The sequence below is a fragment of the Paroedura picta genome, chromosome 8 (assembly GCF_049243985.1).
Source record: "Paroedura picta isolate Pp20150507F chromosome 8, Ppicta_v3.0, whole genome shotgun sequence".
Taxonomy (NCBI): Eukaryota; Metazoa; Chordata; class Lepidosauria; order Squamata; family Gekkonidae; genus Paroedura; species Paroedura picta.
Genome location: NC_135376.1, coordinates 39,888,877 through 40,106,000, shown reverse-complemented (window position 1 = coordinate 40,106,000; position 217,124 = coordinate 39,888,877). Strand labels below are relative to the sequence as shown.

General features: G+C 41.2%; 2 protein-coding genes across 4 annotated transcripts; one reads left to right on the top strand and one right to left on the bottom strand.

The window, feature by feature from the left end:
• Positions 1-6,959: 6,959 nt before the first annotated feature.
• On the top strand, positions 6,960-184,729 carry STAG1 (STAG1 cohesin complex component). 3 transcript variants are annotated; one of them, XM_077349208.1, is made up of 35 exons: positions 7,069-7,303; positions 49,636-49,702; positions 49,905-50,041; positions 66,195-66,297; positions 89,169-89,333; positions 94,130-94,226; positions 110,935-111,011; positions 117,749-117,953; positions 118,518-118,669; positions 122,218-122,291; positions 133,776-133,899; positions 138,145-138,243; positions 140,263-140,342; positions 143,210-143,317; positions 144,895-145,009; positions 147,708-147,825; positions 151,089-151,192; positions 153,010-153,102; positions 153,184-153,273; positions 153,409-153,612; positions 155,247-155,317; positions 160,074-160,161; positions 164,173-164,253; positions 165,530-165,622; positions 166,660-166,834; positions 168,866-169,005; positions 170,278-170,379; positions 171,392-171,540; positions 172,566-172,694; positions 177,450-177,655; positions 178,931-179,102; positions 179,925-180,035; positions 181,034-181,148; positions 182,501-182,581; positions 182,666-184,729. In XM_077349208.1, the coding sequence occupies exons 3-35, from the start codon at positions 50,013-50,015 to the stop codon at positions 182,687-182,689; spliced, it is 3,774 nt and encodes a 1,257-aa protein (XP_077205323.1). In that variant the 5' UTR covers positions 7,069-7,303; positions 49,636-49,702; positions 49,905-50,012; the 3' UTR covers positions 182,690-184,729. The 3 variants fall into 3 exon arrangements, with proteins under 3 accessions (XP_077205325.1, XP_077205323.1, XP_077205322.1); XM_077349210.1 differs by lacking the exons at positions 7,069-7,303; positions 49,636-49,702 and adding an exon at positions 6,960-6,976; XM_077349207.1 differs by lacking the exon at positions 49,636-49,702.
• A 3,028-nt stretch (positions 184,730-187,757) lies between these two features.
• PCCB (propionyl-CoA carboxylase subunit beta) lies at positions 187,758-212,223 on the bottom strand. The gene is made up of 15 exons (XM_077349211.1): positions 211,810-212,223; positions 209,156-209,275; positions 207,733-207,801; positions 205,343-205,399; positions 203,412-203,525; positions 200,776-200,886; positions 199,584-199,692; positions 198,715-198,835; positions 198,003-198,084; positions 195,524-195,647; positions 194,747-194,854; positions 192,697-192,797; positions 190,164-190,262; positions 189,462-189,555; positions 187,758-188,064 (listed from the first exon to the last, which is right to left on the bottom strand). Exons 1-15 carry the CDS (start codon positions 212,206-212,208, stop codon positions 187,943-187,945), a joined length of 1,830 nt encoding a protein of 609 aa, XP_077205326.1. The 5' UTR covers positions 212,209-212,223; the 3' UTR covers positions 187,758-187,942.
• Positions 212,224-217,124: the final 4,901 nt, after the last annotated feature.

Here is a 217,124-nt window from a genome sequence, read left to right as displayed (position 1 = left end):
TGACCTTGACTTAGTGTGCAATGGCCCTACAGACTTTAGCAGCTTTTAAGGAGGCAGAGCTTGATTGTGAAAGCTTAAAGCTTGCCATTTGCAAGGTGGTGCTAAGCCACCAGAGTTGAACAGAATTATACCTGAGCATGAACCAGGAAAATATGGTTCAGTTTGTGGTTTGTGGCTGAACCCTGAACCAAGAGGCTGGTTTATGAACCAAACTAGTTTGTGGCCCTGCAAGCCCCATTGAAAGGGACCAGAGTCCCTTTAAACCGGATTTGCAGAAAGCCTGAAAAACTGCTGAGTGGTGGGGAGCCGCTACCTTCCCAGCACTCAACTCAGCATTCCCTTTAAATTTTAAAATAACAGCAGAAAGCAGCCTGAAAAACAGTAGTTCCCTGCCCCCTTTTTTCTGGACATGGTTCACCACAGCCAGGAGAAAGAGGGGGATCACTGAGGAAGAGTCTTCCCTTCTCCCTTTGTCTCATGTGAGATATGGCTTGGATAAAGGATCACCAGGAAAGAGGCTTCCATTCTCCTTTTCTCCTGACTGCACAGTTAGAAATTGCATAGTCAGAAAGGCAGAAAGGATCACAAGGAAAGAGGCTTTAAGCTGTGGCCAGCAGAAAGGTGGGGGTGAAATGCCACCAAGAAGGCACTTCACTGATTCTGTTCTTACTGTTCCCTGTGTCTTTTCACAGAAAGCAGGTTATGATGGCCCTCTCTGCACTTCCCAAACTGGGGCACATTTCCCAAACTGGGCCTCCAAAACAAAATTCTGTTTCCTTATTGACTGAGAGCTCCAAATGGTTTCTTTATTGAGATTAATAAAGCTGGTTGTCCCATCCTGTATCTGAAAGATAATATGGCATTTATTGAGATGTTGTTAAAGTCAAACAAAATAAAATATTCCATTTAACTCACAGGAAAAGGTCAAGTGGAATGAAGAATTGTAAAGTGGAGTTTTTTAAATACTGGTTATTGAGATTTATAAAAACTTATTTCCTTAGCTTCTTAGTTCTTAATAGTGAGACACTTTTGTATCTGTGTTTTCCCAAATACCACAGTATTCTTCTTTTAGTTTCTTTAACTTCCACTGGTTTTATCAAGGGTGGTACCCTCTATCCATTACCTAATCTTCCTAATCTTCCTTCCTTTGAAAAAAAGTTTCCCTCTAGCTCCTGAGGTATCTAAAGCAAAATTGTTTCACACCAAACCATGGAAATCCTCAGAGCTAATTTCCCTGTTTAACTGAGCAAGGTTTTTTTTTCTCTCTCCTTTCCTTCGGCCTGACTGGGTGTCCAGTACCTCAAATCACCCTGCCAAATATCATTCCCAGTTCCTTTGTCTGTGTAGAACTACTTCAGCTTAGGCCAGCCTTTCTCAACTTTTTTACCCCTGAAACATTCTTAAGGATCTGAGAAACCCCAGAAGTGGTGCAACTGTGCAGAGGAAAAGCTGTATATATACTCACCCAGAGCCCCTCCCCACCCCCTCCAGACCCATCATTGGCTGATTTGGGAAGGGGAATAGGTCGATATGACCGTATATCACCTGATAAATGTGTAACAAATTTTTAAAAAATTAAAAATTAATTAACTTCCACCCATTTAGGAAACCCTTCCAGAGCCGTCAAGAAACTCCAGGGTTTCACAAAGCCCTGTTTGAGAAAGCCTGCCTTAGGCTGAACACAGACTCTAGTCAAAATTGTTTTTTATGACTAAAATCTCCTCAAAGTCGATATTCAAGAGCTATGGTACAGAATGGTCCTCTCTCAATGCATGGTTGTCATAGGACTTGCTGACTAATCTCAAGCTCTCTTGTGTAAAGGTTTAACTCTATATCTTCTGGTTCTCTACTTCAACACAAGCAGATTTTAAAGGCTCTGAGCCATTTAAACCAAACAGCTGAGAGGCAGAGATCTCACAGCTGTTTCTTCTGAAGAGCAGAAATCAAGGGTAAACCTGATTTCATGAGCCAAAACTCATGCTAGTTCATCCTGAATCTTCAGTTCACAAACCCTGAACATGCCAAAATTATGGACCACTTTTGGTTTGTCAGCTGGTTCATGCTGACAATTCATGCTAATTTTAACTACCCAGTTTGTCTGCTGTGATGGACTCCTGTATCGAAAATTCCTGCAAAAAACAAAAAACAGAAAGCACTGAGACAGTTTGGCAGCTTGTTGTTGCCGAAGGATGCAGAGAGGAGACTCTTAAGAATGGTGTATGACATCTTGTTTACAGGCCATCTGGACTGGATTTATTTTATTCATAATTTGCTTTTCTCACTGAAGGTGAATTCTATAGTGTAAGACAATATAATGCGGGAGGATGTGCCTCTTTAGAAAACCTCTGCTTTGCATGCAGAAAGTTCTCAGGGTGAATCCCAACAACTCCACAGTTAAAAGGACTAGACAGTAAGTGATGTGAAATACTTCTACCTGAGACTTTGGAGAGCAGCTGCCATTGTCAGTAGACAATATAGAATCTGATGGACTGATTCAGCATAATCAAATGGTCTGACTCAGTATATGGCAGCTTCATGAGTGTCACTGGGTAGGATGAGACATCTACTAAGCAATGTTAATACGACTAAGATTACAGAAGTCTGAAACAAAACCTAGAGTATTCCACATGATATGTTAAAACAAATCAGAAAATGGTATTACATAACTATAACAGCAAAGCAGTGAGTAGGATAATAGATACGACAAACACATAATAAATATTGTACACAGTGATGGTCTCTGAGGTAGTATTGGATCCATTCTAGCAGTGCTAATGCAGACCAACATGGCCACCCTCCAAAACTATCAGCATCAATGTATCTAATTCACAATGTGGATTTGTAAATACTTAAATCCAAAGAGTAGAACTACAAACAAAGAAGATACATCTTTCTGCAAACCTGAGAAAAGTCCCAGGTTTGCATAAAAATCTGAAAAAAAATCATATGGCTTTAGATTTAAGACATGAATTCTCTCAGGGGCAACTCTCAGTTTCTAGGTAGCCATAACTGTATTGCTAACTTTGAAGACCCTGTTTCCATTTTTTAAAAACAGGCTAGGGGAAAGGGCAAGCCCCTTTCCCTGGCTGGTTTAGCCTTTGAGAGAAGACACATGGAACTAGACCGCAACACCTAGACCATTTATGCATGGGAGGTTTCATGCCAGGCTGCAGGCTGGAGTTTTAGTCATGGCAGGTTGCCCCACCTCTTCCTGCACCCACATGGGGGAGCATTTGGCCTGGTGCACCTCATCCGCCCCCGATTTGTGTTCCTGCACGGAAGCTGGGGCACTGAAGTTCCCAGTGCATAAACGGTCCTTGTGACTTCCTACAAAGTGGCCTAGATGACTCAATGCCTAGCTACTCGCTAATGTTTAAAAGCAGTCACCACATAAAATGGTTAAGAGTAGGAGCTTGCTACCAGCTGACTTGCATGATTTGTCCAGCCCAGCTGCTTGCAAATATTTGACAACAGCCACCTCACAAAATGGTAAGGGACCAAAATGGTAGGGACCTCACAGAAGCAGAAGAGATTAAAAAAAGGTGGCAAAATTTCTCCCCAGAACTATACAAGAGCAAACTTAATATCCCTGATAACCACAATTGGGTTGTTACTGACCTGGAGCCAGACATCCTGGAATTGAAGTAAAATGGGCCTTAGGAAGTCTGAGCAACAATAAAGCTAGTGGTGGTGACAGCATTCCAGTTGAACTATTCAAAATCTTAAAAGACGATGCAGTAAAAGTGCCACACTCAATATGCCAGCAAATTTGGAAAACTCACCAATGGCCACAGGATTGGAAAAGGTCAGTTTACATTCCAATCCCAAAAAAGGGCAACGTCAAAGAATGTACCGCACCATTGCACTCATTTCTCATGCTAGCAAAGTTATGCTCAAAATCCTACAAGCTAGGCTCCAGCAATATGTGGACCGAGAACTTCAAGAAGTACAGGCAGGATTTCGAAGAGGCAGAGGAACTAGAGATCAAATTGCCAACATACGTTGGATCATGGAGAAAGCTAGGGAGTTCCAGAAGAACATCTACTTCTGCTTCATTGACTATGCTAAAGCCTTTGATTGTGTGGAGCACAACCAATTGTGGCAAGTTCTTAAAGAGATGGGAATACCAGAGCATCTTGTCTCTTGAGAAACTTATATGCAGGTCAAGAAGGAACAGTGAGAACTGAACATGGAAGCACTGATTGGTTCAAAATTGAGAAAGGAGTTTGGCAAGGCTGTATACTGTCGCCTTGCCTATTTAACTTGTAAGCGGAGCACATCATGAGAAAGGCGGGATTAAAAGAGTCACAAATTGGGATCAAGATTGCAGGGAGAAATATCAACAACAGATATGCAGATGATACCACTCTAATGGCAGAAAGTGAATAGGAACTAAAGGGCCTGTTGATGCGGGTGAAGGAGAAGAGTGCAAAAGTTGGCTTGCAACTCAACATCAAGAAAACAAAGATTCGGCCCTCTCAATTCCTGGCAAGTAGATGGGGAAGAAATGGAGATAGTGACATTTTATTTTCCTGGGCTCCAAGATCACTGAAGATGGGGACTGCAGCAAAGAAATTAAAAGACGCTTGCTCCTGGGGAGGAAAGAGCCTCTTGTGGCGCAGAGTGGTAAGGCAGCTGTCTGAAAGCTTTGCCCATGAGGCTGGGAGTTCAATCCCAGCAGCCGGCTCAAGGTTGACTCAGCCTTCCATCCTTCCGAGGTCGGTAAAATGAGTACCCAGCTTGCTGGGGGGTAAACGGTAATGACTGGGGAAGGCACTGGCAAACCACCCCGTATTGAGTCTGCCATGAAAACGCTAGAGGGCGTCACCCCAAGGGTCAGACATGACTTGGTGCTTGCACAGGGGATACCTTTACCTTTTACCTGGGGAGGAAAGCTATGGAAAATCTAGACAGCATCCTAAAAAGCAGAGACATCACCCTGCCAACAAAAGTGCGTTTAGTCAGGGCTATGGTATTCCCAGTTGCAATGTATGGTTGTGAAAGTTGGACCATAAGGAAGGCCAAGCGTCAAAGAATTGAGGCTTTTGAACTCTGGTGCTGGAGAAGAGTCTTGCGAGTCCCTTGGACTGCAAGGTGAACAAACCGGTCAGTCCTAGAGGAGTTTGAGCCTCTTGTGGCGCAGAGTGGTAAGGCAGCGACATGCTGTCTGAAACTATCTGCCCATGATGTTGGGAGTTCGATCCCTGCAGCCGGCTCATGGTTGACTCAGCCTTCCATCCTTCCAAGGTCAGTAAAATGAGTACCCAGCTTGCTGGGGGGTAAATGGTAATGACTGGGGAAGGCACTGGCAAACCACCCTGTACTGAGTCTGCCAAGAAAACGCTAGAGGGCGTCACCCCAAGGGTCAGACATGACCCGGTGCTTGCACAGGGGATACCTTTACCTTTAGAGGAGTTCAGCCCTGACTGCTCCTTAGAGGGCCAGATCCTGAAGATGAAACTCAAATACTTTGGCCACCTCATGAGAAGGAAGGACTCCCTGGAGAAGAGCCTAATGCTGGGAGCGATTGAGGCAAAAGAAGGGGAAGACAGAGAATGAGGTGGCTGGATGGAGTCATTGAAGCAGTCGGTGTGAGCTTAAATGGACTCCGGGGAATGGTAGAGGATAGGATCATTGTCCATGGAGGATCATTGTCAATGGAGTTGCGATGGGTCGGACATGACTTCGCACCTAACAACAACAACCTCACAAAAGCAGTGTAGTACAATAGTGTTTCAGACTTTTGTTTAAATCCCCAACCAACCATGGAAGCTTACAGGGTGATTTTGAGCCACTCTCAGTCTAATCTACTGCGCAGGCTTTTTGTGAGGATAAAATTAAGGAAAAAAATTATGTAAGCCTCTTTGTATCCCCATTGTGGAGAAAGGTGGGGTATAAATTAAGTAACTAATTAAACAATACATAAATATAGATAAAGATGATGACAGATAAAATGAAGTTTGGGGTGAGGGAGAGAAAAGTGAGAATGCGTTGGTTGTCAGGAGAAAGAGGAAATATTGTGGGGAGGAGGATAACGGAAAATGAATACTCCACCAGCATCTCCCTGCTTGCAGTATACTATACACAGTGGACTTCTATTTAACATCATAGTTACCACTAGTGTACATATTTTCTAAATTGAATACACAAAATTTAAAGAATAGATGTCCATCACTTTTTATGCATGGAGCTTTAGTGGAGCTCTCTGGCTGGTCAGAAATAGACATATAGTATGCAGGGACATGGGAACTTCGGTGTATTGCAACAATAATAAATGCTGTGTAAATCGAGCCCTATTCAAGTACAAGCACAGAGTGGACCAAGAATGCAGCTTCATTGACCTGTGTTTTAAATACCTAAAGCATCGGGATTCAAGTACTCCTAAAAACAAAAACGTTTGTTTGGTAGATGAAGACCTGAAGAATCTGCAGAGTTCCTAAACGTGTTCCAATCTCCTGAAACCGATATCCCATTAATTAGCTCAGGCATCTGAACACGTTTTCTATGAAAACACGGTTTTTCTTGTTAAAAAGGAAATTTATGGAAGATATATTATAAGCGTACAATAAAGAAGTCTTAATCTTCGACGTGCATTTTTTAAAGTGTGAAAAAGCATTTTGGGGGGTTCCGCTAAAAAGGACGTGTCTGAATGTTCTTTGACTTTTCAGATTTTTAAAGAGCGTTTGAAAAGCCCAGCGTTCCCAATTTCCTAGGTATAAAGCAAAGCATACAGTTCCTTTGAAAGTAAAACACCGATTGCGACGTCGTCAAGCTTTCAGCTCCCTCTGCTGTTGAGAACAAGAGCCACTAAAACGCTCGCGCACCAGGAAATAAGGAAAGACTAAAGACGTACGTCACCTTGCGCGAAAAAATGGCGAAGGCAACACCTACGCAACCTCTTCAAAGAACGGAAGTGTCACGTAGACCACTTCCGCCTGGAGGTCGTGTCACTGCGCGCGCAGACAGAAGGTGTACGGTGAGTGCACGGGGACAGAAAAGTAGCGCGCTTGCGCGCTCATTTTCGCGCGAAAGCTGTTTTGGGCGCCTTTGCTGACGGGCGGGGCTAGCTCTCGTCGTGTGTGGACGCGGCCGGCAGGAGGCGCGCGGAGTCTGGCTGGCGGTGGCGGCGGCTGCGCCATTGGCGGGTAGGAAATGCCGCCAGATGGCGGTTTAGGATTGCGGCTCTACTGAGGTGCGGCCCCCGGCACCGCCGCCTGTTCGTTCCGGCCCGGCTTGGCCCCGGCCCGCCTGGACCCTTCTCCCGTGGCACCGTAGGATTCCCGGGGGCGCTGGCCCAGCTGAGGTAAACGAGTCAGCGCGGGCGGAAGGAGGGGGGCTCTGAGGCTGAGATCCAAGATGGAGGCACGAGGGGCGGGGGCAGCGGGCCCCGCTCGTTCACTCGCTCGCTCGCTCGCACACTCGGGCCGGGCCAGCGGGCGGGAGCCAGCGCTAGAGCGAGCGGGCAGGCGGGAGAGGACGTGCGGGCGGGCTGACGCTCCTCCCGGGTGGCGGCCCTTTCCCCCTTCCCGGCCCTGCCCTTCCTTTCCCTCCCTGCGGGGCCGGGGTGACAATGGAAGGGCGGCGGCCCCACGGGGCGGCCTCTTCTCTCCGACCCCGCCAGTGCCTTTCTGGGCCCGGAGCCCGCCGCTGTGCGCCCGCCCCCACACGGGGCCTGCCTGCCTGCCTGCCTCCCTGCCCGCCCTTCAGCGCTGCTTCCCCTGCTCATTCTTGGCCGGGCGGCGGCGCTGAGCAAGAGGGACAACACTTTCCCCCGGGGTTGTGTACCGTTGGCGGCGGCAAGGAGAATGTGGAGCCGGGGGTGGGGGGAGGGTTGGCGACTCTGGAAATTGGCGGCGGGATTCGTTACTGGCGGAAACGTCAGGAGGAGAGCCCCATGGCGATCAGAAGTGGAAAGAGGAAGGCCATTCGGGGTTAGCGTGGATAGGGAGGGCGTGTTATTGTACTAAGCAGGCGATCCAAGGTAGTGGGGGTTCAACTGGAAAAGACCGAAAGTACTGGCTCTTGTTTGGGACACTGATCCTTGGAGTCAGGGACGCTAATAGGATTAAGGAATACGGATTCTCTTGGATAGCCGTGATGGTCTGAAGCAACAGAATACGATGCCGAGTCAGTGGCACCCTTAAGACCAACAAAGTTTTATTCAAAGTAAAAGCTTTGGCGTGCATTCACACTTGTTCAGACACAGTGAAGTGGAAGCTAATTGCAGCCCATAATAAAGGTAGACGGTGAGCAGCAAACAGCATAATGAAGATATAACAAACATGCAAGGACCAAACCAAACAGCTTAGTTTACATGATTGCCATTTGTTTGGATTTAATTCTGGGGGAGAGGGGGGAACATACTGAAGAAAATAGAATTGGGGATTGATGTGTAAATGTAACCTTAATTGTGGAACGCTGAGAGTAATTTACTGAGACCCTGTTACACTCTGTTGGTTCCTTCTCAAGCACGGAGATAACTAACAGCATGATTTGCCTGATCGTGCACTACTATGTCTCCTCTCTCCCCAGACCAGAGCAATACATTCTAGTCCACCATTTGAATTTATATTGCAACCACTATTCCAATCTAGTACTGTTCAAATAAGAAATATACAATAAAATAAAGAGGATTTGTGGCCCTTCTTGGTGAGACTACAGATGTAAGAACTGAATCAAATTAGCATATGTATTGAGATAAGAAACCAATATTCCTGTTAAGTCCTGGGGTGTTTTTTCTTTTCTTTTCTGGGTATTGTAAGAGCTTGCAATTCAGCAGTTTCCATTTCCAGTCTGTTCCTAAGTTCCTTTACAAAAAAACACCTCTATGTCACCTTCATCAATTGAATGTCATGGAAAGCTGAAGAATTATGTGTTTCTCAGTGTTGTGATTTTTTTATAACAGATTTGTGTCTCTTTATCCTTTGGCATAGGGTTTAACCTGTTTGCCCTATGTAGAAAATCGAAAGGCATTGCTGGCATTTAATAGCATACAGTGTTACAGGATGAGCAAGTTAATGTGCCTGATACTGTTGTTCCTGATAGATGTTGTTCACTCCAGCGATCATGTTGCGGTGTATATGGTAGCGAGGTTGGCAAACTCTGGGATCAGTGTCTATGTTCAAGTTAGATGTTGTATTACTGTGGGTGAGGAGTTGTTGAAGATTGGGGAGGGCTGTCTGTGTGCAAGAAAAGGAGTGCCCCCAGTGCTTGTGAAAGAGAATTGTCATTATTCAGTAGAACCCATAAATCATAGATGGTGTGTTTAACTGTTTTGAATTGAGAGCTGTATGTGACCTTTAGTAGTGTTCTGTTATTGTCTGTTTTGGGCATGTCCTTTAACAGGCTTTCTCTGACTATCATTCTCACTTTGTCAATCTGTGTCTTGACTTCATCAGTTTAGAGCAGTGATCCCCAACCCCCGGTCCGGAGACCGGTACCGGTACCTTTGGTGTTCTCCGGCGGCCGCCATGGCTGGGGCTCCCCCTTGGCGTGGCACTGCACAGCTGCTGCTGGCGGCGCCCCCAGCAGGAAGTCAGGGGTGCCGGCGGGAAAGCAAGCGGAGGAGAGGCTCAGGCGGTGGCAGCAATGTCCCGTGGCAAAAGACTACCCCCCAGGTCCCCGGTGATAAAAAGGTTGGGGACCACTAAGTTAGATACTTCAGTTCTGAAGAAGTTTGTTGCTCCCACGAAAGGTGTACCCATACTTTGAGCATTTTACTTAGCATTTTTCCTTCATTAAAAATACTAGGTATTGTTAATCTAACATTCTGAAGACTGTCTGGTCTGTTCCAGAATGTTGTGGAGACAGGGGAATAGACCAACCTTTCTCAACTTTTTAATAATTGAGAACCTCCTGAAGCATTCTTTGGGCTTTGAGAAACCCCAGAAGTAGCATGATTGTGCAGAATATGGTTAGGAAGCATAGCTATGTTTCCACCCCCTCCAGACCCATCATTGGCCATTGCTGGGGGGAAGTCAACATGGCCATATATGGTCATATCACCCAATAAATGTTTAAAATTTTAAAAACATATATATATTAAAATTAATCACCTCCCACCCATTCAGGAAACCCTTACAGGGCCATCAAGAAACTCCGGAATGAAAAAGCCTGGAATAGATTATACTGCTAAACTTGAATCTCCTTTTTCAGTTGAAGTTGGAGAAGTAGTTGGATTTGTACATTGTTGTTGTATTACTGAATTATGATGATAATTAATAATCAAGCCCGCTGTACCTGAAATACAGCGGGCGCTAGCGGGGCAGTGTGCGACCCCCGAGCCAGCAGGCCGCCGGCAAGGGAGCCATGGTGAGCCGCGCTGTGCGCAGCTTGCAATTGCCAGCATGCCGGCTGCCTGATGCGTTAGAGGCGCTTTGTGGGCGGCCAATCGGAGGGCCAAATCGGCGGGCGCGATTGTCCGGAGGAAGGGGCCAATCGGCACCCTTCCTCATCCCGGACAGAGCCCGCCCTAACTCCTCCCCCCCCAGCCCTTAGCGCATTATTTAGTCCGCGGCGCCCATGGTGCGGTGGGCGGTGTTAAGATGGTGTGATAAATTGCGGATGAAGAAGGAAATAAACTGAATAGTTTCACCAAAATCAAGTGAGTTATTTGCCCCTAATACTTTTGGTGATAGATATGAACGACCACACATTAGAGAAATATGTTCTCCAATGATTTGCTATTGTATGGTCTTTCAGTTCTGTTTTTAGAATCCTAGTGTTACAACCATAATCTTATTGTGAATAGCCCACCCCGTCAATTCTGTTGACTCACTCTGTGTAATCCACTTTGAGTCCAAATAAGAAAGGTAGACTATGAATGATGTAAATTACATAATATTCTTAAGAAAAACAGTTTAAAATAGAGTGAACTTCTTGGTATTTAAAAAGTAATCCAAATGACAAACTAGAGGCCCTTTAATTAATGTAAGCTCTTTATAAATCATTGAATTAAATAGAATTTATATTTGTTGTACCTATAGTTATTAATGAGTAAAATGCAGAAACAAGCTAGGAATCATAAACTGTTACCTGCTCATTAAAGTTAAAGATCCCTGCCTGGGGGTAAAGACTAGAATGTTTGTTTGTTTTTTTCATCTTCCTAACTCTCTCCTGGGGTGTTTAGGAATAAAACTGCACGATAGAGGAAGTAGTGCTAAGGGTTTGGAGGCTGGGATAGCTAAAATGCTAAACGAGTTAGTTGAGCAGGAATTGAACCATGGTCTAGGTTTAACTGTAGGTTCTTTTTTTGGGCCTGAAAGCCAACTGTCCCCACCCCCCTCTATTTGAATAAAATTACTTCTGCAAAGGAGTTTAAATGAATAAATTTATCCCGTACTGTTTAAGGAGGAGGTCAGCAGTTATGGGGCGAAATCTACTAACATTAGTCTGAAGGTCAATCTAGAATTGTTTTCAGATGGCCGCTTCCTGCACAGTTGATTCATACATACAATTATTATAAACCAGCAGTGAAATGAAGAGTTGGCAAATAATGCACTTTTTTGAACACATGAAACTTGCCTTATACTGAATCACATCCTTGGTCCAGCATAGTCAGTATTGTCTACTCAGACCAGGCTTTCTCACCCAGGGGTTTCTTGATGGCCCTGGAAAGGTTTCCTGAATGGTTGGGAGCTAATTAATGTTTATATATTTTTTAAATTTGTGAAACATTTATTGAGTTATATGACCATATATGGTCATGTTGATCTGCCCTCCCAATGTCCAATGATGGGCTTGGAGGGGAGGGTGTGACCCAGGGTGTTCGCATGTTTGTGAACACCGCTATGCTTCCCAAATACATCCTGCCACTTCTGGGGTTTCATGAAGCATGAAGAATGTTTCAGCGGTTTCTCAATGATAAAAAAGCTGAGAAAGGCTGACTCAGACTGACAGTGGTTTTCCAAGGTCCCAGGAAGAGGTCTTTCATATCGTCTACTGCCAGACCTTTTTAGATTGTCATGTATCTTATTATATTATATCTTGTCATATTTTGAGTTGCTGATTCTGTCAGCAGCAATAATCTACTTGTACACATAGGGATTGACCCAGTTGCCACATGTAAGTTTCAAGTATACCAAATGTATGCATCTGGCATGCTTAGACATGATGACAAATTGATCTAAATCAGTTGTTTACATTGAATTCATTGTGGTAAAGGCTGTCTGTGTATACAGGATCTCTTTGTTTATTCTGCTTGTTCAATAAAAATAAAATATTATTTTTATGCATGTTTTAATAACATATTAATGAAGCTTGGCACACATTATAAGCTAGAAGGTATTAAATAACACTTGGAATGGCTCTTGTGAAGTCCCCCAAAGTACTTGCATAACTTACATTTCTTGAGATGAAGCCACTGCAGGTCTTATTCAAGTTTTGGAATACATTGTATATTTAACTAGTAAAAAAGCCCATTTGTAAAAATGGGCAGAGTGCAGGCTTAAGGCGTGGTCCTCCTCCTGTACTGGCAACGGCTGGAGGAAGGCACGGCTTGGAAGGGGTGGCAGCGCGGGTGACAGGAAGCACACATGCTGGAGAGTCCGGGCATGCGCGCTGTAGGGGGGGCGCCGGGGCCGCGCCGGGGCGTCGGCATGAGCAACCAGGCATATGCGTGAGTCGGCACATGCCTGGTTCAGTGTTCCGGCATGGCTTTGCGCGCCTACCCGTGGGTTCCTTGGCCCTAGATTGGCACTCGTAGGAGCGAATCAGGAGCCACTTCACGGCTCCTGATTTGCCATGGCGAGTTTTTATCACGGACAGAGCCCGCCCTAACTCCTCCCCAATAGCCCTTGGGGCTTTATTTAATCCACTCCGCAGGAGCGGTTAAAGATGGTTATTAAATAACAATAAACAGCAAGATTACAGCATACTGCTGCAAGTGAACTAAGAGCAACTAAAATATTGTCCTGATACGAACTTTTAGCTTTGGCTGTGCCAAAGCACATGTCCATACTAGTGTCAGGGTTCCGATCTGTAATCTTTCACTCAAGAGTGATTGTTAAAATACTTAATGTCTTCTCAGTTTGTCCGTTGCTATACCAAGTGATACTTGTTCTATCAGTCTTTCTTTCCTGTTGTTTTCCTTTTCAACTAACTTTTCCGAATCCCTCCATCCAAATGTTTTTGCTACAAATACAGTACAAATGATGAGACAGTAGCATACACGTTTTTGTAACAATATATATTCAGACACTCCCCCTCTTGAAGTGTTACATCTAATTTGATGTGCCAGAGAATATGCTTCAGCAGAGCATGACATAACCATGTATGTCATAAACTCCAAGCTGCTGAGAATTAGTTGTGCAAAATCAAAACACGAGACCCACATTAAGGGTTTGCCAAGGAGCTCAGGATGGTACTTACATGCCACATACATTTGTTTTTTATGTGTGTGATTTAATTAATTTGATATAGCTCACTATGCCACACATGGTTGAGTTTGGAAAGGATGCAGTTTACTAGCAGTTTATAGAACACTGTTTTGAACCCAGCTAGACTGAACAAGAATGGTTTAGAGCAGTCTTCCCCAATTCCCGGGCCACCGACCGGTACCGGGCCGTGGAGCCCTTGGTACCGGGCCGCAGCGGGGGGGGGAGGGATGTGCAGGCACTGATGCGCCTCCTCCCACTGCGGCCGATTGCTTGCAGGCCTCGGTGCAGTGCGCACCGTGCTGTGGGGGGTGAGGCGTGGGCGCTGGTGCTGCACCGGTGCGTTTGCGCCTGCCAGCGCGCTGGCTCCTCCCTCCCCCCTGCGGAGTGGCGCTTGCCGCACTGGGGCCCAGGAGTGATCGCCGATCGCTCCCAGGCTCCAGCACAGCGAACACTGCGCTGCGGGGGGAGGCACCGGTGGGCGCAGTCGCAGAGCTGCCGCACCTACGGGTTTGCGCCCACCAGTCCCCGGACCTCCCTCTCCCCCTCCGGTCCCAGGCCCGAAGAAGGTTAGGGGCCACTGGTTTAGAAAACAGATTCAGTGGGTGTCCATGTTGGTTTCAAGCAACAGAGCAAAATTTGGATTCAGTGGCACCTTTAAGACCAACCAAGTGCATACGCATTTCTTCAGATACATTGAAATGGAAATACAATTGGGAGAGTGTAAACAGTGAATTAGCATATAACATAAGGAAGATGTTTAACAGATGCAAGGGTCAACAGGAATAAAAGTGTAGTAATGCTGAAGCATAAATGGAAACAAATCTCTCATCAGGAATCACAAGACTGAGAAACCTGTAGGAGGACACTTCAGTCTTTCAGGACATTCAGCGGGTGACCTCAAAGTAGGTGTTTTATTGCCAAGAAAATTCAGGAACAGACTGGTAATGGAAATTGCTGAATTATAAATTATTGGAATACTTGTAACAGCAACAACAAAACCAAGTATTTAGCAGGGATATTGGTTTCTTATCTCACTGCATATGCCAATCTCATCCAGTCCTTACATCTGTATTCTCACCAAGAAGACCCTTGGATCCTCTTTATTTTATTGTATTGGGAAAAATATTTTGTTTCAGCACAACAAAATTCTTTAAGACCAGCAAAGTTTTATTCTGGGTAAAAGCTTTTGTGTGCATGCACACTACCTCAAATACATTGAAATAGAAGTTAGCAGTCCATCCATATAGAGGGTGAGCAGTAAATCATTAGCTTACGCCATAATGTTTTAACAGATGCAAGCACCAAACAGGAATAACAAGTTTAGTTTATATGGTCACCATTTGCTTGTATTTAATTTCAAAGCTTGAAAGTAATGAACGGCATCCTTTTTTTCAAGGTGGGTTGACAGGTAGTGCGGTGTTATGTCCCCTCTGTCATCAGATGAGAGAAAGGCATTCCAATCTACCATTTCAAATTATATTACATTCTACTATTCATTACATTGGAGTAGTGATTGTAATCTATTCTCTATCAAGTTAAAGCATGTGTCAGTTTCTGAGGGAAAGGTGTACATTTTGCTGTATATTGTTGCATCTTTGAAATATAACAAGATTCACATCTAGTAAAGCCCAAAATACTGTTCATACACCTAGGCTTACAGGGGCACAACTTTTTTGAGAACTGGAAATGGCTTTTCTGGATAGCCACTTGTAATCAGTCATGTAGCCCACAAGGGATTAATGAAGAGAGGCTGAAGCTTTAGTTGTGATTGAATAGCTATTCAGTAGTGGTAGAGTCAAAAGGCCATAGCCTTACGATATAGAAAGGGCATTTTTCAGAGGCTTCCTTGTAATAGCACTAGGGAAAGGAGGCAAGGTTTCCAGTAGAGACTGATTAAGGAAAAGGTGTAGTACACTTGCTTTTAATAATTTATATTTGCACATTCTTAAAAGAGCTCAACAATCTTCCATTCCTTTTATTTTCACAACAACCACATGAGAGGTAGATTAGGCAGAGATAGTGGCCTGAAGTCATTAGTGTGTTTCATGGCAAGCAGGATTTTGAACATAGATATATATATCCCTAATAAAAGCCCAATGCACCAGCTGCTATACTGTATTCAGTTAGAGGGTGCTGAGAGCATTTTTCTGTGATGACAATTGCCCCTGCATTTTAAAGGTACAAATGATAAAAATGACTGCCATTGACAAAGTTTGGGTGAGTGTCAGTGCATCCATAATTGTTATTTTCAAATAGTAGGTATACCATGGATGGTGAATTAAAACTAAAAACATGAAAAAAACCCTCTTAACTGACTTTGTCTCTGATATAATGGAATTTTGCCTGTGCTCCCTCCTCCCCATCATACCTTTGGGCACTTTCAAGCTATGGATTTTCTGTGTAATTAATAAACAAGACTAATTACAAGTCATATAATTTTATAAAGGACAAGCAAATACATTTCAGTGAAAGTACATCAGTTTGAGGTGACGTAAAAAAATGTTCACTCTGACCTGGATAGCTCCCACTTGCTTAACCCTGGATAGGACTCAGATAGGAGGCCACCACAGAATTCTTGGGTTGCTATGCAGAGGCAAGCAAACATCTCTTGCCTTGAATATCCTGTGAGGTCAACATGTTGGCTTTATCTTGACAAAAAATAAAAGTACATGGTGGCTCTGCGTAAATTACACGTTAAATGACTGACAAAGCTGTTCTGGTTATTATAGTGCCATGAGCCTTCCACTCTTACCTGCTAATCACAAGGCCAGAGGATCAGCAAGGATTTTTTCCCCCTTTTTGATGTTCCATTTTGGGATATAATTTTGTTTCATAGTTCAATGGATGCTGTACAAGCTTGTCTCTTAAGTGTGTTCATAATCAGATCTAAGGCCAAACTGAACAAGCATTCTGTATGACGGTAGCAGTCTGATATTGCATATTATGTCTGCTATTGTTATGAGTTACAATTTTATTGTTAAAGTAACAATTCTGAGGCAGGGTGTAACCACTTTTGCAGTTAAAATTGCTATACCGAGGGATAAAATTATATGGAGCAAGATTTTTCAAGAGAGGGATCCTCAACTCTCAAAGGGGGGCATAAGTGATTAGAAGTGATTGGTTGCATTTCTTTTGTTTACCTTGAGTACTAGAAACCTGATTGAAGATGTATGCATGGTATTTAAGTGGCAACAGTAAGATGGATTTGGGATAACAGAGTAAACCTTGGGTGGCCTGAATGCATGACATACACTGAAAAAAAGGAACTATGCTTTAGAAAGGGCCTTAACTTTGACTAGTTGCGGTGGGGGGTGGACTTTGAATGGGAATCTCTTTCAAATCCCTGTTCAGCCTTTGATCTTACTGATTAGCACTGGACAATTGTCTAAAGACCTCTCAAGGGTAAAATGATAACTTGGCTTCTGTGGTGGGGTAGGAGAATAATATAACAAATAAACAGCGCTGCAATAATTCTACAGCATATTTGTGGCTGAATCCATTTCTTTTACATTTATTCTTAATTAGTGAGGTGCATGTTTTACTTATGCCCTTCAGTCTGTAGAAATCTGCCCTGAAATAGGCAACAGTGTTTGGAGGTGAAGGGCAAAAAGAATGGAATGTTGCATGTGGAACATATATCCTTTTTGGGAGGACACAATTATTACTTTTAAAAACTGAAGGGAAGGGGCTTTAAAAAACAGTTATTTGCATGATTTCTGCCTCTTATCATAAGGAAGAAACAAATTCTGCTGAGGAATGAAGTTCTGATTTTTCTCCAATAAAAATCTTTCTCTGGTCTTGCCAAATATGTAGTTTAGCCGTACTTAAATCTTACATATTCAATCCTAAAGGCTAGATTTCTTTCAAACTTGACACCTGAGAATTGTGGCTAGTATCAAGTACTCTTCTGAATTCTGAAGTTGCAGAATTAATAGCCCTGCACTGAAAGAGTGTGATTTGTAGAATAGTAGGTCTCAGTAATCTCAAGAAGGATCAATTTTCAATTATTGGATTCATTATCAGTGATGTGGGTTGAAGTTCTCCTATGCTCTTTTCCATGGAAAAGCTTTCCCCCCACCTGCATACGTTTTATGGGCTAAATGTGGGATGTGGGATATGAAGCATGGATGGGCCAGGGATGGGCTTTACTTGTATATGATCGCTCTTAATAAAGCTAGCTATTCCCAAAAGGCTCAGTGTGAAACGTTACTGTACAAGCACATTTCATGCAGGTGTTTTGTTTTGTTTTTTGAGGGGGAGGGGATCAACCTGATAATAAGATAAAGAAATGGGAAGGGTGTTGGAGGAAAAAAGAGTTCTGTATAAATAATTGATTGTTTGATTTAGAGATTTCCCAGAATTTAGTCATACAAACTCGAGGCTAGCATTGCTGCCCTCTCCTCCAAAGTTTCAGAGGATTTCAGGCTTTATGCTCTGTCTTTTGGACTTTTATAAAGTACCCTTTGGGAAGGCTTAGCTGTTTTGAGCTGCAGTTTTTTTGAGACTAAAAATAGGCTTAAATTAACCTTATGTATTGTGTATGCACATAATCCTGATTTCCATTGTAAGGTACCTGAGTAAAAGATTAACTTTAAAAAAAGAAGGGTTAGATTTTCATTATTAATCCAATTACAATATTAATTGTAGCTTGCTTATCACTAGTTTTAGATTTTTAGTGATACCATCTGTCTTCTGTCATAGCAATTAGTATATGGAAAGGAAAAATAGGACAGATTGAATCCCAGTAGCAGTATTGGGCTAATTCATTGTGATGTGTTTTGATCTAGAATGATTCTGTGCTAAACTTTTAGAACTCTGGTATAGTATTTGGTTTTCAAATTATTGAAGAAAGATTCAAAATCAATGTTGATGATACAAATCTTAGATTAGAAATTATTCTGGAAAGCCAGTAAGATATATAGGAATTACGATGACTATCAGTCAGTGTTACAATACATTATATAGATAATTGATTTAGAGATGTTAGAGTGGGGGCTAGGAATATAGGAATATAGTTCTTAAAACTATAATGACCTTATTGAAACAGTAGCTGGCTTGCTCCAGATCTCTTTGCCTTCATATCAAGTCTTTCTTTTTTTGGGATGCTATTGTATTCAAGCACTTATAGACTCATTTAAAATATGAAGTTAAAGAAAATAAAATAAGGAATTATGGAATTGCAGGTGCTTACCACTTTTGCACGGTTTCATAGGAGAGCTGGGTAGCTGGAATTTCACAAGATTTGTTGCCATTATCAGCATAGAGAAGTTACTACTTTAACATGCTTTGTAGATTGTGATATTTGTTTATGTTTATATACACACACACACACACACCCTTTATATATATACTTTATATGTTTATACATGTAACAATATGTGTTTGGCTCTCTGGGGTTTGGGAAGAAAAGGTATTTTATCCCTCAGAGTCATATTGGATGGGCTAAAGGAAAAATAGCCTTCTGAGGAAAAAAGAATTTCTGTGGACAAAAAGGGAGACATCTGGTCCTTTGCCAAGAAGCCTGAGAAGGAGGTACAAGAGACCTACAACCTCTGGAGATCTGCAGCATCTGGCCACAGAGAATATGAGAAACTTGCAGGACGTCTCAAAGAGACCATAAAAGAACATCCCTTTGATTTTAGCTTTAAATTGTGTTGTCCTAGTTTGAGTTTTATGTGTATCCTACTTTAATTTTCCATCCTTCCTATTTCCAATAAATCTGGTTTGTATTACGTTATACCTATGAATAGTTAGTGGAAGTTTAGCCTGGAATGGAGACGACTGAGAGGGGATTTGATAACCAAAAGGCTGCCATATAGAGTAGCGATCCCCAACCTGTGGGCCGCGGACCACATGTGGTCCTTCAACTAATTGGAGGTGGGCCCTGAAGGACGCCTTCTCCCCCCCCCATGGCCATTTACTTCATCCCCCCCAGCCCTTTACAACACACTTCATTGTTCTGGCATGTCTGTATCTTATTTTGAATGGATGTTTAAACATTACCATAGCAATCAGAGAGCGCTAGGGCAGTGGTTGAGAGTAGAGGAGTAAACTACCCCCCCACACACACTGGGCCTCAGTAAAAGCCGGTGAGTGGTCCCCGGTGTTGAGTGGTCTCCGGTGATAAAAAGGTTGGGGACCACTGATATAGAGGATGGAGCAGAGTTGTTCTCTCTTGCCCCGGAGGGATGGACCAGAACCAATGGGATGAAATTAATTCAAAGGAAATTCCGTCTCAACATCAGGAAGAAGTTCCTGACAGGCTTCCTTGGGAGGTGGTGGATTCTCCATCTTTGGAAATGTTTAAATAGAGGCTGGATAGCCAACTGACAGAGAGGCTGATTCTATGAAGGTTTAAGGAGGTGGCAGGTTACAGTGGATGAGCAATAGGGTTGTGAGTTCCTGCATAGTGCAGGGGGTTGGATTAGATGACCCATGATGTCCCTTCCAACTCTATGATTCTATGAAATTGGCAGGTATTGAAATTCTATTTTCCTGCATTTTGCCTACTGATAATATCTGCCCTTTGTTAGGAATAGTGAAAGCCAGTGGGCTGGGGGAACCACTTTATCCTTTTTTTACACACACCCTTTCAGTTAACTAGCCAAGGTCACATTGCAATTGCCCATACAATTTTATTAAAGTTACATTTAGTTGCATTTGGGAAAAAATAGACTGTTCAATGCCAAAACAAGAGGCTGGCTAACACTAAAATGCTTTATCTGTGGCAAAACATTTTGGCAATGTTTCAAAAATTTCACATGACTTGTGATTATTTTACTTAGATATTTGAAATGCAGAATTAAAGCTGAGATTGTACCTACACAATCAACCCTTGCCAATATTAGTGACGTTGCTCATATTTTATCCTGCATTTCATCCAAAAATTGGTTTCTGAAATGGCTTTTAGGAATACAAATATAATATAAATTAAGTTCAATATAAAATATTTGTCAGCTGAGGTGGATGCAGCCATGATGGAGGGTTGCTTCCTGTCCATCTTCACTTGGCCTCATCAATAGTGGTTGAAAACTGGAGGTTGGGGACTCACACCTGAAGTATGATTGAGGCACGGTAGAATCTATTATCTGTATGCCACTGATTAATAAAATCTAGTCTTATGTTGCTGTGATAAAATTAATTTGTGTATGAAAAAATATAAATATTAAGACTCCATGATAGGCTGGCTTGCCTAATGTTTGGAATTGTGTAGTGTTCTTTGGTATGGACTATAACAGTTGAGTAGGAATAGATCCTTTTGAAATTTTTATGTTTTGTAGATGCTAAACAGCATAAAAGAAATCAAGTGGCGTCTCTAAATCTAGTCATATTTATTCCAGCATAAGCTTTCATGAGCCTGTATTGAGCAAGAAGTTGGACTAGATCGTTGTTTTTTGTTTATACCACAGAATGCCCTATCCCAGAGGTTACCAAACTCCTTCAGGCTGCCGCCTATACTTCTTTTTGGGTTGCTGAGTCTGGAAAAATGTACAAGTTTTATTTGTTTGTTTGTTTGGTAAAAGTCATATGTGAAAGCCCCTGGGTCTTCATTGGGGAGAAAGATGGGAAAAGAGAGAAAATCCCATGGCCAGGACCAAATCAGAGAAGGCTTTCCCAGCCTCCCTAAGATGGAGACTTTAGGGGAACCCACCAACCCTGGGTTAAGAAATTCCTAGAGATCCAGGTTGGAGCCTGGGAAGGACAGAGTCTGAGGAGGTGAAGTTCAGCAGGATTATGATCCCATCCTTCCCACCTTCTGAAGTTGTCGTTTTCTTCAGGAAGCTAATCAGGGTTGGCCCTGGTCAGCAATGGGATGGGAGACCACCAAGGAATCATAGAATTCTATCTCCAGGGTTGCTACTACTCAGATTCAGGCAAAGTCAAGCCACCTTGGAACATCTCTTGCTAGGAAAACCCACTCCAACTCGCAGCCTCTGATGCCCATTTCCGTCCCTAATGCCCCAACAAGAGGGCAGGGCCGGTATGCAAAGGGCAGCAGAGAGATATAGGAGGAGCCAGAAGGAGTCTGAGTCTTTATCACTAGTAATAATTACATTTTAAAACTAATACAAAATCCCCCTAACTTTGGCCATTCAATAGCAAAACCTCTCCCCCAAAAAAGAACGATGTTTCCTCCCCCAACTTGCTGAGCCTCTTTAGAAGCAGTTCAGCTTGCTTAACCCTTTTAGTGGTGCAGATAGAAGAGAAAAATTTCTGTTCCTCTCCACAAGACCCATGAACCAGACTTCAGCAAGGCCGGCCGGTGCCCTCCAATGCGCTCTACAGAGCTGCTTGTGAGTAACTCTGCATGGGGGATCCCAGGTTGTTCAGCCCTCTCAGAAAATGGAGGGGAGAGAAGGAGATGAAGGCAAACTCCTGCAGGCTTCCCTTCAGTTATCCAGAGCAGGTCTACCCCGGCTACTGCTGTCTCCAAAGTTAACCTTGAGCATGATCTTTCATCTCTCTCACTCTACCACCATGCTCACTCTACTTACAAGATTCAGGTGGGTAGTCGTGTTGGTCTGAAGTAGCAGAACAAAATGTGAGTCCAAAGGCACCTTTAAGACCAACAAGGTTTTTATTCAAGGAAGTGTGCATGCAAACCAAACTCTCACCTTGAATAAAATTTTGTAGGTCTTAAAGGTGCCTTTGGACTCAAATTTTGTGCTGTACTTACAAGTCAGTGAAATCAGGTGTGGCACAGAAGCCTGGGGGTGTCGGAAGAATTGAACAGTGGAACAAGGGAAAACACAAGCTCAAGAACCAAATCAGGCAGCAGAGTCCTGGAAGCAGTGGGTGAGAAGTACACATAAAAGTGCAGCTGAGCTTTTTTCCTAGCACAGCCAGTGTTTCTCTCCTCTGTACCAAAATTCCTCACTGCCCTCTTAATGTCCCAAAATTCCTCACTGCCCCCCTGGATCCTTCCCCCATCCCCATGGTGGTAGTACCACCCACTTTGGGAACCCCTAGACTAGATGGCCTGTATGGCTCCTTCTAGTTCTATGATTCAGAGATGAAGTGTGAATCCTCACCCACTTCTTTGACCTCAATAAAAGCAATGCAGTTCAGATTAGACAGGTGTGCTAGCAGGAAGAAATAACAAAATCATATTTCTTCCTTCCCAGATTTTCAGCAGGCTATAACAAACAGGAGGCTGTCAAGTCCCTAGTTACCTTGTGAAGGTTTGAGGAGATTGAACGCTGCAGCTTTATTAAGTCAGAATTCAAAGAGCAGACAGAATGTTTAAGGAGGAACAGGAAGGTGACAGTTAAGGCCTGTCCCTTATTAAGTTATTAGATCTCTTATTAAGTTCATATATACTACAAAAAGAGTTTGCCTTAATGGTGGAAAATAATGGAGATTAGAACCTCTGCATACACTGAAGGTAAAGTTCTATGAGGCAAAGCGTCCCTGTTTCTTCCTCTCAAGGGTTGTATGTAGTCTATGTATGCAGTCACAACTGTTTCAGTCTTACAGGTATTAACTGATTGGACTCCACAGCCTCGCATATCATTAAGGCCAAAGTGTGGAATGGGCTCACTGGCTTTGGCTGAAAATTTTTGAGCCACAATGGGAGTGGGAGAGTCAAAAGTGATAGATAATCTTCTAGACAATTCTAGTCAGAAAGTTCTCTGGTGGGCCAAAAATTATAACTGGCCTAGGGATTTGTAAACAAGCTAGCTAGCTAGCTTGAATTTTGATGGAACGATGATCTGCTTGTTTGCAAATAAACAATATCATAGAAATCATTTAAGAACGAATGTGCCATCTAATAAAACCTTTCATTGTGTCAAATAATTTAGCATTTCTTATTTTCTGAACCTGCTTGCTTAGAGACTTGTATTGCGTATTGGTAAATTGATATTCTATAACTTGTTCTAATAAACTTAACATACATTTTTACAAAAGTCTGTTTCTTGTGTATACTTGCCCTGGGAACCCACAGGGTCTAGATTGGAACTCCTTGACAGCAGCTAATAAATGTTTTACATAAATTATATGAGTAATTTAGCTTAAGTCCATTCTTCAGAAAGGAGGGGAGTAGTTATAATCTGCCAAGACTGGGAGTTCAACTGAGGCAAACTATATCTTCAGGTGAACTCCATGAATGACTTCTGACAGGATAATTATCTTTCACTGGTAAAATAACACTTAAGTTATCCTTACTGGAAATGCACGAGTTTGGGATTAGAAGTACTAATATGCTGGTTGGAAAACCAGCCAGTATTGTACAAGGAAAACAGACTACTTCATACAACCAGGAAAGAATGTATGATATGTGCATGCAGAGTGTTTCAGTTATTAACCAACAGGAAAAAAATGTGAATAGTTGTATCGTTTGCTACATTTATGGGAGAGCCTATATGACTGCATCCTTAAATTTCAAGGGAATTGGGGGTGTTAGAGTAAGCTTTCCCCCTCCCATTTCTCTGAGGGCAGTGTATTTAAGGTTTTATTTTGAAGGTTGTTGGATCACAGGTTTACTATTGTGATGTAAATTTTATGGTTTAAGGATACCAAAACTCTTGAGTTGTGATTTATTTTACTCCTCAGAAGGGATTGAAGTGCTTAAATAGTCACAGGCAAAGTAAATAGACTATAGAACAAAGTAGCATTCAAGACTTGACTGAATAAAGTTTTCTTCTGAAAAAAGTTAGCCTCAGGAAGCTTTATATACAATTTAACTCAATCCATCACAGAGAACTTTATCTTCACAGACCACTTAAAATGTGTACATGAAATTGAGTTTGTACCCCTACTTGTATATTTTGTTTTTCCTATCCTTTAACCATGTACTTAATCTTTCATAAACTGCTGTAACTCACAAAATCTTTGTTATGTTGCATGGCTGGGTTATGGAAAATAAAACTTTAACAAGATTATATCATTAGCCTTTGAAGTCATTGTGAAAGGCATGCTGAAGGTTGTCTGCTGTGATTTTAGATATCAAAGAATGAGTTAGAGGAATCTTGGTGCAAGACTTTTGTCTTCTGGATTTTTAACAATTAACCCATACTGCTGCTAATTTGAAGAATTTTTCTGAAAATAGGAGATTCACGCATAAAAATAATGAGAATGGATAATGACAAATGTTTGTGTTTTAGAATTAGGAATATTGGCTTGCATCTCAAGCTTCCTGCAATGGTTGGACTATGCATGTAATATGGGAAACAGGATGCAGTAAGGCTTGTTCCAATTCAAACTTTTTTATTTACCTCAGTGTAAAATAGTCTTTAAATAATGTTAGATTGCTGAAGTGGTTGGAGGTAAAGGTGTTTTTCACTCACTTGCACTTCCTGAGATTAGTAGATCTTTAGCAATATTTCAGTGGTTGTCTGGAGACAGCTGCCAACCCTTATTTTGGATAAATTCCAAAATGTGACTACAAGAGTCACTTAAACAGGAAATAGGCTTATTCACAAATTTGTTTTTCTTTGTTGATACATTAATGGGGGAGGGCACGTCCATAAAGAGTTTGTATGCTTTTGCTTTCCAGGATATTATGAATACCTAACAGCAATAATGCAATCTATGTTAACTCACTCTCAGGTAATCTCTATGAGACTATATCAGTATTACAAACATTTAGTACTATTTTTATTCTTCCTGCTCTGTTTCAAAGGATTCATTAAATGTAACAATGCTTAGCAAATGTGAAAATAAAGTAAAAATGTATCACTTTACAAAGGGGGAACTGTACTCTGGGAGTGAGAAGTGTTTTGATCCTTGATTTTGTTCTTAGAAGCTATGGTGTCACACCATTGAGAATGTACAGCTTGCAGTTTCTGTGTTGTCTTCAAGGGGCAGCCCCATGTAAAGCACACTGTAGTAGTCTACTATTGAGGATGTGGTGGCTAGTGATGTAACATTTCTGGGAATTTTGAAACCATGGGCGGGAACACCACCCCCTTAAAGGAAAAAGGGAATATTAGTCATATGCATTGCCCTCTCTGCAGTTTTAGGCAGCTATTGAATCTTATGCAGGTGATATTTGTTAAGCGCTCAGTTCTATGGGCTCAGGGTTCTGCCACACATTACATAGGAATAATAGTCAAGATGAGTTGAAAATGAGCGATCTCTGATACAAAAGGCCTCAATTTGGGCCCATAAAACAGGTGATACCATTATGTAACCCACCATACTGCAGCCTTGTCTGGAAGCAAAGGTATATTCCCTGAGATAAGGGGTAGCCAAACTGTGGGTCTCCAGATGTCCTTGGACTACAATTCCCATGAGCCCCTGCCATGCCCTACATCAGCCTTTCTCAACATTTTTACCATTGAGAAACCCCTGAAACATTTTTCAAGTTTTGAGAAACCACTGAAGTGGCGTGCTCATACAGAATATGGTTGGGAAGCACCCATACACCTTGGGCCCTAACTCTTTCTATCCCTCCAGGCATATCATTGGTCATTTTGGGAGAAGGAGGAGGGTGGATTGACATATCACATATATGGTCATATCACCAGATAAATGTAAAATATATTACAAATTAATTAACCCATCCATTGAGGAAACCCTTCCAGGGCTGTCAAGAAGCCCAAAGGTTTCCAAAACTCTTGTTGGGAAAGCCTGCCCTAGATAATCTCCCATCTTCCAGTAATGAATAATTCAAAATCCTTACATTAAAATGATCACAGAATTCAGCCAAATAGATTCCTGCCTCATTGATTTATGCATCTTTAGAATACCTAACATATAAAAAAGTGTTAGATATAAAATCATCAGTATTCAGGACCCCGCCCCTTTTCCAGTCTTATGTTGAACTCCCCCATCATCAACAGCTCTATATTTAGGGACTTTTGTTCTATTTCTTCTACAAAACCATAGAGAAGATTCCAATAATAGGACAATTTTTAATTGTTGTGGCATGGAGGCATATTTACACTTAATATGAACTTAGTATTAAATTGCTTGAGTTGGAAAGCCTAGGCAATAACATCTCAACACTGAGTGGCTATTAATTCTACATTTATCCAAAATGAACAAAGTAAAGTTAAACCAGCTTTGTATCTCTCTCTTAGGTTGGGTTTATGAGCGGGAAGGGAATATATCATGAAACCTTGCAGATTAATTTCATGTTGTATCCAAGCTTCCTGAAGACAAATAACATTAGTTCCCTTTATATAATTTATAAGCCCCGAGTCATTTATCTTTTCCAGCTAGCTATATTACAAGAAAGTATTTTGATAGCTGCCTGCAGGGGGTTCCTTGAGAATCAGTATTTCTATTAGTTGGTCTATTAGTTCTTGTTTGCATCACAGAAGATACTCCTATTTTAACTTCCTCCATATGATGATCTTGGTGCCAACTCCTTACTGCAGCGATGCGCTTAGAGTTTGTAATAACAGTAAGTGGAGGCATCAGTTGAATACTTCTTTCATCATCTTTATCAAAAATGGGTGGCTATATTAACCAAATGTTCTATTGATCTTGTGCAATTAATTGTTGAGCAGTCATCAAATGACATGGAAACAATAGAAGTATTTTTTGGAAAAATTCTTTATTGTTAAAATATTATTGTCATAAGCTGTGGGATAGGTTTCCACTTTGTTATTGTATTGTTACTGCAAAGCATACCAATCATTTCTATTTGTACTTAGTACTGACTATGACTACTTGGAAACAGGGCTTTGCCTTTAATGTGGAAGACAGGGATAGAATTACACATAACTTACCGCCTCTCAATTTGGCTAATAGTACCCCGCCAGGTGATTGGGATCAATTAGTTTATCTATCCAAACGTAAATTAAAAATGCATTTGCATGCGCTATATTTAAATTAATACTTAAAAATGATAGCATACTAAGGGGACTTTGAATAAAGAAAATCCAACTTTATTCATAGACAATGACCAATTCAAGCAAAAATGGGCAGCTATATTAACCAAACATTCTGTTGATCTTATGCTACTAATCATTGAGCAGTCATCAAATGACATGGAAACAAAGTATTTTTTCGAAAAATTCTTTATTGTTAAAAATAGTCTTATCATAAGCCATGGGATAGATAAGGAGCTGGGGCAAGTCCCAATATACATTATGGGAAGTATTGCAGATACATCAGATGTGGCAAGACCCTTGTTGAATAAAGTTTTAATGCTGCCGGGAAAAATTTACCCCCTTTAAATCTAATTATGGCAAAGGCACATTTTTTTGCAGATTCTACAACTGATTGAATCTGGGCCAATTGCCTGCCATTATACTGGAAATTCACTCCTAAATATCTGAAAGACTTAACCTGGTTTACTGTGTGTCCATCGATGTACCAGCGGTAGGTCTTATACCTATTATTATTATACCTATGTTATCTGTACCTGTTTCCTGTTCCCTGTAAACCACCCTGAGCCTTCCGGGGAGGGCAGTATATATAAATATAAATAAAATAAAAATATTATTGCAATACATTGACTTAGGGTTTTTTATAGTTAATAATTAAATGTTCATCTTGGCAATGTTGACTAAAAAACTGAAGAGCTTGTTTTAGGCCTGTTCTAGTGTAAGAAAGAATTACGGCATTGTTTGCATACATAAGGATTGATATTTTCATAGAATCGACTTTTGGGGCATGTATATTAGCAATCTGAAGACATTTGATCAAGGCATTCACATAAATGTTAAATAAGAAGAGAGCTAAGATACATCCCTGTTTCATACCTTTTTCTGTATTTATTGGATTTGTTAGGTTACTCTCAATTCTAAATCTCACCTGCAGCCTAGTATTTTTATGTAATGCAATTAAATATCAAATTAGAAAACAATTGATACCAAAGAAGGAATTCATTGCTGAGAATGATTAGGAGCTGGGAGTTTTCAGTTTAGAAAAAAGACAATGAAGGGGGAACACAATCAAGTTTCATAAAATTATGCATAGGATGGAGATAGCTAACAAGGAGAATTTTTTCTCCCAAAGTACTCGAGTGAATCCAATGAAGCTGATTGGCAGGATGAATTCAGGATGAATAACAGGGAATACTTCTTTAAATAGAGAGTGATTAAAATAGAATTTGTTGCCAGAGGATGTACTAATGGCTAAAGAAATAAATAGCTTTGAAAGGGGATTAGTTAGATTAATGAAGGATAGGTCTATCAGTGCTTACTAGTCATAGTGACAGAGGGGAACCTCCACATTCAGAGGCACAAACCCTCTGAATCCTAGAGCCAGAAGGCAACAGTAGTAGAAGAAAAAGTGTTGGTTCTTATATGCCACTTTTCTCTACCTGAAGGAGGCTCAAAGCGGCTTACAGTCACCTTCCCTCTCCTCTTCCCACAACAGACACCCTGTGAGGTGGGTGGGGCTGAGAGGGCCCTGATATCACTGCTCGGTCAGAACAGTTTTATCAGTGCCGTGGCGAGCCCAAGGCCACCCAGCTGGCTGCATGTGGGGGAGTGTAGAATTGAACCCGGCATGCCAGATTAGAAGTCCGTACTCCTAATCACTATACCAAACTGGTAGGGGAAGGTCTGTGCCCTGTTGTGCCCAGAAGAATTGGTTGGCTGCTATGTGAGAACAGATGCTGAACTAGGTGATCAATGGTCTCATCCAGTAGTACTTTTCTTGTGTTCTTATGACATTTTTTGGTACTTCAAAATTTTTAATTTAAAAATGGGGGCTTTTTTTTGCCTCCCCCTCCCCCGGTCTCTGTTGTTGTGCTATTAGTATCCAGTTTCTAGCAGCCTAAACACCTCACAGTTATCAGAACATCATCTTGCCTTGGTAGATGGATCCCCCCCCTGGCAAATGTCTTGCCTTGACAGTGACACGAAGACATTTCTTAGAAAAATTTCAAAACTATTCTATTACATCATGAACCCTCAACACCTTTCCTAAGTCAGCAGACCTTGTTTGGTCTTTTTCCATTAGGGCTTCTGAATGCCCATCAGTGATCCAATTAAGTGTGCAGATTTTAAAGAAATTGGTTCAGCAGCAGCTGCCACCACAGCACAAAGATCTTCAGTGTGTTACTGAAGGTAAGCTGTGTGTATTAAAAAAATGTTCATTTAAAAAATCATGCTGTTGAACACAGTTGCTACCTGAAATGTTGAGTAGTTACTATTGGAATTATGCCCGAGCTCATTCTCTGACACTTTGTTTGACTTCCTCCTCTGGCAGCCATTTTATTTCTTTTCACATCTAGGGAGAGCTGATTTGATCTAGAACTCACTTATTTGTATTTTGGGCAGTCCACACTATCTGCAAAGCACTCCTCCAGTACCACATTTCAAATGAATGCACTTTTTTCCTGTTTGCTTTCTTCATTGTCCATCTTTCACACTCATACATTATAATGGGGGAATACTATGGCATGAATTAACTTGTTCTTGGTCACCAACAACATGTCCTTACACTTAAGAATGTTTTCTAGCTCTTTATTATTAATTTATAATTTGATTTTTATACAACTCCTTCTTACAAGCAGGCTTGAATTAGTATAATAGAGTTCGAAGGGACTTCCTGGGTTATCTAGTCCAACCCCCTGCACTATGCAGGACACTCAAAATCCTATTGCTCATCCACTGTAACCTGCCATCTCCTTGAACTTTCACAGAATCAGCTTCTCTGTCAGATGGCTATCCAGCTGCTGTTTAAAAATCTCCAAAGATGGAGAACCCACCACCTCCCGAGGAAGCCTGTTCTACTGAGAAACTGCTCTGTCAGGAACTTCTTCCTGATGTTTAGATGGAATTTCTTTTGCATTAATTTCATCCCATTGGTTCTGGTCCATCCCTCTGGGGCAAGAGAGAACAGCTCTGCTCCATACTCTATAAGGCAGTCTTTTAAATACTTGAAGATGGTTATCAGATCCCCTCTCAGTCGTCTCCTCTCCAGGCTAAACAGACCAAGCTCCCCTAACCTTTCCTAATACGTCTTGGTCTCCAAACCCCTCACCATCATTGTTGCCCTCCTCTGGACACGCTCCAGTTTGTCTACATCCCTCTTCAACTGTGGTGCCCAAAACTGAACACAGTACTCCAAGTGAGGCCAAACCAGAGCAGAGTAAAGCGGTACCATCACCTCCCATGATCTAGACACGATACTCCGTTTGATACAGCCCAAAATCCCACTCAGCTTGATCTGCCTCGTCACTGCTTTCAGGCAACTGGCAAATTATTCTGGGTAGCTGCTCATCAGGAGGTAGAGCTGGGTATTGCACTAAAGTGGCTCCTTCAGGAAAGAGGCACATGATGCAAAATAAAAAGTAAGTGTGAAGGTAGATAAATGGAGGCTTGTGAGAAAATGTTTACTTTTGACATTCAGAGAAAAGAACAAGGATCAGAGGCCTTGGTGAAAAGATAGCACAAATACTGCAATGTCATACAGTTGGAATTACTTGTTCATGTCGTTAGGTGTTAAGATGGAGTTTTTGAAGTTCTGTAGGGCCTACAAGAGATCTCTTCTACCAGGTCTTTGGTTGAGGCCGGGATGGTTAAGATCTGAGCTCCCCTTCTTGAGAAATTAGATTGGTGTGGCTCCCCTTAACCTCCCATGAGGTGTTATCTGTCTCTGTGAGCTGGAGGAGGGAAGGGAGGGTTGGCCGCTGCTGTCTTGAATTGGTTATGTTTTTATCTGTAAGGGGTATTATCGTGGCTTTTAATGTGGGATCTCATACATTGTTAACCGCCACAAGCCGTTCTTACAGGAGTGGTGGGATAGAAATTGAATCATGATTGAATGAATGGATGAATGATATTATAATAGTATGAAGGGTGATTCCTTTTATTATCATCATCATCATTATATATTTCAATTTCTATACTGCCACTCTTGGCAAAAGCTGTCTCGTGGTGGTTTACAGATAAAATGATAAAGTTATGGTATAAAATCCCTTCACAACTATTATTCTGGTTGTAGTTCTAATATGCTTTAATATTTATGCAAAGCTGCCAGGTGAAATCATATGGTATAAATATGAATATGGCACCCAATTCTGTGGGGGGGGGGTTCAGATTAAAATTAACATAAGTACAGGAGAATTGGGAAACAAACTCAACCCAAAATATAGTAAGACTGCCTCAAGGGTCAAGCTACAGTATAATTTGTATCAAAATAAATATATTTATTATATGGTGTACACAATAATTTAAAAATTAAAAACATGGGGCCTGAGTATCTCGCTACTTTGAGAATCATCAAGAGAATGTTGATAGTCTGTTACAGTTTTAAGCAAGTTAATTTATGTTTTTATTGTATTATTGGTTTTATTTCATTGTACTCAATCCTGGGACAGCTATGCTGAGATTGCAGTTTATAAACCCCAAAAAATCAAATCAATTTTACATAAGCTGTTATAATTTCCTATACGAAGTTGATGAAAACAGATGTCCAACACAAGGCTATATGCATTTTGGCCACTAAGGCCTTCCTCAGTGCTCAACAGCAGTATGCAGCAAAGTTTTAAGAAACACATCCAGAATATAAACAATATAAATAAATCCTGACCAGGTGATGACATCTCATATATTGTGTGGTTTTATGTTAGCTCATACAGCAAACCATGGATCCTTTCACATGGGAACTGTATTCCAGATGCGCAGGTGTCATCAACCAGGAAAAAGTATCCTGATAATCATTTATTTAATTAATTAATTAACTGTCCCTCTGTATCCAGGTTCAGGGTGGCACACAACATACATTTCTGCATTAAAGTTAAAATCAGAATATAAACGGTGACAATAAACTATCCTCATGCCTGTTTGGCTGACATGGGATATATGGAGGAGAGGGGGCATGTGCCATTTTTCAGTGTGTCCTGGTGGAATAGTGGCATTTTGCAGGTCCTGCATAACTTTAGTAGTTCCACCAGAACTCATATCTCTGTTGGCAGCTTAATCCACCAGGCTGGTCAAGGCCAGTCGTTCTTTATTGGGAAAGGTGATCCCTTAGGTAAGTAGGGCCCAGGCTGCATAAGACCTTAAAGATTAGAACCAATATCCAGAATTTGATCCACATAATGGGGCATATGAGGATTTAGCATGCAAACTGAGCCCAAATAGCATTTTAGTTTTATCTTACTATACTTCAGAAGGGTTTAAGGCACTTCCTGGCATATGGGAATTTTATACACAAGTCCTGGGCAGAGTCTGCACTTACTTTGTTTATTCCATTGTCAGTCCTGTTGAATTCAGATCGCTTTGAACTTGAGTCTTCCTCTCCTCCCCTCCCCATTGAAACAGGAAAGTCTTCTGCACGTGGTTAGGGAGGCTCAGAAGAGAGGGGAGGAGGCAAAGACTCTTTCTTTGTTTTCTTGAAGGGGGGAGAGGATCCAAGAAGTCAGGAGGAAGGAAAAAATCCTTTCTTTTCTTGAAGGAGGGGGAGGATCGAAGAAGGCAGAAAAAAAAAGCCAAGACCAACAGAAGTTGAGAGAACTTAAGGGCTTCTCCTTTAAGGCATGTTTGTTACATGACCACCTGTAGCCAATCACAGGTTCTCTACCACGGAGGAGAGCCCCGATTCAAAACAATGCGATTTTACAATATATTCAGGATTAAAAGCACACTGAGATATCGCACAATAAAGGTAGGGTCACTCTTGATCAATCCTTCTTGCTGCAGAAGGAAATTTTAAATAGCCCCAAATCCAAATGGAAATCGCATTCTGTGTAGAGGGCAGGGATTGAATCGATCTGGGGTTGGAATAAAAGCTCCGTGCAGTTTGCACCCTGGTCTCCTAAAAGCACAGTTAATAATTCCATTCAGGAGCAGGTGTTATAATGGTCTGTTCCTTTGCCTTCCTCTTAGGACTCATAAAATGGAGCTGATGATGCTTAGCAGTTTGCTTGATCTGGCTAAGTGGATTTACTTGCATCATAAGATAGATAAATTATCAATATGACTACAAATAACCTGTTACTAGGTACACATTGTTAGACAAGTACGGATTTACAAACCAATAGTTTAATTTTTAACAGAGCTTTGCATCTGTAAATTCTCTAGATACCACCCTAATTCAGTTTAGCACAGATTATAAACAGAATACATTTTCAGGTAAGCATTGGAGGATTGCATTTTTCTAAAACAGAGCAGGGCTTGGCAAATCAGGTGCCAAATTACCATGCTTCCTAGAAATTTCTTAGTGCTGCCTAGTACATCTGTCATTTCCACAAGCCAACTGAAATACTGGGACTGCTGTAGCAGTGTTTTGGCCTCCCATGAATGTGGTAATTTCTCCTTGGAATCTCAAAGCCTTGAGCACTGACTAGGAAGGGGGAGAAAGCTGGCTGCAAAGAGCAGAGGCTGGTAGATCCATGTCAGCGTTCCCCAACCAGGGTTTCACATAACCCCTGAGTTACTCCAGAGTCCCAGAGGGTTATGTGGCTTGGAGGGGTACCAGTGGTGGTTTTCACTCCCTCCTAAAATGTCCAGTGATGGCCCTGGAGGTGGGTGGGGAGGGAAGGGGCACCAGCTATACAAACCTTTGCCAGATGAAGTTCCTCTGTTATGATTGACTTGTTAGTGGCAACTGGAGTCCAGGGTAGTGAGTCCTCTTTGGGTTGGAGGGAGGGTGCAAAGCAGGTCACTGGGTCACTTCAGGGCTTGGGGATGGGTGGGAACCAGATCCTACCTCCTGCCCACTGCTGCATCCCAGCATTTTGGTTCCTGTGGCAGTGGAGCAGGCCTCTATTCTCCAGGTGTGTGAGTCCTCTTGGGGTTGATTGGATAAGGGGGTTGTTTCAGATTGGGTTTTTTTTCTGGGTGAGTGGGTTGGGTGAGACAGAATGGGGTGACCTGTCACTTCTGGGGGCACGGCAGGGAGACATATCCAGCTGATATGAGGGTTATCTTGAAGCCTGCAATTTTTTTCAAATGGTTGAAGAAGGCTACCCCATGTAGATGCTACTGCTCGTCGATACTGTATTGGGAAACTCCCTCTGGTGGAGGATGGATTTGGGCTTTCTATGTTTCCTTTAAGTTTCCTTAAGTAATTTTGGATCTAGGATTAGTTGCTTAAATTGATTGAATCTGATCAATATCAGGACCTTGTATATCCAAAATTTGGTTAACACTGTAGATTGATGCTGGTTTTACATTTTGAAGAGAGCAAACACCTACTTTGCACACATAAAATATAGCAGAGAAACACAGTGTTCCCTGTGACATTGACATAAATTTTAAATAGGAAAAAAAAGTAGATGTTTTATTATCTTGCCTTTGTATGCTAGAGTCGATGTCACAGAGCAGGTGAAAAATGATCCTGGATCCTAAAGTTTTGGGTCAGCTTTATATTTAAAAATACAGTTGAGTGTATTAAGAAATTATGCATAATTATTTATATCCTGCCTTTCTGCCCTTGCAAAGGCTGCTGAGGTAGCTGACAATCTAAAATATACACGATAAAACACATTATTATGTAACTATTAAAACATACCACATAAAAACAACTTTTTTAAAATAGTTAAAATACATACAAAACATAAAACATTGGTTAGGAAGGAGTGGTCATTGAGGGAATGCCAGTCAGGATAAAGAAGGCTTCATCCGCTGGCAGAAGATGGTGATAGAAGGTGAGAGGCAAATCTCCCTGAGAGAGTTCCAGAGCTTTGGTGTCATGATGATGAAGGCCCTTTGCTGGATGGCACCTCAGAAGGAAGGGGCATCCAAAGCAGGACCACTGAAGATGATTGTAACAATTGGGTGGGTTTATAAGGGATTAGGTGATACTTCAGGTATTTGGTCCCAAACCACATAGGGCTTTGAAGGTTGAGATCAGTACCTTAAATTGTGCCCAGAAACAAATTGGAAGCCAGTATAAGTGGGCCAAGTCTAAAGTGAGATGGTCCCTGGGACTTATTCCAGTCAACATTTTGGCTGTAGAGTTCTGTACCAATTGAAATTTAAGAACACTTTTCAAGGGTAGCCCCACATAGAGCATATTGCAGTAATTTAACCTAGACATATATAGGGCCACCATAGTGGCCAAATGTTTTTGTTCAAGGAAGCCTGCTTGGCTAACCAGTCAAAACCAGTAAAAGGTAGTTTTGACTATAGCTGTCACTTGGCTATCCAGAAGTAGGGCTGTGTGTACTAGGCAGTGTAAAAACTTTGATTAACATGTCTTAAAGATTGCTGTTTCATTTAGGAAATATACAGCAAACAACTTGAACACATCAGTAATAAAAATTGGTATTCTTCCCCCACCCCAGTCAATACATACAAATGGAGGTCCTGTGGCTGGGCAGGAAAAGGTCCAAGCGAGGAAGCGCACCTACCCAATCTGGATGGAGTACAGCTAAAAGTGGCCCACTCCGCCAAGAATTTGGGAGTGATACTTGATGCCTCCCTCTCAATGGAGGCTCAGATCATGACGGTAGCTCGGCTGGCATTTTACTACCTTCGCCAAGCCAAGCTACTAGCGCCCTACTTGGCACCGGAACACCTGGCCACAGTGATCCACGCAACGGTCACCTCAAGGCTGGACTTCTGTAACTCACTCTACGCTGGCCTACCCTTATCCTTGATCCGGAAACTGCAACTAGTCCAGAACGCAGCTGCCAGGGTCCTCACAGCAACACCTCGGAGGTCCCACATCCGGCCCATCCTCCAGCAGCTGCGCTGGCTCCAGGTTGAATTCCGGATCAGGCTTAAGGTGTTGGTTATCACCTTTAAGGCCATACGCGGTCTGGGCCCAGTATACTTGAGGGACCGCCTCTCCACCTACACTCCTCAGTGAGCCCTGTGCTCTACTACAGCGGTCCCCAACCTTCTTGCAGTCGGGGACCGCCTCCGAGGGTGGGGGAGAGCCAGCGGCCCAGCCACAGCAGCTGCACGTAAACATGCACGCGCAGTTGCCGCACATGCGCATTTTCGCCACTAGGTGGCGCTAACGCACATGCGCAGAACAGCCGCATGTGCGCGTTTTCGCCAGCAGGGGGCGCAAACACACATGTGCGGCAGCTTCGCGCGTGCGCGTTTGCATTGCTGGCGTGCCAGTGGCTGCGCCTGCCTCTTCCCCCCTCTCGCTGCAGGGGGAGGGGAGGGCAGGTGCGGCCGCTGGCGGCCCGATACCATGGCCTTAACCGGGCCGCGGACCGGGGGTTGGAGACCTCTGCTCTACTACATCCAACCTCCTGGTGGTCCCTGGCCCCAAGGAAGCCGCTTGACCTCAACCAGGGCCAGAGCTTTCTGCATTCTGGCCCCCACCTGGTGGAACGAGCTCCGAGAGGAGATCAGGGCCCTGACAGAACCTAAACAGTTCCACAGGGCCTGCAAAAAGGGAGCTCCTCCACCAGGCATTTGGTTTAGGTCGACCAAACCACCGCTTCCAGTTGGTCCTCAAGCTCCCCCCCCCTACGACCAGCATTAATAGGCTGCCCACAGGGTCCAGTAAGAGTTTTATGTATCATTGTTATTATCATGTTAAATTATTAATCTTTAAACCTCCCCCCGCTCCGGAGGAGCGGGAGGAATAAAGGAGTAAGGGCAAGTGGGGAGGAGTTAGGGCGGGCCCTGTCCGGGATAAAAACTCGGAGGGCCCAATCAGGAGCTGCGAAGCGGCTCCTGATTGGGCCCTCCGAGTGTCACTCGAGGGCCAAGCAGCCAATGGGGAGCCGCGCAAAGCGCGGGTCCCCATTGGCAGGTTGGCCCAGCCTCGCCTGGTCCGGCCGGGGAGTTGCCGCTCAGAGGAAGAAGCCTTCCCCTGCAGTAAGTCCTTCGACCGGCTTCCCCTCGCCCAGGGAGCCTTCTGCCGGCAGTAGGCCGCGGAGCCCACCGCCCCCGTCCCGAGCCTTCTGCCAGGCCCTGGAGCAGCCGAGCCTGCTCCTAGGCCTGGCAGTAGGCCGCGGAGCCCACCGCCCCCGTCCCGAGCCTTCTGCCAGGCCCTGGAGCAGCCGCCCATCCACCCACCCATCATGCTAGGGCCCACTGTATTTTGCCCACAGCGGGCTTAATATCTAGTGTTATAATATTACTGCTGTTATTGTTACCTGTTACCATGTGTTAATTGTATCCTCCCTGTTTTCTGTTAACCGCCCTGATCCCTTGGGGAGGGCGGTATAAAAATATAATAAATAATAATAATAATATTACTGCACCTTAATGCTTAGACCAGCCTTTTCTCAACTTTTTTAACATTGAGAACCCCCTGAAATGTTCTTTGGGCTTTGAGAAATCCCAGAAATGGTGCAGTTATGCAGAATATGGTTGGGAAACAGCTGTGTACACACCCATCTGAGGTCCTTCCACTTCCCACTCTTTCCAGGCCTATCATTGGGGGGCCGGGTCAACAGACTATATCTGTCATATCACCTGATAAGTGGGGGGGGGCACTAGAAGTGTGGCCTGGGAGCCAAAGGGGCAGCAGCCCAAAAGAGTTTGGGAACCACTGAAATAGGTCATTGTGTGTTAGGGTAAAACTATAAAGGGAAGGTTTGGCATTGTGTCCCTTACAGAGTTGAAGCTATATGTTTGTGAAGGTGGTGACAAAGGCTGAAGCTGGATTAGTTCAGTCTTAGTTTGTGAGAAGGAACATGGTGGAAAGGGAACTCAGAGTTGGAAGAAATGTGTCCAGAGATACAGCAACTTCAAAAGGTTTGCAAGAATGTTGTATCCATGACTTGGAGTTATAAACACCACTCCTAGAGGGACGGATGATATGCTGATCAGTTTGACTTTCATGGAAATTCTATTCCTCAAAGGTGATGGGACCTTTGGGCATGTTAAATGGTAGTGAATACACTGCCTTAAAATAAGAATGACCTGAAGCAGCATCTGCCTCAGTAGAGTGATCTGTTTATTCAGATAAGCTACACAGTTAAAATGTTGATCTATATGGAAACTTGACTTGTGGCAGCATATGAAAAGGAGCTGGAGCAGAAGGCTTGGTGCTTTCATACGCACCTGGAAAATTGGGTGCAGCACAATTTCATTGGATGATGAATGAGTGACAGAAATTCTGAGGGGGTAGAGAAAGCATCTGAGAATGGGAAAAATGACAGGTGATAAAGGAACAAGATGAGTGAGGAAGGTTAGCAGTTTAGTTAGTTTATTGTTTTGGTGGGGTAGTAGATACATGAACAGTTTGTTAACCTGGTAGGTAATTGTTGATATTGTAAAGAAATATAAAAAACAATAAATTTTATCTGCCTCTTCCATATATGTAGATTGTGCAAAATCCTGAACCATGATATTAGCATACCTACAAAGGCAAGTCAGCTGGTTTCTGACACATATGCCAGGATCTAAATAGTGTACAGATGTTCATTATGTGTTGCTTCTGATCTCGGGAAACAGAACAATATATTCAAGACATTAACTCTTTTCCCATTTCTTCATGGATGGTAAAGTGTTTATGTAGGCATTCATTGGAAACAGAAGAATGCCATCACATTCTTGTGGTGCAAGGATGTAGGTAACATTAGAATGAGAGTTACAGTGGTGGTGATTTAATATATACTTAGCATTATCATAGTATTTTATTTCATTTATTTACAATGTTTTTACTGAATTCTGAGTGCCTAAGGCAGTGAATTGTCAAAATATTAAAATATGTTGTAAAAAGTGTATATAAAACTATGCAATAAAACAGACACAAGCACAAAAACACATAAAACAGCAAGGAGAGACAGGGTCACTGGAAGAATTTCAAGCAAAACAGAAAAATTTTTATCCTCTGGAGGAAGGCAGTGTCAGAAAGGGAAAGATATCTCTGGAGAGGGAATTCTGTAATTTCAGTGCCAATATTGACAATGTCTGTTGTAATGTTGCTAGTAATTTCACTTCATATTGTGAAAGCACCTGATACTGACAATGATTGTAGTAGTTGGTTAGTTCATATGGGAGCAGGCAGTCCTAAAGGTATGCAGGCCCCAAGCCATATAGCGCTTCAAATGTCAGTACCAGTACCCAGGAGCACATTGGGAGCTGTGTAGCTGCAGCATTTTGAACCAATTATAGTCTCCACAAGGTCTTTTCAGAGGCAGCACCATGGGGAGTGCATTACAGTAGGCTAATATAGAAGTCCCCATTACATGTACCACAGTGGCAAGATCTTTTTTGCCCAGGAATGTCTATAGAACAAAAAAAGTCGTTTCAAGTTGGCAATGGCAAACCAAACAGTATAAGCAAAACTAGTTCCTAGGTACAGATTACTTCAGCAGTGAAGCAATCAATTTTGTGCTATATTTCTTTAAAGTTTATTTCTACAAAAATGTCTATCAAAAGAAATCTTCAGCAATCAGCTTAATATTATAAGACATATATCTTGTACATCCAAATTCTCTTTTATTAAATATTTCTCAGAAATGGGTCTACTAGTAGCAATTGTCTGTCAAGGTATCTGTCCTCAAGAACAGGGGTAGTCAACCTGTGGCATTTGCTGGCAGGGGCTCATGGGAATTGTAGTCCATGAACATCTGGAGGACCACAGGTTGACTACCTCTGCTCTAGATTATGTCAGAAGTGACAGGAAAGTCTGTGGCTCACTCATTGTCCAATGGTGATGAAAGGCACTCATGGCCACCACCGTCACCTGCTTATCGAACAGAAGGCCCTGTATAAACTATAGCATAATAGTATACTATTATGTTTGTTGCCAGTTTGGTGTAGTGGTTAGGAGTGCGGATTTCTAATCTGGTATGCTGGGTTTGATTCTGCGCTCCCCCACATGCAACCACAGTAGGGTGACCTTGGGCTCACCACAGCACTGAGAAAACTGCTCTGACCGAGCAGTGATATCAGGGCTCTCTCAGCCTCACCCACCCCACAGGGTGTCTGTTGTGGGGAGAGGAAAAGCAGCATATAAGAACCAACTCTTCTACTACTACTACTACTACTACTACTACTACTACTACTAAAGCATACTAGTGTTATATATAGAAGGTTGTATGTTAATGGTTAATATTATAAACAAAGAATTCTTCACTGGTTATCTCAAGACATTAAGAATTTATTTAAGAGAAAAGTTGTTAGCCCGCTGACAGCTAGTATCACAATGGTCTTAGAATGTCAGACTAAGACTTGGGGGAACTAGGTTCAAACTCCGCCATGAAGCTTAGGCCAATTTCTTTCTCAGCCTAAGGATTGCTGTGAAGACAAAATGGGGAGGGACACATGTATGCTTCCCTGAGCTTCTTGGAGGAAGGGAAGGATGAAACATGTAGTCTAGGATAAACATATAAAGCAATTTAAAGAGTGAATTGAAATTGTTAGCTGCTCTTACCATAATTTCAAGGTTTTCTTTGAGATAATAAAAGTTGCATATTTTGAAAATGAAGCTGAAAGACATATTTATTCAGCTGGACGCTAGGGAGGTGGCAACTCTATAGAAATAGATTATCCCTAGAGAGATCATTAAAAGACAGTAAGATTGATTTAATCATAATTTGGATTGCTTTCCTCTTGGCTTCTAAAGTTTAAACGTAGTGATATGATTGTTTCTACTCCCTGAAGCAACAAATATTGCATAAACCAGATGTACAAAGGTTGTAGGGGAAAAGAGAAATAACACAAAATGGTTGGTAATCTCCCTTTCACCAATCCCTTTAAAACTCTGTATTGGGTTTCTTATGAAAAAGATAGAAATGAGTAAATTGACACCTAAATCTTTAAACAAAGTTGTAAGATATTGTATAGAATGCCTCCCTTGAAATGTTTTGTGGATATCCTACTTGTATATGTCTACTAGTAAGGAGAAACACATAATATTATGCTCATGAGGGAATCTAAAACGCTCATCAAGAAATTTCACTGCTTGTAGCTATAACCCTGAAGGACTTTGTTAGCCAGGCTAGCCTAATTTTGTCAGTTCTTAGAAGCTAAGGCCCTGGTAAGCATTTGGATGGAGACCAACAAGGAATACCAGGGTTGTGACACAAAGCCTGGCAACTGTATGAGGCTGCCATAAGACAGCTGTGACTTGATGGCAAAAACAACAATCTAAACTTTACATCACAAATATGAGAGAAAGCATTTGCAATTGTGGAATGAACATTTCACAAATGTATAGTATAGAGTGGCCATTTTATTTAACCCTGTTCCACTACTTCTCTTTTCCTTCTCTGGTAGCCCAATAGCTTCTCCCTTTCTCCAATTCATTGTCACCAGCTACCACCTAGAGATGATAGATTTCCTGAAATTTTGAGGCAAGGGGGGGGAGGGGAGTTTTCTCAGTTTTTTTTCCAGATTTTTTTGGGAAAAAAAAAGAAAGGCAATATTAGTACTCTTTACAAATTGAAAGAGCCTCTTGTGGCGCAGAGTGGTAAGGCAGCAGAAATGCTGTCTGAAGCAGTCTGTCCATGAAGCTGGGAGTTCAGTCCCAGCAGCCAGCTCAAGGTTGACTCAGCCTTCCATCCTTCTGAGGTCGGTAAAATGAGTACCCAGCTTGCTGGGGGGTAAACGGTAATGACTGGGAAAGGCACTGGCAAACCACCCCGTATTGAGTCTGCCATGAAAACGCTGGAGGGCGTCACCCCAAGGGTCAGACATGACCTGGTGCTTGCACAGGGGATACCTTTACCTTACAGATTGAAAGTCACTTTGAGAACATAAAATACTGGGTGCATAAATTGACTTGGTACAAAAGTATCCTGTTTCATAAAGGAAAAGTGCAGCTTATTTAGAAAATAACAAATTGAATGTACTTTTAAAAATTGTATTTTTTGTTACAAATTGAATTTCAAGGTCATGAAATGGAAAGAAAAGCTGAGCTATAAGATACCTCTTTTGCCAGTTTATGAGAGCAGGCAAAAAAACACAAACAAAACCTTGAAGAAACTGTCTACCTAACTGAAACACTTTTTCTTTTGTGACAACTTTAGTGCCCCCTAGAGACAGAAATGCATCTTATGCTTGCATTTGAGAATGGTATCCTCAGTATTTGAATTTTATTCCAGCACTTACTTCTCTTCAGTGTACAAAAATTACAATGATTTGGTATCTTACATTCTTACATTTAAAAACCTTCATATTATATAGCTTTTGGAAATAATACTATACTTTTATAGGCTATTAAAAAAAATGAGCCTCTTGTGGCGCAGAGTGGTAAGGCAGCCACCTGAAAGCTTTGCCCATGAGTCTGGGAGTTCGATCCCAGCAGCTGGCTCAAGGTTGACTCAGCCTTCCATCCTTCCGAGGTCGGTAAAATGAGTACCCAGCTTGCTGGGGGGTAAACGGTAATGACTGGGGAAGGCACTGGCAAACCACCCCGTATTGAGTCTGCCATGAAAACGCTAGAGGGCGTCACCCCAAGGGTCAGACATGACTCGGTGCTTGCACAGGGGATACCTTTACCTTTACCTTTTTACTATAATTAAGTATAAGAACAACTTAGCATAAACATGTTATTTATCATAGTAAAAAATACCCTTCTAGAATCAATTTTTAAAATTTTTCGGGGAAGGGAGGCTTTGAAAAAAACTAGAACCCCCTCATTTTTCCATCCCCTCCCCAGCGTTTACATCTCTATACCCACCAACTGAACTAATTTGTCTGTCTCCAACTTCAGCTATATTTATTATTTGCTTCATTTATGACCAGTCTTTTTCCACAATGGGGATCCAACTCCACCATTTTTAACAAGAACCCTGTGATGTAGGTTAGTCTTGAGAGTGCATAACTGGTCCCAGATCACTCAGTAAGCTTCAATGGCAGAGAGGAAATTTGAACCTTGGTCTTCCAGATCCTAGTCTGAAACTCATAATCCAGCCTCTCTCAACTATTTTAACAGTAAGAAACCCTGAAACATTCTTCATGCTTCGAGAAACCCCAGAAGTGGTATGATCATCCAGATTTTGCTTGGGAAGCATAGCTGTGTACATGCTCACCCTCTCCAAGCCCATCATTGGCCATCTTGCCATATCACCCAATAAATGTTTAGAGCGTTTTTAAAAAGTATCAAAATTAACTCCCACCCATTCAGGAAATCTAGGGCCTTCAAGAAACCCCAGAAAGCCTCCCCTAACCACTACACTGCACTAATTTTTATGGTGTGGTTGTTGTTGAATAACTGAAGCAGCCAAGCTTAGGTGAGTCATGCAAGGCTAGAGGTAGCAGTTCACCTAGGCTGGCCATGATTGATCACCTCAAAGGCCTAAATAGCCCTGGAAAGGATCATGTTGTTTTCCCCCAGCCTTTTACTGACAGACACCAAGATTTGAAGGCTGTCAGTATTGTTTTTGCCTAGCAGACCCCACAATGGCAGGGACATTTGTTTCTTAAAGTTACAGGTGACAGAAACTTAAGGCTTGAAGCGGGTAATACTGTTGTGGTTTCCTAGCACTAGTAACTGAGGGCATTCATTTCCATAAAACTAGAGGTTGTTTTAATATTTTTTATCCATTCCTGGTAAAAACCAAGGTCTGTATGCTGTCATGGTTGCAAAGCAATGGGCACGGAGGGCATCTGTTTTTTAAAGTTGCAGGCACTCCTTTTATTACTTTGCATCTCTGAGTTTTTTAAAAAAGATATCAGGTTTTTCTGTAAAGCTGGGGCTTTTCTGTACACGGATTTAGTCTCTGGATTTAAATGTCCATATTTGAGGCATATTAAAAATTAGATATATGAACTGATATTGATGATAGAGCATGAACTGATATTAGATTTTTAGTTTATCTTTATCCACAGCTTAGAAACCAGCAGTAGAAATTATGCTAAGACTGAACTCAAGGCAGAAATTTCTGCATGCAAATCTACTTCCATTTAGGACATCTTTCATTTTGAGCTATTATAAACTGCTTACTAATGACAGACATGTTATACTCACTATGATGGTACTTAAAATGCATAACATGTATTGCAGAAAGCTGTGGTTGCTATAGCAACTTTCTAGTAGGTCACAGGCAATGTTGTGTATATATGATCTGGCTGTTAATGCACGCTAATATGCCTGATGGAGAAAAGAGAAATTCAGCAGCTAGGGGAAAGGATTGAAACATCTTATAACATGCACTATGATGCATATTATAATAATTTCATTACCAACAGTACATTGATAGAACATTGTATATTAAAACTAAATCATTTATGCTTATATAATAAAAATCAAATGTTCACCAGATTCCCTCCTAAAAAAACTGCAGCTAGAGATTATATTTTATGTATTACACATTTGAAAACATTTGGTTGCAATAGTAGTAAATCGTTATTTTGTTTAACATTGAATTGATGCTGTCCTTTATGTATGATACCTAAAAAGTATGATTTTTTTTTGTATGGGAGAGTTTAATATTCAATACTAATTTATTGCATTCCTTCACTATTGAGGACTGGCTAAATTACTGTATGCTTTCACTACAGAGGATCTGTTCAGAACTATGTAGGATTTAGCCCTTCAAGAATAGAATAATTGGTGTTCTTCAACCACATTGTCTGTTTTACCAGCTAGATGTTAGAGGGAGTTGTGTCATATGCACCATATATACAGGACTGTCAGTAGCTTTGTTTTGAGAGCTGACTAGATCGTAGAAATTTTTCTTCTGTGTCTAGAGCTGTAGTTAAGGCATACAACACAAACCTGTGATTAAATGAGGGTCTTTTCTGTAGCATGTATAACATCTGAAACCTGTCTATATTACTTTTACAGTCCTCTGTTCAGTTTTAACTGTTATCATTTGGAAAACTGTGCTACAGAGTTATTGCCAAAATGTGCAAACTCTTTAACTTTTCTTTAATGTAAGGTCTTAATGTTCAGATAATTGCTTTGTTTGTCTTCTATTTGCATAACCTTTTGAAGTGTTATGATGGCCTATAACTCTATTTCTGCACAGTGAGAAGTGAAAGACAAATTGCTGTGATAAGGTTACTTAGTGTGAGGATAGTCCATTGCATAGTTTGTGAATTCTGACTCCATCTTTATGAATTTACATCTTTTTAAGGTATATATCATATTTTTGTACAAGTAATACCATGAATGAATCCAAAGAAATACAGCTGCTTTAGACATAAGGTCACCATTTAAGATATAAAGATGTTTTTGTTTGGATATTTAGAATATGCTGTGTTGATTTTATAGTTCCATACATTGAAACCTTTGATAGCAGAGCTTCTTACCACTTCAGCTGAATTCTGTTTGTGACTGGTGTACTGCAAAACTAATATACATGCCTTGGATTTTAGGGAAAAAATTAAATACTACAGGACAGGAGTTTATAGATGTGATGAAGGGAGAACATTCTGATTGGAAGGCAATAAATATTTATAAAGCTATTGTGCTGAGTTCCCAACTTATGGCAAGGTAATTGTGTTTGATGATGGTGATAGTTTAAACCTGGCTTAAGTTCATGTGATCAGAAAATGTTTGCTACTTATAGGGAGGGGGCTACAGACCACATCAGAAACTTCAGTTGTTCGTGCAAGCATAAGATAGTCAGTGCATTTAGCTGTTTTTATTTATTAGCTACCTTGGTATGGAAAACTGGAAAGCAGTGACATTTGCATTCAGTTAAAAGGGCAAAATATTTGGTAAGGCCACATCTGAAATACGAAGTCCAGTTTTGTTCTGTTAGCCATGCTAATTAAGGATTAGACTGGTATTTGCCCATTAAAAGGAAAGAGTGTGGCTCCAGAAGTTTCAAATCATGGTAAATTAATCTAGTGATACTTTATTAGAATAATAACAAAGAGCACAGATAATGAACTAATGCAGAATGTGACAGGGTCCTACACAAAGAACATGTCATGACAGACTAGGTAAATTAACAGCCTATGCATTGTGGCTGTAGGCTGCCATGTACACAGAGACATTCTTGACTTCATGTCATATTTGACACTATTTGATCATTCAGCTGACTACTAGTGTTGTGCAAAAAAATCCCAGCACTATTTTGGGTATACTGAACTCACAAAATATTGGTATTTCTCAGTATTCAGGAATGCCAAACATTTTTGGTACCATTGTAGAAGTCTTTATAGTCAATGGTTCACATATGCTATAAAGGAGAAACATTCCGGAGGCATTTAAAGGTCTCACAGTCCCCAAGTGAAAGGTTCATTCCGAAGGCATTTAAAGTGAGATAGCCCTTTAAATGCACATTAACTGCAATCATCCAGCAGTCCTGAAAAATCCAAAATATTTTCAAATAGTCAAAAAATAGCACCCCTCCCCCAAAAAAACCTGGCTGACCTCAATACTAATAAGGTATTTTCGTGGGGAGGGGTGTGTGGCTCTGATAAGCCAAAAGCACACTCCTATTGACTGCCTATCCTAAAGGGGAATTGCACAGTGGTTCACACCAGTATGTTCATAATAGTTCCTTGCACACTTTTCTCTCTTTTTTGTTACACATCTTTAAGTTTTATTCTTGGCCTACATATTTTTAATTGGTTCTCTCAGTGAGCTCTTTTGTTTCTGGTTTTCATTGTCACTTTATGATGCTCATAAAATAACATAATTGTCTATACAAAAAATCTTTATATTACTTGATTAACTTTGTATTGTACTCCTTTTAATTGAGTTGTAGAACTACAATTGCTGTTTTTAAGAGGTGATCTATCCCTACATTATGCAGACCTCCAGGGCCTTTAGTCTTCACGACAAGCTGTAGCCAGTTGCAATTACTGTTTCTTTCCCTTAGTCTTCTTTTTCTTTTCCTTAGTCTTATGGGCCAGTCTCTCTTTTGCTCCTTTCCTACAGCTTTCTCTGCATCATCAGAATCCTTCCTCGTTTCTGCAGCTGCTGGTTCCTCTGCGATATTAAGTATAGCGTAGCTAATTGCAGCCAGAGGCTTCACTATAACAAATTCTGTCTGCTCTTTATTGTGTGGACTGTTACAGCGTGGAATGTCACTTGCATATTACTTAAATGAGCATGCCAAGTGCCAAAGGACAGTTTATGAACTTTTTCTTAATATAAAAATCTTTCATAACATAAGAATAGCCCTGCTGAATCTTGGCCCCATATGTTCTGGCCCCTGCCACTGGTAATAAGTAAGCAAAGAACGGCATTTACCCTTGCAAGATGCTCCGTCTTGCCTTCAGGTCTTGTAGAGGGTCACTATAAGAACATTCCCCTTATACTGAGACAATGTTTTTGTGGGAGTGGCGAAATTGATACAAGAGAGCATATATTGTTCCACTGCCCTGCTTATGTAGACATTCCTAGCAACTTGATTGAACCACTCCTTTAAAAGTTGCCAGAACATCATGATGTAGATGGAGCAAAGAGGCTGCTAAGTGATGAGTCCCCCCAGGTGACAACTCAGCTGGCTAAGTTTTGTGCCGCTGCCATAAAAATGCTCTAAAGTAGCATAATGTTAAGTTGTATTTTATGATCTGTTTTAAATTGTATTATATTAAATGACCATATTCTTTTGGTCTTTTATGTATTAACTTCATATCACTTGGTCTGAACGACTGTAATAAAGTTTGACTGACTGACCGCACTCCTGAATCAGACCAAATTGTTCATTTAGTTTATACAATGATTTGCAAGGTATGTCTGGGAATCCCATAAATAGGCAAGAGCCAGTTTTGAGTATATTTTGTATAGTGGTTTTGAGAGCCTCTTGTGGCGCAGAGTGGTAAGGCAGCCGTCTGAAAGCTTTGCCCATAAGGCTGGGAGTTCAATCCCAGCAGCCGGCTCAAGGTTGACTCAGCCTTCCATCCTTCCGAGGTCGGTAAAATGAGTACCCAGCTTGCTGGGGGGTAAACGGTCATGACTGGGGAAGGCACTGGCAAACCACCCCGTATTGAGTCTGCCATGAAAACGCTAGAGGGCGTCACCCCAAGGGTCAGACATGACTCGGTGCTTGCACAGGGGATACCTTTACCTTTACCTTTACCTTTGAGTGGCGGCATCTAATCTGGCATGCCAGGTTCGATTCTGCACTCCCCCACATGCAGCCAGTTGGGTGACCTTGGGCTCGCCACAGCACTGATAAAGCTGTTCTGACCGAGCAGTAATATCAGGGCTCTCTCAGCCTTACCTATCTCACAGGGTGTCTGTTGTTGGAAGAGGAAAGGGAAAGCAAAGTGAAAAGCGGCATATAAGAACCAACTCTTCTTCTTCTTCTTCTTCTTCTTCTTCTTCTTCTTCTTCTTCTTCTTCTTCTTCTTCTTCTTCTTCTTCTTCTTCTTCTTCTTCTTCTTCTTCTTCTTCTTCTTCTTCTTCCATGCTCCACCCCCCCGCGGATCCTCCTCACAATCCCCCCAGTCCCCCACCCCCAAAACACGGTCGCGCGTGGGCCCCTGCCGGGGACGGGCCTACCTTAGAACGCAAGGGGAAAATGGCCGCCTGCATGGCTGCCACTCGCCGCTTCCTTCTCGCCGCATCTCGCGCTGCTACCGCTCCATGCGGGGCCGCGCCCGGCCTGCCAGGTGCCCCAGCTAGGCCCCGCTGCCCGGGGGCACACGCACCTGCGTGCGATGCCGCCCAAACCCTGCCTGATCGGCCGCTGCCGCCCCCTACTTCTCATGCAACTTCCACGCACGTGCGTTGGGAGGGGGCGGGGCGGACCGCGTCCTTCTGCGAGCCACTGCTCTGGCCCATTTTTATAAATGGTTTTCACCCTAGTAGTAAAATAAGGCTTTAATGCATGCTCAGCTTGAGTTCAAAATATGATGGTAGGTTATGAATTTCCTGCAAACTGTAGGTACTATATCACTGCCATTTGGCAGTGATATATAACTTATATATAATGTACATATGAGCCTCTTGTGGCGCAGGGTGGTAAGGCAGCAGACATGCAGTCTGAAGCTCTGCCCATGAGGCTGGGAGTTCAATCCCAGCAGCCGGCTCAGGGTTGACTCAGCCTTCCATCCTTCCGAGGTCGGTAAAATGAGTACCCAGCTTGCTGGGGGGTAAATGGTAATGACTGGGGAAGGCACTGGCAAACCACCCCGTATTGAGTCTGCCAAGAAAACGCTAGAGGGCGTCGCCCCAAAGGTCAGACATGACCCAGTGCTTGCACAGGGGATACCTTTACCTTTACCTTTATAATGTACATCTAGTGTTAAAGATTTTGTGGTGGTAAATTTTTAATGGTGTTGTCATGGTGGACAGAGCTAATATGTAAAGTATTGATTCACTATAAACACATATTATATTTGTGTAACTTTAAAGTTATTTAAAGTTTGTACCTCTTTTTAACCATTTCAATTTAAAAGTGTTCATGAAGTACCGATTCCAAATTGTTTCAAATGTCTGGCATTGCATAATACTATCAAATTGAATTACGATATTCATATAATAATGTAGTTAGGATTTTATGACATGCTTACCATGGTTTTCTACATTCAAAATGCCCCAAGTGTGACATTCTCTTCCCCTTTTCTCCTGCTCTATTCCTTAAGCTGCTTTTGTGTTGAGTCTGTTATATTTCATTTCTTCCCAGCCGGTTATATATATTCCATCCATATCAAGATCGATGCTTGGAGTATGGGGAATAGATCTTTTAAGATGTTAGTATACCACCATTTTCTATTTACATGTGTTCAAATTGTTTTAACGGGATATTTTTAATTGATACTGTTGTTTTTTCTTGTTTTTGTGAATCAGTTTTCTGGGAGCGGCAGTATAAAAATATAGTGATAAATAAATAAATAAAATAAAAATGTTGTTATTGTGTTTTTTTTAAACCTAGATTTTGTTTTGTTTTTATAGGCTGGACTTGAAGATTGCTTTGAAAATAGTTACAAGAACATTGGCTGATAAAGACACTACTACGAGATACTCTTGTGTTTCTGTTAGCAGTCCTTAGTGTGCTAAACAATGATTACTTCAGAGTTACCAGTGTTACAGTGAGTAGTTTGTTTTTAATATATATATATATATATATATTATGTTTACAGCACATAATCAGCACTACAAAATATTTTGGTGAAGGACATTCTTAGAACTAGGACATGATGTGCATAGTGCAATTTTGGGGCACTTTTGCAAAAGATTTCTAGTTTACATGTTGCTTAATTGAACTGAAAATGGTAAGTACAAATGGTATCATCAGGTTAACATAACACTTTAAACAGATCCTTTCTCCCATGGTCTGGTCTGGGGCAATCTGTACTCTTGGGTGAAGCTCTTCCTCACGCAGGCAGGCTCACTATTCTTCGTGATTCCTTTAGGGGAAGGTGCTTTGCTAGTTAATTTATTGCACAGTTAAGAAACTAAATTATATGTGACATATTTATCAGCTCAAATAAAAATTGCATTAAAATCTAATTACAGTATCAGAATAACAGTTTTGAATCAAAATTAATGATATATTGATCCCAGATGGGAGATCTGTTGATTTTAAGTATATTATCCATTTTAATTTCATAGTAGAAGTTGTGGGGAAGTATGGAATCTGAATCCTGTTTATTTGAGCTTGTTGAGTTCCAAGAGATGGATAGTTTCCCAAGTACCATGCGAACAGTTTGGGGGAAAGTGGATGGCATCACAACATCCAGTTCAGAATTAAAATTGAATTGACCATAGGTCATTGTAGTTGAACCATACATGGAAGTGATCATATGTTTGTTGATTTGAGAATATCTGCCTATGTAACAAACTTAGAGTCTTAACTTACTGTGTCCCGGTTGTTGTGAACCTTCCAGATAAAATAAATAAAACTTATCTGCAAAGAGTTAGAAGTGGGCTGTCATAGAAGGAACTTTTATATGGAGTAGCAAAGCTGTTTCCACTGCTATGGATAGTGTCAATTATCTGAGCTGATTCTAAAGGTTTTTAAAATGTTGATAGCATTTTATGATTGTAGAGAATTATCTTTTTTATAAAAGAGTACAGTATATTCAAGATGGATCAACAAAGGGTTTCTAAATGTTTATTAAATGTTGATGAGTTTGAAACAAATTTTATAAAGAGCTTACAGTCATAGAAAGAACAGAGAAGGTTTGTATTAATGCATTATGGTGATTGGACTTTTTTTGAAGATTTACTGTGATGTTAAAGTTGAACAAAAGCTTTTATGTTCCTTAACTCAAGAGTATTTTCTTGTGTAAAGATTTTTAAAAGGTATATGAATATTTATAGATCTTCTGTCCGTCCTAAAGTTTTTGGAGTATTTTGGAGCATTTGTCAGAAAATAGCACATGTTCAGAGTGAAAATTGCTTTTCTGATTTTTAAACTAACCCAGCCACGAATTTGTTGGGTTTTTTTAGCAGTTGAGTCATAGCTGGTGAGCCCTTAGGGCACAACCCTACTAGTCTTTGGAGGTCTTCCTTCCAGTTACTAGCAATGGTCGACCCTGCTTAGCTTCTGTGTTGGTCTGGGGTGGAATCTGGTCGAGAGTTTATCTATCTGGCTGGTGTACCATCAGCTGAATGCATCACCAGATGGCCTGTCAGGCCTGACAGAGGCAACAGCTGCATGGGCACTACAGTGCCCCAGACTTATTGTCTTGGGAGACTTCAAAGTCCACGCAGAAGTGTTGGCCTCTGGATTGGTCCCGGACCTGGTGGTATCCATGGCTAAATTAGGGGTCTCTCCGTTTGTAGCTCGCTCGCCCATCAAGCAGGCCACACCCAGGATTTGATCTTAGTGCTGGGCTAGGGGTGGATCTGATAGCATCTAATGTGGTACTATGATCAGACCAGTATGCACTGTGGGGACTGGGACCGGTCTGCAGATGAGTCGGTACTGGGCCTCGTCTCCTCTTCATCTTCCTCCCTAGCTGCTGCCTCGGGGGCTGCCCTGCCATTCTGCCACTGGCTCACCTTTGGTGCTCTCTAGTGGCCACCATGGCGGGGGCTCCCTCTTGGCGTGACACTGCGCACATGCTGCTGGCAGTGCCCCCCAGTGGGTGGCGGGAAGTCAGGTGCGCCAGCGGGAAAGCAAGTGGAGCAGGGGCTCAGGCGGCGACAGCGACAGGCCTCAGTAAAATTGTCAATCATTGACCAGTCCCCGGTGATAAAAATGTTGGGGACCACTGCTGTAGACCCTTGCTATTCATAGCTCCTAAAAATGGCAAATGAGAAGGCAAGAGGACCACTCCGAGAGATTGTCTCTCACCACTGGGACATTCCCAGATGGCCTGAAAGAGGCAGTGGTTCATCCCTTCTTGAATAAACCATCATTTGATTCCCAGGACCCAGCCAGTTACCGCCCTGTCTCGCATCTTGCGTTTCTGGGAAAGTTGATTAAAAGGGCTGCTATGGACCAACTGAAGCATCTATCCTAGATCCATTCCAGATGGGTTTCTGCCATGGGTTGGAGATGGCTCTGGTTGCCCTGACTGATGATCTTCAGCAGTAGCTGGACCAAGGTGGTATTGCTTGATCTCTTGGCAGCGTTTGATGTGGCAAATCATGAGTTTTTTGTTTGCCACCTTGTTGATGCAGGGATCGGAGGAACTGCCCTTCAGTGCTAACCTCATTCCTCCATGGTCAAGGACAGAGGGTCACCATCAGGGAGGATCAGTTGCTCCCCTGCCAACTCTCTTGTCGAGTTCGGGCTTGAACGGCCTCCAAAGTACACAAGCCTAATCAGGACTGTGATGAGCCCAAGATCACCCAGCTGGCTCTATGTGGAGGAGCAGGAAATCCTGGCTCGCCAGATTAGAAGCCACTGCTCTTAACCATTAGGCCAAGCTGGCAAACAAATATGCCTTGCAGTGCCTCCTAAACATCTCCTCCCTCTGACCCTGCTACACATCTTTTTTGGCGCCATCAGAGGTACTGAGGGGTACTGACGGTGAGGGCGCTGCTATGTGGGAGCATGTGCTCCAGGGGTGGAGTCAGGAGTTTGGCTTAGCACGCAGTGCCCTCTATAGGCTTAGCTGCAAAAGAACTTCTCTGCAGAATGCTTGCTCATGCACAGTCTCCATGTGTTCCTGCACAGACAATACTTGATGAACAACAGCTGCAGGTAGCAACCTTGTTTTTTCTGCCTAGAAAGGGAGCTATGGCTTTTAGAGAAGCTCTGCTAAAAGCTGACCTCTGTCTGGTAGTTATAATTATTTCTTCCTATTTCTACTCCTAAATATTGAGCCTATCACTTCAGTTAACAGCACTGTGCTCTGTCTTCCTCTTCCTTTCTCAATAGAAGAAAAAAGGAAAGCAAAAGTAAGAACCATAATAATGTAAAAAGCCCTGCTGGATCAGACCAGTGGTTCATCTAGTCCAAAATCCTGTCTTAGACAATGGTCAACCAGTTCCTCTGGAAGGCTCAACAACTGGGTATACATGCTGAGACCTTCCCCTGATGTTGCCTCCTAGCATTGGGATTCAGAGGCTGATATGGAGATTCCCATTAGTTACCACAGTTAGTAGCCACTGAGAAATCCTCCATGAATCTGTTTAATCCCCTTTTAAAGCTGTCTATTCCTGTAGCCACCACAACATCCTCTAGCAGTGAATTCCACATTTTCATCACCCTCCGTATAAAGGAGTATTTGAAAGGTTCCCTAGAGGAGAAGCATAAAAATCATCTAGAAATATAGATAATAAATAATTCCAGGAGCTGACTTCTCAACCTGTCCACAGAAAGAATACAAGATGAACAGTCATCCATCCAGGTGGAGCCATTTGCACAGAAGGGCTTCTTAGTAGCCATTGGAGATTTAATGTGCAGATTTTTCAAAATGTTGTTCTGCCAGCAGGTTCCCCTCTTCCTTCAGTTTCATTTTTGCCATTGTAAGGACAGGATGCTTTTACTAATGCTTGGCTGGTATTTGTTGTTTTGTAGAAGGATAAGTTTATTGTTCTCAAGGAGTGACCCTTAAGACTTGGAATGTATTTTCAAGATGAATAAGTCCTCTACAATATTTATTTATTTATATATTAGACTTTTATCCCGCCACTTCCAGACAAGCTGGCTCGTGGCGGCTCACAATATATATAAAATATAAAACCCATAAAATACAATAAAACAGATAAAAACAACACAGATGGTGAACACATAATCCCATATTAGGCCCCTAGTCTTTGATCTTCTGTTCCCAGGGGTGACAATTATGGGGGTGATGGTTAAGGCCCCTTTCAGAGATCCAGATCATACAAGGATGGGGAAGGACCTGCTCTTATCACCTGGTATTCAGCCGGGCCTCAAACAAAAGCCTGGTGGAAAAGCTCCATTTTGCAGGCCCTGCAGAACCCAGAGAGTTCCAACAGGGCCCTCAGCTTTTCTGTGAGCTTATTCCACCAGGCAGGGGCCAGGACCAAAAATGCCCTGGCCCTGGTCAAAGCCAAGCGTGCTTCCCGTCGGCCCGGGACCCTCAACAGATTCATACCCACAGAACAAACTGTCCTGTGGGGGCCATAAGGAGTCAAGTGGTCCTGCATATAAGTAGGACCCAGACCACGTATAGCCTTAAAGGTCAGAACCAATACCTTGAACTAACATGTGTTTTACTGATCATTGTCCTTGTGGTCCTTCTCTTTGGTGTCCTAGGCACAATTTAAAAAAATGTTCCTAGTACAGGACAAAGATGATGCAAGACAACAAGCATGCCCTCTATCTCCTGTGCTTGGGAGATACCCGTAACATTGCCTGATTTGCCAAAACTTTACCCTGAAGGCTTGGCCAGGCAGGCCCTGTAGATTGAAGGTCATGTTGTAGGAGAAAGAACCCCCCCCCCCACCTCAAACACTATCCGTTCCTTTTGATTACAAAATGCAAGAGCTAGGACAAGATGAAGTCTCTTGATTGGGACAGAGCCCAGGTTTGCCATTAGATCCCTCACCTGATGATACAGTGGGAGAGCACTACCATATCCTACCAAATGAGGGCCTCAGTTTATGTGCAGATAGATTTATCCATATGGGCAGTTCTGTGGACCTTCTTCAATACCTAAACCTTGAGACAATATATTTGGAAAGCTTTATGCAGAAGCACTTGACACCGTTGCCTTTTCACCGCTATAAGGAATGCTAGATATCTTCAGTGCTATATGGGACTAACCATTAACATTTCTGCGACCTTGAAGATGGTAGAGAATCTTTATTGGGTTCAAAAAAGGGGTGCCTGTGCCTATTCACTTGTCCTCTACCCTCCTCATTAATCATTGAGGAGATGTAGGCTTGGCAATACACTGGTGCACATTTCACCGTAGCTGACAGAGAGGAATGGAAAGTTGATGCAATCGCCAGAAAAATGTGTTCCTCAGCAGTGCTGAATCCCGTGCATAGTGAATTATGGTACCACAATAGGAGGTTACCAACTTTTTAATGGAAAAAAAATTGCCCTGCATTGATCTCCTCCCAGAGGATAAGAAACAGATGGCCAGATTGCTCCAGATGGAAGCCCTCTGACTAAACAGCAAATCAATGCTGGAAGGCATGTCACTTACTCCTCCTCTGGTTTCAGCAATTGATTTATGCAATCATGTGCAGCTAAGGTCAACCACGCTATCCCTAAGAACAAGGCAAAATGTCAAAGACCTTCTATGGAGTCCGCCTTGTTCTTCTCTAAAATAGATGTCCTCTGATAAATCAAACAGAATAGACAAACTACTCTGTTTTTCAGTATCACTCAGGGGTCCACCTCTTCCTACCAGTCTAGAATTATAGAATCATAGAATAATAGAGTTGGAAGGGACATCATGGATCATCTAGTCCAACCCCCTGCACTATGCAGGACACTCACAACCCTATCACTCATCCACTGTAACCTGCCACCCCTTAAGCTTTCACAGAATCAGCCTCTCCATCAAATGGCTACCCAGCCTCTGTTTAAAAAATTAAAACATTTTGTGTGCTGTCCTTCCAGCTCTACAGTTCCTAACAATATATTGCTGACTTCTTGTTTCAGAGTGCTTTCAGAGAATTTGCCTATAGCATTCAATTGACTGTCATAAATATCTACACTTCAAATACTGAGGTCTTTTATCTGTATATGGTGCTTGGCTATAGGGATTGCCTATTTGAGCATTCTTCAAGAATGTGAAGAAATACCTCCCATTATGCAAAATGGCAGCTGCACAAAAAACTGCCGTCTCCAGAACTAATATAACATATTTGGAGTTATTGAACAGGCTTTCTCGGGATGTGGTGGGTTCTCCATTTTCGATTACAGGAAAAATGTCCTAAAATTGGAATGTCTACCCAAGAAAATTTTAAATCAGTGTCTCGAAACACAGCTAATAAAATTATTTGTACATATGTATTTTTCCGGTGGTCTATTGTGGATCTAGGACTATCTGGTTAGAAAACAGCCAGTTGCATATAGTGCCTTAGCCATCCACTTTTACTCTTAAGACAGTGTCATTTTTTTCTGATGTATTAATTAACATATTAGGATTAATTTAGCCCGGTGAAATTTTAGTTCATATATCATATCTACTTAACCATTATATTTCAAGAACTTAAGGGTTTTTTTTATTGCCACGATTCTACATCTTCTGAATAAAATTTAAGGGGCTATATGTGCAGTCATTTATTGCCCAGTTACTTGCTATGATAGTAGTCTTAAATAGCTAATGCTTACAGTGTTCATGGGAAAAGTTTGTCTATCCACAGTGACTTTTGTGGCAGTTTACATTTAAGGCTTCATTTGTTAAATAAAATACTATTGTACAGATTTAGGTAGTAGCCCTGTTGATCTGAAGCAACATAACAAAGTTTGAATCCAGTTGTTTATTGGTCTTAAAAATGCCACTGGCCTCAAACACTATATATACACATATTCCTAAGGTTAGCAAAAATACATTAGCATTCTGTAGGGAACTGGTAGGGACCTCACTAAAGCAGAAGAGAGGAACTATACAAGAGCAAGCTTAACATCCCTGATAACCATGATGGCGTAGTTACTGACCTAGAGCCAGACATCCTGGAATGTGAAGTCAAATGGGGCTTAGGAAGTCTGAGCAACAATAAAGCTAATGGTGGTGACAGCATTCCAGTTGAACTATTCAAAATCTTAAAAGACGATGCAGTAAAAGTGCTACACTCAATATGCCAGCAAATTTGGAAAACTCAACAATGGCCACAGGGTTGGAAAAGGTCAGTTTACATTCCAATCCCAAAGAAGGGCAATGCCAAAGGATGTTCAAACTACCGCACCATTGCACTCATGCTAGCAAAGTTATGCTCAAAATCCTACAAGCTAGGCTCCAGCAATATGTGGACCGAGAACTTCCAGAAGTACAGGCAGGATTTCGAAGAGGCAGAGGAACTAGAGATCTACTTCTGCTTCATTGACTATGCTAAAGCCTTTGATTGTGTGGAGCACACAAATTGTGGCAAGTTCTTAAAGAGATGGGAATACCAGAGCATCTTATTTGTCTCTTGAGAAACCTATATGCAGGTCAAGAAGCAACAGTGAGAACCGAGCATGGAATCACTGACTGTTTCAAAATTGAGAAAGGAGTTCAGCAAGGCTGTATACTGTCTCCTTGCCTATTTCACTTGTATGCGGAGCACATCATGAGAAAGGCGGGGTTAGATGAGTCACAAATTGGGATCAAGATTGCAGGGAGAAATATCAACAACCTCAGATATGCAGATGATACCACTCTAATGGCAGAAAGCGAAGAGGAACTAAAGAGCCTGTTGATGCGGGTGAAGGAGGAGAGTGCAAAAGTTGGCTTGGAACTCAATATCAAGAAAACAAAGATCATGGTATCTGGACCTCTCAATTCCTGGCAAATAGATGGAGAAGAAATTTAGGTAGTGACATATTTTATTTTCCTGGGCTCCAAGATCACTGAAGATGGGGACTGCAGCAAAGAAATTAAAAGACGCTTGCTCCTGGAGAGGAAAGCTATGGCAAATCTAGACACCATCCTAAAAAGCAGAGACATCACCCTGCCAACAAAGGTGCGTGTAGTCAAGGCTATGGTCTTTCCAGTTGCAATGTATGGCTGTGAAAGTTGGACCATAAGGAAGGCCGAGCGTCAAAGAATTGAGGCTTTTGAACTCTGGTGCTGGAGAAGACTCTTGCAAACCCCTTGGACCGCAAGGCGAACAAACCGGTCAGTCCTAGAGGAGATCAGCCCTGACTGCTCCTTAGAAGACCAGATCCTGAAGATGAAACTGAAATACTTTGGCCACCTCATGAGAAGGAAGGACTCTCTGGAGAAGAGCCTAATGCTGTGAACGATTGAGGGCAAAAGAAGAAGGGGACGACAGAGAATGAGTTGGCTGGATGGAGTCACTGAAGCAGTCGCTGCAAACTTAAATGGACTCCAGGGAATGGTAGAGGACAGGAAGGCCTGGAGGATCATTGTCCATGGAGTCGCGATGGGTCGGACACGACTTCGCACCTAACAACAACAACAACAATAACAAGGGAACTGTACATTGTTCATTAATTTAGCTTAGATATTTGAAGCTGCCTGTAGCCTTTCCAAGTCCTGGGGGTAGGGAGAGGCCATCCACAGAGGTCTTCCACTTCATCCCCCTAATCTAGCACCTGTTGTATTCCTGAATGCAATGGGCTTAACCCCTAGTGTACTAAATAAAGTGCAGCAAAGTCTTCTCATGATTCTTTGATCAGACTCAGTTGAAAACTGCAGCAGTAGGAAGCTCTATGCTGTTGAATGTTAGAGCATCCATGCATTTCAACTCTGCTACCAAATTAGCCATTCCAGCTCTTTAGATCTTTGAAACTACAAGAAGTCTGACTGTGCTTATCTAACATCCTCAGAACTGCTTAAAGCAGTGGTCCCCAACCTTTTCCGGGATGGGGACTGGGGGGGGGAAGGGAGGCCTAAGGCCCTGGGGGGAGAGGGAGGTGCGCACTCCGGCGTACTGGCACCCGCAAACCAGCAGGCATGCCTCCCCCCGGCACAGGTCCGCCAATGGGTGCTCTGTTCCTTCAACGACGACTGCGCATATCCCCACCCCTTGATTTTCTCTTCCTCATGGTAGTGAGCACCTCCTTCTCCCTCTCTAGCGGGACCCAAGCAAAAGACTTCGCCCTCATCATGATCCCCCCTCCCCCCATTGAGCTCACTGCCTACCTAGCCCGGTCCCTCCCTAGGCAGCCCCCAGAGATCCCCCCTGGGGGAAAGTCCCACAGAGAAGGGCGAATTGTGGGGGCCAAGAAAGGACAATGCGTAAGGAGAGAAGTCCCGCTTTGTACACGTGACTATGCTTACGTACCACCTATCTTGCCACCACCATTTTGAAAGAAGAAAAAAGGAGCCGGGATGAGGAAAAGGAGGCTGTAGCTTTGCTTTCGTCTGCCCCCTTCCCTTCTCCATGGTGGTGCGTGAAGGTGTCACACTGCTCTCACAATGTTTTACACTTCAAGCAATAAATGGGGGGGAGGGACTGTGTGTGAATATTACTGGGAAATGTAATCCTGCGCCAACCTGCGGGGTGGCGCCGCTAATGGTCTGTGTGAGCTTCAGCTGTACGTTATGTAGTCCCGGCACATGACACTTTGTGTTAATGAATAATGACTGTGAATAGTATCCTGGATATGCCTTCTAAAAAGAAAGTAATGATAAACAAATAACTTTGCTCCTGGCGCAGCAAGCGCATGCCACAGGGACGGGGAGGCATGCCTGCTGGCACGCCCGCCACGGCCTGGTACCGAGGCCTCCACGACCCGGTAACGGGCCGCAGCCCGATGGTTGGGGAACACTGGCTTAAACAATACCATGTAGGTACCTCTTCATCCCCATTTTATTCTTGCAGTAATGTTGTGAGGTCAAATTTGGCTATGATTAATCCTTAGTAAACTGCGAGCTTGTGTGCGATGGAATCTGAATGGTCCCTCATCTGCCCAGTACAAATGTCACAATCTGTCTGCTATTCACAGTGCTTGAAATGTTAGTCCAAGGTAGAGGTATAAGAAGTAACTAATATTTCTCAGTGTTTTCCGTGGTAGTCCAAAATGGATATTATAATGTATACTAGCAAGAAAGCCCATTGCAAGCAGGAATGCAATGGGCGCTAGGACCCAGGGGACACCAGGAGGTGCAGATCTCTCTGTCTGCCTCCTGATTGGCCCTATTTCAACTTGGATAGCCGGACACGTTTCACCCACAAGGCTGTTTCACAAATATATAGAGCAGTGGTCCCCAACGTTTTTATCACTGGGGACCACTCAACGCTTGACAATTTTACTGAGGCCCACTGCCCTAACGCTCTCTGACTCTGGTCACTATCGTAATGTTTAAACATCCCTTCAAAATAAGATACAGACACACCAGAACAATGAACATAAGGAACATTTTATTTTCATGGAAATTTTAACTCGTGACAGTGATAAATCAATGGGAACCCTGAGCTTGTTTCTCTGCAACGAGATAGTCCCATGTGCGCCTGCCAGATCGTGGATGAAGTAAAGGGCCGGGGGGGGGGAGGCGTCCTTTGCGCCCCACCTCCAGTTAGTCGATGGACCACATGTGGTCCGCAGCCCACAGGTTGGGGATCGCTAATATAGAGGAACCATGGATAAGGATTGTTGCTGTTATTATGAGGCATTGAGCTTGTAGTTAGGGTTGAGTCTATTTAACAGTTTGAATTAATTTCTAGTGACAATATATGTCCCTTCTTTAGAGACCTGTTCAGGGTGACTCAGATGATAAAGGAAATACTTTATTGCATAGATCACCATGGCTAGGTGCTTTGAGGACAAATAGGGCACTAGTAGCCTCACATAGCATAGATGGAAAAATGCTTTGCAGCTACTCTGGTGACCTGCGCCTCCATCAATAGGGAGGCATCAAAGGTCATGGACAAATTTTTGGCCTCGGGTGAGATCTTAAGTTGCATCGTGGCCAGGCTGGGAAAGTGTGCTTCCTGATCTTGCCCCTTTCTTCCTAACCTCAGGACCTCTATCGTGGAGTGATTGAGTTTCAGGTAACACTGCTCCAACCATCCAGCCATGGTGAATGTAACAGGGGGAGGGGGAATTTGGACAGCTGTCCATCAGGAGATAGAGCTGGGTGTCATCTGCATATCTGTGACAGCCCAACCCAAAGCTCCAAACCAGCTGGGAAGGAGGGCACATATAGATGTTGAAAAGCATGGGGGAGAGGATTGCCCCCTGTAAGACTCCACAAGGGACATCTTCCCCACTGCGACCTTCTGTGTCCGGTTCTCGGGAAAGGAGATCAACCAATGAAGGGCTGTCCCACCTATCCTGGCTCCAGTGAGGCAGTGGTCAACTTGTGGTTGACCATGTCAAATGTGGCTGACAGGTCTAACAGCATGAAGATAGCCAAACTGCCCCATCCAGCTGGCATTGGAGATAATCTGTCCGAGCGACCAACTCCATCTCTACTCCGTGGCCACAACAGAAGCCAGACTGGTATGGGTCAAGCACTGAAGTTTCCTTCAAGAAAGCCAGGAGCCGATCTGTGGTGGCCCATTAAATTGCCTTGCCCAGAAATGCAAGGTGCTGGGTCCCGCGGGTCAACCATTGGTTTCTTTAGTAAAGGGTATATCACTGCCCCCTTCAGCACCCCTGGGAACTCCCCAGATAAGAGGGAGAGATTAACAATTAGCTTCCTATCCGCTGGTCACTCAATTTGATTAGACAGGATGGACAGGTATCAGTGGGCAAGTGGCTGCCCTCACTGAACCCAGCAACTTGTCAACTTAAGTAGAGCGCCTGAAACCATCAAACATTATTCCCCGAGACAGACCCAGAGCCCTCTAATTCCCTTTCTGTACCAATCGTGACAGGTAGCTTGCAGTGAAGCAACAAGACTTTATCCACTAAAAGCTAACTAATGCCTCATAGCTTAAGTCCAGTTGTCTGATGCCCCTCCTTGAGTATGGTAAGAGACTAAACTATCCTAAAGAATTGTGTTGGGCGAGAGCTTGGAGATGTGATAGAGGTGGCAAGAGTCCCGTTGCCACCTTCACTGCCATCTCCTGCGCGTTGATAAGCGTGCGGTAGGATGCTCTTGCAGCTTTGTCATGAGTCTTCCTACACTCATTCTGTCTCCCTTCTTTCAAAGCTCCCCAGTATTCCAGGGGGCCTGTTTAAAGTGATGGCAGACAGGGCATTGGGGGGGGGGGAGCGATCTCATCAATGGTGACAGCTTGGAAAAATGGAAAGTGAAATCAGAAAAGAGGCAGTTGCTATATATAACCTAACCATTCAGTGAGCAAGTGTTGCAGCTCTTTCCTTGTCCTACTCTCCATAGGTCCTCATTAAGGGTCTTATTTTTTGAATTTAAAGCAATCAGTCTTGCATTTTCCTTTCCATATGCTGAAAAGGCTGTAATCTTTCTGTGTGAGATAACAATTAGCTCAGTAGCACTTGTTTCATATGCACATATTAGTAGGTTTTCTTCATTATATTTCCAGCTACATCATTTATTGTTATTATATTTCTTACCTGCCACTTTCGGCATGCTGGCTGGTGGCGGTTAACAACATAATATTTCCACAAGAATAAAACCCCATTAAAACAAAATAAAGTAATACAAAGCTCCAGAACGGGACACCTGCCATCGGGCAGCAGAGGATTATGTCAGCAACTCACACCCAAGTGGTCAGAAAGTGTCATACTTCCTAGGCGGGGCACCAGACCTTCTTCCTAGACCAGTCTCAACCATAGACCTGGCAGAAGAGGCCCTGCACAAAGCTGAAACCTCCCATAGGGCCCGTAGCTCTCCTGGGAGCTCATTCTACCAGGTAGAGGCCAGGATCGAAAAGGCCCTTGCCCTGGTTAAGGTCAAGCAAACTTCCCTAGGGCTAGGACTGACCAATGTTGGTTCCTGCAGAACACAAGGCTCTGCAGGGGACATAGGGCAACAGACAGTCCCTTAGATAGGTGGTTTCCGGAGTGCGAAGTGCCTTAAAGGTCAGAACCAAAGCCTTGAACCAGATCCGGGCTGCAACTGGCAACCAATGCAGCTGCCTCAGCACAGGCTAGATGTGGACCTTCCTGTAAGGACCCTAGCAGCTGCATTCTGCACTAGCTGCAATTTCTGTGTCAGGGACAAAGGCAGGCCCGCATAGAGCAAGTTATAGAAGTCGGTTTTGGAGGTGACTGTCACATGAATCACTGTGGCCAGGTGCTCAGATAAGGCACTAGTAGCTTTGCCAGGTGTAGGTGGAGGCAACCAAGGTCACTCCCAGATTCCTGGCCTGGGACATGGTGATCATAGAATCATAGAATCATAGAGTTGGAAAGGGACCTCATGGGTCATCTAGTCCAACCCCCTGCATTATGCAGGACACTCACATCCCAATCGCTCATCTACTGTAACCTGCCACCCCTTTGCCTTCACAAAATCAGCCTCTCCATCAGATGGTTATCTAGCCTCTGTTTAAAAATTTACAAAGATGGAGAATCCACCACTTCCCGAGGAAGCCTGTTCCACTGAGAAAGTGCTCTAACTGTCAGGAAGCCTATTCCACTGAGAAACTGCTCTAACTTCTTCCGAATGTTTTAATTTCATCCCATTCGTTCTGGTCTGCCCCCTTCCTACCCAGCCACAGCATCCCCAACCTTGAGTGTCAGGCAAAAAGTTGTGTCCCGGCCAATATGGGCAACCGTGCTTCCTGTTCTGCCCCCTTCCTACCCAGCCACAGCACTCCCAACCTGGAGGGGTTGAGTATCAGGCAACTTACTCAAGCCATCTGGCCACAGCTTCCAAACATCTGGCTAATGGTTCTGGGGAGAAGTCCGGGCGGCCATCCATGAGTAGGTAGAACTGGGTGTCATTGGCATGCTGATGACAGCCCAGCCCTAAGCTCCAGACCAGCTGAGCCAGAGAGTGCATAAAGATGTTAAAAAGGGTGGAGGAGAGCATCGGCCCATGCAGGGCTCCACAAGGAAGACTAAAGGAGTGTGACAACTAATTTCTTGCTGCCACCCTCTGGGTCCTGTTTCGGAGAAAGGAGTATATCCAGAGCAAGGCTGTGTCCTATTTCCCCGTCCCGGTGAGGTGGTGAACCAATAACTCATGGTCGACCACATCAAAAACGGCTGACAGATTTAACATAACAAGAATGGCTGACCCGCATCGATCCAGCTGGCGCCATAGCTCATCCATCAGGGTGACCAACACTGTCTCCACCCCATAGCCAGAATGGAAGGCAGACTGGTATGGATCAAGAGCCAAAGTATCTTCCAAGAACACCAGGAGCTGGTCTGTGACAGCCCTTTCAACTATCTAGCCCAGAAATGCAAGATGTGAGACCGGGCAGTAGCTGGCCAGGTCCCACGGATCCAGCCATAGTTTCTTGAGGAGTGGGTGAACCAACGCCCCCTTCAGCAGCTCAAGGAACTCCCCGGTAGAAAGGGAGAGATTAACAATATTCCTGAGCTGCCCTTCACATCTGTGCTTTCTTTGTGGCGTTGATTCAGAGTTTTTGTTATACTGTAAAATTTTAAGAAACATTGTGATGCACTTACCCAGGTTTAGAATTGATTGTGGTTTTTCACATGGGGTTATCAAAATTGGGAACATACCTATAAAGAATTTACACAGTGGTCATATCTGTAGAGTTTTTTCCTGTTAATTTTTTTCTTTCATTGGTTTATTTGTAAGTATGCATTATTATGAAGTTACAGGCTATTATTGTTTGGGGTTTGCACCCATTGAAGACATTTAAAGTTTTCCCTGAGTAAGTTTTGAGACTCAACTTAATCATCTTAGGGCTCTTCTTGCATAGTTGGCGGTTTGTAACACGAGATAGGGAAGCAGCATGGATAGAAGATGGGAAGACAGAAGTTGTAGAAAGTAACTGTCAGGAATCAGGCTGAGCCTAGCCTGTGGAGCCTCTGGTGAAAGCGCATTCGAAATCCAACAGCCGGTTGCAAATTCCAAAAGTAGCTTTATTAGGCAAAGTCCACAGTACACTTAAGCAGGCCAAGATCTTCCTAAGCAAAGATCTTGATAATAACAAAGTACAGGAGGAACAAGAGGGGTAGTTATAGGGTACACCAGGTAGGGGCGGGGGGCAGAAGATATTTCGGCGGGAGAGTAGAAAGGTGGCAAAAACAAGCCGGTTCTCAGGCGGCCAGATGGCCAGGGATCTTATCAAGCGGTTGGCACTTTGTTGAGACTTTGGGCTGTCTCCGCAAGGACACTTACAGTAAGATTGATACATTCGGACGGAGCCCTCTCCCGCTGGGAAAGGAAGGGAATGGAGTTCTCAAAGGACAGGTTTATTGCTTTACGGCCTTGGCCAGATGCGGCCGGGGGGAAGCATAGAGGTGTGAGAATATGCAGGGACGGATGGAGTCGGGATGGCATGAATCGGGGTTCATGACAGTAACCAAATCAGAAATAAGTTGAACTTAAAAATACACAGTAGCAGTCTAACTAGATCTGACTAGGTCAATCTCAGAGTTTGGAAACTAAACAGGGCTGGTCATAATTAGTATTTGGATGGGAGACCTCTAAGGAAGAAGGGGAGTTCCTATGTAGAAGAAGGCAATGGTAAATGATAAAGTTGATTGCAAATTGATGGCATACAATTATTATTATAAACATACATACCAATCTCTTGATTTGCCTTTCGGTGAATGTTCTTTATTCTTTCAAAATTGTTTACCATTAAGTGTAAAACTTCCAAAACTTTAAAATATCTAGCAGTGATCATATCCTGCCCAACTTTACTTCAGTAAATTTCCAATCCAGTTTCTAAGGGTTTTGGTATAATTAACATAGACCGTTTATGCACTGGGAACTTCACTGCCCCAGCTCCCATGCAGGAGCACAAGTCGGGGGCACACTGGGCCAAATGCTCCTCCATTTGGGTACAGGAAGAGGTGGGGCAATCTGCCACGACTAAAACTCCAGCCTGCAGCCTGGCATGAAACCTGCAGTGCGAAAACGGTCATAGGGGCTTATCCAGTTGCCTGTTGCATCTTCTCTCCTTTTCCCAAACATGCTGCAGGAATTCATTTCCACCTTCCCATCAGTAGTTTTCTTGTGAACAGAACTGCATGTTCTTTGTGATGTGCATAAAAGTGGATGCAACTTTATTAGTCCTTTTAATTTATTTTTTAAAAGTAATTGTATTAGGTTCAGTTCTTTAATCTATGTTTTTTTTTTAAATAATTTACTTTCAACTGATATTTTCCTTCAGGGATTCTACAAATGAAACTACTGCACATTCAGATGCTGGTAGTGAACTTGAAGAAACTGAACTGAAGGGAAAAAGAAAACGTGGTCGTCCTGGCAGACCCCCAGTATGATTCTTATTTTTCTTTGAATATATTTTTAAAACTGTGCTTCATTCTGATTGCTTTAATGATTAAATGAATAATTCTTTATAAATGAACCTATGAGAAATCTTAAGTAGTATATAATTGGTGTTGAGTAATATGTGAAACTATAATGGGAAGCTAATTTCCAGGATTATTGACTTTAAAAAAATTGTTTTTAAAATCAGTTTTATATATTGTAGCTATTAAGCAGCATTTAGGATTTGGAGTAGGTTTGTTACTGTATATATAGATATAAAATGTTTGTGAGGAAAATACCTTAGGAACATGATGGATATGATCTGAAGATTAAATGATTTTGCATGGTGAAATGTATTGGTTCTTAAGGTGTTAGAAACACAAGATTTTTCATTCTGCTTTACTATAATCTGTTATGAGAGAGTTTTTCAGTTCAGAGGTTTAGGAGGTGGGTTTTTAAAGGATTTCTAGAGCATCATTAATTTAACTATGTAGGTAATCTCATGAACTCTAACCTACTTTCATATTATTTCTATGTTATGTCCTTCTCTACACTCCCTTAGTATTTATAGCTCTTGCTGCCCCCATCCCTCAAAGGCTTTTCCCCTTTCATTCTTCCTTTGTTAACTTTTCTTGCAGCTTTGGCCATTAGGATGACTTCTTGGTAGCATTTTAAGTAATGCTATTCCCTCAGGACTGTACTCTACAATCACATACATCTCTGTAGATTATTTTCAGTGTCTATTTAGGTAATACACCCTTAACATTTCCCCCCTGACTCTCTGTGCGTTTAAACTAGATTTTCTGACTCACCAAAATGTTACTATTGCTCAGGTGTCAACAATGTACATGCCTAAGTTAAGCAGGCAATTTAGCATTATTTTTCTATGTTAAATTGTAATGGGTATATTAGGTATAAAGATTTCAGAGGATCACAATGTGACTGTTCCAGCATGCCTCTCACTGTTCCAGCATGTCTCTAATGTACTGTACTGATCTCTAGTACTCACTTTCAAAATCAATGCGGGTTCTTGCATTAGTAAAATTAGTAAGTTTTGTAGATTAACATGTATGGTATAGATATAAAATGTTTGTGAGGAAAATACCTTAGGAACATGATGGATATGATCTAGCACCCTACCTGTCCTCGGACCACTTGGCCACAGTGATCCATGCAACGGTCACTTCCAGACTAGACTACTGTAACTTGCTCTACGCGGACCTGCTCTTGTCTTTGATCTGGAAGTTACAACTGGTACAGAATGTGGCTGCTAGGTTCCTCACTAGGACATCATGGAGGGCCCTTATCCAGCTGGTGCTACGACATCTACACTGGTTACCAGTTTATTTCCAGGTCAAGTTCAAGGTTTTAGTATTGACCTTTAAGGCTATACGCAGCCTGGGTCCTGCCTACCTGTGGGACCGCTTGGTTGCTTATGCCACCTGCAGAGCTCTTTGCTCTGTGGGTATGAATTTACTGGTAGTCCCGGGCCCTCGGGATGTTCACCTGGCCTCGGTCCCAGAATGAGCTAAGGGCCCTGGTGGAATGAGCTCACGGAAGAGCTAAGGGCCCTGTCGGAGTTGTCAGCTTTCCACAGGGCCTGTAAGACAGAGCTCTTCCGCCAGGTATATGGTTGAGGCCAGGGTGGTGTCCCGACATTCGATCTAGGACTCCCTGTGTCCTTCTAATTGATCTGGTGCCTCACTCCCACTAGGAGAACAGCAGGATGGTTGTTTCCTGGCTGAACAAGGAGGAATAGATAGATAGTTGTTTTTGCCTGCCGCCTTGGTATTAATAATATTTATTAAGGGGAATTATGGAGTTTTATTGCATTTTATTCTTTTATCCTTGTAAACCGCCGTGGGCCCAGCCGGGATCGGCGGTATATAAATCCAAGAAATCTCTCTCTCTCTCTCTCTCTCTCTCTCTCTCTCTCTCTCTCTCTCTCTCTCTCTCTCTCTCTCTCTCTCTCTCTCCCTACCTACCTACTTCCCTACCTACCCATCCACACACACACACAAACAAAAAGGGTTAAAACAACCATACATGTATATATATATATATATAATTTTCATTTTATCCAAGATAGAAAAAATATGTATCTACCTCTTTGTAGAAAGTGACTTTTTTTGAGGGGGGGACATAGTTGGGCTCATTTAAGAAAATTGAGTTATTCTCCTTAAAGGCTTTTTCTCCATTCAGTAGTTGAAAATTATTTTAAAATGCTATGTGAATTGTTCCTTTCATTGGAACCTTTAAAGGCAAATCCACAAATTATATGTATTATATGGATTCATGTTGTATATCTTTGGGTGTGTATCTCTTAAAATTCTCTTATTTGAAGCAACTTCATGACCCTCCACTATCTGGGTTCACCATTACGTGTGGGGATTCAGGGTGTATGTATAGTATAGTGTGGGAATTTGCATGTGTGTATAGTGCATATCTTATTTTAGAATTAATAGGTTTCAGGTATTTCACAGAAATGCATTGTAATGTTAACTGGTATAATATATGAGATGCAAGTATTTGCATTCCAATTAGGCTTGTTCTTTCTCCTTTCCAAGTCCTTATGTTTTACCTGTAGTGGTTTGATTGTCAGTCCTGAGTATTGTTTTTCAAATGTTATTAATTTACTTTTACAGGCTTCAGACTAGTTGATCAGCTTTTCGTTGTCAGTGTTTGAGAAAGTGGTTAGCAAGCCATATTGAGTGAACTTAAATAAGGGGATTTTCTTATGCATCCAAAATCTTTTAATTAAATGAATTGAATTTAAGTATTTTAATTCTTTCGTGGTCTGCTCATTTCCTAATTGGCAATAGATTACTTCTTTTTTGACACTTTGTACTGTAGTCTCTGTCTGAGCATCATCACTGATAAAACATCATGAAGCTTATGCTCTTAATTTTTCTGGTATTTCTTTCAAGTGTGTATTCTGTTTGGTTGTATGCCTCAATTTTTTTCTTTAAAAATATAAACCCAGATTATTCCTTTTAGTTTGGATTGTTTTATGGCTAAGATTACTTCTGTGGAAGCAGAGTGTCACTTGCCTTGTACAACTAAATAAAGCCAGTGTTTTATGATGCATTACCTAAATATTCACATTAAAATAGAATTGCATTTTGAAACACTGTTTCTTGATGTTTTGAATTTTGAACCTTGCTATCTTAAGTGGCTAATTCCTCCCCCCTTGCACTTTTAATTGATTTATATTTTGAAATGTTAACTTGAAATTATTTTTTAATGTCATGTTTTGATCAAGTCATTGAGATTCTATCATCTGTGTGGAAGATAGATAATAAATTTTAATAATGCGCTTAACTCTTCCATTGAAATAAACAAGGATTTACTCTGCCTCTGTTCATTAAATTTCAGGGGTGATATTCAGAGTGGGTTGTCCAGTTATTCTAAAAGAATGTTCAGCTTACCAAGTTATATGTGTTGTTTTAATTTGTTAATTAAGACAGACAGCAGGACAGACAGCAGTTCTAGCCAATTGGGTGAGGGTACAATCTAGGCCCTCATCAGCACAGGCCAGAAAGGCTTCTAGGCCCTCACCAGCACAGGCTTCAAGGCCCTCACCAGCACAGGCCAGAAAGCTACGGGGAAGTGGCAGGATACCATGAATAAAGACAGAGGCCTTCCCTTTGGGCCTAGAAGCACATGCAAGGTGTGCTTCTAGGCCCGAGCGGAAGTCCGCGCTGATGCTAGGGAGAAGGGGGAAGCAGGCCTTCCTCTCTGGCGTACAAGCACACGGGGAGGGGGGGAGCCTTTCATGAACGGGCTTTGAATCTAGTACTCTACATAATCCATTAATATGTGAATTAAGAAATATATGAATGAATTAAGATAATTGATTTTTGGAAGCCACTCAAATCATGCTTTATTAGCTTACTAATATTATTTGGTATCTGGTATATATTGCATATATTATTGTATATATATTGTATATATTATTTGGTATCTGGTATATATTAAGAGCCTCTTGTGGCGCAGAGTGGTAAGGCAGCAACATGCTGTCTGAAGCTGTCTGCCCATGTGGTTGGGAGTTCGATCCCAGCAGCCGGCTCAAGGTTGACTCAGCCTTCCATCCTTCCGAGGTCGCTAAAATGAGTACCCAGCTTGCTGGGGGGTAAACGGTAATGACTGGGGAAGGCACTGGCAAACCACCCCGTATTGAGTCTGCCATGAAAACGCTAGAAGGCGGCACCCCAAGGATCAGACATGACCCGGTGCCTGCACAGAGGGGATACCTTTACCTTTACCTTTATATATTGCAATTATCCTTATATGAAATTTGAAAATTAGATATTGATATTGAAAATAGATATTGATATTATTGGGTCCTGAAATTTGACTATGTAAGAAGTTTGAGGTAATTATTCTAGGGTGCTTATGATGATTATAAACTGTCAGTAAAGCTAAGACACTTTTCACAAACTCCCAAAAAGAAAAGTTTAACAGAGTTTATTGGCTCAGTGAACGGAAAAGAAGAATATGGCGTTTGCAAAAAAAAAAAAAAAAAAAACCTACAAGAAAGAAGCTTGGAGAGGAGGCACCAGAAGAAAATTATGAAAACATTGATATTTTCAGATAATGCAGGCACTGGATAAGCGCAGAATTAAAGGACTGGAAAATAACAGCAGAATTGAAATTTGCGGTTTTGGAATCCCAAAGCAAGTCAAGAAATGTAATAGTCAAGGGCATCTCAGAAGATTTTGGAAAGCACAATGTACAACAATACATAACAGATTTCTGCAGGAATAACTTTCAGATGGATATTCAAATTGAGAAAGCATACAAGATTTTCTCAAAACCAGCTTTGTATAACAAACAACCTAGAGACGTGGTGATAAGTTTTGATAGCAAGCTGGTTGAGAGATTCCGTATTGGTGAAGAACTGCATCGAACCTCTCAAAATCAAAGGATAAGATGTGAGAATATTTCAAGATTTTTCTGGTGACACCTTATGTAAAAGAGCACAATTCCACTTTTTATGACAAAAACTTATTCTAAAAGACAATTACTGGAAGATAACTTTCACCTTGGAAGTTTTATTACCTGAAGGTAGACGAATCATTAAAACCAACAAGCACCGGAGTTAGCGGAACAAATTTTCACAGGAAACACTGGCACAAGACCCAAACCAGCTTCCATCTCAACTGCCACAACTGAATCTGCCTTAAGTGGGGGCATTGAATTCCAGATAAGAGGTATGGAGAAATTGAAGACCCTATCAATGAATGTCAATAGACTAAATGCATCAGCTAAAAGATTAAAATTTTTCCATCAACTTAAAGAAGTTCAAACAGATATTATTTGCTTATAAGAAATTCATATTAAAGAAAAACATGAGAAAGTTTGGGATGTTAAGAAGCTGGGAAAGGTTTTTGCTGCCTCTCCTATAGGAAAAAATAAGAGGAGTAGTGGTATATGTACCAAACCTAAATCTTAAACTGATGCCTTAATTCAAGACCCCGAACGCCCATTCATTATCCTCAAAATGGGAAGGACTTGTTTCTAACTAATATTTATGCACCTAATTATACAAAAAAAAAGTTCTATGAAGATGTATTTCAAAAGCATATGGAAATTATTGTTGCAGAAGTAATCTTGATTGGAGACTGCAGTCCAGAATCCAGAGTGGAATAAATCCCACAAAAAAGCAGGAGCTATGCTGCACTGTTTAATTTTCAAGAACTGGCACTGGTAGATGTTTGGAGAGAGCTTAACTTACAAACATGAAACTATACTTTTTATTCGCAATGTCATAGCTCTTACTCAAAATTGATCAGTGCTGGTGATTGAGAAGCTTATTGCTTATAATGGTTAATACGGAAATACTGCCTAATATATTTTCAGACCATAACCCCCTGGAGCTAGAATTGGGTTAAGAAGATGGAGATTTAATGACTATATCTTGGATGATAAGCAAAGACTGGAGAAGTGCCAACTAGATCTCCAAGAATGTGATCAGATTAATAATGCAGCAGATGTGAACATTTCAACAATATGGGAAGCTAGTGAAGCCTTTATGAGAGGGATATTAATTCAACATAACTCTGCACTGAAGAAGAAAAAAAGGCAAGAGTTGAAAGAGTAGAAAGGCAATTGTACCAAATTGAAGAAGAGCATCAAAAGTCTCAATCTAGACAGATCTGGAAACAAATAAAGGTCTAAAATTCAAAAGAGACCTCTTAGAAACCAAAGAGATGAAAAAAACATTGGACTGCTTAAAACAAAACATTTTTGAATATGCAGACAAACCTGGGAAAGGGCTCCTGTATAGACTTCATATACATTTTTACAAGAAATCCATCTCTCATCTGAAGCACAGTGGGTTAGAATATCATACTAAAAAGGGCATTCAAGCTTGTTTTATGAATTTTTTCCAAAACTTGTATCACTCAGAACATAAGGGAATTTAGATTTGGAGATGGAATATTAGAAAGATATTCTTCTTTAAAAATGTACAGCGGAGCATCACCATATACTAAATCAAAAAGTATCAATTCAAGAAGTTAATGATGCAATTGTAGCAATGAAATCTGACAAAACACCAGGACCTGAAGAATTCTCAGTGGATAATTACAAAAAAGATTCATATTATCTCTCCTCCCCTACATCAATTAATTAACACAATAATGGAAAGCTCAAAAAGATCTTTCCTGGAAACCTGGGAACAAGTGTCAACAGCTTTGATCCATAAAGATGGCACAGATCTGCTTCTCCCACAGTCATATAGACTGATCTCTCCCTTGAACGCAGACTGTAAAATTTTTGTTAAGATTTTCGTCAAAACACTTAAGAGATTCATAGGTGATGTGGTGCATGCTAATCAAGTTTCATAAATATGTTTGCTTAGTTTTAAATGCAATAGAATATGTACTTAAGGCACAACAATGCATGGCTTTCATGTTTTTAGATGCAGAGAAAGCTTTTGATAATGTTCAATGAAATTTTTTACAAGCAAATTTGTGAATAATGGACTGTGGAGAAATATTTCTAAAATTAATCTGACAAGTATATTCGAGACAAGAGGCCAGAATTTGGTTAATATAATACTTACAGATGAGAAAATCAGGATCAGGAAAATTACCAGGCAAGGCTGTCCACTATCTCCCCTGTTATTTAATGTAGTGTTTGAAACCATTGCAACAAATATCAGGCATGCCTCGGAACTTTGGGGGTAAAGGTACGAAGAAATGAGTTTAAATTGAGAAGTATTTTTATGCTGACATAACCTGTTAGACCTCTTCCTGTATTACTGGATTTCTTAAAAGACTTTGGACAACATTCTGGCTATAAAATAAACAAGAAAAAAACTAAAATCATTATTTTGGGGGCTTCAGAACAACTGTTGAAGAATTTAAAAAAATAAAACAATGTGAAATTGATCCGGAAAAAGGTTTGTTACCTAGGAATATTTTTAGATAAAGATGAGATGTCTATTTGAAAACAATTATAAATTAGTATGGAAGAAAATACTACACAACTGACAAAGGTGGTCTAAAATGAAAAAATCCTCCAGGATGAAAAGAAAAAAGGAGGGCAAAGTGTACCAAATCTGGTTATAGTTACATGCTGAGATGGGTAGCAGATTGGATAATGGACCCATTATCAGGAGACTTGGTGTTTGAGAAGACTGGTCTTGACAACGGTCTTCACAGATTTTTGTGGCCTTTTCAAGGCTCTAAAAAAACAGTGGACTTTCATTTCTGGATGATAACTTTGTTAAAGATTTGGTCAAGATGCAAACCTAGAATAAATCCCAAATTATCAATGTTGAAAACCCCAGTAGATGCATATGTAAACGAATCCTAACAGAAAAGAACTGATTGCTTAAAATATAATGATTTATTAACCAGTATGGGCAAGGCTGTATACTGTTGCCTTTCCTATTTAACTTGTATGCGGAGCACATCATGAGAAAGGCAGGGTTAGATGAGTCACAAATTGGGATCAGGATTGTAGGGAGAAATATCATCCTCAGATATGCAGATGATACCACTGTAATGGTAGAAAGCGAAGAGGAACTAAAGAGCCTGTTGATGCAGGTGAAGGAGGAGAGTGCAAAAGTTGGCTTGAAACTCAATATCAAGAAAACGAAGATCATGGTATCTGGACCTATCAATTCCTGGCAAATAGATGGGGAAGAAATTGAGGTAGTGACAGATTTTATTTTCCTGGGCTCCAAGATCACTGAAGATGGGGACTGCAGCAAAGAAATTAAAAGATGCTTGCTCCTGGAGAGGAAAGCTATGGCAAATCTAGGCAGCATCCTAAAAAGCAGAGACATCACCCTGCCAACAAAGGTGCGTGTAGTCAAGGCTATGGTCTTCCCAGTTGCAATGTATGGCTGTGAAAGTTGGACCATAAGGAAGGCCGAGCGTCAAAGAATTGAGGCTTTTGAACTCTGGTGCTGGAGAAGACTCTTGCGAATCCCTTGGTCTGCAAGGCGAACAAATCGATCAGTCCTAGAGGAGATCAGCCCTGACTGCTCCTTAGAAGGCCAGATCCTGAAGATGAAACTGAAATACTTTGGCCACCTCATGAGAAGGAAGGACTCTCTGGAGAAGAGCCTAATGCTGGGAGCGATTGAGGGCAAAAGAAGAAGGGGACGACAGAGAATGAGATGGCTGGATGGAGTCACTGAAGCAATTAGTGCAAACTTAAATGGACTTTGGGGAATGGTAGAAGACAGGAAGGCCTGGAGGATCATTGTCTATGGGGTGGCAATAGGTCGGACACGACTTCGCACCTAACAACAATGGGGATATTAAAAAGCTGGGATTTACTTTAATATTGGATTGTTTGAAAACTTGCAAATAATGGCAAAGTTTAAGATGGAGCTTCAGGAGCAGACAACCCTTATTAGTGACTTGACAGAATTTGAAACCATCTTATTACAAGCACAACCTCACATCCAAGGACAAATATATAAGCTTTTGTTAAAATATGAGACAGAGATCAAACAGGTTAAAAACTGCATGGCTAAATTGATAAATTATAATATTTCTTTAGAAGAACGAGAACCATTTTAGGGGGGAAATATCAAACATACAAAATATTAGTTGTTGAGAAAAAGTGGGTACAAAATGTTTTATGGATGGTATGTAACACCCAAAGTGATTAGTAAAATTTCTAAGCAATATGATGATAAATGATGGAAATGCCAGGATAAAGTTGGTTCTTTCTATCTATCACATGTGGTGGAATTGTAAAAAGATTTTAAAAATTGGATAAAAACTCATGGGGTATTTGAAAAAAATGTTGAATACCAGGTTTCCTATGTATCTATATAATATGTTATTGAGCTTTGTTCCAGGGAATCTTCTTTTTCCCATGTGACCATGGTGGCAAGAATTGTAACTGTATAGTACTGGAAACGTTTGGATATACCCAAGGTAACAGACTGGCTCAATAAACTTGGAGAACTTTGCAAAATGGCCAAGTTGACAAGCTTAGTCAATTTAAGATGCCTTGAAGAATTTCAAGATAGATGGCACATCTGCATGGTTTATATGACAGAGTTATAAAACTTGTATTAGTTGAAAAAATAATTGAATATTGAAATGTAGCAATAATCTTTTCTGTATTATTTCTCTCTGTTCTTTCATTTATACTTATTTTGAAACTAATAAACATCATTAAGGGTGGAAATACAAAATTTATATTAATAACTAAGCAAGAAATGAAGGATTTTCATGATGTGGGATTTTCTTCCTGTTGCTTATGTCCAGCCTTTGGGGGATTACATATAGGTTCCAGTTAGTCATTGATTCACCTGTCCTGTATGAATCTGAACTTAAGTGTATGCAAACTAGTGGCCATCACTACATTTTATTGCAGTGGATTCCACAAGTTAGATTCATAGATTAAAAAAAAATTCTTTGTCTATTCTGATTATATTGTCTATCACTTTATTCAAAACCACTAAGTATTATGGAGGAGGGGGAAGAAGTTCTTCCATTCCACTGGGGCGGGGGCGGCATATAACTCAAATAAATAAATACATTTATAAGGCTCTGTTGTGTCTGCCTCTCCCAATTTTACTTTCCCTGATGATGGAGGAGAGAATTCAAGAAGGGATTATTCTTCCTACTTGCTCTACAAGCAGGACTGTTATAGTTAGGTGAGTCTTTAAGATAGCTAATAGGGAAAATAATGCAACATACCCAGTCTGCTAGATTTTTCTCTTTGGGTCAGTTGAAATCTTTTTTCATTTTCCTAGAATCTTTTTTCCTTCTGGCCTTAGACCGCTGTTTCTGTGCCTTGGTTGTTTTCCTAATAATCTTTTCTTTAGAGACTGTTTAAAACAAAATAAAACAGGGCCATACATCCTCTTTATATTATTGTTTGGTATGTTTGGGATGGTAGCTGTATTCATGTAAATATGCTTGTCAATCAGTAAGGTATAAGGGGATGTCTATGTGTTCATCATATATTTGTACAGTGATGTCTAAAAACTGTATTTCTTGCATAGATTGGTTTGCAGTGAACTGGCTCAGTTGGAGGACTTTAAACCAGTCAGAATGGATGTTGAACAAGATAGCAAATATGCCACAGTTTTGGCAAGGTGCTCTTCCTCCTGTAGCGCCTGTGGTAATAGGGGGGCAGATAAGGTAGCTCGCACTCCCCCTTACTCTACATGAATACATAGCCCCATCTTTGGGATTGAGATTCAGGGCTCAGTATGCTCTGAATCTTCCTCAAGTAAAGAAGACAGAGAAGTTTCTGACGAGGAAGAACCTGAGGTCCACAACCATGCAGACTCATCTGTTTCCACAAGATGTTTTCTAAAAAATCTTTCCTAAAGTGTTGTGTGTTGTGGAAATCTCCAGCCTGATCTAAGTCTAACCATCTTATTCTCTTATGCCAGAGGCTGTGTAGCATTCCAAATTGCCCCAGTGGATGATCTAGTGCTAGCCTGTGCCAGTTTGGTTCTCCCTGCAGAAAAAGATGGCTTGCCCAGAGATGCTTTGCAACAGAAGAATTTGCCAGGATGAGTTAAAAATGATTGCTCTATCAGTTACTTTCTCTGTGAATGCCTCTCTTAGATGCAGTTCAGCTCTCTGCCAGCACTATGGCTTTGAACGTTACTGCTACAAGAAATACCTGAGACTCTGCAGTTTGGAGGTTGATCCCTCTTCCCAGGCTAGAATACCTAGCGTGTAATTTAAAGGAGTGCATCTGTTTGGAGAAGGCATGGATAGATAGTTGGTGGAGGATAAAGTAAGAAGTCTTTGCCTTCCCACAAGGAAGACTTCAACCCCAAGAAGCACTTTTCTTCTTTTTGTGAATTCAAAAGGTCTTCAATAGGTCTTCTGGTTTTCAAACTTCTAAATCCTCCATGGGGAAATGGCAACCAAGGCAATCTGGTAGAATTGTGAGGGCTATTTTAGAATGTGACCAGATTACCCCACTTTTGGAGGGACATCTGGGGGCACCTGGCAAATTGTACTTATGTTGAAATTTAAAAATATATTACAATACTATTTTTGCATTCTATATGTTCTATGAAACTTTTTGTTGCTCCATATAGACCAAATTTTAAATCAAGACCCCCCCCCCCCCCCCGTCAGTGGTGTCCCGCTTTACCAATATTAAAATCTGGTCAACTTATTTTAGAAAGAAAACAATAAAGAAATTCAAGATGTAAACCCTAAGATCTAAAGTTTCATCAACTCAAAAGGAAGATTTGCTGGCCTCAGTAAATCTCTCAGAGGCCTTCTTGCATATACTGATTCAGAAATCTCATCAAAACTTACTGCATTTTGCTTATGACGATCATCCCTCCTATCTCTCCCATTCAGCCTCAAGATGACATTATGGGTATTCACCAAGGTCTTGGTTTTTCTAATTGTGTATCTGAGAACCCAAGGAATATCGATCTTTCCTTAATGAGATTTTAATGAAGTGCCCATTTCTCATGCAGGGCATGAAGGATCTTTGTTGGACTATAGTCCGCTCTTAAGAACATGGTTTTATCATCAATCAAGAGAAGAGCAATTTAATGCCATCTCAGAGTCTCTCATCTAGGGGTTGTGATACACTGTTCTAGACAGAGTGTTTCTGTTTTAGGAGAGATCATTGCAGCAGTTCAGCACATTTTGAGACATTCACAGGTGAAGACTGTTCCTAGCAAGTCTTCTAGGCAAAATAATTTCATGTCAGGATGTCGTGCAGTGAGTACATTTTCATGCTTGGCTGCTACAGAAGTTCCTGTTTCCCTAGGAGGATGTCATAGCCAGGAGAAAATTCAAACAAGCCTCTCTGTGATTCTGTGGTTTCTGTGATACAGGATTTACATTGGTAGCTGGAGATATCCAGGTTCACAGAAGGAGTTCCACTTTGGGAAACAAAGAGGTTAGTTCTAATGCCAGCCTCTCAGGTTGCAGGTACTCATTCCCAGGGGAAAGCACTCCAAGATGTTTGGTCCAGGGAAAAGGCATTGCAAAGTATCACCCTCCTAGAGGAGGAAAAATGGGGGAGAATCTTATATGCCGCTCCAACTCTGATAATTAAAAGTGTTATTCAGAGAGTCATAGACCTAAAGAGGGGAGGGAGTGTTTCCTTGGGGCTGACTGCTGATTCAATCCTCTGCTGCGATGGGCTTCGCAGTATTAAATGCTCCTGCCTGCCAGGAGCACAAGTCTTTGGTGTGAGTTAAAAGGTTCTTGACTTGGGGATTACGCCGGAGGTTTCTTTAAGTATTGAAGGGAGTGCAGGAAAGATACAAACTACTTCTGCAATGTACCAAAGTGGCATGGCTGGTGATGGAGCCAAGGCAGTGACATGCATTGTTTGTGGCATGTTTGTGTTCTTACCTCAGGGTAACTGCAATTACATTTGCAGCATCAGTTGGTAGCTCTACTAGAGGAGAAGATACAGAGGCTAGAGGCATGCCTGTCCACATTGACTTCTATAAAGGAAGGTGAAAAGTTCTTGGAGAGAACTCATGAAGTACTTTTGGGGGAGGAGGTAAAGGCATTTCACCAAATAGGGGAGCACACAAAACAGGAGGTTCAAATAGGTGTAGAAAAATAAGATGTTCTGCCCCTTTAACCTCCGTAATAGATTCCACAATCTGCCTGTGGATATTGATACAGGACCACAGGAGCAAGGGCTATTCCCCCAGTCCTCCGCAAGGTTAAAAGATTTTTCACGGACCCCTGCGGATGAGAGGACTAGCTCTTCTGCTTCCCATTGTAGGAAGAGATGGGTGCTGATAATTGGGGATTCCTTACTGAGGGGAGTGGAGGCCAAAGTATGTCAACCCGTCTTGTTGTCTTGAAAGGTATGCTGTCTACTTGGTGCACACACCAAGGATTTCTCAGAAAGGCTGGAAAGGCTTGTAAAGCCCACAGATCATTATCCCTTCCTCCTCATTCATGTGGGAACAAAAGATACTACCCGGTTCAGCGTGGAGCATATTAGAAGAGGCTGTGTGGCTCTGGGAAACAAAGTAAAGAACCTGGCAGCGCAGGTTGTGTTTTCACCAGTTCTCCCTTTTCTTGGCCATGGCTTAGGAAGGGAAAGAAAAATAATGCAAATAAATGGCTATGCCATTGGTGTTATCATGAAAGGTTTGGATTTTTGGACAATGCCTTATGCTATTCTGATGAGGCTCTTCTCCTAGAAGATGGTGTGAAAAAATATGTTTGCGAAGAGCCTTACAGACCTGGTAAGGAGTGCTTTAAACTAAATCCAGTAGAGGAGTGAGACTTAAATTCCAAACCTAGTTTGATGACAATAACTGTAGATGAGAATCCTGCAGATGTACAGGGAATGGCACATATTCAGGGAACTATTAACTTACAGGTAAATTCCAAAACTAAAACCCTAGGATAGCGATCCCCAACCTGTGGGCCGCGGACCACATGTGGTCCTTCAACTAATTGGAGGTGGGCCCCGAAGGATGCCTCCCCCCCCCCCGGCCCTTTATAACACACTTTGGGTGTCGTTGCCTCCCATCACTCCCAGATGGGACTATCTCATTGCAGAGAAACAAGCTCAGGGTTCCCATTGATTTGTCATTGTCCTGAGTTAAAATTTCCATGAAAATAAAATGTTCCTTATGTTCATTGTTGTGGCGTGTCTGTATCTTATTTTGAAGGGATGTTTAAACATTACCATAGTGATCACAGAGCGTTAGGGCAGTGGTTGAGAGTAGAGGAGTAAACTACCCCCCCCCACCGGGCCTCAGTAAAAGGTGTTGAGTGGTCCCCGGTGATAAAAAGGTTGGGGACCACTGCCCTAGGACACAGGAATGAATGATTACGATGCTTCCACACTAATGCACAGAGTATGGAAAACAAGCAGGAAGAACTAGATGTCCTAATAGAGGAAGGGAACTGTGACCTAATAGGCCTTACAGAAACTTGATGGGTTAACACTCATGATTGGAATATTAGGATTGAGGGGTAAAATTTATTTACAAGGGACAGACAAATAAAGGGAGGAGTAATCAAGTGTATACTTATGAGGAAGTCCATGTATCTGAACATGAAAGTTCAGTTGAGAATCTTTGGTTAAAAATAAAAGGAGTTGGAAATAATAGTGGTATTATTGTGGTGGTCTGCAATAGACAACCAGGCCAGGCAGAGGACTTGGATGTTATGCTCCTAGACCAGGTTACAAAACTCACAAGGAGGCGAGACACAGTGGTCATTGGTAAGTTACCCAGATATGTGTTAGAAGACCAACCCTGTTAAAAATGTTAAATCCAATAAGTTCTTGGCTTGTCTTGCTGACAGCTTCATTTCCCAGAAGGTGAAGTGGGCAACTAGGGGGTCCACAATTTTAGACTTGATTCTTACCAGTAGGGAGGAACTGGTTTATGAGGTGAAAGTAGTGGGCACACTTGGTAGTAATAACCATGTGATTAATTATAATTATATCGTTTCTATGTTTTATGTAAACCACCCTGAGCCTCCAGGGAGGGTGGTATATAAATATAATAAATAAATAATCTTGATGAAGAGAAAAGATGTACATACATATATTGGCTGGACTTCAGGGAAGCAAATTTTTAACAAGTTATGTTTGGTTATTTAGTTATGTTCAACGTAACAAAAAGAGTAAGGACATGGTAGGGCTATTGTGGGGACAAGAAAGTGAAATTGTAACAGAGAGGGCTGAACTGCTCAATTCCTACTTCTCAGTCTTTTCCTGCGAGGAAAATCATGCTCAATGTGGCAAAAACGTATCATGTGATGAGAGATGGGAGTTGCAGCCCTGGATCACTGTAGGAGTAGTCCATAAACACCTAATTTATTTAAATGAAACTAAGTCCTCTGGGTCAGATTAATTGCATCCAAGAGTACTACAAGAACTTGTGGATGTAATTTCAGAAGGTGAATTTCCTCCAGGCCACACTGGCCATTGATTCTGTGGGTTTTTTGGGATCGGCATCATCAAGGCATGGAATTGGAGTCACTGTGGTAGGCCGGTAGTTGTGAATTTCCTGCTAGTGTGAGAAAGGGTAATGAGAAAATCCAGCATGTGCAACTTAGCATGTTGGCAGCTGATTGGAACAATAATAGAAATTATGTGTGGGGGGAGAGACGAAGGAGCCATATTGTGAATCAGTAAGGGTCATTAAAATATAACAAAAACAGGCAATCCCGGGAGATCTTTGATCTGACTTATAGTAGAAGGGTTGCTATTACTTTGCCTGTGGAGCTGGAATTATCCCAATAAGTTCCAGTAGGGAGTACATTTGTTTGTTTGATCTGTTGTAGCTAAAAGTTTTACAAATCCACTTTGCTCAGATTTTCAAATGCTGTGCCTAAACAACTGATGATCAGAATATTTATTTAAAACTAGAAACGGATGTGAGGAAACTGACATTTTAGGAAGTCAGTTGTGTATGATTAATGAATTTTAATGAGGTTATGTAGTCCTACATTTCTGGTTGTTTTGGAGAAACAGAACAAAGTTTGGGTCTTTGGCATGCAGTATGTATGGAGAAGAGCCTAATGCTGGGAGCGATTGAAGGCAAAAGAAGAAGGGGACGATAGAGAATGAGGTGGCTGGATGGAGTCGCTGAAGCAGTAGGTGCAAACTTAAATGGACTCCGGGGAATGGTAGAGGACAGGAAGGCCTGGAAGATCATTGTCCATGGGATCGCGATGGGTCGGACACGACTTCGCACCTAACAACAACAACAATGTATGGGTGTGAAGTAAAAAGTGGCATAGTGAATTCGGGGCCCATGACAAATAAAAAATGAAAAAGTGTGGGATTGTTAGTGAGAGAAAATGAAGAATTAAATACTTGGTACTTGGTTCATTGTATTCATTGGGTGCTAGAGCTTGGCGGTGGAAAGAAGAAGGGGAGATATTGTCCAATCTGTAAGGGCATGTGGTTGAATGTGTGTGTTGTGTGGGAGGTTATGGTGGTGTGACAAATGAAAGTGTAGGTGTGGAGAGATGGGTGTCAAGAACCTGTAATTTGGAATGTTCGTTGAGTGTGGAAGATGATTGATCTTTGGGAATTATGGCATAGTGGTTACAGATGAGCTTTCCACACCCACACCATTCCACCCCAACCTCAGTCTGCAAGCCTCTACCATCATCTCTAGAGTGTTGCTCATCTCTAGATTATAATGATCAGCTCTGCAGGCAAAAATGGCTACTTTGAAGGCTGGACTCTGGGGTATTGTAGGATTTTGAAGTCCCACCTCCAAACCCCCAGGAATATTTCCAACCCAGGGGTAGCCAACCTCCAGATGGGGCCTGGAGAGCTCCTGTAATTACAGCTCCCCAGGCAGAAAGGGCTGCACAGGCCTAAGTGTTACGTCCAACAACTTCCCTCACTTTGCCTCAGACCGCTGACGGAGCTGGCAGGTGGCTGTTGAGTGCGCTCCCTCCCCCTTCCCTTCAGGTCTGCTGTGGAGGAGCCTCTAACAGTCCCTGACTAAGGCGAGAGAGGCATTTCCAAGAACATTGCAGAGGAGTCTTTGGGGGTACTTGTGCTTTCCTTTTGAGCGGGGGGGGGGAGCTTTCCCCTTCTGCCAAACTGTTGGCTGATAGAAAAGCCCCTTCTCAAAATACTGTGCTGGCCGGTCTCACTGCTGGAGGGAAGAAACAGCCAATCCATGTGTATTTCTTCTGTGTGACCCTCTGCAGATGTGAGGCATACTGCACAGGGTTGTTGTGCAGATGAAACAGGAGGCAAAAGAACCTACACAACAGCATCCAGTTTCATCTGCACAACAACCCTGTGTGGTAGGCCTCAAATCTACAGAAAGTTGCAGAGAAGAAATACACATGGCTTGGCTGCATCTTCCCTCCAACTGTTAGGCAGAAGGGGTAAGCTTTATTCCGCCGCCCCCCAAAAATACCCCCACTGACTCCCCTTTGTTGCTTTCAGAAATGCTTCCTTCTTATCAGTCAGGGGCTGTCAGAGGCTCCCTCACAGCAGGACTGAAGGGAGTGAGGAGGGATTGCATTCACCACCCACCATCTATTTCTGTGAGTGTTCTGGGGCAAAGTGAGGGAAGTTGTTGGATGTGACAGGACAGCCCTGGGGCAAAAAGGGCTGGTGTGGTTCAAGCCACCATTCTCACCCCCTTTGGCAGCCCTATTGACCTCCTCTCCTTGTGGTGGTCAGGGGAAGACTGGCGGCGATGTTGCCAGATTGCCCCTGGCTGGGCTGGAGGGCAGGTTGTGTCGCCTCCCTATTGGCCCAAAGATTGGACTGGCCCTGCCCACTCTCCACCCACCTAGGCCTTAGCCTTTTATATTATACAGCGAAGCTGTTCCAGATTATATTTATATACTGCCCTCCCTGAAGGCTCAGCCGTTCACATTAAACAGAAACAATATAAAAATGTGTGCCCTAATTTTGTACATAAAATTATATTTTGTTAATAGCTGTTTCATTCTGTTACTTTCAGTTTTCACTCTTATCCAAGGCAAATAAAGAAAATATTGTTTGTGTATGTGTGTGTGTGGGGGGAGTTAATAGGAGCAGACAAAGTGTAATAGCCATAGAGGGGGGATCACTCAAGTTTGCAGAAAAAACTGTTTGGGGATAACTGTGCCCCCCTATTTCCAGGTTTAGATATCCTCAGATTGGGGATGTACTTGGGAGTTTGAGATCTAGTTATATATTATGGACCAGCTCTGATGGTGGTATAATTTCCTCTTCCAGAGCAATTTTCTAGCAGTCATTGTATTATAGACAATTTTTTCCTGCTCACCAAGAAAGGGATTTCCCAGAAGCCTGCATCTCTTGGTTTACAGTGCTCAGAGTGTTGGGTTTAAATGCTGTCCAACAAGTTTCATCTCTTCACCTCCAAAATATCAGTAGCCTTTCACAGAAATTGCCATAAGCTTCTTCCTGTTTGGTAGGAGAAGAATTTGGAGCTGAGAATCAAGTGAATATTCAAATGGATACCCATGACTATGACTGTGATTTGACTGACAGCAGTATGTCCACATGGAAAGCATTCAGTACTTTTGCGTGTCATATAATATTTCCTTTGTACAAATGAAAGTTAAATTACATTTTAAATATCCATAGTTACTTTATCTTTAGAACAAATAGAAGAAAATTATGAAATATTGGGCATATTTCGTTAATTATGCTGAACTACAGAATAAATCACATAGATTTCACATTCTTGGTACATATGCTTGCAGTTGTAGCCTCTATCAAATACACAGTCCAAAGACTCTGCTGCCACCACTCTGTGAGAGAGTTCCAGCAGGTAAATAATATCCAAGGGGACTTTAAGTTTCAGGGTTTCAGTCATCCAAGATGTGATTTGTTTAGGAAAATAAAAGGGAAAGACAATAAAAGGATTTCAAAATGACAACAAAATGTAATGGTCAAAAATACTACTTCAGTTGCACCATTTATAATAATTATCATAGTTGGTTCTTGGAGTCCAACGTATATATTGAGAGCCATGTTTGACAGGCATATGAAAAATTTGGGTAACAGCCATATTCAAAAAGACATCTGCTTGAGGCAGCTATATCCCCCTAGCAGCCATTTCAGATCCTAGATACGTTAATTCCCAGTGTTTCAGAACGTGCATGGAGTAATAGTCACATAGATCATTAGACTGTAATATTCGCCTTCTTACAGGAGGGCATCCTTCAAAAACTAAAAGTATTCATCCTTTGCCACTAGGTAACAACTATGGCCATGATCCTACTGCAAGTAACTGGCTCCCATATTGTACATTTCCTCAAAGGGGTCATGTATATCAACCCTCCTGTGATCCACAGTTGCCCCTCGTGGAGACTGCAGATAGTTCTTTCAGCTTTTGCTGAAAGGGAGGTGCCCCTTAAATTGCTTCAACTGAAAGCACTTTTCCTCACAGTGGTAACTTCAGCTAAGAGTTTTGGAACTGAGAGCCTTGTCAGGAAAGTTCTATGTGTCCTTCACAAGGATAAGCTGGTGCTCTGGCCAGCTTCACAACTTTATTCTCAAGGCGAACTCAACTTTCCACAGGAGTCAAGAGATTCATCCTTCTGCCTGTAGCCAACCCAAGGAGAAAGGCTGGCATTTATTAAACCTCTGGAGGGCCCTCAAAATTTGCCTCCAATATACAGAGACCATTGGAAAAACAGACTCTGTTTTCATTTAATTAATAGCTCCCCAAAAGAGGAAGAGAAGCAGGGAAAACAATTCCTGTCATGGTGGTTGAACAATCAGTGCTGAAAACATATGAGGTACTCAAGGAAAAAAACAGAGCTTGTGAATTTAGACTAACAGTAGCTCTCCAAAGTCTCGGGGAAAGGTCTCTTGCATCATCTACTGTTAGCTGTTTTAACTAGAGATACTGGAGATTGAAACTGGGACCTTCTGCATGCCAAGCAGATGCTGTATCACTAAGCCAGTAGTCCTCAACCTTTTTATCACCAGGGACCGGTCAACGCTTGAGAATTTTACTGAGGCCCGGGGGAGGGTAGCCTTTTGCCAAGGGACGTCGGCGCTGCCTGAGCCCCTGCTCCACTTGCTTTCCCGCCGGCACCCCTGACTTTCCGTCACCTGCTGGGAGGTGCTGCCAGCAGCAGCTGCACAGTGCCACGCTGAGGGGGAGCCCCAACCATGGTGGCCACTGGAGAGCACCAAAGGTGAGCCGGCAGCTGAGTGGCAGGGCAGCCACCAAGGCAGCAGCCGGGGAGGAGGACGAGGAGGAGCCGTAGGCCAGTACCGACTGATCCATGGACCGGTACCAGTCCCCTGACCGGGGATTGGGGACCGCTGCACTAAGCTACAGCCCTCTTGACATATGATAGTACAAATAACATTCAGAAATGATAGTTTTTAAAATCATGAAGCAATAAGGCCAAATACTGCATTTCATATTATAACAAACATGCTGCAATTAAGTCAGCCAATTTTGACTCCATAATATTATATGGTGTTTCCAAAATACATTTAAGCAAGCCTTGTCTCCTTGGCTGTTAGATATAGACCAAAAAATTAGAAGCCAGACTTATGATTCAGCCTTTGAGATTTTAATGACAAATGTTCTAATTATTGCTACCATAAATTTTAATCTTGTTTCTCATAATTTTATTATGACAAATACATCAATAAATATAGGAGCAACTGAGGTTTTTTTTTTACCATTTCAAAAAGCTGACCTCTGATCTAGGCCTTGGTGGACTAGTTCAACTGAAGTCGGCTGAAGTTAAATCCAACACACTATGATGTGCGTTCTTTGGCTGGGTTAGCATGATGGGGTTCAGTTGACATCCTCAACCACTGCCAAGAGCCTGGGTGTACTTCCTTTACTATGGTGACCTGCTAGATATTTTACCATCTCCTCCAGGCACATCAACTTGTACCTATCTCTTGGCATCTGATCCAGCCACCATGATTCATGGAACGTTCACTTTCAGACTAGATTACTGTAACTTACTTTACGTAGGACTGTCATTGAAACTGCTCTTTAAGCTTCAGCTGGTCTGAAATGTAGCTGCACGGGTCCTCTGAGGGATCCAGTGATGAGTACACATATGACCTGTGCTCTCCCAGCTGCACTGACTCCAGATTGAGTACCAGATCAGAGTCAAGGTTTTGGTTTTCACTTTCAAAGCCCTAAATAGTCTGGGATTTTCACATATATGGGACTGCCTCTTCCATTATGTCTCCCAAAGAACATAATGTTCTAGTGAACAAAATCTGTTTTGGATTCCTAATCCAAAGAAACACACTGCCAAATGAGATCAGGGCCCTGTGGGACCTTAAACATTGAATCATAGAATAATAGAGTTGGAAGGGATCTCATGGGTCATCTAGTCGAGCCCCTGCACTATGCAGGACACTCACATCCGCAGTTCCACAGAGCCTGCAAGATGGAGTTGTTTCACCAGGCTTATAGTTGAGACCTAGAAACAACTTTATAGTGTGCCAGCCTCCCTGTCCACAACACATCCAAATAAATTCCATTTCCTCCCCTTCTTTTTCAGAAAGGAGGCAGCTCTGAATCAAATAGTTTAATTAATATTTAATTACTATTTTTAAAACACTGTGAACTTAATATTTAATGTTTAATTGTTTTATTTATTTAATCCTTCTCTAAGCTGCACTGAACCTTCAAGGAAGGGCAGGGTATAAATTTAAAAATAAAGAAAATAAACATCCATTCAGTGGTTCATAATCTAGTATTAATTTAAAATATTGGAGCCAGTATAGAAAACAACTTATTTGTTACAAAATTAATTACTCACCACCAAATGATGTAAAGCAGTGTTACTTTGTGGTTTGCAAACTGCATGTGGCTTGATAGCATGGACTTTTATTTTGTGTCCACTTCTACACAAAAATGTTGCTGAATATATTGCTGCTGGTGGTCTGAAAATTTTCATGCTAAGTTGTACCTTTTCTACAACATATTGCATCAGTGATTTCGGCAATGTAGTACAAGAGTGGAAGCTGTAGAGGTAATGTCTATGTTGCATGCCCTTTAATTTTGACTCTGCTTATTTTATACAAAGTATATAAGAAGAACGTTACAGCTATACTTGTGTGCAGTTATATTAATCCCCTCATGGGTTAAAATGAATATCAGAATGCCTAGTCTGGCTCACAGGTGCTCATTATCCTCTGATCTCTGCAGTTACCATTCTTATCTCTTTCAAGGCCAGACTCAAGAACGTGATAATAGTGCTCAGTTTTAAAACCAGACAGGAAGGGGGAATTTAGGAGCAGCTGCCAACATCCTCTGGAAAGTTCCTCAAAAGATGATCTTTGGACCAAAGTAACCACCTAATGTCATAGGATAGAAAGCTCTAATAACGCCATAGGCCTGGGAAAGTCATGCTAATGTCATGCTGGTGTGGTTTGATATGTTATGCTTCATCATTTATTTTTATTTATTATTTTGAAATTTATATTCCACCCTATCTTTGGAAACTCATGATGGACTGCAACATAAAGAATACTTCTATGTTACTGCTGCAAGGAGATTTTCCATCTAATATTCCAAAAAAGTTAGCTTATTTGTGTTACTGAACTTTTGAGATGGTACTGTGTAGTGAATTCTTTTAACTGTTTAATAAACCTTTATATATTTTTCACAAGGTCTGTTTTACTTATATATTTCCAACCTCAAGAACTCGCAGGTCTGGAAAATTGGTCTATCCAAGGGTCTAGAAACAATAATCTTGGGTTTGGGTCTCTGCCAATGTGTTCACCATTTTATTTATTTATTTATTTAGATTTTTATACCGCTCTTCCCTACAGCTCTGGGCGGTTTACATAAAACATTTTGGAACATTTACATAGAACAAATATATCATTTGTTTTTATAGTTTAGGATGTGGTAAATTTTAATATAGTGACTTCAAAACTTGGGGCTTTAAAGGCGTCAGAGTTTTCTCCTTGTTCTTCTGTTTCACAGTCTGCTAATAAGAAGCCTCGAAAGACTCCAGGAGAAAAGTTTCGTTCAGAACCTGGAATTAGAGGAACAGGTCGAGGAAGAGCTAATGGTCACCCACAGCAGAATGGAGAGGGAGATCCTGTCACATTGTTTGAGGTGGTGAAGCTGGGCAAAAGTGCTATGCAGGTAAAATTGTGGGTGCCTATCATAGATCTCTAAATCTCTAAATTAAAGAGATTTTAATTAACAAAATCATACTTTTGCTTTTTCTTCTATTGTCCATCTCCAAAATAAAAGGAGATTGTATGCTTCTAAATATATCACAATTTTAAAAATATATCTTAGGACTAGTGGTCATTTGTGTATTTTTAATAAACTGTAGTTTTATTTATAATGTAAACCACCTTCAGTTCCTCAAGGTAGAAAGGTGGCTAATAAATCTTTTAAATAAATGCATAAATTATATGAAATTGTGCAAAATGGATTTCTGTATAGATGCTCAGTAAAAAGAGAGTTCCTGACCTTGATAGTCTGGGTCCCAATGCCCTCAGATCTTAGGAGCTGAGTCAGGTTGACACTTTAGTATTTGTATGGGGGAACACCAAGAAAGTTCAGGGTTGCAATATGGAGGCAGGCAATGGCAAACACCTCTGAAAGTGTCTTGCCTTGAAAACTCACAGGATCACCATATGTCAACTATCACTTGATGATAAAACAAAGTAAAAAGGAACAAATGAAGAGGGTCCTAAACCCAGGTTAAGTCTTAAATGCAGGGATACAATATGAGTGTTGCAGGTTGATCATGCATTACAATGCAGATTGGTATCAATGTATAGATTAACTGTATTGTGCTAACTGGCCCATTTTCTTTCTAGGAAAGTGCCTTGTTAGTTCGGGCCTATGTCTCAGTTTAAGTAGTTGGATCATCAGGCATGTAAATTCCCAATAAGGTCATTTAGTGGAGAAGGTATTACTATGACAATAAGCCTATCAGTGGTATTAAGGAAATAGCATCATATAAAATCCACTGGTGGGCAATACTTCATCCCACTCTCACTGCCTCTCAGCCTGCATATTCTGTATGAATCCCATGATCTCAGAAACAAACTTTTCTGGGATTGGAAATCCCAGGGATTGGAAATTCCAGAAGGATGATGAAGATGATGAGAAAGGTGTACTCCAGTCAATATCAGTAAATTGTCCGTCTAATTTCTCTTTCCCAATCAATTTTCTTTTGCCATAAAAATTGCTTTATAAGAAAAAGGAACATACGGGTATTCCAATGTAAACCAAAGTTCATCTGGATCTGAGATTATTCATTGTCTCAGTCCACACTGTGCTGCCTCTCATGCTATCCACCAAGATTACAGAAGTCTAAACCTACTTGGACAACAAGCCCTTTAACTATGACAAAGATAATCCAGTATATTCTCCCCAAGTCATTGCTTCCTCTATTAGTAGAGAGAAAGAAGTAAACAAAAGTGAACTTGAATGAATTTTGTATCCAACAACTTGGTAATATTTCACCAGATTTGTTGTCACCCTCTTACCTGTTTTCCTCATTGTGTAACTCTCAGAGCTACTACTGGCTTTTTTCTTGCCAGACAATCCTATTGCCATCCTTTCAAGCACTTGTATGGAGCAGTGACTGGAATGTTCTTGAGTAAATACAAATATAATAACTTTGACATTATCATTTTAGACAATGCAGTTTGTCCAAACCATGATCACTTTAGAGTAGAACAATTAGATAGGTCTTTAAAAAATTGTAACCACTATTTTAGTTACCTTTTACAAAATTGTCTCCAGTTAAGAGTGAATTATGCTCTGGATGTTATCTCAGCCCATATTTTCATTGCAGAAGAGAAAAACTGCCACAGAGACAGTAGTTCTTTGGTTAACCCTGTGTCGGGGAACTCCAGACTTGGACCACTGAGGGTTCCCAGTGTAATATGTGCAAATAAATGAAATATTTTGTTTAAAACATCAGTTTTGTGTCTGCATTGGAAGATCTGTCTAACCTCCATTAACTAATTAAATAAAGATGGGATAGTGTTTGACCCCACCGTGGAATTGAAAAGGTACTCATAACCTTCTCTCAAGCCAAATCAGAGTTTCTCCCCCAAAATTAGAATTTCTCCCCCAAATCAAAAGCCTTCAAAACTTCCTGTAAGTAATTCCATTCGATGCAATTAAATACTTTCTCTACGTCTATAATGAATAACATAGAACAGGGGTAGTCAAACTGCGGCCCTCCAGATGTCCATGGACTACAATTCCCAGGAGCCCTTGCCAGCATTCGCTGGCGAATGCTGGCAAGGACTCCTGGGAATTGTAGTCCATGGACATCTGGAGGGCCGCAGTTTGACTACCCCTGACATAGAATAATGTAGGACATTGCTATATACCAATGTAGATTAAACCTCTTGGTAGCTTATTATATTTACTTTAAAAAAGAATTTAAGTGATTTAACATAAATTGTTAGAATTCTCTGGTTACTATTCAGGAAAGAAATAGGATGGTAGGATGTTACTAAACATGGATCTTTACTCCCTTATGGACCATCATATTTGCCTCTGCCCAGGTTTGGGGAGGGAGTATGTTACTAAACATGGATCTTTACTCTCTTATGGACCATCATATTTGCCTATGCCCAGGTTTGGGGAAGGAGATCATTTTGTAAAATGTGGGCATATAATTTTTCCAGAAATTGAGTCTCCTTTTTACTATAAATGTTATAGAACTCATTAGTATACCAACCCAGTCTAGAAGATTTCCCTAATTTCATTTTTTCAGTCACCTCTGTTATTTCCAGTCTTGTAATTGCTTTTTTCGGCCATTCATTTGGACATATTTTCATAGAATCATAGAATCATAGAGTTGTAAGGGGCCTTACAGGCCATCTAGTCCAACCTCCCGCTCAACACAGGATCAGCCCAAAGCATCCTAAAGCATCCAAGAAAAGTGTGTATCCAACATTTGCTTGAAGACTGCCAGTGAGGGGGAGCTCACCACCTCCTTAGGCGGCCTATTCCACAGCTGAACTACTCTGACTGTGAAATATTTTTTCCTAATATCTAGCCTATATCGTTGTACTTGTAGTTTAAGCCAGTGGTCTCCAACCTTTCCGAGGCTGGGGACTGGCAGGGCATCGGGCCGCACCCGCGCATCGGGCCGCACCCGTGCATCGGGCCGCGCCTGCGGGCCCCGCCCGCAAGGGCCACGCATGCGCGATGCGCGGCCCGGCCCTGATTCCCTCTCCCCACCCTCCTGCAGTAAGAAGCTTGCGGCCTGGGAAGTTTTTACTGTGGGGGGGGGGCGAGTAGAGGGAGCTGCGGCCTGGCGCCATGGCGTCCGCGGCCCGCAGGTTGGGGACCACTGGTTTAAACTCATTACTGCATTTCCTTTCCTCTGCAGCCAATGGGAACAGCATCCTGCTCTCCTCCAAGTGACAACCTTTCAAATACTTAAAGAGGGCTATCATGTCCCCTCTCAACCTTCTTTTCTCCAGGCTGAACATTCCCAAGTCCCTCAACCTATCTTCATAGGGCTTGAATGGGCAGTGAATGTATAAGGCTCCCAGCTTCCTCTAGATTAGGATTTTCAGTTTCATGCAATTTTCCCTGTAACTTTTTATTTACACATTTATTGTTTGTTTGTTTATTTGCAGTCATTTAGATCAGTATATCCATTAGCACTACAAGTCCTTTCAGTTCAATAATGTACAACATAAATCACAGTCTATACATTTTTAATTTCCTCTACAATTTGTGTTGGAAGTCACACTGTACCATATGTAAAGGTAAAGGTATCCCCTGTGCAAGCACTGGGTCACGTCTAACCCTTGGGATGATGCCCTCAAGGGCGTCACATTTTAAACAGACCTTTTATATTTCCAATCAATCCACACTACACTTAAAAACTATTGTGCCTCTTCTAGACCCATTATGCATGGGCCAGAACACCCGCGCTGGCGGCGACAGGGCATTGGGGAAAATCCCCGAATATGCACGCCGCTGCCCCCAGCACGGGCATGTCCTGGCCCAGGCCAACAGAAAGCCCGTGTTATGTGAACACAGGAACTTCTGCAGTCCCAGAGTTACTGTAGGCAACGGTGGGGGCTGGGGCGGGCAAGTGCCATGCGTAATCAACAGCACCAGACCCCGCCCCAACCTATGGTCCCCCACAGAGCTGGCTGGGGCATCCCCCTTGCCCCCATTGTGGTGGGAGAGCAACAGCGAGGGAGCATGCCCCCAATCCCCCCTCTGCTGCTGCTGGTGCCGCTTCCAAGAACACCCAGCGCTTCCAGCCCCGCGTTGCACGCGCAGAGCTGTTGTGCCGAGGCAGCCAGCGTGTACCCGGGATGCTCTGCTCCCATGCGCACTCGGGGGAAGGCGGGGCTTTTTTCCCTGGGGCACGAGAATGGTGGCAGCCCGGTGTGGCTTCCACCCTGCATAATCAGTCCTAGTGGTTTCCTCTGCCTCCTTTCCCTCTAGTTGTGTTTTGTTCATGGCTTCACTCAAGACCATCTCCTTTCAGCTCAGATTCTTCCCCCTTCTCAGTTCCTTCAAGGAATGTGTGGGAAACATCACCTGATGAAGCAAATATCAAATGATTTGACCCTGTGTTACAGATATTCAGGACTGACTTTTCTTTATCTGATTACTAGTGGTAGGCTACAATAAAATATTAATTTATACAGTCACAGACCAAAATACAAGAATAAAATAATCCTACTGTTTACTGATTTGGTTTTATTGCCCAAGTTTATAGACCTGTGAAGTTCACTGAGTGAGGTAAAATTATTATTTACTCTCAAAAAACAATCAACATGGTCGTTCCATAAAGCTTGTTAGGAGTTCTGTTTACACAAGGTTCCATATCGTAAACAGCCATGTTAGTTTGTTCTAGAATAACACGTTCTGTATTTTGTCTTTACAGCAATTTGAAATGACTAATATTCCTTCTCTTTTGTTGACAGTCTGTGGTGGATGACTGGATTGAATCATATAAACAAGACAGGGATATAGCACTTCTGGATTTAATCAACTTTTTTATCCAGTGCTCAGGATGCCGAGGTACCAATATATTATAGAGATTGTAAACAGAACTGTTTGAAGTTTGTTATATTGTATTTTCTGATGTATTCTAGAAGGCGAGTGAAGCATGTGGGAAACTTGCTAGGTAATACTTTGATAATTCCCCAAGATTTCATTGAGCAAATGATACCTTAATCATTGGAAAGCAGAACAAATTTGTAATAATTAAACGTCAGTTATACTTAACCTGAACTTAGTTATTGCATCTTCCAGAGTTTAATTTGTAATTTAGAAGTTCCTAATTCTTAGTGGTCAAGTGTGCTGGTTGAGTCTAAAAGGCTGTCAAAAGGGATTAGACTTCATGGAAAACCATTTAGTGTCTCTGAGAGAATCCAGGGCTCAACTAAAGGAGTGAAAGACTGTAACAATCTGAGATGGTCCTAAGTAATAGTTCTGGAGAAGTCAGAGGCTCTAAATTGGATATGTTAAACAATTTTGGAACAAAATGTAATATGCATGGTGGAGAAAATAAATGTTACAGTTAGGGAACAAAATATATGAACTATAGGGATTCAAAATAAATATGAGTCTTCATAGGAATTATTTGTTTCAAGAAAGAATAGGTTGAAAAGTATTTTTCACATATGGTTGCATGCAGATAGTCATATCTTGGAGTCATATTGCTTTTAGCAGATAATGTTGGGGAAATCGGTTTGAAATAAAATTAGAATGGTGATAAGACTGACTGGAAGAAACTATGCTGCTCTTTTTAATCTAAATTGCAGATTAAAAATAATTTCTGTAAAAGCTCCTATATTTCCTTATTTTACATCAGCGTTATCTAAAACACTAATTAATGATATCCAGTCATAAAAATGGTATTTAGTAAAAGACTATTCTTTGAAGGATAATCTTCAACTGGCAATTGTCACAGTGTTTTAAATAGAATGGTGTCCAGCTACATCAGCCAGTCTCATGAATTGTTCTGCAAAATGATATGAAGGCTGTTTCAATATACATACTTGTTTTGAATAATTAGTTATTGGAAAGAACCTGTTAGGCAGCTTAATGTGACTGCAGGCAATCAGAAGAATCCCAACAGGATGGCTGTTGATTCTGATGAAATAGTTTCAAAAACACTATTTCAGGAAACTTGAATATATACATATGCATATAAATGAAAAATGTCTGAAACTGTGCTAAGACTAATATTTGAAGAAAAGATAAATAATGGTTGCTGCTACACAGATGTGTGTTCAGTAGAGTTTGAAATTGTGTTTACAGTTCAAATATGGTGATATGAGATTGTTTTTGTACTTTTGCATCAACAGTAAAAGTTTAGGAGAATGCTGTAAACTAAATGCAGCTAAGTCATTGATGACATCCTTGAACTGCAACAACTTCTAGTTGGCTATTATTCAAATGATAGTTGTAATTTAGAGGTCCGTGCACACAGTCAAATCTTTTGTTTTCATTTGGATTCAAGCAGTCCCTCACCAAACTACAAACTTGCACTTTTAAACATAGGGCAGCAAATTTAATTTGCCTGTTCAGAAGAGCCTGTTAGTTTGCCAGGGTAAGCAAAAGCACCGAACTGCGTGTGCATAATCCCCACTGTGTGTAGTAGCTTGTTGGCTGGCTCAGGGCCAGTATGTTTAGCTTCAGAAAATGAACTGTTAATTCATACCCTGAAACTAACATAATAAGTAGGCTAGAAGGACTTGTTTTACATTGATGGTTGCTATAAAACTGTCAGTGTTTTTTGCTCTCTCGTTTATCCTCCTCCAGGTAACCAGAGCCTCTGAATGTTTATGAATAGCAGTTTTGATTTTGAGTCTACTGTGTTGCTTCGGTTAATGTACAAATACTGGGCAAATTGCCAGGCAGTAAATAGCATAATTGTCTAGTCAAATGAGAATATTTACCTTCATGGAAGTCTGGCTATATCTGAGAAGCCAACACATTTGCCAGATAGAAGGATTAAAGGGTGTTAGGAAGAAGCTTTGATATGGCTTACTACTGTTTTTATATTTTGCTTTTAATATTACTTCTTCACGGTCTGTATACATCTGTGCCTGTGCAGAGCTGCAATCTAGAAATTTCTAGACCTAGCTTCTAAGTATAGAGATCTCTTCCTCCCAAGGCTCCAGCTTGGACTGAGCATGCCCAGAGCAAGAGAAGCTGCATCTTTCCACTCTCTTCTCTTTTGTCTACCACAGCTTTGATTTTACTTTGAGATTTTTCTTTGAACTAGTTTTTTGTCCATCGTGGGTTTCATTTTTTTGCCCTTCAGTGATTTATTTATGTATTTTATTTATTTGATTTTATACCGCCCCTTTCGACATTTGTCATCTCAGGGCAACATGACCAGCATTGAGTACAATAAAATTCAGAACAATAATTTACAGCAACCAACAACTAGATATAATCCACTTCAGGGCTCCTCCCTAATTACATAGTTTAGGGGGGAAGGGGGGGACAATTAGATGTTATCTGTTGCACTGGGCTCAACCAAATGCCTGGCAGAAGAGGGCTCTAACTTCCTCTGGGAGCTCATTCTACCAGGAGAGTGCCAGGTCTGAAAGGCCCTGACCAAGACCTGGGATATATCCTTGGGGCTTGGGGACCATCAGTCAGTTGCTGTTTCACTGAGCACTGACGTTTGAGAAACAACCCTCAGTGTAGTTTAGCCTTCTTTGTATGTTGATGTTGCTAAGATGCCCATGGCACAAAGCACTATTTCATGAGCTATGGACAATTCAAAAAGAAATAGAGCTTCTTTCTGATTAGTTATACAGAAAATAATCCTATTTTTTCTTATTAGAGACTAGGGGCCAAGCCTGTTGCATTCAGGAATACAATGGGCACTAGATTGGGGGGGGGGGAGGTGGAAGAACTCAACAGATGGTCTCTCCCTTCCCCCAGGACCTGGAAAGGTTGCAGGCAGCAGTTGGGGAACTCACTGGCAGGGGCACCTCTCATGCAGCAGGGATCTGCAGCCTCCGAACCTCAGAGGAAAGTGGAAGGAGGAGGGGTGGTCAGACAGGCAAGCATGTTGGCGGAGGAAACACTCAGGAGCAGGACAGCCACCCTGAGTGGGTGTTAAGAGCTGAGTGGCACAAGCCATGAGACACGCTCCTCCTCCAAGTCTATATCAGAAATATATGGGGCACTGAGGTATCTCCGGGACAGAAAAGTATTTGTTGTGGTTCCTGGCTCTCAGTGCTTGCGTTTTCTGAGTTCCATCAGCTTCTTCATCAAAGCAAATGGGGGCACAAGTGGTATTCTCTTCAATCTTGCCTGTCAAGGGAAGAGGAATGCATCGGGAGAGGAAGATAATGGAGGTGAATCACTGGCTGCGTAGTTGGTGCCGGCAGGAGAGATTTGGTTTCTGGGACCATGGGATAGGCTTTCTTGAGGAAGGCGTACTAGCACCTGATGGACTGCACTTATCGAAACTGGGGAAGAATGTGTTTGGCAGGAACCTGGGGAGATTCATCAGGAGAGCTTTAAACTAAAGCCACTAGGGGAAGGAGACGATCAACATAGGGAGTGTATGGAAGGAAAACGATCGGAGGCAGCCCAACCGGCAAGGCCAGCTCATAGGGAACCAAAAGTAAAAGGATTCAGATGTCTTTATACTAACGCCCAAAGCATGGGCAATAAAAAGGAAGAGCTGGAACTTCTCATGCTGATGGAAAGGTATGATCTAGTAGGCATCACAGAAACTTGGTGGAATGATTCTCATGACTGGAATGTAATGGTGGATGGATATGAACTGTTCAGAAAAAACAGAATAGATCGAAGAGGTGGAGGAGTGGCACTGTATGTGAGGAAAGGGCTTACCTGTCAGGAAATTCTAGTGAAGGAGAGCATATCTACAGTGGAAAGCATCTGGGTGAAAATAAGCGAGGGGAAAACAAACAGTGTGGTGGTTGGTGTCTGCTACCGACCGCCTGACCAACGAGAGGATGTGGATGCTGCACTTTGTGAGCAGCTTGAGAAAATATCCAAGCGGCAGGACCTTGTCATCATGGGTGACTTCAATTTCCCAGATGTGTGCTGGGAAACAAACTCTGCGAAGCGTCCTCAGTCATGCAAGTTTCTGACCTGCCTGGCTGACAATTTCATTTATCAAATGGTAGATGAACCCACAAGAGGTTCAGCCATACTGGACTTAATACTGACCAACAGGCAAGAGTTGGTGGATGAGGTGAAGGCGGTGGGGACCCTAGGGGGAAGTGACCATGTCCTCATAGAATTCCTTTTGAGATGGGGAGCCAAGGAAGCTTGTAGCCAGACGCGGATGTTGGATTTTCGTAGGGCAAACTTTAATAAACTCAGAGACATGATGAGTGTCATACCATGGACGAGAATGCTGGAAGGGAAGGGAGCATGTGAAGGGTGGGAGCTACTCAAACAAGAGCTATTGCATGCTCAATCAATGACTATCCCAAAAAGACGAAAACACTGCAGGAGCTCTAAGAAGCCTATTTGGATGAACAGAGAACTTCAAGAGGAACTAAGAAAGAAAAGGAAAATGTTCAGGAAATGGAGGGAAGGACAGCTCTAAAGAAGAGTACCTACAGGTTACTAGGCACTGTAGATCATCAGAAAGGCCAAAGCTGAGAGTGAGCTAAGATTGGCCAGGGAAGCCCATTGTAACAAGAAAAGATTTTTCAGTTATGTGAGGAGCAAACGTAAAGTAAAGGAAGCAATAGGCCCACTGTTGGGTGCGGATGGACAAACTCTAACGAAAGATGCAGAGAAAGCAGAAAGGCTTAGTGCCTATTTTACATCTGTTTTTTCCCACAGGTCAAAGTGTTTAGTCACATCTAGAGATGACCGTAGCCAAAGGATAGTGTCTGGGTGGCAGGTTAACATGGATAGAGAGGTTGTCGAGGGGCATTTAGCTGCACTGGATGAGTTCAAATCCCCTGGTCCGGATGAAATGCACCCGAGAGTACTCAAAGAACTTTCCAGAGAACTTGCACAGCCCTTGTCCATCATCTTCAGAACCTCTTTAAGGACTGGAGATGTCCCGGAGGACTGGAAAAGAGCAAACATTATTCCGATCTTCAAAAAAGGGAGGAAGGATGACCCAGGAAACTACAGACCAGTGAGTCTGACCTCTGTTGTGGGGAAGATAATGGAGCAGATATAAAAGGGAGCGATCTGCAAACATCTGGAGGACAATTTGGTGATCCAAGGAAGTCAGCATGGATTTGTCTCCAACAGGTCCTGCCAGACCAACCTAGTTTCCTTTTTTGACCAAGTAACAGGCTTGCTGGATCGGGGAAATTCGGTTGATGTCATTTACTTGGATTTTAGTAAAGCTAAAGGTTCCCCATGATGTTCTGATGGATAAGTTGAAGGACTGCAATCTGGATTTTCAGATAGTTAGGTGGATAGGGAATTGGTTAGAGAACCGCACTCAAAGAGTTGTTGTCAATGGTGTTTCATCAGACTGGAGAGAGGTGAGTAGCGGGGTACCTCAGGGCTCGGTCCGGTACTTTTTAATATATTTATTAATGATCTAGATGAGGGGGTGGAGGGACTACTCATCAGGTTTGCAGATGACACCAAATTGGGAGGACTGGCAAATACTCCGGAAGATAGAGACAGAGTTCAACGAGATCTGAACACAATGGAAAAATGGGCAAATGAGAACAAGATGCAATTTAATAAAGATAAGTGTAAAGTTCTGCATCTGAGTCAGAAAAATGAAAAGCATGCCTACTGGATGGGGGATACGCTTCTAGGTAGCACTGTGTGTGAACGAGACCTTGGGGTACTTGTGGATTGTAAACTAAACGTGAGCAGGCAGTGTGATGCAGCGGTAAAAAAGGCAAATGCCATTTTGGGCTGTATCAACAGAGGCATCACATCAAAATCACAAGATGTCATAGTCCCATTGTATACAGCACTGGTCAGACCACACCTGGAGTACTGTGTGCAGTTCTGGAGGCCTCACTTCAAGAAGGACGTCGATAAAATTGAAAGGGTACAGAGGAGAGCGACGAAGATGATCTGGGGCCAAGGGACCAAGCCCTATGAAGATAGGTTGAGGGACTTGGGAATGTTCAGCCTGGAGAAAAGGAGGTTGAGAGGGGACATGATAGCCCTCTTTAAGTATTTGAAAGGTTGTCACTTGGAGGAGGGCAGGATGCTGTTTCTGCTGGCTGCAGAGGAGAGGACACGCAGTAATGGGTTTAAACTTCAAGTACAATGATATAGGCTGTTGTTGTTATGTGCGAAGTCGTGTCCGACCCATCGCGACCCCATGGACAATGATCCTCCAGGCCTTCCTGTCCTCCACCATTCCTCAGAGTCCATTTAAGTTTGTACCTACTGCTTCAGTGACTCCATCCAGCCACCTCATTCTCTGTCGTCCCCTTCTTCTTTTGCCCTCGATCGCTCCCAGCATTAGGCTCTTCTCCAGGGAGTCCTTCCTTCTCATGAGGTGGCCAAAGTATTTGAGTTTCATCTTCAGGATCTGGCCTTCTAAAGAGCAGTCAGGGTTGATCTCCTCTAGGACTGACCGGTTTGTTCGCCTTGCAGTCCAAGGGACTCGCAAGAGTCTTCTCCAGCACCAGAGTTCAAAAGCCTCAATTCTTTGACGCTCGGCCTTCCTTATGGTCCAACTTTCGCAGCCATACATTGCAACTGGGAAGACCATAGCCTTGACTAAACGCACTTTTGTTGGCAGGGTGATGTCTCTGCTTTTTAGGATGCTGTCTAGATTTGCCATAGCTTTCCTCCCCAAGAGCAAGCGTCTTTTAATTTCTTTGATGCAGTCCCCATCTGCAGTGATCTTGGAGCCCAGGAAAATAAAATCTGTCACTATCTCAATTTCTTCCCCATCTATTTGCCAGGAATTGAGAGGGCCGGATGCCATGATCTTTGTTTTCTTGATGTTGAGTTTCAAGCCAACCTTTGCACTCTCCTCCTTCACCCGCATCAACAGGCTCTTTAGTTCCTCTTCACTTTCTGCCATTAGAGTGGTATCATCTGCATATCTGAGGTTGTTGATATTTCTCCCTGCAATCTTGATCCCAATTTGTGACTCCTCTAATCCCGCATTTCTCATGATGTGCTCTGCATACAAGTTAAATAGGCAAGGCGACAGTATACAGCCTTGCCGAACTCCTTTCTCAATTTTGAACCAATCAGTGATTCCATGTTCAGTTCTCACTGTTGCTTCTTGACCTGCATATAAATTTCTCAAAAGACAAATAAGATGCTCTGGTATTCCCATCTCTTTAAGAACTTGCCACAGTTTGTTGTGCTCCACACAATCAAAGGCTTTAGCATAGTCAATGAAGCAGAAGTAGACGTTCTTCTGGTACTCCCTAGCTTTCTCCATGATCCAGCGTATGTTGGCAATTTGATCTCTAGTTCCTCTGCTTCTTCGAAATCCTGCCTGTACTTCTGGAAGTTCTCGGTCCACATATTGCTGGAGCCTAGCTTGTAGGATTCTGAGCATAACTTTGCTAGCATGAGAAATTAGTGCAATGGTGCGGTAGTTTGAACATTCTTTGGCATTGCCCTTCTTTGGGATTGGAATGTAAACTGACCTTTTCCAATCCTGTGGCCATTGTTGAGTTTTCCAAATTTGCTGACATATTGAGTGTAGCACTTTTACTGCATCGTCCTTTAAGATTTTGAATAGTTCAACTGGAATGCTGTCACCACCACTAGCTTTATTGTTGCTCAGACTTTCTAAGGCCCATTTGACTTCACATTCCAGGATGTCTGGCTCCAGGTCAGTAACTACCCCACTGTGGTCATCAGGGATGTTAAGCTCGCTCTTGTATAGTTGTTCTGTATAATTTTGCCACCTTTGTTTAATCTCTTCTGCTTCTGTGAGGTCCCTACCATTTTGGTCCCTTATCATACCCAACTTTGCATGAAACGTTCTCTTCATATCTCCAATTTTCTTGAAAAGATCTCTGGTCCTCCCCATTCTATTGTTTTCTTCTATTTGTTTGCACTGTTCATTTAAGAAGGCATTCTTATCTCTTCTAGCTTTTCTCTGGAATTCTGCATTCAATTGGGTGTATCTTTCTCTTTCTCCCTTGCCTTTCACTTCCCTTCTCTCCTTAGCTATTTGTAAAGCTTCCTCAGACAGCCATTTTGATTTCTTGCATTTCTTTTTCTTTGGGATGGTTTTAGTTGCTACCTCTTGTACAATGTTGCGAACCTCCGTCCATAGTTCTTCAGGCACTCTGTCTATCAGATCTAATTCCTTAAATCTATTTGTCACCTCTACTGTGTATTCGTCGGGGATATGATTTAGTTCATACCTGAGTGGCCTAGTGCTTTTCCCTACTTTCTTCAATTTAAGCCTAAATTTTGCAACAAGAAGCTCATGATCTGAACCACAATCAGCTCCTGGTCTTGTTTTTATTGACTGGATAGAACTTTTCCATCTTTGGCTGCAGAGCACATAGTCAATCTGATTTCTGTGTTGACCGTCTGGTGATGTCCATGTGTAGAGTCGTCTCTTGGGTTGTTGGAAAAGAGTGTTTGCTATGACCATTGTATTCTCTTGACAAAATTCTACCAGCCTGTGCCCTGCTTCATTTTGTACTCCAAGGCCAAACTTGCCTGTTATCCCAGTTATCTTTTGGCTTCCTACTTTAGCATTCCAATCCCCCATGATGATAAGCACATCATTTTTTGGCGTTGCTTCTAGAAGGTGTTGTAGGGCTTCATAGAACTGATCAACTTCATCCTCTTCAGCAGCAGTGGTTGGGGCATAGACCTGGATCACTGTGATGTTGAATGGTTTGCCTTGGATTCGAACTGAGATCATTCTGTCATTTTGGGGATTGTATCCCAAGACTGCTTTTCCTACTCTCTTATTGATTATGAAGGCTACTCCATTTCTTCTGCGAGATTCTTGTCCACAGTAGTATACCTGATGGTCATCTGAATTAAATTCACCCATTCCTGTCCATTTTAGTTCACTGATTCCTAAAATGTCGATGTTCAGTCTTGTCATTTCTTGTTTGACCATGTCCAGCTTGCCTTGATTCATGGATCTGACGTTCCAGGTTCCTATGGAATAAAAATCTTTACAGCATCGGACTGTCTTTTCGCCACCAGTTACTTCCACAACTGAGCGTCCTTTCGGCTTTGGCCCAGTCGCTTCATTCATTCTGGCGCTACTCGTACTAGCCGTCTGCTCATCCCCAGTAGCATATTGGACACCTTCCGACCTGAGGGGCTCATCTTCCGGCGTCATATCGTTATGCCTATTGGAACTGTCCATAGAGTTTTCATGGCAAAGATACTGGAGTGGTTTGCCATTTCCTTCTCCAGTGGATCACCTTTTGTCAGAGCTCTCAGCTATGACCTGTCCGTCTTGGGTGGCCCTGCACGGCATAGCTCATAGCTTCACTGAACTACGCAAGCCCCCTAGGCTAGATATCAGGAAAAAGTTTTTCACAGTCAGAGTAGTTCAGCAGTGGAATAGGCTGCCTAAGGAGGTGGTGAGCTCCCCCTCACTGGAAGTCTTCAAGCAAAGGTTGGATACACACTTTTCTTGGATGCTTTAGGATGCTTAGGGCTAATCCTGCGTTGAGCAGGGGGTTGGACTAGATGGCCTGTATGGCCCCTTCCAACTCTATGATTCTAGGATTCTATGCTTCTATGAAAGTGGAGAGGATTTTCCCTGATCGTCCTTCTAAATGAAATGGACAGCTGGAATTGAGAGCTTAAATGGCTGCTAGGTTTATTTTTAACATTTTTAAAGAGGCCAGCTTCCACATCTCAATCTGGCTACAGCATCATATGGGTCATATGGGTCTGTAGTTTGCTGTGAAGACAGCCATTATATAGTCCACTGTGCAAGGCTATGCCTTCATCCTCTGCAGAATTGGTTCATAAGATACTTTTTTCAGACAAATCTAAAATGAGCTTCTGTTCATCCTACAGAGGATGTTACAGCCTCTCTCTTGGTGGACTTGCACTGGTTTGTGACACTTCCTCTTGGAAATTATGATCTTGTGCTTTCACCCTGAGTATCCAAAGTGAAATAGTACTTTCAGCAACAGGCAATACTATCAAACACTGCACCAAGAGAGATATGCCTCTGGAAGATGTACATAAAGTACAACATTATTCCTATTGCTAAACATCAGTCAGGAAACTGCCCAGATGGCTGCATTTATGTTTTTTTTTAATTGTGCCTGCCTTTCATCAGAGCTACCCAGGCGGTTAACAGTTAAGAACAAAGCTAATTAAAATGTATCACAAAAACAATTATGATGCAATTCTTAAATGTTAGAAGAGCTTTGTTTGAACATGACATAACTGTGTACAAGAAAACAATTCAGCACAAATTTACATTCTTAGTCAAAGAGCTGTACATCTCATGATGGCTTGGATCTAACAGGAATATGCTGTGAAAAATATTTTCATCAGCATAGTGTGTCTTTCTTTCCTGCCCTCTGCAATGCAAATAACTCCCTAAATGCTGTTTCTGGGGAACAGGGGATCCTCAGGATCAAAATGAGGGGGCGGTGCGGGGGTTCTGCAGTAGAGAAGAAAGAGTTGACAAACTAATCTCTCATCCAGCTGTGCATATCCTCTCTCAGCTGGACCCAAGCCTTTATGTTTTGCTTGGCAGAGTCGCTCTATACAAAATCTTTCTACCCATCTACCCCAAAACTTTACAGGATAATCGAGTTTAAAAATTCTTGTCTTAAGGTATATACGGTTTCATTGAGATTCCCTTCCTTTTGATTACAATAATCCTCCATAATAAATAGAATTATTGTTAGAACAACTTTCTGCAGTAACATGAAATGGTGGGAGATTTTTATGTCTTTGAATTGGAGGGGTATGCAAGGCATCAGACCCAGCTAAAATTAATCTTTGTTTCTATGGGTAGTGCATGTTGATCGATTTGTACTATTTTTAGTGTAGGTAACTGTCCTGCTTTTTTGCCATTTATAAATGCATATATATATTATTATAAATGTTAATGAATATCTTACTGCTATGAAGATTGTCTCCATTTTCAGAACTTATGAACAGAAATCAAGTTGATTATTGTGGGCCCTGCTTTTCACTTACAGACTCTACCACCCTCCACAACTTCTGTCAGACAGGGTCAGTGTTATAGGCAGGTTAGGCAGCTGCAGTTTGCCACCCATCTTGCTTCTTTTAAAATATAGAGAGGCATTTTTATGCTTCCACACATAAAATCCTCTCTGTCTTATTCAGAGATAGTACCAGACAGGGAGCCCAATCCTCTTAACAATCATCCCTTCACAGACTCTTCACACAGCTGTTGGAGTTGGGACTTCAACACTGCTTCAGTCATACACTGTCACCATTTATTCATATCCTAATATACAGATATATATGAAGAGGGACTGAGATCTTAGTTTGGATGTATGTCTGTTTCCTTATTTCCTTGTGACTATATGTAACCTGCCCACAGGGCTTAAATAAACAAGGATATAACTTTTATTTATGGCTTAAATACATTGGAATGCATTAGGTAGTGACAAAGTTCATCTTCTGTCTGCCTGTGTAGACCCACTGTGCTTCCACACGCCAGCCAGGGAGAAATATTCACCCACTTAAAAACTCCAAAATTGGGGCATCCCAACCCAAGTCAGAGCCATGCACGCACAGGTTTTCTTGCTGAACATATTACATGCAGAGGGCAGAGCCGTAAAGAATGGCCGGTATAAAAATCCAAATAAATAAAAAATCCAAATAAATAAAAAATCCAAATAAATAAATGCTATGATGGCAGGATGTCCCCTCCTTCCGTTTCTTTTTTTGACACTGTGAGAGGATGACATATCTCTAGTGAGCTCTGTATTATCAACTGTGTTGCTACTTGAAGTTGTTCTTTTTGTTTTTAAACAAATACTGAGCTGGTTGCACCTCTGTGCTATCCCACCACTCTCTAGAGATTCATGGCAAGTTACAGATTGCAAGAATAGATGAACTGATGTACCAGTGTTCACACCCGTGGTCCCACTTAAGGTGTCCAAGGCGTTGTTTAAGTAGTGCTCAAAGTTTGGTACAAAAATGCCCAACCCAGATGAACATGAATTGTACAGTCTGTCAGCAGTTTACTTCAAAAGCCGGTTCTGACAAGGATTTCCAGGATGAAGGCAGCCCTATGGGAAAAGGCCTTGACATCAGCCCCTCCTCTGAAGCTGGTTGAATTTTCTGAATTGCTTTCAGGTCCAACAGTTCCATCAGTGTCGGGGGTGCCCCATTTTGGTCCCCCTCATTTTCTATTCTGTCCTACAGTGAAGAACCTTCCAGTTTGACCTAAAAATATTTCTGTCCTCTGAACCAGCCAAGAAGTTCTAGTGTCTCTCAGAACCTCCACCTTAAAAACACAGGAAGACAAACAATAAGGAGAAGTCTCAACCTTTCTAAAAACATCAAAACTAGCATCAGTGAAAGTCCAGAGACCAGAATCAAGCCATCATATACTCCTACACCTCACTTGGCATCGATTGTGGGATTGTTCTCCAGAACTGAGAAAAAATACTCAGATTTTTCACTCGGCCAGGATATTAAGTTGTTTATACTCAGACACACTGAGCACTGTGGTCCTAGCTATTCTTGGGGGGCTGTCTGACTTAACACCATCTAGGACAAGCTAGCCTCCAGTCAGGCGGCTCCAAGAAAGTTGGAGAACCTATATAGGATTAAGGAGGACTCCTATTCAGGAAGACAGCTTTGTTTGCATACTTAATTGACAATTTTTTTTCAGCAAATTGTACAGCAGTTTGTACTGTGTCAACACAGTTTTGCTACCTTTTACAGAGGGCAGTGGCAGAGTGGGCAGCAGCCCTTCCAGTATCCTCAGCTCCTATTCCAGTTGCCATTTTCTAAGAAGAGAGCTAACTTGAGACTAAGGTCTTTTCACCAGAGTAGGCAGGAGGAGCAATTGTAGCAGCTTTGAAAAGTATGACTAACCACTGGTGTTGGCAATATTTTTTTTATTTTATTTATTTCTTATATTTATATACCTTCCTCCCCTTGCAGCTCTGTTTATAAAGAACATGGAAATCAAAATACAGTTACAATATGATTCAGTAATAGCATCTGATACTGACAACAGCAGTAACAATGAAACAATAACATCTAGATATAACAATATCTTTACTAATTGAAATATTAACAGATTAACTAACCACATAGTTTAGTCAATCCAGGATTGCCCTTTAGTTTGCTTATTTGACATGTCTGTGTGGGAGGAGTTCTGGGGTCCCAGTAGATGTTTTTGATTCAGTTGACCTCATTCCAATGCCTGGCAGAAGAGCTCCATTTTGCAGGCCCTGCGGAACTGTTCTAGCTCTGACAGGGCCGGGACCTCTTCTGGGAGTTCATTCCACCAGCTGGGGTCAGAACAGAGAAGGATCTGGCTCTGGTTGAGGTCAAACATGCTTCCTTGGATCACCAGCCAGTTGGAGGTGGCAGAGAAGGTGGTCCCTCAGGTATATTTGGCCCAGCTCACGTATGGCCTTAACCTTAAGCCTGATCCGGGATTCAACTGGTAACCAGTGCAGCTGTTTTGTTGAGCTTTAGGGATAGGTAATCCCATTTTGAGGAAGTTTGGCGCTCAGTTACCTCTGGTAACTAGGTTTTGCTCTCCATAGTTTCCTCTGGTTTCTGGTTAGAGTTTGTTCCCTACCTCCACCCTCACCATTTGAGTTCCACAGCAGTTGACAACTCTTTCCCAAGGTTTCATTTCACTGAAGGAGCTCCTTGCCAAAGGAGCCATTGAAGAGTCTGGGTGGCCTGTGTTCCAAGGGGTTCTTCTCCCATTTTTTCATTGTTAAGAAGAAAGATGGAGATTCTAGGTCCGTCATCAGTCTTAGCCAATTAAATAAGTTCTTGAATATTTCTATAGTTTGTATGGTCTCTCCCCCCTTCTGTTGTTGAATTTCTTGCACCTGGGATATTGGTTTGTAGTTTTAGACCTCAGATGCCTATTTTCATGTCTCTGTTCATCATATGCAGCCTTGCCCTTTGGTTTGGTCATGGCCCTGAGGATTTTTACTAAACATGGCTGTGGTGTTGGCATTCTTGCATACATAGAACTGTACCATTTTCCCTAACTAGACTATTAGCTCTTGGTAGCTTGTAACTGGGAGTCCCTAAATGCCCAAAAGGTCCTTTTGTTGTGTAGTATCTTTCTTTGGTGGTTAATTTGGATAAATCCTGCATCATTTTTTCACTGAAGGTTTAATTTATTTGGGTATTGGTCCTTGATTCAGTTATGGGGAATGCCTTTTTACTTAATGACAAGTCTAATAGCTTAAGATCTATGATACGTTTAAATATCAAGAACTAATGGCAGCCTGTCATTCAACACCTGTTGGGACTCATGGAATCCACTACCACTGTGGTTCTGTTTGTCACGTGGCATATGAGGGAATTGCAAGTGTGGTTTGTTAAGAGGTACAACCTTGCCACATACATCCATTATAATTTTTTATTCCCAGAGTGATGTCTTTTACTGAGTTCCTAGAAAGGGCAAGAGAGCATCCTTGCAGTCAGTAGTGCACTGGTCATTCAAGACTCCTATAGAACTTCTGGGATCAGGTGCTCATTTGACATTCAAGGGCACTTTACACCCACACAGCATTTATCAGATGCCTTTCACTGCTGACCCACTGTTGGAGATCTGCAAGGCAGCAGCCAGGTCAGTGGAAGAAACATTCAGGCAAGGAAGGAGGCTGACTTTGGGAAAGTGGTCCTGCAGGTATTGCTCCAATGAGAGTCTCAGTCCACCTTTTCAGGTGGGCAGCTCACTAGTGTCCCAATGTGGGGTTGTACAGTAAGATGGAAGAGGAAAATAGGATTGCACTTACCTATAACTGTTGTTCATTGATGTCTTCTGTGCAGACACACATTTCCTCCCTTCTGCCCCCGCTATGTCTCACCCCCCCCAAAAAAAACAAGCCCCATCCACAGAAATAGAAGGAATATTGCAAAATTCATCACCTTGTCCACTTTGGATTGTTGAAGGACTCTTTGACTGTTAATTCTGGTATTGTGAGAGTTTGTGGCAGCTTGGTGGAAAGTGAGGGAAGGGGGTGTCCCGCCCTCGGAGCACATCATATGTTCAGTGGGAAAACCTGTACATATGTAGGTCTGATTTGTGGTGGGATGCCCCATTTTAGAGCTGTTCAGATAGATAATAGTTCTCCACAGCAGGCCTGGGCAAGTGCAGTCCCAGCGTGTGTCTGCACAGAAGATATATGGATGAATAACAGTTACAGGTAAATGCACTTGAACTTTTGAACCATAGCTCTGCTCAGGCATTTGAGATTCTTTGTTACAGGCTGTTACAAATTGATTTTCTTCTAGCCAGTGACAAGTTACTGTTTTTGCTGCATGCTGACTCAAGCTTATTGCTTCTATTCTCAGACATTTCTCTCTTTAACTGAACTAACAGTTTTCAGCTGTCAGTTTAGGGTTGCCTAACTCCAGATTGGGCCTAGCATTCTCACAGAATTACAGCTATCTCCAGACTACAGAGGCCAGCTCCCCTGGTTGAAATGGGAGCTTTAAAAGGCAGGTTATGGCATGAAATCTCTATCAAGCCCCTTCATTGCCTGAAATGCTACCAAGCACTGCCCCAGATCTCCAGGAATGTTCTAAGGCAGAGATGGCAACTCTGTCCCTATTGCCAACATTATGTAAGATCCCATTGGTTGCTTTCAGAAAGAGTCAGAAGCTGACCTGCCTATCACCACCTGGTTTCTAGAGAAGTGGAACACAAATTTGTGTTCTGCATTACAACAGTTAGAACCAGGCAAAGTCAGTCTACCTTTTTAGGATATTTTTATAAGCCCATGACATTGGTTCACCACCTTCTACTATTTTCTGTTTCTCATCTTTTTTGTATAAAAAGAAGAAGAGTTGGTTTTTATATCCCACATTTCACTGCCTGAAGGAGTCTCAAAGTGGCTTACAATTACCTTCCTCTCCCACAACAGATACCCTGTGAAGTAGATGGGGCTGAGAGAGCCCTGACAGAACTGCTCTGTTAGAACAGCTCTAATGGGACAGTGAGTAGCCCAAGGTCTGCTGGCTGCATGAGGAGGTGCGGGGAATCAAACCTGGCTCACCAGATTAGAGGTCGCGGCTCACTACACCAAGCTGGCTTCCACTCTCCAATAAATCAACGTACCTAACAGTCCATTTCCTACCCTTTTTCTCAGTATTACCAGTGAGTTTTCAGATTCACTGCCTTGCTTTCTTGACATCTACAGATCAAGGAATATCATTATCAGATTGTTGTATGAAGGTTTATAGGGTAGTAGAGCCCCTATCTAGTTGCCTTATTGTTCTTTTCCTTTCTGTTTGTGCTGTGCCAGATGCTTGGCAAAGTGTTTTATTCCTCATATGTTTAGTGTAGAGGTTTCAAAGTTCACTATATCTCAAGCTTTAGTCTTCTGAAAGAAAGGGAATTACCATCCTCTTGAAACTGTCTTAAGTTATTCCTTACTGTTCTGTGTTAGAAGGTCAAATCTGTATTCTGGAGCACTTTGAATTGTTTTGTTGTTGGCTACTTGACATAAATTGGATGGGTGAACATGAAATCTGATATACTTTCACATATGCCATATGCCATCATATCAATATGAGGAGTCTCCTGAGTATTCAGAAGCCCCTTTTTTGTCTGTGGCTTAATTAGTACTTCAAATATATAGCAAAATATGAATAATACTTGCTGGTTTTATCACAGGTACTGTACGAATTGAAATGTTTCGGAACATGCAAAATGCGGAAATCATAAGGAAAATGACTGAAGAATTTGATGAGGTATAGTATAAAAAAATTAAGGAATATTTTGAGCTTTTAGTTTAAAAGGCGATGGGAATTCTTCAGAGGAGAGAGCTTTATCCTGATGAACATTAGCCTGCTTAAGGAATTGTATCACTTGTGGGTGATAATACAGATGAAGTTTAGATATGATTAGCAGTTACCTAGATGATAATACAATGTAACCAGATTCCTTTAGAGGAATATAGAATTTGAAAGGAAATGTACAGGGCTGCCACTGATTAAAGAATAATTAAAGAAAATCCTTAGTCAAAATTTCAGGTGTTTACTATATACAGAGTATTCAGTATTCTAACTGCCATACAATTTTTATTATATTATCCAAGCTAAAAGTCTGCGAGGAATAGCTGTGCAAATAAACAGTTGGGAAATTTCATCTAGCTCCCTCCTCCTAGTCAGAGCTTTCTTCATAGCTTAAGATTCCTTTAAGTGTAAAGAAGCTCCTCCCCTATCTGTAGGTAGTTGTGTTTCTGTTCTGCTTAAGTTTGCTGTTTGGGCTCATGTAACATGGGCCAGATTAATAATTGCAAGACTGCCCCCCCCCCCCCGGTCTCTTTAAGCTCTTGGACCTTGAGCATGTCCTTCTCCTCCCCTTTCTAACTGTTCTACAATATGGTACCTGTGCCCACCAGTACCTTCCCTGGTGTCCACCAAGTGCTTTTACAAAGTGCCAGCAAGATTTCTGATTGGCTGTGGAGATTTTAAAAGTCCTGTTAAACAAAGCTCCTGCCTGAAGTGTTGAAGAGTAAGTATTAAGGCTATATTAACTTTGCTCCCTGACATTTTGTGGTTGGCTCCACCTCCTGTATCAGAGTTCTATATGTGCCCGCAGCATCAAAAAGGTTGGAGACCTCTTAATCTATAGCATTCTTAGGTTTTGTCTTCTTAGATCTTGATTAGAAACCTGATTTCTTGTGTGAAAACTAACTCTTTTTTAATCGCCAAGCCTATGAGAGGTACAAAACCAGTTTTTTCCCCCAAACTATTTTCCTCTTTGGAAGAAGGGAGGGACTGATAAGGCTGTGAGGTGCGTAAGCTCAGCAACAAGCTCAGTTTATATGCATTATTAATTGCTGTTTAACATGACAACTGTGATCTTCATTTACCACAGTCAAACTTTGTTCATTGACTTGTGTTAGTAGCTTTGTTATGTTAAACTCCACCTCCCACTCCTGTTCACCTCTCCCTAACAGTAAAGAAAGGGCATATGAAGATTTTTTTATACTGAATACATATTTCTGATATGATCTGCTTTCCTATGGATTGTTTTCTGATTCCATAAGAAACTTATATAAACTTTTCCAGGATAGAATTGTTGTGTCAGTGTATTGAATATTTTTATGGACAGCCTACCTCTCTGTAAATGAGTACTTTTCTCTAATAGTCCCCACCTGAGTGCTGGAAGAATGAATAACTTCTGTGACTACTTGGGTTTTAGAATTATCTCTTCTATCAGAAGATCAATTAGGTGGAAAGAGGGAGTCATATGTCTACAACCCTTGAAAAAAATCTAAATATAACTATACTGAAGCACTCAGAAATGTCTGACTGGTCCTCATCGGGGCTCTTTGTACTCTCCATGACCTCTTCTCTGTCAGCCTTGCCTCAGGGAAGGCCTTGGAATTCAGAGAGGAAGGGAGGGTAGTAGCACCCTTGGACCTTCTCCAGCCACCAACCCATAACTAATCAGCATGGGGAGGCAGGTCTGGTAATTACTCCTTTGCCTTCCCAGCCTAATAAATGATTGTCTGGAGATGGGGAGGCTAATTCTGGACTCCCCCAAATCTCTCACTTCAGGGATAGGCCTGTGTTGATTGAATGGAATCTTGGTCACTGGCCTCCCTGGCTGGGCCTTCTCCTCTTTTGCCTCCCCCTTGCTAGAGGCTCTTCTGCCTTCCTGCATGGGACCCAGGAGCCCCAATTGATTCTGGCTTCCTCCTCTGGCCTGTCCCCAGGTGCAGCCTGCTGCCTGAGCCCCACCTCCTATCTGAGGTATGTAGTGGGCCGGTCAGACTCTGAGGCTGCTGCTGGTGCATTTTCAGGTGTGGCCTCGCCCTTGTTCCTTTCCCACAGCCTCTTGTTGGGCTGTCTGCCTCAGTGGTGCCTGGGGAAGGCTGTTCCTTGCTGGAGTCTTCTCTGTAGCAGGTAAGTATGGGGATTCCCCCTCCCCCAGACAAGTAACCTGTATAAAATATACATGTTCATACTTTCTTTTTCTTTATATCATTTGGTACTGGCATTTCTGCCCTAAAATACTGCTTGTAGGGATATTATTTATTTAGGATATTTCTATGGCAACTCTTCATAGTCCTGCTTGATGTGGCTTACAATGTAGCAATATAAAAGCAGGCCATTAGGGTTACATGGATACCTGGAAGGGAATCAAATAATCTATTTAAGGAACTGGTCCATGATTCTGCTTTTAATAGTAACAGAAAAATATTCTGAAGCAACAATCTATCATAAAGAAAATCAGTCTGTATCTCAGATGAATAGAACAACATGTGCTGTTAGAAAATCAGAACTATCTAGACTTAAGGACTACTATGCAACTGTAACTTCAAACAACAAAAAGAATAAAATTATCTTGGTGAATTTTACTTAATTGGAATAAAATCTTCATTTTTTACTGTTTTTACCATATGATACATCACAGAATCCACAACTCATATGGATTCTTAGATTCTCAATCAAGAGTATTTGTGCATGCTGTGTTCCATTGGGAAACTTGCAAATGGCATAGATTAGCGATCCCCAACCTGTGGGCCGCAGACCACATGTGGTCCTTCGACTAATTGGAGGTGGGCCCCGAAGGACGCCTTCTCCCCCCCCCTCCGGCCCTTTACTTCATCCCCCCTGGCCCTTTACAACACACTTTGGGTGTCATTGTCTCCCATCACTCCCAGATGGGACTATCTCGTTGCAGAGAAACAAGCTCAGGGTTCCCATTGATTTGTCATTGTCATGAGTTAAAATTTCCATGAAAATAAAATGTTTCTTATGTTCATTGTTGTGGCATGTCTGTATCTTATTTTGAAGGGATGTTTAAACATTACCATAGTGATCAGAGAGCATTAGGGCAGTGGTTGAGAGGAGTAAACTACCCCCCCCACACTGGGCCTCAGTAAAAGGCGTTGAGTGGTCCCCAGTGAGTGGTCCCTGGTGATAAAAAGGTTGGGGACCACTGGCATAGATAATACTACATGATCTTTCTGTCATGCTGAGCGACTGCCGAGTAGTCGAACCAATTTTTCTGTAGTTGTCTCCGTTTTCTATAGCTGGGCACTGATTTGTGGAAGTTCAGTGACCTCTTTTGAGACCTGAGCCTCCATAGAAAGGGATATCTTTGATAGAAATTAATAGAAATTGATAGAAAGGGATATCTTTGGTATCTAAAGCTAGCCAGCTTAAATATAACACTCTGCTCCCAGGGTTTAACAGTTAACAGGGACATTTTCCAAGACATCATTTCATATCCCAGTCAATACAGTGAGTTGTGGGGTTAGATTAGATCAGTGGTTCCCAAACGTATCTGGCCTACCGCCCCCTTTCCAGAAAAAATATTACTCAGCGCCCCCTGGAAATTATTATTTTTTTATTTTAATAGCAATTAATACCGGCCGGTGATACCGGCGCGCGCCGCTTGGTGTCCAGTTACCAAGTATCCGCGCCGAATGGCGTTGGTGTCACGCCATCGGCGCTAGCTAGAGACGGCGACCAGCGATTCTCAAATCCGTTATTCCCTACAAATATTCCAAGTATACGACTGACCTATTTATAGCTGTAACTGGTGGGGACCGGAGAACCGGTCCGTTTCTCTACAAATACTTTACCGGAGAATCGATAGTTTCCAGGCCTAGTAAAAAGGCTTAAGTAGGGATCAGAAAACGGTTATAAATAAATAAATTACCGATAAATAAGTAAGAAATTTTGGTTTTTTTTAAAACATAATACAAATAAAGGATGTTTTATATTTATTGGTATGTTTACGAGTTTGAAAAAAATGATTCAAAAATTCAGAGCGAGACAGTCTCGCTCTTCGGCGGAGAGAATCGAAAGTGTGGAGCGATACTGTCTCGTTCTTCGGAGCAAAAAGGTTTGTAAAGCGCATATACAGTATTTGCTGGCGTATAAGACTACTTCCCCCCCCTGAAAAACATGCCTCCAAGTGGGGGGGTCGTCCTATACGCCGGGTGCACTTCAGTTGGGATAGACGTAGCTGCCCACAGTGGCCCATAGTACTGTAATGTAGTGTAACAAAATCTATATTTTGAGTGGAAATGTTGGGGGGTCGTCTTATACGCCCAGTCGTCTTATACGCCGGCAAATACAGTAATTATTACAAAATAAATAAATAATACTCACCAATTATAGTCGCACTATTTGTTAGTTAACTTTAACTTGTACAATATCAGAACAATCTAACTTAGAGTTATATTACACTGTAATTTTACCCTAATAATTACGGGAAATCTCCTGATTCATAGCGTGCTCCAAAATCTGCTGTACTGCCACTGCTGTTCCAGAGTTTGGCTTTGCGATTGACCAATCGCACGAGTGGCAGTTGCCCGCAGCAATGCTCGTAGTACTCATGTTTTTTGGAACGGCAATTCAGTGGCACCACATGAACAATAGCAGTGCGCGATTGCACATATCTCAATTCTAGTGAGGGAGTATGCTGAAACCGAGCTAACGTCCAGTACGTTGTTCAAAGAAAAATTAAGTGTTAATGAGCGGAATACATAAATCAATTCTTCTAAATCTTCTTTCTTTTATGCTTTCACCGCCCCCTTACAGTTATTCATCGCCCCCAAATGCACCTGTGGCCCATCACCGCCCCCCTGGATCGCTTCAGCGCCCACCAGGGAGCGATAGCGCCCACTTTGGGAATCACTGGATTAGATTAACCTGGAAGTCCCTTCCAACTTCCAATCCTATGATTCAGTGCATACAATTAAAAGTACAATTCACTATAAAGTACATTTCATCCTGAAACACCAAAGTAAAATATGTTACAGCATTCCATAAATGATAACTAAACATCTAAAGCCAAAGAATATAACAACCACTTATCAAATCACTATAACAGAGCCCAGTCAGAAGAACTTCAAAGGCTCTCTCTACTCCATGGTTATCTACGTACCAAAGCACTTAGGTAAAACTGCTTTGCAATTCTAAGTATGTGCAACTCAGGACAGCTTTCCCACTGATGCATGAAGCATGCTGGGAGGCAGGCCAGGCCAGGAACTTGTCATGACCCAGGTGTTCACAATGCAGGCCCCAGGGGGGGACTTCAGGGTCTGAACAGATACCTCCCTCCAAGTCACACAGGGACGATATGGACACATGATGCTGCCTTATACTGAATCAGACCATTAGTCCCTCAGTGTTGGTGTTTTTTATTCAGACTGACACTGATTCTCCAGGTTCTCAGGCAGAGGTCACTTACTACCTGATCCTTTAAACTGGAGATGGATAAGGATCAAACTTGGTACTTTCTGCATGCAAAGCAGATGATCTACCACTGAGCCAAAGCCTATCCCCAATACAGTTTTTTTCAATCTTTTGACTTTGGAGTAACCTTTAATAATCTTCAGGGTTAGAGTAACTCTAGAAGTGATGTCAGCTGGCCACACTTTCCTGCCACACCCTTGGAAGTCACATGTTTACAGTGTGCATGGCATCACTAAACATATAAAAAAATGTTTGTTAAATAAGTTCTTTTGTATGTGTATGGTACCTTGCCTGAGCAAAACAAGGAAGCATTCATCTCAGGTGTCATAAAGCCCACCATGCAAAGCAACTCACTATAAGCAACAGTTCTCAGGGCAAATGATATGTGTGTTTTGATGCAAAGCAACAGTTCTCAGGGGAAATGATGTGTGTGTTTTGGAGATCATTTGTAACTCCTTTTTCATTGTGTATGAATTCAACAAAGCCGCCACAGATCAAACAGATGAGCAGAAAGCTACTCTGTCCTCCTGACTCTTCCCTGGATTACTTTTAAAAAATTAATATATATTTTTAAACAATTAAATTCTTCCTCCAATTGTAGCAACTGGGGCTCTGGAGTAACTGGAGTTTCTAATAACCCTGGGTGAGAATGACTGCCCTAATATATGGAAAATTAGAATTTCAAAGGATGGAACCAGATGCAAAACACATGAAATAGAAGGCACCTTAAATCCAATCTCTAGTAAAATTCTTAATCTAGAAATATTTGTTTACTAGACCTGTTAGAATGTGGAATCACCTACAGTCTGCATTCCTAAGATCAAGAACAAATAGCATTCTATTTCTTTCACATAGCTATTTTCTAAGACAAAGGAGCATAATGCCAGTCACTGCACATTCAAAACTCAAAACAGAGAATACATTCAAATGGGTAGCACAACAAAATCAGAGTCCAGTAGCACCTTTAAGACCAACAAAGATTTATTCAAGGCGTGAGCTTTCGAGCTTGGTCTTAAAGGTGCTACTGGACTCTGATTTTGTTGTCAAACAGAGAAGTAATGTAATTTGGTACGCAAGGAATGCTCTTTGACCTTATTGAACAGAACATGTCTCTTTTACCACATCTGGTCAACTATGATTAGTAGTTGCAAGGGAATAAATAATTGTGTAAGACTTAACAATTGGACCCTCTTCAGTTTCATTTTACAAAGCTGAAAGTTGAATGCGTGTTAAATGTAGTATATGCTTTGTTGTCTGTCTAGGATAGTGGTGATTACCCACTTACCATGCCTGGGCCACAGTGGAAAAAATTTCGATCAAACTTTTGTGAATTCATAGGAGTTCTAATACGACAATGTCAATACAGCATCATTTATGATGAATATATGATGGACACCGTAATTTCACTTCTGACTGGATTGTCAGATTCACAGGTCCGGGCTTTCAGGCATACCAGTACGCTTGCTGGTAAGTAAATATGAAATGTGCTTATTTAATTAAAATATGTTTATGCCTCCTTTCCACTTAACTTAGGGTCTCCATGCTAACACATAGACAGGGAAGAGGTTCACAGTGAAGGAAAGACAAACGAAACAGAAAAGGTGACAGAAAAATCTCCTTCAGGAGGGAACTACATAATTTTGGTTCTGTGACTGAGAAGGCTGTTTCTTGGTTTCCCACCCATCTCAATTTAGATGGTACCCAAAGTAAGGCCCTAGACTGGCTTTCAAAATCATTCAGCTTCACTGTTCTTTAATACATTGAGATTAATCTGTATGAACAATTTCTTCATTTCAGGTTAGATTTCTTGCATCCTTTTGCAATAATAAAGTACTGGGCAGGGAACATGCTTTGCCCTTTTTGCAATGATATCCCTTATTGAAGCCCTTTTATTTTCTTCAGTAAGAATCCAGAAGAAGTTCAAACTGAATGTTGACCAGATCATGGAAACATGGAAACAAAGGAGTCTTTAAATTTCAGATAATTTCAGATAATAAATACCTGAAATCTTACTTGTTATACTTTCCCCAGCTATGAAGCTTATGACTGCCCTTGTGAATGTTGCCTTAAACCTGAGTATTCATCAGGATAATACACAGAGGCAGTATGAAGCTGAGAGGAACAAAATGATTGGTAAAAGAGCCAATGAAAGATTGGAGCTGCTTCTTCAGAAACGGAAAGAGGTAATTCAGTAGGTTACAGTTGTCCTCCTAGTTGTATTGTATGCTTTATAAGTTGTATTGTATGCTTTATAAAAATAGCAGGAGATTGATTACATAGAACTAATTCTATTTTAAATAAATCTTACTGAAGAAGATTCAGTTGAGTATCTGACAAAGTTACAGTAATGTGGTATGCCTACAACTCTTGACAGCAGTGCACAGAAACAGCAAATATGGGGCAGGATTGTCATGTGAATTTTGCATGCAATCTATTTATTTAGTAGAGAACAAAAATAATTGAATTAATTCTTGAATACTGGCCGATTCTCACATATGAATTAGAAACAGTACTCCATGCTTCTATACTGGCTTTTTTCAACCTTTTGACCATGAAGGAGCCCCTGAAATAAATGTTCAGGCTTCGAGGACCCCTGGAAGTGATGTCAGCTGGTCACACATCCCTGCCACAGCCTGGAAGTGAAATAACCACCCGCACCCTTCACTCTCCGTTTGTTGCCTCCCCCTACCTTTACTACTACTAAGGTGGCTCTGCCTCATGTAGGGCAGAAAGAAGGGCAGGAACTAAGAAGGCAATCTGAACCCACCCACCCCATATCACACAACAGACTCCCTCCCCCTTTGGTTTTTACACCCACAGCCTACTCACCGAGCCCTACAAGTGGAGGTGGCCAGTTCTCTAGTTTGTGGACAAGTCCATAGAGGCAGGAGAGGAAAGGCTGCAGATCCCCTCTGGAGCTCCCACAGACCCTCAGGTCCACTGATCCCTGGTTGGGAATCCCTGTTCTATACAGTGAAAAAGAATATAAAATGTTTACGCAAGGAAAGTCATGCTCGGAAATTCACCAAAGCAGATATTATATGGCTTCTTGTTTTCTAATTTGTAAGTAACTTAGATTTGCCGGGATTAAGCATATGCACTAATCACTCTGAACAGGCAAATGTAATACTCAGTTATTGTTGACTCAGCACTACTGGAGCAAACCTGTTCTCCATTTTTAGGTTATTGTTTTAAAGGGGTAATACATTAGCTGTTGAAATTTCCCATCAGACAATACTATGAAAGTCCTAGAAAATCTACTGCAGAATAATAGCTTTAAAATTGGTTGAAACCTCACCAATTTCAACTTCAAATTAGGCATTTTGAACTAGATTGATCAGTGTATTAGTGCTGCTGATTAGTTAAGATAACGCTGAACTGAGTGTCCTGACATAAGTCCCCACTGCCTTGACTATCTGCTGGAGCTGGTCTTTGTAATTTTAAATCTATGGCTCCTAAACAGTTTTCTATTGTAGTTTCCCTTTCCAGATCACCAAAATTTCTTACCTTATAGCCATCATGCAAAAGTATATTTATTACCGTGCTATTGCATTTGACAATGTAGCTCTAGATACCTGCTTAAATATGACTCTAAACTAATTAAATGGTTGCCCTTAAATAAATAAAGTGAAGATTTCAAACCTTTAGCACTTCTGCTTTACTTTCAGTGGGGTCTTAGATGACCTGAGAGTGGCATGGAGGCCACTGTTTGAAATCAATTTTAGATAAATAAATAGTAGTGATTTCTTGAATAGAAACAGTGTAGAAACTGAATCAGCAATTTACATTTTCCTCTCAAAAAAACCCTCACAAACTCCACTTGCATTCTAATATGCTTCACATTTTGTTTATATTGTCAGATTGAAAGGTCACATGAGTCCTTTTCTAAAACAAATTACTGAGTTTAATTTGATTCCTTCAATACTTACATCTAACAGAATGGACTCTTCAAGCTTGAAAATTATTCAGTTCATTTCTGGTCACCATGGGGATCTTGCCAGTAGAAGGATATGTATCTGTAGCTAACTTGGCTCCAATAAGATTTGATAACATAGATCAGTTCTAAGCAGAGCTGATATGACAATCCATCTTTAAATTAAAATTTAATGTGTTAAATGAGCAAATTGCCAGTCTCACAAGGCATATGAAACTTAATAAATCCAGATTATGTATAGTACTGAAAAATATAAAGCTACTATATAGGGATGTTTGGTCTAAATATTTACTACCTTTTTCAGTAGCCAAGGAATAATTTAGTATGATTTGGATAGTACAGTATATGTTTTTGGTGTGAAATCAGTGTTTTAACAACTGCATCTTCCATGAACTGGGCTGACCTTGTGACGTAGGGGTTCAAGGTATAGCCTTGAAATGGCTGAAGTCCTTCCTCCAAAATTGGGGACAGAGGATGGCACTGGGGGAGAGAACCTCCCAGCATCAGGGCCCGATACTCTCCCCAATATTATTAATATCTGGTCTAGAGTTTGGGGCTGGGTTGCCATCAGTATGTGGATGATAACCAGCTGTGTCTGTTGATGGACAGCCATTCCTCAGCACAGCCAGATGCTTTGGCCATGTGTTTGGAGGCCATGGTAGATTGGCTCAAGTGTAGTTGGTTGAAGTTAAATCCATCTATGATGGAGGTCCTGTGGCTAGATCAACTTGCTGAGAGTAATACAGTGCAACTTGAGACTCTTAAGGGGTCTGCTTAACACCTTTGACCACTGTCAGAAGCCTGGGTGTGATCCAGGATGCCTCCCTGTCAATGGGGGCCCAGGTCACAGACATTGTTGTCAGGGCATTTTTACACCTATGCCAGGCATGGCATCTTGCACCTTACCTAGCATTGTCTGACCTAGCCACTGTGATCTATACAACTGTCACCTCCAGTTTAGATTTCTGTAACTGACTCTTCACAGGACTACCCTTGAGGTTGCTCCAGAATACAGCAGCTAAGCTCTTGACAGGAGCCCCATGGAGAGCACATATTACAACAGTGCTCTCCCAACTGCAATGATTCTGGATTGGAGACTGAATCAGATTCCAGGTTTTCATTCTTATGTTCAAGAACCTATACTGCTATATCTTTGCAACTGCCTCCTTCCAAAGAACTTTTAAGATCAGGAAGTTTAAATCTGCTTAGGTTTCCCATTCCCAGAGAGATAAAACTGGCCTCAACCAGGGCCAGGACTTTTTCAGCCCTGGCCCCAGCCTGGTGGAACACTGCCTGAGGAGATCAGGGCCCCTCTGGGACTTTAAGCAGTTCCGGAGGCCGTACAAAACAGAGCCGTTCTGCCAGGCCTGTGGTTGAAGCCAGATAATAATGCCATGAAATGCTGGCCTCTCCAATAGATACACCAACTGAAGCATCCACTGGTAGAACCTCTCCAAAGCCTGACTGATCTCCATAGGGAGATGAACAACAGGAGGCAGTTGTATGAAGGATCTGATATTTTACTACGGTATTATTTTTAAATTATATTATATGTTGTTTTAAAATTTTGTTAACCACCCTGTATCGACAGGGATGCGGCAGTATATAAATGCAATATTTATTTATTTATTTAAGAGTCAGTATTTAAATATATAATATGAAATATAATACGACAATCTTAGATATCATTTTAGAAAATAGCAAACAAACATATGTAAGAGAAGAGTATCTGAAAATGTGTCACTGTGATAATTTTTAAAATGTCAACATTATTACGGACTTTAATTTTTATTACAGTTACAAGAAAATCAAGATGAAATTGAAAATATGATGAATTCTATTTTCAAGGGTATATTTGTCCATAGATATCGGTAAGTTAAGGTTTAATCTGATTTAATGATATTCTGCTTAATCATTTGAAATGACAAAATTGTTTCTCGTGAACAGTAAACATTCCTGCCAAGTTCAACATTATTATAATTTTTAATTTAATATGTATTGCCCAGTATCAGTGGCTTATTAAGATGCTATATAAATGGCACTTTAAATGACCTTATAAGTAAAGTAAAACTCAGGCATACAAATTTCAGTAGAATATCAAGGTTAGTCTTTAAAGTATCACAAGACTTTTATTTTGTTTTTGCTTGAAAAGACTGACAGATTTATTGTTACATAAGATTTCATGGATTTCAATATAATCTCTGAAAAAGCCTCTCTTTAATCATATGCATATTTAATGAAGTAGCATTCAGACAGACAGACAAGCCTCTTCCAGAGTAATTAACAGATCACTTGAACAAAGAGTTGTCAAAGTGCTAAGAAACTTTAGACCAGTAAGACCAGCAAACTGAACTAGTAATGAGAACGTCATAGATGTGCTTGTTGAGCTGAAGAAAGTTATAATTTGTTCTAGGGGTGTGCATTCAGTTCATTTGAACTGAAAAATATTAATTCAGCCGGGGTTCTTCCCCCCCCCCCCCATTTTTCTGGGTAATCAAAATGGATTTTTCTGGACAACCAGTTAGAGTGCATTCAAAGGGCTCTCAGACCATTTCTGCAGTTCTGAATTGTCCATTTTTTTTCACCATATCGGGTGCTAAATTTAGAATCTGAAATTGCACTTGGCATTCTGCATCGGCGGATTTCATCCATCACAGCTCAGAACTGGATGCACTGCATGCATTTTGCATTTTCTTTGGAAGAGTAGGCAGTACCACCTCCGGTCAATCCTACATTTTAAAAAACGTTTTTTAAAAGTTTGCACATGTGCAATAACACAATCGGAGGTAACATAATTTAAAATGCCAGCCACAAAAATGTAATGTGCAGATGCTCGCAGGTTGTGAGTCCCCATGCTTGAAGCGCAAGTTTATGTTCTGGTTGCTTTTTGTTTCTTTCCTGCAAAAGGCCAGACTTATTGCAACACCACCATCCCTGGAACCCCTAGATTACTGTGACCCTCAAGTCACTCAATCAAGGGTGTGTGTGTCTCATATCTGTGTGTCCCCAATCACAACGCATATGTGAAGACAAAGCATGTTGGCTGCCATTACACAACTGTTTATCAGCATGAAAGTTAAGAACAGTAGGGTGACATGAAAGAAAAAAAAATCAACATTAGCCTAACAAAATTTTAATTCAGGTCTCAGCAACGCAGCAACATTCTGTGTACCAACTACCCATTTCACAGTACTAGGAAAATGGAAAATTTCAACTTCAGTCATGTCTCTTAAACAACGTGGAATTCTGGTAACAAGGAGTGAGATGAAAAAATAAAGTGCCCAGTTGTGCTTTAAGTCTTGAAAACTGGATGGGAGACAGTGGGGAGGGTATGTGGAGTCCTAGTTCTCTTAACCCTAAACAACTGTCAACATAGGTTCCCTCCTGAAGGACAATTTCTCTTTCTCATGTCAATAGGGAAAAAAGATTGGGCAGAAAACAAAACTACATAAATATTATGGAATATTTCCTAAAAAATTCACATTGTAATGCAATCACATTCAATTTTTTTTTAATCTAGCAGAAGTAGAGGTGAGTAGTAGGCAGACTTATATATTAAGTCTATGATGACACCACAGGAGGCAGGAATGGAGGAGGAAGACAGCCTTGAATCCACAAATTGCCTTCCAGGGAAAGGGGAATCCTGTTTTGTTTTGTTTTTTTAAGTTTCACAAACCACAGGGCAAGCAGGATTTGCATTCAGATCTCTGTATGAGCCAGATTGTGTAGAAATTTTGTTATTCTTTAAAAATGCTGAAACTCTCCCATAAAATGTCTACTGAGTGAACTCTCTGCTTTAAATGGCTTTGGAGTTCACTGTGGCTTGCAAAAGATATGTAAATTTTAAAGGGACTACATTCCCTTGAAAGTTGAAATGCTTTCCCCTCCTCTTTGGAAACAATGGAGGATGAGGGCACTTTCTTTGAGGGTTCATAGAATTGTATCTCCTGGTCCAATCTTTTTGCAACTTAGAGGGTTTTTAGGAGAAGCCCCAGCAGTCCCAGAAACCCTGGATCAATTTTCCATTATAGCTTATGAGGATCATTGACTATAGTGGCTTCCTTAGGTATAATGGACCCCCCAAAAATCAGCATTCCTGTATTACTGAATATGAATACCAGACTGGTATTGGGATACAGGAATATCAGGAAATATCAGATATTTGGGGGCGTTCAGTATGCCTGAACCCGAAATATACCCTTTTTTGCATACCCTTGGTTTGTGCATCTTCGGTTAATTCAGCAGTACAATCCATGGCTTGTGGAGAGCCATGTTCAGAATCATCACCAGCTAAAAGAGCCACGTTCAGAGTTAGCCATTATTTGTGATTATCACGCCACTGTGAAATGCCATGGCAGACAAAAGATTACAAAAATGCAGCAATCCTTAGTAAACTCATTGAGTAAAATGGCACTCACTTACAAGTAAGATTGCCCTTGAAGAATTGTACATCAGAGACATGATCTGAAAATATGACACTATAGTTTCTAGCCCAGAAACCTTCAACCCTAGACCACAATCCACCACCACGTTATGAACCACAATCAACCAAAATATTGTTAATTAATTGTTGAATTGTGAATTTGTTTTGGATTAGTGTAGACTAGCTGGGGACTCTTAATTAGGAGAAAGCCCTCTGAATATGTTCAGAAACACTGTAGTATTGCCAGTCGGGGCAGTTTGCTATCACATTGTTGTTTGATTTTGTATTTGTAGTCTGATTGCACTGTTTATTGTATCTGTATGATCACATTGTTGAGTCCTGTTGCATTATTCTTTCAATATCCTGTATTGTGTTATTACATTTTTCTCATTTCTCTCTCTGTACTCTGTAATCCCCATCTTGTGTGTCAGTGAGAAAGGTGGACTATAAGATAAATAAAATAAACTATGCATTAACAAATGAAGCCCTGACTTCCCAGTACATTTTTATGCACTCTGTAGAGAAATGGACTTGACTTCATCAGAGATACATACCAGTATTTTGAAGGTTTGCAGCTTGCAAATCACCACACTTCATTTTTAAAAACTATCTTTCTTCTTGGCAGAAGACTGGCAGGAAGGAGGAAGTCATATTGCTCCCAAGCATTGGTCATCCTATCAACTTGACCCAGCCATTAAAGTTTTATAATTGCAAATGGCTGTCTCAACTGAAGTTAATGGGATGGCCAGTATATATCTTAGCTTAGCGATCCCCAACCTGTGGGCTGCTGACCACATGTGGTCCGTCGACTAATTGGAGGTGGGCTGCGAAGGACGCCTTTCCCCCCCCCCAGCCCGTTACTTCATCCCCCCCGGCCCTTTACAACACACTTCGGGTGTCACTGTCTCCCTTCGCTCCCAGATGGGACTATCTCATTGCAGAGAAACAAACTCAGGGTTTCCATTGATTTGTCATTGTCATGAGTTAAAATTTCCATGAAAATAAAATGTTCCTTATGTTCATTGTTGTGGCGTGTCTGTATCTTATTTTGAAGGGATGTTTAAACATTACCATAGCGATCAGAGAGCGTTAGGGCAGTGGTTGAGAGTAGAGGAGTAAACTACCCCCCCCACTGGGCTAGGGACCACCAAATTAGGACATGTATAGGGCTGAGGGACAGAAGGCTGCATATCCTTTGACAGGGCACAGGAAGATGTCAAGTGTTTGCAATCAACTTGTTTTGCACCCAAGCAACAAAAGGCAATAGTTTGTGGTGGAGTTTAGCAAGACAGGTCTGTAGGATTTTCTAAGTGAGTTTCACCACCTGAGGCTTCAGTTTCCTGACAGGTACAAGTGCCATTGAGTTAACCTAGGGAAGAGGCAAGAATGAATGGTGTACATCAGAAATAGGACATTTCTCCTATTGTGCATGTGTGTCTGCACACATTTGGAGCAGAATGAGAAGCAACTGCAGGAAAGAAAAAGTTCCAGCTGGATAAGGAATTACGATGAGTGCTATTTGCCAGCCAGTATTGCTGCACATATGCTAGCACTTCCTTGATTTGCTTGCCATCAATTCAAATGTTGCAGCTTCTGTTTTCTCTCAATCTACTACTTTCTTCTCTCACTTCCCAAAGTTTCAGAAAAACCATGTGGCCATATGCAGCTCTTATATATGCATATGCAGTATATCACAATGTTAACTTTTGCTGCAAGCAAGATAAAAAATCAATTGCAATCATTGAGACAGGTCCAGTGAACAAACTATGATAACCCTGTCTACCTTCCTCCCTTCAGAGGCACATTTTTCCTTCCCAAAAAATTCTGTTCCTCAAATGGCTGAGCAACCTGAGTACTGTGATTTTTTTTATTGAGATTAATTCATATGGCTGTCCCCAGCTGTGTCTGAAAGATAATTTGGCTTTTAACTCAGCCCTGAAACACCATAGGAAGGTGCAAGAGCCGTCTTTACTGAAACCCCTTTAGAATAGCTCTTGAGACATTGTAAAAATCAAACAGAATCAAAGATTTTATTCAACCCACAAGGAAAGGTTATGGAATGAGGAATTGAAACCTTTTAAAAATAAGTACTTGTACAATCTTTAGTTCTTAAATTCAAGCTATTGAGAGTTATATAAGCTTATTCCCCTAGTTTCTAATAGTGAAATCTTTTTGCATCTGTGTTTTCCCAAATACTAAAGTATCCTTTGAATTACCTTAACCTCCACTGGTTTTCTGAAGGCTGGTACCCTCTGTCTGAGAGCCTCTTGTGGCGCAGAGTGGTAAGGCAGCCATCTGAAAGCTTTGCCCATGAGGCTGGGAGTTCAATCCCAGCAGCCAGCTCAAGGTTGACTCAGCCTTCCATCCTTCCGAGGTCGGTAAAATGAGTACCCAGCTTGCTGGGGGGTAAACGGTCATGACTGGGGAAGGCACTGGCAAACCACCCCGTATTGAGTCTGCCATGAAAACGCTAGAGGGCGTCACCCCAAGGGTCAGACATGACTCGGTGCTTGCACAGGGGATACCTTTACCTTTACCTTTACCCTCTGTCTAGCGCCCAATCTCCCCTTCTCAGAAACAACAGCCTCCCTCTAATTCTTAAGGTATCTAAAACAGTATCCTTTTACACCACACCAGGGAAATTCACAGAGCTAATTTCTCTGTTTAACCGGGCAGGGATTCTTCTTCTCTCTCAAGAAGATATATCCCCTTTCCTTTGACCTGACTGGGAATCTCAGTCCACTATCCAAATCACCCAACCAAATGTTATTCTCAGTTCTCCTGTCTGTGTAGAACTGCTTTTATCTTAGGCTAAACCCAGACTTTTTAGTCAAAGCTGTGTTCCTGGCTAAAATGTCCTCTGTGTTGATAATGAACAGCTAAGGTACAAAATGGTCTTTTCTCAACACAGTTCCCTAAGCATACTGTTCTCATAGGACTTCTTTCTCAGCTGTAACTGACAAATCAGAGTGCTCTCTAGCTGTGCGAAGGTTTAACTCTTTAACTCCTGGTTTTCTGATACTTCAGCATTTGGGTGCTTGTTTTTAAAGTGCTGTCCATCACACCAGCATTCTTAGTCATGGTTTGCAGATATTTCAAAAGGTCCTGGGTGAATTGGAAATGAGTTTGCCATGTCTAGTGTTATTGCTGACATATCATTTCATGCCTTTACAGATTTCTAAGTGATGTTTGAGAGACTTGCTTGTACTTTCAACAGGTCTTGAGTACTAAAATTCTACCTTGATTTTAGCATAGAGGTGATATATCTAAAGCAGTAGTGGGGCCTGTAAAATAGTCAGGATTTTTGCTATGCATTCACAGTTGGATAAGAATTGTTAAGGAAACAAAGGTAATCAGCATGAGCCTTAATCATTGTGTGTTAATGAACAGTCTTCTGAAAAAGATTGTGAGTGGTTATTGCTGCTTCACCTTTTCTATTAACCAGGGCAACATTAATTTTCGGAACAAAATAGTAATTGCATTGATTGTCAGTTAAAGTTTTTGACCCAAGTATGACAGCCAGGGATGGGGGAGGGGGGGATTGAAAGACAAAAGTGCTGGGTACAGCAAGATGTGGGGACAGGTTCACTTTTAAGCCTTTCTTCCTCTTCTTCCAAACAATACATCTCCAGGCCCTGAAAAGCATTCTGGAGCATTACAGAAAGCCCCAGCTTCCAGGCACATGAAGAACCCCACACACACACATACACACTCACACACTCACACACTTTACATGACACAGTTGAGGTTTTGGTGATAGAATGCTAATGTGATTCTAGGGCTGCACAGGCCCTTGTTTGAAACAGTAGTGGTGGCTAGCTCAGTCTCCCAAGATAACACCAATGTGTGTGCCTAGAGGGCAGAACCTCCATTTATTATATGATTCTGTGGCTGCATCATTGCATACAACCTCCAATTGGAGAAGTAACATTTTAAAAAAACGTTCAACCCACTCTTCCTTTTCTCAATGTCAGATTCCTTGGAGGAGAGTGCAGGTGCTTACCTGCCTCTGCACATGACTGTTAGTCTGTGTTATAGCAATCTTCATTTTAAAAGTTCCTGAAATTTGCCACCTAGAGTAGCCCTAATCTCCAAAGAGGGATCCTAAAGCATATGTTGCTAGTGATTCATTAAGCAGACTTTCTGCAATCACTTTACCTCAAAGCTACCTAGAGATAATGTTCTTGGTGGGTATTAGATTAAATGGCCCAGGTACTGACGAAGCCCATTTACTCAGTCTCAGAATTACTGTTGTCTTTATTTACATTTAATATTTGAATGCTATAGCTTCAGTTCTCTGGAGCTGAGCCAAAATCTCTGAGCTTCAGATTCAAAGCATCAGCATCGTATTTCAGAACTGAAAAGAGAAGACAAAGCACCACACACTTGTTTTCATGCTTCTCTACACCTTTTTACCATTGATGTCTTTGGGGTTACGCAGTACCTTTCCAACATGATGGAAGCCTCTTTCTGCATCTACAATTGTTGCTCTTCCACCAGTTCTGATAAGTACTTTTGAATTTCTCTCTTCATCTAGTTCTTGAGACTATACACAAAACATTTCTGATCTTGGGAACAACATCACTAGGGTATAACATCATTCCCAGTGTTATAGTCATTTAATCCATTTATAAATGGATAGATAAATCTTTAAAAACTCATCCAATTTCACCACACTTCCAGCTTCTCCCAGATTGCTTCCCTCAGGGCATTTCCCACATACTCACAGTGACATGACTCCACCCATTGTTCAAAATACTTGGAATCTTCCCACTATTTCCCCCATGTACCTGGGAATGCTTCCCATATCAGTACCAAAACTCTTGAGAACATGACTAGGAAGCCTCCTGTTTCTTCTGGGAAAGATCCTGCCCTTTCTGGATAATTTGTTTCAAGGTTAGAGATCTTGCCTTTATTTACAAGAATTAGGCCCTGTATAAAACAGCAGCAAACATAGCAGATTGTAATTCTAAGGCCACAGCTAGTTTTATCACTGTATGCAGGCTTGCTTGTCTTTATATCTGTGGCCTCAGAGATTGAGACAAGAATTGAAGATCTGCCATTTGATGGCAATGGTATATCAACATAGATGTCACCCTGGAAGGTGCACAGGAATTCAGCTCTGTTATTTGCTTGGGGGACTCAACTGGAATACTGCCTGCCTACAGAAATGAAAGACTGTACCCCCAGTTGGCCTTGTCAGCCATAGTTCACAAAGCTTCTATACCCAAGGCAACTTCCCTGAACCAGGAGCTTCATGCCAAAGAAGCCTGGCAAGATACTTTACCCAGATGTCAGGGCTCAGAAACTGGTGGCATAATGAATAATCACATTTGGGTACAATCCTTTGTACTCAAAGAATGCCTTCTAATTTTGAGGAATTTTTAAAAATTCACATTATATTTATAGTCCGCCTTTGTCACTGGAACTCAAAGCGGATTACACAGAGTGGGTCAATAAAATCAACAGTGTGGGACATTCATTCAGTAACAGTAAAATAGGACTCAGATTATAGAATCAAGCAGAAATATGAAAAAGAACTGAAGTAAAGCATAAGCATTAGCATGACGCATTAAAATAAGCAAAATTACATAGTAAGATCCTACTTACAGCAAGCTTGCACAAAAATATAGACCACAATCCCTTAAAATTCATCCAAGTAACTTTATAAATAATTTTGTCCAGTGCTGTCCTATTGTCTGTATAGAAAAGCCCTTTTGTGCATAGGTTGTGGAAAGCCACAAGAGTGAGAGCCTTCCTGGACGCCTCAGGCAGACAATTCTACACAGTTGGACCCACAACAGAGAAAGCACATATACAGACAGTTGTTGGCTTTGCCCATTTCTGGGTTGGCATCTAGAGATGGCCCTGCTCAGATGAATAATGCTGACATAGTGGAACAGGGGGTGATATTATCTCACAGATGAAGGTCCAAGGATATGAGGGGATTTGTATGTGATAACCAATACTTTAAATTGTGCAGATGGATGCCAGTGGAGTGACTGTAGAATGGGAGTAATATGCACATGCCCCTAACTCCTAATAATAGCTGAGCTGTGGTATTCTGCACCAACTGGAGCTGCCAAATTGATTTTTAGTGAAGACCAGTGTACAATGCATTACAGCAGTTTAGGATCTGTGTCATAAATTCAAGTGGCGAAATCAGCCATATCAAGTTAAGGGGCCATTTTTCAGGCTAGGCTGGGAGTTGCTTCGGAACCTTTGCTTGTTTCTATGACAAGTTCAGTTCTAATTCTTCAGTTTTTGACTGCCTGCTCCACTTGAACATCTAGGGGACTGGCTTTTCTTCAAGCTCAGTTGGCAACTGTCTTCTGTTTTCACGCTGACACAGTTTTCCCAGCCAATAGGTAAACAGTTCCTCAAAAGTTTCCTTCATCATAATTCCCTTTCAATAGCTCCTCTTAGAAACTGCAGTTGCCAGTTGCTGTTTTCACAACTTGTGGCACACCACTTAGAACAATTGGTGACATGTATCTTTGGCTGTTATCCCTAAATACAGTTTTTCTGCATCTGATGAGTTCAACCAGAGTTTATAGGCACTTTGTTCTGAGCCACCATATCTTTGGTTCCACCAGTGCAAAGCTGCAGATCAACCTGATATTACAATCCTAAAGTGGGTTTCAAGAGATAACCTATACCAAAATCCATCTTGCTTATCTTCTTCCAGGACCCTTCTTTAAATGGTGAGCATAACTATATTCCTTAGATGTACACTGGGCATTTAGCTTCTTAATTAACAGGACTCCCTTCTTTAGAAAGGATCCTAATTTGTTTGTGTGCTGTTGTGGGTCATACACAAGTTGGCATGTTTCCTGAATTCAACCACTAGATCACTATGCTATGAATTAGCACATTGACAGATTTGAAGACACTTGACTAGAGCAGTTGTCACATCTACAGCTTTCCTCATGGGCATTTCTGTTCTGGAACTATGATTGGCAGCAGCCTAATCCCAGCCATTAATATTTATGAAATACTGTGTATAGAGCAGGGAGTTCTGTTAGTCTCCCATTGGCATGCTTGTACAGAGAGGATGAAAAAAGAACAAAAATATGTTGCTTACAGAAAATAAAGAGCAGCCTTATGGCACTGTTAGCATAGATTTTTATGGACTAGATCTCATCTCTTAATTTATGGTGAGTAGATCACTGTGTGAGCTTTGAGTGGTCATTTGTATAGTCAGTAAGGATGTGTGGTTAGATATATTCAGTTTAAATATATACTGAATATATACCTGAAAATAACTCACTGATATTTTGGAGGGATATTGGGGGTCTTGACAATGCTGGTATCCAATCCTGAATATTGCTGTAAATTCTCAGGAATATCCTGGGTGTGTTTTAAACCTCCAGACTTGAGGAGGGGTTGCTTTTTGCACATTTCCCAGGCAATGGAAGGGAAAGGCAGCTTTCATACACGAATGGGATTGCATATTAAGTGAGCTTGCCAGGTTGGTTCTGCTGATTCTCTGGTTTAACATTGGTTCTGTTGGGCTTATACTGTCATGTTAGCTCTGGGTTATGCTTGGCTTTTGTTCTTAGACATTGATTCTGTCAGCTGGACTTCCTTCCCTTCTTTTAGTTGGTTTGGCATGGATTCTCTAATTAAACATTGGCTGTGCTGGGCTTCCTACATTGGCCTATGGTTCTGCTGGGATTCTCTGGTTTGACATGGATTCTGTTATGCTTGTTGATGTGTTTGCATTAGGAGGCACTAGGCCATTGGTTGCTTGCTCTTATGTGTCTTGAGAAAGCATGGAATCCCCCCCATAGGGAACAGTGAAGGGCAGCTGAGTGCTTCTTGTTTGGTGACCCACAGTCACATGATGTTTGTGGGACCTTTAGTGGAAAGGCAGCACTAACTCTGCTGTGATTTTGGTGTCATATGAAAAACAGCTTCTCCAGCCCCCCAGAGTAATGGGCCAGAATAATTTCAGAAATTCAGGGGGGAGTGGGTGAACACAACTGGTTTTTAATACTAAACTGATATTGAAGAATAATCCGGAATACAAATAATTATGCCCTCCTATAATCCAGATTTTAAAAATACAGACCCCCCCCCCCGGTGCACATTCCCAACAATCCAACCTTCTTCCCCACAGTAGTTTTTAATTCTGGCCTGATTCATCACATTATGAAGAACACCAAGCCAATGGCATTACTTCAGCCCTCTAGAAATGCATAGTATCTTTGGCTTCCATTATAGAACCTGTAGTTCACATAGTGTCTGAGACTATATGTCAGGTGTATTTCCCAGAATGCACAAAAGTAGAATGCATAACCAAATCACTTGAGGGCAGAAGAAAGGAAGAAAATAAAGATAAAAGGTACCCTGCTAACAAGCTGGCCTTGTTTATGACATCTGAGTGGCCAGTATTGGAAACAGGATACTGGATTAGATGGGATTGTTGTTCTGATCTAGCATGGCTACTGTTGCATATATATTTCACAAAGGTGGGTCTGGTGGGCTTTCTAATCTGCTGAAGCTTATACTTCCATGTCAAAAGTGACCTTCAGATATACCACTCAGTCATTTTAAGATTGTAACTATTGAAGTTCCTTCTACCGTGGAACACGTCCCCTATTATAGTGCCTGTCAGCAGACCATCCAGCTGTATGCAGGCATTCACCCCACGATTCTGTTGTCCTCAGTACAACTTTTGATATTCCCCTGTAGGAATGAATGGTAACTATACCTAGATTTGTGAGGCAGTAAAGTGGTCCAGTTGGGAACATAGTTCAGTTGGGGATAAACCTGAATCATCAATTGTTCCACCCTGTTTCTTGATTACTCACAAGAATAGACATAACACAGAATGTTGGGAACTGGTTTATTATTATATATGTATATGCATTCATCCATGCACTGAAATGAAGCAAGAAGATTAACTGAATTTCCCCTTTTTTCACAGTGATGCTATAGCTGAGATTAGAGCTGTTTGTATTGAAGAAATCGGAGTGTGGATGAAAATGTACAGTGATGCCTTCCTGAATGATAGTTATTTAAAGTACGTTGGTTGGACACTTCATGATAGAGTAAGTGTGGCCTGTCAAAATACGCCCTTTTCCTATATTCATGTCCTTGGTGCTTATATATTACACATAATTACATCAGAATTATTTTAATTAATTTATGTGCAACATTATTAATAAGCTTCTGTCTTCTCCTATTTCCTTCACCTCTTGAACAAAGTGTAGAGCATTATGTGATGTGTTGTACAGATATTACTTTAAATGGCATTTGAGGGGAAAGTTTCCAGCACCAGAGTGTCTTCATTTGTAGTTTAAAGTAACATGTAATAGTGGAGGGTTTTATCTTTCAGATTGTAGCCTGTTTTTTCAATACACTAATTTACAAAGAGCAGTAATGATAATTGAACATAAACAAAGCTTGCCACAGAAATATGACTACATTCAGTCTCAGGAATATATATTTAGTCTTAGTCCTGCATGAAGTTTACTGTGCTTTAATGTGATCCTTTGTTTCTGACACTATGGCAGCAAATCCAGATAACTGAGTACTACTAAGAAGGAATTTTGTCAGTACTTACTTTGATGCACATTCAGACAGTTGCTCTGCAGTGCTCTGTTAGGCACAGTTACAGTTCTTTGGTTAATACTTCTAGTCTGATAACATGAAGCTGTTATACCATGGGAAACATGGGGTTTCTTGCAGTAGTTCGCCGCTGTAGACCTGAATATCAGATAAGACGGCTACACTCATCTCTTCTCACAATCACATACTGCATAATGCTCCAAGCACCTCTGGGTGTGCTGTTGACTGAGGGTGGTAATAAAAGTGTTGTTGATGCTCTTGTCATGAGGTTAAGGGTAGGGTACAAGATAGGGCCCACCAATTATCCCCTTTTGATTCATTTTAATTAAGCATTGAAAGCAATAGACAACATCAGTGAAGTTGCCTAACATTTTATTTATTTATTTTATTTATTTAGATTTATATACCGCCCTCCCCGAAGGCTCATCAATCTAAAGTTGATTGTTTCTTATCATTGTTGCCATAAAGTTGAAAATTTACACTTTTGCCACTGCTGATGGAGAGCCATTGTGATGTAGTGGCTAGAAATTCAGTAAGGTCTTGCTGGGATGATTTTACTGTATCTGTACAGTCAGTTACTGTATCTCAGCCTAATCTATTGTATGATTTTATTGTGAGATTAAAAGGGAAGAGCAGAGAACCATATATGTTGTCCTGAGCTCTCTGGAGAAAAGATAGAATTAAAATGTATAGTAAGATATTTCTCATGTTCCTATCCATTAATAGAAAGTAATGAATATGGCAGAGCACTTTGTCATCAGGCAGCCTTCAACATATCAGGTTTTTCTATAGACCTGCATATGTTTTTTCTGCTTTTAAAAATAGACAGGTTTTGCTGAAAGTTTAAAAGACTGTGGGGCAGAGTATTCTGAGTTGCAGCCATAATTTTAAAAAATCTGAAATAGCAGTTCATTTTAGGGAACAAACATAAAGCTTTGCATTTTCTACCTCAGTCAATTTTGGCATTTCTACTTTCAGAAATTGTTTAATAAAATATAGAGAGGAAAGTAATTCTAATCAATTATTGAAGCCAGTAATAGTGTAGTTAATGAGGGAAAGAAGAGGATGGCACAAGTTGCTTCAATAATGTTTGTAACAGTCAAGCCATTGTAATGACATTCCTTGGCAGTTTAAAATAAGAGAATTTCATTTCCCATCATTTGTCACACACAGCAATATGCTGTGATACAAAGCTTGGGAAGCAGAACCCGAGAGGAGAGAAGAATGGCAGCTGTCTGTTCTAGAAATTTGAGCCAAATTGTTAGAGGGGAAGAACAAGCAGTTGGCTGATGTGGGTGACAGAAACAGCTGAGAAGTGGTTGATTTGGGGGTTTCAGGGAATGCAGTGAGAGAGAAGCAGCTGAGAAGTGGAGGATTTAGGGGGTTTAATGACTGTTGTTCTAAAGATTTTGTGCAAATGTACATGTTGATTTTTACCTCAGAAATTCTTTTTAAAAAGTAAACCTTACTTCTTCAGATTTCATGTAGTCCCTAGAGTACATGGGGGGCAGTTGTGCCCCTCTGATTTATCGCTTTCCTCCCTTTCTGTTTTACTAATTAAGCTGATTATTGATATATGATGAACTCCCAGTGGAAAGAATGGGAAAATGAAAACACCACACTACATACCCAGGCTTATGAGCCTTACTGGCCTTCAAAAACACTGGGAGTCTGTCACCATAATATACTATTTTCTGAATGTAAAGAAAAAAGAAATACTAGAAAAATAGTGGTAGGGGGCTTGTCTGTCTGACTCCAAGCCATCAGATTTTATTATCATACATAAATCTACTCTTAATTTTATGTTCTTTACACAGCGGTTAGCCCTGCAGTAGTGTGAAGTTTCAATGTTGCGTTTTAACTCAAAGGTTGTGTTCAAAAGAAACCCTATTTGGCTAAAGGGAGGGGTGATTTGACCCTCTTAGCTAACCACTGTGTGGAACTGTTCATTGAGCTGAATTAAATTCTTGAGAATTGACTAGACCTTGCCAAGAATTACTTGTTCTTAATCCTTAGTTGCCCCCAAAGTATGCCCCCCAAGACAGAAAGACACAGTCCGTTTCCCACAATGACTAGTTGTTGTTTTTTTCCAGTTCAGGTCTATTGGACATGAAAGAAATTTGGTTTGGTATTTGGATCTGGGATATTTTGGAAATTCCAAATGTTTTTTGGCCGAACCTGAGTTTTCCCCACTGGCTTGGCTAGACCTCTGTCAAGTGAACTCTGAAAGTATTTAAAGTCTTGTCCTTTTAAATACCTTCCACAAGTGGCAAGTTCACCCAAAAGGCAGTCCCTTTAAATGCCTTTGACCATTTTTATTTGTTTGTTTGTGTGGATTTTTATACCACCCATTTTATTACAGTTCTGGGTGATTTACATGGAAGGCTGCATAAATTTACATGGAACATGTAACGATCTATAACATTATACAATTTTCAACAGAACATCACAGTCTATCACTAACAATTACAACATCTGGCCATCTGCAAAAATTCCAAATATTTTTAGGATTTTTCGGGGGCTACCATTTTGGCTAGTCAAAATTCAGCTCCAATGTATATTTAGCTGAAAACATAGTCAAAAAATACTAATAAGATAATTTTCAACTATTTTTTTCAGCTCAGATATATCAAGTGAAATGACACATATGGCTAGAGCTTAGCTGCATCCCACTTTCACTCCCAGCTTCTTACAAACTAAGGTCACTTTGAAAGGATTAGGGCATTGTTAACACCAGTAGCTCTCATGTTGCATTTGTATTCCTGTGTGAGAAATAAAATTTTAAATTGTGTTAATCATTATTTATTTTCGAATAAGGGATTTCCTTGCAGCTGTTATCTTTTGAGCAACAATAATTCCCCTACCATCGCTTATAGCATCAGATTTAGCTGATTTCACTATTAGAACACATATCTGAAAGAATCCACATATTGGAATGACTAAGACTGAATGGCTTCAGAAAGTCATTTTCTTTCCCTCATACTCCCTTAATGTAACACCATTCATTCTTATATTCAAGATGAAAATCATCTAATATTTAAAAAGTCTGACATTTGGCTGCATTTATGAGATTGAAATTTTGCCCATTTAAGATATTTTCCAGTATGGTTCTAATCAGAGAGTCTATTGTAGATCTTTCTTCCTCAGGTTTTTCATTTAATAGTTACATGTATTATTTCTGCTTATATTGATTCGAAGTCCTTTATGCTATATAAAACACGTATCTCTAGGAGAATTTCTAATGTCATCTTCTCCTCATACGGCTATCCCATACTCTAGAAACAAAACCTTACGTAATTTATCAACTTTCATAGAACTGTGGTTCATTTTAGAGGACAATGGCTTTGGCACTTGGATGGATACTATGGAATAAACTTCCCAGAGGTGCTTGCGAATTCCCCTTGTTTTTCATTTCTATGGAGGAAGAGGGCTTTCATCTTTTAAAGTGTTTTTGTTTAAATTTTGTTGGCTTTTCTCTGAATCCTGTTTTTAGTATTTGCTTTCTTGCTGCTCTACTGCTCTTATAAACTTAATTGCATTTAATCATAAATTTTACAACTTGTAAACATTTGATGGAATGACAGCTAATAAATGAGTTAAAATAAAACATTTTGTATATCAAGGAAGTTTGATGATATTCTACTATTTGAACGGAGACGCTATATCTCTGGTAACTTTGCACTGAATTACTCTTTAATAAATTCTATTTTGTTTATTTTATTTAGCAAGGTGAAGTGAGACTGAAGTGTCTGAAAGCTTTGCAGAGTTTGTACACCAACAGAGAGTTGTTCCCCAAGCTGGAGCTATTTACAAATAGATTTAAGGTAGGAATACTTTTTTCAGCTTACATAAATATTAACTTTGCCTTATCTTAATGTTATTATTCAATTTTTATATATATACACACACACTGAACGTACCATGATAATTTCACCTTTCACCCTCCCTCACGGGGCTTCCCTTTGTCTTCTTCTTCTTTTTTTTTCTTTTTCTTTCTTTTTTTTTTTTTTGCTGAGCAGCCCCCTTTCCTTTCCTTTTCTTATTTGAATATATTTTGGAAAACATTTTTCGTTAATAATATTTTTATTTTTGTTGTATATATAGCGCTTACAGAAAGAAATAGAAAAAGAAACAACCAGCTGAGCTAGTAATTATTGATACATGTAAAGGTATAGTCTGTTATTATCTTTAAAAAAAGAGAAAAAAAGAGAAAATAGCCAAGTAATTAATACTTATAAGGGTACAATTATTTTCCCAAAGAATATTTAGTCAGTTCCCATTGTATATCGGCTTTAACCTAAAGGTTACTGCTGCCTTTCCTAAGAGAGACCAAGTAATTGCTCCACTGTTCATCACATTCTTCAGGTGGTCGCAAAAGGTGAAATTGTGTTCTTTTCCATGATGTATCTGCTGGCAGGTCTTGGAATGTTAGTGTTTCTATCTTATCAGGTCGCACAGAGATATCTCCTGATTGCTTCCTGCGTGCTGTCGCCTTTGAATAGACTCTGTTTATTTTGTTGATCCAAATCACTTCCTGCTCTAAATAGACTTCCAGGTTTTCGGTGCTTTCCTTCCTTAAATCTGTTTTCCCAAGTTCTTCCAAGGTGCTTTTGATTTTTACGTCCCTAGCTCTCTCCCACTCCTGTTGATTAACTTCCAGACATTGAATTCTCGTTTGATGTGTTGTTGGCTGAGTTGTGTTTTCATCAGCTGTTTTTTTCAAACCGTTGGTTCTGTCTAAGAGCTCTTTCTTAGTCTTTTGGATTTCCTTTTCCACCTTGTTGACTGCTTTCAGTATCTCTGAGTTCCCTTCGCATAACAAATGGAAAAGCTGTGCCTTAGTTAATTTTTCCATAGTTCTGGGCAGTCACAGATTATAAACAGAAAGTCTCGTGAGGTCTCACGGGAGTTCGGGCGATCCAAAATTATCAGTTTGTCGATCTCCGTATCAAGTCAGCGTCCCCCACCGAACTCTCTCCAACAAATCTTTAAAGTCTCTCTTTTCTTTAAGCTTTGTTTGATTAATGAGTGTATTTATCTGGCTTGCCTCCCGTTCGAAGAAAGGATTCCCTTGTAAATTGGTTGAGGGGGGGAGGAGAGCTTGTGGGGAAAAAAAACACAGAAAACTCAGTCTTTACTTTTGCAGACTCCGGCTCCTGTCAGTCTGGTAAAAGATGATCTGGAAAGAATGCAGGGTCAGCTGATCGTTTCAGGCTTAGAAGGTTATTTACGACAAGGGCGCCATCATGACCTTGAGCACATGCCGCGGCGATCCGGAGAACTCAGTCTCCGCGGATCTGTAGGACCCTCAGGATGCCGTTCCCGGTTCCTGGGGTGACCGGAGAGCAAGATTTGCGTATCTGCTCAGTCTGCCAGGTGCATTTGCTCCTGACCCTCAGCATGGCTCAAGAGCCTGGCACAAACCAGGCTAGCACGGCACCATCTTCAGTCATTCTCCTATTTTGGAAAAAGGTGACCCAGCCTAAGGAACTGTGAGGAGAGACTGATTTGATAATGGCACATGATAGTGTGATGCTAGTTCAGAAATAACAAACAATAATTGAAATCGTAAGGTACAGGACAATCAACAAGAATGGGGTAACATATGCATGACTTGACATATGGTCTTTGAAGGTATTTTCCTCTTGTACTGGCAGTGTTTGGGAAGAAATTCACAGTCAAATGTAATGGAAAGACTTGTGTAAACATTATGGGATGGATCCAAGGACAATTCCATAGGAAGAGTCCTCATTTGGCAATAGGAAGTCCTTGGATCCAATCCCAAATAATTTACAGCTTCAGCTGTTTCTCCTGGCAACATTTATGATCTCTCTACTTTTCAGGATCGCATTGTATCAATGACACTTGATAAGGAATATGATGTTGCTGTAGAAGCCATTCGATTAGTCACACTAATACTTCAGTGAGTATATTTTAAGGTAGTATAACTTATATTTGCCAGCATCATTCTTTTTTCTAGATATTAATTACTTCTGTGCGATTCAAGACAGGGGATTACAAAAATAAATAGTGATTTTTACAAAGCCTTTTTTGAAATAGGTGTGGGATAAATTTCAGCTTGAATGTCTTGTTCCTGCAGGTCTTGTACCTGCAATAATAAGCCCAGTTTGGTGTTGCATCTGAAAAGAATCTCAAAGGATGATGCACAACATGAACATCACTTAATTATAATTATATATATATATATTTTTAATGTGTTAAACATCTATTGGATGATATGATCATGTCAACCCACCCATCCCCTCCAAAGCTGCCAATGATGGATCTGGAGGAGGTGGGAAGGAGAGGCACCATGGTTGGATATATGCACAGCTATGCTTCCCAACCATATTCTACATGATTGTGCCACTTCTGGTGGTGCTTGAAACCTGAAGAATTTCAGGGGGTTCTCAATAGAAAAAAAGTTGAGAAATGCTGCACCACACCTAACAAGATAGGATACAGGGATCTTCCCAGATGGTCTGAAAGAGGCAGTGGTTCACTCTCTACTGAAAAAAAAACATCAACTTGCATCATGTGTTTCTGGGGAAGGTGATTGAAAAGGCTACTACAGACCAACTGCTAACATTCCTCTAGGAAGCAGCAGTCCTGGATCTATTCCATTTGGGTTTACACCTGGCCATGGGGTTGAGACAGCTCTGATTATCCTGATTGATGTTCTTTAGCGACAGCTGGACCAAGGCAGATCAATGCTGCTGGTGTTGCTTGACATCATGGCAGCATTTGACATGGTAGATCACAAACTTTTTGCTCGCTGCCTCAACAATGCAGGAATTCAAGGGATTGCCCTTGAGTGGGTTACCTCTTTTCTCTGGGGTTCTGCAGGGTGTGATTCTCTCCCTGACATTAACATCTTTATGCGTCCTCTCACCCAGCTAGCCCAGAGTTTAGGGTTTGAGTGCCACCAATATATTGATGACAACTAGATCTATCTATTGATGGACAATCAACCAGATGTCTGGAAGTGGTAATGGAATGACTTAAAGCTGATTCAAACTGAACCCTTCAAAGATGGAGGTCCTCTAGCTCAGTGGTCCCCAACCTTTTTTGTCACCGTGGACCAGTCAACGCTTGACAATTTTACTGAGGCCCAGGGGGGGGGCAGTCTTTTGCCGAGAGATGTCACTGCTGCCGCCTGAGCCCCTGCTCCACTTGCTTTCCCGCCGGCGCCGACTTCCCACCACCCACTGGGGGGCGCTGCCAGCAGCAGCTGCACAGTGCCACGCTGAGGGAGAGCCCCAGCCATGGCAGCCACTGGAGAGCACCAAAGGTGAGCCGGTGGCAGAGTGGCAGGGCAGCCCCCGAGGCAGCAGCCGGGGAGGAGTTGCGGCCCGGTACCGACTGGTCTACGGACCGGTACCGGTCATCAGACCGGGGGTTGGGGACCACTGCTCTAGCTGATAAAGAAGGGACCAGATCAGGAAGCGTGCCTTCCCAGACTGGATGGGGTACAGCTGCACAGCCAGCTAGGAACCTGAGAGTGATTTTTGATGCCTCCTTAATGATGGAGGCTCAAGTCATGACATTTTTCCACCTATACTATACGAAGCTATTAGCACCCTACCTGGCCCTGGAGTAGCTAACAACCGTGATCAATGCAATAGTCACCTCCAAACTTGATTACTGTAACTCACTCCATGCAAGCCTGCCCTTGACCCTGCCCTGGAAATTACAGTTGGTCCAAAATGCCTCACATGGACACCGTAGATAACTGTCTTGCAGCAACTGCATTTGCTCCCAGTTGAGTTCTGGATCCAGTTCATGATCTTGGTTTTAACCTTTGAGGCCTTATGCGGTCTGGCTCCTGCATATCTAAGGGGCCACCTCTCTTAATATGCTCCACAGAGAACACTTCAATCTAGCAACACCAGCCAGCTAAGGATCCCTGGCACTAAAGAAATACATCTGGCCTCAATGAGAGCCATGGCCTTCTTGGTCCTGGCTCCTGCCTGGTGGAACAAACTTCCTGGGGAGACCAGGGCCGTGACAGAACTTGCCAAGTTCCACAGGACCTGCAGCCTCACCCCCTTCCACCCCCCCCTACACTTCCTATTGACATCTATGCTAGCAAATTTTCGTCAATATAAGTAAATAGCTACTGGTGCTGTCAGCTGTTTGTTGATATTAATTTATTATTAATACCATTTTACCATTTTTATTGGTGATGTAAGTCCATTTCATTATTCACCACCCCAAGAGGGCCAGTATATAAATAGACAAATAAATAAATAAATAAGACAGTGCTTTGCTTAATAGAACCATGTTTACTTAAGTTATAAAGCAGGAATCAATTCATTTCGTAAATATACTTTGAGGCATATTCCTTAATTTCTATGAAGATGTGTATCCCTACATATGAAAAATCATTTCTGTTTGGAATATTATGGTATCATGTTTTAATCGTGCAACATATTTCAGCAGCTGACGCCATTCACATAAAAATATAATTTAGTGAATTAATTATTTATTTATATGTCCATGTATTGTGGTTGTTACAGTCTTGCAAAAGGCGACATTAGGCCAGTTACTCTCTCACTATTTCACATGTTGTGTATTGCACATGTTGTGTATTGTGGTTTTAAATGGAGGAGAAGAGAACAATGTAAACTACTTTGGGTTCCATGGGTGCGAGACGGAAGTGGTACAGAAACATCAAAGAATGAAATCCATTAGGCATATGTGTGTTATCCATTCTAAATGTAGATTACAGAAAGTGGTAAGCTGAATCAAAAGTATTCAGGTTCAAGTGATATGTTCTGACTTTTCCAGTGGAAGTGAAGAAGCTTTGTCAAATGAAGACTGTGAGAATGTTTATCATTTGGTATATTCTGCACATCGACCTGTTGCAGTAGCAGCTGGGGAGTTCCTTCACAAAAAGTAAGCCTGTGCACTATATCTGAAAATAGCAAAATATTTAAGGAAAGCTAAAGGAGGACCATTAAGTGCATGGCACACAAGTGGCTAAAGTAGTCCTTAATATTATCCATTATACTATTAATCCTCCTTAATACACTTAGATGGGCTAGGAGGACCTCTGCTTTATAGATTGGACAGATGTCATTAGAACGGTTTCCAGCTTGTGCAGCAAACAGTTTAATTATTTAAAATATATTCTGACTCCCATATTCAGCTACGATAACAATAGACAATAGATACAATTAATTAAGAAAGCACAATTAAGCAGTGGTATTTATAAACTCAGTAGTATAGCATGGACATCCTTTATTAGCTTAAACAGTAGAAGGATCTACTGATAATTAAAATATCAGAACAACAGTGTGAAATTATAGAACCGGCATAAATAATGAACAATGAAGAGAAAATCAGTAAGAATAAACAACAAATCAACCAAACTAAAACAGATTCAGCAGTCTACAGATGCTTGGACAAAAAGAAACATTTGATCCGGAGCCAAAAACTGAATTGGTATGGCACCATGTGAATAATTATGGGGAAACCAAAAAAGAGATATCCATATCACTCGGGGCCTACCCACTTTCCCTCTGAAAATTGGGGCATTCAGAATAGGACCTCTGACAAGCTATTTTCCATTATTTATATAAGCAAGTTATTTATGAATTGTTTGTAAACAGTAATGTAGCAGCAGAAATGTTTTATGGCTACAGATTGGGGAAAGGACATACTTTTCTAAATTAATGTTAGTGATTTATAATATTCCCAGATGAATAGGAATCTTGTATAGTGCTATCCAAAGAGGTTGCATATTTGAATTTTTCCCATTAGTTGTAGAACAGGAAATACTATTTATTCAGCAAGTAACTATATAGTCCTGTGTTATCTTTGTTAGCATTTTAACTAAGTCTCAGTAAGAGACCATGAGGATTCTTGAGCATCTCCAGTATTCTCCCTTGATGGCAAACATGTCACAAAGATCTTGGCACATGGATTTAGCTTGTTGGGTTTGGCGTCATAAGGAGAAATTTCATCAAGGAGCATTTTAGAGTTCAATATTTTAATTTAAGGAACTGTGAGTAATGTTTGTGTGTATAAAAAGGGTCCATCTTTGCTTACATTTTGACCTACTACCAGTCTCTTTTCTTTAAGATTTTAAGTGTAGAAATTCTTACTTCACCAACTATCTATGATCTGAGTCTAGTCTTAATACGGTTGGCTCTTAACGTTTACCAAGCACATATTTCTCTGTGGCCTCTTCTACCCTTTGTGTGAATTTTTTTCAAAGGAAGTTAATTGTCACAGCTCAATAAGTTTCTTCACTGTATTCTACAAAGGCTATCATTCAGCATCACACACACACACACATATACTCTTCTTTATGCTGTGATGTCATAATGCATTTTATAATTGAGTGGTACTATTTGCTTGCTGGATAAATATTTTTATTTTATCTGGTGAAGGAATAAATTTGCCCCCAGAGCATTACCTTTAAGGCTGCCCCCCGTGAATCTAGTAAAAGAACTATTTTCTCTTTTTAGACTTTTTAGCCGGCATGACCCTCAAGCAGAAGAAGCACTAGCCAAGAGGAGAGGACGAAACAGCCCAAATGGAAACCTTATTAGAATGCTGGTCCTTTTCTTTCTTGAAAGTGAGGTAAAATTATGCTTTCGGTTTTCATAGAAAGTTTGGCAATCTCTTGTTAAATTATGTCTTTGCACTAACTGTGAATGCTTCACTGAAATCTGGCTTAGTTTTAAAGGATGTTGGGCCTCTCATTTATTTGTTTCTGGCTTCCAAGATATTTTTCAAAAGCTATTGAAAACTTTTTTTAAAGTGATGTTACTAATACAAGCGATACATACAAAAAGCTTCAGCCCATATTTAATTCTTGTGAGCATTAGATGGGGCTATGTTTCCTGATTTGGTTTCACTATTTTATTTATTATTTATTTATTATATTTATATACCGCCTTCCCTGAGGGCTCAGGACGGTTTACAGAAAACAGGAAAAGATACAATTAACATATGGTAACAGGTAACAGTAATAACAATATAACAATAATAACTTAACAAGATAGAGGAATATAATGCAGTACAAGATAACTGTGTGTGTTTTGAAAATTGCAGTGCTTCTGACTTTGAACCAGAGTCATTGATAAAGAGCCTGTATATGTGTTCAGATAAATGTATTGTGAATAGTAATTTGCAGTAATTTGGGGATTTTTAATGGAGAAATATGTAGTAAAAATAAACCACCCCTGATGTGTGCCCCTAATGATAGGTAAAATATTGTACACAATAAAATATTGTACACAATAAAAGGGCTAGTTTTAAAATATATATTTTAAAAAGCAGTTGTCAAGTCTCTCTAGTATTGATTGGAATTTAAAAGCCTTTCACTGAAACATCTTTTCCTGTTTGTGGGGAAGGCATTAAAGAATCATCTAGTTTTCAGAAGAATTTTGAGTAGCTTAAGAGTTGCATAGTGCATTGTGAATGTTGCTATTTTTTTAAATTAATTTTTCTATTCCTGACTTATAAAGGTGAGAACCTAACATGTTAGGTCTAAACTTGTTGGCATTAGTGGTGTACACACTGAAATGTTCTTGTGTGACCAAAAGATAATAAGATCTTGTTTTATGTCTTTTTAAACACTGAGCTCTGATAATAAATTGTTTATATTTTTTCTATGTATGGTGTTATCCCTAACCTTTGTGTTTCTCGCCTATTTTCCAGGTTGGGTTTTTGTTTTCCCTTATGTTCTTTGTAGTCATAAAGAGTCATAATGTAGTCATAATGTAGTCATTTAATCTGCTATTAAATTAATTTTAAATGTAATATATTGTTTCAATTCTTTGTTGTCCCTTTCTTTATATTCTGATATACCAAATTTACATTATAATTTTATAATTACCCCAAATTAAATTGTGTAATTTACTGCATAATAAAAAGTTATGTATTTTTTGAAATGTGGAGGGAATAACAAGACTGACTTGCTTGAGAATACATTGTAACAACTCAGCCAGTCATGTTTTACAATGTGTTTTAAAAACCATCTAATACTGTAATGATACCGTCCCGTGGTCCCTATTAATGTAGTACAAACTAATCCAGACTGCATTTTGGCCTTCTGTTTAAAGTATAATAACTGCATAACCGAGCCTTCGGGGGGAGGCGGGGTATAAATATAAATATAATAATAATAATAATAATAATATTAAATTACAGCTCAATTAAGATTGGCTCAATAGAAACAAGGACACTATAGGAAACAATATTTTTGTCAGAAAGCTGTTGCAAATATAGTGCTGGAATGGTAACACCAATTAGCCCATAATGCTATTGTAAGAAAGACCAAGAGGGGGAAGAATCTATAGTAAATAGATGGAAAAACCCTCATTAATCTAGAAGACCAAGAGTACTGATTTCCCCAACAAGAATCAAAAGCTTAATAGTTAAGATAGTGGCATAAAATTTGTGACTAGGGAACTAACTGCACATTAGACTTAAAATGTGATCCCGGTGGAATTGGCAGCAGGATTCTGGCTGTGAGTTCCCCATAATAACTCAGTTTTGAAATGCTGAAAAGGTCCACAGCACAACGGGAAAAGGAGTTATGACTTCCCCCACGCCATTTTCCCAAATATCCGTGAGGGGACTTATACCATGGGGACATATATGTTCCCTATGTAGAAGTTAAGGATTATTCCTATTATTTAAGCTCAGTCCAACTAAATTGATAACATGCTTGAAATGCATTGTTTAAAGAAGAAAATAGCTTTCATCCAAAGTCCAGCTTTGAACTTTTATATTTTGGGTGCCATTCTTCATCAAAAGGTTCAGCACCATTGTTGTGTAATAGAAACACTGAGGAGATGATTTATTTAAAATCATGTTATGTATAGTTTGGGGAATGTTTTAACATGTTTACTAAATATATAAATAAATATATAATATATATAACTGGTCTGACAAAGGGTGCTTGCATTCGAAAGCTCACACCTTGATTAAATCTTTGTTGGTCTTGGACTCTGATTTTATTGTGCTACTTCAGACCAACACGGCTACTCATTTGAATATAACTGTGTGGTATTTATGTTCATGTTATAGCTCCTAATGGAATTAATTTCATTTTGCCTTACACAGTGTTATATTTTTGCTTTTGTGACTGGGTCAGGAAAATAGCATGAGGAGAAGGCTGGATCCCCTCCTTCCATGCTGCAGTCCTGATCTGAACTAGTATTGTTTTGCACAATGGGCTTCATTGCTAGTCATTAATAATTGTATAACTTTTTGATCAGCGATAATTTTGTGCTAGTTTGGGGGATAAATAGTATTCTGTGTTTTCTAGTTGCATGAACATGCAGCTTACTTGGTGGACAGTTTATGGGAAAGCTCTCAAGAACTGTTAAAAGACTGGGAATGCATGACAGAATTGCTGCTGGAAGAACCTGTCCAAGGAGAAGAAGGTATGTGTCAAATCTGTGACATCAGCACAGCATGATCTGATCTCTTTAGTTTTAAGTGGAAGGAAAACAAACACTCATAAACTGCTCAACTGAAAATAAAACATCATTCTTAGATTGTAATCAGATTAAAAATTGCTCTCATGTCTAACTATAAATATTGAATGATCAGATTGTATTGCTTTCAGTTCTGGCATTGTGTATAGGTACATACAAGGAACTGTTTCTTTTGGCATGAGGTGTCTTCTAGATTCCTAGGCACATAAGAAAAATAATTGAATATTCTCCTGGAAAGCCATGCTTGAAATGATGGTGGTGGTAATGTGCAAGTCAGTGAAATACAAATTAGTACCTGCTTTTACAAATTGAACAGAACTACTGGCCTAGATAGATGGTGAGGGATTTTGCACCATAGCTCCCATTCAACCTCTCTGCTTGGTGGTGAGTGGCCTTTTGCTATGACTGTGTTTCCAAAACAATCCCAATAATATTAATGCAGGAAAAAAATCAGGGAAGGGGAATGTACACTAGAGGAATAGCCATAGGCCGGGGGAATGCTGCTACTATTTCTGTTTAGTAGAGAACAATTTTATGACATTTCAGTAATTATCAAGAGATTATTTACACTGCCATTAAAATATGATCTTCATAAGATCATTAAAATTTGTAAAAAGGAAGATCCCATGCATCTATGGTTGTCTACTTTCATACTTTGTTCACCCCTCCCACAGTCCAATGGTGACTTTCTGTTTTATCTACCTAACATTCCATCCATCTACACTTTAACTTATTTTGTGTCCAAGTGACTGCCAATACTGTGAAACCAATTTCATGTCTGTGTGGAGGTGAAAAAATTCGGTTTATTAAAAAGATCTAAAATCAGGCAGCATCTTGGACTAAGGGTGTAACCAATATAACATGCTTGACAACTCAGATTTGAAGGAGGTCTGATAGACCAAATGCTGCTCTAGATTTTTAAAAAAGGATTATATACAAAATAATGGGAAATGTTTCTGGAATAGATTATGTTGCATATAAACTGATTAGTGTTCACTTTGCGTGTGGCTTCTGAAAGCAAATAATGTTGCATAGCTTTTTCATTAGATAATGAATTATGCAATGAAGTAGTTTTCAATATTACTCTTAAGAGTGATGCTCTATTCTCAACCTTCCTAATGCTGCAACCCTTTAATACAGTTCCTCATGTTGTGGTGACCCCCAACCATAAAATTATGCAAATGTTCTTTCACAGAAATTAAACTGAAACTGATCACTCTAATCATCCATGAAAGGAGGCTTTGTCTGAGTTTAGCTTGAACCACAAATAAAAGGATATCAAATGTATTCTGGCCTCCACTCCCACCATGCCCACCTCTAGCCAACCATAGAGTTTGAGACACAACAAGGTATTTGTAAGAGACATTCCCAGACTTTTATAGAAGAAATATCTTTATTCAGGAACAAACAAAACAAGACATCTCCAATTCATTGCTGAGACTAAAGCATGGCTATATAAGCACCCCTATATCTTAAAAAAAAAAAAAACACCTTCCCCGCCATTTCAAATTCAGGCATGAAAACTTCCAATGACATCCCTTCCGTTGCTTTTCACACTGAAAGGAAACTAGCTGCCAAACATAGCATCCCTGCCCTGGGCTCCAAGGACACAAGAGATAACACGAGCCCAGGTACCAGGCAGATTTACTACCTGCCCCTCCGACAGAGCCTCTTGTGGCGCAGAGTGGTAAGGCAGCAGACATGCAGTCTGAAAGCTCTGCCCATGAGGCTGGGAATTCAATCCCAGGAGCCAGCTCAAGGTCGACTCAGCCTTCCATCCTTCCGAGGTCAGTAAAATGAGTACCCAGCTTGCTGGGGGGTAAACAGTAATGACTGGGGAAGGCACTGGCAAACCACCCCGTATTGAGTCTGCCATGAAAACACTAGAGGGCGTCACCCTAAGGGTCAGACATGACCCGGTTGCTTGCACAGGGGATACGTTTATGTTTACCTCCGACAGAATGGCAGAGTGTCAGGATCAGCCCCTGCTCTCTGCCATGGTTTGTTCAGGATGACATGAGAGACTCCATCTTGGTGTGTGTGTGCCCCCTTTTTGCTTTATGACTCTGTAGCAACTCTTTGAACCTCTGCTCCCTTTTGATGGCCCTGAGCTTTTTCGCACCGCATTCTCCCCTGCTGTGACACTTTGTTGCAAATGTCCCTGTAAACATCTTATCTACAAAGAGAGGTGCCAATTCGACCAAGGCCGCTGGAGCCAGGGATGGTCTGGCAGGAAGCCTGGGATGGCACCTGGTGGGGGTGGGGGAATATTTCTCCCTGGGAACTGGGGACATTTTGGGCGGGAGAATTGTATTGATAATTGCTTGCTTTTCCTATATTGAACAGTCTTGACTTCAGATGCTAGAGTGATCAGAACTACTTCCAATTAAAGCTTTCTATTAAACCAGAAGCCTTGTTGTGAGTCTGTCTGCCTTTGACACAGAGGCAGCAGATACCAACTCTGCGCCCCCCACCTTCTGAACATTAGGTGAACCCATCCCAACCACCACAGACCCAAGCAAGCACTAAAAGCAAAGACAGACAAAATTGAATCACAATAATGGCAAGACATGGTCTTGGCAGATAGCTTCTACACTACCTATCATACATTTAAAAGTTCATGCTTTGTTTCAGTGCTGTTAGAGAGTTCTGTTTGTCTTCTAATTTGTATTGTATTGCTCATTGGATATCCCATACTGTTGATAGTACTTCATTTATCATTTATACTACATAATAATCTGCTTTGAATCTCAGTGAGAAAGGTGGGCAATAAATAAATATTTTGAAATTGACTTTATAGTTAGGAATGTTTTTTAAAATGTTAGAAATACAACTGTGAACCTTCTGTCATTTTATCTATTTAGAAGAATGTGAAGCATTTGTAGGGCTGAACTACATGTTAACATTTGAGATCCATAACTCCATCATCCAACATATTTTTGCACGTTTGATTTCAGCCAGGGAAGCATCTGTTTACTACTAGAAGTTCACCTCTTCCAACATGCTATTCCCTATATATTTTTAATATTTAAAATACACCTAGATATTAGTGTGTGTCGTTTGACTAATAAACCAGACTTTAGCAACATACAATGCATTTTGTTTTTAAACATCTTATTTGTAAGGTGTTTCATAAATTAGTTATCTGCATTTCATCCATTCATTTAAGATTTTGTTCTCTCTCTGTCTCTGTCTCTGTCTCTCTCTAGCAATGTCTGATCGGCAGGAAAGTGCACTTATAGAGCTGATGGTATGTACCATTCGGCAAGCAGCAGAAGCGCATCCTCCAGTAGGCAGAGGTACTGGGAAGAGAGTAAGTATTATTAATTTTCACTCAGAATTTATATATTTAAACATACCAAAGGGCAATAAGTATTTTGATTATTGAACTACTGTTGTATATTAGACTGAATTAATCAGTTAAATATTATTTAAATTACCTTGAGTTGGTTCCTACGTAGGATGCATACAGATTGGTTGCTGTAACCATTAAATATGTTTATAAAATTAAGGCTTTATAACAGCAACAGTGAATTCATTTTTTCTTAAATATGTAACTTAATAGTTGCTGTTTTAGAATATGAATAGAATGCACTAATTTTTATATAACAGTTGTTTTAAGAAACTATCATAAGATCATTTTAAACAATCTGCAGCTGTGATAAGTTATAAGACTGCTCCTCTTTTTTTTCTGGCAGTGTTACTTTTGCTTTATTCTTTCCCTTCTTTTTTGGCTTGCAACTGCCCTTCCCCACCCCTTAAAGAAATTAATCTCAACCAGCTGTAAAGTAGCTACTGGCCAGATTGTTCTGCATGAGACATAAGGTATATGTTTATGTTCTTAGACTTGCAGGTAAAGTCATAAATATAAATAATTATAAATTACTGGTGAGCAACTGTAAAAATTAGACAATTCCTAGGCATAAAATAGGAGTGTATAGGGTCACCCAGATGATTGTTAGTAGACCTAGGTGTGCTATTAAGATTCCAAATGAATCTGATCATTAATGTCCATTGAAGCAAAATTGTATTATGTAGATGTTGTGTTTCTGTTGCTTAATCTGTAGACCAGAAAAAAATGAGGCAAAAGCTACTGTATATAAATATAAACACCAGTAATAGTATTCAGAAAGTCATGGAGCATATTGAATATATTGCCTTCTCTTTGTACATATTCATGTACATATTCATGACTTTCTGAATACTATTATTAGTGTTTATATTTATTGGCTTTTGCCTCATTTTTTCTATTCGCTATACTGTGTATCCCCTTCTTTGTATTCTCTTGTGATCTATAGACCAGTCATTTTATACTATTTTAAACCTTTTAAACCTTTTAAAATTAAAGTATATAGTTGGACTGACTCCATAGGCTCATGTAGGTTAGCCACTATGCAATGGACTTCTTTAAACATTATTTTGTGTTTTTGTATTAACTTTTGTATTATATCCTCTGAACATACAATGTTGTAAGTTTTACTTTGGAACTATTGTTTCCTTTTATACTACAGTAGTCCCAGTTGAAAAGAAAAGAATTTAGTTTGGTGCTGTGGAGCTAACTTAAAGCCCCCATATATTAAAAAAAACAAAATACAGTATTAGCTTGAAATTAGATGCCTACCTGGACGATGGGCTCATCAAGACTCTGTATGTTAAATCAGTGGTCCCCAACCTTTTTATCACCGGGGACCGGTCAACGCATGACAATTTTACTGAGGCCTGGGGGGGGGGTAGTCTTTTGCCAAGGGACATCGCCGCCTGAGCCCCTGCTCCACTTGCTTTCCTGCCGGTGCCCCTGACTTCCTGCTGCCTGCTGGGGGGCGCTGCCAGCAGCAGCTGTGCAGTACCACGTCGAGGGGGAGCCCCAGCCATGGCAGCCGCTGGAGAGCACCAAAGGTGAGCCAGCGGCAGAGTGGCAGGGCAGCCCCCAAGGCAGCAGCCGGGGAGGAGGATGGGGAGGAGCTGCGGCCCGGTACCGACTGCTCCACGGACCAGTACCGGTCCCCGGACCGGGGGTTGGGGACCACTGTGTTAAATGATACATGTTAAGTGAAACAGTTCCACAGAAGCCATTAGAAATCTTCAGAACATTTCTGCCCAGAATGAGCTAATATACTTCTAATTTTATAGGTTTTAACTGCAAAAGAAAGGAAAACTCAGATAGATGACCGAAACAAGCTAACAGAACACTTCATTATTGCACTCCCCATGCTACTGTCAAAGGTAATATTCCCTAAAATATTTTTCCTGATATTAAATCTGTTATGCTTATTTTGTAATTTGGGTATATTTTTCCTTTGCTAGTATTCGGCTGATGCAGAGAAAGTGGCAAATCTCCTTCAAATCCCTCAATATTTTGACTTGGAAATCTACAGTACCGGAAGAATGGAAAAGGTATATTGCCAAAATAACAGTTCTTAACTGGATAAATTAGTATTAGTTTAAGTTGAAGATTTTATGCTAGTTCGCTGTCTTACATCGCTGTCTTGTGGCAATAAGAAATAACAGAACTTCCTCTCCATTCCACAGCATTTGGATGCCTTGTTGAAACAGATTAAATTTGTTGTAGAAAAACATGTTGAATCGGATGTTCTTGAAGCCTGCAGTAAAACATACAGCATTCTCTGCAGTGAAGAATATACTATTCAAAACAGAGTTGACATAGCTCATAGCCAACTTATTGATGAATTTGTGGACAGATTCAACCATTCTGTAGAGGATCTGTTAAATGAGGTTTGTTTTAATCTTCTTTTTCCTCAATACCAAAGTATCTGCCCACACATTAGTGCCAGAACACTACTAATCTCAACTATTTTTTGTTTGTATCCCAGAACACCAAATGAAAACTAAGGTTCTGTTGTATTGGGGGTGTAAAAGACAGAGGGCCTAGACAGAGGTGGGTGGCAAACACATGAACATGTTCACTGTGAAGCACAAGTAGAAATGAAACAGTTTCTGTTTCACCATAATGTTCAGTTAGTAGCAGATAAATCAAACCCTAAGTTTGATTGTTGCTACTACTGAATTAGAAGCTACCATAAATACCTTATATTTTGCGCAGTTGTCTGTGCTTACTTATTTATTTATAATTTATACCCCGTCCCAAGGCAGCCTGAGGCGGCTTACAACCTGATAAAACAGTACAATATAACAATACAAGTTCAATAAAAATATTAAGACCTATGGGGAACAGTAATAATTGGAGTAAGGTGGCAGATTGATTTGAAGAGTCAGTGTGTTCAAATACTGACAGAATTTTGAAAAAGGCTTCCTTGTATAAAGAGGAATTTGTATGTAACTGTTCTGTTCTGCCTTTTGTAAATCAGAGAGGCAAGCATAAAACCAAACACTTATTTTCTCATTATAATGTGAACTTTTCAGCAATTTGTATCTAATTAGCATGTACAAAAGTTGTACTATTACTTTGTAATCATCTCCAATGATATAGAATTGAATGCTAGTTTAGATCAGGATTAAGTTAATTTGTCTATATGTTTCCCTCTACAGGACTCTGTATCACCTCATTTATCCCTATTTTTTAATATACAAAAGTGAACGTCAGAAACACAGTCTTTAAAGATTTTAAATGATAACTTTTTCTCTAAATACAGTTGCAGGCAACCTCTTTATTGCTATTGTTGACATTTTAGCTTTTATCTCCAGTCTTGTGAATAGTAATTCCAGTTTGTAAGGCTGCTTAACAGTTGGCCAAAAAAAAAATGTTCTGTTCACAAGGAAAAAAATTCAGCAAAAAATGCTGAATTTTATGAGAGTTTATCTTCCTACAAATGAAAGTCAATATCATAAGAATCTACATGAGCTAATGAATTGGGCCTGTTATTAGTGAAATAAACCCTCATCTTCTGACACAAGGCCTCGTACATTAAAGGAAGGTTCTAGTGTTAACAGAGTGGATATATATAAAATTTAGAAGAAGAAGACTTGGTTCTTATATGCTGCTTTTCTCTATCAGAAGGAGTCTCAAAGCAGCTTACAATCCCGTTCTCTTTCCTCTCCCTTGTGAGGTAGGTGAGGCTGAGAGAGCACTGATATTACTGATCGTTAGAACAGCTTTATCAGTGCTGTGGTGAGCCCAACGTCACCCAGCTGGGGAATCAAACCCAGCTCACCAGATTAGAAGTCCGCACTCCTAACCACTACACCAAGCTGGCAATTCCCATGGATCCTGATGCCACCCTAAGGTTGCTAGAATCTATAGAGAAATGCATGTAGTGACCGCTTCAGTTTTCCTTTGGTCTTCTCAAGTTGTGTAGACTGAACTATTCACTTGCACACTTGTAACTTCTTAAAATGTAAATAAGGAAAATATGTGTTCATTCCTTCATTCAGTGTGTTTCTATTTCCAGGGAGAAGAAGCTGATGATGATGACATATATAATGTTCTTTCCACTTTAAAGAGGTTAACATCTTTTCACAAGTATGTGTCTTTCCTTGTTAATCAGATCAAATACTATATTTTGTTTTGCCAGTTACTTTGGAACAGGTATTAGGGAAAGGCATGGGGCAAAATGTATCAAATTAAGGCTGAAATATACTTAAGAGATAGAAAGGCTTCCAGTCTTGCATAGTTCTTAAGCACATAAGTGGCAGAATAAGGAAAAGTCTTTAGGCACAACATAAGATCCAATCCAAGGCACTACATAAGATGCAACCCAAGCTGTTTGGTAAAGAGTAAACTTCCCCCACTAATTAGTGTGTTGTCATTTTGATTAGTGTGTTGTCAGTTTCTAAGAATTCAAATTATTTTCTTTAAAAAAATCTTCCTAATTTACAGTCAACAATCATTTCTGGGCTTTGAATGTAATTTATGTACAATCAAAAGTTTTTGCATTATTATTAAATTTCTGTTGGGTATTGCAAGTATCATCCATCGTCATCCTTAATGAGGTGACTAACCTGAAAAATGTGTGGCAGAATTAGTGCAATTGCTAAGAGTATATACTGCAAAGTTAGTGCAGCCAGGTGGGGGAGTAGATAGGATATTAGTGGATATTCTCTCTGGGGAGCAGGACTATGGAGAGGGAGGCCCAAACAGGGAGGGGGGCTTGTGCTGGGGCCGGGATTCAAACGATCATGGGCCAGGGGTGTTATGGTCGGGGGAGGAGGTTGGACAAGAGAAGGGGTGGGAGCACTGGTGCCCCATATAGGGCTCGGCCGTGGAGACACGGCCAGCGTCCTGGGTGTGCTCGATCCCCTTCTAACCTCCGGCCCATCCCTAGGAATGTGAGGGTGGAGGCTAGGGTACAGGGTCCAACATTGGTCTTGTGCAATGCAAGGACGATTAAGAACAAGGCCTTAACCCTGCAACATTTCATCGCAGAGTCGAAGGCGGACCTTGCTTGCGTGACTGAGACCTGGGTGAGGGAAGGCGAGACAGCGGCCTTGAAAGAACTGGCCCCACCAGGTTACTCGGTCCTTCACCAATCTCGGACCCACAAGAGGGGAGGGGGGGTGGCTATTGTGGTCCGGGAGGTCCTCACCCACAGGGCTCTCCCGGCGCCAGAAATCGAGGGGGTGGAGTGTGTCGGTATTGGTTGGGACTCGGTCGAGAGTGTGGCTATCTGGTTGGTATACCGCCCGCCCAATGCGCTGCCAGATGTCCTGCCCCGCCTGCTGGAGGCGGCGGCTGCCTGGGCGTTGCAGTACCCCAGGCTTCTGATCCTGGGTGACTTCAGTGTTCACACGGACGCGCCCTCTCCAGTCCATGGCAGAGACCTGGTGTCATCCATGGCGACACTAGGACTCTCGCAATTTGTTGCTGGGCCCACTCATCACGCCGGCCAAACATTCGACTTGATTTTCGGCGCTGGGATAGAAGTGGAGCTGGATACAGCATTAGCTGTGCCGTGGTCAGACCACTACGCCCTGCGGGCCCGGCTCAAGATGCCACCCCCTCCCCAGTTGGGCGGCGGGCGTATTTTAGCCCGCCCGCGGAGACTCATCGATCCAATTGGATTCCAGAATGCTCTGCAGGACCCGATGCCTCCTGGCGACTCACTAGCGGCCTTGGTGGCGGACTGGCAGTCACGCCTATCGGCTGCTATAGATGAGATCGCCCCTAAACGTCCTCTCTGCCCTCGACTCAAACGGGCTCCCTGGTATACCAGGGAGCTCCGGGAGAGGAAAAGGGAAGTGAGACGACTGGAGCGAGTGTGGCGGAAGACTCGCAACGAAGCTACGAGAACATCTCATCGCACGCTTATGAGGGCGTATGAGATGGCGGTGAAAGTGGCAAAACGGGAGTATTTTGCCGCGGAAATCGCGTCCACAAGTTCTCGCCCGGCCCAACTATTTAGGACAGTTAGATCTCTTACCGCCCTTGAGGGGCGCCAAAATAGTAGTAAATTGGAACTAGGCTGCGAGGCTTTAGCGAGCCATTTTGCGGACGAAGTCTCGTTACTCCGCCGTGCTCTTCCCGCCACAGTTAATACAGTAAATGAACTGGAGACCCGTTGGCCGCCTTTGGAGGTGACGTTCGATGGCTTCAGATGGCTCTCTTTACCCGAAGTGGACAAATTGCTAGGTTCGGTTAGGGCGACCACTTGCCCACTTGATCCCTGTCCATCCTGGCTCCTCAAGGGAGGTGGCCAGAGGATAGGAGGCCAGCTCAGGGATATCATCAATCTCTCCCTGGATTCCAGGGAGTTCCCTGGGCAGCTGAAGGGGGCAGTGGTTCACCCTCTCCTGAAAAGATCCACGCTGGACCCGCTGGACCCAGACAGCTACCGCCCAGTGTCGCATTTGGCATTCCTGGGCAAGGTAGTTGAAAGGGCCGTGGCAGACCAGCTCCTGGTATTCTTGGAAGAAACTTCGGCACTCGATCCATATCAGTCTGGCTTCCGACCTGGCCACGGGGTGGAGACAGTGTTGGTCGCCCTGTTGGATGACCTCCGTCGCCAGCTGGATAGAGGCGGGTCGGCAGTGCTGGTTCTTCTGGACCTGTCGGCCGCTTTTGACACCGTGGACCACGAACTACTGGTCCACCGCCTCACCGAAACGGGGATACGGGGCACAGCTTTATGCTGGATACGCTCCTTTCTCCAGGACCGGACCCAGAGGGTAGCAGTGGGAGATGAGCTCTCGCGCCCCTACAGACTTCCTTGTGGAGTCCCACAGGGCGTGATTCTCTCTCCCACATTGTTCAACGTCTTTATGCGCCCTCTGGCCCAGCTGGTGCGGAGTTTTGGGCTGGGTTGCCACCAGTACGCTGATGACACCCAGCTCTATCTCCTCATGGACGGCTGCCCGGACTCTCCCCCGGAACCATTTGCCAGATGTTTGGAAGCGGTGACAGAATGGTTCGAGCAGAGTCGCCTGAAACTCAACCCCTCCAAGACGGAGGTCCTGTGGTTGGGACATAGGGGGCGGGAACAGGAAGCGCGTTTACCCACCCTGGGAGGGACGCACCTTACCATCGCGTCCCAGGCCAGGAATTTGGGTGTGATCATTGACGCCTCCCTGACCTTGGAGACGCAGGTCAAAAGAGTAGCGGGCCAGGCATTTTTCCAGCTTCGCCAGGCCCGACTACTAGCGCCCTACCTGTCCCCCGAACACCTAGCCACAGTGATCCATGCAATGGTCACCTCCAGAATAGATTTCTGTAACTCGCTCTACGCGGGCCTTCCCTTGTCCTTGGTCCGGAAACTCCAGCTAGTGCAAAACACAGCTGCCAGGGTCCTCATTGGTACACCTTGGAGGGCCCACATTCAGCCAGTGCTGAGGCAGCTGCACTGGTTGCCAATTGCTGCCCGGATCCGGTTCAAGGTTTTGGTTTTAACCTTCAAGGCTTTACGCGAGTTGGGACCCACATACCTGAGGGACCGCCTATCGCCCTATGCCCCCCGCAGAGCCTTACGTTCTGCGGGAGAAAATCTGCTGGTCGTTCCCGGCCCCAGGGAAGCACGCCTGGCCTTGACCAGGGCCAGGGCCTTTTCGGTCCTGGCCCCTACCTGGTGGAATGAGCTCCCGGGAGAGCTGCGGGCCCTGCAAGATCTTCCATCATTCCGCAGGGCCTGCAAGACGGAGCTCTTCCACCAGGTTTACGGTTGAGGCCGAGGCTAACATCTATGCCCCCCCCGGGGACCCGGGACCTGGGATTGAGATTGGGGATTAGTACCATCAGTATCCCCTCTCCACCTGCTTGTAGTAGGAGGGGGAGGTTGATTAGCCTATCTTGCCAGGTTAGCTTGCTAACCGATAATGTTATATTGTAATTGTTGTTGAGGGATTTTAATGGATTTTATTGGGGTTTTAAAAATGTTGTAACCCGCCACGAGCCGTAAGGGAGTGGCGGGCAATAAATCGAAAGATGATGATGATGATGATGATGATGATAATACTAATAATAATACTAATAATAATACTAATAATAATAATAAAAGTTATACATGCTTCAACTCTCAGCCATGAAGTGGTCTTAGACAAGTCACAGCCTCAGTCCTGTATCTGAATAAGAGCTGTGCAAATGCAAGCATCATTTATTTCCAAACCAAACTGCTGAGCAGAACTTTCAGCCTCAATCATTCAGCTTTTCGAGGACTCGTATTTCATATTGTTCTTCATTCAGAAGAACAATATGAAGAATGATGTATAATAATTTTTAGACTTTTTCTGTGTAACCTGCATATCTAACGTTGTTTGTGTCTGCAAAGGAAAGCTTGTTCAGTCATACTATCACCAGATTTGACAGGTCCTGTGTGTTCTGTTTGTACTGAGTTTATGATAGAGCTCCAAATGTTGTCTTGGTGAAACAGTACCTTTATTACTGAATCTAGGATGCAATTTTAATGTGACATGTTCCCCATAATGGTATTGATCAAACTATGTGACTGTATTACCTCAAGATTTAAATTTGGAGTAGCATTTTAAAGCAGAATAAATCAAGTGTTAAAGTAGATCATCTGCATTTGGATAAATTAATCCAGTGGAGGATTTCTGCAGGCAGAAGGCAGTTTTTGCTGATGAGGGAGTTCTCTATGTCCCAGGAGCAGCATAAGTGGACACATTTTGGGCTGTGGGACAGGAAGAAAGTCCACTGATAGAAATACCTGATCCATACCTTATATGCAGCTGAATTATCAAACTCTTTAACAATGTCAGTGACTTTATTCACTGTGATAATGAAATAACTTATTTTGAATGACATCTAATGTCTTTTTTACATTTTGTTTCAGTGCTCATGATCTTACGAAATGGGATTTGTTTAGTAATTGCTACAGATTACTGAGGACAGGAATTGAACATGGAGCAATGCCAGAACAGGTAATAATAGTCATATGTGTATAGTGGTGAGGCTGGGGGGGACGCCCCGTTCAGCTCTGTGGAGCTGACGGGTGAGAGGCATCCCTGCAGAGATGCCGTAGGTCAGGGGAGGTGCCAGACCCAAAGGCCTGGTTCCTCTGATTATGCACGAGGCCGGCCCAACCTAGCCCTCGCAGGCGCCCACGGCACCTCCAGGAACATGGAAGTCCCCATGTTCCTTCACCACACGCTTTCCGAGGGCCTGGGTTGGGCCAGGGCTCGGCGGCACTCGGGATGGCGTTATCGTCAGGCATAATCGGGGTTTTGCCCCGTCACTGTCACTGCTGGCTCGGGCATTCCGTCCTGTGCATAATTTAAACTTTGCAATTCATAAAAAGAGAGTTCTAATTCATGTTATTAGTGAAATACATCTTATAATGATATTGGGAAAACAATGGTGTTGAAGCAAATGGATGTCTTTGGCATCTCTTTAATTTCCTCATTTACTTTTATACACACACATATAGATACACACACACATCCATTGGAGGCTCCCATGAGGAAGTAGTTCTGCAACCCTCGGGGTACCTTTTCAGACTGTGCTCAAAGCAGGTTATGCCAACAGAGAAAAACTAAGTGAGAGTCTTGTAAAAACAGAATAAAAGTATATCAGAATACTTTAATATAAAAATTAAATTAATTAATTAATTAATTAAAAATTACTTTTAGTTAAATTAGTTACAATATGCTGCTTATCAAAACGCACACTGTGCTGTTAAAGTGAAGAAATTGTAACTGATAGAGAATCCCTCTATACAGTAAGGACACCAGGCAAAAATCCAAGAATACAAAGATATATTTAGAACAGGGAACATGGTATAATGTCTAAATATGGGGACAGCTATTACTTGAATGGAAGCTGTGCATCTGTTTTCCCTCAGAACTGTAACACAATGTAGGATAAAAAGCCAAATTGTATTATTGATTGTTGTATCTTTCTTCTGCTTAATTGATTTCGTTAAGCTGTAGAATTAGCATGCAAAACAATATTGTAGTGCATCCAACAAGCTGGAAGTTGAATGGCAGCCATGGAACAAAATTTCTTAATCTCCTGCTGCAGTCATCCACTTTCCCCACACACTGTACTTGGGATTCTTATGAAACACTGCAATCCAGTATGGTGGTCTGCAGTGAGATGGGGGTAATTGTATACCTTCCTGCTACAAGTGGAAAACAAGCATTGGATGCAACCATCTAAATAGCGACTTGAATACTGCAAAACTCCAGAGAAAAAAGCTGATAGTCCAAGATCTTCCCCTCATCCCTATGGCCCTTTCTGATCTCATAAAAGTTTATTGCTAGAGTTGAGGAACTTGTGTGTATTAATAGCTGTGTCAGTTGGGTAGCTATAAGAAGAAAAAGAACAAGCTTGTCCTTTCTCTGTTCTGCGCATAGAAGAGAAAGAAAGGAACTATTTCACCCTTTTGTAGCTGCATCTGTCTGACCTACATGGCTATTGTCCATGCAATTCCCTCAGCTCCCTCAATAAACTTTCACAGGGTCAACAAAGGGTAGAGAACATGGGGATGATCCACAGACCTTGCACCCATACTTTGTTGTTAGGTGCGAAGACGGGTCCGACCCATCGCAACCCCATGGACAATGATCCTCCAGGCTTTCCTGTCCTCTACCATTCCCCGGAGTCCATTTAAGTTTGCACCTACTGCTTCAGTGACTCCATCCAGCCACCTCATTCTCTGTCATCTCCGTCTTCTTTTGCCCTCGATCACTCCCAGCATTAGGCTTTTCTCCAGGGAGTCCTTCCTTCTCCCGAGGTGGCCCAAGTATTTGAGTTTCATCTTCAGGATCTGGCCTTCTAAGGAGCAGTCAGGGCTGATCTCCTCTAGGACTGACCGGTTTGTTCGCCTTGCAGTCCAAGGGACTCGCAAGAGTCTTCTCCAGCACCAGAGTTCAAAAGCCTCAATTCTTTGACGCTCACCCTTCCTTATGGTCCAACTTTCACAGCCATACATTGCAACTGGGAATACCATAGCCTTGACTAAATGCACTTTTGTTGGCAGGGTGATGTATCTGCTTTTTAGGATGCTGTCTAAATTTGCCATAGCTTTTCTCCTGAGGAGCAAGCATCTTTTAATTTCTTTGCTGCAGTCCCCATCTGCAGTGATCTTGGAGCCCAGGAAAATAAAATCTGTCACTATCTCCATTTCTTCCCCATCTATTTGCCAGGAATTGAGAGGGCCGGATGCCATGATCTTTGTTTTCTTGATGTTGAGTTTCAAGCCAACTTTTGCACTCTCCTCCTTCACCCGCATCAACAGGCTCTTTAGTTCCTCTTCACTTTCTGCCATTAGAGTGGTATCATCTGCATATCTGAGGTTGTTGATATTTCTCCCTGCAATCTTGATCCCAATTTGTGACTCCTCTAATCCCGCCTTTCTCATAATATGCTCCGCATACAAGTTAAATAGGCAAGGAGACAGTATACAGCCTTGCCAAACTCCTTTCTCAATTTTGAGCCAATCAGTGATTCCATGTTCAGTTCTCACTGTTGCTTCTTGGCCTGCATATAAGTTTCTCAAGAGACAAATAAGATGCTCTGGTATTCCCATCTCTTTAAGAATTTGCCACAATTTGTTGTGCTCCACACAATCAAAGGCTTTAGCATAGTCAATGAAGCAGAAGTAGATGTTCTTCAGGAACTCCCTAACTTTCTCCATGATCCAGCGTATGTTGGCAATGTGATCTCTAGTTCCTCTGCCTCCTCGAAATCCTGCCTGTACTTCTGGAAGTTCTCGGTCCACATATTGCTGGAGCCTAGCTTGTAGGATTTTGAGCATAACTTTGCTAGCATGAGAAATGAGTGCAATTGGCATTGCCCTTCTTTGGGATTGGAATGTAAACTGACCTTTTACAATCCTGTGGCCATTGTTGAGTTTTCCTTTTAAAAGCACCCATACTACATGGGATCAAATCCAATATGACTGGGACTTTATATGCTTTAGTTTATTTTACAGATACTTAGACTTCTGCTTTATAACATAGAAAACACAACTGCTAACCCAGGATATATTTGTAAAATACATAAACCTGGACTTTCTTCATAATTTATCCTAGTATAATTTATTAGCAGTTACTGTAATCTTTTGCCAAGAGTGAGTCATTCATTGGTTTACATATTGGTTTACATGTAAATGGTTTACATATAAACCATACTTTACATATAAACCATACTTCAAATGCACTTAGGAGATACGTTGCATGTATTAAGATTGTAGCCAGCACTTCCAAATTAATAACAAAGATGAAAAGCAGTGATTGAAAAATATAATTTCTGTAATAAAAAAAAGATTGTGTTCTAAAGAACTTCTAGGACACTGAGCATTAATGCCTCTAGATGGAATTCTAATACAGATTTCGCATTTGTTATAGCAAGTCTGGGAGGGCGGTATAAAAATCTAATTAATAAATAAAATTTAATTGGAAGTTTTGAGACATGCATATTGCTTTTTATTATTTGTATTTCTCTCTATTGATTTGATAATACTTGCTTGGCTGTATAGGATTTAGCAATGCTTTGCAATCCAATACCTCAAACTTCTTTATACTTTCTTATAATTCTGTGATGCCTCCTTGAGGTTACTTGTGGTGTCAGTAATATTGTGCCCTGGCAATCTACGTTCAAATTATCAATATCAGTCCTAGCTTGGGCATTAACTGGCCAAAGCTAGTTTTAATGTCAGTGATGCTTAGATCTTTGTAAAGGTTTATACCCTTTTTTAGACTTCACTACTTGCTTTCTACACTTGTGAAGGATGTCTCCTCATTAGAGGTTTTTACTTTTTCCAATATACATATTTTATATAAAACCTACTGCTTGAAAACTATTATGCACGTTGCTGTTTTTCTTCCAACATTATTTATAAATGTTCAGAATTGTATGAACTTTGCGCTTAATGCCTCATACTGATATCTTTTGGGGTTGGTTTTTTTTTTTTTTTTTTTTTTTTTTAGATAGTAGTTCAGGCCCTTCAGTGTTCCCATTACTCTATTCTCTGGCAGCTGGTGAAGATCACAGAAGGATCACCTTCAAAAGTAAGAGATCCTTTGGATTCTTTATGAAAATTTTAAATACACTGAATTTTATTCTGCTGTGTTCTTCCCTTTCTTGATCATGTGTATCATTTTATGGTTTTGTCTTCATATATACCACTGAGGCTTTTCAGTAAAGGTGAAAATGTCTTCTGTTGAGAACATCTTAGATTTTGAACCAAACATTGTTATTTCTATTATCCAAAGAGTATTCCATAGCATTAGCCTCTACTTATCTTATTAGCTTGGCCCTCATGGGGGGGGGGGCATCTCCAGAAAAGTATATGTGGTGATTAAAGCAAAAACAGAGTAACTAAATTCCTTGAATGTGCTTCAAAAGTTAGTGTTAATGAAACATTCTTGTGCTATACAATGAGGATGGGTGGCAAAGTTATACTACAGTCTGCCAATAAATACCAGAGAAACAGTCAAGATAACTGTGCATGCATTTGTTCTGGGAATGGTGGGACATGTTTGGGTACACATGAGTTTCTCATGTATGATCTGCACTCCAAGATGTTTTATCCCCTTTGTAGAACATATTAGTGGATTCTTACCTACCTGCATGTTTTATGGCTTGTACTAGTTACATTTCAGAATATACACAATAATCTGGGCTTGTATATTAAAACTTTTCTGTCTATGACAGCCTTTCTCTACTTTTTTACCTTTGAGAAAACTTAGGCATGTCACAGTCATGCAGAACATGGTTGGGAAGCATAGCTCTGTACACACCCTTCGGGGGGGGGGGCTCCCCACCCCCTCTAGGCCCACCCATTGGCCATTTTGGGGGAGGTCGACATGACCATATATGGTCATATCACACGATAAATGTTTAACAAACTTTAAAAATATATTAAAAATGCATTAATTTCCTACCATCTTCTGCTCAAAATATTCCACAGCCCAGCACAAGTTGCTAACGTAAACATGGAAGGAAACAAGATTACTGTATTTTGTATTCAGCGAAGAGGAAGGCAACTTGTGGAGGGCAGTGTAGACCTGAGAAAGAGGGAAGAGAGTTAAACACCCCACCCACCTTTGAGTTCCAATTCACAGAGCCTATGGTCTAGTTGGTTTCTTAGACTAGGACAGATATGTTAAGTAATTGTTTCCCTGTACCTCATCATACTAAATTCCTAATTTCTTTGCAGAAATCTTGTTTACTTTCCTATTTCTTTATGTGGCTGTTCGGTAATGTCATACCACCTGCTTGTTTCCTTTTTGCTACTTGCCAAATTTTGATTAATGCATGACCAATTTTTTATGTTTCCTCCAGGAAGATTTATTAGTGCTGAGGAAAACTGTGAAATCATTCCTAGCTGTCTGTCAGCAGTGTCTGTCAAATGTCAATACTCCAGTCAAAGAACAGGTAAAAGACAAACACTGTAATTTTAATGAACAGAATATAATAGCATAATAAAGTTAACATACAACAACCAATTTCTTTATGTGATAGATGGTATAAAAGAGCTTTAAAATAATTTGCATATGCTGAATGCAATTTAAGTACATATGTAAGTTAATATAAGTTCAGGAGTCCTTTCCTTACATTTTGATTGGCTGGCCTTAATTATTTCACTAGGGAAATTATTTGCAGTTTCCCTAGGTTTGTCTTAACAATTTTAGTAACTTTTTTATAAAATGATATTTTTGTAAGCATAAGAGACATTCTTGAAACTTTAGTCCAGGTACATCCTTTTGCAGTATATTCATAGAATATCTTGAAGACCTTCCATTTCCCCTATAACTTTATTTTCATTCAGTGGCTGATAATTACCATCAACCAATTACCATCAACCAGTGGCTGACAATTACCATCAACCATCCCTGGGTAATGGGGATGACTTTATGTTATCTGCCTGCCCTTCCAGCAGGTGCTTGGGTACTGGGATAAAGTGTAGAGACTGCAGAGACACTGGAGTGTGGATGGCTGCCCCTTTACTTCAGCCCTGACATGAGGCCCACACTTTACAGAGTCTCACAGTTTACCCATCTTCTTCAGCAGCTGTTACCAGGTGTCTCCACCTCCAACCACAAGCCTCATAGGGCAATTGCCTTGCCCACCTTCCTGAAACGTGAGCTGGATGCCGCATTGGGGAACAATGCTGAGAAGAGCTACACATGGCATATCAGAATGCCAAGTGACTCCCAAGTCACTGAATGAATATCATTCTTTTAATTAATACATCTCATATTTTATTTGTATTCTATTTAAAGAAAAAGAAGTGTGCTAGAAAAAAATATCCAAATCAATAACTGTACTGTTAGTCTTTCGCATTAGGGATCAAATTAATTAAAATCTCAGAATATTTTGAGGTTATATAGTCTGTCAGGTTATGTGTCTGTAATCTCATATTTAAACCTCTCTTGATGCTTATGGGTGGCTGAATATATTTTGTGTTTCAGGCATTCATGCTCCTCTGTGATCTCTTGATGATCTTTAGCCACCAGCTGATGAGTGGAGGTAGGGAGGGACTCCAGCCTTTGGTGTTTAACCCAGATTCAGGTCTCCAGTCTGAACTCCTTAACTTTGTGATGGATCATGTTTTCATTGATCAGGATGATGAGAATCAGAGCATGGGTAAGTACCCATCTTGACATGTCCTTGTAAACACCCTTCAAAATCAGCACAAAGGAAAATTCTTGATAGTACAGTTAGTCCAGTTTTTATCCAATTTATCTTTCCTATATTTCTCTGTCTTCGGCAATGGCTGTAACCCCTGGCCTTCTCTACGCTACTTCATAGATGTGGGGAAATACAATGTACTAAGGTTGTACATTTTGAACTGAAATGTATATTTTTACTTGCAGTGCCAATGGTTGTACTGGTCGAAATGACTGCAAATAAATGTCTTGTCATTTGTTTTGGAGAGTGACTACGTGCATAGCACAGGTTTCTTTTTGAAATACATGAAGAAACAAAACTTTATATTTTAAAAGTAAAATGAGCAGGGACTTTAAATTGTCTTACTTTGGGATAAAGAACCTGTTCTTGCATTCAGAGAAACAGAATTAGGTGTAACAACAAACTATGGTTTGTTATAGGAATGATCTTTAGAAGTCCCCAAACGTACATGTTTCCCTTCCCTTCTTTCTTCATGTGATTCAGTACTTCATGGTTTGCAAGAAATCATAGTGTGTTGTTTTATCCAGGTCAAATGAAATAGCAAACTCTGGTTTGTTCTCTTGGCCATCTCTCAGGATTCCAAATCAGAGTTTAATTCTGGTTTGAAATCCTTATTTGTAGACACAGAACAAACCTAACAAAAACTGAAATGCTGTAGCTGGTTGTAAATCCAGAAGTCTTCTATTCCTCAGCTGTATATAAAGGGAGGGAAAATGTGAACCAGAGGATTTTCAGGGTTCTTTCTTTTAACATGCATCGCCATGTTTTAAGTGCAGCTTGGTGCATTAAAGGTAGTTATAAAATAGTCCAGTTTAAAAACTTTTTCATCTTTCCTTTTTCAACAGTGTGTGATTTAGTAAGTCAGTCATGATATAGTAAGTCAGTCAACCTCTCCCTCTCCATGGGAGAATTCCCAGAAGGATTAAAAGAGGCTGTGGTGTGCCTGTTGCTGAAAAAGCGATCTCGACCCACAGGAGCCCGACAACTACCATCCCACACTTAGCGTTTCTGGGGAAGTTGGTTGAAAGAGCTGCTGCAGATCAAATATCAACATTCCTGTTGGAAACTTCAGCTCTTGACCCATTCCAGTTGGGTTTCCAGCCTGGCCATGGGTTAGAAACAGTTCTAGTCACACTGATGGACAACCTCCACCGCCAGCTAGACTGTGGTGGTCACCGCTGCTTGTGCTATTAGATCTTTCAGCAGCGTTTGACACAGTCGACCATGAGCTCTTAACGGCCTTGCCAACGCTGGGATATGGGGGACAGCCCACAAATGGCTGATCTCCTTTCTCCAAGGTTGCGGACAGAGGGTAGCTATGGGTGAGAGAGTATCTAACTGCCCTCAGCTCCCATGTGGAGTCATGCAGAGAGCAGTCCAATCCTATTTAACATTTTTACGCGCCCTCTTACTCAGCTGGTGCGGAACTTTGGGTGGTATAGAAGTACAATGAATAATAAATAAATAAATAAATAAATGAGATTATCTGTATAAATGAATATCAGTTATTCAGGCTCATGCACTTCTTGCTCCCAGTACACATGAAGCAGCAATCAGTCTAACCCCAGTTTGTTTTGAAGTTTATGTTTAGATCTCTTAAAAAATTGAGATTTTGTTTCTTTTCCATTAACTGGAATTCTAAATTAGGGGTCTATGACTATCAGGGGGAGGAGGGAGAGAGTGTTCCTAGAGGAAAGGTGGGAAGTAATGTTTTAATAAATAAATAATAAGAAAACCCAGGACTTATTGACCATTTGCCTCACAGTTTGTGACGTTTGTAATATCTGAATCAATCCTGTATATATTCTGTGACTGCAATGAGAGTTTTAACTTGCATAAAATTCAAAATGATCAGTGTTCATAAGTTACTATTTCAGTTTTAAGTTGTCATTGAATTTCCACCTATGATTACAGCTGAACATTTGGTAATGCCATGTCAGTAAATAGGCTTGATGTCAACTTGAAATATTATATTATTTTGTTTAGAGGGAGATGAAGAGGATGAAGCTAATAAAATTGAAGCTCTGCACAAGAGAAGGAATCTTTTGGCGGCCTTTAGCAAGCTTATAATTTATGACATTGTAGATATGCATGCAGCAGCTGATATCTTCAAACATTATATGAAGGTAAATTGTGGATTAGCTCTTTTCTCCTCCCGGCAGCCCTAGAGGTATTCAGGGCTAAGTTCCTCTCTCAGCTACTTTATGGTGCTTCTGTTGGAGCTCCAATATCAAATATTGCTACTAAAGAGAGAGGGTTCAATCCAAATTCTTTAGGGCTATCCTTCAGCTTCCCCAGGGTATACCTAAAGCATTAGTGCACTTGGAAACAGAGACGCTGAAAGTTGAAGATAAAATCAACATGCTCTCTATTCATATGTGGCTGAAGTTAAAACAACAGCCTGCAACTTCGGCATCTCTCATCTTTAAAGATAATTTTCAGTCTTCATGATCCAAATTAGAAAAGTTGGGGATGTGAATGGATCTGGAACTTAAGCTAAATCTACAACAGGCCAAAAACAAAGCAAAAGCTTAAAGACATAGGCCAGCAAGAGGACCTAAGTAATTCCCCTGGTTTTCTAGCACCAGCTAGGAACAAGTATTTAACAGTTCCAGCCATTTATCTCTACAGTCATTGAAGCAGTAAACAAATAGCTTTCACTCTTGCCAGATGCTCAGCCCTTGCCCACAGCAGTACTAGAAAGCCAAAATACCCCTCCCTCAGAGACGATGCCCCTGCCCCAGCAATCAGGTTGAAACAAAGGAACACTTTTTAGTCCACTGCCCCATTTATAATATAGTCTGTGAGAGAACAATACAAATTATATTAGAGAGGCACTCAAGTCGGACAGGAAAAGAAAAGATAAACTTTTAAGTGATTAGAACCCCCAAACTACCCTGTGTTCAGTGAAATTCTATGCTGCCCTCATTAAGATGCACAAAAGTTTCACAGGAACTAAACTTTTTTACATTTTAAAAATGTTAGTCATAAATTTGCAAATTTTATGTTAATTACTGTTCAATTATGATTTTATGATTCTGAGTTTTAAATGAATTCAAAATTTTACTTTGCATTTATTGTTCTGGTCTAAATGACTGTAAATGTTTGTTGTTTAGGTCTTTTCTCCTTAAAATGTCAACATTGTATATTTGGAAAAAGTAACACCCCTTGCTTTTCTTCCATTGCATGATTTTGCTGTATTGAGTGGTGTTGTGTCCATTGTTCCATTGAATCCTAGAGTTTTTCTGTTTGTAAAACTAATGAAGGACTGTGAGAGTGATCACTGTCTGTTTGAAAGAATGGGCTCCTTCATTTAAATTCTGCCATGTTTTAAAATAAACTGAGGTCCAATTTTTTAAGAATATAATGATAAAAATTACAACTACGCTTTTTTTTAGTACTACAATGACTACGGAGATATAATTAAGGAGACATTGAGTAAAACAAGACAAATTGATAAAATTCAATGTGCAAAAACACTCATCCTCAGTTTGCAGCAGGTAAGAATGTTAAAGCAAAGTTTTAATGTTCAAATAATGCCTTACATACATATGTTATGATCAGCTGCTGGTCTTTTGTTTTCACAATGGCCTGTCATCAATGCTGGTGAGCCATTACAATATTTCTCTTATTTCTAAGAGTCAGAAAAGTATTTGTAGGTCAAAACAAGGTGACTTCTTGGGGCTACTTTATTCATCAAGCAACTGATACGTGCAAATTATTTCTATATAGTGAGTAGTCTCATTAAAACTAATCTATCAACTTAAAACTGCCCAAACCAAGACATCTATATTGTGGTAAATTTTAGTAAAGATTTATCCCTGGATTGGGGAAATTTTAGTGTCTGAAAATATGGAGTACAAGTGGATCTGTTGAGTGATTTTGTTTATAATCTTAATATTCCACTTTTCTGCCACAAATGCTTGGAGTAGTTCACAACAATATAAATTCAGTTAAAACAAGGCAGTACTAAAAATGCAAATACAGATCAAATCAGCTAAGAAAACTAAAAGTAATTTACCAGTAACTAAAAATAAACATCAACAAATTAAAGTCATACTACCACAAAAAGCAGAGGGAAATGTACAAATGCCAGCTGAAATAAAATCAGCTATGATCCAGTGCTGAAAAACATCCAAAGATGGTACTATCCAAAGAAGGGAAGGAGGATCCAGAAGGGAGGGAGGCATCTCTGAAATGGCCATCTGCCTTACTTCAGAATGTGAGAGACACAAAGAAAGACCTGAGAATAATGTCCAGTGTCAAAGAAAGACTAGCAAAAATTATTTTTTCTATAGCTCAGAATAATGTGGTTGATTTATCAAAGCTATTTCACTTTTCTTTACTGTTGCATTAGAAATAACAAGATTTTATAATATTGTTGTCATTGGTTCATCATGAATGGCAAATTAGTTTAAGCCCAAATATTGATTATGTGACATCAGTGCAAACATCTAGAAGTTCCACTAGGCACCACCTATGTTAGTTTTAACAATTAAATTCTTTCTTTAGCTGTTTAATGAGCTTGTTCAAGAGCAAGGTCCCAACTTGGACAGAACATCTGCGCATGTCAGTGGTATTAAGGAGTTGGCCCGCAGGTTTGCTCTCACTTTTGGCCTCGATCAAATCAAGACAAGAGAAGCTGTGGCTACATTACACAAGTGAGTGGAAGATGCTGTAAAGGGGTATTTGTTTATGTGTGTGGCTTTTTAATCAGAAGCAATTTCAGCTTGCCAGGAAAGAATTTAAATCCATAATTTTTCTTACTATTTACAAATGTTATGCATACAGGGAATATTCTGATGTTTCCTAGTGGTAGGTTTGTTAGGGAATAAATCATTATATTTTTTATATCAGTTGAATAGTTTAAATTTAGCTCTTTGGAATGCTGGTCTGACTCATCAAGGACATAAATATTATTAATAGTTAGTCATAAGCTACTAAAAAGCAGGCCACATTTTATATATCATAATTTGCTTCAAGCATCTTATGGAGAGATGACTCATGCATTTTCTCTTTATATATGTGATAGTCTAGACTGGTACAAAAATGCATTATATGTAATGCATTCATTCTTTTACACTGGTTTAAACTTAACAAGCTTTTAGCAGCATTAGAAATGTGTGAGCTAGTGAATTGATATCATGATAAGATAAGAATTTCTAAGGGCAAAGCAGAAGTTGCATGAAATTCAGAATCTGATATATGTCTGTGTGAACACCAAATCCCCAATCCAAGTTCTGGTTCTGGACTGCTAATCTTAATCAAGAAGTAATGCCCTAGATCAGGGGTAGTCAAACTGCGGCCCTCCAGATGTCCATGGACTACAATTCCCAGGAGCCCGAATGCTGGCAGGGGCTCCTGGGAATTGTAGTCCATGGACATCTGGAGGGCCGCAGTTTGACTACCCCTGCCCTAGATGGAGAATGTAGTCATCATCAAAAGAGCCATCTTGTCAGTTTACTGTAATGACCACCATGCTTTAGATATTTGTATCTGCATGCACATCAGCCATCCTGCCTCCACACTGGATCTTGGGGTGGAATTGTTGATTTAGTCTTTGAGTTTAGAAATATGATTTGCACTTGTGTTGTTCAACTGAAAAGTTTGACTGATAAAGAGATACTTCACACAATAATGTTTCTTAGCTGTGTAAATTCTTATATGCTTTTGTATTGTACTACAGGGATGGCATAGAATTTGCCTTTAAATATCAGAATCAAAAAGGTCAAGAATATCCACCGCCTAATCTTGCTTTCTTGGAAGTACTTAGTGAGTTTTCTTCTAAACTTCTGCGGCAGGACAAAAAAACAGTGTAAGTGATACTTCATACATTTGCCTGTAGGCTGTGTTATATATCGTTTAAAGTTCATTTAATGACAGTTTCTGTAAATGGATTTGGAATCATGTGAGGATGTAACATTCTGAATGCATAAAATCAGTGCTTTCTTAGTGCCCTGTCTCATGCTGTTCCCAGACTGACAATTGGATGGTACATCCATCTCTACACAGAGTACGCAGGGGTAACCAATCAGTGATATGTTTTTACACTAGAGAACAGGTTAGTGTTTTGTATTTCCAGTCTGCGTCTTGCATGAGAGCAGAAAAGCATTGCTGGCAATCTTTGACTACTTAAAGGAAAGTGAGTGTTTTTGAGGCTTGTGTCCACTTGACTTCATGCATGTCCTGAGGTAGTTAAATTTGCCTTCTACCTCCCCTTTCCTTTTGCAGTATCAATTTAGATTATGCATTATTTGTATCTATTTCCTCATTTAATCTTTCATGCAGTGCTTAAATTATATAATACTATTTATTTACATTTATAGTCCACTTTTCTAGATGAGATATGAGGCAGATTACACAGTTTGTCAACGCAATTAAAAAGATAAGACATCTAATAAGCACTGTAATAGGACTAGGGTGACAAAAATTTTGAACTAAAAGGTATTAGACATGCTGTGTTGAACACTGCAGAAAATAGTATTACATAGAAAGCAATTCAGTGAGAGCAACATACTACACATACAGCAAACAGAGGATATATAATGTGAGTGATATAGTCCACTGTCCTGTTCCTTTATGAAAATACTTTTCTGAAACATTACCTTTTAATGTGATTGTTTTGCCAGATGTCATTTTTGCCTTAGGCAAGTTTTCTTTAATGAATTTGGGTAGTTAAAGAAGCTCAGTGAGGCAAGACCTCTTGGCAATACAAATATACCTAAAATACAGAAAAAAATAACAGTCCACAATATACATCAAGGCAGTTTCTTATATTACTTTGGTTGCTGAGGGCTTACTATAGAAACAACAGTTCACCTTTGGTCTTCTGTACCACTTTCTGTTTCATCAGTTTTGTCAGGCTAAGGTCAGTTTCAACTAGACACCATTCCTAAGTCTGCAGATTGCTCTCAATGTGCATCCAAACCACCACTGAAAAATGCCAAAATGAAGATCAAGCACCAAGACAAATCTTTAAAAATAAAATATAACACATTGCCTTTATTCAGAACTGCAGTATTAAAATGAAAGCAAAGAACAATAAAACTATAAAAAGGAGATAGCGTATTTGCCGGTGTATAAGACGACCCCCCAACATTTCCACTCAAAATATAGAGTTTGTTATATACCCGGCTCACCCCTGCATCTCCCTGTGACCGGCACTAGTGCGCATGTGTGAGCTCTGCGTAGACAAGGGGCGGGCCGGAGCACTGCTGCTTCCCGCCGAGCAGAAGGGGCCATTCACGCTGAAAAGGCTGGCACCCCTGTCTCGCTGCTGATGCTCACCACAGCCACGCTGATGACCCGCCGCAGCCGCACTGGATACCGCGCGATACTGGATGGTATGTAGAATGAGGTGGCCGGGCATCGGAAGGCCACTATGGGCAGCTATGTCTATCCCAACTGAAGTGCACCCGGTGTATAGGATGACCCCCCCCCACTTGGAGGGATGTTTTTCAGGGGGGGAAAGTATACGCCAGCAAATACAGACAAATACAACAACAGACACCCTGTGGGGTGGGTGAGGCTGAGAGAGCGCTGATATCACTGCCTGATCAGAACAGTTTTATCAGTGCCGTGGCGAGCCCAAGGTCACCCAGCTGGTTGCATGTGGGGGAGCGCAGAATCAAACCCGGCATGCCAGATTAGAAGTCCGCACTCCTAACCACTACACCAAACTGGCTCTCAGTAATCGTTTCAGAATAGAAATGGCAGAATCAGAAAAATCAAAGAAGAGATGTAGACAATGTTGCTTGAGAATTCCAAAATATGGATTTCTACCAGCGCCGACAAATTAGCAACTGCCAATGCTCCTAGTATGAAAAAGTCTTTTCTAATAAGGCAGTGATTTCTTCCAGACTGATTGAACATTGGAAGAACGTTCATGCTGACATGGCATACAGGAAGTTAACCTTTTTAAAAATCATTTCTTGACAAATTTCAAAAGTAACCAGCACTGTCAAGCATGTTCTGAAATTATTCATGACATAACACTGTTGATTTGCATTCATCAAACATTTCATTGTTGATTGCCAAGTCTGGAAAGCCACATGCAGCTGGCAAAGAACTTATCCTAACAACAGTTAGCTAGGTTCTAAGTACTGTTTTACAGAAGTCACCACATGATATAGTAAGACAACTACTCTTAGCAACAATTCAGTGCAAAGAGGCATAAATGAAATGGCTGAAAGAGTGGAAGATACATTGTGCAACATACCGAGGACAAAAGAATTTGCATTATAGCTTGATGAGTCAGTTTCCCAGGCAATTAATCTAAGTTTCTTCATTATCTGCAATTTATAAAAGACAATGATGTGGTACAAGTATTGTTATTTGTGAGGCAGTTGAGTAGTTCTTCAAAGACAAGGAAATTCCATTGCTTATATAACTAATGAAGTATCATCGGTGACTTGACACTACCATTGGTGTGTTGCTTACTTTACCATTCTCTGTCATTCATTGCTAGTATCTGGATGCAGAAAAAGGTCAATGATCACCTGCGCAAGTCATTAACTGCTATAAATAAAATTAAAGCCTCTCAATTACTGACTATTCCAGGAGTTCTGTGTTACGAATGATAAAGATTTTGAATGTTTGCTGCTTCATACTGAAGTTCATTGGCTATCAAAAGACAACTGTGTGAGATGCTTTTTGACATTGTTGTGGAGTTTTTTGAAGTAATGAGTGCCTTGCTTAGTGATAATCTGAAAGAGACCAGGCATGACATTGCTTATTTGTCTTTATTGCTGAAGTTGGGGTTGTGGAGGAAGAACTAATTGAGGTACACAGTAATGTGGAGCTAAAGTCAAAGGTTAAGAAATCATACCCAAAGTTTTGGTTACAAAAGAAAATTTCTGATCGCTATCCTGCACTATGGACAAAGACTCTCCTTGTTGCATTTCTATCATCATGTTTGGTAGAATGTGGTTTTAGTGTGGCCATCCAGCTTCTCTCCAAGAAAAGAAATTTACTCCAGATTACTTAATGCGGTGATTTAAAACTCCTGCTAAGTGACTTTAAACCAGACTGGGAAATGGGTATCACTTCATCAAGCCCATCCATCACATAAAAAACTTATTGAACAATGAGGTGGTTACTAAATATGGTATTTAAAATTCTTGCTAAATGATTATCAGACTTCGTAAAGTTGGGTTCACTGGATCAAAGTCATCCATTTTGTTTAATACAATGAACTAAAAAGTTTTGGGATTTTGAGTAAATGCACAATTCATTGTTATTGTTTTGAATTTTGTTGATATTATCTTCCTTAGTTGGTTGTGCAAACCACTGTTCTCTGTTCTGGATAATGTTTTTATTAGGCATGGGACACTGGGAATGAGTTTATGGAACCAAGGAACTAGTAGGCCAAAAGATTTGGGAACCACTAGCCTAGAGTAAGACCCTGGAGCAGCAGAGTAGTTCCTCATTCTCCTTGCTCCCTGTAACTTTTAGTATTTTGCAATGTCTAGAAACACTGACAGTTGGCAGGTAAAGCCACTTCTATAGTCTAAAAATGCTCTTCATAAATCTATTCACTGTTTCTTGAAACTGGTGGGGTATTTATTATTATTGTTATTATTATTATTATATTATTTTGCCTTCACAAGGACTCCAGGGAGACTTACAGAATTTCACACGTCTGATTCTCTTACATTCTTTCAAAATCAAATTAACAGTTTGTATTCTTTACTGCTTAGAACAGCTGTTTAATGTATAAAAATCAATGTGCCACTGATATTTTTATGCCCCTTAAAGTATTTACTGAATCTAGTTTAGATGTTCTCTCAATCTTTCTTCTAAACTTAGCTAGACAGGCATTATTCATCTCTACTCATAAAAGTACTTTTCCATTCTAATAACTGATGCTGACCTAATTTCATCCTTTTAAAAATGATGAGAAGAAGCTGTGGCTCAGAGGTAGACTGTGTGTTTGGCCTGCAGGTTTTCAACCTTGGCCGTATCCAGTTAAAAGGATGAAGGTAGCAGGTAATATGAAAGACCTCTGACTGGCACCCTGGAGAGCCAGTGACAGGCATAGTAGACAATACTGAGCTTGATAGACCAAGGGTTTGTTCACTATAAGGCAGTTTCATGTGTTTGATAAATAAGACAGAACACCCTGCACACCTGTTCTTAGGGGAGAGGCTGTGGCTCAGTGGAAAACCCTCTGCTTTACATTCATAAGGTCCCAGGTTCAATCCCCGCCATCTCCACTTCAAAAAGACCAGGCAGTAGGTCATGTGACAGACATCTGAGAACCTGGAGAGCTGCTGCCAGTCTTAGACAGTACTGATCGACTGATGGTCTGATTCAGTATAAGGCAGCGTTATATAGACAAAAACAAATGGCATATACAGTAGCTCCAACAGGATGTTGCATACAGATGAAATATCACTTGATCAAACTCAATTGGGAACTCTCCAAACCAAATTTCAGGCAAAAGGAATAGCTTTCAGACAGTGGATGCAAGTTATCTGAGGATTACTTAGTACTGAAGTTATATTGTGACTATAAAGAGTTACCTTATTAATGAGCTCTGCTCTTTTTCCCCCTCCTTCCTATCTTTTAGTCATACTTACTTGGAGAAGTTCCTAACAGAGCAGATGATGGAAAGGCGGGAAGATGTATGGCTTCCATTGATTTCCTACAGAAACTCATTAGTTACAGGTGGTGAGGATGATAGGATGTCTGTGAATAGTGGAAGCAGCAGCAGCAAAGCTTCTTCTGTAAGAAATAAGAAAGGCCGGCCTCCACTTCATAAGAAAAGGGTTGAGGGTAAGTATTGCTTTGAAATGTGCTCCTTTACAGTGGAGCAGGCTTGCAGTAGACAATATTTTTGTGACTTTTTATTGGTTGCCTGTTGGAAAAGTTAAATGCTAGAGATTCTCCAAGACATTCCTTGAGCAGAAGTGGCTTTGAATCTCATTGTAGATAACTGTAGCTTGACTTTTTTTTTCATGGATAAAGCAAATACCTTGCAGTATAAATTTATGTGAGTTACATGTCTTCTCATAAGTTGCAGCAACAAATGTTCCAATCATTGCACTTAAAGACTTTAATCCTGTATGATAATATTTATTAGCATACGGTGGACTTTAGAAATCTGTCTGAGCAAAGAACACAATGCTGTAGTCAGTAAATTAATGGGCTGGATATTAGCAAGTTCCAGGGGAATAGGGGTGATCCAATCCCCTCCTTGCTGTAGCCCTGTCTTACCTATATATTTTTCCTTGCAAGTTCCACAGTCCTTGACACAACCCTTCAGGGATCAAAAAGGGTATTTTATCCCTTTTACTAGTTGAAAAGCCAGTAAGATCTACTACATTACTCTTCCTAAATCAGATACCCAACATGGGAATATCCAATCTTTTGTCCTCTGTTGAAGACCTTACGAGCATTTGGTGAGCCCACCCCAACTGACTCTGTTCTTTCGCTTTTAATTACTAGACCACAAATGAGTTAGAGCTGGCAACTAAATTGCAATTTCTACCCTGTGAAGCATGGGAGAACAATCCTACAAGCATAGAATGGGGTTTAATTAGGTTCACATTAAATTTCAGATTTTCTCCAATTTAGGACCCATCCTAACTTGCAATCCCACTCTGGCATATGTTTTCGTCATGACAGACATGCACATTTACTTGTGACCCATAAACACTTGGGGATTTCATAAAGTTTTTAAAAGCCTGGAATGTGTGGAAGAAGTCTCTTCATTTGACCTTGGGTTACAAAAACACAGGTTGAAAGCTTGAGCAGATCAGCATAGACTCTTCTGTTCCTAAATAAAGCCTCCAATATTGCTCAAGTAAAGCTAATATTTTCTCTTTTGTTAGACATACAAAAGTAAATTAAGGTTGTAATGTATACTAGAAATCAAACTGGAAATAAAATGCTAGATAGCCAGAGTGTCAAAATTAGATTTTGTATTAACTCAGTATTTGTTCATCTTTATCTGTTCCAAATACTTTCACTTTGATTTATGCAGGTTAGTCATGCTATGATTTTGTTAATTATCATTGTTTAACATCCTGTGAAATTATCTTGGTATAGATGACAATCTAGAGGGCTCCTGGCTGAACAGGAATGACAGCATTCAAACTCCAAGTGCTCTACAGACACCACAGCTCACATCAACAGTTCTAAGAGAAAATACTCGACAAATTGGGGAGCAAATTCAAGAGCATGAGTCAGAGCCTGGAGCCGAACAAGATTTCCTACACAAGTAAGTAACAGTAACATGCTTAAGCAATGATTTAAAATATTGTTATTCTCATTAGAAATATTGTTGAAATGAAAATTCTTATTTTAAAAAATAACCCTTATGGCAGGTATAGACTTGATTCTGTCTGTAAAACTAGCTTAAAATGAAGAAAATTAAACAACTTATTAGATTAATACAAACGTTTGAAAAGGACTTGCTTGCTAAAGACATTACCCAAGGTATCCAGGAGGTTCCTGTAATGGAGTTACATTTTTTGCGACACCAGCAGTCCTTGTGTTAACAGAGGATTACTGCATTTTCCTAGGCACAAAATAGTGCACTAAAAATAAAGATTCCTTGCAACAGAAGTATTGCAGCCTTAAGGGAAATTTACAGACTGTGCTAACTAGCGACTTCTTCCATTCAATTGATAGAGTGTTTATTGACCCCAACCAGCTTTTATTGGAAAACCCTATAAATAAGAACATTTAAATGCATTATTAAAATGTCAGCCTTTTTGTAGTACTTTCTTAGTTTTATCCTAGTACAAAGTCTCACTTTAGATTTTACAGTGTATTTCTTTTAGGTGTCTTATTCCTGCACTCTGTTATTAACACCATTTTAAACATTTTTATTAAACTAGCTAATATTTCAGTTCTTAGTATCTGTGTACAAAAATGCCATTAAAACTATAACTTAATGACAATAAAAGTAGGAATAAATAATCTAAAATTATAAGACATTGTATAAATCTAAATATGTGCAACTGGTATGACTCAGTCTTGCAGTAAAGTAAGAAAAAAGTGTATATGCATCCTATGACTGATATATTCCTCTTCTAAGCCCTCAGATGCAGATATCTTGGCTGGGCCAACAAAAACTAGAAGATTTAAGTCGAAAGGACAGAACGGGAATGAACTACATGAAAGGAAGAAGTGGTGTAAGGCACGCAGTGTAAGTATTTAGAATGATGCAAGCCAGAGGTGAACCAGGTGATTCAGTACCTATTGAGTGAGTCACTTGCTTGTACATAGCAGCCATTGTATAGGTTTTTCTTGATTTTAAATTACTCCAAAAGGCAGACTACAGAAAATACAGTAACTAAGCAGAATGAATCACGGTTCATGTGAAAATGTATTTAATACATTTGAGACATTTGTCTTTCCACCCAACCTAAGATCTTTAAGAAGCCAAACAGTAAAAAAACAAGTAAAACACACACACACACATATATTTGCAGAACAAAAAACATATGCACACATGAATAGAAAAGAGGACCAATGACAGTGAGGTAATGATAAAACAAAAAAGTCTACACTCACTGTGAGAATGATAGAAGTGTATTCCATAATTTTGGTGCCAGAACCGAGATGGTCCTTTCTTGGTTGCCACTCATTTAGCATTGGGTGGAGAGATGCACCTGAAACAGGTATTCTGAAGATAACAGGAGTGGTTGAATTTGATTTCTAAGGGAGTAGGCAGTCTTTACATTATGCTGGCTTCAAGCCATATAGTGCATTAAAGGTCACCTTCCAGCACCTTGAATTGGGCCCAGAACTAATTTGGGAGCCATTATAGGTTGAACAAGACTGATGTGATAAGGTTCCAACAACCCACTTGAGTCAGAATTCTGTTTGCTGCATTCTGCACCAATTGTGGCTTTAAGGGCAGCCAGACATAAAATACACCGCAGTAGTCTAATTTAGATGCTTCTAGGGCATGCATCTCAATCTAAGCTCCACAATGGAAGGATCTTTTTTGCACAGGAAAGGCTGCAGTTGGCTCATGTTGGTAAAAGGCATTCCTGGTCACCATTATCACATATTTACCCAGAAGGAAGACATTAGCTTAGTTTATTTACACTGAAATTCCTACCCACTCGGATTATAGAGTAAAATAGACTAATAATTGTACACTAGATTTTATGCATATTTTCCTTCTCTCTTCTTAAGGCGGGGTCTAATGGAGGATGATGCAGAACCTATCTTTGAAGATGTAATGATGTCTTCACGAGGTCAGTTAGAGGACATGAATGAAGAATTTGAGGACACAATGGTCATTGATCTGGTAAGTAATCCTCACTTTCAAAACTTTTTTTAAAAAAACAAAATGGATGGATGGCTACTAGTTAGATCATTTCTTTTGGTTGGAATTTCAGTATGCCTTCCATGCTTAATTTCATTTTTCCATTTCTCTTCCATTCCTTGATTTATTCTATAACTGAAGTGATAGCAAACTTTTTATTCTGAGCATCAAATATGAATTTGCTTGGAATTGTAATTGTAAAGTCACAGACTTCTTGTAGATATTTGTTTGACCACATCTATGTAGAGCAGGTAGACTGTAGGGAATTGTGGGAATGATCAGCAGTCTTCTGCATACTTCATACATTCTAAAGTTTAAATGAAGCTGACTGTTATAAATGGGGGGTTGCTTTTTCTATCATAAAAAGGTAAAGGTAAAGGTATCCCCTGTGCAAGCACCGAGTCATGTCTGACCCTTGGGGTGACGCCCTCTAGCGTTTTCATGGCAGACTCAATACGGGGTGGTTTGCCAGTGCCTTCCCCAGTCATGACCGTTTACCCCCCAGCAAGCTGGGTACTCATTTTACCGACCTCGGAAGGATGGAAGGCTGAGTCAACCTTGAGCCGGCTGCTGGGATTGAACTCCCAGCCTTATGGGCAAAGCTTTCAGACGGCTGCCTTACCACTCTGCGCCACAAGAGGCTCATTTTTCTATCATACACCATTGTATATGCTATTAATGTTACTGTCAACTTTCTCAATGAACACATTTGGCATTAGCAGCAAAAGCAGCTTACTGAGGTAGTGATGTGAAGCTCATGATTATTCTTGCTGAAACTGATTTGATAGGCAATACACTGATCAAAACTTCACCTGCAACCGAGAACAGATGGGATTCCCGTTACCAGGAAAAAGTGGGTTCCCTCCCATTCTCAGGGAAAACCACACCAACTTGTCCTATGCCCACGTGCACATTACATCATTCTTGCAAGGCTGAGCCACAACAGTAACATCCAAACTCCCCTCCCCCACAGTCCCATCCTCTCAGAGATCCTGATAGGCAGATCCTGATAGTTACTGCTGCAGAAAGGGAAATTAAAAAGGGCTATAGTCTTTCCAAGAACTGAAATTGCCTCCATATAGATGGGCTTCAGGAAGTTCAGGTTTTCTCCCAGCCTTTGAAGTCACAAAAGATTAAATCTTTAGAATAGCATTGGGTTGTAGATTGAGTTTAGAAGAGGCATGTATCCTGTCCTAGTTTTAAATTACTTGCAAAGTTAATTCTTGTGTCCCTTTTAAAGAAATAAGAAAATGTCGCTCCCAGCTGTGTCGCAGCTGCTGCTTCTTTATCCAAACCCAGATTCCAAAATAATTGACTAACATTTTCCTTCCTAGCCCCCTTCAAGGAACCGACGAGAACGAGCTGAATTGAGGCCAGATTTCTTTGACTCGGCAGCTATCATCGAGGATGATTCGGTAAGATTTCACTGGGCGTGTTTAGTACTTGGAACTTCAAAGAATTATCCTGTATTTAACTGTTGCCATTCCTTGTTTTTCTAGGGATTTGGAATGCCAATGTTCTGAAGTCTGGTGAAGACATTATTCAAATGTGGAACTCTGTTCTTTAGAGCTCAAGGCCTATATACTGTGATAGCTTATATGAAAAACCACATTTTTGATGTGATTTGGTTTGATTTTTACCAAATGATTAAGGTCATTTCCTTTTTGTAATGAGAGAAGAGGAACTTCTTAATGAAACGGAATATTGGCCAATCAGTCACTTCAGAAAGGCTGACCTATAAATCATTTGTTTCCCTGTCCTTGACAGTCCTTATACAGGTTTTTTTCCTGGATGGGGAGGAGCTTTTAAATTAAAACAGTTGCAAAATAAATGTTCTACACGTTTTCAGAAAACATTGAATGAAAACAAAACTTTTTAACTTTATTTTTCTGCTGTACAACTTCAAAATGTTTTAACATTTGCCTTTTTATGTTTTAGAAGCTAGCCATTTTTATTAAATTTATGCCTGTCTGCCATTGACCAGCAGCGATGCGATCAGTAGGCCATCCTGGCTGGAGAAGTGTTGTTAAACACACTGGATGTGACTAGCAGTATCCTCTCTGACCACTGAGAGCAAAACACTCTTACAAAAGAGTTTAGAAGTCAGATGTGTGCATCTCTGCCAAAAAAAAAAAGTCAGATTCTGAAAAGAAAAAACCCAGATTTTATACTTCTGAGAAGATTTATTTTTATTTATAATAGGGCATAAAATAAGAGATGTCCATGAAGCCACTTTTCCAACAGACGCTGTGTAACATTCATTTTATATAGCACTAGGGGAACACACAACAGCACATTTTCTATTGGTACTTGTTCTGTGCATTTTTAGCAACTTATACCAGCAAATAAAATATTCTCAGTAAAATAAACCGGTCGTTCTAAAGTAATCTATTTGCTGTTTCTACTACCTATTTCATGACCTGTCAGATCCCAGGTACCCAAGCAGCAGCTTTCCTATGAAGCATAAATCATGGGGGAGGTTGGGAAGGGTGTGGGGAACAAGAGTCACACATGCATTTTCAAAGCAATTTTAAATGTACCATAGAGAAGTGTCTAACTTTCCATGCCGTAAATACCCTTTTGTGCTATTTCTGTAAATTAATTTTGCCAGTTAGATTTACTGTATGTGCTGCATAGAAACTTGTGCTTAGATGGTGACGTTCTTAAGCTTACAATGGAATACAGCTACATTCTCAGTGTTAACTGTGCATTAATAAGAGTAATTATTAAATGATTTTCAAAAAAGCAGAACAATCCAAAAAGTAATCAGCTAATTCATTGTTCTAAGAGATTGTTTTCCCAAGGTATTGAGCACAGCTCTTATCGATTAGAACATCTGTAAAAATGAGGCCAAACTATTATTCCTTTTGGAATTCGAATGTTAGTGCTAGAAAGCAGGTCTAAATTGGCCCAAGTTTAACGCAGACACTTCATAAGTGCTTTTTTATAACAGCTGCAAAATAATTTGTGACATGCTCCCTTTTAAAAGGTAGATTTATAATACATACAAGGTGCATCCAATGCTTACCTTTGGGGAGAAGAGGAACACATACCTAATCACGTTACTTTCATTCAATATTGGGACTCTTTCCCTTTTTTAAAAGTTGTGGTTGCCAAAAACTGTTTGACCTGATAATTCAGCCATTCCTTCAAGGTAGCTGTTTACTGTAAAGTTGCTAAAGTCACTGGATTAGTGCTTCAGGACAAGTACGAGTTCTCCCAAAAGAGCAGACAGGAATGGATGGAGCAGCACTTCTGTTTTGTGGGCAGAGTGGCATAAATGCTGCTGGTTTCAGGCCATCACAAATAAACTTTGTGCTCCACATCCCTCCATATAAAAAACTGAATTTTAAGTGATCATTATAGAGTTCTGTAAAAGAATACAGGTTACCTCCAATGGGTTTCCAGTTCAGTTTGCAATCAATAGGTTTTTTAAATGTGTCTCCTTGATTGGTTTTGCTAGTAATTCTGTAAATTGTACATTTACAATATGAGGTTTTTTCCTTTTGTACAATTTAAAACTGATGCTTCACTTTTCCTTTAATAAACTCCTCAAAATCGCATGTGCAGTGGAGTCCTTTCCACAAAGCATTTGGAAATGGGTGCTTTCTGTTTGGTCTGTCTTCCACTAAATATTTCCCAATAGTGAAGCTTGGAAAGCTGTTCATTTCATTCCTTATGTCTGCTTATCCTGCTGTTCAGCATTCTGGACAAAGCAGACTGAGTTTTTGGTGTGTTTTTTTTTTTCCTATTTGGAGATTTTTCTAGTTTTAGGGGTGTTCCCCCCCCCCCTGAATAGCCTTTAGTAGTCAGATGCCCTTGGAAGACATTTCCTCTTTTATGCACCAGATTTGTCATTCAAGTAAATAGCAATCTAGCACATGTATGGAATTTTACAGAATGGGATTCCTAGGGCGTCACCCACAGTGAGCTTCTCCCCCTTGTATTTGCCAAGGTTCATGGAGCTCCAGCATTCCGTAAGTGAAGTACGCTTTCTCTAGACACCAATATTTCTGTTTCAAGAGCTAAGAGCCTTAATAAGACAAAGTTAAAGAAAATGCAAGGCTTGTTAAAGAAATTGTTACCAAACTTTTGTAGGAAATAGTACTCAGCATTTTTTTGTTATTTGATGTGTTTGCTTAGTCCTTCAGGTGGACAGTAGCTCAGGTCTTATCCTAGAGATTCCATTTGGGACTACTCGCCACAGTATTCACCCGGCATATCAACTGGTTTTGTTTAGTCATGTTGACGGTCTCTTGCTCATCACTTGCTGCTTCTCTCTACCAAGATTTTAAAATGTTTTGAATGAGGCTGTCATGCTAGTTACTAAGTTGTATTTTTCTGATTTCTGTAAAATGTTTAGAGCTGGCAAATGATATTTTTTTATCAACAGTGAGTAGGATTTAAAAACATCAGCCTTGATATAAAGCAGAAAAAATCATGTATACAGCTGCCTTTGGGACACTGCTGTTGATCTAAACTATATAAACTATATAGCAATAGGTCTAATAGTATATAGATAAGGTCAAAGAGAAAAATAATATTAGGCACCTGTGGCCATGATCTGCATATATATTTGAGGGTTTAAATTGCCCCCCTCCAATAAAAAAGTATTGTCTGTGCATGCTGGAACTGGGGGTGGCCGCCACTGCAATACTCTGGTTTCTCTTCAGACCGCTTACATCTTTCGCAAGGGATCACTCTGGGCCCAGCCACCATGTTGGAGGATGGCAAGATCTGCTCCTTGCCCAGCAGTGATGGACGCCGGGAACAGTTCTTTGCCCAGCCTTGGCAGCATCAGATGCCAGAAGTTGCAGGCTTAGCTGCCGACGCAGAGAACTCCAGGAGCCAATCCATGCTTGAAACAGCTATGGGGGAAGGAATTACCCTCCACTTGTTTTGTTTAAATTTAATACCTGTTCCTTTCCAGTACCTAAATTCATTCTCCCAGCTATACCAGTGTAGAAAGATGAAGGCACCTTCCCCGAATATCGGTTTCTAAGCTGCAAATCGGCCCAAGTTCAGCCAGAATTTTGGCTCATGAGCCGGTTTGTGCCCATCCCTTATTTATTCTGTTTGTTCTTGCAAGAAATGTGGGATTACAGAACATCAGCAGACACAATGAAAGGAAATGGCAATAACAAACTGCAGCCATGGCAATTTGACGTAATAGTGTTAGATGACAGGACAGTTTCCAGACCAGCATTAGTGTACAGTATGTCAGAATCAGTAGCCAACCTTTACCTTGGCCTGTTTAAAATTTAAATGGCTTTTTCTGCATAGAGCTGCCTCAGCTATATGTTCAGCAACTATTTTCTTAGAAGCCACCTCAAGGGTGTTAAGCTGGGTGTTCTGTGCAGGGGGGGAGGGAGCAGGATATAAATTTGATAAATAAAGGGTGGAGGCCTTAAAGTGACTAGAGAGAATGGCTTTATATTTATTAGATGTACATATGTAACATTAAACATCATCCATATAGAAAAATTGTTGATGCCAATAATATCTTGTAACAAATATGGATTGAATTATTATTCTGAGCCAGCTGAGCTGGAAGAAGGAACCAGGGGGAGAGCTGCTGCGGTGAGTAGGGTTTTTTGCCTTTCCTAAACTGCTAAAATACTGGAGAGAAATAACTAAGGTTGCTTTGTGAGAGGTCTGAATTTGTGTGAGTCTAAGCTGAAAGCAGTTCTGCACAGACAAGAGAACTGGGAATAGTAGTTGGCAGAGTGAACTGAGTAGTGATTTCAGAACTTTCAAAGGTCAAAGGAAAGGGAAGAAAGCTTCAAGAAGGGAAAAGAAAAATCATTGCTGAGTTAAAAGGGAAAATTAGCTGTGAAGAAATCCCTGGTCTGGTGGGGAAAGATACTGCTTTGCACACCTCAAGAGTTAGAAGGAGTTAGAAGAGTTAAAAGGAAGGGACATTGGGATACTGACAGAAGATACCAATGAAAAGAGACATTGTAGATCTGGAAAAAGTACCAAGGAGGGCAACCAAGATGTTTACGGAGTTGGAGTACCTTCCCTAAGCAGATGAGTCTGGGACTTTTCAGTTTAGAAAAGAAAAAACTTAAGGGGGGACACAAGAAAGGTGGTGGAGAGTTAACAAATTTTTCTCCCTCTTCCAGAACTTGAAGGCATCCAGTGAAGAGTGATTAAAATGTGGAATTCACTGCCAGGGAATGTAGTCATGGCCATGGGAATAAACAACTTTAAAATTTATTATTTATTTGGATTTTAGGGGATTATATCAATTAATGGAGGCTAACTCTAACAATGGCTAATAGCCATGGTGACTGAGAGGAAACTGCATTCAAAGGCACTAATCCTTTGAATCCCAGAACCAGAAAGCAACATATAGGGGGATACTTTGGCCTATATTCCCTGTTGTCAGCTACCCAGAGGAATTGGTTAGCCACTGGGTAAGTCAGGATTCTGGATCTGATGGTCTATTGGTCTGATACAGCTGGGTTTTTCTTATGTATGCTCTTTCACAGGTAGCATACCCTGTAAATTGCATTATTGTTTAGAAATCTCCCCAACAATATTAATATAAAAATGTCTTATTTCTGTATTGACACTCTTGCAAAATGCTGATTTTATATTTGTGAATTTTATTTTGTAGTATTCCCAGATTTAGAAGTAGAATTTCTACACCTTTTCCATTTCAAAGTATCATTAAATATTATACATGGTGGTGAACATTTCAGGGGAACTGAAGTCACGTGTCCATTGAGCAGACTGTGATTTTCGCTATAGCCTTAGCATTGTGAATTGATTCAGAGTGGCATGTTAGCATGCTTCTTCCAAGGGTTGGATTGCCTTTTGCTTGCCAGCACTTCTAAATCACGGCAGATGCGAAGTCGAGTAGCAGAAGGCTGGATGATGTCATCAACAAAACCTGTTAAGCATATTAAGAGAATTATTTTCTATTGCTAAGTATGGAAATAAGCAGCAGAGCTAATATGAAACCCCATCTGATGCACATCAGTTTTCTCATTAAGCCAAATGTATTATTTTTGTAAACTTTCCTAAAAGAAGCAAGGTACTGCTAAAATGCACTTCTTTTTTTTTACTAAGGTGACTATGATCCCTTTATAATTCGAAAAGGAGAATCAGAAGTCTTGGTTATTGAATTCTGAATATGAGATTTCACTGTTAAGATGTACATAACATCATATGAAAATAAATTTTGCCCCTTTTGTTTTTACTATTCTACTCAGTGAATGACAGCATGTTCTCCCAACATAAGGACCTTTCCACTCACAGAACAGCCTCTTGGTCTGCTGCCCCTGTTTGAGCACATGCAACAGCTGTATGTGTTTATTTAATTGCAATGATGATTTATGTCCTGCCTGGTCAGGGCCACAATTCAAACAGCACAAGAAAGTATACTATAAGGCCAAGTAAAAACAGAGCTAAAGTACATAGATAACAGGGTAACAAAACACAAAGCAGGCAGGAGGAACCACTGAGAGACCACCAGGTGAAACAAGTTGACCCTGGGGGGGGAATTCTGTAATTGGTGAGACAGCCCTCTTGCAGTCCAAAGGGATGTACGTTTTCTTCAAAATACATCAACTTTACCACAAGCAGGAAGGAAGAGATGGATATGCAGTATGAGAACATAAATGCAAGACCTGAAGGAGTAGCTTCACAGTACAACCCAAAATATGCTGTACAGAGCCAATGCAATGGCCCAGTTATGATGGACAGCACCCCAATCGTTCCCCTCGCCTGGCCTGTGTACTCTGCTAAGAGTAGTTGAAAACAATCTCCCTGGGATTCTACAGTCAGATTCAGAGCAAATATTACTTTATTTTTTGCTTCCTTTATATTCCACCTTCTCAATGGGGCTCTAAAGTGGCTTATAAGCACTGTATATAATTCTTCATTTAAATTGAGACTTTAAGCAGACATCAACTGATTTTGGATTACCAATCTCATCAAGAAGTAGTAAGTTCAGTTAAGCACATTTTCTTCCCATGACAACCATTTCGTAAAAATGTCAGAAGTGTCTGCAAATACAACAATATTAGTCTAGCACTACTATCTAAAACGGGTAGTCAAACTGCGGCCCTCCAGATGTCCATGGACTACAATTCCCAGAAGCCCCTGCCAGCATTTGCTGATCTAAAACATGTCCGTGATAAGTCTTCTATAGTGGACATTTGCTAGTTAGGAAAGTTAGTGCCTCTCGCTTTTGTAGAATTGGAATAGACCATATAGAAATAATTTCTTAGAATTGTGGTCAATAAAAAGCTTTGATAAATAGAAACTTAAAAGTAGAACCCATACCTTTGGTTGCTGCAGGGAAAGGATTTGCAAACTTTTCCACATATTCTGCTTCTGCATTTTTCTCCTTTCCCCTGAAAATGATCTGAACAGCTCCCTGAAGAAGAAAGCAGAAGCATATTAAACAACTGAAACTTTTTGAAGGCTTCAGAATGTGAGTTAGTTTATTGTATTACAAAGTGAATCAAAAATGTCAAAAACCGGAAAAAATACCTAGTTGTAGTTACTCAGAACTCAAATTGAAGAAGAAAAGTTAATTTTATATCCCACTTTTCACTATGACCGTTTATGCACTGAGAACTTCACTGCCCCATCTCCCGTGCAGGAGCACAGATTGGGGGCGGATGAGATGCACCAGGCCAAATGCTCCCCCATGTGGGTGCAGGAAGAGGTGGGGCAACCTGCCACGACTAAAACTCCAGCCTGCAGCCTGGCATGAAACCTCCAGTGCATAAACGGTCTGTCTGAATGATTCCCAAAGCAGTTTACAAACACTTTTCCACTCTCTAGAACAGACACCCTATGGTGTAGGTGGTGCTAAAAACTGCTTTGCGAGAACAGCCCTAAGAGAACTGTGACTAGCCTAGGGTCACCCAGTTGGCTGCATGTGGAAGAATAGGGAATCAAACTCAGTTCTCCATATTACAGTCTACTGCTCTTAAGCCCACTATGTTGTGGTTAAGTGGTGAATGCTTCTCCACTTACCTTGGCTCCCATCACCGCTACTTCTGCTGTTGGCCAGGCATAATTTGCATCTCCTCTTAAGTGCTTTGAACTCATCACATCATAGGCCCCACCGTAAGCCTGGAAAAGGAAACAGCAATAGCAGCCAATCAGGATTTTGTGTGCTTCTTTCTACCTTATGGCTATTATAAAAGAAGAAGAGTTGGTTCTTATATGCCACTTTTCTCTACCCGAAGGAGGCTCAAAGCAGCTTACATTCGCCTTCCCTTTCCTCTCCCCACAACAGACACCATGTGAGGTAGGTGAGGCTGAGAGAGCCCTGATATTACGGCTCGGTCAGAACAGCTTTTTCAGTGCTGTGGCGAGCCCAAGGTCACCCAGCTGGTTGCATGTGGGGGAGCAGGGAATCAAACACGGCTTGCCAGATTAGAAGTCCACAGTCCTAACTACTACACCAAGCGGCCCACTGCATCAATTTAAAATGCACTGCAGTATGCTCCATTTTTATAATCTAATTTCACCACTTTCTTAATATGCACTCACCTTTCTAAATTCAGCTGATCAATATAAAGTGCTTCCTGGCTTCATACACTAAAGACACAATGCAAAGATCCTAAAGTATCTTTTATAATTAGCCTATAATTAGCCTACAGCATTTTGTCTTCACAACTGTGGCCTAGATACAGTTTTTAAACTAAGGGAATAAAGCATTTAATAGCTTTTAAATTAAAGTCCAGTGTAATTGTTGGTTCTATTCTTATAAAACACTCTAAGATTTCATTTAATACTTAAATTGATTTTTCATTCCCAGTCCAGCAATTCATAGGTCACAGCTGTTTCAACTGAAAAGTGCACAATTCCCAAAAGACCACTCATATTCCTTTTTTATCACATACAGCGTGTATGTACAAACACACATACATATGATCACCATCTGTCGCTGTGTTCTGAGGTGGAGAAATCTCCCGAGGGAACAAGAGAGATTAGCCTATCAATGCAACTTTACATCTTGACCAGGGATTTGGGAGGAGAGGGAGAATTATATTCTCCATTTGTGGATGAAGGAATCTGGGTGAGTTACTCTACAAGTAGAAAGATAAAAAAGGCAGGAAAACACTAGAATCCTTTTGGGCTCTCATTTTAAAAAAAAAGATGGAAAGGGAAACAAGGCTTGTTCTTCTACTCCAGGCATGGTGCTCCATTGCCCATCAAGACCAGAATGAGATCCATTTCCTCAGCTCACTCCCCTGCCAGCCCACATCTTCTCTTTGAGGCTCTTACACAATACACTTCCATAATTTTAGAAGATTTCTGTTGGTTGCTTTGAGATGACCTTTGACCATGAAAAACAAGATATTAAATGCTCTGAGTAAGCAGGCGGCTGCCCCCCCCCCAGCCTTTTTATGGTAAAAAAGGCAGTGTTGCAATTGGTAAACAACTGAATAGCACACAAGCAGATCTACGAAAGCATACCACAGATGGGAGAACTACTATTTGCCATCCAGCCCAGTATTGTGTTTAAGTAATGGACCATTAAGCACTGCACAAAAGTACTGCAGCAAAAGCCACAGATCACCTAGAGGAGCACAGTGAAGATGTGCAATCAAAGGCTGCCCACCTGCCCAAGGTAACCTCCTTCTGATAAAGCTGAGGATGGCTACCATTATAAAAGCAAAAGGCAGAAGTGAGTCGCTTGGTGAGAGTCCAGCAATTTCCAGACCCTTCCTTTGCTAAACCACCTTTAAGCGGAGAGGTTCCCTTTCCCCTGAAACCATTAAAATATTAAGAGCCATGAGGAGAACAGGCTCCTTCTATTCAACAAGCCAGCTCTCAAAAAGCTAGCAGCATCAAGATACATTTGAGGGTGACAACACAAGAATCCTGTCAGCTCTACTCACAGTAAAGATTCTGAGACTGCCCCCACCCCTGCCCAGTGATCAGACCCACAGAAGCATTACTTTGACCATTTACAAGAATTAGCCAAGGCTACTGTTTTTATGACAGCTACAAGGCTGATTTTTTACTGCCAGCTGCAAACATACCCTGTCTAATTTACATGTGATATATGATACAAAGCTGTATCAATCTGTTTTAGAGGAACTTTGCATTTGTCAGTAAAAACAGCTGCAGACTATGAATTGTTGTCCTGACAGCGGGGGGGGGGGGGGGGGCATTTAAAGTATCAAACTTAATCTTAGGGTGGCTTATTGAGAGAGAGTCAACAATTACACAGCCCTTTAATTTGAAAGTTATCAGTAGATGCTCCATGCCTCTGGAGATCAGTGGGGCTCCTACCCTCCTAGCTTTCCACTGAGGCTGAGCCCAGACTTTTGCCAAGCGTGCAAGTGGAAACAATTTCAGAAAGGAGCCGTTCAGTTTTGTTGGATAGCTTTCACAGACTGTTCATAACTCCATATAAATCATTTATCACTCCACTTGCAGCTAAGAAAGAGTTAAGCACAACCTCAAAAACAAAAAAGGGTAGAACCTAAGACAAGAAAATCTCTAGCCATTCCCAGCTAACGAGCAGCTATAAGATGCAGTTTTACTTTACCTTTCTTGTTATAATGGTGATTTTTGGTACTGTTGCTTCTGCAAAAGCAAACAGGAGTTTTGCCCCATGTCGTATGATCCCACCATATTCTTGAGCTGTTCCTGAATACAACAAAAAACTGTAACCATTACGACAAGATTCCTCCAGGACAGGATGTTTAATAAGAAATGATGTACAGCAATTGTTAATTATGATAGCAGTTAAAATCACAATGCTTATCTGAGTAACTTATCTGAAAACTGTGCACGTGTAAGTTCCATAACAATATGGAGAGCTCATATCCAGCCTGTGCTGAGGCAGCTACATGGGTTGCCAGTTGTGGTCCAGATCAAGTTCAAGGTTTTGGTTTTAACCTTTAAGGCCCTTTGCAGTCTGGGACACATATATATGAGGGATAGCCTATCATGTATCTCTCCCCCCCCCCCCCACGACAGGGCTTTGTGCACTATGGATACAAATCTGCTGGTGGTTCCTGGCCCACAGGATGCACGCCTGGCCTCAACCAGGGCCAGGGCTTCTTCAGTCCTGGCACTGACCTGGTGGAATGAGCTCCTGGAAGAGCTGAGGGGTGTGCAGGAACTTTCTTGGTTCCACAGGGCCTGCAAGACTCAGCTCTTCCTCCAGGTTGTTGGTTGAGGAGAGAGCAACGAACATCAGGGGGCCATCCTTATTTTTAACTGGAACAAAAGGTTTCCCCACACCCCTGAGGTGCTGTGTGGGTGGGTGGGTGTCGAGCAGGTGGGGGTGCGTGTTAGTTCACAAGGGTTTTAATGCTGGAATTTTACTTTTTATAGCAAGGTTTTACTGATGTAACCCGCTACAAGACAGCTTGTTGAGAGCAGCAGGTAAGAAATCCAATATGTAATCTGTTCCACATAATATATTTCTGGTAAGGCCTTAGAGGAGGAGCATGTCTCAAGGCTTAAGTTCCACTCAATGCTTAACACCCAATCAGGGCAGCTTTCCCGCCCAAGTGCCTCCTCCTCCTCCAACCGGCTTGCCTGTCTGTCCAGCAGCTAGCCAAATACCTTCCATCCCCCACCCCTGACCACCCTCTCCTCCTTTTCCTTCCCTATGAGGCTCAGAGGTTGCAGATCCCTGCTGCATGATAGCTGCCCTGCTGGTGAGTTCCCCACCTGGGGGCCTCCAGCGTGGATCCTTTCCAGGTCCTGGTGGGGGAGGGAGAGGCCATCCACAGAGTTCTTCCACCACCACCCCTAATCTAGCACCCGTTGTATTCCTGAATTCACTGGGCTTTGCCCCTAGTTAATTAATAATTAATAATGTTGGTTGCAAGACTTTATGATGCTAATTTAATGAATTTGAATTAACCATGAGACAAGTAGCTGAGGTGGATAATCAGTCAAATCCCCGATTCCACAGCTCTAACTCGACCAACAAATACATTAACTTTGTATGAATAAAAACCAGTGGAACAGTCTGCTGCAACTTAAACAAGCTCACAAAAGCTTATGCTATAATAAACATACTACAAGACTCACTTGTTTTTTGGTGAGTGTGTGAACAGGAACATCATTTCAAGAACTGTGCACAACACAAAATAATGGGGGGAATGCTCGGTAAAGAAACAGCTGCTCTCATTACTAAGACACTGGTTATGCCTGTGTCCTTGTAAGCAAAGGCAAACCCCTGTCTTTCATGCAGGATCTGCAATAAAAGTTTCCAATTCAACATATAAGAAGTGACATGTGCTCCATTCGGTTTCCACACCACAGTGCAATGTGCTAGTTCTTACCTGAAAAGCCTTAAGCAGCCACACTGTCCTGCCAGTTGATCATCTTCCCAAGCCCTCATGTTGAACCCCCCCCCCTGTGGTGGTCAGGTGGGTGATGCTCAGGCAGGGCTTTGCCTGCTTAATGTCATTTTATGCTGTTTTTATGCCCCTGGTTTGTTTTTAATGTCTTTTTATATTGATAATTCATATAATTTCCCCCCCCCCACTTTGTGAGCCAGCCTGACCAGGTCCCTGGAAGGGTGGTATGAAAATTTTCTAAGCAAAATCAGTCAAGAAAGACTCAGAACAACATACCTGGTAAAAATCCAGGCACATCCACAAAAGTTATCAGAGGAATGTTGAAAGCGTCACAAAATCGGACAAAACGAGCTCCCTTCACAGAAGAATTTATATCCAGGCAGCCTAATTTTTAAACATAGATAGAATTTACTATTGTTGACTGATCAATAATCTTTCACATAAATAGAGTCCTAACTGTTCTGTTGTTCCGGTCAGGCTGTTCTGGAGGTAAGCAGGGAGGATGTGTGCTCAGAGGAGCAGGAAGTCTCCAAAGAGCTAATCAAGACACTGGAGGAGATTATTTGAAATCATCCAGAATTTCTTAAGCTAGCTATGCTAAATACACATCTCCTCCGATGCCCCCTGCCAGACATTCTACATATGCTTCTGAATGATGCACACAACAGATCTTACATATTCTAACAAAGGCAATACCTGCTGGTCAGCCTTTAACAGCCTACAACCTGACACATCAGTGGGCAGCCTCGCACCAGAGGTAGGGAAACCAGGGAATAACTCACAGCTGAGAAGGCAGGGGCAGCTTCCAGTGTGAATTACTAAGATCCCACAGACGTTCCAGAAGTATGGAACCTCCAAAGAAGCTGACAAAGGCAAAGGGAAATCAAAGAGAACACACTGGCTCTTGCTGCTCAGGTTGAGAGGAGCAGGGTCAGGAGAGGCGTGAAGGAAACCAGTAGGAATGTTAAGAAAATACACTGCCGCTAAGAACAGAAGGTTTCCAGTCTGTTTTCTCCACTACACAAATCACTGAGAGCTGTACCCTGTTCTTACCTGATGCAACTCGGGGCTGGTTGCCAACTATTCCAACAGTTCTTCCATTCATTCTTGCAAAGCCAACTATGATGTTTTTAGCATAGGAGGGCATGATCTCAAAGAATTTTCTCTCATCAACAATCTACACAAGTGAAGTTCAGACATTTTACTGATGAAATTAATATGACTACAGAGTTCAGCTTATCTATATCATGCAAGGTAGATTTAGCATGTAAAACAACATTTTTCTACATTAACCCTGGAGCAGGGGGAAAAACTGGAAATTCACTTATTATCAAGTTAACCTTCTAATTCCTAGTATATAATAGAAATTGCTGATTTTACTCCATAATAATTTAGTAATCCAACTGTGAACTTCACATATCAACTGCTTAAGAAATTATATGGACATTAGCTCTGAGAACCCCATTAAATCTACAACATATGCATTTTTCTGGAAAATTCCTCTCTACAATAGCCCCAGGATAAATTTCAAAGAACTATTCCAACCCAATCAACACCATGAGATTAAGAAATGCTAACAATCCATTAGCAAAATCAAAATGTATAATGTAAGAACTTTGTTGCTGAGCAATAAGTCAGCCTCTTGCTTTACCCAGAGCACGGGCTTTCAGATTTTGCCACAGTGAATTTCTATGCTTACATCAACATACAGTTTGAGGCTCTCCAGAAACATCTGATGTATAAACCCAAATATTTCAATGGTAAAATGTAGAGAAAGTTCACTGAAACTGAAGACCTTAACATGGCAACCCTAAACACAGTAACCATTTCGAAGCCCATTGTAGTCAATGCAAATCAAAGAACTAACTCTGTTTAGGATTGCATTGTAAGAGATGCAATTTACAAAGGAGAAAAAAATGCAAAAAAAATCAGTCCCCAGCACAATCTGTAAACCACATAGGGCACATTATAGACATAGGGCACATAGGGTATAAATTAATTTATTATTTAATTCCACATCCTGAACCCAACAGCCCCCCTACGGGCTCTGTTCAAAAGGTTCTACTGTATTGTTAATTGTTATGTTATTGTTACTCTGTATTGGTTCTTACTGTTATTGTTACTGTTATTTTTAAATTATTGTTATTACAGTATATCCTTATATTTTAAAAGAACCGCCCTAAGCCTTATGGGAAGGCAGTATAGAAATAAAATAAAATAAATAAATCTCTGCCTGCCCCTACAGACTGGGGAGTTCTGTTGCACAGGCCACTGCACTGCAAGTCAGTCACGGATGGTGGAGAAAAACTGAGCAATGGACGATGGCTGGCTAACCACAGTGCACCCGCTGCCTTTTTTTTAAAAAGAAAGTTTTGTGCCTTTGATCTCCCAAGCCTTTAAGCTGGAAGCAGAGTTGAAAGAACATTTTATTGCATCAGGTCAGTGTGCTATGAATTAAAGATGAGATGAGAAAGCTGACTGAGACAGCCAAATAATTTTTTCCCCTTTACTTTTGGTACGATGGGAGGGTAAAGAAGAAAAAACAGATTTGGGCAAATAAATGGTGGGGGGGGGAGTCCAACAGAATTTATTTTAGGAATATGATTTAGGATTCTAGCAGGTAAATGAAAATATGATTCGGAAACGGTTTTTGTACATGGGGGCAAAAGAACAGGAACACTAGGTTTGGCTATTGCATAAGAAGCTCTGTGCGGGGTCAGCCCAAGGTTCAAGAGTGATGTGGACACATAAAATTGCTTTATCCTGCATCAGACCATTAGTCTATCAAAGTAAGTATTGTCTGCTCTCACTGGCAGCAGTCCTCCAGGGTCTCAGATGTAGGGTCTCTTATGTCACCTCCTACTTAATCCTATTTAGAAACTGGAGATGTCAGGGATTGAACCTGGAGCCTTCTGCATGGAAAACAGATGCTCTGCCAGTGAGCCACTGTCCGGCATTCTATTTCCAGCTATCAGAGACTGGCTGCCCAAGATAGCCCTTGTAAACAGCCGAGCTAAACAGAGCAATTTGCTCCATGCAGTTCAGCTGTTAAAAGGGGTTTTCTTGAGTTCAGCTCCAGCCAGTTAACCAAACAGCTGAGTGGCTGGGAGCCATTTAATCCTATGCAGAAAGCAGTGGCTCAGAGCAAAAAGTGGCAGGGGCAGAAAGAAGGAATCACAAACCCACATGATCTGGTTCATTCACAAACCAACCTCCCATCCCAATTGGTATAATTTCCTTGTTTAGCCACAAGTTGAACTGGAAAAATGTGACTTGCGCTGATCCCTTATCTGCACTGGAAAGATGATTTCAGCAAAGTGCCTTCCATAAACAGAAAATAACAAACATTAATTTTACCATTTATACAAAACGACAAGCAATGCATTTTTAGTTGTTTAGCAATCCATATATCAGCAAATTCAAAACAGGTTTATCAGTATCCAGCAAAATCCTGATGCAATTAATATCAATGCACTTTATATTAACTCAAAGTTTATATATTCCATCGCTAATAATACCTCGTAGAGCTTACCGCATGTACAATATCCACCATGTCATAAGCTTTAGTAGATTCCATCGGGACAATTGTATCCAATTCAGGAACCAATCGGTTGCTTTAAGCAAATGGAAAAGCAAAACACATACCTATCAGCATCCATATGAGAAAATTAGTCCTATAAGTGACCCTTTCCTTAACCTAGGACAATTTGACTGAAAGCCAGAATCCCGAATCAGCCCACCAATGATGATGCGGTATTATCCTTAGCAGAAAGAATCTTCAGACCTTAAAGAACAGTCTTCTTCCCATCACTACCAGCAAAAACTATTTAAGACACAAATAGCTCCAATAAGAAGCAAGACTAAAGTACAGATAGGGCTGGTTCATCAATGAAGTGTCAAATACACAGAAGCAGAACTGCACCATTGTAAAATTACGCCCGTTCATTTTCTACCTCGCACGTCTAAGCAAGCATCTGAATGCCTTAAAACAATTCATAGAACATCTGGAAATCACCCTCAGGAGATTCTCTGAGAGGCTGCTTATCTTCCAGAGCAATTAAGGAAGGCAACAGGCTGCCCAGGAATTTTATTCCATAGAGGAATATTTCCTTAGTGTATTTAACGGGATACACCACCATCAGGAGTATGTCTAGGAAATCCTACCACTGCTGAAAGTGGACTAGCTGTGTCCTGGAGCCTCTTCAGAGTCTACATGCACCTGTCCTTACGGAGAGTCTACTTACGGAGAGTCATGGCATTCACAGACCGGAGCTGGATCTTTGTTACTAAGAGGTAGATAATTAAAAAACTCTCTGAGATTGAGCAAAGCGTCTATGTCATTCTCAAAGGCACAGTGTGCAACCCCTGCAGAGAACAAAACAAAACAAATCTGACCTTGTAAGGACTCCACTGAGATCCTGAATACATAGCAAGAAATTCATCAACTACAGCATCGTATTAATCAAAGACCAACATGCAGCCAAATTATGAAGCCAAAGAAGCTAATGTATGCATAATGTAAAAGCAGAGGCTCTGACATCACTTTACAGTAAGATTGGTGCTTCTTGTTATGCTTGCAAACAAACTGCAGTAACTGTAACACCAGGGAATATGGGATTGGATCCCAAGTAAATGGGAACATTTCCCTTCTTCCCCTCTGCAGCCCAAAATACCTCCCAAAATACTGCTTCAGGGGAAAAGAGGACCTCCAGGAGCAACATGAAGGTAGAAGTTGAAGGGCTGTCAAGCAGGGACTTGGGATCTCTTACACAGGATCCATTCTTGTCATCCAGTACTTCAAAACACATTCTAAAGTAACGTGTTCTCATAAGCTAACTGAACTCTACATGGAAAAATGTAGACTGAATTCTGGTTTCATCCAGCAAGCAAATGCTTATGAAACATCGCTGGTTTTAATAACAAGCCCCCTCTACTTTTTGCAGTATTCTTTTCAGTAGACAATAAGGAATATTTTTGCCACATTCCTAGCTAAACTACACTACTGGTTTTATATCCCATGATTCCAGCATTGTTCATACGACATATCCTCCAATCACAGAATGAGAATGCAGAACAGGAGCAGATGGCAATTAAGCCATTTAGCGTTCCTGACCTGACACAGCTGTATGTGTCTTTGCACCTCCCAGCTGCTCCTGCGTAACGTCTTCATTGGTAACTGATTTGACTACATCAGGGCCAGTTATGAACAGATAAGATGTATCCTGAAAAAACAAAACACAAAGTACGAGGTGCTAACTGCAAGAATCAAATTCTTAAACGTTTCCAAATCAGAAACATGATTTTTAAAAAGCTTTCTCGTTCCAGACAATTAGTTTTACAAATGGCCATATTCAAAAGATATGAAGGTAAACAGCTAATTAGTATGGATGGGCACAAACTGGCTCGTGAGGGAAAGTTCATCACAAATTTGGGCTAGTTTGTGGTTCGCAAAGCAATCTTCATGGAAGGGCACCCGGCATGAACGTTTCACAAATTTTGGTGAGGTTTGTGAGAGTTCGTAAACGAGTGTATTTCCAGACAGACTATCTCAACCCAATGAAATGGTTTACAAAACTCCAGGGCAATAGGGGAGAATTCTCCAGCCTTGGAAGCACCAATAGGAGTCCTCCAAAGTTTAACAGGCACTGCTGGCTGCCAAGGAGGAAGGCAAACTAGATGTGTAATTAATTAATTAATAACTGAGTTCTACTCTATGGGATCAGAATGCCATATATACACACTCAGCTCCACAGCCTTTGGCAATTATACAGGGAGGCAGGGAACTCGTTAAAAGCAGACTAGCAGAGCACATTCATGTATTCCCTCCTGCCTGTGAATTCCTCCCTCCTGCTGGGGACTGAGTATGAGGTAGACTCAGGGCTCTGAGTGACCTTGCCTCATGCCGTCAGCTGAGGACCCACATTTTATACCCTCCTGACTGTGATCTCCTCTCCCCTGCTGGGTTCTGTGGCTAGGTGGGCTCAGGCCAGGTGAGATCCTCCAGGGACGGGCATCAGCAGTCTCAAGGGACTTGGCAAGGTACTCCGTTACCATCCCCAGGCACCCCCACCACTGCTGTCCTCTGGTTCATTACAGCCAGCCAGAGTGGGGCTTCTCCCTTGCTGGGTTCTTTGAGGCAGAAGGTTCATTCTCTAAAAACAGGACCATTTGTGGCCATACACATAAAGTGGTATAGAAAGGCTAAATTCCGGCATCCCTCACCAACCCATGACTCAAGTTATCCCACCAGAACACACTCAGGTCCCTGATGTCTGATGAAAAGGCAACAATCACCAAATCCTTACCTTTACCATGAAGGTGAAATCTGTTAAGGCGGGAGAATAGACAGCACCTCCTGCACAAGGGCCCATGATAAGAGAAATCTGTGGAACTACCCCAGAACATAAAACATTTCTCTGTAAAAGGAAATAAACACCACTCCTTTATTTATACGTTTCATTTTATGTCCCAGCCAACAATCCCAAAGCAATTAGCATAATATAATACACTATATTGCCTTTAGGATTTTGATATTTAAGTGTTCAATGTGAACAAGGAAAGTATATTTTAGAAACCCTACAACAACAACAAATGGATTTGTTCTAGTTTTCTTCTCATACATGAAGCTGCCTTATATGGAATCAGACCACTGGTCCATCAAGGTCAGTACTGTCTATCCTGGCAGGCAGTGGCTGTTGAGTCTCAGGCAAAGAAAGGGGCTTCACATCATCCACTACCTGACCCATTTAAATGGAGACGCTAAGGACTGACCTGCAGAACGTCTACTTGCAAAGCAGATATTCAACCTCTGTCTGGCTGAGAATGAGTCTGCCCAGGTGAAGCTTCCCTGTGAATTTGGTATCATTGGCTTGCTCCTAACTTATTTATTTATTCATTCATTTATTATTTAAACTTGTATATCGCCGTTCGCCAAGAGGTCTCACGGTAGTTCACAATAAAACATTAAAATCACAATAAAACCATTATATAATAGGCAATGATAACAATGGCGTTCTAATCCTATAACCCCCACCTGTTCAGTCAGAGGTCATAACGTTGGTCTCACAAAAGAGGGAGCTGGCCGATGGATCTAAGGGATCCAAGATGAAACCCGGGCTCTGCCTTGGCCTTAACTGTATGCCTGGTGTAAGAGCTCCATCTTGCAGGCCCTGCAGAAAGCTGGTAATTCCGGCAGGGCCCTTAGCTCCTCCGGGAGCTCATTCCACCAGATTGGGGCCGGGACCGAAAAGGCCCTGACCCTGGTCGAGGCCAAGCTAATTTCCCGAGGGCCCGGGACAACCAGTAGATTCATACCCGCAAAGCAAAGGGCCCTGCGGGGGGCATAAGCAACCAAGCGGTCCTGCAGACAAGCAGGACCCAGGCCGCGTATGGCCTTAAGCTCCTGTAATTGCACCTCCAACCTGACTGATACACAAACTAGGATCTTAAGGGGCCTTCCACAAGTAGGGATATGCAGGGGGAGGGTTTGGAAGGATGAGGTGAGGAGTTTCCACTTGAACTGCAGTGGAACATGCTGCTTCCCAGAATTTCCCACAACCCTCAAGCACGGCCTTATTGATGGCACAGGAAGCTATACAAGATCAGAGGCGGTAGGAATAATTTATTGTACCAGCGACACTCTATTTACATTTCTTTGGATCCCATTCCCATCCCCTGCCTTACCAAATTAACCAATTAGAATGCTTCACAATGTTATGCATGAGAAATAGGAAAGGGCATGAAACTCCTTTCACACTCCAGTTCACACAGAAGCCTCTATACAAAGCCCCATGTTGAAAAACTGTAGTAGCCACTGCTTCTGACAGCTGGTACACACAGAAATGGTCATTCAACTACACAGCATGAAGGATTCCTTCTTTCTGCTACAATAACTGCAATGACTTCCTCCTTGCCTGGGGTGGGTTGAAATAGGACATTAATTACGCACTACTACCCAGAAAAATACCCCCTTTATGCTACTACAAAACCTTTTGTTTGGACAGGAAGGTACAAGGGTGGTCCTAGTGGAATGAACACCGATGGTAGGATGGACTACCCTGGAACACGGCTATGGCTCAGTGACAGATAATCTCTTTTGCATGCAGAAACCACCAAGTTCAGTCCAAAGCATCTCCAGTCACACCAGTTGTGTGAGCATGACTGATCAGGATGTGATCCAAGAAGACTAGTGTCTGAGCCATCAGAAGTCCCCTTTGCATATTACACTGCTCTTTCCCCGCAATGTTCAAATGGCAGACCTTTCAAACATGCAATCAACATGGGATAGCAGCAACATAGTACCTGAGTTCATATTCATGTATTCCCATGTTCAGGTGTTCACCTCAAGATATGCTGGAAGCACATCTCACACGTAAAGTGGGGAGCTACCATAACCTAACACTGAGAGGTTTTCTATTTAAAAGCCCATATCACAATGATGTTGGGTGCTTTACAGTGCAATTCTAAGCGGTGTTACCCCCATTCCAAACCCATTGATTTCAATGGATAGACTAGGGTGACTCTACTTAGGACTGCACAAGTAGACATAGCATTTGTAAATGTTGCATCAGATCACAAATCAGAAGTGCTAATATAATCAGAGAAGCTGGAAAAGGAAAGCTGTGACTAAGATTTGAAAACCACTACTGCTCTGAGTTTTCCCAACACCAACAGTGGAATATAACAGACTAATATTCTTCTCCCCACTTACAGAGCTTGTACTGGGATGGTGGTGTGGGTGGAGGAGAAGAGCATTCTGTCCCCAAAGAAGACCAATATCCCCCTCCCTTCATATAAGACCCTGAAGCAGCAAGAAGAAAAATAGTGTATCACTCATGCTTTTTCTATCATGGCTTATTTAGATTGTTCAAAGCATCCTGCCTAGTTTTAATTAAATTACATATTTTTGGGTTCAAGTCTGTTTACCTATCAGACTTCTTACCAAAAATATATCAGCATAACCAGCCAATGACTCTACTCCTTCTTGGATACGGGCCCCTCCCGAATCATTTAGTCCAATCACAGGAGCACCAACCAAAACAGCCTGATCCATGATCTGGAGAAAGAGAAATTCTTAATTAATCATCATCTTTATTTTTATATCCTGCCCTTCCTACGCTCAGGGCAGCTAACAGCAATTAATAAAACAATCAGTTAAATAATAAAATCAAATATAAATTTAATGAAACCATTCTACTTCTATTGCACACAACTAATTCAAGTTTTGATTAGGGGGGCCCTATCTTTAGAACACTTTCAATTTATGGCAGTGAGGCCAGTGATTCCTGCAGATATGTCAGGGACCCACCCGTAAGCCTAGAGGAAAAGTTCTGTCATGCTGTGGCCAAGGCTGAAAAGGCCCCAGTTGAGGCCAGTCTCACCTCCTTCAGACCAGTGAGACTCAGCAGGTTTTGGTCTGATTATCTTAATGACCTTTGGAAGAGGTGGTCCTGTAGATACGCTGGTCCCAGACATTTTAGGGCTCTGAGGGTTAATACCAAAACTGTGAACTTGATCCAGTCTCCAATATGGAACCAATGCAGCTGAGCAAGCACTGGAGTCATGTGAGCCTCCACTGGTCCCCATGAGGACCCGCACTGCTGCATTCTGAAGCAGCTGCAGTTTCCAGAGCAGCCTCAAGGGAAGTGAGTTGCAGAAGTCTAATCTAGAGGTGACCATTACATGGATCACTTTGGCTAGGTCTGTCATGTCTGGCACATGATCTGGGCCTCCTCTGAAAGGGAGGCATCCAGAATCACACCCAGGCACTTGACAGAAAATGCTGGCATTTGTTGGACCCCATCAAGAGCCAGAAGATATGCCAACTGCCTCTCGGCACACCGACACAGCCAGAGGACCTCCATCTTGTTTAGATTCAGTTTCGGCCAACTCCACTTGAGCCAGTCGACTAGCAAATTACTGCCAATAAGTTACTGCAGTGAACTCAAAAACATAAAGTAGTCTATTATTTGCTTGCTCAAATGATCACTCACACTTAGAAGAAAGACTTTATTTTTTAATCAGAACATGTTAAAGTTTAACTCATAATTCCTGTTTCCTATTATGACCTCCTCTGATGAACTATTAGCTCACAACCCCTGTCCTACTATCCAACTTATAATTATATTTGCACATTGCAATTAATGCCTTTGGGGGGCATATTCTGATTGTATTACATTTCCAGAAGTCTTTATAACTGATCAATTGAGTTGAATGCTGAATAATGTAGTAAACAAAGAGATACTAAAGAGCCACTTGTATTACCAGTAGAGAACATATTTTGAACAATTCAGTGATGACCTTCTAGAACAGAATAATAATAGTAATGAAATAGTACATTAAGTACTTCTTACATGAAATTCAAATATGGACCCGTCTTAAAAGAATGTGTTATAATTAAACACAGTTAAGAACTCATTAAAAGTACTGCTTGTCTGACGTCTAATGAGATACTGGAGGTTTCAAACATTAAATATTTTTATTCTATGAAAATCTTGGCTTCTACAATAACAAAATGGACACCAAAGAAGAATGCAATATTTGGGAAGAAAGAATTATGTAGCAATGGGATAAAAATCAAACAAGATGGGGTTTGGATAGTTGGGCTGAACTGAATATCTTGGGTGTAAGGAAAGCAAAGATCCCATAAATGAACAAGGTGGGTTTGGAGGGGGCGTGTTCAATGTTCTTAAAATACATCTGTTTCATAACAAAATGTGTTCTACAGCCTAAAGAAGTCTGCTGAACTAGGGAACATTTCTATGAAGCGTGGATTCATGCAAACTAGGAGCTATTTTTAAACCTGATGGTAAATATATTTTGCCAGTTCCTTGCACTGACAATTTTGTGGCTATTGTCATGTGCAGTGCCTACCTTGCAAACCTTTTGAGCATGAGCTCCAGACAAACTGCCTCCAAATACAGTGAAATCCTGAAGAAGAATAAGAAGGAGGAGGGTTAAGGGAAAATATAAAATACCAAAGTTTCATGCCAATTCTTTCCTTGTTCTTCAACACTAATTTAAACTGGGTGGGGGGAACGGGGACTCTGACATTCTCTAGCTCTTTGATATCCTTGTTTTAAAATAAATCTTTAGAGAGCTTGAAAATATTTCTCAGTGTCTTTGCTCACAAGATTAAAAATCACAATGCAGCCCTACAGAGATTAATTGTGTCTGAAGAGATGGGCACAGGACTCAATATTTAATTATTTATTTAAAATACTGTTACTCCATATCCTCAACTCAGAGTGTAACTGAGATAGCTAAAAAAAGCAAATTAGTCATAAAAATACACACATGTTTAACAATAAGTATATGAAACCAGCAAACAAAAGGTTTTAAAAATCCTGAACAGTAAATATTTAAAAAATCAAGTTAGCACCATATTCACAAACACTAGTTACCAGCAAAGCAGAAAACAAATTAAAAAAATAAACCAGTGTGGATATAAACAGTACATGCCCTCAGCATGACAGATTAACAAACAACATAGCAGGGTTTTAAAAAAATGTCTTCTACCTAAAGTTGTCAACTAGCCTGGTAGAGAATATCCGGGAAAGTTTTAATGTGATGCTATTAACCTTCAAACATCAAAAACTTCAACCCTCAATTTTGACACATTCGGCCTCTACTAAAATGATATTTTTCTTGTTACACAGAACTCTTTGTTGTACATCAGCATATTCAATTTACATTTTAAAAATCCAAATGATGTATCTTTATTTCATATAAGGCTATCTACCTCGGACACCATTAGTCTTAAATGTTACTTCTGAAACTCCAGATGTTCCCTATCACTGACAAAAACAGGCCTGGATCTGGCAGTAGAGCAGCTCTCAGATTACTCATGATCAAAAAAAGAATGAATCACAAAGACGTCAGCATGAATGAGTGCAGGCACAGTGTAAACCTACACATATGACTAACTCAAAACTCACTTGCTCATCACTCAATCAAATACATCCCAAAATTTACTAAAGACTAGTATTTTCACCTGTAATTGACACCACTATTTCTCAGCTGTCTTCCTTAAAGCACCTATTCTCATAGCAAGATTCAACAACAAATACCTAACAATACCTGTAAACATACTTATCTCACAGAGAGCCACATCTGACTTACATTTTAAAATCATTACTAGAGAAACTGCCAGGGAATTATCAACAACACACATTTTTGTGATGTCAGAGTTGCTGGCAACACCCGTGTAAAAGATTCTTGTAAAAATCCCAGAATGTTTATATAATCCAATCTTACCACATTCAAAGCTGTTTCCTGGCCATATACCATATATACTTTTATAAACCATTAAAGGAAATATAGAGATCCTCTTGATTAAAAAAACAGATTAATGGTGCCAGAATGGCACCCAGAGAAATCCTATAGCAAGACAGGGCACAAAGAGACAATAACAGAACACCACTAAAGGTCACATACTGCTCTCAACTCAAAACAGTACAATAAATCATCAGCAACTTTCAACCTCTACTGGATAATGACAGTTCCCTTTCATAAGTACGGCGGAAGGGGGGCAAACCTTTTCTTGTGCAGACAGCTCCCCAGTCTTAAGCAGCTCCTACCCCACAATAATACAACATCTAATTCAAAGATGGACACTGGTAGCAGAACTTGCAATAAACTCAGATGCCAACTTTGCTGCCACATATACCCAGACAACATCATCACTGAACCTAACAATATCCACGACATCATCTCAAGTACATTCACTTGCTCCTCTTCTAACACTGTATATGCCATTAAACGCCAACAATGCCCCTTGATTCTCTACATAGGGCAAACTACACATACTACACATACTCACTACACATACTAAGTCACTCAGTTCTTGTTTATATCCAGAATTAAACTTTGTTGGTCTTAAAGGTGCCACTGGATTCAAACTTAGTTTTCGCATCTGTTTGTTAAGTCTTTCATTATCTGTACATTAATTTGCTGCTATTCAAAGATTTTACCAACTGTTTTAACCCAATCTTAGCTGTACTAATGCATCTTTAATCAGTTCTTCCTGGCAGCTAACCCCCCCCCTCTTTTTTCTCTCTCTATATATGTATGGTCTTTTTCCAATATAGAAAGTATTGTTGCAATATATTTGAAGTCTTTTTTCAATATATCTGAAGAAGTGTGCATGCATACAAAAACTTATATTGGTCTTAAACGTGCCACTGGACTCCAACTTTGTTCTGTTGCTTCAGGCCAACATGGCTACCCACTTGAATCTAATTCAAAAGACAAAAAGACAATACCTGACTGAAGACATAAGCCAGTCTCCCGTTTATTCTGCCCTGGCCAGTCACAACGCTATCACCAGGGAACTGCAAAAGAGACCACCAATGAAGTTTGAAACACAAATGTGATCAAACAGTGAAATTTAGCTCTTACAAATGATTAAAACAAACATTTGTTAAAATGAGACTTAAACTGTTTTTCCAAGGTAGTGTGTGTCTTTTCATCTATATGTAGCCTGATCATTAGGCCACACTGAATTTTATATTCCCAAATTGGAAAAAGGGAGAGAGATTATTGCCTGGATGGAAAAAAAATGCCTACTTTCTTTTGAGAATTACAGACAAAATTCACCAGCCTCCCAGGCTTTCTCAATGTGAGGTTCTTGAAACCATGGGATTTCTCAACAGCCCTGGAAGAGTTTTCTGAATGGGTAGGAGTTAATTAATATATTTTAAATTTTGTTAAACATTTATCAGGTGATATGACCAAAGGTTGACTCATCCTTCCATCCTTCCGAGGTTGGTAAATTGAGTATCCAGCTTTCTGGGGGGTAAACAGTAATGACCGGGGAAGGCACTGGCAAACCACCCCGTATTGAGTCTGCCATGAAAACGCTAGAGGGCGTCACCCCAAGGGTCAGACATGACCCGATGCTTGCACAGGGGATACCTTTACCTTTTTATCTTATGACCATATATGGTCATGTCAACCTCCCCCCCCTCCCAAAATGGGCAATGATGCACCTGGAAGGGGTGGGATGGGGAGTGGCCTCGGTGGCCTGGTACAGTTATGCTCACCAATCATATTCTGCATGATTGTGACACTTCTGGGGTTTCTTGAAAATTGAAGAATGTTTCAGAGGGTTCTCAAAGGTAAAAAAGGTGAAAAGGGAGTCTGAACTGTCATAAGCCCAGGGGACAATGTCACTATATTGAACACTTATTGTAGTACAGTGACAAACTCATAAACAGTAACCAAAACAAAAAAAAATGGAAAGAACACAGCTATAAAGCAAGCTAGTGTAAAGGTAAAGGTATCCCCTGTGCAAGCACCGAGTCATGTCTGACCCTTGGGGTGACGCCCTCTAGCGTTTTCATGGCAGACTCAATACGGGGTGGTTTGCCAGTGCCTTCCCCAGTCATTACCATTTACCCCCCAGCAAGCTGGGTACTCATTTTACCGACCTCGGAAGGATGGAAGGCTGAGTCAACCTTGAGCCGGCTGCTGGGATCGAACTCCCAGCCTCATGGGCAAAGCTGCATATCTGCTGCCTTACCACTCTGCGCCACAAGAGGCTCTTCAAGCTAGTGTAAGCCCTACCAAAAAGAGAAATACATTAAACTATCCCTCTGACATTAATTGTTAACACTTTTTGAGAATTAGAAGAAGAGTTGGTTCCTATATACCACCTAAGCAAAAAAAAAGAGATAAATTGAGCACCTTGTTTTTTTCGGCCTCCATTCCAAAGTCCGCACATCTGTGTTCCACAAACATGTCATATTCTACAAAGCTGTCAGGATCCAATAAGAGCAGAATGCGCTCCCTAGCTGTCAGCTTTCCCTGGAAAATAATAAATTAATGACTTTAATCATTACAGTAAGCCAGAACTAAGCATCATTCCAAATAAATTTCTCAATTTAAGATTTTATTCACACCTACAAATTTGCCGCATCAAGCAGTGCAAAACTCCATTTCACCATAATTCTTAATAAGCAAATAATGCTTGCTTTTTCCTTGCAATTTTTAAATGTTTTGAACTAATCATACAATCAAAGATTTATTCTCCTTAATACCTTCTATTTTATACAAACCATGAAGAAAGAGATAATAAAGATATCTGGCATGGTCTAATGGTATTACTATACTAGAATCTGAACGACCCAGGTTCTAATCCCCACTCTAGAATGGAAGGCCTTGGGCCAGTCAATCACTCTCAGACCAACCAACCACCCAGGGTTATGAGAACAAAATGGAGGGGAAAACAATGTTGTAAAGTACTTGGAAGAAGATGAGGTCTTTATATCCCTCTTTTCTCTACCTTAAGGAGTCTCAAATGATGCCATTCTCGTCCCCTTCCCACAACAAGCACCTTGTGAGGTAGATGGGGCTGAGAGTGTTCTGACAGAAATGTGACTGGCCCAAGGTCACCTAGCAGACTTCCTGTGGAGGAGTGGGGAATCAAACCCAGTTCTCCAGATTCGAGTTCACTGCTTTTAACCACTATACCACACATACTCCCACCACAGTCCCAATCAGGTTGAGGCCTTCATATAATTTTTAAATTGCTCATTTTAGAGTTTAAAACAATAGCAGTACTGCCATGGTGGACATGAGGACATCACCGTTTCTAGGTTTGCCCTTCTCTGTGGGCAATCTACCTGTGCAATTTTTCTCATCCAGCCTGTTTATCAACAGTCATAGTGAACTTAACTGATACAACAAAAATAATATCTACTCGTGTTTAGTAATGACATATCTTATGAGTGGGCTTCTCTAAGACAGCTAGTGCAACTGAAATAAAACCTACGCCCAGAAGCAAAAAACAAAACAAAGCCCATATTTTCAGGAGAGGCTCGGCATTAGAAGATAATCTGCATGAGGACAGAGGTTATAAAAATTTCAGTCCAAGTGACTTAATCCTTCTAACTTTATTTACTGAAGTTTTAGAATAAATTTCTTGAGCAGAAAAAGTAATAACAGTAGTTCTCCCCATTCACCCTAGACTTATAACCCTAAAAACTATCTAAAATGTTCATTTCCCTTTACCAAATAATCCAAGTACTAAAAATGTGTTTAGTTTAGTTCTGCAGGTCCTGCAGCTTTTTATTAAGCAAAAATCTACTCAAAGAAAGCAGCAATCCCTATATCAATGAAAAAACTTTCCACAGCTGGTTAACGATCCTTGACCTGTAGATACAGTCAGAGGATGCAATCCAGAAAACCACCATATGTGATTCAGCAAGACTGAACTGCACAAGCAGGACCAAGTTGAAAAGTGACCTGATCCACTTAATAGTACAACATCCATCGGCTAGTTGCCTCATGTCCATATCGAGGGCATGATGGTGAACAAGAGAATCGTCCAATGGGCCTGCTTTGCATGGAGAAATTCCCAAATTCATTTTTAGTTAAAAGAATTAGTAGTAGGTAATGTGAAAGACTTCTCTGCGTGAAACCCTGGACAGCTACTGCCAGTAAAGAATGCTGAACTTGACATACTCAATCACTAATAGCAGTGTAATGTGTGGTTAAGCACTGTTTATTCCCAGATCTGAGATATAATACCGCTGAATAACCATTGAAATGTCTTTGCTTATTTATTAAGCCATCCAAGTTAAGGGGAGGGCAGTATACAAATTTAATCAACTAATTAATTAATTTTAATGGCCATCCCAATATACTGTCACAAAAATTCTTGGTTTATTTGTGCAAATAAATACTTTATTTTGGGCAAGTATTTTGTATTTTTGTCTTCCTGTTTAATATTACATCTCTTAGGGTCCAAGGAGAGCTGCAGACATGACCATCTTGAGAACTTTGCCAAATTCTTCAGATTCACATGTGATCATTCTCACACCACAGTTAGGTGATTTTTATTCTCACTCTTCTGAAAACAAGTAAAGAAACAGTCTACAGAGGCTGCATTGATGTCATAACCACACCGAGGTCAATTCAAACTAATAATTTTAAAAGTGAACTCAGGATCCCCTCTTCTTGACGTTGCTTGCCAGTGAAAATTTCTAATGGGAACTATGCAGGCTCCCATACGGCCACCTCTCATTAAGTAAGGCGAAACTCGCATTTGTAGAATGCAGACGGCCAAGTTCCAAAATGCAGCCCCGTCGGAATAGGGAGAAGGCTAGACACGAGTCTGCCGCCTGGGCGCCTCTCCACGTATTCCGGGGCGCTCCTCCTCCACTCAGGGTCAACTCCAGAGGTGCGACCCCCTTTCCGGCGCAAGGAGCCGCCTGCCACCGTCTCCCGGGGGGCTGCAGGGCCCAGCCAGCCAGCCAGCCAGCCAGCCAGCAGCCCCTGCGAGCAGAGCCAAGCGGGAAGGACAGGGCAAGAGGCCCGAGAGAGGCGCGCCCGCTCACCCGCCGATGCTGAGCATCTATACGGGCCTGGCCGCCCCCAAGCAGCGCTGCGCGACGCTTCTCCTCGATGCGCTCGGCCACACTCAGCGCTCGGCGAGGGCAGCTGCTGCTGCTGCTGCGGAAGAGCCAAGAAGGCCTCGGCGCAGCCCTGGGCAGCCGGAGGGGCAAGACCCGAAGAGCGGCCATGACTGGATGGCTAGGACGCATGCGCGACCCGGAAAAAGGGGCCGGCCCTGGGGGGAGGCTGATTGGCTGCCTGTTCAGCGCAGCCCCGGTTGTCTGTTCTCTGCTTGTTTGCCCCGCCGTGTCTTGTTTCTCTGCCACTGAGCAGCGACGCCGCTTTATCTGCTCTCTCCCTCTCCGTCGTCTGCGCCTCATGAGTCGAATGCTTCTTTGCATCCGCCCATATTCGGACCCAGAGGATCCCTGCACAATCTGTCATATGATGTTAGATTTAAATGGGTAGCCGTGTTGGTCTGAAGGAGCACAATAAAATCAGAGAACAGGGACACCTTTAAGACCAACAAAGATTTATTCAAGGCGTGAGCTTTCGAGTGCAAGCACTCGAAAGCTCACGCCTTGAATAAATCTTTGTTGGTCTTAAAGGTGCTACTGGACTCTGATTCTATATGATGTTGTTACTGTTTCCTCCGCGCGACCCAGAGACGACCTGCATCATGGCTGCCCTTCTGTTGCAGGGAAATAACTGTGCACATTGTCCCTGCGATTGTGTACAGTGTCTCCAGAAAGCAACATCCATTGTGCACAGTAGTCATGGATGTGATTGGATATTGTGGGTCAAGCGACAGGTTGCCTGTGTGACTATCCAGCCGCTCTGTCTTTTTCATGTTTCAGACCTGGTGGGATAAAAAGAGTCAAACTGTGTGAGACTTTGCTGTGGCCCGGTATCACTAAATAGACTGTTCCTTATGCAAAGCAGCTATGTATGTTCAACTAGTATGCCAGCACAACATTCACCTGTGCTAAAGGTCCCTTGGTGTGTAAGGTTTTGCTGCTTCTCATGGGTAGGATGGTGTGTGAGTGTGTAGTCCCATGGGTAAGTGCTTTTCTCACCCACCTGATGTTTAAAATGAAAGTGCAAAGCAGTTATATGTGTGAATTTGGCATAGCAGCACAACTAACCAACCTAAGGACTTTGAATGCTAACAAATCATAGATAGCTGCTTTGTGCCGGCAGAGGCCCAGTTCAAGCAACATATGGGCATGTAAAAAATGTACAGATAAGTGCTTCTGACCCACTGCATCATGTTTAAATGTGTCCTACCTTCAGACCTCTGTCTCTGACTTTAAATGTTCATTGAAAGCTTACCTTTTTGTTCTCCCTACCTCATAATACTAGAACCTGAGTTCATCCACTGAAGCTAAAAGGTAGTGAACTTGCCACTACAGGATGCTGTTATGGCCATAGAAAGGAAGTGGAAAGAGGACAGGGCTATCAATGGCTACTTGTCAGGAAGGATATCCCTTTAGTACCAGAGACATGGCTATTTATATCAGTTGCTATGGAGCACAGGCATGAGGATGCTGTTGCAGTTATTCTGCTTGTGGGTTTCCTAGAGGCAGCTGGTAGGCCACTGTGTGAACAGAATGCTGGACTTGGTAGGCTATGGTCTGATGCAGCATGGCTTTTCTTATGTTCTCTCATTCTGAATGTAGCTCTTCTATAATTTCCTGTTCCATTTCCCTTTTTTCATATTCCAAGCCAGAGTCTTTTTAATTCCTTGTGCAATGGCTAGCAGTACTGAGTCCCTAAAATTTTTTTAAATACTAATGATAGAAGTCCTGGAAAACAATTTTATCCCATTCTAATCCAGACTATCCAATCAATGCCTACTGTTACTGGTATTCATATAAAAGAACAACTTAATTGTTCCTAACTGTTCATTGTTCTTTAACCAATATGCTTAGGATTTGACCCATAGTTCTAAAGAATGAAGTTGGAGGTAATTATAGACTATTATTTTGTCGTTTTTAAATGTGTCAGATAATTATTTCAGCCTTCATTCTAACAGGATGATGCATGAACACATCTTCCCCCAAAACCATAGTTCAACTAAATTACCTGGACCAATTATCATTATATTATTCACAATAGAAAGGCAAACAAAAAAAAATTCTCTGTGCCAAGGAGAGACTAAGTGATCTTAGCAAGAAGTTTGAAAATTCACTTTAATTCAGTTGGAACAACAGAGAAATAATTATGGTTAAATCTTCCATCAAAGCCTACCACTGAGTTTTATTATAAAATTTAATGGTAGTCCTTTGATGTAAAACTACACTACTACCGTTTCCTTAATCCTTCATATCTACAAGGAAAACCCTAATAAAAATAATTTTTATTGTGTGTGAACACTAACCGGTTAAGATGGTGTATGCACTTCACCAGGGAGTGTTCAGGATAGGATTTGTTTGGTACAAATGTAGACCAGAGATCTAGCAAATATTACAGATGGGAATACCTAGTCCCTAGATTATAGAACTTCAGTTAGCTTCCTTTCTTCCTTACAGAGCTCAAGGAAGTTTACAGCATAGATAAAACATATAAAATACATTAAAAGCATAAAAACCAAAGCATATCTCAGGACTGATAATAAACTACAGAACATAAGAATAGCCCTGCTGGATTAGACAAGTGGTTCATCTACTCCAGCATCCTAACAGCAGCCAAGCAGTTCCTCTGGAAATCCAACAGGGCCTAGAGAACAAGAACAGGGAGAGGGTATAGGGGTTGCCGGGAGGAGGAAAGGGGAAATAATAAGATACAAGGGAAAGTAATGTACTCCCCCCACAAGTTTTCCAGGGTTCCCTACTACACAAGTAGGACTAGCCCAACAGCCATAGTTTTCCTAGATAGAAGCTGCCAAGGGGCGGGGAGCTGAAAACTGTAATTAAATTACAGTTGCTGCATGAGGAAAATGAACAATGCTTCAAAATGCTTCACACCTGTTTGCTTGACCCTTGCCCATCACAGATTATTACATCGAGTAGGAGAATGGTGACCATTTGTGTCCAGGAGCTGGTTCATTTTTTTTGCTAGGGGGTGTGGTAATAGTAACCTTGAAGGAGACAACTGTCAGGATAGTTCTAATGCAGCTATCCCTGGATCATTATGATTCATCCACTATTGTCCCAATATGTAAACTACTCTTCTTGGAATTGGATGTTCACACATATAGTGGCTATACAGCTCCAGACTTTTCTAAACAAGACCTGTTGCTGGACCCATTTCACTCTTATTTCCAATTCTGTTATCTGATTTAACCTGCATTGGTCATCCTGTTGGCCTGTCCTGAGAATAAAAGAGAGGGAATAAGGCGCCCCACCAATTCCCTAGATTAGCGATCCCCAACCTGTGGGCCACGGACCACATGTAGTCCTTCGACTAATTGGAGGTGGGCCCCGAAGGACGCCTTCTCCCCCCCCCTGGCCCTTTACTTCACCCCCCCCAGCCCTTTACAACACACTTCATTGTTGTGGCATGTCTGTATCTTATTTTGAAGGGATGTTTAAACATTACCATAGCAATCAGAGAACGCTAGGGCAGTGGTTGAGAGTAGAGGAGTAAACTACCCCCCCACCGGGCCTCAGTAAAAGGCGTTGAGTGGTCCCCGGTGTTGAGTGGTCCCCGGTGATAAAAATGTTGGGGACCACTGCCCTAGATCTCTTGATGATTCTCTTACTTCCCCATTGTTATGCTGTGAGATGGTTCAAGACTCTGCCTGATCCTCCATGCTAATACCTGCATCATTGAGTGAGGTTGGAGAAATATCTCATCAATATGCCAATTACCTCCAACATCTCCTTTTCACATCAGCAACAGTGGACTTTATGAGGAGGTGTTTCCCAGCAATCGTTTTGGAATTTACCAAGAAAAGTCTAAACAATTTGCCAAGAAAAGCCTAAAAACTCTTGGGGCAGGCTACCTTAAAGGCCATTTGCTCCCATTAGAACTTGCCTATCAATACAGATTTGTATTGCTAGCCCAAGTGCCCATGTTTTTAGAGATTGGACAGATGGGTACCAGACACAAGGCCTTTTCTATAGCAGCACTTCAACTATTAAACTTGCTTCCAAATCAAGTTTACCTAGAGCTGATGCTAACATTTTAAACAGCAATTTAAACTCACTAATTTTTTTTAATCCCTTACAGCCTATGCTTCTGCTTTTATTTATTTAGAATATTTCTATGCCACTTCTTCAGAGAGATGCTCAAAGCGGCTTACTGTTAAAAACCACAATGTAAAACACAAGCCAGTAAACATCAGCATAAAATCCACAGAACAGAGCAACTATTAACACCCTAATTAAAAGCCTTGGTAAATATATGTGTTTTAGTCTAGCATTCCAAAATCAAGGTGCTACCACAGAAAATATCCTGTCTCCAGTTGCTACCTGCCTCCCTTCTGAAGGTGGGGGCACAAAGAGCAGGGCATGAGAGACTGGTGAATTGGATATAAGGCTGCCAGGTCCCTCAGACTAGGTGGCAGATAATGGGAGATGAATCTTCCAGGAGCAGAGAGGAATGCCAAAAATAGTTGTGACATGCCTACATGACCTGGAAGTGATGTAGGCATGTCATGGAGTGACACTCTGGGTTTGACTCTATGGTAGAATTAGAAGAAGGAGAAGAAGAGTTGGTTTTTATACCCCGCTTTTCACTGCCAAAAGGAGTCTCAAAGCTGCTTTCAATCGCCTTCCCCTCCCGAAACAGACACCTTATGATGCTTGTGTGCCTAGTTCCATATAGAATCATAGAATCAGGATCAGCCCTAAGTGTCCTAAAGCATCCAAGAAAAGTGTGTATCCAACCTTTGCTTGAAGACTGCCAGTGAATTATTAATGCCCATATCTTGTTTGGAAAATTAGATGCTGATGCAGTTTGGAGTCTCTTCAAAATAGCATAAGTATGAACACACATGAGAAATAACTTTGGCATGAAATAATTATAATATATCAAAAAGGCAGAAGGACAGAAGATAATAGTAGATAAAGAAGATTAACTTGTTTATTTATTGAGAAATGTTGGATTTTTACTTGGCTGCTACTACAGAAGCCTTTAAAGTCTCTGTGATACATATCTTAAGGATTAATACCAGCCTGAGAAATCTGACAGTACATTTGTTCAAATATTAGAGCATGGTTGAACTACTGCTCACTGAACATGTGATGCAGTACCAGTTATTTTGCGTGATTGCAGTAATGAAAATGGGCAATGAGTCATCCCATGGATAGTTACTGATTACTAAATAAACAATGAGAGTCAGTCCCTGTACTGTTAAAGTGGACTTCTATAT

Excerpts from the sequence above, each read along its gene's own strand:
- STAG1 (XM_077349210.1), top strand. The coding sequence starts at position 50,013 with ATGATTACTTCAGAGTTACCAGTGTTACA. Across the intron at positions 94,227-110,934 it reads CCAGTGCTCAGGATGCCGAG|GTACTGTACGAATTGAAATG; the intron begins GTACCAATATAT and ends GTTTTATCACAG. Across the intron at positions 166,835-168,865 it reads TGATGAGAATCAGAGCATGG|AGGGAGATGAAGAGGATGAA; the intron begins GTAAGTACCCAT and ends TATTTTGTTTAG.
- PCCB (XM_077349211.1), bottom strand. The coding sequence starts at position 212,208 with ATGCAAAGAAGCATTCGACTCATGAGGCGCAGACGACGGAGAGGGAGA. Across the intron at positions 205,400-207,732 it reads TGGCTTATGTCTTCAGTCAG|GATTTCACTGTATTTGGAGG; the intron begins GTATTGTCTTTT and ends ATTCTTCTTCAG. Across the intron at positions 195,648-198,002 it reads TGGTGGATATTGTACATGCG|ATTGTTGATGAGAGAAAATT; the intron begins GTAAGCTCTACG and ends TCACTTGTGTAG.